We start from the raw sequence: 240,947 nt of genomic DNA, 5'->3' as shown, positions 1-240,947 counted from the left end.
TGCTCAGACAGGGTCACAAAACTGTGTTTCTATTTTGTCTTTCAGCATGGCAATTGTTGTCTTGGGAAAACAACTCACTCCATAAGAGTAGTACACATTAATACCATAGAAACATATTTCATACAAACCTAGAATGGTTGGGTTTGGAAGGAGCCCTAAAGACCACCTAGTTCCAAGCTCCTGTCATGGGCAAGGATGACACTTCTACAAGACCAGGCTGCTCAGAGCTCCTTTCAACTGGGCCTTGAATCCTTCCAGGGATGGGGCAGCCACAGCTTCTCTGGGTAGCCTTTTCCAGTGTTTTACCACCCTCATAGAAAAGAATTCTAGTTATTTTCTTAATTTTTAGTCTGCACACCACTTCATCTCATTTAATCCAAACATAATTCTACGTAACAGAATGTGTAAAATGAGGTTTTGGGTTGGAAAATTATTTTTCAAATTCTTTTGTTGAAGAAGTTTTATTTTGGCATGATGACCTACTGCTTGATTCAGAAATGCAATGTTATACTGCAGACTTAAGTGTTCTTATACTTGGCAAACACTGTGTAGCATTTGCACGTTTGCCTATCAGTGGTTTACCTTTCTCGTGTCTAATTTTATAAAACATTATATTTACTTCCTTTGTGTGTAGGGGGATAGAATACAAGAAAATAAAGATAGTGTAGAAAGGAATCTCACCCCTAAGGAGTTGCAGCTGGGCCAATTAGCAAAGATTGGGAACAGGCCTGACTTTAACAGGCCACAGCTGTAAGCAATGAGAAGAAGATGCTATAAAAGAGGGGGTGGCTGGGCGAGAGGGGGTCGGTTGGTGCCTTTGTGAGGAAGAAAGAGTCAGTGCTCTGAGGAGTTGTCCGTGAGAAACACCAAGAAGGTATGGAACCCTGGTCATAAGATGACAACAGTTGTAGAAAGCTTTGCTAGCTATTAATGAAAAGCACTTCAAACTTTTGAGAAAATCTGAAACAAATACAAAAAACTGAGCATGTTTCTAGTTATTTGGGGTTGTATAGCTACCTGTGCATTCATACTTCTCACAAAAAATAACACTTATTAATTTATTAATCATTCAGACAATATATTAATTTCAATTTCTGTTTTTATTGTTATAATCGCCCAATGATTAATTTCTCTAGTTTTCTTCTCTTCATCTTCTTTTAAAGATTTTTCTCTTTATCTGACTGGGTAGCAAAGCAGTTTCAATAAACTGAAATATTTATTTGCTCTCAATTAGCAATCAAGACATGTTCCTGAGATGAATAAGAGCAATTAGTGGTTAACAACATTGTTGACAGATATCACATACTGAAATATGAAACAGCATTAGCTTAGATTGCATTACAGGATAGTTGTCAAGTAGTGAGAATTTATTGTATTATCTTATGTATAATGTGATGAAATATTGATGAAAAAATGTCAAATTTCATATCAATGGAGGTATTGTTTTGCAAAGATAAGCTATGGGTGTGTTCACCATTGGCTAGACTTCTGGAGAATACTGTTGATTAAATCAGCAAACCTTTATGAGAATAAATGTAATTTCACAAATTGCTGTCAGATAAAAGGGTGAGATAAGCCTGTATTTGTTACGTTGTGGCAATAAAGCCAGGCAGCATTAGGTAATACAGAATTCAACATCTTAATAATTTTCTTGTTGTATTTACAAACTGTAGGTGGTTTTTTTGAGTTTTTCCCTGAAAATTATAAAACTGTAGACGCTAGAGTCGTCAGAGGGATACGTTCACAACGTTATTAATTTTAAAATATGAGTAATAAACACGAATTTGTTGATTTATTGTGATTATCAGGAGTGTTATCCTCAGCTTTAGCCACGAGAGGGAGCTAAGTGCAAACAGGGAGGAAGGTAAAACCCTCATTAATTCTTTCTGTTCGCCTGGTGACTGGTTATTGTTGAGTTGCAGTTTAACGGCATTCGGAGCTCGCTCCTTCTTTTATCCTTCTCGTAAATATTTTTAAGCGCTTTTTCCTTGCTTTAATTCCTCGCTTCACACTTTTGCCTTGTGATGTTGTACGTACAAAATAGATGTATTATTCATTCTTTGTGCTTTTCTGAGGAAAAGTATAGAAAGGGGGGAAAATGTAAAGGAATTTTTGTAACAAGCTGTCCACATTTAAAAAGGTCTTATTGTGAGGATCCTGATCATGCCTTTTCTAGTATTCTTGATCCTGTAAGACCACATATATTTGTTTTTAAGAGTTCCTTGCTTAATACATTGTGGGACATGAGAATCCGAGAGAAAGATATTATCTATTGTTTTTCTACAGAAATAGTATGGGATATATTTGGATTTCTTGTAAGTATATATTTAAGGTGGCTTTAGGGTATAAAGTATTTTTTTAAAAAATAAAAGGGTGAAAAGGCTGAGCTATTATGGGTGCTTTAAAATACTAATTTAAACATCTCCTGTTTATTTATTTAACAGATACAGGAAGTAAAGAAGCTTCCAATTTTTTTTGCTATGGTTTCATGGCTTCTTTTTAACATAAATATTTTAAAATAAGTTGAAGAGATGATTATGATCATAAAAACGTGGGTACAGGTTGATGTAGATATAAAGCATTCATTGAGTGTCCCAGGAACTGAGCATTTTTGTTAGCATTAAGAAAAGGTTTGTTAAATTTGCAGTGAATGTAACTAATAGTAGACAAATAAGATTAGGTGGGTTAACTGGATTAGAAGAAATTCTGCTAAGTATCTGAGTAGTCAACCTCAAACTGTTTGTTTGCTTTGGGACCTTTTTTTTTCATTTAAGATGGGAGAGGAAGGAATTACTGAGCCTTACCTTACTTTTTGGTAGGGGCTTTTTTCTGCCAACTTTTTTCTCATACAGAGCAATACTGACACCAAGAGAGCTGGTCAGGTTCAAGCACTCCATTGAATCAAAAGTTCAAAGGAGTATATGTGTACAAACATGCATGGAACAAGGAAAAATGGCATCTATTTGAGATGATTAAGACAAGATACAGAGGCCAAAGTAATAAATCTAGTGCACAGCATGAATAAATTTGAAGTTTCTGGAGAAAAATAATTAAGGTACATTTTCTATGGTATTAAAACAAAATAGACATGCTTACTCCCTGGGTATGAATTTCAAGAAGAATGAAAAAAGGGATAATTTTTGTTGTCATTGTCTCAAACTTTTAATGTGTACTATGAAATAGAGTTCTGTGTTTTAGTAATTTCTTTTGTGATGTTAACTGTTTACTATGCTATGGTTTAATAGATAAATGAGTTCTGGAAACCCACAAAGTTGATTTGGAAATATGAGTCATTGCTGCTTTCCAGAGCAAATCAGGCACAAGCCACTAGGTGTCTCTAAATGTAAAATAAAAGCAGTCAAGAAGGTGGGTGAGGCCATGTAAGGGCGCATGGAGCAGCAATGACAGAGACTGGAAAACATTTCCTTTCATAGGTAACAAACTGACAATCAGTTACTGAGCACAAATGTTTGATTTGGCCTCTGATAAACTAAGATTGCTTTGAAACTTATTCCTTCTTTATTAATACAAGTACAGTTTAATTTTTGTGTGACAGCAAGCAATTGTACATAAATCATACCAATGAGTAGCAATGCTAACAACTCTCAAAAATAAATCTTCAGAAAATCTTTGTTAGCTTAAAATAGGTTGTAAAAAAGAAAGCACCTATTTTTACAAGATTTATATTTCCTTGTGTTATTTAAGGTCATTTTTTCTGAGCTATCTTGCTGCACAAAGAGGTCAATGCTTTCTGGGCCATGTGAGGTCAGTGGTCCCAATGACTGCATCATTGAGGAGACAGAGGTCACAGGGGGGTCAGAACTGTCCCCAAATTTAAGGACCATAGTCACATACTTTGAGTAGGTGATCCTCTGCCTGGTTAGTGTAGTGGTACAATGACAGCTTTGTACCTATTCAGTTTCTATTCATGCAAAATATTAAAAATGTTTATCTTTCTTTTCAATGCATTCTTGATTAGAAGATCCAAAACCACTTTACAGATAGTAATTTTAACACTATTTGCAAAAGATAGATAAGTGGTAGTTTTCTGAGTCTTTTTCAAATTTAAGTCAAGGAAGCGACATGGAAAATTTGTATGCAAAGCCCCTAAGGTTAATGAATGAATAATCTATTCATTTCTAAAGTTTAGGACCAAAATAAAAATTATGTGGTCTTCTCAATGCCTTTAAGTATTCAATTATACAAAATTCTTAATTTGAGACACTTATTTTTAGTTTGAATACCACTTTTCTGCAATATAGTAACAAACTTGTGAGATAAGTCTATTTGTAATCTAACAGCCTATTATCTTCTGTGACTATCACAAATATGACAGATAGAATAGCAGTCTATGACAAGTTCTTGTAATTTTGTTTATGTTAAAAGTTTAGAATTTTTTATTGCTGTGGCTTGACTTCACTACAGCTTTGGAGATTAATAACAGATACTTCAATAAAATTTATGTTCTTGATGTTTAATAATTCATAACATTTTGAAGGAGGACCCTTCACATGTTTCCTCTTGGAAAAGGGTCAGTGGAGGGCTTTGAACTCATTTATCAAGGTGATTCTTGTGAAGCCCAGAATTCATAGTTGTGCCTATCTTTTAGAGGCAAGGACAAAACTGATCTAATTTGTAGTTCCTATCTTCAATATTGCTCATGGTATTTCAGGGTCAGAAATCAACTGATTGATTTTCTGCTTATCCTGTCACTTTGATGATGTATCTCTTGATAGCATATTTTGTTACAGAGTTCATTATTTCTATCTTTTATCACTTATGAAGTCTACTGAAAATTATAGTATACACCTGGGAATGCAGAATCTATATTTCTGAAGGTAGAAATGAACTGCCTGGGAAAAGTGATTTTTTTTTTTTTTCCCCTTTTCTTGCTTTGCTGGTTGAATTCCTGTTCACGGGTTTCAGGTTTCTGTGTCAGAAGGATCACATAATGATAATATAGCTATTTATCTTTGAATTTGATCGGAAGAGTGTGTCACTTTTTTTTATTCATACCAGACAAAATTCTTCTCCCACTAGTTCTTATTTTAAGCCAGTAACTGGCTTCAAGAGGGATGCAAAAACTACTTCATGACCCACTCTTCTCAGATGACTGGCATATTTCTTCATGGACAAGTGTTAGGGAGGTTCTGATGAATTTTGGTCAGCTGAAAAATTCACTCTCTGAATTAATTTGCAAAGGAACAAATTTGCTTTTTCCTCAAGAGAAGAATTTCAGAACAAAGACAGTTAAAATATTGGTGTTCCAAGGCCATAAATTCTTTAAAACCAAACATGGGTCAGCATAAAATTAGCCAAGAAAAGAGAGCTTCATGATAGTCTCAGACAATAACGTAGGGGATGTAAGGAGACTGTTCCTAACACTCTGTATTTGTAGTAACAATTGAAATTTGAAAATTTTTTTCTCACCAGTGGTTTTTAAATATTCTCTTCTACAACTGAAATATCTTTAAACAACAATATGCTGTTTTCCTTTCCCTGTGAAGGTTGGGAGGTCGTCTTGCACATTTTTTCGCAATCAGTATTCAAATGTGCTCTGTTTTCCTTTTGCAAAAGAGCATATTAGAATCTGTGAGTTCGTGACTTAATTATTGCATTACAAATATCCTGTAGAGAAGAAGCTTCCTGAAAAGAACAATATGTGGTTTTAATGCCAAATAGGTGAATCATCAGAGTGAAACACCCTAATAAGACGTCTTTAAAAACAGCATTATACCTAACTAGTGTCTTCTATGGAATAGTGAACTGAAACTATAAGCAGTTTTGAGGTAATTTAGTTTAAAAATGCAATGTAAACAATTAATTTTGCATTTTTAATTTTTTTCTTAATTCTGCATATAGGTCTGTGATGTTGGGAGCTTTTAACTGAAGCCAACATGTGGGACTGAAGTTAGATCAGGCATTAAACAATAATTGTAATATTGAAAGGGGAAAACCTTGGGGAAGGCATGGCAGAGTGATAGGGTAAGTACTTAAGGTACTGAAGCATGGATGTTGTCCTGCAGCTTCTACTCTTATGCCCTTTACCAAACACCATCATGACAGCTTGTTCCAGCACAGTGCTCCTCACTATTCTTTTGTTAAATATAATAAATGCTTTTTCCAAGCAAAAGAGCATTTGTGCGTGCCCTGTTCCCAGTCCACAGTGACCTTCTGCCTATGTTTGGGTGTTCTCTTCTTATTTATTACCATAAAATCATAACATCTTTCTTAGTTGCTTATGTAAAAAATAATCATGGCATCACAGTAAAGTAAATGAACAATAATGGCCACAGTTGCAGCTGCAATCCAAGGATTCAGGGATGAAATCATCATTCCATGTGATGGGCCCTGATATCTGAGAATGGGCATGGAAGAAAGAGCCAGGTTTGCACAGTTCCAGATGGATACAGAGATGCACCTGTGTAAGTGTGATTCCTGCAAAGGCTTGCTGTAAACTCTGCTTACCTAACCTTACTAAGCAGGGATTAGGTTTTTGTTCCAAGTAAATATTGTTTTTCTTGGGATCCAAATGCAGGCTTGGCATCAGTGTCTCATCCTGTGTGTACCAGACTAGCTTTGGTAACTTCACTAGAGCTCCATTGTTTGTGTAAGGTGGAAACCTGTCTCTAAGACTATCAGTCTGCTGTGGGAGACTTGTGCAGGACAGAACTCAGAGAGAGATGTGCAAATATATTAATCTAGAACACAAGACCAAAATGTAGTAGGTTAATAACTTCATAGTATGGCATAGTAGCATGACCCTGAAACAATATAAATACTTCTTATGACATTTCAATGGAGGGAAAAAACCTGCACACATTATGTATAGAGACTGTAGGCTTTCATCATCTCCCAAATTAAATTTACTTCAGTGTCGTTCTTAACAATTTGACCTTGTGGACTATCACAGAATCACAAGTAAGGAAACTCTCAATATCACCTGGTCATAAAACAGGGTCAGCAAGAGCAGGTTTGGGTTCAGTAATGTCTGGGATATTACCAAGGGCAAAAAATCCACACAGCCTTTCTGGGCAACCTATTTTAGTGTTAAACTACTCTCACAGTAAAAAAAAGGTTTCTGTGAGTTTCAGTTTGTGCACCTGGCCTGTTCACCCACTATTAGATAATAATCAGAAGAGTCAGTCTTGTTTATACCTCTCATGAGGTTTTTATAAACATTGACTAAACTCACCCCACCTCCCCAAGCTTTCTAACAGCCTGGCTAAACAATCTCAGCTCTTACCTGTGTTTTGGGGTGGGCCATCTCCAGACCCAGTTTCTTCAAACTGCAGACAGCCCCTCCTGAACTCCCCTCTGATCTAAGGACACTCCCTTACTTGAATTCAAGACCTCAGCCTTCACATATAATATGATGGGCACTCAAAAATTTACAAAGTAAAATATTCTGTCTGTGGAAATATATACTGTTACCCACAATTAAAAACAAAACAAAAACCATACCAAATGAAAACAAACAAAAACTCCAACACAATATAATGTGAACAAGTAGCCATAAACCCCACAGTTTTTTGTAATAATTCCAGTGTTGTTGAGTTTAATAATTTAAATATTGTTGTAAAAGGTTTTAGCATTTCATGAGACTTCATTATCTTGTGAGGTGCTGTAACAGAATGAGAAATTCATTAGATATGATAAAATTCAATTATTTGTGCAATATTTATTTATATTATTTTATAAAAATACTTTTGCTTAGCTATAGCAAAAAAAGTGCTTTCTGTGGCTCTACAGTTAAAGAAAAAAAGCCTTTAACTTTCTGTATTCCAAATTGGTTGCTTTGCAAGTATCAAAACTATAGCTTAAGACTTCCAAGAGAGTGTTCTTAATAACAGAGTTGCACTGAGTTTTTTACTTCTGGAAAAGGTGGTGTTCGGAAATGTGCTTAGACTAGAGACGGCTGCATACAGCAGATAGAAGCTGAGGAAATGAGGATAAGGAAGCAGTTGTAATATTTCTCCTTTCCTCTTCCATGTCTGTGTGTAAAGAGGGAGAAGCAATTTGTCATTTCTGCTCCATCAGTTGGTTGGCTTCCCTCCATGTGAGCCATGGGAGGAGCATGCTGCAAAAGTGAAACACATGCAGTGAGGGAGCAGCAGCAGAAGAGTAACTTAATTCAAGCCAAACTATTTCTTTTCCTTTTGTATTAAAAAAAAAAAAAACAAACTGAATTTCAATGTGTGGTCTTTAAAGTATTTTTCTGCTGGAATGGAACTTCTCTCTGTAAAAGGTAGGTTTTTCTTATCAAGCTCCTTCATCAATGTGACAAGTATTTAGTACGTAGCTATAATAAGTAACTTCAGAGAGTGGAGTTGTGCATTGCTTATTTATATGAGAATAGTTCTTGCTGTACTTCCTCCAAGGGAAGTGTGTAAATTGTGCTCTCTCATAGAGCAGTTGAATTGCTGCAGTGTTTGGCCTCTGTAGCTCAGCAACTCTTAGGCCTCTCAGCATTTGCGTTGAAAGTTTCCTGAGTGTGAGACGTGATGGAATTATTCAGGCTGACAGACATTCTGCCAAATATGGTGCAGTCATAGAGTTCTTAGGGATATTTAGGGAGAGATGAAAGCAAGAATAAATAATAGGAAAGTACATGTGATTAAGTAAACAGAAAGGATATTGGAAAACAATGGCAATCTCTTAGGAATCTTTACATTGTAAAGTAGAGGACTCATAATTGTTTTATTGGCAATTACTAGGTCCTAAGTATAGCAATAAAGTATAGGATGATACATGAATATATTCATAGAGCAGGTTTAATTATTGTAGGACTACAGTGATGTTTCATTCAGATTAAACTGAACTGTGGTACGTGTATTTACATGGCAGGGAAATGGAAAGACTATTTAATATTGTTTAAAAGACTAAATTTACTGAACTTTATTAGTCAGGTATTTGATACAAAATTATGACTTGGTTAAATTTTTATACCTATGACTACCTGAATCACAATCCTGTTAGATTCAGAGCATTTTTCTTTAGTGGAAGAGAGATCATAATGTGGAACTTAAGGCTGTTGAGCAAAATCAGAATTTGAAATGTTCACTTTTTATTTGGTAAGGTGTTTACTCAAGTATGTCCTTTGTAATGGGCAGAATAAATACTCTGTAATAAAGGATTCATTTTAAAATTATAGAAGTTATTTTAGATTATATATAGTCTTCTGGGACTATTATAGGGAAGAATTAAGAACTTGCATTATGAGGTGATGAATAATAAGTATAATACCCTTCCTGGACACCTGACCTCCATTCTGCCCTCTGTGTTTATTAAGTTCCTGTAAAGTACAAAGAGTTTTCACATATCTTCTTTCCCAAAGAATTCCAAGCAGTCATATTATCTTCCCACAGTGATACTTTTTTAAGATTACTTGTTTTCATTTTTGGTTGAGTTTTTAATACCGCATAATTCCCGTAGATTTTATTATTCATAAACTTGTTGGAAAACAGTGTTAAGGTATTGTCTGAAACTAATAACATGGTTTGTTTGATTTTTTTTTTTTTTTTTTTAATACAGTGAAAAAAGGAAGGTTGGATAAAACAGCTGGTAAGTCTGGTTCCCTCTTCAATTTCTACTTTGCATTTTTCTTTCTTAGCCATGGGGCTCTGTGTCACACTGAAGAATCATTTAAGGCTGGGACTACTTTGACACGTTGGATCAATAGTACAGTACAAAATACATGTGTAAAGAATTATGCATATATTTTAAAGATCAAATTATCAACCAAAGTTGGGAGCTGAGACAATTTTTAATTTTAAATTATGAAATGTTATTGTCTTGTAAGCTAGTGATATTTAAAATACATTTCAACAAGAAAATTTTAACGTAATTTGATTACCTAAATTGGTCAATAGAAACTTTTTATAACTAAGGAGAGTACAGTACTTTAGCTTGGCCAGGGTGGGGAGGAGAAGGTGTCTGAATTTTCCAGATGAGGAAACACAGACAGGAGACACTGATGGAATCAAGTATTACCCTAGGCAATAAATATGATCAAAACCAAGCTTCCCATGTCTACACAAGTCTGCCTTGGACCTTCCACCAGGTCCAAGATAGCCATGGTGGAAAAGAAACCCTGTTTTGGGTTGAAAGCTGAAGATATGAGCAGGTGGATATCCTGCCCTATTTCTTTTCACAAAAATTGCATTATTTGCCTCCAGTTTTTGACAGATAAATGGTTGGAAGTCGCAATAATGGCTTTGTGAAAACAGCACTTCTAATCATGTAGCAAAATTGACAGCTCCTCTCCAGTGCCAGGGTATTGTAATGATATTCACCCTTGACTGTGCTATTCTTCAAGGAGGTTACATATTCAGTTATTTAAAAGGTAGAATATCTGCATTTTCTTTTTTGACATAACTCCTGGCATTTAAAGAGGAGGGTGAATTAGTCAAAAAGCACTGAAGGGTAAGATTTAGATCCAGAGAATAGCCAAAGAGGCCAAGGAACTACTGGAGAAGTAGCTATTTTAAAAAGGAGATGACAGGGTTTCAGGCAACAGTATAAGGCAGGCAATCCAAGATATTTTTTATTTTTCATGCTAGAAAAGGAGCTGCAAAAGGATACCAGGTGATTAGGTTTGATCATCTGGTGTGGCACATAGCAATGTGAAACTTACAAATGGGAAATTAGAGTTGAATATGAAATAATGCAACAATGAAACAGATTTCCGCTAAAATTGTGGGCTTAAGTTTCTACCTCATAATTTATGGCTTCACTTAAAGGAGATTGATTTTATTTATGAGGGAAGCTGGTATTGTAGTTTTAATTTACATGGATGCTCTAAATAGCTGAAGTTAAACATTGTGGGTTGCTATTTTTCAGCCAAGCACTTTAGAGTTCTTTTGAAAATTTCTCAAACTTTGAGTTGCAAGTTCTCCCAACCAGAAAAAAGTTTTGCAGCTACAGAAGATTTTGCAAATTTTTTGTTTTGTTTGCCTCAGTTACACAGAATGGTGGTGTGTGAACCATGCCTTGTTGATGCCATTTCTCATACATAAGTCGCCAGACTCCTAAATTCATATTGACTTTGTCATGTTTTTTCAGTATAAAAATAAAGTGGTGTTTGAGAAGACTTGTCCACTGAGTTAAAGAAAATAAATAGATAACATTGGGCGCTGTTGACTTTTTGTATTAAAACAAAAAATTTCCGTTACATGATATCTTTAGTTCTTTGCTCAAATATTATAATCGGTCCTGATAATAAGTTCTACATCCAGGATGTACACAGGAAACGCTTCTCCTTCACACCTTTTGTTAAGTGCAGTGTAATTTGATACAACCTATTCAGTGATCTATTGTAGACACTGACAGCTTCCCTCCAGCTCTGAGTGTTTGATTGACCTCTGGTAATCCAGACAGTTCACAAATTCTGTTCTTGGCTATGTCTTGTGTGTGTTTTGGCGGTGCTTGTATTAAAAAAGAAGTCTTTTTTTCAGTCATGTGTCCATGTTAATCCTCACCTAGGATGCTGGAGGGTAGTGAAGGATGTGTTGCATGCATGCAAACTAAAAAGCCATGTTCATTGAGATGCTAGAATGTGCCTTTGCAGCCTTAAATTCCTGTGTCAGACCCTACAGGATAGTGTTTGCCCTCAGTTCTGCTTTTTTCTGTCAGTTATATTTTCAAGCACTTTGGAATTTTAAAAATTTTATTATTTTTGCTTATTAGGTCTGATTTTATGAATACTCACACTGTGCCTTTACAGAAGTGTTTATAAAAATCTGAGTTTGTTTGGGACTGCACATGAAACCCATTTGGCTGCTGCTTCTATACACAGAACTCAGTTCATGCCCAAAGACTGAATTACATCTTACGAGTCTATGGCCTTGCCTTAATTGGACGTAAAAACCTGTTAGCTGTCCCCAGTATAATTGTATCAATTAAAAGGCAAAAAAAAAAAAAAAAAATCCTAATTTGCAGAAAATAAGTGTAAACTGGTTTCTTGTGAGAGCTTCCAGAGGGATTGATGAACAGTAAAAAGCTGTGTCTGGAACCTGATCTTTAAAATAGTCACATTTAGGATTTTATTCTCTCCCACCTGTCATGGGCAGAGGTTTTCCTGTCGTAGTCCTACTAAAATTAATAAGAATTTCCTTGTTCACATCCACGTATTTGACCCACACCAGTGGAGGGTGTGTATGAGGGATGTGTTAAACCCTTGCTGCTATATGGTTGTGTTTTCATTTTCTGGAAGGAGCTAAAGTGGAGTTAAATGTGCTGGTTATTTGTTTTTCAGACACATCCAAAACATACGTTGTTTTAAAAGTCCAAAATTTGAAAAGCACTACAATAGATCGAAGGGGAAGGGAGCCTTGCTGGGAACAAGACTTCATGTTGTAAGTAAAAAGGAATTCTTATCAATTGATGTTGTATCTTTGATATATTTGTATAGTGTAGAACAATTTAGTGCATGTGAAGTCATGTACAGAGCACAAAAGCAGGGAAAAAGTATCCAGCTCAGAGAAAAGGTGCCAGACTAATTCTGGGGAGCACAAGTTAATTTTGCAAGTCACATGGCAGATGAGGGCCAGCAGTCAATAAGGGGAAGAATTTGTCTCCAAATATAATTTCATATATGAAATTAATTTAAATCTGTTTTAGGAGTACAAGGAATGAGACAATAAAGAACTCCAACCTATCCTCACACAAATTGGTTTTTCTTCACTCAGTTTCATTATGAATTATTCTAATTTTACACATTAATTTATCTACTTAACAGCCAGTTTAGGTACTTTATTTATCATTGACTCATACTGATTCTCATTTCTGTCTGCAGATCTTTGCCCACTTTATTCTTCATCTTGTTATTTGGTTGCTATACTCTTTTCTATAAACACCTCACTGGTCAGGATGGTCCAGACACTTTTACGCTGACTGACATTCTGAGGAAACCTGCCTTCAACTTCCAAAGTACTTAAAGCAAATAAATATAATCCAATTAGATTCTGAGTTAGTACATCAATCTCCAATGTTTTTGTTCCCTCCTTTTTCCCTGCACAAATCTTTGTCTGTTATCACACCGTTGTTGTGGAAACGTAAATTTTATTCTTGTGGTCTACAGATGGTTAAAATATGTTTACAGAATTAAACATTTAGTTTGCTTTAGTTATTTCTATGAAGAATGTCCTTTTTACAATTTTAGTTTTTTCTAGTCCAAGTATTTTAATATTGTTGAAAGAATGAGTTGTTTTGCATCATTTTTCCATACTTTCTGGTTATCAAAATCTATAAATATATTTTGACTGTATGCTGAAACTGAAATTTTGATGGAAATAACTCACTCCTTCCTAATTTCACTTTATTCAGTATTAAAAATGGAATTTCTAAAAGCTTCTCTGGTTTTTCTTCCTAGTTATTTCGCATAATACACAGTGTTCTTAATCTCCTTTTTGAACCATATCTTCATCATAGTTTTTTTCTGAAGATAATGGTTGATTTGAGAATATTCTTTTGGTTTCATGCAACTGATTTCTTGACAACTGTAGCAAACTGCTGTCTTGCTTAGCTGGAGACTCAGTTGCTGAAGAACATTAGGTCAACATATGTACCTTCATTACCTGCCATTTTCTGCATTTACAGAAGACACATCATAAAAGTTATAAAAAATTCTGACTTCTGACCTCATCAAACTAATCTTAATCTGGGGCTGACTCCTCCCCAGCACTCTGGTCAGCAGGCTTCTCCAACACTGTTCAGAGCCACAGCCTCGATTATCCAAAGAGGAAGACCATATCTGGCTTTGAAAAAGTTAAGAAAAGTTGTTATCAATAGCTGACCTTTTTAAACACCATTCTTACACTGCAGCTTTCACTTGCAGAAAAGGCAGTCATGTTTCGGTGTAGAGGAATCAATCCTCTGTGATAATACTCTATGATGATTATTTCAGAACTCTGCAGATTTAGACATAATAGTTCTATAAGCCATTGGGCATGGATCAGATGACAGTGTAAAAATTTCTCAGGAAGTAGATCAATTAAACTTCAGCACTTGCCTTGTCTCTTACCTTTTGTGCAGGAGGCAATTTAAAAATATTTTCGAGTGAGAGTGTGTAACCTAACCTCTAAATTTTCCTGAGGAATGTGTTATATTATTATTTAAAACATTTTATTTGCTCTTGTTTATATGCTTTTGTTCATATTGTATGTAAATGAGTGTTCCATGCAATCATTAAAAATGACCAATTTATAAGGATTATTTTCTTAATTTGTAGTGTACTAATTACCAAAGAATACTAAACCACCTTTGTAGCAATTGCATTATGAGGTTGCTGTAGCTCCATCTGCTGCCTACTTATCTATACAACACAGCAGATTTTGAAAAAGTATTATAAACAAGCATTTACAAATATATTTATCTAGATTTTGGTAAGTATACTATAGTTCATTATTTTAAGGACTCTCACTCCAGGTCTGCAGTAAAAACTGTTCCATTGCTTGCAGACATTACCTGCTTGCATTTTAAAAGTTGCTTATTGCCTAACTTTTCAATCTGCAGTTTCACTATTCAGTTGTCAGTTTAAAGGTTGTGGTCTAAAAATACTAGAACATAAAAATGTGCAATTTGTCTTTGGTAACATATTTGTAAAGAAAAAAGCTGAATAAAACAAAAAATTCAATATATCTCTTCAATTGCGTGAAGCAAGTACATCAGAAAATTAGACCTTGATGCAGGATAGTTTTTGAGAGCAATGTGATGATTTAAGTAGTTGTCTCAGAGGTGGCACCTGCCATTCTCTGATATAATTTTTTTCTTTTCCTGATGACTTTAAGTACACAGTAATGCTTTGTGGTACCCCACACAAATAAGTTGAAGATGAGTTTTGCTACTTAACAGAGATTACATAAAATAAGTCCAGGAGAGACACCAGTATCTACTTTATTATATTGTTCATATTTACAGAACTGGTCTGTAATGGGGAGCATTCCCTGAGGAAATTACCTCTCTCTTAATATTGTCATGAGGGAGTGATATGGCCTGGTAAAATTTGATTTTGACTTCTTGCAAAATAAGGTTGTGATATGGTATTTTTTTGGTCAAAACTAACTAACAATAAACTGCACGTATCCTTTAATTGCAACTAAAATAGTATCTGGATCTTCAGCTTGTGAAGTTGAGAGATGTTTTCCCATTGCTCCAGCAGAACTGTCCTCATCATTTCACAAGGGCAATCCTTAACAATAAGACTTGAGATTTGGCTTGTTCAGTCTCACATTTGTGTTCATCCTGCTAGTTTGTATTTTACAAGTATACTGAAAAACCCCACCTCTGTATCTGCTGTAAGAAGATAAGAATAAATTGCTATGATAGGTTGCTGAGCAGTTGAGGTTACATTTTCATTTTAATGATCTCTGTTCATTCTTTATAGTGAAATCAGTGCTGATGGAAAGGGCTTCATTATAGAGCTGTGGAAGAAAGGCTTGCTCTGGGATAGCATTTTAGGAGTTTTATGGATTCCTCTTGCCACTGTGGAATATGCAACAGATGTAAGTTGACTTTCTGTGGAAATATAAAGCGCTGAGTAAAATCCAATAAATTTCTCATTCTTGGACTCCCTGGATAACAACATTTGTGAGCAGTGTATGCTTCTAACTCCTTTGCTTCAGTTGTAATATCAAGGCATAATGTACACGAGGCTCTCAAAGTGACAACTGGTGTGCATTAGCTGTATGCCCTGGAGAAATGGCTCAGATCCCAGGCCAGGTGTAACACAAGGTGAGTTAAGGTTCAGCAGAACTTAGGAACAATTAGAGAGGCAGGCATGTTTGGTTTATAAGATTAGAGTGAAAGAATTTTAGATCAAGTTCCATGGTCTGGCTCTTCATTTTGTGACCTTGGGTAAATCTCTATTAAAATGGGCCAAATATTGTTGTTCTCTTTCTCATGGGAATTGCCCATGGTCTCAGAGAGGAAAACAGAAATGTACCCTGTGGTGCTACAGAAGAAATTAATAGTACAGTGAAGACAAAGGGTGAGTGAGCAAACTGGGTCAATACAGGGGTTACACATCCACCATAGTCACTTGGCCACCAGAATGGCTGTACTTGCTTTCAGTATTTTATAAAATAAAAAAAGGTTTCTAGGAGTATGGAAATACTGAAGCAATCTGCAATTGATGCACAATTTTATAAATTTGAAAAAGGTAGAGGTATTCTATTCTAATAATCCACAATTCTCCCAGTCATAAATATGCTTTCACATGTATGGTCCCTGTAGGCTGTTTTTGAAGTAACTGTGAATTAGAGAAGATGAAATTAATCCTTGCAAATAAAAATTGTTTGCCTTCTTTAATACTTACGAAACATAAAGGCAATTGAAGATAGGGTAAAGGTAAGAAAATCAGGGAATAAATTCATGCAGTATCTCTTGTCAGACTCTGTAGCCATTTCTTTACAGGAGCTAATAAATATTAATGTATACATTGAACTGACATTTCAATGATTCTTCTCAGAAAATGGAAGCAGAGGAAGAAAGTAATTCCTGCTTAAATTAGAAGAGACTCTATCACAGCTGCCAAGTGCCATTTCAAGCCCCAGGGCAAGTTGTTCTGCTCTGCTGCCCAAGCTGTTGCTGAGTTACAACTTGCTGACACAGAGGTTGTGGCTTGCTTTTAAGTACTGAAACTTTAAACAAACAAAGATGTAAGATAAGAGATTGTTTTTAATTTTTTCAGATCCTCTAAACCTTCATTTATAATTAGTCCACTGTGGAACATTCCTAGTTATTTATCCTTCTGGTCTTAACCCTGCAGTTCTGTTCTGGGCTTTATAACTCAGAAAGAGCCTACAAGGGAGTGTTACTTTAGAAGCTCTTTTCTGGCTTGGTTATTAACTTCGATGGATTGTTTCAGTCTTGCTAGAGTGTGCTTGTTCGGCACCAGTTGAAAGGGGAACTTGGAAAATCTTTGTTGATAAGAGTAATTTTCAATGTTCATATTTCTTGTGTCTTAATCATCTGACAACCTTAATGTCTATTTGTCATGCAAATGTTATATTTTGAATTTGATGACTGAGAAAATTTGAAGTCCTAGCTAGTAGATCAACAAAAGCTAGAAAATACTAAAATGGTGCTATAAAGGAGCTCCTACTGACTTAGGGGAAATTTCTTTCAGCAAAAAGTGGATAATGCTATAAATCCTGCCCAGGTAATTTCCATAACCTGTTTTTCCTAGGAAGGCCCAGGTTCCTGGTGGAGATTGCATTCTGAAGTAATAAAAAATGGAAGTGAGATTCAAGGCACAAAAACACCAACTTCTCATGAGATCTTAATAGATATCTACTTTGCATTACCATTTGGTGAGTTACAGATTAAGGTCCAGCATTCCAGCCATTCTATTTCTCTCTAAGTTCCTGTCATTTCACGTGAGTTCCTGAAATACACCAATAAATAGCAGTTTTTTCTATAGAATCCTAAATGGCTCTTCATCACTAAAGTATTTTCACAATCGGTACTGGTCATTGTCACTGGTAAGTAAGAACCACATCCCACAGGGAGCTGGAGGAGCAGTTTCAGTAGCTAGTGGGGATCCACATGTGCATTGGAGAGCTAAAGGAGGAAGTACCTCCTTCAAGGTCAGTACTAGAGCCTGTGTGTTACAGCTCTGCAGCACATCAGCTTTGACCAATGCACAATGTAAGTTTTAATAAAATCCAGGACTTCACAGCATTTTTTTACCTTCCTAGCAATGGTTGCCTGCCCTTATTTTTAGTGCATATGAACATGGAAACTATTTATATTTCTGTATATATGATTGTGGTGTAAATGAGGGTAGAAATTGAAACTGAACTTCAAATAATACATCATCACACATTGCTTCCAGATAAAATACAAGATTGATTTTACTAAGATTATCAGTCCATAGACTTGGTCTATCTCCAGTTAAGGTCACAAGCATAATTTAGCTTAACAACTTAGCTTAACATTTTACTCTTTAAATAGTTTAATGAACTGTGTCTGAAAAGATTAATCCTAAAATTTATGTAAGAATAAAGTAAAGTGAAGAAGTGTGAATAAGACACTATGTGAAAAGAAAGTCTAGAAGTTATACCAATAATATGCTCTTGGATTGTCTGATTTATTTTTAAAATGTGTTGCCTTTGATTAACATTGGTAAATTGTTTTTTGGTCTAGTCTGCATGACTATATTCCTATTAATACATATCTTTTCACAAAGTGACTGTGGGCTATTTTTTAGTTTCTTACAAGCTACAACATAGTCTACCTTTTTTTCCCCTTTTTAATTTTCTTTTTTTTTTTTTAACAAAGTTTACTACTTTGCTAGTTGGCCAAAAAAATTTTGAGCTATAACCTCTTCCCTAGTTGCATTCAGGTTTTTGTTTGCTTTGTTTGTTTGATATGTTGAATTAGCAGAATGTTTTATGTCCTTACGTCATGCTCATATCTAGAAACCTATTGTAAATCTGAAATAGGAACTCTAATTGTGTGTTTACAATATGTAAATTCAGACTTTTGCTTATTTCAGGCTGCTTCTTGGAGAGACTGTTGGTTTGTATTCTGAAGCTTGTATTCTGATTTCAAACAAAAATATTTGAAAAAGTTCCCAAGGCAGGCCCTGGGACGGTAGGCACGGAGTGCTGTGAAGATCCTGTAGAGGTCACTCTTACGCTGTAGTTGTGTTCATAGAGGCGAGAACTCAAAATTATTGTCTAGGTTATGGAGAAAGCCAGGATTATCATCCACCTGGGGTTTGGCGAGGGCATTTTCATTGCTTGTCCTATTGAATGACTCAGCTCAGTTATGAGCACCTGAAGATCTCTCATTGACTGTTGGAATCAGTGCAGCCTCTTTATTATGACAAATAACACTGGAAAGGTAGAAGACTGCAGTTACTTTTGACAATTCCTGGAAGATGTTAATTTGAGAATGCCAGATAATGGGCAGAAATATAAGAGCCTCCCATTCTCCTTTAATAGTATGACTTCATTTGGACTTGAAATCCTGCATCAAGTACCGTGGAAGTATGTTCTCATCAGTAGTTCAGTGCCTTTTCTAGAGGTATAATTTAATGTCAGTTATGGTAGCTGTAAAGTAGACATTTCACTGTTGCCAGCTAAACTGAGCTGCATTAAAAGGCTGCTAAGTAAAGTGTATACCTACTATATTTAAAATTCTGCAAGCAAAGTCACAGTAATAAAATACTGACTTCAGATAAACACTACAGTGAATTACAAATGTTTTTCATGTCTCTAAAAGTCAAAATTTTTAAAGGGTAATCAGGAATTTATGAAATAAGATAATTTTCCTTCAAATATTTTAGGTCTTTCTTTGTAGGTACACAGTTTGTGTTAATTGGGAGTGGGGCTGTGGCCAAGCCTCATCCCTAATGAGCTACAGCTGTGAGCAGCATTGACAGCAATGAGCCAGGGAGTGCCCAGGGGCACTGACCAACCTCCAAAGGGAACAGAGGGCACACAGGTGCAGTGCATCAACATCAGGGGGATAAAAGGTTGGGCTAAAGAACAAGAAGGGCAGAGGCTTGCAGCCTTCTGAAGTGGCAGGTTGTTCTTCTGTATGGGCAGAGGCCTGGAGCCTTCTGGTGGGGTATGGTGTTACTGTGTATGGGTGAAGAGACTTAATGCTTAAAGCTTGTTGAAATTGTATGGTGATATTTTGTGTATCATGCTGTCTCAACTGTGACATTTCTTGTAAGAGACAACAGAAGAAAATTTAAAGGACATGTCTTTTTTTCTCAAATTCAGCATTAGAAATGGGTAGCTTTTATACCTTATATAAAGAGTAAAATCTAAAGAAATTCAAGGTAATTTTATTGAAGTAATTGGTAATAGCTGTAATTTGGAAAATCATTTCTGTGTCTTGGGAGTGAAAATGTCATTTTGCCCAGTAGCTTACTAAAAGTTGACAGAACTTTTACTTCATTAATAATTTTGGAAAATACCATGCTGAACTCATGTCTTAGGCTTGCTTTTAATTCAACTCATTATCTAAAATTTCATATGCATTAATTAGCAACTGAAGTAACAAGAACAAAGTAGCAATGATGAGATTTAATCCCTGTTTCTGCATTAGTCACCATACTAATGCACTGATATGCCAAGGGATTTGCAAGTGAGAAAATTATTTGTTCTAATACAACTTTGATCAGCAAAAAGCCAAGTCCTGAAAAGCCATAATATACTGACTGTAAAAACTCATGCATCACTGTATAGAATTCTAAGTACAGACCACTTTAGTTAGTATAATAATTGACATATACTTACAATTTAAAAGTCTGCATTAACATATGCAGGAGGAAAACTGAAAGATTCTGTTTTCCAGAGTGTTGTCTTTAGTTTTTGCATGTTTTGCAACAGTGCTGTGTTCACTTTGAGCAAAAGATATGACATAAATTTCTGGCAGCTTACCTAGTGATGGTAAACAAAACATTGTTCCCAATCTGTAAGCGAAACTTTAAAAATGAAAAAGAGGTGGGCACACAAATTTTTATCATCTTTATGGAAGAAAACTTCTTCACAATCAGGGTCAGATCGTGAACCCTTTCCTCTCACTAAAGCTAATAGGATGATTTGTAGCACAAAATGTTCTGCAGGGGATCAGTTTGTACCTCCAGTTGCAGACTTGTCATGTTTCTCCCAAGAGCCTAGAGCTGGGAGGAAAAAAAGCCCTCAGTTCTAGACCAATAGCATGTGGAATTAAAGTAGAGCCTGATTCCCTACATAAATACAGAAAAACCCTACAGAACCAAAATCTAATCAAACCAAAAAACGTAGATCTCAGAATGCTGTGCATGGTGCCATAAAAAATACATGGCAAGTTGAACTGGAAAGCTTTAAAAAATCAATTTTCTTCCTAATCCAGCCATAGGTAATTTTTTAAGCTGTAAAATTAACTTTGTATAACAAGAAAGTAATTGGTTTAGGTCTCTCAAAGTTTTTAGAGTGCCAATCAGAAGATTGTCTTGGAACTCTTTCTACTGTCTTTGTAACAAGTGATTTAATCATTACAATGTTTGAAATGGATTTGATAATTCCCTGTTACTATTGATTTAAATCAATTAAGATAATTAATTTTATATATTGCTTCCTCTTTTAGAAGTAAAATGGGCTGAAAGATTTCTAGCAGCTTTTTCCTTTTCTACAGATACCCACAGAGATTTAGATTGCAGAGGCTGGCACAGAGAGACACCCCTCCAACATACAAGATATTCACATCAAGTTACAAATGACAGTCAGCCATCCATGGACAGTGGGCTCAGCATACAAGAAAGCAAACTCAGGTATTTTACCTTGTCACATCAGACCTGTGTGATATCATTTGTTGATTTTAATTTTTTTGGAATATCTGAAAGCATGATATTTACAAAACTATCTTAAGCAGGAATATGCAAGTCTCTTAAGCTTGTAAAGAAAATACAGGTATTTATTAGCTTTTCTATGTTCTTTTATGGCAAATACATGTCCACCTCTCCTGTTCTCATCCCTGGGCATGTGTCTACATAGGGTTCAGCAATTCCATAGTGACTTCTTGAAATACTAAGAAAGGAAGGGAAGCAACTCCTGACATGCTTGGGTATTGTAGCTATTCTGTTTCCTCTGGAAAGCAGGAAAGACATTTGATTCCATTTTTGAAGCTAATGTATTTACCTAGACAGGCTGCCTGCATTTCTGGAAGTTTTCTAGAAGAGAATTAATATTTCCTATCTATTTCTTCTGAACAAACAAGAAAGCAGTGGAAAAAAAGAAAGGCAGGGGAAAGATAATTGCTGTCTTTCTGCTTCTGTGAATGTGCAAAATGATGATCCATAATGGTGGAAGGGGAAAGGAATAAGGTGGCAACAGATGTATTATTTCTCTGCCATCACCTTTTGCTCAATGGAGTTGAATGCTCAGGAGGGAGCCCAGTCAGCCTCTAAGAACACTCAGCAGTGGCCTCTGAGCAGGGAGAGCTTTCTCTGTGTTGGCATAATCACTTCTTTTGAAACGCAAACTGGTGAGAAAAAAAGTTCCCTCTACTGTTCATTTTGGCTTTCATAGCAGCTGTCACAGACTGTATTATATTTCATTCATGGTGTCTTTTATCCATAGCAGTGCAGGAAAGGCACTGTGAGCAGCTGACACTCCAAAAGGTGTTCGGCCTTGATGAGGGGTAGAAGAGGCTCTTGGGAAAGGCAGCAAGAATATTTGGTGTGTCAGGCACTTTGCTTCTGTTTAAATAATGTCTAACAGCAGTGGTACTAGAAAATAAGCTCAAACATGAGAGAAAATACAATAAAAACTAATATGTTGTTAAGTATTCTCTGAGGCAATAACATCTTGATGCCCTTAAGCCACCTTTTCACGCGTACTTTAAAAAAGCAGGGTCCTGGAGCATGTAACTTCTACACAAAATTAGGAAACTAGCATCTACAAAAAGCTCAAACTCAAGGAGGCAGTTAGGGACTGCACGTGGCCAGGGTGCCACAGCGTTGCTTGGGTGCCTGTCAGCCTCACCATGTACATTTCCCAGTCAGCCCTTGCAGGGTATTTACAGAGAAGTACAAGTGCTTCCTCAGGGTGAGAGCTGTCAGTAATGGCAGCACTCAAGAGCTGTTTCTCTGTGTTGTTCTAAGCACATGTCCAGTCATTAGCATATCATCTGTGCTGACGTGTCATTTTCAGCAAAGATCTGAGCCTCTGAGCAGGTTAAGCTAAACCAAAAGAAGCTAACCCAGTCTGACTATGGAATTCTTTACCCTCTTTGTACCAAATAATTGTATTGAAATTCAATGAGCTTTTATAATACTAAATTGAGAGTCAGCACTAAATTATTGTTTTTAGATGAAAAGTTTTTATCTATATTTATAGGTATTTTATCTTATATTTATAGGTATTTTCAAAGATTCTGAACAGAAATGATTATTTTAAAACTAAGAGATGTATATTTATTCCAAATAACTGCATTTATACAGAAAACCTGGCATGTGGATGAGACTATTTCTTTTGAATAACTGCATTAAGCACCAAAATTAACTGTCCTGTAAATATTTAAGTATTAATATATTCCAAATTTCTTCCTTAAGTGTTTTTTTAGACTGATATTATTCATCAGTTCTTTGGTTATGTACATAAATCATGTTTTTGGCTACTGACTTTGGGTGTAGACTAATGACTAATTAAGTGTAACTGAGTAACATTTTCCCATAAAGCAAAAGCTCGCTAAATCAAAATTTGAAGGTTGTGGTAAATTAAGTAACCTCTTATTGGAGCAATATTTTTTCCCTAGAGACTTAGAAAAAAAGACCAAAAGAGAAGGGGAAAATATTAGTAAAAAATACCCCAAAACCCATAAATCATCTGAGGTTTTCTATAATGTAATTAATGAGTGAATCGCTGAATTTTTAAAAATCAGCAATCAATTATTTATTGTATACTTCATTGCACCTCTCCGTAGTAGCGATAGGATAAATCAATTTGTTCACACTTTATGCATTATTAGTATTCAGTGCTGAATGCTACTACTTGTAGGAAAAATAATTTCATGGTTAATCTCTGGTACTACTGAGGTAGAAATAATGTTGCTGTATAGCCAGAACAGCCAGAAATGTACAGATATACCTGTTAAGCATAAACTAAAACAAACAGCATAAAATTGATTAGGGGCATTTCCAAAACAAGCAAAGTGGAGCAAATATTTCTTTTAAAAGCAACCAACTAAACCCAAAACCTAGGGAAATAGAAAAATAGGGACAAGGATCTTTCTTTTTAAAATATTGATTTGTCCTGTGATACTTGTTTTCTCTGTAGAGCTGTAAAACAATCATTGAACAAAGAGAAAAAAATATTACATTAAAAAAAAAGACAACTAAAAATCCATTTTTTAGATAGAAATAAACGTATATGGTTTATTATATTTCTACCTTCATAGCAAGTGAATGGATGTGATGTATACCTACACAGGAAGGGATATGCTGCTCACAAAACATTACTAGACCTACACAGATTGTATTGACAAATTTGGGGTTGAGTATCTTGTTCTAAAGTGTTTGGCTTGATCAGTGCTTCCTCTTTTCTAATGGCTTGGGTACTGTAACTGCTGTGTTAAAATGAGTTATATTGCTAGAATTTGACTTCATGATCTGCAGCCACTAGCAAAGTTGATTTTTATATAATCATTAAACTGATATTAACTAACATAGTGATTTGTGACAGTAAAATGCATATTTATTTTCAAATGGATGAAAACGGAAAAGAAAGCTTAATGTGATAGTATTAGAAGTTTCTTAGTGCTTGAAATGTCATGGGCATTAAATGGCCTCTTAAAAATGTAATTAATCTTTCCTGGTTTTCCATAGAGAGAGAAGCAAACAATTGCTGAGGTCTACATTAATTTGAGGTGATCAGTTTACAGCCATTTGTCCAGTGATTTGTTTCATTATTCATGCCTAGATAACAGAAAAAATGATAGACAAGCATAAAATTATTTCTAAACCATCTAAATTTCCACCTCCACCTCTTGGCTACAGGTTATGAACTCCTTAAACGAAAGCCATATTTCCATGCATATCCGTCTGTTTAAACAGATAGTTTTCTGAATATATACATTTTTCTGTTGTGATCATTCAGTAAGAGAGTCCTCAAATTTAAATTACAGAATAGGTAAGCGTAACTGATTTTCTGTAACAAGGTATGTCTTCTTATTTGCTGCCAAAACAAATAAGGTCCAAAAGAAAAAGAAGCATTTAACAAAAGATGTCTATCGCATGCAAGGCTTTTGGCTATGAATATCCCCTGGTTCCCAGCTTTCAGAACTGGCAGATTATTTTCAAAATACAGAAAGACATTGACATTATAATTAGTGATTGGTGGTTTTGCATTAAATTATTATTCATAGGCTGTTCTCTAAACACTTGTGTGTTCCAAAAGCAAGGTAAAAGAGTTGTTTATATCAAAACCCATGAACCAAGAGGCTTCCCTGAGTCTGAGCTGTTTTCACATATTAAAGATCATTCCTCTGAGCTCTTTGGCCTCCTGGACAGCTTTGTTCTGCTTGAGTTACAGAAAGCAGTGTGGGTAGGAAGGTATTCAGCTTGAGGTGATGTTTACTCTTTCATAATAAATAAGTAATTTAAAACTGTAAATAAATGTTATTAATTTATGTAGTTACAGTAATGCAGATCTTTTCAATGAAAGTCTTATGAAAATTAAACCATTTGTGTACCAGCACAGTGCTGCGAGTTCATTCCACTGTACCCCAGGCTTAATTCTCATCTGTCACTCAAACTCACATGCTTATTGATGATCCTTCCTGCTCTGCTGCCCTTTCCTATTTCAGTTCCACCCTCTTGCCTCTCTCAAATGTGTTTCCTTTGCATCTTCTGTGGCCTAAAACTATTGCCCTTGATTCCATTGAAAGTAGTACTTTAAAAGTCGATTTTGAAAAAATGTTTCTAAATAATTTTCAAGACTGTTACAGTTGCTCTGTACAGCAGAGGAAATACAAACAAAATTTAAAATCGGGAATGGAGAATGCTAAATCTCATATATACAGTGAATTTCAAGTTCAATCAATTTTTATGGGCTTTTTTACAATTTACAATTGTTACCCATTTAATTAGTATATTTTAAAAATTTTTGAGTAAAAAAGTGGAAAACAAGATAAGTTAGCAGTTCACAATATATAGAGAAAATATTTTACTTGAAAGAGATTGAGGAAAAGGACACTGAGATAACTGAGAAAAAATTAGGGAATTGAAGATTTGTGTCAGAAAAAAACCCCAATTAAGTGCATATGAAATAGTTAGGAACTGTAGTATGGAAGCAAAGATTTATTTTGCAAGGCAATTTGCAGTTTAGAACAAGTAAGTGATGGTGAGCTGATGTGACATGTTGATGTACATTTTCTTTCCTAAAGTTATCCCAAATAGATTTTGGTAAGTTATTTTTGTTTGACTGGTTTTAAAGTCTAATGCTTTAACTAACATCCTGAAGTTCTTGGTACAATCTATTTGATGTTTTTTAGTAATTATGAAGTATGCACCTAAGAATCCAATCTTTGTGGCACATCTGAAAGCTAGACTCTTCATCCCTAGGTGGGTTTGTACAAATGTGCAGGATTGAGGCTGTAACTAAGTGAGGATGAGCTGCTGCTCCCAAGGGAGGGGCAGTGAGGCAGGATAACAGGGCAGGGCCAGGGCAGGCAGTGCCCCAGCCCAGTACCCCAGGCAAGCCTGGGAATGGCAGCAAGGGTCAACAACAGTGCTGAAGCCTGTGCTGATGGAGCAGCTCTGAGGCCAGACTGGCAATTCCTGGAGCTCGGGGTCAGGGCCAGTGGTGCAGCCAGGGCAGGGCACAGCAGTGAGCACCAGGCAGGTCCATGACAGCACAGCAGGGTCAGACTCAGGTCTGCAGTGACTCCAGGACTGGAGCTCCTGCTCCAGTCAGAGCACATAGGCAGAGCTGTGCTTGAGCCAGTATTCCAATATAGGAATGAGACAATCTTGGAAAAACTTCCAATAAAGGAGGAATAGGATCTAGCGCTGGCACAAAATATACAGCCAAATTTTATGTCCTGCTGTATATATGAAATAACCTACAAAACCCAATTATAAAATGGATTACACACTAAAATAAAATGCAAATATCTTTGGCACATAGCAGAAATTGCTCTTGGTTTCTTCCAGTATCCATCCCCACCAGTCCATACTGTTTTGTTTCTTCCAATTATCAGATCTTATAAGGTTCTTTACCTTTCAGTCTTTTCACAAGTGTCTGTTTTGTTTGTGGTTATTGGGAGCGTTCTGATGATTGTTTTGCATCCTAATATGAGCTGATACTGAGCTTTAATTGGCTCCCTTATTAATATTCATAGTTTTGTGTTGTTTGCTATGGTGACAACTTTTCATAATAAATGAGAAGTCATTATGATGCTCCCTGAGATTCTGTGTAATGTAACATTATTCATTATAAACTCCTTAGGCTTGAAAGGAACACGAAAGACTTTTGAAGTTTTCTTTTACCTAGACTAAGTTCTATGCCTTCTTAGAGGTTTCTGAGATTCTGTGTAACTGTATTAAGTCTATAACTGTTGGGTTCCCAAAAGGTTTACTTGCTATAAAGGTTGACACATTTTACTTAGACCTTACATAATAGTAAATTTTTAAGGTAACCTTGTTGGCTTCTGGGAACTAGTTTATCTAATTAATGCTTATAGCTGTGTGTAAAAGATTGAAAAGATTCAATCTCTGTAAAAGTATTCCCTTGAAACTACTAGAAAATTTGTTCATTTATAGAAAAGCTAAAATAGTTGTCAGACATCAATTCTTCTGCAGAGAAATTCCCTTTCTCTGTATGACTTGAACTCTAAAAACAGCCAGTTCAGGGGGGAGCATAAGAACTCTACATAAAGAGCTACACAAAGAGAGAAAAGAGAGTTGCTGTGGGAAAAGCAGCAAAAGTTTATGAGAACTTTGGTTGGGCTCCTACGGCTGTGTCATATTTCATCTATACACTGCTACCCTGAAAGATACCATTCTATTCAGAAGCAGGGTGAACTTCACTGGAATTAGTTTATTATACTTGCATAGCAATTTATTTTGTTTGTTTATTGCATGCATATTCAATCAAATAGTTTTATAATACTGATTTTAATGACTTTTTAATAAAATTGAAATATTAGGCATTGGTTATGAATAGAGAGATGCTGTAGGAGAAAACTGAGTTTAGTTGATTGAAGAAATATGCCTTTCCAGTATATATTAGGGGAAAAAATACAGATACTTTTGTTTTTTGAGTTGGGTATATTAGAGGAAAAAAAGAATTAATGATATATTATTGAAATAAGCAAGAAATTCAAAGAGCTGCATAGTGGCAAATCCAAGCAAAATCTGGAGAAATTCACTGAGTTTCCCTAAGTGTCAGATAGACATTGTTTGCTTTCTGGGAACAATCCAAGATGACACTTTGACAGATTCAAGATTGATTAAAAGCTGCAACTTCAGTGGACAGCAGAACAATGTCTTGATAATGTCTTATTCACATCAACATGTGTTTCCTTGTGTCACCTGTCTCCTGCCATAGCCTTTGGTCTTGTCAATCAGTTTCTGTCCTAATTGCATGTTCCTTTTGTTCAGATAAACATCTTGCAGTTTGGAAATCACTAATGTAGCTACTGCAGAACTGAGGAGATAATATATCTTGTAGGGGTTTGTCGGGTAGCAGCATTGCCTTTAGTACCTCTAAATCCATCAGAAAAACCTGGAAGTTACTTTGTAAAATGTTGATTTACTGTCCTGGCAGGCCTTAAAAAATGGAATCTTTCTCCAAAACTTCTGTTCCATGGCAACATGGGGGAAAGATGAGTTATTATCTACTGGCACTGCATTAAGTGTACAAGATGAGTATCACAAGCTGTAGTTTTGATAGATCTAAATGACAGTTTACAATCCAGTTCATAGCTCTGAGTGGTAAGAATTGCAATTTTAAGTAATTGCAATTTTAAATTGATTTCTGTAGTTATGGTGGTCCTTTAGACGATGGTTTAATAGAATTGAATAAATTCCTCCTATCATAATAAAAACAAGATATCACCCTATCTTACAAACCCAATCTTTGAAGAAAGGGATATATTAATGTTTGGGAATAATAGTTAATCAGATAACAAGAAAATCCCACTGTGTTAAATCCAAATTGCCTCTACATATTTTGAAGTTGAAACATTTGAAGTGGCCTAAAATGAAATAGTTATTAGTTCCTTTTTGCAGTCCTCATTCTCAGCTACACAGAGGAGTTTCCTATTTCTCTATCTGTGATGGAAAACAATTTTTTTAGGTGATATTGTAAGTCAGAACACTAAAATAATATTACTGCAAAGTAACTGTTAAAGCAAGCTGGGACTTTCTGAATCAGTTTTAGCAGAGACAGCAGCATCCCTTCAACAAATCATGCTATGGTCAGACTTCAGACCTATCTAAGGAGTCAAAAGACAAAAAGGAGAGGGAGGTGCTTTCCGTGCACCAAATTGTTAATTGTGCACATGGAGGGAGTGGTGGTCAGGCTGCAGTAATTGATGGCTTAGCTTTAGCAGCTGTGCAGACTTGGCTCAGGGGTTTTCTAAAAGCAGGCAGGAACAGATCTTTTTCTTCAGGAAGACAGAAAGATCAATATCAATGTGAATTATGCCTATGAAAATATTGTGAAGAACTGGAGGAAAATTTTGAAATGGGAGAAAGTGAGAGTTCTGTTATGAGGGTTAATGCATACCTTCAGGCTTTTTTAATTTGCTTTATAGGCGGGTCAAAAGTTGTAGCTCTTATAAAAGACTTAAATTCTTAATGATTAGGTAAGTAACCTGTACAAGAGGGCTGGATGGAAAACTGAACTAAAGGAGATACGCAAGCATATTTTAGTTTCTGTTCATGCATTGCTAAATTTTTTAATCTGAATGGCTAGAAAATAGATGTTATTGCTGTATTGTGTTTTAGGCACTTAAACAAGGTTATCTCTAAGAAATCCAGAAGTGTTATTTTGTTACTGTTGTAATGTTCTCAAAATTCAGACTTATAAAATTTAGTACCTTGTCCCAAAGAAACTAGGAACTCTTAATTGTAATTTTAGTTTCAAGAACCACCAAGAACTCAGAACTGTAAATTGTTTTAAGTGAAAGCAGTAATATAAATGTATGATTGAAGATGATACTATAGCTATGGAAACTTACTATTTTAGACAATAAGAAAGCAAAACAAAAAGAAAAATGTGTGCTCAGATTTAACACTAAAATTTTACTGTAGGCATGAATGACTGGTTGCTGACCTATAGTAAGTTTTGTTATCTGCTCTGTTAGTTTAAAAAATAAATTTTCAAGAGCAACTTGAACATCTGTGAAAGGGAATCAGTGTAGCGATGTGGATTCAGTGCTACCAGAAGTAGTATCTTGGAGGAAACTTTGCTTTCTTTTGCCACTAACACACCAAAATAGCTATATGAGGCAGTTGGATGATACTAAATTGTATTAATCTATGCAAGACTTTAAAAAAGGAAGTCTCACTGTCACCTAATTAACTGTGGAATGCCTAGATCACTTAATTTTGCTTTGCAATTTTACCACATCATTAATTTCCTATAAATGTGATTATAGCGAAGATGGACGAGTACTGCCTACAGTTCTTAGTGTTTTACCAGACTGCCCAGCTTTTTAATGTTATAATTATTCTTTTTTCTATACTGTATAATTGAGGCCTATAAAATTTTTAAAATTGAATTACAGTTTTATAGTCTAATAACCCTTGATGGGATACCATTTCCATAGTTCCATATCCCAGACATATTTTCCAGTAAGAATAGTGTGCCCTTCTACCAAGTGCATGAATTGAGGTGAAAGCTAGTGTTGTAAACCTCCTTGTTTTCAGCTGGAAACTATTTCAGTGCAATCAGCTTCAGCTAATGACCAGTGCTGGAACAAGGACAGGCTTTTGTAGCTCAGGTGTACGGAATATTGCTCACGTGGCTTTAGCCTGGTGTGCAAAACTGTGGTAGCATCTGCACCAACAGATGTTCCCATAGAACTTGTGCTGCTGCAGTCTAAATTAGCAACAAGTGTGTAAATCCTCACAGAAGTGTTTGGGGGTATGTTACAGACTTACTTCCAATGTTGTGCATGTTACAAAAGTTACAGTACTGGAAATGATACTCTTGAAAGTACCATTCTTGTATTCTAAAAATCAGAGAAGCTGATATTCATAATTTTGTATTCTTTTCTATCCCCCTCCTGAGCTATAAAAGAATGCATAAAACTCAAAATTATCAGCCTTATCACAGATTTGTACAAGAATGACCATTACTAGAATATTCTGGAAAGCACATTTAATGCAAAAAAAGCCTGAATTTTTTTGTGGCAGTGTACTATCCAAGTATAACTCTGCTTTATCTGTCCATTGGAGATTGATTTAAGTACATTATTTTATTTTCAGCCTGGCTGTTGCCAGTGGGGAGTGGAAATTGCCAAATAAAAATGTCATAATAGAATGTAATTATTTCAATTTTTCTTCCACAGTTTGTTTCAGTTATATTCAAAGCTGATGAAATTGACTTCAGTGATGAATACTTGGAAATTAATGCAGATGTTCAGGATTGCCTATTACAAACAAATAAGCATTCAGAGGATATCATTTTTTGTCTGTATGTGGCCACACTACAACTGCTCTATAATTAACTGCCTTACAATGAAGTCTGTAGTGAGATTAATTTTACAAGAGATACCATGAAAATGCAAATCATCACTGCCAATGCTAGAGCAATTTTAATGTATTTGGCCAGCAAAATTAAGAGGGAAAACATCTATTAAATAAAAGTGCCAGTGTAACTTTTTTTTTCTGTTTAAAATCTTTAGCTTTTGATAAACCAGACTGAAGAGCCCTTGTATTTATCTAGCCTGTGCATTCCTTTGCACATGCCTGTCATTGGTTGGTATACAACTGCGAGATTGGTTATTTTGATCCTTCTGGCTAAGAGATGTGAAAGCCTGCTGAGTTTGATGCAAAGTGCATCAGAACTTTGACCTGGGCTTCTTGCTGAGCTGACCAGATCTGAATATTGCTGTACTGCTCCTGAGGTGTCTCTTGTAGTTTTCCTCATCTTGTTCTTGTGGCCTGCACAGCATCAGAGAGCACAGCTGGGCATTATGTTGTAGGGCTGGTGAATCAGTATGATTTTCAGGCACTCTTTAAGGCATTTGTCATTTGTTTTTAAACTTTTTGTTGTTCAGTCACTGGGAATTTTATGCTCTTCTAATTATCAGATACAATTCCCTTGTTTTCTGGCTTAATGTTTCTGTGAAGTTCCCTAATCCGCTGTTTGTGTTGTTTCAAAAAATTATAGTAATGCATTTGCCCTGCACATATGTTCCTTGTAACAGTTCAGTTAGCAGGACAGGTGATTCCCAGTATCTGGTGGGCTTTGTTAGCTGGGATTCCTGTAAAGCACATGTCATCAGAAGCTTTGTTCGGTATTGATAAAGCATTTTTCTGCCAGGTAACTAATTACTTTAACTACATCTGAATAGAGCATTAACAACCAATTGTCCAAACTGGACTCATCACTGTGTCAGCAGGAAGTGGACAAGTAGAAACAGTTCCTTGCTGTGTCTGTGCTGAGTTTCTAAGTGGCATAAGTAGTGTATTCAACTACCTGATCTGACTGCTCTGCTCAGCAGCCAGATCAGAGATTGGTGATTTCCTAAAAGTACTGCAAACCAGTTAAACCAGTTTTTGTCCCCCTCTCTACATTATGCCTCAAAACTTAAGAATACTCTTTTCCCTACTTTTAGTTAAGGCAGAGAAAGCGGTTTCTCTCTGTTCCCTCTGAATCAGCGCTGACAACCCAATCTCCATCTGACCTTGAGGTTAATTACCCTGGTAATCCCTAACGTTAATTATTACCCAGTATTTCCAGTCTAGTTAACAACTGCAGTATGGGGCAGACCAATTACTAGTATCACTTGGTTGATTTACCTGAAAACAAAAGCCAGTTGTGGAGAGCAAAAAGGCTGGACCAGCAAACATGCAGCTTCAGAGATGAGGGCAGAAGAAGGCAAGCCTCTTCATACTTAGTTTGCATCATGTGCACTCAGCTGTGCATATCAGAGGGAACATTTTTCTCCTCAAATAAAGGAGCACTGTTCCAAAAGTCCAAGATAATTAAATAGTAATGTGTAGACCAAGGGATGGCACTGATGTAAAATATAAATATACTGCAAAAACTTCATTTAGTAAACAATCTTCTACTGTCCTCTGTAAATTTTATGTGTAGAATTTTACTGTATAATTTTTATTCTGCAACTTTACTGGTATTGTACAAGGTAGTGGCTTTTGAATGACTTTAGAATCTTGCAGGAGTGGTGGAGTCCACACTAATTATTTTAACCTGTGCTTAAAAGCCATTGATGGAATTAGTATTTTTCAGTTTGAACCAACATTCTCCACTGGTGTGGTGAAATAGCTGAATAATGAGCCCTAGTTATAATTGGGCCTGTGCAAGTGTGCAACTTCTGTGTGAGGGCAGCCAAATATGCAACAGATTGTGTTTCCAAGGTTGGTTGGAGTAAATGTTAGTTTTTGTCTGGTGGTACTTTTTGGGGTGGAGGGAGTATTGTTTTTATGTTATTTGGCTTCTCAATAACTCCTTAAGTGCAGTAGGCAAAGACTTGGTGACAATGTCTCTGCCTCACAAGGATAGGCGGAAGGCCTTTACTGAGGAAATTCATAGGTTTCCTTTTTTTTCACTGTCTTGGTGGTTTGGATTTTGTAGTTGTTTTCTGCCTCTCCTCCTGCTATTTGACGGTAAAGACTTTGTAATCCTGATTTATGAGCCACTGTAACTGGGAAATGTATTCCTTTGCTAATGTTCTTTTACACCTTGATTATACGAGGAGCAGGGATTGTTTCTTTTCAAGCCAGTAAACTCTTAGCTTTAGTGGAAACCCCTGTAATCCAAAGATGACATTGTGAGTTAGTTATGGGTCTGACTTTGATCCACTCATCCATAGGTTTATCAGATTTCTTTTAATTATTTATTTTCTTACTTTTCTGTTCTGAGTACTTCTTTTTTTCCCTACTTTTCTTCAGGCGAAATACAGACCAAGGTAATGGAGGTAATTTTGCAAGAGCAAGATGGGCCAGGGCTATCCAGAAGGTAAGAATGACTCTTAAAACTACTGATGTATCACTGTATTTAAAAAATTTTCTCAGTGTCAAGGAGAATTTGAATTCATGTAAGCAGGACCTGAGGATGTGACTGCCAAGTTTCTGGTAGTTGAGACAATTTCTTCCATTGGTTCTTAAATCTGTGCCGTTCCATCACCTCAGGATTTTTTTATTCTGAAGCACAAAAAGGGTGAGAGTTTGAGCCTTTCTTTAGTCTCAGAGGAGTGATTGCAGTTTGGCCATCTTACAGGTATTGCATATTAATCCAGATACCATAACATCACACATCTTTGTCTAAATAATTTTTGTTACTTAGGAAGATCAGTACTTCATTGATAATTAATAAAAATTGTTTGAAGAACATTTTCTCCCAGAAAAAAAACTTGTAAATTCTACTGATATCACTGCCTCAACATGGATTTTTTTATTAGTTGTAATAATTAAGGGAAATTAACATGAACACTTGGTGTTGTTATTGACCATATAAAAGACCAAGTATTTTCTTTCTCACTGTTGCTGTTAAACTGCAAACCACTACCTCACATAAGTCATTGGGAATTCACATGTTGTTAGTTTTTGCCCAGTCTACCTGCATAGACTGTAGCGCGAAACTATTGTTGATAACTTCTGAGAATCACAGCAACTGTCTTTGGTGTGTACCTGTGAGAAACTGAAGAGTCACAGACTTCCTGTTTCATTTGTGTGTAGGCCTTTTGGAAATACTGCTTATTCTCAGGTGGTGTGCTGTAAAATATCTCTTCTGTGCTTTAATGGCACAGCCAAACTTGCTTAGTGTAAATATGAGTCAAACCCCATCTAAAATACAGCTTTGTCAATTCATTTTGAGCTGTTTTTTTCCTGCTCTTTGAGGACCAAGTCCTATTTCTTTTTTACTGAGTTCTCTTGTCTTTATGATAATCCATAGACTTTGCCTGTGTGAAAAGAGTCATAGGGGGAAATCTGTTTCTACTGGGATAGTGTGGGAAGAGTACTTACCTGATTCATGTGATCTCAGTTTCTGCATCCAATTCTGTCACTTGTTTGATGTTTCCCTTTTTTCTGCCAGTGGTAGCTCAGGAAGGAGACAGGCAGGAAAAATCCTGGTCTCTAACCAAACATAATGGTCAGACAAGTCAAATAGTCCAGTTTTTTCTTGCAGACAGAGGTTGCAATAGCCTTAAGATAAATTCTTCTGTGAGGAGTTTTCCTTCAGTGTGTGCTTAATTGCCTAGGCAGTAGGATAAAGTTATTTCTGAGTTTAAAACCAAGTAACTAATGCTGTACAGTCAGCAACTTTGACTTAATGAATCAGCTGAATTTTGCTCAGATGTTAAAAAGTGTTTGAGTAAAGCAATAGTAGCAGTAGGAAGAAATACGATTCTGTTCTTCAAAGTAATTTTGAGGTCAGGAATTAGAAGATGGTAAAGTAAGCAAGTTAATATGCATTAGCTGGAATCCTGGGCTGTCACTGTGCCATTAAGTTGTTTTCTGTAGCAAAGTAGTCAAAATATCTTGGTGCACTGAAATAAGAGCAGATTGCTCAGCAGCTCATCTAGCATCAGTATGGGGCTGAAAGGTGTTGGCAAAGTTATTGTGCAACTTTTAAGAATTTGAAGATCAGGTAGATGGGAGATGTAAGCACATACCTCATGTGAAACTCTTTTTGAAGAGGGAAATTTCTATAAGTATTTAAAAGGCTAATTTAATTCTGGAGTAATTTTCATTTTATTTCATGACAGATTAATTTAGATAAGGTTTTTCTTCTGATAAAATTGTCCCTGAAATGCAATTGTCTTTAGTTCTTTACGCTTCAACCTTGTGGGTTGCCTTGGACTTCTTGCTTTGTCTTTTCTCTCTGAAGATAAAATGGTTTTCAGAAACAGTACATTGGTATTATCTCAGCATTGATTTAGCACAATTGATGTGATATTAAGTGCCATTGTTTGCCCAAAACTCTGAGATGTATGAAGGATGAGTCTCTGCCAATGCCTAATCAAAATAAACTTTACACTTGCAAATATTATTGGGGCTTTAAAAGGCAATCAGTAAAAGGAAATCCTATGCAGCACAACAAAATCAGAACACTAAAGAATCCTGACATAGTTTGAAGAAGATACGTTACTCGCATAGGCTCATAATGGAGGCATGCAAACAGATAAATTAAGTAGTATTCCACAAAAAGCAATCTCTTTCTTTAGGTAACTGCTGTAAAATACAATCACATGGACAGAACTGTCTCTAGCCATAAGGAACTGGAAAAATAAATAACAACCTTTAGTAACCATGAGGGAGATTTTTAGCCATCAAAGCAGGCTTAGATAAGGAACCAGTCCCTGGAAGCTTTTAAGAACAGAGGAATAACAATTTTGGGGGTTTTTGAACTATTCTTGGAGGTTTAGGGAAGTGGCTTTAGCTTGGAACAGGGGCAGGGGGAATGTAGTTTGTTCAGGTTGATGGCCTTCAGGTATTTCCTCACAGGTGAAACAAACATGAATTCTTACTGTGATAGAAAATATATTTGTGGCTTGGCTTCCAGTAATAATATTTGGAATGTATGCTTTTAATGATAATCTATGTAAATATGAAATTGAAATAAGCTATTCTGATCAAATATGAGATGACAGCCCAGTGGTTTACCAGAGGCATTGTAGCTGATGAATATTTACTCAAACATTGACTAGATAGGAAAAGTGCCAAACTGTTTTGGAGACTGTTTCTTTTTAGATAATGAATTGCCTTGGTGCATATTTGAAATAGTAATAGTTAAGCCTTCTTCAATACATAAGATCTAAAAGTACTAAAATAAAAGCTTTAGGAAAATCCTTCGTCTCTTTGAGAAGGGGGAGAAATTGAGAATTTGAGGTAAAACTTAACAACATAAATAACACTTAATATAAATATAAAATTTAATAGCTTTTTAAAAGACAGTGCAAAACTAGATAGGATCCTCTAATTGTGCTTCTGCTGATTGATTAAAAAAAAAAAATCAAAACCACAATTCTTTTAAAATAATCCCATCCCAATGTCTGGTTTTCAGTTTCATGTTCACTGTATTCCAGGAACATTGAGGCTTTTATTATTTGCCTTAGTTTTCTAACAGCTTTGAAATAAGTGCTATGAAGTACTGACAACAATTATGAAAAGATGCACTGGGAGAGTTTTTTTTCTTGTAACTCAGTGTCAGCCATGAGTACAATCAAATGGGTTTTCCCCTCTCCCCCCTCCTACCCCAGCTGTATGTGTCACTTTGATTATATCTCTAGCTACTAATCCTTAGTGAAGTAGAGACTGTTTTGCTGCTGAAATATATTGGAATAAATAAATGTCACCTCTCTGAGATGGATATGCTTTTTTATCAAATACAAAGCGTAGTAATTCATCCCTAAGGCTAACATTAAGCAGGATAGTACTCATGTAAGTTACCCTTTGTATCATTCCACAACTTTATTTATTGACAACGGTGAGTGTTGGAGACAAAACCAGTGACATAGTGGCACTGTATTGAGTGGTTTTATAATCTGGAGATCAGCAGTGAGAGTGGCACAGATCTGCCTTGGTAAATCTTCCTGACATACATTATTCCTGACTGTACAATGAGCACAACATATCCATAGCTAACTAATTATTCAATAAATTAAATATATTGGTGTGTTCCAAAATTTAAAAAATATTAGGTAAATTAAATAGTCACTGTGGATTGTTGTAATGCTGTTCTTTGTGATTTGTGGTGAATTACATGATGGATGCAGTGGTGATGCTCAGTATGAGAATGGTCACTAATAGAGAAGTTATCAGCAGCTTCATTTTGTCAGCTCTATTGATTTACTGTCTTATTCAGAAACAGAACTTGATAAACTAATACTAAAGCAGATATTACACAATGACAGCAGTGGGAATTTAAGGCTGGGAAAGCAGAAATCATTCTTTTTTTAGGAGCCACAGGGCTATGAGATTAGTGCCAGACTTCTCTTTAAAAGATATCAATAGACCCAAAGAATTTTTTTCTTTTAAAAAGAAATCTTTCCGTCGAAAAATTTTTTGTATTCCAAGTAATGCAAGCATGTCTTGAAATGGAAACAAACAGGTATTTCCTTTTCATAAAGTATTAGTAATAGATATTTTTGCATCCTGATTGAACTAAAAAGTAATTATTATGTTCAAGTGGCAATCAGCATTTTTACTGGGTGAAATGACTGTCAGCAAAGAAGCTGCTTTTTTAGTTTTTGAACTTATTTCAAGGATTAAATATTTAAACAAAAAGTGATAAACAATTGGAAAACAGAAATGAAGTGTGCTTTTCAATTAAATGAGTTCATCATAAGTGCAGATTTGCCAAGCTGCAGATATTTTGACAATTATTTGAATGTTAATTGGTGCATGAGGAAAATTACAATAGACCTGATAAGCTGAAGGAATTTCTGGGATGTTTTTGCTTTATAAATCACATTTTTAATACATATAGTATGTGAAGGAAAATTACTAATGGGTTACATCAAGCAGTCCTACTTCTATTATATAAAGAATTTTGTCTGTCTTGTGTCTGAGCTCTGAGTTTACGTGAAGAAGGTAGAAAGGTTGGTGTGAGGCAGTTGGACCAATAGTCACAAGATCACTTCATAGTTGCCTTTAAGGCTTTCAGAAAGTGGTGCTAAGAAAGTTTACTTTGACAAAAGGATAAAGGCAGAAGTTCAAGATTGTGTTACATAGCAATTCTGAACAAATTGATTTTTTCTTCTTCTATTTCCTATCATTTTAGGTAGACTTTGTTGTTCCTTTTCCCTCTGAAATGACAGCCTCTGAAAGTTTCTCAGGGAGAAATTACTTCAAAATTTGATATAACCGTGATGAAAATAAAACAGAGATGTCTTTTTATCTGACCAGAGTTACAGTTAATTTACTTGAAGACTTATGATAACTTATATATTCCTACAATATTTTGAGTTTAGATATTCAATGCTTTACTCCCTGTCCTTCCTGCCTTAAATCTATGTGAAAGTTGAAAATTGCTTTCTTCAATTAATTGAAGGCATTAAGTGTTATGGACCCTAAGAGAAACCTTTTTGAGCTGCTGTATCATTGTTTGAGGATTCTGTTATCCAAGATCAGAAAAAGAATTATCACTGTTTTTCCCTTTGAAAGGTGATATGTAATGACTCACAATAGAGGATAAAAAAATCTAAGCTTTTTCTTTTGACCATTATTATAGAAAATCAACAAACAAATGTAATGTGCTCTCTTCCACAATTAAACTTCAGTTCTCTCCTTTGCTTCAGAGTTCAAAAGGGCACCATGATAACATTTTTTTCTCCTCCTACTGTTTCAAGTAACCATGTTTTAGCATTTTGCAGATAGTATTTGAGACTGATGTTAAATTATTTATTACTGATTTCATTGCTAACCTGTGGCTAATTCACTGTGTTATAGAATTACACAGCTCCTCGTGCACATTTGTGATTGAATTATTGAGTGTTTTGTGAGCATTTGATGGAATGCTTACAAAAATACTTCCAAAGACTGAAACTCAACAGGGTTCTCATCAGAGAAAGTTTACAAGTGACCGTGGATGTTTCACATAAAGCAGGAAAAATGAGCCAGTTAGTATGAATCAGCTGGACTGATCATCATGGGCACCCTTCTGTGGAGGCAAAAGCTGCCTTTTGGAATGTAGTGAAGATAAATAGGATTGTGAAGGCGAGAATGCATTCCATTAGAGAGAATTGGGATTGTTAGTTATGAGGATTGGCAGAGAACCTCTCAGTGCAAAAAAGGGAAGCAGGCCCTAGGGTGAGGAGAGAAAAATACTGGGATAACCAGCAGTCATTTCAGTGGGAGATGTAAGATAGGCGAGAGAGCAGCCAAGAATGGAGCACTGATGAACTCTGAATCCTAGCACAAAGAGTGGCAAGTCATACACTGAAAAACTAATGAATTCTATTGATGGAATCCAGGCAGTAGCTGGAGGGAGAAGGCCAAGGGGAAACAAGATCCAGGAGAGTAAATTGCCTTGCTTCCCAATGCATTATAAAAGATGTGACTTCACAACTGTTGAAATCACTCATTTTCTTAAATCCTTGCAGCATCTGCCTTAGAGTCCGTACTTCATCAGTATGGATCTTTCTTGTCATCTACTTCTCTTTACCTATTTTCAGATTTGCAGGGTCGAATGTTTTAATTCACTACCAAATTATTTTTTTCGAGTTTGGAGGTGTGCTCTTTTTCTATATCGTCCTATGCTGCTGCCACTCTTGACAAGTCTTGAGATGGCTCTTAATTAGCACCTTCAGTAGCACTGTTAAATATATTCTTGAGTTTAAGTATATGACTGAGCACCATGTTGTACGGAGATGCTGTAACTCTTCCACTCTGTCACTTCTGTTTCAATTATTGTGGTTTAACCCCAGCCAGCAACTAAACCCCAGAGAGTTGATCATTTATTCTCCCCCAGTGGGATGGGGCAGAGAACCAGAGGGCTAAGAGTGAGAAAACTTGAGGCTTGAGATAAAGGCAGCCTAAAATCACTTCCCCACATGAGAAGTGGCAATTGAGTCAGATTCTTGATTTTTAAAAATTTTAGCAAGGATTCTACTTTCTTAGACAAAAAAACTGAAACAGTTTCTAGAGTGAACACATTCCTAGAGAATAATGATGAATCAAAAACTCATAAGGAAAGAACACAATGGGGAATTAAATTTCAGAGTTAAGGTATATTATTTTTAAGTTAGTACTTCAAATCCATTACACTTCTTTAAGTGCTTGATAAATCTGAATGGGGAGAAAACTCACTTTTCCCTTCTTGGTAAAAAAAAAAAAAAAAATATTGGTGTTTCTTGATGTGTTCTTCAGTTATTGTTGGGCTTTTGCCCCTGTATTTGCTTTTCAGCTATGATCCCATTTTATGATTCTGTCTGAAATCAGGGCCAAATTTTGATTAAATTGTAGCTGGCAGGAAGACATTTTTACATTGGTTGCCGGTTAATTGGTATTTTTAAAAAATTCTTAAATCTGATTTATTTCAATTAATAGAATTTAAACTGCATAATTTTATAAACTTAGCAATTGGTTTTTAAAAAGTCTGGAAAATTTTTCATGTGGAATAAGAAGTAGCTTTAGCCTTCTTAAATTCAGAATTTCAAAGCATTTTTCACAGCCATCTGAAGTAAAACTTAAAACAGCTCACAGGTGCATTATGAAATACAAGAGCAGTTATTTTCTCTTTCCCATTCTTAGTGCAAACCAAAACCCCTTATGGAGAGGAGCAGGTACCGACCCCCGTGCGTGCCTCCCGGCGGAGCGAGAGCGGCCGCGCTCGGGCGGGTTCGGGGCGGCGCGGCCGGCAGGGGGCGCGCGGGGAGCGGCCAGCCCGCCCCAGGCTCGGCGGGGCCCGGGCGCGGCCCTGCGGCTGCTCCGCTTCCCCGGGGCGCGGCAGCGGACCGAGAGCTGCCCGCCAGACGGCTTCCTAATTGACGGATGGGATTCCGGAACTGACAGTTATTGCCTTCCTTTGATAAACGGGGAGATAGAACCATCCCTTAAGCAAACTGGCGAGGTGATGTGCAGGAGAAAGATTAGTTGTGAGACAACTTTTCCAACTTTCAGGCTGAAATCCATCATGAAATGCAAACTACTTAAAGTCGTTCTCTGTTTACATCTGTCACCGTTCAAGTATTACAGAGTAGAAATAGTCAAATAATATCTAAAATATGCTATTTAATGCATTACACAAAAGTAATAATGGAAATTACTGAAATATTTTCAGTGGGCAGACTTTTATTTCTAAGAATTCAAAAAATCATCTCTGAAAGTCATGATCAAGTAATCCTGGAAATAGGCACAAAGAATAGCTGCTTTCTCCATGCAGGCTTATAGCTGCCTGTTGGGGTTTGGGTTTTTTGTTTGGGGCGTGGTTTGAGGTTGGTGGTGAGAGTGTTTTCTTTGTGGGGGTTTTCATTGTTTTCTCCATTAAGCTACGGAGTTTGGCTGGAATTGTGTAACAAGTTGCAACAACTCTATGCATATTGTATGTGTAGATATAATTACGTGTATCTCCTCTTCCTTCTATGTGTGGAAGTTACTTCTTTGACACTCTGTTTGGGAAATAGAGTAAATCAGTGTGAATCCTGAGTTCTTCAAGGGTAACTTTATCAACATGTCAGGTTACTGCCCAGTAACCACTACAATGCATGGGGCCCACACACACAAATTGCTCTTTTGTTTTACTTTTTCAAAAACTGGTGTTTTCTTAAGATGCACAGGAGTTTCCTTCCAGTCACTGACAACTGTCTGGGCTTCCAAACCTGTGAGAACTTCAGCTGTAACTCAGAATTAAAACATCTGCTCATAGAATTACTCTAGAAAGTCATCAACCTCTTGTCTATGTGAGGAGTGTGTGAACGGAAGTACAACGTAACTTCGTTATGAATTTGGGTAGCTTCACTTGTGAGTAATTGGTATGTATTTATACATGAAATTTCATTCTTAATTGGTATTGTTACAAACAAAGTCACCATTTCACTGGCTTGGAGAAGTTCCACAGAGAACTTTAACTCCAAGGAAGACAAGCCATGATGGGTTCTGAAGGTCTTTGGATTCATATTTGCTTTTTTATTTCTTTCTGAAATATCAATTGAATAATGCATCTGGTAGAGTAAAATGTCCTGCTTATGATGGATTGTCAAATAAGTTGAATAAGTTCACCTTTCAGCTGAAATATGCAGCATGTGGTAACACAATACATAAGCATAAACAGAGTCAACACTTAGGAGCTTCCTGGAAGATGGCAACATTAATCCAAGCATTCTGAGTTAATGTTGTTGGTAAACCCATTTTTTATTAAATGATGAAACTTTATATTTTGGAACAGTTCCAATATTTACTAGTTTTACTGTTGTAGTCTTAAGGCTGTTTGTGTCATCTTGCTGAAACAGATAGTTATTTCTAAGTTTGTGACTACTACAGGTGGGCATGCTTGACTAGGCAGCCTAGTTTTTCCTTCTTTTCATCCTTATATAAGCAGTCCTGTTGATGTTGAGAGGATTTATTATTGCATCTTGTGTAGTTAGGACTATAGCACTGAGTATTGATATCAGTGGAATATTTTCTATTGTGCACTTACAAGAAAGTTTTATTATATATATATTTTTTTTGGCATGTAATATGGCGGTTTTAAAGAATAAGTTTGATTCAGTTTAGACAGAGTATTGAGTAATGGCTGCAGGCAAATAACTACAGTAGGATTTGAATAGTCACACATTCATTCATCTGTTCTTAACTATAAATCTAATTAGTGGTTTGTTTATTGGTGGCATTCATGTCAGCAAGACATAATAAATATAGTGATCCATAATTATTTTTATAATGATATGCAAAAAAAAAATATTAATTTACAACTTTACATAAGAGATCTGATTCTGGAATTTTTCTGTTTATAAATTATACATAAAACAGAGTCCCAGGATGACAGTACTAACAACAGCAGAAGGATTGCAGAAAGTGAAAGCTATTACCTGTAAGTTTTAAGTATTACTAGAAATTGTTAAACACTCTTCAGTGCTGCCTTTTACTCAACATATCATTCAAAGAAAGTAACTGAATTGCAAACTTATGCTACGAATGTCAGTTCTTACAGACTATCCAAAGTTTGAGGGTTTAATTTTTATACAGAAAAGATTACATACTTTAATAATCACTATGGCATTCCAGTCATGCTGTCTCCCAAGATTAAAGAGCATAATCACATACCTGAGGGTTTATGCCTGTACACATTTTGTGAAACATTTACACTCTGGTGTGTGTACTCTCTGTAGAATGGTTTTATATAGGCTCATTCTGGCTGCATATTTTTAGTCCTTCATGTGTCAGTTTTAAATATATTTTCAGTATGTGTAAGGCTGCATGTGGCCTTACACTACTAAACCTGTTAAGATTTGGAAAAACACCTGATGTATTCTGTGCAGGATAATTTACTAACTGCATGCACAATAGTAATCCATTCTGCTATTTGAATTGCAGTAAATAAAAGGCTGATTCCTACTGCCTAGGTATTCACTGGGGACATATAAGTGCTCTTCCTGGAAAGTGAGTGATGTATTTCTTATGTGGAGAACCCTTCAATCATCATGGAATGATAGTAGTTATGTAGGGTATTTAGCAGATTCATTACAAATATTATCAGCTGTTGATGAAAGCAGTGCTGTAAGAAACAGCTACACAATCGTTTCAGTGGACCATGTCAGACTGATAAATGAAAGGTCAGGGTGGAACGCGGCCCTGGCGAGCAGGAGCCGCTGTGTCCCGCTGTTCCCCTGCGGGCACGGATGCGCACCTGGCAGCTCCCCCGACGCACTGCATGTGTTGTTCCTGCGAGCGAGGCTGCTCCGGGAGCCTGAGTGGCTCTGCGAGCTGAGGGGCTGCTGCCGCGCAGGAGGGCTGTGCCTATTGCAGCGGGTGCTGCATTCGGGAGCGGCGGCAGCAGAAAACGGCAGCGGGGGAAGTTCCCGGCACATAAAGCCCCAGGATGATTACTGTTCTCTCGTGTTGATGTTGTTTTTGAACCGGAGTAGGACGCTGACTCCTGCTCTGCTATTACAGAGGAGAAACAAGCCTGAGCTGCAGAATGAATTAGTAGCTAACATCACGATTACTCTTAGCGGTTAGCACAAGTTGTAGGAGGGGGAAAAAATGGGAGAGGAAGAAAAAAAATCCCCATTTAATGCTGCCTAGGGAATACCGTGGAATTTAGAACAGATACCGTTGCAGACTAGCAGCATGCCTGACTGCACTTGACTTGAATCACTGGGAAGCAGCCTCATGTTGTATCATTTAAGGCTGAAGGAAGAACGGCAAAATAGTAATGGATTTGTGTACAGTGTTTCTGCATAAATGGAAAATAATATAAAGATGGTGGTATGTAATTTGTGTTTTATTTTTAAGAAGAATTTAATCCAGGTATGTATGCTCTTTGTATTTTTGTCTAGTCTGCATACAGTTTTCTGTTTCCTTTGTTTCCTTTGCTTATTTTCATTCTGAATGTACCTCCTGCTGTTCTTGCTAATGCAATGCATTGATTTGTAACTGATTTGCTTTCTAATGCTATAATGTTGATGAAACTGTCTGGGGTTCTGGAATTAACACTTCATTAAAAACTGGGGGAGGTTATTTTGTAAGGTTGGTAACTTCACAGTATAAGTTGAGTAAGACAGTATGGTGTTGGTCTTTTCAATGAGTTGGTGTGTTTAAATTGATATTAAAATATATAGAAAATAATTATATGAATGCACGGTGAAAATACAGTATGTTTTGCTTATTTATGTCAGTACCTTTCTCCTAATTTGTGACAGGATTAGCAATAAATTGAGCTTTACGGATGCTTATGTATTTCTGGGTCTTGATTAATCTCCAAGATGAACACCCTGCAGCTTTCTTTTGAAGAGGCAGCTTGCTTAGACTACGTGTTTGATTCTGTTCCACAGCTAAATCTATGTCTTAGAATGCCCTCTATTACGTACCTTCTCCAAGCCACAACCTAAAAACCACCATAACTATTTCATACATTTTTGTCCATCATTTTAACTTCAAGAAGATAACATTAGTATTTTCCTTCTGCAATTTCAGAGGCCAATAGTAGCTGAAACTAATTTCTTACTATGAGATTGATGGTTCATTTTGCTTTAAGAGCAAGAATTATGCAGATATAAAAATATGACTGCATTCTTTAGGTCTCACCTTTCTTCAGTCACCTGCCGACTTTGCACTTTCTTATTAATATATTCTTTCAGCTGACACATATTAACTGAAATAGAACACAAAGCTATGTGCTCTTAAACTAAGGACACTGATAGTTGTCTTATGTCTAGTAAAAATATATTAAAACACTTAATGCTTATTTGATTTTTCATTAGTCTTGAAATATCTTAAAACATTCTGTTGCATGTGTAATTTCAATGTAGCCCAGTTAGAAGTAAGATTTTTTTTTTTTTTAATAACATGATGAACCTAAAAGGTTTAATATTAGTTCTAGCATTATAATACTGTTGTTAACCCCTGGCTGGCAGGAGCTCTTATGCCTTAAAAACATTCATTGGTGTAACATCAATTGCTTTGATGTGAGAATAAACTGTCTGTAAAGTTGTAGCTATTTTTCACTGAGAGAGTGACACTATACTTGTTTCCTGTCGGTGATTATGTAAAATAGATGCCTTTCTTTAGCGTAATACACAACTATGATTTGGCAATTGAAAATGCACGGTTACTTGGCACATACAAATGTTCCAACAGTCAGTGCTTAATCATCTAAATCAACAAACATAGTGAGAAAAGCAGTGAGAGAATGCTGTTAAGTCTAAAAGCACTAAGATGAATGAAAAGTAGAATTTAAGGTTTAAAGCATGTTTAATTCATACAAATTCCTTTTGTAAGGGATATAATGTTAGGAATTATGAATATGAATTAAGATTAGCTGTCATCTCAAAGACAAAAGCTGTGATGTAAGATAAATGACAGTTCTTTAAGGTGAATATGCACAACTTGGAGAGTTGCATAAAGGTTTTCTGTCACTATACCATTTGCTTGCTCCTGCAGTGATGTCAGCACATTACCATAATGACTATATGTTGCTGTGAAAACACTTAGGAAATCTCAGGTGAAGTACTGGGATTCCAGAGTGTTATACAGTGGGAGAATACTCATAGCTCAGAACATCTCCCAATTCACTAAAGCATCAATGAGGACTGAAAGTTCCTAATTTTCATTTAACTTTAGTGTTGTGAAAATCCAGGAAGAATGTAGTATAATAGCTTCTGCCTTGTGAGACCATTACAGCTCTGAAGCCTAAAAATTCTTTGGCACCTAAGAAGGCTGTTACATTGGTTTTGTTTTTCTCATTTTGTCGTTCACTTAGGTTGGTAGCAGAGGTTCTTGCTTTCAGGTACAAATCTGAGTATCACACTTGTCAGTATATTGAAGCAAAGAGAGCAGAGGGGTTTTTTAATACAGTTTTTACATCAAATTTAGAAACGTGTTTATTGTCTACCATCCTTATCAGTGAATGTTGTTTCAGGTCTTAAGCATGGTTTCTATCTGTGTCTGCCTACTCATCCTAGTGTATGTTGTTGTAAACAGTACTTGTAGTCATTTGTGCTTGTGATATTTTTCAAATCAAATATCAGAGACAATGACTACCATTTTTCAAATGAAAGACCACTTCATCAAAAACTTTGTTTTGGTAACTTTTTATTTGAAAAGTTTGATGTAACTATTCGTTTACTAGATTTTAGAAATGTGTAAAATCTCTGTGTGCAGAGGAATGGAATCCAGAGGGCTTACTTTGCCCATATAAAGTTGGTCTCGTACTTGTAAGTAGTTAAAAAAAATTTCCCCAAACCCTAAAGAAAGAAAAACATCAAAGCTGTAGAGTGATGTTGTGCACATGTGGTCACTTAGTTAATGGTAAACTGTCCAACAGAAATCTAATTCGGGGCAGTGAATTAGATTCCAAGGCTCAGGCAAGTACAGTTGGAGGATTAAAATTCTTACCTGAAAGAAAATGGGATGGGGGTTTTTATTTGTTTGATTTTTTAAATTATCTTTTCTGATGGAATTACTGTCCTGAAAAGTTGCTGAAATTTTTGAAATGTTAGTATTAGAAGAAACTTTGAGTACACTAAGTATACTGTAAATACAGTCTCTGCATATATGCTATGCTTCAGTGTAAATTAAATCAAAATTAAACCTTGGGTTCCGAGGATGTAGTGTTTAAAACACAGCAAAACTAGTGACAGAACTGAGATTAAGTCAAAATTTATGTTGATACTTCCTGGTTTTTAATAGGCACTAAACAGGTTCTGATTATTATATAGTAGCTCTTTTATTTATGGTAATCTGACATAATAGCAAGCTGTTAATATTCTAACAAAGCTATTATGTCTGGTACTGACTTAGTTACACAGTAATCTCCATATAGTCAGCAAATAACTTTTCCCTCCCCATGTTTTCCATTCCTTTAGTAGTCTGTATTTAAATAAAAATGAACTATTTGGTCAAATTGTCTCAATCTTAGCAGGTTTTGAACTGAATATTGACTAAAATCAAGTTTTTGAATGGGACAGCATATATCATGTATACAGCTGTAGGAGGGGAAAAAGGTCATTATTACTGCCTGGTTGTACACGACAGTGTAATTTTTTTTTTTTTTTTTTTTTTTTTTTTTTTTTTTTTTTTTTTTTAGTTGAGAAGGTCAAGGAAACAACTAGAAAGATTCAAGAGAAAGAAGTCAGTACATTTAGTCAAATAATATTGAAGCTGTTACCCAAATCATCTGCAGTCACTTATTCTTGTGTGCACATTCAACTGGCCTACATTATCTGTGGGCTCTCCAGATGGGCCACAATTTACCTTTAGAATCTGTTCTATAGCTTTTTACATCTCAGTATTAATCTACTATATTTGGCACATCTCTCCCTGTTTTTAGTCTTGTTAAGGCCATTGACCTTTATGTACAGTTGCTTCAATTGCAAGTCTTCATGTTTGTAATGTAAATACCACACTATAGATTTGTTTCTAAAGAAATAGAATTCTAAATGCTTTCAACAATCTTATAACAAATTACTGAATTGCAATAGCCTCATTTGCCTTAACAAAACTTTGTAGAGAAAACTGCAAATATTACAAATATGAAGATGTAGAGAATAGTGTAACTAAAAATGTAATTCTGCAAGTTATTACAAAATAGTGGAGTTTTCTTCAATTTGTCTGTCTTCAACAGTAATTGCAAAACAACCATTTTTTTTACTGAACAAAAAAAAAAAATCCTCTCTTTTTCCATAATGGTCATAGTCGTAGGGAAGTAGTGAAGATGACTTTTCTCTCCAGAAAAATTACTCATCCAAACTTGCTAGGAATTTACGTTTACTTCTTAGCTAATCTGAAGACAATGTTCTTCTATACATTACAAAGTAGTTTAATTGCAGCTGGTTAACTACTGAGTTAATTCACTAATGCAATAAGTTCTCTATATGATTTCTAGGTAGATGTTCTAAATCACAATGAGCCAGTCAGGTTTAAGCATGTGCTGTTTCCATCCTTTTTCCTTAAACTCTAAGTTTTATGCTGACAGAAGAGATACATAATGGACATGAATGACCAGTCTTGCAGTATGACTGTTAAATTTTTAGATTGGAAGAAACTGTAGGATGCCCCATGTGCAGCCTCCTCAGGACAGCAGTAGGCCTTGTGGGTTGAAAAATAAGCAGATTGTAGGCCCTTCAGACTGGGGTTTGAATCAGCAATTTGGTGCTTAGTTTTACTTTTTACATTCTCATAAATATAGAAGGCAACACATTCGGAGGGTGGTGAGATATGCATAAATAGCAGGATCCATAAAGAGATATTATCAGGTAAATAAGCAGATATAGTAAACTTTGCAAGTAATTTTGAAGAACAATAAGAACAGCTTCCTAACCTAAGGGTGAGAGTGCTGATAGCACTCCATGCTCTTGTGTGAATGTTGGAGGGACTGGAGGGATAGGCAAAAGTCTGCTGCTGTGAAAACCTGAGGAATTCTTGGAACAAAGAGTAATTACCCAAAAGAGAAAGCAGGTCTCTTCATTGCTCTTGGCCCTGCCTCTGCCAGGGTCTTTGGGCAGGTCATTCATATAGCATATGCAGTGTTAAGAAAAATGTCATTTTACCTTGAGACTCACAAATTACACAGATTAAAAATGTCAGTAGTTAAGACTACAAGGAGAATTTAGGAAGAATATAGAGGAGCAGATAAGTGCTCTAAATTAAGTTCTTCTGAATTAGGTCATTTGAGATGATTGTCAGTATAGTGCTCCTGTTATAATAAATTAATGAAGCAATGTGAAGTGTACGCTGTAATGCTTGTCAAAAGGAAGGGAGCATAGGTTTCACCCAGCAGACCTGAGCTGAGGGCAAGTACACTTATATCAAGATAACCTTATCCCCAGGCAAGCATAAGACTAGAAAAAGACCATAATTAATAAATCTGTATATCTGAATTCTGTTATTGTTTCCTTATGTACCTGATGGTTAGAGAACCTCTCTTAGCCTCAGTTTCTGCAGATGCAGGGTACACACTACACTTTTTTTTTTTGTTATGTTTAATTAATTTCTGGGGAGTATTTTGCCTGTCCCAAAAATATATTTTTGTCTATAGATTCTATTTTGGCACAAATACAGGTTGGTATTGCTCCAGATAAAGACTTCTTGGTTTTGTTTTGGTTCCCCCTACCATCTTGGTGTTGTGAACATGAACTGTCATAGGGTATTTTTGCAGAGAGAAAATGCACTTCAGTCTCCTCTTCCTGCCTGCTCCCTTTCAATACACACAGACCCCTTGTAGTTGATTAATAGTGTGGAGGTTAAGCAAGGCTATGGTGCTGCATGGCTTTTGCTTTATAAGAGGACAGTCTGTATCCATAAAGCTACCTTTTACTGGAGAGAGGTGCTGCTCTGCAGCTTCATTTACTAGGGTCTGAACAGAAGCTGAACAGCGATCTAGCTATTCTATTTAAATACAGAAATTACATTTTTAAGATGATTCAGTTGTCTTTTTTTTTTTTTTAATAAAGGGCTGGATTTGTTAATAGAATTTTTTGAAAGGGGGGTCTGGTGTTCAGATATGTAACTAAAACACTCTGTTTGCATTATTTAAAAAGCTATCATTTTTAACTCTGCCCACTCCTCCCCCCTTCTACCTGACACATTAGTTTTAGACTTGGAATAAGATTCTTTATAAATGATGCTTCCAACTGATATTTTTATTTTGACAATGCTTTGTTATCAACAAATTCAGTTGAATATGCTTGAAGCCAGTCTACATTATCTGTTCACCATCAAGTTGATTGACAAAGCTATTTTCAGATTTGTATTGGTCACAAGTCGATGGACGTGTCAGTTTGTCCTTTCTTTATAGAAGAACCCCATTAAGAATTAATTTTAGTTCTAGTCTCCCAATCCATAACACTTTCCAGTTTCCTGCTCTGTTACCATCTAGCATGAAGTCCATAACTCACTGCTGTAACATTTCAACATGAATCCTTATGCTTAGAATGGTTTAACCCAGTAATGTTGAATTTCATCATAAAAACTGTTTTCATTCAATAAACAAGCAAAGTGACAATTTTAAAAGTTAGGTCATAATGGTTTATTGGGAGACCTGGATAAAACAAGAAAGTCTCCAAATGACAACTTGCAGCTCATTCAAATTATTGACTTAGTTCTATGTGCTTCTTGAGAGACTTTCTTATCTTATGGAGTTTTTAATTTTCATTGGTTTTAAATGTTAAGAACAACCTGTGCAAATCTTTACAGAAAGAAATGGATGAGACCTGTAATGACTCAAACTTGATTCCATGTGTAGATATACTATTGTAGAAAAAGAGTTTTTGACAGAGCAATGGTAGGCTGTAAACTGATTAACAGATCATATGACTAATACAGCTGAGATGGAATAGAACTCGCATGAGAGAACATAAATCTGCTCCATTTAGCAGATCTCCCTGTGTTTGTAACAGTACAGCTTTTAATTCAGTATGGCATTGTCAGAAACTGGGTTTAAATAAATTCAGTTCTGAATGTTCAGCTATTTGTAATACTTTCACTCTGATAAAATCATTGGTTAGACACTGCATAAAACACACACACACACACATATATATATGTATATGGCTTGCTGTGAAATCAAGATCCTTCTACAGAGAAGCATTAAACCTTACTGAAAGTGAATGGAAATGTTCCAGATTCCAGTGATAACTTCATTATTTCTTGATGCTTTTTAGACTGAGACAGGAAACAAGCCTTCTGGCTTGTTTATACATTCTTGATTTGAAGTCATTTGAAGAATGTCCAAGTCATGTAAGTGAAGTTTATATAAGAAGGCACTTAAAAATCTGTGGCTATGTGGACAAAGGAGGTAGGCAATCACACTTCAAATCTTGTTCAATAAATGGTTACAAGCATTCAGTGTAAGAGCTGAATGGTTAACAAGTGTTTTTACATCCAGAAACATGCCTTTGACGTTGAAAAGTGTCCCAAGATGGTTCCTTTCTCTACTAATAATATGTGAAAACAAGGCAGCCTTGGCTCTAGTGAAAACTTCTCGATATTCTGAGAGATGTCATTTGCATTCCTTGAAAATTGCATGCAATCTCATTGACCATTCTTTTGCTTCCAAATATTGCTTGCTCTTAATTCACTCTTGATGCTTTAGGCATAAGTCTCTAAGAAAAAGTGGCAAGGACTATGCTGAAGCATCTGTGCTAAAAATGTGATTCATGTCCCACAGATATTTCATCTTTTTGTTAAATAATAAATAGCCACTTTGGGAAGAGTGAAGAATGTTTTCTATTCTTCGGCTCACTCTGCATCCCAGTTTTGTTATAACTGGAAAGGAAATGAGTCTGTTTGCATTCTCTATTCCAGGATTCCAGAAGCCAACCAGGCTTTTATTGGCTTTGCCTGTGCTCTGTGCAGCACAGTGCATTTTGCTGCTGCAGTATTTATCAGGCGTTAGTGTTTATTATTTACCATTACATATGTGTGTATATGTAATGAATAAATATATAGAGTATAATAGTAAGGTCAATGAAGACAAGTTATGCAATGCAAAGATCCTTTCTTGAGGTATGTCAGTGGACCATGATGTTTTATAGAGTGCCAGGATGTTTGCAGACAAGGACAGTTCATATTCTTAACTCCTCTTAAGACATGACACAGCAATTTTAACCATTTATATACCTTTTATCTAAACAGACTTCTTATTCTGCCAAAGAATTTTTAGCTGCTTTAGATACTAAAATGGCCATTTTCAGAACTTCTTCTTTGATGGGTTTTTCAGAGCTTCTTTTTATTCCACAGCTTTGAAACTGGGAGGTGAATGGTATGCTGTACAGAAGAATACATTGACATGTTTAAAATGTACTGACTACGTTTCTATAGAATGCAAGCTTTTGTAGTATGGAATAGAAACTTCCAGATACCTCATGGAAGCTTTTTAGACTTCTTTAAGAGCAAATAGCTTTCCTGTTGTAATGGCACCTGTTTATGTCCTGCAACTTGTAAACTATGTTTTGTGTAGGTTTGCAGTGGGGTGAGTGGGGGTGATTTCTTTTAGCAGAAAAATATTAAATTTAATAACCTGGATGAGAATTTCCATTAGTTGTCATTATTTTCTGTTACGCTCAAAGTATTATATTTTACTTCTTAAAGAAGAGATATCAAGAAGATAAGCCCACTTTTGAGTCCTGGCTTATCATAGCATATTAAAGTCTGGTATCAAAGCAACTATTTCACAAACTATAGTCATGTACATAATTCAACCTCAAGACAGAACAGCACTTCATATATAGAATACTCACTTGTGCCTGAACCCTACCTTGTACCAAAAGGTGAAGCAAGAGAAAACTTTCTACTTTTGTTTTATTAACTAGTAACCATTTATTACCCTGTCAGTTTTTTTGATCACTGCCGTGTATCGTATGGATCTAAATTGAAATGTCAGTACTCTGAAAGAAGGCAGAGAGCATTTTAAACTGAATATCTCTGTTAAAGTCAGAGAATTAAACTGGATGAAGAAGCCTGGAAATAAGTATAGCTTATTAATTGTTGTTAACAATATTGCCTGTTTTCAGCTTCAATTATTCATGAAAAAATCTATTCAGACAATTATGGGGAATCATCTGTGTTTTCATTGTAACCTAGTTAAAACATCATCAGTATTATTGAATGATAAGTTAACTTGACAGCCATTGTAATGCCATTCCCTCCTTTTTAGACACTTCAAGAAGCCGTGTGCAACACAGTGAGATTTTTCAAGACATACAAAACCTCTTCAGGATTTTATTTCCAACAAGCAGATGTGTGATTCTTTTTTTAATTTTTCTGTCACATTCTTCCAGAGCATCAGTAGTTTTTATGGCTATAGTGTCCATTGAAACATTTGCCAATGATCCTCTTGGAGATACAAATACTTCTCTGGATCAAAAAATGCATTTTATGGAAACAGCTTAATGTAAATTGCGCTCCATGGTTTCTGCTCTGTTCAAGGGCCTGATCTCATCTTATATATATAAGATTTGCAAAGGAATGTTTACAAAGAAATCGGGAAATAGTACAAAAAGGAAAGAGAGTTGTCAGAGCAAAAAGGAACAAGACTTAAGTCAGATTGGACAAACAAAAAATCCAAAATTTTCCAATACTTTAAAAAGCACCGTTAAAAAGATTGCCAAGTGCCCATCTGCCCGCAACTTATCAACTGAAGAAGAGGAAAGCAACAGAGAATTTTCACTTTCTCCAACATTCAGTTACAGAGTTGCTATTGCCAATGGACTGCAAAGGCATATTTTTGTAGCAAACACTAATAATGAAGATATAGTTCAAGACCTGTCTTCAAATGATAGCTCTTGTTCTGAGTCATTAAGTGAAATAAAATCCAATAGCAAGAAAAGTGAATATTTATCCCACACAATGCCTGTGCGACGCAACAGGAAAAGCTTGAGCAGCCTTGCAGCCTCTGATGGAAGTTCGGATGGAGAGCGCACTTTACACACACTGAAGCTGGGAGCCTTACGAAAACTAAGGAAATGGAAGAAGAGCCAAGAATGTGTCTCATCAGACTCAGAGCTAAGTTCCTGGAGGAAAACATGGGGGTTAAGAAGTAAATCTCTGGACAGAACTGGCCGTCACCAGAAATCAAACACTCTTGAACCTGGCTTTAGTTCAACAGGTTGTATTAGCCAAACCCACGATGTTATGGAAATGATCTTTAAAGAGCTTCAGGGAATAAGTCAAATTGAAACAGAACTCTCTGAATTAAGAGGGCATGTTAATGCTCTGAAACAATCAATTGATGAAATTTCTAGTAGTGTAGAAGTTGTGCAAAATGAAATTGAACAATTGCGAACTGGATTTGTACAGTCCAGAAGAGAAACTCGGGACATACATGACTACATTAAGCAGATAGGCCACCCAGGAAACAAAGCAAGTCTTAGGTTTCTAAATGTGCCTGAAGAGCGGCTTGAAAAAGCTGAAAGCATAGTTTACAAAATATTAATAGAAAAAATGGGATTCTCAGAGGCACAAAGCACCATTAAAATTGAGTTTGCCCAAAGGCTTGGGCAGCAAAGAGACTGTCCAAATGCAAAGCCAAGACCCATTCTTGTTTACTTTGAGTCATCGCAACAGAGAGATTTGATTTTGAAAAAGTCTTATAAACTTAAGGGAACTGGCATTGGAATTTCTACAGATATATTTTCCCATGAAATAAAAGATAAGAAAGAAAGAGGACTTCCTTCCTCTCAGACATATGAAAGCATGGATATGAAACATTTAACTGTGGAGACAAAATCTAAAATGCATGACTGGGAGTCACCTGACAGTGATAAAGACTTGGAATCAGATATAAATAAGAACAGTTATGCAAAAATATCTAAATCAGCAATTCACATAAAAACAAGCACTACAAAGGGGACTACAGAGTCCCCAAACACTAAAGACCTTGACAGAACTGCTGACAATAGCACCTTTTCACACAGAAGTTATGACAATCAGTCACCAGAATTTGACACTGTGGAAAAACAATCAAAGGCCTATTATTCAGATGTGACTCCTTTATGGCATTTACAGAATGACTTTGCAACACCAAAGCTTAGCCGTTCAGAATCAGATTTCTCAAAATTGTGTCAGTCTTACTCTGAGGATTTTTCAGAAAATCAGTATTTTAGCAGAACAAATGGCAGTTCATTGTTGTCTTCCTCTGATCGAGAACTTTGGCAGCGAAGGCAAGATGATTCTCTGAACTGGTATGGCAGTTCCCAGGAACAGACTTTTGCCCAAGACATGCAGCAGTATCCAGAGCAAAATGAAACAGGGAACATAGAAACTGTTGATAGTGGAGTAAGCAATGGAATAATCCATGTATCTGGAGATATAAACCATTATGATGATAGTCAGCTTTCTTTACAGGACGATCTTTCCCCATGGCAAAACTGGAATCAGTTGGAACAAGGGGCAGATTTGGGCCTAGACTCATCCACGCAGGAGGTTTTTGTGTATGATATGAGCAGCCCTTCAGACCAACAGACAGATTTTGGAAAGGGCCAAGGTTCTGACCTCCAGTATGATACCGAAAGCTATGATTTCACTCTGGATGGTACTTCTCCATCTTGTCCGGGCCTTGACAGCGAAACACAGAGTCAGTGGACTGGTCAATACGATGATTATCAGGAAACAAATTCTATCTCCTCTTATCAGAATCAAAACAAATTGCCTATGATGTACCGAAGTCAAAGTGAACTACCAAGTGACGACTCAGAGGAAACTGCCCCTAAATCATGGCACAGCCGATTAAGCATAGATCTTTCTGATAAGACTTTCAGCTTTCCTAAATTTGGATCTACGCTTCAGCGTGCTAAGTCAGCTTTAGAAGTAGTCTGGAATAAAAGTACACAAAGCTTAAGTGGGTATGAAGACAGTGGATCATCTTTTATGGGAAGGTTTAGAACACTGTCTCAGTCTACTGCAAATGAATCAAGTACAACACTCGATTCTGATGTTTATGCTGAGCCTTATTGCTACAAAGCAGAGTATGAGGAAGAATTGATTGAACCATCTGGTGAGAATGAAACGGACTATGTAGAAGTAATGGAACAAGTCCTTGCTAAACTAGAAAATAGAACTAATAGTAGTGAAACTAGTGAGCAGGTCCAAGAGTATGAACTGGACCAGTCTTTGTATGAAACTCCATATGCAATGCTACCAGAGGAACAATATGACACACAGTTTGACAGTGTGATCAGTGAAGAGATATTAGAAGTTGAAAGTGATGTGGTTCCTGAAGTAGAAATAAGGGAGGATGAAAATCAGAATGTCCCAGAGGTGATTACTGAAGTCACTGAAATTCCAAAGAAAAAAAGAATACGACCATCATTTAAAGAAGCTGCTTTAAAAGCATATAAGAAACAAATGAATGATTTGGAGGAGAAGATCCTTGCTGGAGGTAACAGTGTTTTAATACTGTCTTTTAAGTAAAACATTGTTCTCATTAGAATTGGACGTTGATTTTTGTATGATACCTTTTCATGCTCCCATTGAATTCAGCAGAAAAAAATCTGCTTATGTCTGGTTTTGTTTAGAGGGTAAAATAGTTCCATAGAAATCAAAAGATTAAATTTCTAACGTCTTTCTGAATATGTTTAGTCAGACATGCTTGTAAGTAACTATATTTCTTTGAATTTCAGTAACTTTAAAATTAACTTCACAAGGTTTAAGTCTTAAAAAGAACTAAATAGTACACTGTTCTTGGTTTCCTCATAGTTTTATAAATGTGTTTATAGGAGTAATACAGAGTGTTCAGATGCTACACTCTTGCTTTCTTCTCTAGTTTTCAAGGCATCGTTGGTTCTGTATTCATCCTGATGGGCAGTGTTCTCTATCCAATATGCAACCCATAACTGGTTACATACTTACAAGAGTAAAAGTTTAAACTGATTCTATGTCTGTTCTTACTTTGATTCTGTCCTTATTTGTACTCCCAACAAGCTCTCAAGAGTAGTCAGTCCCCAAAATGAGGTGAGAAGAGTGTGGAAGAAAGACAAGAGTGTAAATAGTAGCATCCGTGTATGAAGAAGTTACTTTAGGAAGGAACTAAATTCACAGGAGGGTTTCACACTGATTTTTTCATTATTTCTATCTTCCATAGTATCAGACTTCAAAGCAGACAGTAATATATATTACTTTAATAATATACAAAGTAATTACTTATAATAGACAAAGTAATATACTAATAATATACAAATATGGTGATATTCAATGTAAACATTGACTGTAACTCTAATAACATTTCAGTATAATATTGCATGTGCATTTAATTGGGAGCATCATAATGACTGTAGCTAGCCAGATGGTAATTGTCACCTTGACTGAATCTTTCCTTTATCTGCCTGGGAAAAAGATGAAAAACTGTGCCTTTAGCCAAAGATTGTATTTAGTAGTAATGAGCTTGAGCTACTATGGTGTTTCTTTTTGTACATGAACTACTTTTACAATAAATCTGTAGTCAACTTGGAAGTCAATTACAAATGCATATAAATTTTGATAGTAGTAGAGTTTACTTTAAAGTCTATTTTACATTTAAATAACGACACTCAATTGTATACTTGTGTTTTGCAGCTGTTTTTCTACAGTACTCTGTTAGATACGAGGTGGTGTGTATATGAATGAACAGCTATCAATAACTAGGATTTTCATTACTTTTTCTTGATTTTGTAAGGCAGGGAGAAGGGAACAACATTCATTTTACCTAGTCACAGTACTATAGGAATATAATGGTCTCAGGACTTAATTACAGAAACCACACAAGGAAGACCCCAAATTCTGACACTCAAATTGGTTCTACTATTTAAAGTCTGTGTGTTTGTGTGTATTGGTAGATAATAGTTGTTAAAAAATGAGAAGTAACTTTGATACATCCCATGCTATCCTTTCTAGGAATTAAATGTATGTTCCTCTTTTAACCCAGCAAAACGCCTTCAATTTCTGTTTATTACTTGAATGGCACAGTCTAGGAAAAGACATTTTATAAATCAGTTCTTAAAGGACTTCTTCAAAACTCCCAAAGCATATTTTTTAACTCCTCATTTTTGACAACCTGCCTTGTCTTCTTTATGTATGTAATTAGGCATGTCCAGAGAATACTTAGTTTGTCATTTAAGCAAATAGTTGTTTGAGGTATTCAATCTTCATTTTAATATTTGCTGGAGCAATAACAACTTTTTTTAAAAGTGACTAATAGCTGTTCTAGGGTTTACATTACTTTTACTTGGGTCTTATTACTCTCTTACCCCTGTAACTGATTCACAGTCAGCTTCAGATTTCTTACTTTTAGATGGAAAAGCACTAGAAAGAGGAAAAATTCCTTGAATTAATCTTCATTATATAACCAAACACAATCTATTCTTCAATGAATTGTTTCATCCCTCCATGTAAGCAAGAGTTGTTAGACAACAATCTGTCCAAGCAGAGGTATAACTGTATAATATTGTAGTTTTAGTTCTCCAATTTAATACAAAAGAAAGTTTTAGAATTATATGATTTTCATTCTAGTAATGCATAAGGTAAGGTAAATAAATCTTTGGTACATAAATAATTTGTTAGTGTACAAGAACCCCATAAGATATTCCTATTCTCTGTCACTGTCTGGAGGAAAAACACACTCTGGGCTGATTGCTTATGTATTATTTATTTAAAAATGTTTTTGGAGGCATACTGGGATGACTAGGTTATACGAATGAGAAGACACACGAGCAGTACATGAGCAATCCTCAGATTTAAAGTTCTTTAAGGATATAGAGACATTTGCTTGGATGGATGTGTATCAGTGGAGGGATTGGTGGCTTGAAAAAATTAAAGAAATGCTATCCAGTAGTTTGTTTCTTTGTACACTGTAATTGAGAATGACTAACACTTTTATTCATTGTTCTAGTCCTCACATTTTATTTTCTAGCTTTCTTTTTCCCTAATGGTTTCTTCCATTCTGTCCCTGTCTTATCTTTTACAGTCCTTTTTAATCAGTTTGCTTTTGTTACAGTGAAAGTACAGTTTTTCATGTTTTGGGAATTCTTTGAAATCTAAGCACATTCTGTTCTCATTACACCTTATTTCTTCAAGTATTTTGTTGCTAAAAATTGAATATAAATTTTATAAAATAAATAAAAATTCAATCTAAACTGTCTTGAACTAATGCAGCTTTCAGTTGATACTGTATGGACTTACTTTATACCATTGAGGTGTGTGCTAATGTAAACCCAGAATCCCCTAAAGAGGCTTGAAGCTGAGTTATGGCCACAGTCTAAGTTGCCTGGAAGTTTAGCCTCACCTTGTTCAAAGTAATGAATGAAACACTATTTTATGTGATCTTTTTGAGAAGCTTTTCCTGCACTCAGCCCAGTGGCATTTTGCATCTTTCTAATCTCAGGCACAGTCTGAGGGGGGAAAAAAGTGATGGAACAAACGCAATTAATCTTTGCATCATTGGGAAAGAATAGTCCAGACAGAAACACTGAGAGTTAATAAAAAGTAGCAGCAGTATCAAGCCTCAAGATTTTTTATTTTGCTTCAAAACATTGGAGCCACAGTATTTATTCATACAAGGTTTTGTGTGATTTCCCACATCTTGTTTATTTATGGTTTGTTTGGGGTTTTTTTCATAAGAGTGATAAATTACTTCATTAATATAAGGACTGATTGTGCATTCCATGTGGCTGATGTAGTTCATCTGCATTGTTTAAGGAAAATTAATATATATTCACCTAATGTATCATCTATAAAGAGATGGATTTGGGGACAGAATACTTTTCAACAGAAGGTGATTAATCTATTGCTCTTCTCTTCATGTGTAAATAATGTAAAAAGGCAGAGAGTTTTCATCTGTGTAACTTCTCTGTTTACATCAGAAGATGGTCACAATAGAACAAATGTATTGTGTAAGCAGGCTGGAGGAGAAATGGTTACTCTTACTATACATTTTAATAGAGGTGTACTGAGGAAACAAGATTACTGCAAGTTAAGGAATCTATTTTGGTGCTGTACTGGGAATGATAATGCACCACAGAAATGTAATAATCCAGTTTTTTCAACTGTTTTGGTTTTCTTTTTCAACACCATGTTTGTGTCTGTCTTTTCGTCAGGTAAACAAAATTATGCATGTCTTTAACCCTTTCTTGGGGGGGAGGGGGAGGTGGTGCAATAAGAAGCTGTAGTTGTGCAGGATGGGTGGACACAAGATACATTTTCAGATTATGTGGGTAGAAACTGATAAATACAATATTCCTGCACCCAGACTGGTTAGCCACATTTCCTTTTTCACATGTGTATGTGTGCACTCTGAAAATCCTCTACTAATATTACAGGAGGAAAAATAGTGTTCTAAAGACTTATTAACCACTCCATGAATTCAATCAGGATGATGCTGATGAACCAAGGTAGATTGATTTGACTCAGTTTCCTGTGCTTGTTTTGTTCTCAGGAGAGTGAATGCATTATTTTCTTGCTACTGGTTTCACTGGAGTCAGGCATAAGTCTTTATACCCTTCCCTTCCTATTTCTCTACTGTCCTTTGATGGAGAAAAGAGATATCAGAGACTTAAAAAAGAAAATGGCAGTCTGTCCAGCTTGAGATTAATAGATCTGTAGAAAGGTTGCTTTTGAAAAATTATGGCAGGAAATATAATCAGTTAGTCATGAAGATGATACATCCATCTTTTTGTCTGTGAAGAAAAAGCAAGTAGTTACATTCACCAGCAAATCTAAAGTTGGTGCTTCATGAAAGGATGCTCTGCATCAGTTGCTTGCTACACAGTCTGTACTTTTTCCCCACTAGTTAAGTGAGTGAAAGGATTAAAAAACCTGTTTAATATCTCTTCCAGGAGACATAATAGTGTTCTTCTGGCTTATTGTGTTTTAATTCTGTGGTTACAGCATTTGTTCTTATCAGGAAAACTTAGATTATAATACTGGGTCTCTTTGTAAACAGGATAGTAACCAAATAGATTGAAGAGCAACAGTTTAATTTAGCATAGTAACTCCTGCTAAATCAGTGTGCATTACATCAGGGAAATGTATGTCACAACAACGTTTGTGTAACAGTCTCAGATTCAAAAAATTCTGCTGTTACCAGATCCCTTTTCCTAGAATAGCTCCACCTATTTTTTAAGCATAAAAAACAAATAAACCAACCGGGTAAACAAACCCAGACAACACCCCAAACAAAGTCAAAAAACCCAACCAAACAACAACAAACCCAAAAAAACCACAACAAACCACACCCCTCCCCCCACCTCCCCAACATCCTTAATCAGTAATGTTTGGCAGAAATCCGTATTTTAGCTGTTTAATAAAAGCAAGTGGACAAACAAAAAAAAAAAAACCCAACAAAGCAGAGCACCCCAAACCTCTTCTGTTAGAGAATAACTTCTGTTTTTAAGAAAAGTGATTTGCTGAAACTGCTGGTCTCCTCCATAAATGAAGAAAGTCTCTGCTACTCTCCTCCTTATGAAAACAGGAGGCCGTTTAACACTATTTTAACTGACTTTGGAATTCATGTCGATTGATAAATATTCATGCACTTTGTGTGCTCTTTTTGAGCTTAAACAGATTTAAAGCTGCTAGAGCTGAGAGGAAAGCTGACCATGAATGTCAGTTCCAAGGAGTTTTTATACTGGTTTTGCTGGGAAAATGAACACAATATTGCATCATCAAGAATGAAAAATATTTTTTTTTCCAAAATATTTAAGCATTTTCTTTAGATTGTTGTGCTTTGCAAGTGGAAATAACACTGCATAATTTTTGAATGCAGCTTTGGGATAAAGGAATCTTGTTAAAGCATCAGGCTGAAAAAATATCTAGACATGCATTTAAAAAATGTAATGACTTGGAAAATGTGAATTTACAAATAGGCTCAAGTCTTCCTCTCATGTATTAGTGAAGTAGAGTATTACAACTGAGTGTATAAGAGATTCTCTGTTTTGCTGTCAAAGGGAAATTCTGATTACTCCCATAGGACAGGTACCAGGTTTTTTTCTTTGTGCACATTTTCTAGGTGATCAGTGGAACACCTGCACAGTTGTCTCTCAGGAACTCAAAATAGAAGGAAATATCCAAAACCTCTCTAGTTAATGCTGATGCAAAATTATTGTTGATACTGGCAGAATTTTGCTAATCATGAGGATTGTTTCCTTGAGGACCTGGGAGTATTCTTCAGATGTCTTGCAAGATAAGTTTTAGTAAATCTGAAAATCAAGACCTATGGTTGTGTTGATGACAGAGCCATTTAAAAATGTCTTGGATGCTATGATAAAGAATATGGTGTGCAACAGATACAAGGATACAAGTTAGCTAGGAAAAAATACCACAGAAAATACCACTGTAATCTGTTTTTGCTAAATTATTAGTGGCAAAGAGCAATCTGCTGACTGACACTCAAGTAGCTTCTCTGGAGTAGATTATAGGAGCAGCAGCAAGTGATTTGTCAATGCTGTCACAGGCCCATAAACTATGGATAGCTCTGGATATCACCAGCGCAGCTGCAGCATCACCAAAGGAATTCTTGTTCTTCAGCTGCATATATACTAAGATGGAATAAGGAAAGTCAGATGTGATGGATGTACTATTATTGAATGTAAAAATGAACTAGGAGAGACGAATATTTATAAAATGCACTTTTAAATCTTATCCTGTAGCTCTTCCTGTTTCATTTTGTACAAACAGGGTGGATCTGGTGCTCCTCTGAATCCATAAGGCAAGGAGGGTACTGCAAACACAAAGTAGGGGAATTTTCCTTAGGAACTGTTAAAGGAGGCATGTTGGGTGAAATTTTCTTTTTCTAAAAAACCATGAAAGTAAAGGACAAGGAAACATGTCTTTTTCTATTAACTATAAAAAGGGATTGAGGATTTCAGAAGGATTTATGAGTGTCCTATCAAGCAAAAAAAGTCCAAAAGTACCAAAAATCATCCTTTCAATTCCAGTGTACCAGTCTAGAATTCCTAACATCTCTCTTTGGTGTTTAGGCATAATTATTTCAACTTGTTATTTCAAGCAGAGCCAAAACTGTAATTTGATTTTGAGTTTACCTATAACATAAAAGATGACAGTAAATAACCATTTTTAAGGGTTTAATGCTAATCATATTATTTCAAATATTGTTCTTTTCTTGTATCTGTTAAGATAGTTTCTTATCAACAGAAGAAAATCTGATAACTTTGTCTTATCTCAGTAGTGTTATTAGCTTGATGTCATCTTTTTATTTTGTATGTGATTATACTTTGACTCATTTTTTTTTCATTGCTGTAAGTCTTGAAATTAGCTTAGCTAATCTAAATTTTTTAGCCTTCTACTTTGGGGATTCTGAATATTATAATGTTTAAACGTGTTTGAGATTGTTTTAAATAGTTCCTAAACCTTATCTCGGAAGTGGAAACAACTCCACAGAAGAAACAACTTCATGCCAACAGCAGCTATGAATATTATATCCTGTGAAATATATGTCTGTTTCTCAGACACTACATTCTGATCCTAGCTGTACGTGTTATTCTTGCTCTTTAAGAGTACTATATTTATATGACTTATGAATGTGTCTCCATTATCATGTTATTTTACAACAGGGATATACTTTTGAAGCAAATCTTTGTCTTCCCAATTCACCACATTTGCTTTGATCGCTGGAATGGCTGAGTGGGATCTATGTGTTTTACTGATGCAACCAAGCCAGATGTTGCTCTTCAAGATCACATCTGATATGCTCAGCAGCTCAGCAGCTAATGGGCTTTCAGTCATTAGGGCCAAAAATAGAAGCAGTATGAAGTAAATGCCCCAAAACATTTTTGCTGTGAGCACTTGTGTCTTTGTCACCAACTGCTTTGACCGTCCGCTCTTATGGCACTCAGCCCTTTGCTACTGCCCTTGTGTTCTCTGTGGCCCAGGGTGGACAGCAGCTCACCCCTCTGTCCCAGGCTGCCACTGAACATCCCAACCCTGCTGTCACTTCTGTCTGTGCTGTCAGGATAAACTAGATTGCATGTCTCAGTTCAATCCTCGTGTTCAATGCAGGAAGAACCGAGGAACATGGTTTTTGTTTGTTAGAGTCCAGAGGAACTGCTCTCACATTTGTTGTCCAACCAAAGGACTGTTTGCTTGGATTTCTTTGGAAGTATTCCAATTAGACTTCAGCTTGCAGCTGAGACCGTGATATAGTGATTCATTTGTGGCATTGTTAACTTTGTGATGCAGAAAGTTTTGCAATAATCAATTATCTATTTGTTTTCACAGCAAATAATTAATTACTTGGTTGCATGTACTGTTACCACATGTATTGAGGGGGATAAAACATGCCTTTTCATCCCTTTTGAATAATCTATGTCTTATCATTTTAATGCTTTCTGATGTGAGAAGAGAGTGCTTAAAATGCCTGCTGACTTTTACTTCCTACCATCGCTCTAACAAGCCAGAGATTGTCAAGAGAGCCCTTTCTTTAAGAGAATGGTAGATTTTTGAGCTCACCGCATTCTGTAATAAAACAGTTCTCACAACAGTCTATAACTTACTGTTTTAGAGATAAGTTCTAGAATTTGGTAGAAGTGTCTACTAGCTGTTGAAAAACAATGGAAAACAAAGCCATTAGAAGTCTACTAGGACTCAATTTCTAAACACCAGCGATGTTTTTAAAGCATGTCCTTTTGTTTCAGATTTGCAGACCACTTTATTATTAGAGACACAAATGCAGTTTTCATCTTCACCAAACTGACCTCCTGTTTTGACTCTCCATGTATCCGCTAGTAATTTTTCTACATCACTGCTAGTAAAGTGCTAGCAGCAATTCTTGTATTTCTCCTGTCAACCAAGCTTTATTCAAGTTTGACCTTCTCTTTGTCAGACAAGCATCACTCATCTCTTATGATGTGCTAGCTTTAATATTATCTTTCAAGCGTTATACGCAATCTCCATAGAATAATCTTCAGCAATACAACATCCTCTGGGCTTACACAGTGTAATGTTCTGTTCTCTAGTGGCAACAATAGCTTCTGGGTGCAGCATTTATTATTTTAGCATGACTTAATTTGTGTCATTGTTTTGGCCAATCTACTTCTTTAATGTCCTGCTTCTATTCAAACCTGGTTTTCATCTTTTATTTCCCTTTCTTAGCAATAGATGCTAATTAAAATTGTCCATCTCAGACTTAAAACTACTTCTGACTGTGGGTACTTTACACATGTTATTTTCATGGAACAGCTGTATTGTTATCTAATTCCAGCAAGTATTTTGTCTGAAGGCTTTGCTTCCAGGAACAACGTAATTATCAGTCAGTTTGACGTTCTTGCAGCCATTTTTCAGAATTAAATATTGAAATGGTACTTTGAGAGAATAATGAACTTTAATTCTTTTTCCTATTTGGTGTTGTGCAATAATGCACTCTTACAAGAGTGGAAAATCAATGTTTTGATTAATTTTGATCCTAGGATTTCCTAACAGTTTAGATTTTTAGAACCTTGTTACAGTTCTTGTGCTATGGTGCGAAGTGGAGAACTGAATATTTGCAGTCATTAAAGAAAGGGGAGTGTATTGGGACATTGTTCTGCTGCTCAGAAAAGTGCAGAAGTGAAATAATGACACGAGACTTCTGAAGGAAGGTTATGACTGGGGAGCAGAATCACCTGAACCTCTTTGATGGAAATACCTCTGCTGACAGATAGAGCCAGTTGTATTTCTGACGGTGTCACAAGCTACGAAAGCAAAGTCTGTCCTGACTTCCATATCTTCATTACTAATGTACCTTTCATGCTCAGAAACTCTGGCTTTTCAACTTCCTTTATAGATTTGTTTTTTCCTCAGAAAATTGGGTATAGAAACTGGTTGTCTTGCATGATTAATTTCTATTTTGTTTAAGAAGTTATAGGTGACAACATTGCTAATAGAATGAGTAAACTGGACCATGACTGAAAAGTGAAAACAGTTGATAAAAATGTAAAGTTAAACTTTTCTCAGATCTGTTAATTTTAATTCCAAGATTGAATAGCAATTGTGCAGTATTAATAAACACTTGTTGGAAATTTTACTTAGCCTACATTTAAACTGGTAGGTGGATAGAAAATAACCAGGGGGCTTATTTGAGGGTACTGAAAAAATGACAAGCCCCTCTCACTTCATTCCCCAGCCATACCCATGTGCAAACTATTTTCAACAGAAGGCAAGATTTAGTGGCTATGCTGAGAATTATACAGCTTTTTAATAATTGGAACTTATTAAAGGAAACTTAAAGACTAATTTTATCTAATTTCCTGCTTAGTTATCTAATTAAATGTAATTGACTGCCTTAAAAAATAAAAAGGGCTTGTGCGCACTTTCCTTTTGCCTTCAATATTTGACATTAGTAAAAATAATTTTCAGTAGTATGTAGATAGATGACCACCCTGCACTTCATCATTCTGCTACACAGGTTTGTAAATATCAATGGGGACTGCACTGAGCTGAAATAGCAACAATTAAGGAGCAAAAGGATTTTTCCTATAATCCTAGTAAAAAATACCTTTCTCTTATCTACACTGGCCTTTGGTATAAAGGCATGATCTGAAGGCTATTACTGGTATTTCTTAATGTAATGGATTTTCAATTAAAATGTAAGGAGAAACAACTAATTAAAGTAAGAAGGGTTAGCTATAAGAACTGGTGTTTCCACTGCTCCTAGGTGCACTCATTACCTTTTTAGGTTACTATTTTGACTGTGTGGATGACGGAAGTGAGTTACATGAAGATAAGCTCTTTTAAGTAAATCATTGTCATTCAGCAGTATAATCTGAGATGTCTAGCCTTGAATCCCTGATTTGAAAATACATTCAGTGGTCTCTTACATAATCACAGTTCATTTCTTATCTACATCAAGGAATGTTGCTGTCTGTTCTGGTAGCCTAACGACTACTAAAGTGAATTGCTTGGTGACTCTGTACACTTCCCGATTTGGTGCTCTCATACATGCAAAGAACACTTCCACAGTTCAGATTATTTCACTCATGGTGAGTTCAGAAGAAGCAGTAAACAATGAAGTTTTCAAACTAATTTTGTCTCTGAAGATGCATTCATTTGTTACAAAGAAGAGATGTTCTTAAGATCTCTTTTTTGGGAAATTTGCATTACTTGTCCACTTTATGCAATTTCTATTGAGAAAAGAGACCATTAGATGGGTGCATTTTTCTTTGTATGTAGTCACTACCAAGAAAAGCAAGTTAAACCAAAAACATACTTTTCCTCCTTCCTAATTTTGATTGTCACTCTCCTCACTAAATTTAGGTAAAATTAGGTTCCAGTAAAGGAAATGTAGTGAAATTAGATTAAGTTGGCTGAAACCAAGACAGGTAAGGAAAATTTTATATATCTATCTATCTCTCATGCTCTGAAAAAAAAAATCCATTTTATGTAAAGACAAGTCTCAACAATTTTTAATATAATTTTTTAAAGTGAATTAAACATATAATTCGTGTGATTCTTTAGGCATCTGATATCAAAGTATCTGCTCACTATTTAAGAATTGCATTCCACATAAATAATACTGAGATTTGTTCTGTGCCTTTGTATGTCAGTATTACCAATTTTGCTATGATGAGGTAGTCTAAAAGAAGGTGCAGGTTGCATGAAAATACTGTGGTGAGGCTTCTTAAATTGCAAGTAGTGCCTTGCTTAAAACTTCCCCCAGTCCCCAGATTTTTCTTTGCCTTTCAGATTCTTCCTTTTTTACAAGTTGGAGAATGGATGCCTCTGTCTCTCCTACCCTAAGTGCTAAGTGCTGTCATGACTTTCCTCTCATTGATGTCCAGATACTGCTCCAGCCCTCTGGGTTTAACTCCTCTCTAGGTCTCAGAAAAGCACACCCCACCCTGTTGCCATGGCCAGCCCAGCTTACAGTCACCTATTTCCTCCTGGTTTTGCTTTCACCCTGCTTATGAAGTGCTATAATAATTTTGGGGTGGGGAGGTTAGATCTTATGGTTGTCCAAATATTCTTTATATGCTTGAAAGAGTAGCCAGTACTATCTGATATTGTGAAACAAATCCATTTCACAAATAATTATTTTAAAAAATAGAATATTTAAAGAGTAAGCTCATTTTCATAAATCCAGTCAGTCAAATGCTTTGATCATGTAAGCTGCCTCTAAAATTAGTGGCAGAATAGAGCATTTTAGTTCCCTGATTGTCACTACTGTTCACTATGCAATTTACAGTTGCCAGTATATTTTGGATTTATGTGTTTGAATGTCATTTTTCCTGTATATAAATTGGTTTAAAAATTAAATGTGGCACATGTTTAAGGTGTAAATTGTTATTCTGTGATGTACATAACCTGAGATATCTCTGAACATCTCGAGAATATCCACACGATTTAAAGGGTCCTTGAGCACTCCCTTTGGGGAGGTGGGAAGATCAGTAAGGTGACAATTAAAATAATGTTGTTTCATGTATGCACTGTACTCTAAAGTACAAATGTGACAGGACAATAAAATGAGGGTAGTTTTTTCTGTCAGCAAATATTTTCTGTCTGATTGTAAATTTTCACAATGTGCTCTTACATTAAGCAATTTATAACTATATATATATATTTTATATATATATATATATATGAAATAACTTATACTTTCACAATTGTAGTTCTGTTAGTATCTTGGGAGTAATTTCTGTCATTTTATGAGTAGCAGTGATAGAATAGTTACAGTCCAGGAGTTGAGCTGGGAGGTGTGGTCTTTATATCCTTAGAAACACTTGCCTTTTCCTTGAAAATAGAGCATTATTTGTTTGAACACTGAAAATATATTAAATATATATTAATTATTATTTAAAATACATTTATTAAAAAGAAATAAAATTAAAAATCCCATGGAGATGGGGTATAGTAGTGAAATGTGTACTGTCGACACTGTCTTTCATAAGTGGCAGGTCTTCTTATCTACCAAGAACATCTTTTTGTTTGTTTAAAATGTAGTGACAGTGATCTCACCCCAATTATATGGCTAAGCACAGGTGTTATTTGGATTCTGGTCTACATTAACAGATTAAAACACGGACAGATTTTATAGCATGAGATTTTTTTCATAGACTGGTTTTTCTAACCTATATTCCCCTTCTTCCCAATTCTCTTTCAGATAGCGGTTCTGTGGATGAAAAGGTTTAAAATCACCTATTTGCTATAGGGATCATGTATTTTGTTGATGTTTGTTTGTGACTTATTTGACCTGTTTTGTTCCGTCATTTTAGTTGTGAAATCTGCATGGTTTTTCCCAGCTTTCCACTCTTTTGTTCTCCTTTGATTGTATTGCAAATGTGTTGCATTTATATACAGGGTAACCCTCACTGTTGTGCTTACCATAACTGCCAACACAGGGGTCTGCTACTGTCAAACATGATTCTGATTTTTGCCTCTAATTATCACCTACCCTGCATTCTCTATAGGATTTAAAGGGCAAGGGTGTTTGGGAAGCAATACCTTACCTTCCCATGGGTTCTTCCACTGTGTGTCACTAAATGCTGAATGCTATCAAAATGTTTCCCAAAGGAACAGTTAGTCTAGCTTTGGCCTGGAGCTGACCCTGCTAAACATTTTCATATGTCTTACATGTTTGATGCAGTTAAATTGTGTCCAAAACCTACTAAAAGCAACCAAGTAATCGTACTTTTTTTGATGTCTGTTAAAGGCTCGGTTGGTAAGTGCAGGTTCCTTGGATGCTTCCAAGCTTTATGCAGTCCAAGCATTTGCTGGGTAAGTAAAAGTATAATTGATAATTTTTTTATTTGTATCTGCAAATTATTCTTACAGCATTATAGCATTTTTCCTAAGCTTTCTGTTTTAAGAAATTGTATTATTTTAAAAGGAAGATAGTTTTATTATGTCATCCCCTTTTAATTTTTTTAAATTCGTTATTTTCTGAGAAATTAATACAGCAGTTCCAATGGTGAGGTCAGTTAGGTAACAGATTTTACCTCTTTGCAAATGAAATAAGTATCCTTTAAAGTGTAGCCCAATTTTGTCTTTGTTCTGGTAAATGTACAGTACTGCAATTCTAGCAATATAATATCTCTCTAGTACTTGAAATTAAAAAGTCAAGGGAAAAGGTCTTGCAGTGGCTGAGAGTGTATATGGAAGAAACCTGTACATTTTGGGTTTTTGTCTCCAAATGAAGTTATTGTGCATCCAGTTCAAGGGATTCCTTCCTATTCTGAATACTTCCTTATTATTTAATCTGGAAAGGTAAAGAAATAAAAGCCTTTGGTAAAATTTATCCGTTTTATTAGTTACCTAATTAAAAGGGGTATTACCCTCTTGCTGGTGCACTCTGTAAGTACTTTTTTTACTGTAATTACAATTTATTACAACGACAAGGTGATGAGATTAAATTAATCATTCCTCTTCAGCTTTTATATCTAAAATGCTATCCAGTTGACACTGTGAAGTTTTTCCTGTTTAGATTCCTATTTTGAGCAGAGGTGGGTGTCACTAAAAGGTAGTTATGGCATTAATTTGCTTAATGTTATGCACTACGTCATATGGCTGGCAGCAGCTCAATATTAGCTCATGTTTTTAGATGAAACCTTGCTTCTTTTGCTGACAAAGTTTCGACCTGTCCTTGCCTTGCTTTGCTGTCCACAGTATCTTTATTCAAGCCTCTGTTTTACTAGGCCTCCTTAAAAACAGTTATGCAATTTTCATTTCACTCCTCATTCAGGCAAAGAATGCTATCATTCCAAAGACATTTGTGGCTCTGTTTTAATCACACTTCCCACTCTACTCCTTCATGCAAAAACTAATGCTAATTTCAAGGATCCCTCAGTCTTTTTACTGCCAGCACAACTGAGTGCAGTTAGCTCTGACTCCTTCTCCCTCTTAGTCTCTCCAAAAGGTTTTGCTATTTGAAGTGAGGGAGGAGATTTCTTCCCTCATAACCATTGTTACCACGCTTTATCTATGCAAAAATACCCCAGCTGACTCTCTTCTGTCTCACTCTTCCCACTCTGCCATGCTGGGACCCCACCTCATGCACCAGCAAAGGCAAAGACCAAAGACAGCATTTCTGGGGCTTCTCATGCAACTTCTCTGTTAAAAGGCAGAAACACCACTTTAACTGGTTTTTCCATAGCAGTATCACGTAATAACATCTTCATTTTATTTTTCTTCACTTTCTTAAAGATGAGGCACTTTAGAGCTCATTATTTCCATATTTTTATAAAGTGAAAGTACGTCAGCTGGAGTTCTCACCATGTATATGGATCCTGGGTAGTACTGTTTTACTTTTTCCAGAGAGTTGGTCTTGTATTCATTTACTGCTTCCTAATGAGTAGTCAGAGACTGATAATTTTACCACATGGCCTAATCCATTCTGAAATTCACTAACGATACACAGATGGTGCTGCATGCAGATAATTACTCCTTTCCTTCAGTGGCATTGTCTCTATGGTAATCAAATTTATTTTTCTTGAATTCTCTGACAAATTCAAATAGATTACTGTTAAGCAGAATATTTCCAGAAGCACCACAAACCAGTTAATATGACAGGGATTTTTTCCTTGCCTTTAATGATAACTTTTATCAAATTATTATGATTACACTTTATCATCTTCTATGTCAAGTTATTGTTGAGTTATAATTGGAAGTAGGGAGGAGAGTAGACAATTCAATGTATAACCTACATTAACATGAAAATTTTTCCCTTGCTATGTTATTTCTTAATGATGACTAAAAGGAGTTTAGTAAGAACTTCTCTTTTAGTCATACTTTATGTTATAGAGCAGAATAATAGATGGAAATCCTTTTACAGATATTGCCTCTATGTGAGCACAAGAATGCCTTGTACACGATAAGTTTTATTTGCTGCTGATGGAACTGCTCCTGAGTAGCAAAAAGCCCTGAGTTTATTTCTTGGTCTCTGTACATTTACTTTCCACAACCTCGGAAATATTATTTTATTTCTATCACACTTTTGCTGGGTTTGTAAGTATGTCTGGAAGCTGCAGTTTGGGTCTACTTTGATCTTTATGTTATTGAAAAGTATTCTAGTATCACAACCCGGCACAGAAAAATGGTTGTGGGAAAATATAAAGGAATTGCATAAACAGACTATGAATTCTTTCCTTTTGTTAGAGAATGGTGTGAGTGGATCAGAAGGAACTGAAAAATTCTTCACTAATTTTAGTTATATCTCTTTTCACATAATAATTGTAACAGGTGTAAATAAACTTAGGGCTTTCAGATGAAAAACTCTTTGTAGTGAACTCAGTTTTTATATACATAGAGACAGAAATATAAGAACTGAAAAGGTATCTGAGGCACTGCCAACAAAGGACCTTGCAGAGGAATATGTTAGGTCTTGAAAAGTCCAATATCCCAGCTTCTCTGAGAATTTTCAAGTGTCTGTAAATTAGAACTGACAAGGTAGATGGAGATCTTCCAAACATTCTGTGGAAAAAGTTCAGGAAGATACCTGTGTTAATTGTTTGGAATAGTCAGAGAGAATGAAGCTAATTTTTTATCCAGATCAATATGTATTCTTTTAAATTCTGTTGGTATGTCAGCCTTTTATTCTTTGAAGTGACTCCAAGTTGTTCTTTATTGTTGTTTCCAGGTTCTGTGTGAGATCTAACTGGGGTTTAATTCTGTGCTCAGTTAAAAAGCTCAAACCAGGCAAGAGTAAAATAATGATGGTCACCATGGAATTATTTTAAAATGTGACAAGTTCTGTTTTCCACAGTTGCATGGAGTTGAGATGTGATTATGTATTTAGCTATATATTTTAAACTTTGTATCAAATTTAATACAACAATATTTATTGACATCAATGATGTTCAATATGTAATGTTGTGCTGCAGCTACCAGATATACAAGACCTTATGATGGAAAGCTTTTCTCATCATTTCTAACTCAATGGTAAAAAAGTTTTAGGAGATGTTAAGCAACCTTTTAGCTACTCTGCTTTGGGTGAATGCCAGAAGAAAAAGCACCAAGAACACTCGCACTGGTTTTTCAATTGGAGCACATGCCTTTGGCTGAGAACTGCTAATTTTGATTTTTAACTGTAAATAGAAATACTATAAGCAGTTCTTAAGGATGTAGTCTTATAAGCTCCATGTTTTTATTTTCTTCTTTGCCTTTTTATTTTTCAGTCGTGGACTGTATGGAATTGACAGCATGCCAGACCTACGAAGGAAGAAATCTTTTCCCATTGTTCGAGATGTGGTGAGTAACTTCTGAAACTGTTGATCCATTTGCCAGTTGTGCAGGTCTTTCTTGTAATTACTATTGTGCATCAGAATGACAGTTTGCAACAATTGTTTTATGGAAAAAAGAAGTCTTGAGAGAATAGATTGAGGGCAGTAAAAGTCAATGAGGCAGTTGTTATAATGTACTAGATAAGTCTGAATATCTCATTGGATATTTAGGTATTACTGGTGTAATCAAATAATGCGCATTTCATTCAATAAAAAGCCACTCATTTTCACAAAGATGTTGTTTGGGATATTGTTTCACTTGATATATTTTGATACTGAAAGAGAGAGGAAGTTCCTTTTAAAAAGCAGCTCTTTTCACTATTAACATTTTAAAGATTTATGCATACTTAAGGTACAAGATGAGGTAATCAGGATTTCTAACAGTCATTGTAAACAAGAATAATTTAAAAAAAGAAATTTCAGTGGAAAAGAATGGCAGTTCCTTTGAGATTTACTCTGACTTCCAGTCTAAACAAGATTAAGAAGAGTCTCTCTGCCTCGAAGAATTTCAAGTGCTATTCACATTTCTCTTTTTCGGTAGTATAGAATTCATAATTCAATAAAATACATATTTAGTCTCCAATGATGATGAGCTCCCAAACCAATCTCTCACTACAAAGAAGTGATTGGGTGTTAGGTTAAGTAAATGATTGCTATTATTGTCATTAAAAGATCAGCCTTTGTCTATTATTGCTCAATGTTTTCTCAGTTTCTGTGTTCACTTACTCTGTGGTGATCTGCCACACTGCCTGAGCAGTCAAAAAGAAAAAGCACAGCAACCATTTTAGAGTAGAATTCCTTCTGAAATTGGTGAAAAATTACACTGCACAGCATAGTAGAGCCTGCATTCATTTAAACCATCTTTTTGACAGCAGCTTCTTTGCTATTAGTTGTGTTAAAGAGTATAGTCTATTGTCCTGCTATGATTCTTTAATGCATGTTAAATGGCACTCTGCTTTGTTCTTAATTGTTGGAAGTGCTTACAGAAAGGTATAGCTCAGAATACACTAAGACATCAAAATAAATGTAAATGATCCTTTCTTATGCTTACTTATGACTGTTTCAGAAAACCAGAAATAATATTGTTAGAAAGGAGTGCTAGACTCTTTTGATGCTGACTAAAATAAATATAATTTATTTTCTTTTTTGTGCAATGAATCTGACAAATTAATACTCTCTATAATTTCTTTCCTATCTTGTCTGGATTTTTAAGGCTATGGTAAGTACTTCTTTCTATATTTATAAGTGCTCTGAAATGATCATAGTAACTGTTACAGATTCCATTAATGTTGTGTTTTATTATGACCTTCTATTGGAAAGTTAAAATTATTTTACAACCAAGAATTTAATCATAAGGAAAGTGATGCTTTATGTGAATGTGTTCTCCTCTGCATCATGTATACCAAAATTGGTGGAAGAAGTTTATGTTAAAAAGTTGTCAGTATATTCCAAATATCTTTCCTGATGATACAAGCACAAAGTTTAGGTCTCAAGCATGAAGCTTCCCCTGTGGTATTGGAAAGTCTTAGGCACCTAGAGAAAGAGAAGTTCAAAGTGTTCCCTACTTTTAAGTTCTCCTGTATTAATCAGTTTTGGTTTTTCTTATTTTCCTAGTTCCTCTGCACTTCCAGTTTCACTCCATGCTTTCAGCATTGTATCTCAATACAATGTTTACCAAAATTCTGTATGTTTTCTTAAGATAATATCTCTAACTCCCATTTGTTTTCATGAATTCACATTTTAAAAAATCCAATTTTCAACACGCAAGCATAGAATATGTTGAGGTGAAAAAGACCCACAAGGATTATCAGGCCCAACTCCTGGCCCTGCGCGGGATCATCAGGCTGACACTGTGACCACTGCCCTGGGAACCCAACCACCCTCTGGAGGAAGAACCTTTCCCTGATCCCCAACCTAAACCACCCCTCTGACACAGCTTCAGGCCATTCCCTCTGGTCCTGTCACTGTCACCAGGGATCAGAGATCAGTGCCTGCCCCTCCTCTTCGCCTCACTGTACCTGCAGTGGGCTCTGCCCTCAATCTCCTCCAGGCTGAACAGACCCAGGGCCCTCAGCTGCTCTTCACAGGGCTTCACCTCCAGATCCCTCACCACCTTCACCTCCAGATCCCTCACCACCTTCACCTCCAGATCCCTCACCACCTTCACCTCCAGATCCCTCCCCACCTTCACTGCCCTCCTTTGGATGCTCTCCGCTTCCTAAACCACTGAAAAGTTTTTGTATGCAATTGCATTGTCAGTCTCTGCTTATTTTAGATTCAGTCATTAGAGAGGATAAGGCAGTGAAAATCCACCTGCAGGAGCAGTTCTGTTTGCTGCAGTCGTGGGTCATTATTAGACTTCTGGTAGAGCATATCTGGGACAGGAGAGAGAGAGAGTGCAAGGAGAAGTGATGGTTCAAGTGCAGTAACAATACAGAGAGCTAGGAAAAAGAGTCCAGGGCACTTTCTGATGGAATTGCTGTAACTCCTGCTTTTAAAAAAAGATATTATCTTTTGGATTTTTTAGAGCTTGAGTTGAGATGAGAATCAGGGAGAGAAATAATAATTATAGTGGAGCTTAAAAGTTTATATCTCAGTGGCCAAATAGGTGTGGTGATCTGCCCAGCCACAGCCAAAGGTAGATCTATTTTACTGCCTTTGCTTCTGTTAATGAAGATTCTAGAAAATTCCTGTATTCAATTTAAATGTGATTTTATACTGTATAATCACTGTAATCAGGCCAGTTTCTTCTTTGATCAATCTAGATTGTATTGCTCCCTAGCTTTATTATTTGATTATAAGAACATAAAAATAATTTGTGAATCTTTGCTGCTGTTGTAAAGCAGTCTGTCAAAATGAACACACCAGATGAAGCAACTGCTTGTTTCAGCTAAAATGATAATGCACTGAATTTTTTTTCTGTAAGTGTCTCCTCAATAAAAACATTTATAGAGGCTGGAATTCAAATATGGTAATTTAAGATTCATATAAAGAAGATATTCATTTAAATTGCATATGCCATATTCTCTAGTTTTGTATGTTGTCAGCTAAATACCTGGACTATTATACATTAATTCTGCTATGAGTAGTCCATTAATTCTGCTATCAGTAGTCTTAACTCCTTTAATCATTGATAGGCAAGTTCAGTTACATTCCTAATAAAAATATTCATACATAAAATAAATAAACCATAGCATAATAAGTATTTGTATATTTGTGAGGGCTTTTTTAAGTCTACTAAATGGAAATCATAACAATATAATTATCTTTGAGGCTGGACAGATCATGCTTTTTTTGTCTGTGCTACAGATATGAAGAAAAAGCAGATGATGACAGTTATGTCCAGTAATGATTGTGTAGTGGAGCTGAATTGTTGATTTTTCTAAATCTTCTTTCTGGGCTCAATGCTGCAGTTCTGTTGAACATTTCTGTTGAATATGCTCCTCTGTGCTGTTTCAGCTGTGCAAGACACAGTTTGCCTATTTCATTATGATAGAAGACTTCTCTTTTTTTTTCCCCTCAACACAATTGATCATTTAACATGTAATTGTAGCTTGAATCCAATTTGCTTTTACTTACAGTTACCATTTTTCAATGTTTTTGCTACAACGACTTCTAATTATATTAATTTATTTATTTAAGCTGCTAAGGCAAATTTGGAGATAATAAATTAGACAGTGTAGATACAAGTTATTAGGTAGTCTAGAAGGCCTTGGGCATAAAGGAGACTAATTTATTTTAAATCCTGTATTAGAGAGTTTCAAAAAAAAATTAAAATTAAATAGACAATGGTCTGCTTTATAATCTCTTATTGTTTGGGGGTTTTGCTATGATTTTGGTTGTGACAATTTTTTTCATATATTCATAATTCAACAACACTTAAAGTCCTTATGCTCTACAGGTCAAATTTTTACCTAAGGAAAGACATGAGGTACTATCTGGACATCAATTTGAGAGGGTACACAAGTATAAACTGCTGACAAGTTCTGTGTCCTGTTAAGGGAGAGGTGTGAAACACTGCAGGATCCTGTTGCTCTCCATGTTCTTTTGATGTTCTGATGTTTTGGACTTGCTGGAAGCTCCAGCTGATGAGCTGCACTTCCCTTTCTTTCTTGCTGCTGCTTGAAAATAGAGAGGCAATAGGGGAAGAAGTTTTCTTGCTATGTTCATAACCTGTCACCTTGTTTCCCATAGATAAATCTGCCAGCTTTTTCCCCTTTCTTTTTCCAAATTGCTCACTCCTCCTTGTTCTATTCCATACTTAAGAAGTGACGCTTCTATGTGTTCAGTGCTTCATGCTGTTGAATTATCACCAACTTCATTGTTTTAAAATAGAAGCATTGTATGGGCTTTCTCTTGTAGATGTAGTTTGTTCTGACAGTGATACATAAATGGATATAATCCTTGTGGGTTTTTTTTTTCACTAAAATCCCTGTAAATTTAATCCATATGACTTTTAAATTTACTGGTTTGTCACAAATCCGTCTAGATATCACTGTCTTCCAACATGACAAACACTTTATTGAGAACAGCCTAATTATCTGTTTCCTATTAGGTTTTGTTATTTTATATAGGGCACTGTGCTATAATTTTAGACACATTTCTGATTAAGAAGAAAATAGTAAAGCTCCATGATGCCAAGGGCACCCCTTGGGAGAACTGGGCTTGAAGGACACATGACAGGGTCAAAATTTCTTCCCCATTTATTTTCTCACAGGAAATAGTATCTGTTTATTGACTTACAGGGATAGCATGAAACTGCAGTTCTGCTGGCTCATGTTCTTTGGTATTGCTGGAGGACAGAACACAGCAGCAGTCATTGCCCTATATTTGAGGTTAATGTTCTTATGCCCTTTGTGCTCCTGTCCTGACAAGTCGTTCACATTGCTCTATTGCTTGGAATGGCTAGGATTATTCTACTGAGACCTAGAAGGGTCAAATCCCTTCCTAAGTGTAGGGGACATGGAAACTATAAACTAGCATAGTGCAGGCAAGTGAATCTAAATGGCTACTTGTCAAGACTTTGAGCAAAACCTGTGCTTCAAGAGGGATCAAAAACTTGATGCTCTTACAGTACATTGTTTTAAAACCCAGAACTCTACTGATAGTAAAAATTGTTTCTTTTCCTCCTAATGATCCAAAAGCATTTTCACTTGCCATTTTTAACTTTGATATGTGGGTCTTGTAGCGTTGTGTTTTATACAAAAAATGTGAAAAAACAAAGCATGAACACTAATCTTTCCTTGGGCTGTCAATCTCACTGGCACATACCCATGGCATTTCCCACATTCATAGAGTTAAAGGACGGTCACAGAGAAGTAAACAGAATTATTTACTTAATAATAACAGAATGGAGAATCTGATAGCAAATTAATGGCATAGAGTTGGTAAATTGGTGAGTTTAAAAGAGGAAAAAAAAAGAGAAGGTTCTTTGTAATAGGAGATGAATCAAATACTACTAAGCCAAGGATGATTTCTTACCCTATAATTGGTTTCACAAGATTAATAAATCTGTGTCAGTCTGCAAGTTTAATTATCATCAAGAGAAATGTATTGAAAATTGAATTAGGGAAAGTGAACATTTAAAATTAAAATTGAACAATCTTATAAATAAATAAATAGAAATCCATTTTAAATATACCAGTGTTTAAAATTATATAATTGGAAAAAAATTGGAATTGTCTCTTCATCCAGAGACTAATGATGCAGTTCCTTTGCTGATGTAAGCCTAAATTGCTTCTGGCCCAGTATGCATTTCACAAAAATAAGAATGTCACATACAAACTATCATTTGAATTTTTGCTGTGATAGTTCTGTAATATGGACTGCAGAGACCCACTTCACAGTTAGTTGAAAATCTGTATCCTCACAACAAAGGCAACAACAGACTTGTGGTTAGTAGGTGGTATAATTGATCCACACGCTGCTAGACTGTGAGGGCAGCAAAGCATGACAAAGCAGATAGTGGATGACAGAAGAACAGAGATAAGGCACAAGTGTACAAACACACTTGGAATGATTTAGAATAAGAGAAAGGATGAATGATAACAAAACTCCAGGTGCAGTCCAGTAATATAACAGTGTTATGGTTGATATTGTGCACAGTGAAATAAATCTTATCTGTCAGGTCAAAAGGATTATTGATAGCAGAAGTGATGTTCAGATTTGAAATATTATTTGTAAAACACACAGAACTCATTCCCCCAGGGTCCTGTCTGGTCATTACACTCACTAGTTAATTCTCAAGGACCCATTTAAATTTCTGGAGTATTGCAATAAAGAATATAAAATTTCTTTGTTTATTGTATATTAAAATTACTTATTTTTCAGTCCCTTTGTATGTACCATGCTAGCTCAAAGGAGTTCATCTCTACAACCAAGTAAATTGTCTTCAGAAGCAGAAGTTTTCCATATACCAGTAACATCATGTGGCCAAATGAGGACAGATTGACACAGAGTTCTGGTCTCTTTTCCTGTCTCAAATAACCAAAGTATTTCTCTGTATAGCTATCCATAGCACTGAATTAATATTTTCTTTAAGGAAAATAACACTTTAAGATTTCTTGAGGTCTTTTTATTTAAGTAGCATTTTATATACATACACACCATTTAAAAATGCTCAGTGAGTTACAAAAAATTATCCAGACTGACAACTTGAACCATAAGACTACTGCAAAATGATCTCCCATGTTGCTGCAGGCACAGTCAGCTTCCAAATTAGGGCAGGATGCCTATCCTTGTACCACATTAATTTGGTTGGCAAAGCAGAAAAACAGTGACAGCCTGTGGTTTAAAAAAACTGAGTCACAAACCTCTGAATTACAGGTTTTGTATTAGAAATGGCAATTCAGCTGGGCACTGCTGAAAGAAACAGTAATGATGATGGGAAGTGTACTTCCATTATGTACTGAAACCCTAAAAATTGTGAGCTGCAAACATTAACTGAAAGGTTTTGTATCTTCTACAGTTTTGTTTACATCCAGCAGTATGATCAAGTAGTATTTGCCTTCCATTAGATTCAACAGCTGCTGTTTCTTGTATAATTGGTGACTCTTTTGCATTTGCCTTAAACAGACCCTTGCAGCTCGGAAATCTGGTATTTCCATGGCCATGCTCATCCGGACCTCCATAAACACTGAAGAAATGGTAAGTGTTTTCACTGACAGGTTTGAGATATTTAGGTAACAGAGAAATTTTTGTTCACAGATCTCTAAAAATTATTTCAGCGTTACACACTCCAGACTGGATGAAATTGAATGTATTCCATTTATTGTATAGGAACTTTCAGGGAACTTGAGCAGAATTTGCTGCCTGATCCACAATAGCAAGACCAGGTTTGCTTCTGCTGACTCACATCCATGATGGTCAGAGGGGACTAACCAAGAAAACCTTTGATTTACAAAACAGCTACCTGGGGAAGCCTTTTGTTTTAAATTGTCCAACTGTACCATGCAGTCTTTTACCTGCAGTTTACCTGCAGTCTTTCATCATCTTTCTATCTTCATCACACTGTGAATGCAATTAGAATGACAGGGCTCTGCAAGATGAGTTTTTATGATCATTTTTCCCAGTCCTTGGGATAATACTTGATTAAAAAAAAAAAAAACTCATGCTAATAATATATGTGATTCTAGAAGAAATATTTAATTCATACAAGAAGTAACCACAAGAGTCTTTCGAAAAAACATGCTGTCATATCTAGTAAAACGCATGAGCTGTGGTTTTCCATTACTGATTTCACTTAGATTTGACAAAAGACTTTTTTTTTTTAACAAAAACACAACAGGTGCCATTTTCTTCAGGAATACTTAAAGTGTGACACAAGATTTATATATGAACTAAGCAAAAGCAATAATTTGAAGGAATACTGGCCCATTTTGTGTTCCTCAAATTGCTAGCGCATACGTAGCTTTCTAAAATGCATCCTATTCTGAAGAAAAATGAAGAGTTGGATTTTTCTTACATTGTTGTCAAGGTGCATAGCAGAAGAATGGGAGAACAGAAAATACTGACAGGTGTTCTGGGAACTGGAACATGCAGTACAAATATTGATATCCATCATTCTTACCTGATTTATTGTGAACTTTCTGGGCTTATATGGTAATAATGAAGTTATGATTTGGTGGTGCTCAGGGATAGATTGCTGAGGTGGAAAACAGATGGTGTTTGAAATGTTCTTCCAGTAGGGGCAGTAGTTATTTTATTTTGCTATCTCAAAATAGCAGCAAAGTTTGATAAAATGGAGAACTGTGGGATCTTAACTACTGAATTATGATTCAGGAGAAATGGAAAAGGAAAATTCATTTGAATGTATTTTTATACCTCTGTATTCTTTTTCCTCCATTTGAACCATGTCATTTGAAAAACTGTGTACCAGAAATAGTTGTTTCTTAAGCAATCTTGAAATAAAAATTTAAGTCCGAAGGCAGACAGCAAATGTAATTTAGACACATGAAAGTTCATTTGATGAGAAAATGTAAAAAGTTAATTCAGAGTAGAGGTGAACAAAAGAAGCCAGTCCTATGCCACCCTCATTACACATACCAAGGGCCAGGGAGTGCTCTTTCCCAGACAAATCTAAGGGTACAGCCCATAAAGCTTCTTGCAAGATATTTAAAACAAGGGAAAGGCATTACTTTTCTACTTCTCTAAGTAGCCAGCCAAACTTAATAACCTAGGGCATCATTACAGTGGGTAGAGCAAGATTTGAAAACAAAAAGGACATTTTCAGGCATAAAAGAATTCTCCAGATACTCTCCACAAAATGAAGATGTGAAATGCATATCAAGAAATGGAGTCACCAATGAAATTCAAGGAAAAAACTTCCCCTTTGGGCAAGTTATTCCTCTGATTAGGGCTTTTCTAGTTTTTATCTTCCCCCAAGTTTTTTTCTGGAGGGAATATTAATGATTCTGGTGGGTGTGGGTTATTTGGCTGATTAAATTCAGTATGAAAATTCTTTGAACTAATGCCTTTATTAAAACTCAAGTGCCACCTACTCAAAAAATTACACCCTGAGGTTAAGGCTTTGAGCTTTGCCACCTGTCATTGCTATCCTTTTGGTACAACACACTCATGACACACTGAGTTTGTGTGTTCTCAAGCACAGAGCAAAGACATTTTAAACAGTGTAATACTTAGACATATGCTTTCAGTGGAGCACCATTTAATTGCTTTGTTGAACAAAGAGCTGTACAATTTTGAAAATTATACATCAATGACATCATCAAGTAATTCAGGTAGAATATGACAGAAGTAAATTTCCCTTTAGAGGATCAGCAGATAACTAAATAATCCTCCCATATATTAGTAGTGCTAAATGTTGCCAAACCAGTTATTAGTTATATAGTTATATTGGAAGTTATTAGTGCCATGTTGTTATGCTCTATAATTCACATAACAAAAACATTAAACAGAGAAGAGTAATAGGAATGAAAACCTCTAGACAGTAAGAGAAATAAAATTCTTCTTTGCAATTTGCTTTATTAACAACAGGGGAAAGAACATGTTCAGCAGCAAAACCAATCTACAAATTGTGTCTTTCAGCTGAAAACTTCATTTACCCTCAAAGGTTTATTTTAAGGCCTGTTGAGGGTATATTTCATTGCTTACTGACATTTCAGAAAAATGTAAAAGTTACTGGAAAAATTCTGAAAGTATTTATAATGTGAAAAATACTGAAGCTGAACAGGGTGAAAGGGCAGTATTTGTACTGAGGCTACGTGAGCTCAGGAGTGGGAGAGTGTAATCAGTGGTTTCTGAGAAACACTATTCACTCAGCAAGCTGAATAAATCCACTTTAGGTTGTTTTAAGGTTTCCTTTCTGGTCTCCGTAACATGGAAGGCAAAAGTGGAGTAATATACAAAAAATTAGTTCTCCAGAGTTAGGTGGTCATTACTATCACAGTTCTTAGGTTCTGCCAAATCAAACTGGTGCACACCTTTGCTTGCTTTCAGGGAAGTTATTAGGATAGGCTGAGAATTACCCTGGAGGGCAATTCAGTATTTTTTTTTTAGTCTTTTCTGCTGTATCAGGTTTTTTTCTTACTTCAGTTCTTCAGGGTTCTCAGTTGTGCTTAGAACAGATAGCCATGAAATGTCTCACCATATATCTTTGGCCAGGCTCCACAGGATGGATATTGTTTTCAGCAGTAACTACTAGCTTCAGTAAGTGCTGTTGCTGCCTAAGCTACCTAATATTTGGTTTTATTATTTTTAGTGCTTGATCCTATTAATCAATGGCTACCCTATGGCTACAAGGTACTGGTTTTCCTGTGGTAGCAAAAGTCCTTTGATTGATGACTTTGTGCAAGATTGTGCAGATATGCACACAAAAAGAATATTTGACTTTTATCAGACAATCTATTATTAGCAGAATATCTCACAGTTTGAGTAGAGATGCAGGTACATGAAACCAAGAATATGTCAGCATATTTTTAGACAGGTTAGTATCTTCCATTTGGCATACAATTACCACAGCTGAATATGAAAGATAAGGGAGTGCTAACAAATGTTTAACTGAATAAGTTTGCTTTTCTTCCTATATTTTCAGAGCTGTGGCAGTGATGTTAAAAAAAATTAGAAAAACCACACAAATTCCAAAATCTTATTCCCTTGCCACAGCTTTATAGCCAGCATTTAGAGCTACCTTGCATAACATCTACACCAGAGGAGGGCAAGGTAGGACAGGCAGACTTTCAGAAATATCCCACTGTGATATGTTTTATAATAGGGTTTCTTCTTTCTAAAATAAGAATATCATGATATTCTGATGATAGGATTATTATTTTATTCTAAAAAATTAATATGGTGATATTTTTTGTAATACAGTTTCTTCTTTCTAAACGAAACAATTATTCCTTTCTATGGGAATCTAGAACTTCTAATACATTCATGGCAGTCACATGTGCATTTAGTGAACACCCACCCCCTGAAAAAGGCATAAACAACCTAAGCTTGGTGCCAAGTGCTGCATACAAGCTGCTGAGCTCTTCTTATTCCCAATAAATTGCCTGGACCTAGAAGATCAGGGTGCCTGGAAAAAAGCTCAAATAAACAAACCAGAGCATTGTGCCCATATAAGCCAAGGTCTTGTGTGCAAAACTACAGGGATTGCTTTGTTTTCATCTTATTAAGCACTAAGGAGCTGAGACTGAAGTTGTTACAATACTAATCAGTAAATAACCAATAACTGTTCTTGTAGTACAGCTAGTCATGGGTTTTAAGCCAAAACAGTCCAAGAAATGGGTTTGGATTTTTGAGAGTATGGATCATTCTTGTCTATAGTAAAAAGCAAGTTGATGCTTAAAAATGAAACAGTAAGTATGCTATTATAGGAGTACAGATAAAATGGAACCCTACAATTGGCTTGCTTTTATTTGATGAGGTTATATAGACACTTGGTATTAGAGGATAGTGTTGTATATAATCAAAAGGCATTTTGTGCAATATGTCTAAGTCCCTATAGGAAGTATTTAAATTTTCAGAATTAATGTTCGGTCGCTACTTAATATGCCCCAATGAATGTAATGCTGCCTTTTTTTTTTAATTTCTGCCTCAAAATATAAAAATATATTTATATAAGACTTTGTATTAATTGAATAACTTTATTCCAACTTAACACTGCTGTTTGTGTAATCAGACAAAACAGTCAAGTAGAGTTCTTTTCAAAGTGTAAAGCAAAATGAGTAAATCAGTATTTTACAAATTATTTTATACTTCTATGTATATTCTGATACTTTCTAACATTTTAGGTGTAAATAGCATATAGTTTGAAACAGTTCACTTGTGATACACAATACAGCTGAAATATTTCTTTTCTTACCCAACAGAAAATCCATGTCTTCAAGAAGACCCTGCAAGCTTTGATCTATCCAATATCATCAACTACCCCTCATAACTTTGAAATCTGGACAGCTACAACTCCCACATACTGTTATGAATGTGAAGGCCTTCTTTGGGGCATAGCCAGACAAGGCATGAGATGCACAGAATGTGGTGTCAAATGCCATGAGAAGTGCCAAGACCTCCTAAATGCTGACTGCTTGCAGAGTGAGTATTTCATTATAGCTGAAGTGTTGTATTAATTCACACCTTTTGATTTCGTGTGTATGCTCAGCAATACCTTGAAATGAGGGACCAGATCACCCAAAATCAGTGATGGTGTGTTGATGCTCCTCAGTTGAGAAGTTAGCCAGAGGCTTAAGAGAAAACCTACTGTTAGAAAACCTACTGTTAGAAAACCTACTCATTTTGCTTTTGTCCTTGAAGTCTGTCAAATGTTGCTGGGCTTTTACAAAGTAATGCTTGCTAACATCAGTGAATTATTTACTTTCCACAGTCTATGGCAATATCTGGAGCAATTTATTACTTGACATAAACTCTCTTTGTTTTAGGTAACTCAAAACACAAAAAATGTCAAAGGAAATATTTTTAAATTATTCCTGCTACTTACTGTAGTCATATTGATGTGCTATAAAGTAGTCAAAAATATGAAACACTAAGTAGGATCTTCAAAATACTAAATACTGTATGTGTAAGGGAAAAAAATTTAGTCAGTAAGCTATTTGGCACTAGAATTAAAGCAAAGCAAGCAAAAAGCTCCACTTGGTTCCAGCCACCGCACATTGTTCTGTGAAAATATATCAGGTGTATTGAAACGATTTTTAAATTACAACACAATTATTATACAAGATTCTAAGCAATAGAAAATTAAGACCTGGAAGTTTTCTGATTTGGAGCGGAATGGGCTTCCATACTCTGGAGTTATTCAACACTGTTTACTGTTGATATGTTCCAGAGCTTCTACATGTAGGAAAACTACAGAGATATTTCACTCAGTTCTTCCTTCTTTTCACTGTATTCTCTGTGTGAGGAGCTGTCATGCAGGATGGATGCTCAAGGTTTGCACTGCTCAGGAATCAATTAAAATTTCCCAGAGCAACTGACCCCATGGACAATAAATCAGTGATCAATGTCTAAATCAAACTTCCTAACTGTGTTTAATTGTGATTCTGCACTGTGGTTGAAACCGGACTGCTGTCCCTTGGCCCATATCACCAGCCAAAACAACTGAGTCTTAAAAGAACAAAACCTCTAGAGGGCAAATTGCAGATAAAATATTTAACAAGCCTAAGGGATCCCACTCTTCTCATTAGTATGCAAATGTTTCTGAGCATCCTGTCATATTTTTTGCAACAGATTAATTGTTCAGCGTTCATAGTATACTACTTTGAAAATTTCATGTTCTTTGTTTCCCATTGAAAAAGTGAATTGACCAATTGGTTAAATCTCTATTTCTGAGAAAGCTGATGCTAGCAGTGTCATAAAGTGAAATGTAGTTATTTTTATCATAGTCATTCTTTTGCCCACCTTGTAATCAGTAGGATGTATTCACCTTCAAACTTCTGTGATTTATTTTTTTAATATATAATCATTGCTAATGTAGGTGTAGAAATGAATTCACATCTCAAGATCTTTGAGGTCAATATATAAACTTGTTCTCAATTAGATTTAGAAAAAAGCCACTAGCACTTTCATTAGCTCTCTCATCTTCAATAAGATATCCTTTCTAGTACTAGGTGCAATATTAAATTAGAATTGATTTCAATCATGTTGAGTTTGTATCAGTCCCTAGGGTGAAAGGAGCTTGTTAACTTTCTGTACAATGTAAGTTACACTATTGTCTTAATTAGTTTGATCAATACTACATGGAAAGAGTTGTTGATAGACAGCAGTAGAGGTTGTTAGCAATAGGGGACGTAAAACTAGTTGCAATAAATGCGTATAAAGAGAAAGATATTTACTTAAAGGAAGTTGTATTTTAACACATATTTCAGTGTTATCTGTACTCTCTCAAAAATCAACAAGGTTTCTCACAGGAATATGTTATTGCCATTCAGATTGTGCCCAGGGTTTATCATTCAGTTATGTTGTTGCATTTCTACTTTTTAAGGAAGGGCAGAAAATAAGAGAAAATTTTAAAAGTTCCCTCCTGCATCTTCTAAGAATGACCTGTCATATTTTCCAGACAGCTCAGCAATCATCTCTTTTATAATAAAATCACTAGATAATTTTTTAACTGGTGTTTTGTTTTATGGTAGCACATAATTCTGTTTCTACTAATTCCTAATTTTTCAGTCTCGATAATCTTTAATCGCTAGAATTTTGGTCTTCCATATTCAAAAATATTAGGTACTCTGACCAGGAGATTTCAAGATTTCTCAAGATTTAGTAGCCACAGAAAACTCCTTGAAGAAGCATGTAATTCAGCCTTTTGGCAGTCTGAGATCACTTGTATCTGGTATTTCAACCTACACTTTTTCCACAGTAGTGATTGGCACTGAATAGTATTGGTTTAATAAATAATTTTATGTATAACACATAACACTGATGGAAGATGACTATTAACCCCTCATGCTAAAATAAATCAACTGATAATTTTAGATATCACAAAGAATATATATATGAGGTATTATTCAGGTGACAGGAAGATCTCCTTCAGGTACTGCTGTACCAAGAGTTAACTGGAAACCTTAGAGAGGAAAAAGAACAAAGTCAATTTTCAGTAACAATGGTGACCTTTTCTTTCATTTCAGGAGCAGCTGAGAAAAGTTCCAAACATGGTGCAGAAGACAAAACACAGAATATTATTAGTGCTATGAAGGAAAGAATGAAGATTAGAGAGAAAAATAGACCAGAGGTGTTTGAAGTGATCCAGGAAATGTTTAATATTTCTAAAGAAGATTTTGCACAATATACAAAAGCAGCAAAACAAAGTGTTTTGGATGGAACATCCAAATGGTCAGCAAAAATAACTATCACAGGTAATTTTCTTCTGTTCTAAGAGCTCTTTCTTTCCTACTCTCCTAATTCAGGAGCAAGATTTTTTTATAAGTAGAGCCAGACTGTGTTCAATTGCATACTTGGTGCATATAAAAACAGTGGAATTTATAGGATGCCAACTGCAAGAGTTGAGTTTTAAGTTGCCAAAACCACTTTATATTCTACTGCTATAGGAAGGAAGACAAGGAAAAATAATGTATCTCCTCCACCTCCTACCAGTATCTTCTGTGATAAGGATGAGATTTTTGCCACCAACTGCAAGAGTTTAAGTTCACAAAAAAAAGGCTTTGAGTGATTAAGAAAACCTTTGAGCTTGCAATTCCAGATCCCATTGGTTTTGAAAATTATTATCTCTTCACATTGCTTGACTAAGGGTGTGTTCCATTTTAGAGATGCTGATGTTGAATAATTCTGCTCACTCCAAACATATTCCAGATGGCTTCCAATTGCATTAGCCTGGCTGCTCATGAAGATTTCCAGGTCCTCTGACTTTGACATTTCAGTTTTTGAACTAAAACCTCAGCATAAATGGAGGCTATTCTGAAGGTTGAGAGGTGGTGCATGAAACTCAAAAGAATAATTGTGGAATTTTGGGACTGTCACCAAGCACTAGGGACATATTTAATTCATATGTTTATTTTTAGTTCTACCTCTAAAGGATACTGAAGGCTATCTAGTGTTCAGGACACTATGCGCATACAATTTAATCCTTGAAGACTTTTACTAGGCTGTCCCTTCATTCTAGTACATAAATAGAAGAGTGATACTTCCTTGCCTTCTAAAACTTTCCCTGTGAATTTAGAGTGAATGGGGAGGACAAAATATGCTATTTTATTCCTAAAAGTGTTTTCAGAAATTGAATGTGTTAAAGAATAGCAGAATTTTACTTCTTTCTCTAAAGTCAGCACATATGACTGAACCCACACCCAGCTCTGATCTGCTGAGCAAGGTGCCATTTTTAGGTAATCATTTTCTGAGCACACCAAGGGAGCTTCATTATCCAAGATGATTGACATTAGAGAACGTTAACTCAATGTTACCACTGAGATGACTTGAAAAATGTGTGCAAAATAACAAAGCCAAATGCTGCTGAATGGTAAGAGCCAGAGCAAGTGTTTTAGCTGCAGTTCTCTGGTTTGGTAGGCTGCTCTTTGAGAGTTCTGCTTTCTCCTGAGATTTCCACTTTTATGAATTATGATGGAAAATCAAATTGTATGTATTTATTTTTGCCACTAAATTCATATCTATTAACTATACACCCACACTAACTGTCAGAAAGGATACCAAATACATAAACAGTTGATGATAATTTATTAGAACTGTCACCCTCTCTGTGATAGCATAGAAGGTATTCTAAAAGTAATGGTTCATCTCTTAAAAGAGCAAATGGCGACCATGTCCCTCATGTTTAGTTCCATAAGCCACAGGGAACTGTGGAATATATATTTTTTATATTATTAGAGGTTTTACTTTGGAAATGTTAGTTTGGCTCTTTGGAGAAATTTTGGAATTTTTTATTTATTTATTTACTGGGGGCAGGGAACTTTAGGGAACTATCAGACTCAAGACAAGTTATGCAACATTATATTCCTTGCCATTTTGACCAAACCAAAGTTTGATAAAAGTATTTGAATTATGTGTGAAAAGTATTTGTTTGGTGCTCAGTAGTGAATCTTTATATTTATTACTCTATTAAACTATACTTCTAAATATGATACAGTCCAGAAGGGTAATTTAGACAAACCTTGTCAGTCTCCAGAGTTACAGACATTGGGAAATCCAGAAACCTTTTCTTCAGGATCCATCACAGTGAGGCCTTTGTTTCCTGTTGCTGGTGTCATTCTCATTTACTTCTTGGCAATAAAGGCTATGAGGGCTAAAGCACATTTCTCTCCTTTGTTGCAGTTCTTTGTGCTCAGGGCTTGCAGGCTAAGGACAAAACTGGCTCAAGTGACCCATATGTTACTGTGCAAGTTGGCAAAAACAAGCGAAGAACAAAAACTATTTTTGGGAATTTGAATCCAGTATGGGATGAAAAATTCTACTTGTAAGTAGAGAAGATGCTGTTGATATTGCTTTTTTTAGTCTATATTTAGATCATATAACTCTACCAAGTGAAATGTTGGCTTAATTTGAAAACATGTTTTGTCTGCACTATACATATTTATAGCATTATGAAATTAGCAAGTTCTGAATGGAGAGAGCATCAAAATTTACTGTGTCTTTATCTTATAGTGATCATGCAGCTTATAATTAAGTCTTTTTTGGGATCTGTTGGTGGTGTCTAATTATTCTAGTCTTTAAGGGAACTTAAATAAGTTTTCATACTTCAACCTAATGACATACCAAGTATTGTCATTAGAAATACTTTCCTATATGCCAGATACCGACCATGCAAGGTGGATGTGTTTTTATTTGACACTGTGATTCTCTGAGGTGTAACTGGGGAATTTGGCAGTAACTGTTGTGCTCCAGGCTCAGGGTTGGTGTGTTTGTAATGTCCATACTTTTAGAGAGTATTGTCTGAGTCAAATATGGAGAGTACCATATGATGGCATTGTTTAGTTTATTGTAATATTTCTTTCCTCCTATGAAGAGGGAAGGAGTTCTCACTATTCCTATCTACATAAACTGTGCAGGCAGTTTCTGTGAGGGTTCAGGCATTTGAAATAGAGCCCTGCTTTCTTTGAGAAGGTGCAATGTCAAAACATGACAGGTTAACTTCTTACAGTCTGGTACTTCCCTGGTTTTTGGCCAAAATCTGCTACTTTATTGAGAAGGAGGTTATTGTTTCAGTAGAGTGTGAAAGAGTTTTGGTCCAAGATGCTGCTTCTATTTGTCTGGAAAAGGAACTAAAGAATGCCAGCTGAATTAAACAATGTATGCCATTCCTTTGACAGATTCAAACATTTGTTTAGAAATGAATAGGTACTTCAGAAAAAAGAGACACCCAGAAACTCTTTACAAGCTTCTTCTATCCAGAAAGCATTTTCTTTTTGAGTTAACTGTGTTACAGTGGTAACAGTTGAAGTGTCATACCTCCCTGAATGGCTTTGAGTGTCCAAAAGCAGGTCATAATTGCGGTCTGGCATTTTACTTGTAGGAATTGCGTAATGTCAAAACTTGGATGAGCAATTCAGAAAATTTTGTGGAAAGTTTGTTGAATGTAGTTTATCAAAGATGTGAGCCAAGCTACAATAAAAGCCCTTGAAACTTGCAAATATTTAATTTTTTTCCCCAGCACTATTATTATCTGCTGCCCTAGGAATAATATTTATTACCCCCCCCAAAACCTTACTATAGCATGTACCTCCTGAGCTACTGCTTTTCACCAGATACATTTTCCAACATTTTTATAGCACATGTGTTTTCTGAAATAATCTCCTTGACTTATTCAATGTGTTAGATTTCAGCTGAAAGTACATGAGAATTTCTAAATTGTATTAAAAAAACTATAAACATTTAACCAGAAGATTAAATCTAAAGTAAATCAATATAACTATTTAATTGACTCAGGAAGTGTTATTTAAATTAGGCTCTATTAGTGGCAATTGATATTTAAATCCTGTTGAAAATCCAACATTAACCATCACTATAACTTTTAAATTATAAAATTTAGAAATAAGATGTCTCAAAAATCTTACAATCTAATGTATACTTACCATACCAAAACATGTTTTCAAGTCCTCCCATTTGTTCCAAAATGAAGACTTGGAAAAAACATTGGCTCCCCACTGTGCATTTGCTCTGTCATAGCACATGGAGTGAGGGCAGTGTTCCTGTTCTTAGAACCACACGTGACCCAGATATGATTGCATGGTAACAGTGAGAGAATGTTTCTGACAAAATGCAGTCTGACCCCCTGCTAAATGACCATGGGACACTGGCATAGGTTTGAACAGGAGACCTCATAAAGGATAACTAAAATAGAGCTTTGTGGTGCACAAGGTAGAGAAGTAAATAGGCCAGCAGATGTTCATTTAATGAATGTAACATAGGTGCTAAGGGCTTTTATCCTTTCTCCTGGCATTATTAGAAATGTGATAACAGAGAAGTTTGGGGGCTTTTTCAATGAAACATCAGTGATAGGAGAGTTTCTTTCAATGCCAGAGCAGAGTCCTGCAGCTGTCACCTTCTCTTTGTGGTTGAGTGTGGCATCTGATACAGGAGAAGAGACTACATTTTCTTTTTTTTTTTTTTTTCTAATTAATTACAGGAAGATATATTTGGCTGTATAGTTTTCAGCTTTGTAGAAACCTTTTTACTGATACACTATAGTAAAAGTCTACTCTCATTCTTTTCTTGACTATTTTTAACAGTTGGTTGCTGACATACAGAAATCAGTTTTTTTCTGACAGTGCTGTCTAGGGTAGCACACATCTCCAAATTGCCCCACTGACTTTGCAGGTACCACATTTCTTCTGACCATTCATAAATACCTCAGATACAATTGTATAATGTAGACATCTTCCAAATAACTGGATGATTATTTACATTCTTTATTTGTCCTATTTTGGCTGTCACTAAGACAGCATAAGGGTTCTAATAAATATCTTCATTGGATTTATATTGCTACCTTCAGTGGATGAAAACATTTGCTCAAACTGATTTCAGTCATCCAGCTGTAGATGTTCTTTCTTTAGAGTTACTTTAAAGCATGGCCCTCACACAATATTGAATCTTAAATAAATTATTAGTGGATTCATTTTAAGCAATATTTACTGTCAGTGGCCAAGAGGACTTCACCAAAGTCCCTTTCAACTGTTATTTTGTGCATTCTTGAGCAGCTGGACTTTTAAAAAATATTATCTTCACTGTACCTGAAGATAGCATGGTTTGTTAACTGCCTAAATAATGCTTCAGTTTCCAGTGCTATTTAAGCAGAGTTTTGTGAGAATTGTTGAAATAGTTCAAGGATTGCCTCCTAGGTATGAGTGTATAACAAAGACTTGTATTACATAAAACTATTTGAGTAATAAAACCTACACATTAGTTTACTATACTCATCCATTCCGAAAGTTCTTCAATAATCAGTCTGAGACATTCTGCTCATTAAAATAACTGTATCTCACAGCCTCAGCCCAAATCAAGAGAGCAGAACACCTCTAAGAAGCAATTCCAATGATAAATTGTTTGTCCAGTGATGATATTTTTCAGGTTTAGAGTACAGCATGCATGGTCTGAGTCTTTTTTTCAAACTGCCATCAATCCAGATTAATTATACAACTCTCTTTTTGTTATGACAGAGTAAAATAATGCAAGAAAAAGCATAATTAGTCTCATTCTACTTTATCAGAAAGCATTGCCCGTGACAACACTGCTAAAGAATTGGGACTGTCCAGACTAGAGAAGAGACAAGTAGTGGAGGTAAGGATGTCTTTAAACACATCCTTTCTCCTGCAAAGAGGAAAGGAATAATCTATTTTCCATGCTTACTGTTACAGTAGAACAAGAATAATAGAACAAGTAATAGTATGGTAGAACAAGTAATAGCCACAAATTACACTTAGAGAGTTTTAAATCAGACTTCAGAAAAATTTTGCCAACAGTTGGGCTAATGAAATTCTGGGAGACATAGCCTGAGGGACCATGGAACTGTCTCTGAACACCTAAGAACAAAGTGGACATAGCAATGATGTGGATCTGGTCCTAGATTGCAGTAATGGCAATAATACTACTAATAAACGCGAGGGTAATAATAGCAATAAGTGGCTTCCTGAACTTACTGAGGGTGGCACACTATCACTTAGTTGTCATTTTAACACTGGATGCCGATCTCTCAGGAGGTATGTACAATAACATCATGCCAGTGCATCTAATATTAAATTTACATTGGGGTACTGTTGTAAAGATACTTTTTTATTCCAGTTTTATTACTCTAACCATTAGAATAAGCTGGAATTCTATGAGGATTATTTCATGTCTGTGTGGCATTCTGGAAATGCAGAAGTAATGCAGTGTCACCAGATTGTTATTAAATTATTAAAACTGTCTCTTCTGTCTTGCATCTCTGTATAGACTGCAAATTCTCTAGTTTTCAGAAGCATCAGTACCCTCAATTCTCTGTGTGCTAGAGAAAAATGCATTTTTCATCTTCCTCTATCACACTTCTGTGAATGCTTTTACTGAGCACATAAAGCAGAGTGGTTAGAAGAGGAACACTGAAACTAGCATATGTTGTCTAGCCTTTAATTCCCTGGGCTGATTTTCCTGGAGTAAACAGAAGTAAGAATTCCACGCAGAGGTTCTGGACAGATGTTAGCAGTGACTAAAGCAGAACCTGCATGTCATTCCAGAGGGCTGTTTCTGAGTCTGGGCAGGTGAGCAGGATCATTCAGCTCTGGAACTTTAGCAGTCACTCCCTGCAGTCACACTGCCACGGGCAGGCCAGGAGGAAATATTTGCTCATCTACTCTTCAGTTTTTAAACACAAATCCACGCTATTTTTGTGGTCCTGTACAGGAACATTACGAAGGTAGCAGAGCTGACTCTGTTCTGACACTTTGACACAAAGAAGAGCATGAGTTAACACATTGGTTGGGTCTGGTCTCACCACGTTTCACTAACCTAAGATTAAAGGAGAAAAGGATGCTGAGGACAACTGAGGTGATCAGGGAATCCTGACCATCTGAATAAATATTTCTGTATCAACTAAGTGTATATCAGAGGGAAATTTATGTTGTCTCAGAAGAATAGAAATATGATGTTTGTGCTGAAGTACACAATGACTTTTTATATGCAGCATCTGTCAGAGAATCAAAGCAGGAATGCGATTCTGTGAAAAGCACAGGTATGGTGAGGAGGGTCACATAAATACTTCACCAGTGACAGATCTCCCTATGTCACTATAGAAATCCCCTGTCAATTATTTCTGTTGGGTGCACAGCTAAATGCAATGCTGGAACTTTAGCAATGTTAAGTAGTAACTTAGAGCTGCATTTTAGGAGAATTAAATAGCCTAGTTTCTTAAGGCCGCAATGCTTATTTGGTTCACCTCTATTTTCCTGTATTTTGTATGTTCTTGCCAATAGCCTTTGAATTTTGTGATCAGTCAGAGAAATTCCCCATATTGCCAAATAGTGTGTCTGTAATGTTCTATGAAAATATGTGGTTAGAGAGAGATGAGATACTTACTGTCCTCAGTATGACCTCATCCTATAACAGATACCAGGAGTTCACATAAAGGGGTAATTTATGAAAACCCCAGCTATGGGAGAAGATTCAGCAGGTGATTGTAGCTGGTTGGATATCAGGGAAGCCAGTAATAAGACAAAAGGAAACTGCACTCTATTAGTTTTGCTAATCACAGAACAATGTGCATTTTAATTACCAGAATTATCTGCAAAGTTAAAATCTGGAATATAGACAGACACAAGGATTTCTGTGATATTGAATGATGTCACAGTGTGGCAGAGTAAAAGCTGTGCATGCCATTTTTAGTGTCTGATTGGCCTTGACAATAATAATACCATTTACAGCACTTTATACTTCCAAAGCCCATTAACACCACTAATTAATTCTTAGAATACCCCTGAGGGGTTCTGCTTGGAAGATAAGTTGGAGTATTACTGTTTTAACACTGGAAACAGAGACAGATCACTAAGTAATGATAGTGCTTGGAATAGAATTTGAGTACAAACTCTTAATCAACTGTGAAAGTAATGCCCTGCTGAAGATGAAAATTTGCAGCTATGCTTCAAAGTCGTATTTAAAGATAAACAGAGGTATGTAATACAAAAAAATATTTCTGTAGCACTAGTGAATGAATATTAAAAGCAATACTTCATATGGATGCATGAGTATGGTATGATTTAACTGATGTTAAACTCTGTACTAGTCAAACTTCAGCAGAAAGTTTTTCACTAACCCAAACCTCTGCAGTCAGTGTTGGGATATTCCAATCAAGTCATCAAAAGCCATCACCAACAAATAGTAAATAGTCCTCACTGTGCCTTATAGGAATAGCAGCAACAGAGTTTATTTTACATTTCTGTGCAAATAAATGCCGGGTGCAGCTGGGAGTAAAATTTTTTTCCACTGTGTACTCTGTAGATTGAAAGTGATGCCACTTCATTCCCTCATACATCCAGCACTTTCTCAAATCCACTCAACCCAGAAGGGGTTAGTAAGCCACTTAAATTTACAAGAATTTTTTTAGAGCATGGCATGGTCCCTACTCTTTCTCCTTACCAGGGAATGGGAGGTCTTGAAGAACATTAATGTCTCTTTTTAAAAAAACAGGTACTTATATTCCTGGGTTTTTCTGATTTCCTTTCTCTCCTTGATGAGATGTTTGTGCATACTTTTTGGTTTTTAACAAAAGCTACCTGACACACACTGGAAATATTCTTTAATTTTTTTTTATTGCTTTTTGTATTACTCCAGAGTACTACTACGGTAGTTTACTGTATGTACTACATGGCATTCCTAAACAAATAAACCTGACATAACTGTATCTTTCCTAAGATATTTGTTACATAATAGCATAAAAAGTATGAATTTCAAATAAAAAATTTTAATGAGCAGTTATTGACATTCCTAAATACAATCTTTATGTATATATAATTCAATCCATTTATTCTCTTTATATGTAATAATTCTCATATATAGAGAAAATTTTTTGTCTCTGGCAGTCTGGGTTGGCCTTTTTTTCCTCTGGATATTGCAGATTGTTTGTGCTTTGACATTTGGTGCAGTTAAGCAAGTGTGTGGAGATTGAGTTTAATGAATTAGACAGCAGTGCAGAGTAATATAGTTTATATACCACTCACGTTTTGTTTTTGTTTTTCCAGTGAATGTCATAACTCTACAGATAGAATAAAAGTAAGAGTATGGGATGAAGATGATGATATCAAATCTAGAGTAAAACAGCATTTCAAAAAGGAATCCGATGATTTCCTTGGGCAAACAATCATTGAAGTAAGAACACTGAGTGGAGAAATGGATGTATGGTATAATTTAGGTATGATTCTTACTGATTTTTTTAAAACAAATTTAGGTAGAGTATTACTGTCTTTAACTTTTTGACTTCAAAATCTGTAGCTTTGGTACCAATGTATGACTTTTAAAATATTAAATATAACAGGTTGATTTGAAAATGAGAGATAGAATCCACACTGCCCTATCCCACTGTGCCACTGGCAGGGACGGGGTTGAGAAAATTAGGAGTCAAGTAAACCTGTGAAGAAGGGATAGGTGAAGGGAAGGTGTGTTTTAAGATCTGGGTTTATTTTTCATTATCCTCCTCTGATTTCACTGGTAACAAATTGATTTTCCCCCAAGTCAAGTCTGGTTTTGGCCATGGAAGTACGTTGGTGAGTGATCTGTTCCCCATCCTTCTCTCGACCCATGGGGCTTTCATTAGATTTTCTATGCCCTGGCCAGCAGAGGAAGGGAGGTGATAGAGCAGCCTTGGTGGGCACCTATCAGAATCAACCCATCACACTCAGAGTAGTCTAGCTTGTTGGTAAAGTCTTCATAATTAAAGGAAAATAATAATAATTGGTACAGATGTCAGGTAGAAAAGTACAGTAATTTCAGTTGAGAAGGGGAAAGTAGTAAATAAATAGCTGTGTAGCCTTGCTTGAATGTGGGAGATAAAATAAGAGATTCTTTACTTCATAGTTAGTTATTCCATTTTGTGGCCTGAACCATGTGTGAGGTATTAAAAGACATTCTTATTTTCAACAGCAGGACTCCCTATCTTTCAAAGATTAAACTAGAATGATTTATGAAAGCTTTTCATATGACATACATGTGTTCTTGGTAGTTACTAATGTATTATTTTTCCACTCTTCAGAAAAGCGAACAGATAAATCGGCTGTCTCTGGGGCCATTAGACTGAAAATCAATGTTGAAATTGAAGGAGAGGAGAAAGTTGCTCCTTATCATGTGCAGTACACCTGTCTACATGAGGTATGTTGGAGAGTTTATAGTATACAGTATAGAAATCACTGTTCAGTTGTTGCATGGATAAAGAAATAAGGCTACAGAACATTAGAGCACTGAAACAAATAACTGCTGCTGTACTGGAGGACCAGGTTGTTTTAGATTTCCCATTCTGTATTGCTCAGGAAGTATCAGGTTCAGAGGCAAGGGTAGAAAACATAAGACCACCAAACAGATCATTCCTGCCAGGAGGTGTTAGGAAAAGAGGTTGAGCCAGACAGATAAATTCTACCTGTACTTTTATTTTTATTTAGCCCTTTGATACCTGATTGTTATCATCGGGAATACACAAACATTTCTATATATTACAGATGTATGCTGTAAAGTATTTCTTTTGTTTTACAGTAACACATATTTTGGAGAGTGAGAGAAAGGAGAAACACAAACTCTATAAAATCTAATTTTCCTTTCATCTAGTTTGCTTTTGTCAACATTGAAAAAAATAATCACTGATAAATAGGTGTGTCTTCTGAAAGATTTTCTTTGTAATTGATTATTCTTCCTTCAAATAGTCGTCCATGTAGAAGTTCTATTCTGGAAATACAAGTAGTTTCTGAAAGCTGATAGCTAATACATGGCTGAAGGTTCACCACTAGCATGTAGCCACAAAATCCCATTGCTCACCATTTGTAAAATCAGATATTTAGGGCATTTGTCCTGATCAATTTTGACCTGAAATTGCAAATTTTGGACTTACGAAGTAAATTACAATATTCAAATGCTTTAAGAGAGTCCAAGAGACAGTTATGGGCTAATTAGCAAAACTGAAAGTATTTCGATGTTTTAGGGTTTTTTTTTTTCCAATCACTGAAAATAGGAAATAAAATCTGTTGGATTTTGTGGATACCTATGAAGTTGTAAAATTTGTGAATGCATATGGAGCTAGGCAATCTGAGAAGAATTCTATGCCATTAATGTCAAATCCTAGCTTTGCTCCCAAGGGTACTAAACCTAAGTTTTGTTGCACACCTTGCACAACGAGAGAGGCACCCGCAGTATTTCTGTTAGCTCCCTGTAACTGAAGGGCTTACATAATGAATTTGAAATTTATTGGTCAAATACAATTGAAATTGAAACACTCTCTAATAAGTATTATAACATCATGATTTCATTCATTAACAAGGGCATATAAAAGAGAAGTTTCTTCACTATTTTATGTTGCATTCTGTGCCAGTTAACAGGAATGACTTTATATCAAGAAGATACAATGTGCTGAATCACAAGCTTGCTGACTAGTTTGAGCCAGTCTTTGAAAAAACGATTCAAAAATTGACTAGCAACATATTGAAGACTATATGTAGGATGTATTTCAGAATGCTTCTTAAAAGCCAAACTTTCATTTTTGAAACATTTCTTACTTTTAGAATCTGTTCCATTACCTGACGGAAGTGAAGTCGAATGGTGTGGTGAAAATCCCCGAGGTGAAAGGTGATGAGGCCTGGAAGGTTTACTTTGATGATGCTGCACAGGAAATTGTGGATGAATTTGCAATGCGCTATGGAATTGAATACATTTATCAAGCTATGACGTAAGTATCATCATGGCTGGCTTTCTGCTTTGCTGTGAACAATGTGTTTGAGGGAAGTAACGAGTCTCAAGCCTTTGTGAATTCATTCACTGTTTCTCTTGCATTCCTGACTTTAAATTCTTATCACTTTGTCCATCTGATTCTCATTAAAGTGCTTCTCATCTGCAGTGGCTTTAAGATGTAAGCATTTTATAAGCTGTTACTGGTATTGCTGCTAATGCATTCCTTAATCCTTATGATACTGATACATAGCACAGTTCAGAAAGACTTCCAGTGTTACAGATGCAGCTGGAACAGGGTTTCAGAAGCTCTGTACTCTTTTCTACTACTATAGAAGCTCACTAGTGGCTACAGTGAGCTTCCATAATATATGTAAATAATTTGTGCAAACCATTTTTAACAGTACTGAGCCCTATTACTGCATTCTAAAGTAGCTGTCTGAACACCTTAGAACACAGCACCATAGAGCCCAGACATGTGAGATCCTTTATGTGTTCTCAGTTTATCCAGCAAAAAGTTTTCTGGTGAAAAGGACTATATTCTGCTAGAGCTGTAGTAAAACAGGAGATTGAAGTGAGTCCTATAAATAAAAATACAGGTTTTTCTCTCACAGAAACCTGGTAATATGGGATTTTTAATCAGAACATCTCTCATATTTTTGCATCTCTTTACCTCCTAAAAAGAAGAGTCTTATAATAAGTAAGCATTGCAAAGAATAATTAATGATTGTATGTTTAATAATAATTAATTCTAACCAAGCCATTTTAAGTTAATTGACCTATTTTGCCTTGTCCTCTCTTTCTTCTTGCTTTCTTCTGTACCTTTTCCCCCAAATTTCCTTAATGTTGTTGATTGCAAACCAGGTATCTGAGGGCAGATGTAATGAGAAAGTGAATTTAATATTAGATGGTCACAAGAAATGAAAGCTAAGATTTCATTGTCCCCATACCCACATCCTTTTATATTTTAAAATGTTTCATGTCAATAATAAGCACTGCCTTTTTGAGGGAACGGCCCCAGCCTGTTTAAGTTGGGAATAAAATCAGTGATGCATGTAATCTCATGTAATACTTGGAGAAAAATATATATTCATATACGTTGTTTTGCTGAATCATCTGCAGACACATCTCAGAGCATTCAGACTTCGGGAAGAAGAGTAGTGAAGACACTAAGTCTGTTTGTCATGAGGAATTTTCTTTTGGACTATTATCTCCTGGTTTTATTCTTTTTATGAGATTACCTTTTTCTTCTGGAACAATTTTAGTGGCTGGAAGAAAATGTGCAGCTTCTTGATTTGGAAAATAGAATTATCAGATTGCATTTTGTAACAAAGATCTTCTACTAAAACAAAAGCAATTTTCCAGTATACAACAGAAAGAGAATTTGAATATAATCACTTTGCCCAGAGGAATATTGTGTAAGAATTTTTTGCTTGAGAATCTAGTTGCAGAATACTTCTACTGCATGTCTCATGGTAACATTGGAAATTAAAATGTTTGTGTTTGTAAATGCAAAACTGATTAAGCTTTAATACCCTGGGATCCAGACCCCCGAGAGCATCTGCATTTTATCACGCTACATGAGTTTTGGGATGCTGTATTCATATCTGTTTTAAAGTTAGGTATTATAAAAAGTTCCAGGGCTACTAAATGATAAGTCAGTCTTGACCCTTTTAAGTATAGATAGATGCCACATGCTGGAGTAGTAACATATGCCTTTCTGCATTTCTACACAACATAAACCTGATTAAGTTTCTCTAAAGTACCCCTGTCTAAAGTGATTTGGCATCCTGTTCCACGACAGCAGTAAACAATACCATTTGTCTATTATTTCTGGTTCATTATAGTGGCTTTGTCATCTATGATCTCTTAATAAACCCTGAAGATTTCCTTCTGGCCCTCAACAGTTATTTCTATCTTCTCCTTTAGAGCACAGAAATAATATTTCAAAAATTTAGTCTTGATTTTCTAAACACAGTGAATATATTAATACTAAAAAGTGGGAATCAGACCAGGAGATACCACACAGGTTACCTGTCTGCTCTAATCATTGTCCCTACTTAGACCTTTCTCACCAAACTTAGAAAGATAATGAATTCAGGTGTGATTGCACCTCTTGCTGGGGATAGGAGCATCTCCACATTTTTATGAGATAAATGTAGACACTTTTTCCCTAAAGATGCTGACTTAGAAGGGGAGTTTTGCTCTTAAGATACAGATTACCACTGTACAGTTCCTGAGCAAGGAAATCTGCTTTAAGGTACAAATGTGTAATTCATGTGAACAGAAAAACAGCCATTGACCCAAAGTAAAATACAGCAAAAAGACTGATTCTGTTGCAGTAATTGCAGCTCTTTGAAGTCTTGACTGTATAGGTTACATAATCCACTCTTCTTTCTTATGACTATTTTATACTGCCATTCCTCATGGAGTCTGTACTAGGAAAAGAAAAGCGAGACCATTACAGCCATTCTTACATAGTTCAGATGAGAAAATTTTTTTTGTTTTTTTGATGGGTAACAGGCAGACAGACACTGTTAGCCACACAACTGGTATGTGTAACTCCCAGAAGTACAAGCAGGGATGTGTGTGACAGTAGGGAGGAAAATAAGTATCACAAAAAGCAGGAAGAAAAAGTAGAAAAACAGCGCAGTGATCCAGCTGCCCTTTATTTTGATGACTTTTGGGGACTGATGGCAGTTTATGCTGTAAATTCAATGTCTAGAAGGAATCAAAGTGAAATTTTATTTACCTACATATATTAAGCCACACTCTGCAGTGAAGAAAAAGTAACTTTTTTCCTGTCATTCATCTTTCAATTTAATATACTTCTCTTTAGAAGGCAAAAATCTGAGCACGTATTGCAACAGTGTTTGACTAGACGCTGAAATTACACACAATATCAGCAGCCTGAATTTACTGTGTAATAGAGTCAAGTGCAATAAAAGCTCTATTAAGATCTTTACTTCTTACTGGCAAGAGTCACCACAGGTAGAACCTAATGATTCTCAATCAGCAACATAGCTCTCATTCCAGCAGGTTAATGGGCACTAACTATGTCATCTTGTTCTCCTGCTAGTTTTCAATTAATGTGGCAGCATTACAGAAAGCACACAAATCGCCCATTAAACTAATTTTTTATTGATAGCATTTGCTTACTGATGAGTACAGCACATCAATTAGACTCCTTTCTTCGCTAATTCATGCTAACAGAAATATTGGAAGAATCCCAGGCACTGTCTATTGGTCAGAAAATTGCATAGTAAGAAAGTTGGAGCAAGCAGGCCTGGCTTCAGCTTATGCAGTGCAGCCTTGCTCTAAAATGTGTGAGACTTAGAAATGGTTGCTATGACATGATGTGCCCACTAGAAATTGTTAATAACTCATGCAACTGGCTGCTGTTTTCAAAGACCTGCAAAAACAAGGATAGGTGTTTACTTTGATTTATTTATTTTAGCAAGCAGAAGGAATCCAGGTATCTTGAAGGTAGCTGATAACCTGAGTTATCAGCACTCTGAGTCATGACCCATATTGTGTACTTAATAGGTCCTTTAAACATTAGAGATTTTAATTAAATGATGGAGAGAAACAAAAATCTGTCACACATGCTTTATCATAATTTTCACTAAGCACATTACAGGTGAAACAGTGCAGTGATACAATAAGGACATAAATTACAGCAATTGCTTTAAATTTTCCTTGTGAAAAATTGGTACAATTAGGGTCTAGTCTAAATATAAGAATTCAGTACAGGTAGCTCATTGTGAAATGCTTAGAGTAACCTTTAGAAGACACCTTAAAATGTTGACCCAAACGATATTTCCATGGTCTGTCATGTTCCCTGAAGGCAATTGAGACAATCTCAGTGATTTCTTTGCTGCTGACAGCTCCTTTTGCCTCCCTTCTCCCTCAGAGGAGGATGTGTTACAGGTATGGCTCTAAGGCCGGTGGGGTTATTGGTGCCTTTTTGTCTCCAAATTGATGTTACTCATGCACTAAGGACCTTTAAGTCCACTAAAAGACTTTTGGAAACTAAAAGTCAACAGTATTAAAAGTATTAATTATTTTGTCAATTTTTTGATAATTCGCTCTGATGATCCCTACATGTATTTCCCAAACTTACTCAGAGATAAGGAAATATTTCTATTAGCTTTAAAGGTTACCTTTATTGGTGAGAACCACCTGACATCACCATTGTATTTTATTACAAAGGAAAGTATTATTCTTCTGCTTGACAGAAAACATGTGACATATGTTTTGAAAGATTTTTCTGAGGGGTAGAAAACTGTGTTTTTCTTTTGTTGAATTCACATTTCAGTCCTCAAAAGCACTTCTTGAAATTACTGGCTATGAATTAAAGTTTTGCAAACACTATTCCATGAGTACATAGCTGGGAATGCTGGGCTCTAGTCCTGGTTGGTTTCTGAGTAGTTTTGAGCTGTTTCTCTCAGTTATGTAAAATGCAGATAATAGTGCTTAATAATTGCCCCCACAGGAAAACAATGTTGAATAATGCCTTAAAAGATGCTTTGGGCAGTCACAACAGTTTAAGGGTATTTGGCGTAAGTTCAGCAGGAAAGTTAATTTTTTTCTTGGAAGGGCATTAGTGCCCAGGTGGTTCAGGCCCAGCACACTGCTCTGCCTTATGCTCCTGAGGAGGAACAGGAGAGAGGAGCCGGAGACTCCAGCTAAGAGGAGCATGTGGCCAAATCAGGACCTTCAGTCATACAGAGCCTGATTGGAATTTCTTAATCCTCTTCTGTTTTTACACCCATTTTTACCACCATCTTTTCCCAGTCTCCTTCATTCTCTTTCCTATTTGTGTACATTTATTCTTTATCCCTCTCTCTCTCCCAGTCCTGCCTAATTATTGATCTTGAAATTAGGAATTTATGTTTAAAATTATAATGTTCACTCTCCTTGTGTGTCAGATCTTTCATTCATTTGTACCTCTCAGGTTTTGTTGTGTTATAAGCCCTTTGTATGCTTCCAGCAGGCATCTCTTGTTTCATTAAACAAGTAAACAGTGCTGCTACATTGGACCTCTGGTTTTGGCTGCTTTGGGTTTAACAGACTTGTTACCTAAATTTTACTGGCCTGGATCAAAGTGGAAGAGTTTCAGTTATGGCCTAATTCAAATCAAGCTGGACCCAGAAGCTGCTTGAAGCACCTTTCATTAATAATGGAGGGTAAAATAAAAGCCACACTAAAATGCTGGTTTGAGTCTTTTAGTTGACAACAATTAAATCTTTTTCTACTATAGATCTCTGTGACTTTCCATGATGACGAATTAGAGTTTGCTTTTTAGGTTTTCTTTAATAATTAATGTTTTGTTTAATAGCAATTAAGATAGTTAAGCCATGTTTTTGTATTTGGGATTTACAGAGTGAGAACTGAATGTGAATCTAATGTGGCTAGTTTGAAAATATCAGTGTGCAACAAGTGGCAACTGTGTCAAACATGTCTGGATTTTCCTCATATGCATCTGTACAATTTTCAACGAGGTAGCCTGAAAGTTACATCATTAGAGTTAGAAAGAAATCATAATGGGAGAAGAAGCAGATTCCATGCCATCTTTAATAACTGTTGGTTTGTTTGAATTTCAGGCACTTTTCCTGTCTCTCTTCTAAATACATGTGCCCTGGTGTTCCAGCAGTTATGAGTACATTGTTGGCCAATATAAATGCTTTCTATGCTCACACAACAGCAGCAACAAATGTTTCTGCCTCAGATCGCTTTGCAGCTACTAACTTTGGGGTAAGTAGAGTTTCTGCTCTAATAGAGTTCTAGTCGTTTTCTTTTTTTCCCTAGTATATTCCATATTAAGTTCTACACTGATTTTTTTTTTTAATTGCTGATTTTAAAAAGTGAGGGTTGTTGTTACCTTTTGAAAATTTTACCCTGACTCTTTAAAATTAATCATCACAAAAGCCAGAGGAGATGCTGCTCAGCTCCTTGTGAGGCATAGAGGCTAGAAAGCACTGGCACACGTTCACAGCACTAAAATCTCCAACAAAGAGGTTTTTGTTTCATTGCAGTGAGCCTTGCAAACTGCTAACTGCAGTAGACTAAGTATTGGATGCAATTCCTTTCTTGGGCTGTGTCATCAGTGAACTCATGTTAACCTAATGGATGTGGCCATAAATGCTGCTCTTCTCACAAGGATCCATAGTAACGGACTCTCTATGATTTTTGCTGAAATTTTTGCTGGTAAATTGTCCAAGTCCTGGTTTCAGGAATTTTAGGAGGAATAGTAGCATTTCAGGGATGTGGTAATATTTTCATTATTGCTAAATTTTCTTCTGTGGATAAGTATCTCACAGCATGGACTTCCTAGTCTTTGAACATGATAATAAATAAAGATTATTCACTCCTTATTCTGATTTCTTCACCTACTCTCAGAGGAATTGAGAGCAGTAAGGCAGAGCAATAATTCAAAGAGGTTGCCGTCATAGCTCTGGTATTACGCATGAGACAGAGGGTATAAACACAATCTTATGCTGAAAAATGCGTTTATTCTTTCCTCTTTTATTTTTTTAGTAAGGTTTTTATTTGCAGGGTTGATATCAAAGATAAATTTGATGTAACAGTTTTCATACAATACTATTTATTGACCTGAAATAAAATATTAATTGTAATTAAAATTTATTAAATACACATTAAAATTTCAAATTTAAAATTTTATTTGAAGTAGCTTTAGAGGTACTAGAACTCTTCTCCAGTATTAGAATAATAGAGGAATTATGAATTTCAGATTTTCAAGATAAAAAGATAAAATTATGAAATTATACATTTGGATGTGTAAACCAAGAATTACTTACTTGTTGAAACAAGTCTTCTCTTTCAATGTTCAAGCTTTATTAGATCTCTGACTTTGATGCCATTTTTGAAATTTAGAATGGTTTCGCTGGATTTTTATCCTTTTTACCCATTTTTCTAATGATCAGAACTGCATTTGTCCTCAGACTGGGCAGAGATTAAGTCCTTTCTCTGATGGTAATGCCAGTTTGCCTCTGACGCAATTCCAATCCAATTCATAGTTCAACAGATGGATGGGAGAAGAGTAGTAGGAATCACTAAAAGAGATTTGGAGCTCTTTTTCAAACAATTGACTTATAGGCAAAATATGAGATTATTCTTCTCTCCTGGTCAAAAGGCATTTGTTAGTGAATAGCTGCACATCATTCATCAAAAAGAACATCTCAAATTCAAGTCCTCAGGCTACAGCTGGGAATGATTTGGCTGACTGAATATTTCAGTAGGGCTTTATAACATGACAAAAAAGTTCTCTTTTGATTGATCCCTTAAGGGAACTGTGCCAAATTAGTGGGGTTTGGTGTAGGTTAGAACTCCACTGATGAGAGACCATGCACAGACTCTATTTTCAAATTCCTGATCATCACATTTGTATTGTACAGATACAATCAGTGCACTCTGAGAGCTATCAGCTCCTGCTTCTTCCAGAAGTCTGCTGCTTTCACACAGGCTGAGATTTCAGAATTTTGTGCAGTAGACTATGGAATATGTTCTAACATGGTAATTAGAAACTCATTAGTATTACTTGAGAATGGCACAACTCAGCTGGAAATCTCACAGCAAAATAATTTCACTGCTCCTTCATCTATCAAGATAACAAGTTAATCTCCATATTTGAAAGGAAAAAATATAATTTCATTGTATTAGTATTACTTACCTTATTCCTACAAAAGCCACTGTTTCAGAAGTATAATTTTCAATCATATTTTTACACCAAATTCTGTAGTAAATGAGCATCATTTCTTACTTATTAAAGGAAGGGAGAGGTGCTTTCTTCAAGAGTTTAATCAGTTGCAAGGCAAGTATAAGACAGGAAAATGTTGCATTGGAAAAATCTTTGTGACCTCCCTAATGTATTGCACAGCTGCACAGTGTTTAATGCATACCAGGTATACAACATAGAAAGGGAAATAAAGTGAATCACTTGGCCTTGAAACACAGGTGTTTCAAACCATCTAATGGAAAACAAGTTTATTTTTAAATAAGTTAAAAGTGGAAAGAAGCTTTCTAAAACCCCAACAATTACAGGAACCTGCACATTCTAGTGCAACATATTTTTCTTTTCTTTTTACAGAGAGAAAAGTTCATAAGGCTGCTGGATCAATTGCACAATTCTCTGAGGATTGATTTATCTAAATACAGGGTATGTACAACATATTCTATTTGAGTCAACATGAGACCCCCCAAACCCTTTGCAACAAAAATTTAGAGAATTTAAGCTGTTTAACACCAATATTATTCCAATTTGACAAAAAGAAAAAACTTGGTATTTTCTTTCCAAAAGCTAAGAATGGGTCAAGAGGTTGTCACATATTCAAGAAAGAGTAGTATTCAACAATTTTGATTAAATTGGTCCATAACTAGTCTTAAGTTGATTAAGTTAATTCATCTGGGAATTACCTTTACTGACTCAGGTAGTTCAAAGTGCAAGTGCAGTTACTGCTGTATTTTTTCTGGGAGCCTGACATCTTTGCTACAACTTGCATGCTAAGATCCTGGAAATGTTGAGAAAGTCTTGTCTCCTTGTTTTTCTATTTGGTAGGAATTAGTTTCATTTCTGCCTCTTGGAATCTCCTTCCACTGAGCTGTGCTCCAAAGCCAGCTTTTCAGGAGAGCAGACCCTGGGTACCTGCCAGCTACCATTTGGTTCTGAACTCCCTCTCCTTCTCCAGTCCACTGGATCATGAAACTTTTGGACAATACCTAAGTTAGCGCTTCATCACCTGTGGCTCTCCTTTCAGCTTCTAGGAGTGGCAGCCTCCAGGTCAAGGATTTGTCTGTTCATGTGGCCTGCTCTCCAAAACTGGAGGAGAAGGGGAATATTTAAAAGAACCCCAAGGCATTAGAGAGAATGGAAATTGCACATACTTAGTTTTTAAGACTATATCCTTACTGAAGGAGATATGTTCTAAAATCTTTTCATTTTGAAGAATGCTGTCCAGACAGTATTGTAGCATGAGGCTGATATTTCAATAGTAGGAAGTTATTTAAATAATACTGCTTCACATCACTCTGTTAACCCAGAGATCATAGCAAAACTTGAATATATTATTTCTACATTAAGCTTACTACTGCATTTATGCCTACAAATTATATATTTGCCATGTAAAACCCATAAATTATTTTCATTAGCAGCAGTTTCCAGACATCTTATAACATTTTTTTATTCCATCCATGTTTTGGAAATATCACAATATTTTGAATTATTCATGTTATAAGTGCAGGAGCATTATCAAAGGTGTTCCTACTCATGTCCAAGGGATGCTCATCATTAACTATCTCACGGGCAGAATTTGGGTAATATGAACATCTCTAATCCTTCCAAGCAGCACTGTATGTTTTCTTTGAGGGTTTTTAACTGATTGTTCAAGGATTTTACCTGCAACTCAAATTTTGCATGATTCCTCTTTCCCTGATTCACCAGGATAATTTTCCTGCCAGCAATTCCGAAAGACTCCAAGACCTGAAATCAACTGTGGATCTGCTTACCAGCATTACTTTTTTTCGGATGAAGGTATTGTCCTTTACTTGCACAAATAAATTTCCTGACAGAAACAAAAAATTTACCTTTTTAATTAGTTTAAAGTCAAGTCACATAAAACATTCTTAGATGAACTCATTAGAAGTAATATATAAAAAGGGGTTTGTACTGATATAATAAAATCACAAGTCAAACAGTAAAATAGATCTGATAACTATTTGCCTTAGTCTCTCTTAAGAATGAGATCTAAGTGGTCAAGCATGGAAATATTTTTGGAATGGAATGTTACACATTAATATTATTGAATGAAAAAAGAAAACCACAAAGCAACCTTTAGCATGTGATTCAATTGCATTAGGCAACTACATAAACAGAATTAAAATAATCCACTAAGTTAAAGTTTGAATTAATGTATCCTGAAATGGAGTAAAAATATGAAGTTTTGCTTTAAATAAATAACTGCTATTTGGCTTGATATTCTAATTCAAAGGAAAGCACATATTATACACTTTAGTTATTTCTTAAATAATAAAAAAAACCTGATAAAATGTAAAACCTAAGATTTAAAGATGTAAACTATTGAGCACACATGCCTTTTTCATCATATAAGTACTTAATTTAAATAAAACTTAGTGATAAAGTCTAATTGCATGTGTTCTAATGTATCTTTGAGCTAAATCAACCTTAATTCAACACAATTTTAATTGTTTTTATCATTGTTTTATTTGAACACTTTTCATCCTGTATAACAGCTCCATTCAACACTTGGATATTTGTGTTCAATCTAATTCTGACTTTCTCCCATTTATGAAACATTTAATTAGGTCCTGGAATTGCAGAGCCCACCTCGAGCCAGTACTGTGGTGAAGGACTGTGTAAAAGCCTGCCTGGATTCAACTTACAAATACATTTTTGACAACTGCTATGATCTCTACTCTCAGTTAGTGGATCAGGTAAGGTCAGAATGAACTTGTTCTGTGGTTTTGCTCAATCATTATTGTTAGTTTGCCTTTAATAAACAGAAAGTCTTCTGGTGTTCCTTCATATCAAAGCACTCAGGTTTTTACTTTATTTATGCATGGAGGAGCAACATACCATAAATACACCCACAGACAGCTGTGAACTCTTAAAATGTGTTTAACATGAGTTTCAAAATGGACACATTACCTCATAATGTAGTCACCAAGTTGGACATGACTGTGAAATTGTCCAGGAGTTTTGGGGAAGATGGCATTTGATTGATTACTGTTAATTTAAGATCTGTAACAGGAAAATAGTTATTTAAAATCTAACATTTCACTTCCGTAACTTTTGAAAATAATTTTTAATTTGCTGAAAATGGTATAGTCTTTCCAGCCTTATATTTTAGTACCCATGATGCATACTTGGATCCAAGCTTTAGCAACTGCTTTAAGAAAGCACAGGATTTCTTAATATTAGTCTGTCAGGTTGAGCTATCAATGCAAAATAATTATAGCACTTGTTGTGTTCCAAATGTCATGCAAAATCCTTGAGAATACTCTTTATTTTTAATATAATATGGATATTCTATAAGTAATGTTAGAATTAATTACTGTCTTAAAGGAGAATCACTTCTTTATCATATCACCTGTACCTTGTATTTGCTTTCTGGATGGCACACTGGAAAAATGGTAGTTCTGTGAGTATTCCATCCTTGAGCAGAATTAACTAAGTTCTTTGGCAAATGCACTTTTTTGTGTGTGTGTATAATTAATAAGAACACTCATACTAATGATATAAGACTTCAAATGAAAATTATTTGAATTTATTTATTTATTTCAGTGAAAGATATATCTCTTAAATCCAGAATATGAATTCCTGTGTTTTAGGAATGGTGATATTTGCTGTTCAACATTTCTGAAATGAGAATTTTTTTTCTCATGTTGGATTCCTTTTCCTGAGAAAACTTAACTGTAGCTTTGAATATAAGAATTTCTCACCAGCACCAATAAGCACTCCACACTTAGTGCTGATGTGTTTATCCTACAACAGATTACATTGTAAGTTGAGTAGGAGTATAAATTAGTGGAAGGAGCAGCTTCAGGCATCACATCTGTTTACGTCATAAACTGTTCTGTTTTCTCGCTAACATTTACTCTGCAGCAATTTCTTCTTGTCTGGTAAATATAATATGAAGTGCTGCTAGACTGGGTATTACATAAGCCTGCAGTTTATCAGTAGATTCTAGTACTCAGTAAACAGCTAAAAGTGATGAAGTCTTACCTCTGCAAACCATAGTGGCAACTGCAAAAGATTCTCTGTACTCAGAAAATTCACAACTTTTTTATGTGAATCCATACAGTCATTTAGCCTGTCTATTTTAAAATATGGTTTTAAAGTGCAGAGATATTACAGCTTTTCTGCTTGGTAGAGATTGTAAAACTTGCTTAAGTAAAGGTTCTCTCCCTCAAATTATATTTGAGGCAAAACAGGCAATGTTGTTATTATATTTTTCTCTCACACAACTCTACTTAATGGTAGAGAAATAAGAAATCTTGAAATAAATTTTAAAAATCCACAAGTATTCACTCTGTTGGAAAACTGAGTTGACTGCATCTCACTGTATTTCTGCACATCTTGAGTTCTTGTTCACAAGATTTCCAGCAGGGCCAGTTTTATGTGGAAACTTTAGCAGACAATTTTCTGTACAGTTACAATCACAAAGCAGTGCAAGAAACTTTAGTGAAGAAGTGTAAAATGCAAAATGTAAAATAACTAGATCGCATTCAAAATAATTTATTTCTAACAGCAAATCACATTAAAAAAAATTCAGGCAACAGTCATATAATCTCAATGTCAGACAGTAAAACTTTCTTTCCCAGAAGATGAGAGACAATTCTGAGAAATATAACTGGTCTAACTTTAATAGAGAGATAAGTAAAATTAATTCAAAAGACTACCTGAATTCTGCATCAGCTCTTGAGTTGTACAAGGAGACTTTGTTCAACATGGTCCTCTTACGGTTTCCTATCAGTATATCCAAAAGTGCATTTTGTTTTAGGAACACTCGAATATGCAGTTTGTTTGAACCTATAGCTCTTGAGGCTTTCCAGTGAGTCCAGGTGACTGGTTTGTGGTACCACTGTTATAATAATGAAGCAGTAACCAGTATTGTAATTAACATTTCGTTAGCTTTGTTTCCAAGCCCCTTAGATTAGACCAGATTCCACCATTAAGCCTTCCTCAGTACATTCCCTTATCTCTGCTGTCTCCCCATCAGGTGAGGTCCCCTCCCCTCAGAGGGAGGGAGCTCATCCTAGCCTGGTTCTGCACACAGGAGGTTCATGTTTTAGCTGCACAGCTGAGCTCTGGGCTGCGAGACTGAGAACTGAGCCCCAAAGCAACAAGGAATGGTTCTTATGTAGGTCAGCACCTGCTCTCACTCAGGGGAAGGACTGGCAGATGTTGTCCTGCTGAGGCCTCTGCATGCCCAGGGTGTATCTGTGTGTAACTCAGGGTAACCACCTTCTGCAATTGCTTTTGGCTGCAACCTATAACTCTCAGAGATGCCTGCCACAGTATTTTGAGAAGATATGCTTCAGGTCTGATTGTGTGGGATTGTTTAATTTTGGGGTGAAAATTGAGCAGTGACTGTTAAAATTGAGGGGCTTGAACTGGAGTTTTTGGATATTTGCCACTGTGAACACAAAAATTAAATCACAAAATATGCTCAGCAGTCTCCAATTCCTCTTTTTATTACTCTCTACCTTTCTGTCAGACAGGCAATCACCGTTAAAAAGCTAATGTCTTGCAGCAAAATATCACCCCTGAGGATATTTCCTGGGGTGAAGCATTGCAAATGCTAACAGCATGCAAAAATGTCATACTACAGTTCCACACCAGAATACAAAGAACAGCTGATGGGAAAAAACCAATGACTACCAGAGGCAGTAAAACATGATAGCTTGACAGTCTCACTGCCATGTATATTGCTATCCTCATTATTGGAGACAAAGCCCTCTGATGAAGGACTGTCTAGCTCCTTATGCAGCATGTGCAGTATTTTCTCTTTTGAATTAATAGTTATCTGAGTGAAGTGCTTAGCTACCCTATGTTAAAAAGACATATCCTGGAGAAGTAGTTTAGGAAGCACTTTGATAGCTTTCTGACTCAGTTTACAGATGTGTCACTCTTTCTGTTTTCTTGAGAAAACAAATTTTGAAATCCTAGCTGGTGCTCACAGAGACTGAAGTCCCTTCAATAATTCTTTTTGCAGTCTTCTCCATTGAGTGACACCAACGAAATGCAGACCATACCCTTTCATGTTATCTGAAGAGCTCTTGATCAGTACAAATAATTTCATGACTGATAGCACCAATATACTGGAATAAAACACTGGAGTACTTTATATTTGACAGCAGCTCATCAGAACAGGCCTGATATTCTAGCTGATGTTAGGGACCTTTACTTGGGTCTTATCTCAGCTCTGCATGTTGTCACAGCACAGCTTGGTGCAGACAGGAGGTAGGAAAGAGCAATTGACTCCTTCAGGAGCCAGGGGCGGTACAGCTGCAGCAGCACACTACTCTGCCCTTGCCATTCATCTTTCGCAGGGGTACAGCACCTTGGACTGGGTTGATAATGAGCAAAAAACATCCCAGATCTGGAAACTGGAGCTGTGGATGAGCACGTGGGTGGGCCTATGCTTTGGGAGCTAGCTCAGTTTTGCTTTACTCAGTTGGGAGTCCCTGGTCTTTGGGATTTGGGAATGCAAGCCTTATAGTTGTTTTTGAGCATGTACTTTTTTCTCTTTAGTATAAATGACAAAAAAAAAAAAGGTTAGATTATTAATTTCTTATAGAAATACTGCAAGAATTGAAGCATGACTATGATCTGTGATTTTCAAACACATTCAGAACTATGAAGTGGGAAATAAAGGGCAGTAGCAAAAGCTGTTTACTACAGAGAGTTCTATTTTTCAGGCGTGGAAATTTCAGTGTCAAGTAATAATTCTTGTGAAGCCCTTTGTTATATTTATGTATTGCTTTAGATTCACTGAAAAGGTTCTGGCATGCAGAGGGTACTTAGAGATCTCTCTTTGTGTTGCAGCATTGTGTTTGATGGGCAGCGTGTTAACAACAGTAATAAAAAAACATTTGGTAAATTACCTCAGAACAGAAGGATGCATTTTGTGCTATGGCATTTCCAACTCCTTTCTGAGAATTCTCTGTCAGAAGAAGACCAGATCTTACAGATATAATTTCTTCTTAGCAGCTTGTCTGACAACACTGGTTAGGAAGTCAAAGAGCTTGCAATAAGTGAGGGGCTCACTTTGATCTTCCTCCACCTACTCCCTGCAGTAGCAGAACTTTTCTGGGTGGGTGGGTCAGGTCTAAACCACAGTATCACTTGGCTGGCCACTGCAGAGAGCTATTCACGTTCACTGCCCTAAACAGATAGACCAGTTAAACCAGCTCCTTTCACCTGCCAGTCCTTGAAGGAAAAGGCTGACAATTCTTGATGAGAATTAATCCAAAAGAATTCTGTTCCACTTCAGATGGAATACATAAAGTTGCTTGGAGAAGGTGTGGGTGCCCCATCCCTGGAAGTGTTCGAGGCCAGTTTGAATGGGACTCTGAGCAATGTGGTTTAGTGGAAGGTGTCCCCTGCCCAGAGAAAGAGGAATAAAAAATACAATCTTTGACATCACTTCCAACCCAAACCATTCTGTGATTCTATGGTGATTCTTTAAATAGGGTTTCAGTTTCAAAGAAGTTAAGAGTTTAGGAGTTAGTTACTGTGTGACAGCGCTGCGCAGGGAAATCCCTCACAGGTTTTGAATGCATGTCTGCAAGTGGTTTCTGGCTTTAGGCTCTGTTGAGTAAATTCTGTAAGGCCGAATTTTCATTTTTTTAGATACTAAAAATATCTTTTAAAATTATATAAAATCCTAAAAATTGGTAGACATTATATGTGAATGTCTACATATGTGTATATTTTATATTTTTTTTTATATATAGTGCATATTGTACATTTGCTGGTGGTTCTATATCAAGTAATATTATATGTAATGTAAGTAATAAATATGCAGTTTAAAATATGGAAGAATTGTTAAAATTAATATTTCATTGTCCAAGACTGATCTATAAAACTGCCCTCTGCAGCCTTGTGCTGATCAAGGCCACTGTGTTAGTTTCCATTGAATTTCCACTGTGTCATTATTTATATAGAAAATTTTGTATTCTGAAACCTAGCTTGGGGCTTGCAGGAGACAGCAATACATAACTTTCTGATATCATAGGATTCAATTTATCAAAGTCACACAGATAATAATGGATATTGATTGCACAGAACATAACAAAATAAAAGCAAAGAAAATTTAACCAGACATTCATCCTACGATCTGGTAAAATCAGTGATGGGAGAAGTTGAAAGCCCTATGTTTCTTAGACTAGGCTTTACAGATTTGTCTCAGGGTAATAGAGATGTAGATTTTAATCTTGCTTCACACTGGGTCTGAGATTGCTTTCTCCAGTCTCAGTCACTTTTCTGGAGTACAAAATGTTTGTTTGTCAACAGTTTAGCCCTTTTTTTTTTCCATTAAACTCAGAAAACTCCCTCTACATTTTATTTTTCTCTTTAAGAGAGTATCAAAACACCAGTAATGATTTTGGAGGCTCTGTACTGCATAATCTATTGCTTGAATATGAATTTGGTGACTAGGAAATTGACATTAAAAGGGAATTGAGAAAAACATGATTCCATGCAAATAATTTATTTCAATTAATATCCTATGAAAAACTGTTCTTACACAGTTCCTCTTTCTGATTTTGATGTCTTCTGTCGCAAAAAATAAAGAATTATCCCCTAGTTTGGATGTTGCATTAAAAACCCCACAGAGAATCTCCAGTACTTAGTGTATTTGTGAATCTTAAGTGAATAATATGACTTTTATTGTAAGTTGTTTGCTGCCACTGTAGGGTGATCCTAAAGACAAGAAGCACCCAAGTCAATCAATATGAGAGTATAAAAACTTGTCTTTTCTGCTCTTATTGCTTGTTTGATCTGCCAGCAGAAGCCCCTTAGGAATATCATTGTTGTGCCTTTGGCCAGTCACTCATTGAGCTTTTAAGCAAAGAATATCTTGTGGCCTTTCATGGTTCTGTGCATGTGGGCAGCATTACCATCCAAAGTGATGCTACAGGACGTCAAGGTATTTTAAATAACCTTTCCTATGTGAAAAAGCTCATGGAAAAGAAAGTGATTCTGCTAATTGGCAAACTTTCATTCATATCAGTATTTGGAAAGGTCTCTTGGTTACTGGATGAGCAGTCTGTGATTTGAGCTTATTCAGTGCTGTAACAAACAAAAACAGAAGACAGGAAACTTCAGCAACTCATTTATTTTAAAATTAAGAACCATTAATAGCATCAGTTTAATTAATGATTTTGTCATCTTGCTATTTTAAGAATTTATGTTACTCTTGAAATTTTTAGTTGTATTTTTAAAAAATTCTCATTGTTATTATCCTCTACAATAATAAGCAGTATTTAGAATCTCCTGTAACTTTTCACTGTATTTGTTCCAGTGTGGCAGTAATTAGGTATATCAGCTATTTAGTTGATGCTTTTACACTGACAGTTTCTTCCAAATGGGTGCAATGAGAGTGAAAAAAATCTAAATTGCAATCAAATTTCCACCATTGTTTTACCTCATTCTAACAGCACCGCACCAAGCCAGAGCTGGGGTAGCACTGTCAAACACACAGTGTGGTTTTGGGCATTGCCCTGTGCAGGAATCCAAGGGCTGGACTCTGGTCCTTGTGGGCCCCTTCCAACTCAGAGTATTCCATAATTCTGTAATGCTTCTACAAAGGCATCTGCTGTACATAAAGCAAATAATAGTGCTGACAATAATGAGGTAAAAAGAGCTTGAATGATTATAAGCATGTCTAACACACTAAGTAGATTTTAGGATAAAGAATGGAAATAACAACTAGGGATGGGCAGAGTATGCACTTTCTCTTCAGGACATAAAACTTCATCTGTAATGTGAGACTATTTTAAAAATACCTTCTCTGGGACTTTTATAAAGGTCATACAGATTTTAAAGAGATTTCTTTTCCAGAGAATTATGGTAGAAAGGACCTCCTTGTGCAACTATTACATTGTAAATGTAATACTTTTTGCTATCTCTGTTAAAGAACTGAATTTTGCATTCTGTGATTCACATTCACAGCCATGAAAAGCTGTCTCAGCTACATGTCACTTGCTGTGAAATACAGTTCTTGGATAAGATGCTGAGCTACATATGAGGTGGCTTTGTCTTCTACAGCTGCCTTTCAGTTGGTTTGATTTAACAAGCTTCTGAGAAAAAAAAAATGGTCTATTAGACCTACATCTTTGATGTAGAAACAAGGCCTTTTTATTAAAAATCTAATGTATACCAGGAAATGCTCTTATGAGTGACATTAATGCTCTAATGTTCATTTCTGTTTTGCAAAGCTCTCTCATTTGCATGCACAGTTGTTAATTGTTGATGACACCAGACCCACCATCCTTTGACCTCCTTCTGAGCTTTATTTCTGTTGCTTTATAAACTGAGGTGGTACCCTTTGTAGATCCTCTGAGTATGCAGCAGTGTGATTAATGATACATGTCTAAAATATTCCACAGTGGCCACAAAAACAGTTTCAAATAGGTGTTGTTGAAATTCCCTTTCTGCCATTCTAAATGCTATTCATACATAAAAGTCAATTGGGGTTAAATTAACATTTAATTAATTCGCTGTGACACGTATATAGTGTTAGGCATATTCAAAAAGATACCAGGTCCATTGAAGTGGTCGTAGTTGGACTAGGAATGAGAAGTACAGGGAATATGTGTTTAAACTTGCAGGAGCACAGGCATGTTTATTTTCTGACTTACTAGCTGAGACCCCTTTCAATCTCACACAGCAGTGTAGAAGAGCATGTGTAGATCGAGCACGTGCAGGCATAGCTCTGTGTGGCAGAAATTATTCATGTATGTGGCCATACAGAATTAAAATATTTCTTTTCATATTTGGGTCCCTACAATGAAGTTATTTATTGGACAATGATGAGGAATCTGATCCTTCTGCAAGCAAAGGAATGCAAAATACTTTTTTAGTATTTTAGGACTAAAATTTTAGGAAATTTTAGGTTAAGAATTAATAAATAAAAATTGTAGAGACAAAGTCTGTCTGTAAATGCATATTGTAGTAAAATTAAAGAATATAAAATTCTCAATAACATAAAGGGAAATTCAATTGCTTCTTCATTTAGACCATACATCAGAAGCAGCTGCTAGGCTGAATACCTTCAGCATATAATTCAAAACAAAACATTAAATACTCCTCAGCATTGATTTTTTTGAGTCTTTATTGTGTTGGGTATAAAAGTTCTGCCTCAACAGGCAATTCTACCTGTGCTGAGTCTCAGCACAGCAAAGAATTTAATAATGTATCTAATTACAGCGTGAGCATGCAGTAAAAACCAAGTCTCTATTGATCTCCTTTGCTGACATGACAATCTTTACACTATGGTTCTTAATATTTGTGCACAGCCAAGTACAGTTTTTCATATGTTCTGCTCTGTTAGTTAGCCAGTCTTTGTCCAAAATTTCTAAAGATTCTTAATATGTCACTCTTCACAACCAAGGAATGATCTATAGGTGGGACTCCCATAGTATTTTCTCTAAGAAAAATATATTCAATCTTGTTTTAACAGAGTAAGAAACAAGAAGTTCCTAAAGAAGAACAGGGACCAACAACAAAGAATTTGGATTTCTGGGCACAGCTGATTACTCTGATGGTCACCATTATAGATGAAGATAAAACAGCATATACACCAATCTTGAACCAGTAAGTAATTACTTTCCCCAAAAAATTAAGAATCATGGATTTATTAAAATAAGTGTAAGAAATACACCTGAATTAGAAGTTATATTTTAAATAGATTCTAGGTAGAGATTTTTATACAGAATATTGTATTGACATAGATTGATAAAAACTTAGTGCTCTGATAATGGAAAGAAAATCTTTTGGTTTAGGAACATTAAGGACTGGTGATATATGAGTCATCTCAAAACTTTAGGTAGCAAACTATGCTACATGAGATATAAATGGATAGAAGGGAAATGTCAGTGACATTTCAGTGCAAGGCATTTTCAGTATGATGATATTGATGGTATGGGAGCATCATGGCACACATGGTGTTCAAATCTTGCTGAAACTCATTTAGGCATGGTTTCCAGGCATGTAATTGTAAAAAAAAAAAAAAAAAAAAAAAAAGTAACTTCACAAAAAGACCCTATCTGAATTCATAATTGGCTGGCCAGACTGACTTGAAAATGTATGAAGTGGAGAGCAGTATCCCAGAAATGGAATTTCACTTCTCAGAATTGAAGATGTAGCAGATGAGAGAGGTACAATCAATAACCAAGACAAATGAAATAATTTAAGGTTTATACATGAGTAGAAAACAGAGAAACAATTGATAAATGCAGGAAAAGAAGGCAGTGCTGGGCTTTGAACATGAAATATTTAGAAAGAGTGCAAAGGAACATGTTTCACATATTACAGCTGGAGAAATGGGCCTTGCACCAATTGAAATGTGACGTGATGAAGCCCTGGGGAAATTTTTTAGCTCTTTGGAGCCATTTTACAGAGAGATTGCAGAAAATCTGGGCATAGTCTGGCTGTGATGACTTCTGCAAAAGTTAACATTGAAACCTACATCTGTATTATGACTAAACAATTAATAGAGGTTTCTGCAATTGCATTTAATTGAATGCTCTGAAGGGGAGCAGGAACAATCTGGTTTTTTCAGCCAAAATAGGTTAGATACTAAAAGGCACTCTATACATTGAGATGTGCTCGTCTGTTGATAAAAGGTACTATTCTATTTATGGCCCCACAGGAAAAGTGACAAAGAAACCTCCTGGTGATAACCAGAAGCTGAAAGACTTTGAAAATCATTGACTTCTGACTCCTTCCTTTACTTGAAATAAATATAGTATCACTTCAGTACTGGATAATAAACATTTCTTTGTTAATTATTTGTTGCACTGACCCTATTAAGGAATAAGCTCTTACCCTGTAGAGGAAAGAAAACACTTCCTGTTTACTCCATTTTAATGTCATAGTGCCAAGTTTCTCCATTAATGAAAGCTCAACCTTTTGTCAGACAGGCTATACAAATACTACAGTAAAATATATAATTGAGACAAAAACATGTATGTGATTCATTTCAGTCTCTTCATTGAAATTAAACAAGTGTAATTGTGGGTTAAGTATCCTAAACATTGTTCTAGCTCTATTTTTATACAAATTTGAGGGAGAAAGTAAAGGCATAAAGAACAGAGTTCCTCTAAGGGGATTAGTAGGTTCCCTGAAGTACAGATGAATGATTGTGTAAGATGTGAAGAGAGAATCAGGAGTGGACGGAATTGGGACAGATTAAGGGAGAGAGCTTGTGTCTCTGACTTCTCCCTGGTTTTTGCTGTTGTTTTGTAAGTGAAAGAGTGAACATAGGGAATAGCATTTCTTTTAGAAGTAGAGACATCAGAAGTAAAAGATGATGAGACTCTAGGTGGAAAAAACTTGAAAAACTGTTCAGAGTTGCTTTGGATATATTTTTATTTAAAGAAAAGCTTCTCCTAACACAAAAGCAGCATGTAAAAACTATTGAGACAGTAAGGCAGCCTCTTTCCCCCCATTTACCCCAGAAAATGAAATGGGTTAAAATAGATGAATGGGAAATATAACTTGAATAAACAAGAATCCTGCAAAAATATTACTCCTTATTAGAAATATATGGCCATGCAGTGTCTCAGTGGAGTATTCAGGCCTGCATCCATTTGAATCCTATTTTAGAAATGAGGTAACTGAAGATCCCCAGGAGAGCATTCTGATAAAAGTTTTCACAATTGTATAATATTGCTCAGAATTCTATTCCTCAGCCAGTTTTGGAAACCCTATTTTTATATCCACCTTAGAGGCAAAAATTACACTGTGATGGAGTAGTTTGAACTGTATCAGGTTATGAATCCAGATGAAACATGACATGATGGCCTCAGCAACACTGCAGTCACTGACAGAACACACCAGACCAGCCAGTGGGAGTGTGGGGGCAACATGCAGTTCTTACATGACATGAGAAGCTTGACAAGTTTGAGGGAAAAACATGGTCTCATGGTCTGGTATTTATTTTTATAAAATCTTCATTCTAGTAGTTAAACAATGTAAATTGTGTTAGAAACCTGAATCACAGGCAAATCCAGGGCTTCCTGGCACTTCTAAATATCCAGTGAGGCAGGAGAAATTTCTATCAAAATAAAATATCTATTCTAATAAAAGGAACATCAAATCAAGGACAAAACCTTCAAGTTAAATATGCTTCTGTGTTTTGAAAGCAAGATCTAAACTTAGAGCCCCTGCCTTTTTTTTTTTTTTTTGGGGCATATACTCAAAAAAGTCCAGTTGTCACTGTAGTATAAGTTTAAGAAACAAGACAGTTCTAATGGGACTTTTAAATTTGTTCTTTACCGCTCCTCAGATGCAGTGTTAGGATCTGTTTTCTCTGTGATCACATTGTGTTCCACACAGTATGGAAAGGACTAACACATGAAATCTGCAGGAGCAGATCTCCTCGTGCTTCTGGAGCTAGGATGTTTAATACCTCTGAGAAGTTGGGGATAGTAACTTATATTGTAGAAACAGCATAATTGTAACCTGCATGTCAGTGAATTATGAAATATAGGCCAGTGGAAAAAAAATTATGGAAGTGAAAAAATCAGAGTACATTCTATCATGAATTGGGCTACATCAGGCCAACTTTAGAATGTTTCTTTCATGATAGAAAGTGTATCTGATGTGGTTGTGTCTTGATGCAGTGATATTCCTCATTACGAATTACACTTTATTCTGTGGTAGCATGTGAATATCACTGATTTCATTGAATTTGTGAACATTATCCTGTGAACAAAGCTGTTCTCATTCTTTCTCCATACCCACTGCAGCTTCTCATGTAACAATGTAACACTGACAGACCAGGTTAGTTATATTGACTATATACAGCACCTGTCTTGCCCATTATTTTTCATTCAGGGAAAGGAGTGTTAAAAATAAAGCTTTGGATAGATGGAGGAAAAAGCACAAAATGTAAGAATAAATGAGCTCTTTGCTCACATTTAAATGGAATACATCTTTTCCAAAATCAAATAAAACTTTTGTCTCTAAGAGTTAGTGAAGCAGAGGCCATGGCCAGCCCTCCACAGATGGTGTGATCTATCTTCCTGCTGCATGCACAGCACAAAACTGAATGTATTCTCCCCCTAGGACTGGTGAGATTTAGCACCTGGAAGAGACTTAGCCACCAAGTATGGAATATGAGCTTTTCTGGGAAAGTGCATCTGAGGTTCAGAGGCCTTGATATTCTCAAGATGTAGCAGACTGGAGATTTGGCAGCACAAATTATGAAAAAACATTTTTAATTGTCATGATAGAATTTTCTGGCGTTAGGGTTGAACTAGAGACATGCAGTACTGTTTGGGATAAATGCTTTGGGGGTTATATATGTTTCACTTATACACTGATTATTTTCATTTTTTTTTAAGCTGAGTTCAATTTCATTCCATTGATCTTTGGTTTTATATATTGCCCTTCATTAGAACTAGGCAATGAGAACTGTTTTCACTAAATTTTTGCTTAATTAAAATCAATACAGTGAAGATATATGTGGCTGTCTTGTATATGCAATTTAGTATTTTTGGAAATACATAGATATGGTAATGTACAGGCAACATAACTCTTCTGGATAAACTGAGATTTTATATAGTTCCAAGAATGACATAGAAATTGGGAAAACTATGGCCTGTGGGGCAGTTATAACTGTAGCAAGAGACAGCTAAATGACTGACACAACCAGAACTCTGCTGGTTGTCCTTTTGCTTCACTGAAAAATGTGAAAATACATGGTTTTTACAAAGATTAGAAAATGTAATGTGTAGAGACTTGCATGAGAAATTTCTCTGATATTTTGCTCCTTATGGATCAAAATTTGAAGTAGTTTGAAAAAGTTTTCTTAACTAAAAATAAGGTGATAAAATACAAATAATACAAAATACCATACTTATATAGCTGCTTTAGTATTTGACCTTTGATTATCCCTTCCCTTTAATAAGACAGCTGCTTCTGTTACCATTTATCTTTAGCATATGGAATGTCCTGTGTGGTTCTGTTGTGCTTTGGCTTTGTCACTTCTCACATACAGTAAACTGCAAGGACACCCCTGGTAGTTCCCCTATGCCCATGACTGGCAGCTGTGCAATGCCCACCAGTCTGTTTGAGGCATAAAAACTGGCACCAATTTTAGACTTCACCTAACTGAAGCCAGGTGGGATGTGTTGAACTAATTTAATCAACATTGATAATTGCAGTTTGTGTGTGTGTGTGTGTGTGCTTTCACAAGTTAAAATGCATGGACAAATCTATTTATCACTAATCAAACAAGTGCATTTTTATCAGGCCCAGCCTTGCCTTATGGCCAGCCTTGCAATATGCTCAAAACACAGTGTCAATATTAAATCAGCTGTTAAATATTTCCTCAGAGCCACACCATCAAAGTTTAAGTCTGGTGCTAAGAAAGAACTCAGAGTGGATTGGAGGTAAAGAAGTTAAGACAGTTGAAATACATTTCAGTTTTTGAACAGAAATTAATTTTGTGGTAATAGAATTAATATGAAGTTCTTTAATTGAGCAGTCATTAGCATAAAGAGGGCTCAGTGAACTGAGCTAGCAACTGCTTCCTATTAAAGTGGCAGAGCTAATGAGCTGTTTAAGTACTTTTTCTTCGCAGATATGATCAGGGTCAAATAGGTCTCTAAAATGAATACATTACTTAGATCTTACTGCTACCACTTTAAAGTTGCACATAATTCTCACTCTTTCTATGTCAACCAGACCTTTAAAATTCTTACATTTTTACAGAAATTATTATGGAATATTTTCTGAATTTGATTAGTGCTTTACAAAAAGGTCAAAATACTTTGTATCCAATTCTCTGCTAGTGTATAGTGTAATAACCTCCACACAAAAGCCACACAGCTCTGTGTATTTCCTCATTAATACATTCCCTTATTTTATGTTTCCTGGTGAACTGTGGGTGATTTGTGTGGCTCTCACTGCATCCCTGTGCCATAAACAACTGCTTTACCCCAGTGGGAGATTCTGTGTTCTACTTTCTACTCTTCATCTGCCTGACCTGCCTGGCTCTGCCTCTGTGTCCTGAGAATGGCTCTTATTAATATCAGTTCCACACCTGCATTGGACAGCTCTTTTTTTAAAACCAAAAATGTGACAAAAACACAGTGTTGATCACTAAAATGCCAGCTTTTGCTAGTTGCTGACAGTGAAAATGGTAACTCAAAGATCAAGGCGTTTCTTTTGCACTGAATAAGAAGCAGCTGGGATCTATGAAAAATTTGTGTAAAAGTACTTAACTGATAACAGCAGAAAGTATCTAAAAAGGATTTCTCAAAGATGACATGAAGCATGAGACCAAATCTAAAATTTTGAATCTAAATCTGCATTTCCCTACTTGTTATAGTCTTTGTTATTTTATCCATACATCAAGGTGGAAGTCTTGAGTGAATTGGATTCTGTGAGTATATAAACCAATATAGCTTCACAGACAGCTTCACTCTTTTCCACTGTCAAAAGGGAATTAAGGAAAACCTGTGGCTGCTAAACATCTGAGCCAACTGTTTCATGTTCTTCCTAAGCCATCTGATTTAACTAAAGTTGAGGAATCATCTGCAAGATAGATGAATGTTTCTTGATTTAAAATGTCATATGAAGGAAGTTTTTATTTGAAGGTTGGATGGTTTATATAATTGTTACAGAACATAAGATACAGTAAGTGCATACTAGGGCAATTATTTTGTGGAAATATTTGCCTTTTTGTTGTGCAGCTGTAACATCATTCCTAGCAGCAGGTGAACTGATGTGATGTGATTGATTGCAGGTTCCCTCAAGAGCTGAACATGGGAAAAATCAGTGCTGAAATCATGTGGACTCTGTTTGCCCAGGACATGAAATATGCTCTGGAAGGTAATTAGAACAAACTATTAATTTCACTAGTGAGTTCAGCAAGACTGATTTCCACTGTAAGTGATACCAGGCATGAGATTTCTTTGTGTGATTAGAGCTTTCTGGTGTACTTGTTTAAGATGTTTGTGAGTTAGTGAAAAAGAAGGGTTATAAGGAATCAAATCATTTCACTGTGAATATATGAAGTTATCTGTGAAAGAAGAACACAAAAGAATTGTGATTTGAAATGCTGCTTCTTAGATCTGATAAAAACCTTCAGTGTCCAAAGAGACCCACATGTGTTTGCTAGAGAGCCCTGTAGATATTCCGATTTTTCTCACTAGCTGAAATTTCCTAACTTGCCCATAAGGAACATTTGTGGAATGAAATTATGGAGGAAGCACACACTTATAATTAAATCTTTTTGTGTTCAAAAGGCAGGATGTATTCATTCTAGTTCCAGCAGAATCAAATACAGTTTCATTTTATCTCTTAAGATATTGTGGTTAACCATTGTTAAAATATATGGGGTTTTGCTATATAGCAGATTGTCTCCAACTAATGGCTTCAAACACACAATAAAATATAGTTATTGCAGCAAACCAAGTAAAAATACCTGCATGAAACTGGCATTGTCTTTAGTCAAGTCTGCTAATAACTACAGAGTAAGTCTAAAAAGGGTGAGAAAAAACACATGAGGTTCAATTTTAAAAACAATGCAATTCAACAGGCATAAAGGATTAAAAAACCCAAATATTTGAAGATACACTTCTATATTATTCTCTCCAGAATGTCTAATGGGATAATATCAGTGCAGTGGTGCTCTTGATAGCATGGCAGATTTTCATGATGATAATTGAAGTAAAAAGATGAGTGGCTAGAATGGCTATTGGTGGAAGAACTGTTTTGTTCCTCTGCTGGTGTGTTTCTTTATTTTGTTAATTGTGTTATATGAATGTGGAACTTCCTTACTAAGCAGAGCAGAAAGGAAGGAAGGTAATGAAAATATGTACAAAAAAAACAGAAGACATGAGACATCTTATATGTGGGTAGGAGAAGAGATGTTCAAACTATTGTTTCAAAGTGCTGTTCTGTAGTCATGTCAGAGTGAATCAGAAATGAAAGTTTGAGAAGGGATGTCAGGCAGATCATCCTTTAAGAGTGATCAGTGAAAGCAAAAGTTTCCAAGAGCTGAGAAATGTGAAGACCATGTGAAAGCCACTGGTTTCACTTAAAGCATAATCCTGGTGTCATCAGGGAATCTTCTATCTGGAGAGGCTGTCAGTCAGGAGCAGCTATCAGAAAACTGCTGTTCAGTAACTCAGTGTTGTGATTCCCTTACAGATAGCACAGATTACTGAGGATTTCTAATAGTCACCAACTGCCACGACTTCATGACCTTGGGTGTGTAGTTATACTCTGCACATGGACATCCATCCACATGAGCACCCAGGGCTTTAGCCATTGAACTATAAACATTCTGCACTGCAAAGAAATAATCCACAAAACATCACTCACTCTATTTGTTCATTAGAGCACACTGATCACTCAAAAGGCAGCTTCAGAACAAGTTGTGGCTTGTTTATTGGTTGTAAAGAATATAACAAGAAGCTCATAAGAAAGACTTAATTGTACAATATATAAAATGTGGATGTTAGGACTGAATCAGGATTTTAAAATAAATTTTAATGTTAATATTAATCCTTATTCTGCAGAGAGAAATGTAGAAGGCATTTGACTTTTATGTTCCAGACCAGCCCCTGAATGTGGTCTCATTTCTGTGTTGCTGTGGATACTGACTTTCTGAGGAGAGTAAATGCCATTGTTGGCATTAGGAATTCTAAACTGCTCCCAGAATCATTAGTGAAACAGTTCCTGCGTATAAATAATAATTAAAGGAAAATGAAATTAGTATAAGTTATTATTTTGAAATTAGTATAAATTATTATAAATATACAAAATTTCACCTTCTATGATTTCATTCCTAAGCAGGAACCTCAATAAATCTAGTAAAAAAATATAGATCAGTATACTGATCCTCTACCCAGCTTTGCTGGGATTTGAATTGTGAATTCTGTCGATAGATATTCTGCAAACGGGGTTTAACTCAGTTGTTGAGGGCAATAATATTTTTTTCTTTAGATTCTATAAGATTAGAAGCAAGCTCTTAAATATGTTCACAGTTGGTCCTCATGGTTTTAATGGAGTTCATTAAAATGCATTGCATTCTGCTATGCCACTCTCGCCTTCCAAGTTATTAACATACGCTACCATCTGTTCATACCTAGTGTCCAGGGCTGTGATTGAAATCTTTCCCTACTCTAATTTAGTATTAATCTCCTGAAGCAGCATCTTTTGTGCTATGAAGTTGATTCCTTTCTGCATCCAATCAAGAAGCAATGAACTGGTTCTGCATTGTTTGCAAAAGGATTCCTCATGTGATAAAAAAGATTGGATTAGCTCATCCAAGATCCTGTTTCTGGTTTTACCCACTTTTTTGTATTCACAAATATATCCAGCCACACACATTAGTTTAAATTCAGGAACCAGCAAGACAGCAAAAATTGGAGCATCCACTTTCCATTGTTTTTCCCTTTTCCTGAGCACGGTTCAAAATGGCTGTTCAGGCTCTCTCCTCTCCCTGTACAGCGGAATCCCTCCTGGATCTGCTCAGGGGGTGTGTGCACTGCAGGGCTGCTGCTCTCCAGCAGCGCCCTCTGCCCACATCCTCTTGTAGAACAGCCCAGCAGCCCAGTGAGAGGCACCAGCTGGCACCACACACCCTCTGCCTTCTCTCCTCCCTTGGTCCTCGGAGGACACTCCAGCAAGGAGGCTCTGCTGTGGCAGGGAGAAGTCGGGGGAGAGCAGCTGCCATGGCAGAGGCCTTTGGCTAGGGAAGAGCAAAGCCACGTCGTGAGAGTACCAGGGCACTAAATTGGCACTGGGGGAACTGCTCAGGGTTTTGGTGAGGGACGAAAGGCCATCCCAAAGCACAGTTCAGTCTGCACAGCTGCCAAGATCAGGGCTACACTGTGCCAAGCTGACATGCCTTGGAAACAAACTATACTAAAACCTGGTATTGAGTTCATAATTTCATTCTAGATTTTCTTCCAATTGAAGTTAATTAAAATGTTTAGCCTTTGGATAGTGTTAAAAGTTTTATGCAAACTTTAACAAATTGAGTTCACACTAGTTATATTCCTTTATTCTGGTTTAATGGATTATTTTCATGCGTAGATTTTGCATGAAAAAGGTATCACATGCTTCTGTTTCAGTGTTGTCTTTTGGGCTCTTTGAAGTTTTTTGTCCTTCTTTGCAGGCTGTCCATGAAGCATCAGTGGTTTGCATGATGCATTATAGATTGTTGTTTGGCGTTTAGTTTACACAAACATCTGATCTTATAGGAAGGTAATATTTTTGTACTCTCTGATCCCCCAATTATTTCATATTTATGCTGCAAAAAAATGAGAACAGAGAGTTTTACCAACAGTGCATATGATGTGTTACTGATTTCATATGGCAAGAAATCTTTTTCTTTACAAGTATGAAGATGCAAAGGTTAAAAGATGATGAGAGAGTAGTAAGCTGAAATTAGACATACAATTGCAAAGTATCTTTTTTTTTTAATTTTTTGTCCTCAGAAATTTCTTTTTTCATATCTTTCAGATCTCTAACTTTTGAATAGGTCAGATCAAATGTCTGAAAATATCCAGTCTTTTAGAAAGAGAACATCCTAATTGCTGTTACTATGATAATCTAATTCTGGTAGTGGCCAGAAGTCAAGACCAGAATTAGGTGAGAAATTAGATGGCTACTATGTAAATAACAGCAACAGACAGTCTCCATCCTGCACAGCTAAGATGCTAAAGGCCTTATAAAAATGGGAAAAGGAGATTGTCATTCCACCATTTTATGCATTTAATGTAAGTTTGCTTTTCAAGTTTGCTGTTGTCTTCAGTACTTAAGGAAATATTATTTTCCTGATTCTCTGACAGATACTTCATCCATGACAGAAACTGATGAAGTGATTTGAAAGAGAAGAGGCAGGTCCAGGAGTTGATGCTGAGCACAGAGACAACATAGAAAAATCCAAAAAAGGCTAATGCTGCCCAGAGAAAGGTCACGCCATTTGGTGGCAGATTTCAAGTCTATTTTCACTCTAAATTTACAATTTACAAAGTTCTCCTTAAGATGGAATATAGTGTTGGTTTAGAAGGAGGCTACAGAGGTGAGGGAAGGTGAGAGGGAAGGTGTCCTTTATAAAGGACAAGAAGGCAGTATCCACAAGAATGCAGGATGTCATCACTATCAAAATATAAAACCTTTTTATTTTATTCAGTCTCATTTCTGCATTGGCACTTTTCAACAAATGTATTCCATGCTTATCTTTTCAGACACCTGAGGAATTAAGAGTCCTCTATGGCAACTCAGAGAGTCTGTGAAGGCAAAGTCAAGGGGATTACAGCTGGAGTTAAACCTTCCTTTGGCAGATAAGATAGCATGTTGCTGTGATTAGAGGAAGAGGGGAGTTAGAAATGTTCTTTACTCACCATAACAGACAGGGATGTTGTTAACAGCAGGTACACTCTGTACATCCTGAGGGGCTGAGCTTCCTAAATATGAGAATCCACCTGTCGAGGGCAAAGCAGAGCTCTCCAGGCTTGCCCAAAAAGCACCACAGCCATGCCAAATGACAATATTTTTCTGGCATTTATTAGACCCAGTAATTAAGACAGATGAAATGGACAAAACTGCTCCCAGGGGCTGAGTTAATACTTCTTCATATTGTGCTGTAGCACTGTATCATCTTGCTTGCTTGGAACTACCTCAGAGATCTCTGATATGGCACAACCTTGCAGTTGAGACTGTTATATCTATAATTTCCTTGTTCTCTAACCCATTTTCTTGGATTTTACACATTGAACCACCATCAGAACAATGAGTAGTACCACAGTACAAGTCTACAGTAATCTTAGTAAGTTCAAGTTTCTCTGTCTCTGACTGTAGGTGTATGCATGGTGCCAGATTTGCTAGAAAAAAATTATTGCATCAGGGAATGCCTGTCTTCATTGTTCAGTCTTAAACTTGTTGCTCAATGCTGGTAGTGTATATTGTCCTATATATTAAATAATGATAGATGTGTCCTTATTTATTCTTTTTCTAACCAATGACTATTACTCTTGTTCTTAAACACTGTTATTAGCTCTTACCCAGGTAATCATTTACTATAAAAAAATGTATATAAACTTTTCCTGAACATTGCCTAATTGTGACAAAGGCAATTTTTTGTTAGTCAGCTTATACTGGTACCACCATGTTGGATAGGTTATGACTGATTAATAATTACAGGTTATTTATAGCTCACATGGCCCTGCCCTTTCCACAAATGAGTGAGCTGCAGGGAGAAGTGTTTTGGTCAGCTGAATGGGCTGTGTACGACCTGTAGCAGCAAGGGCAGGCAAGACCTCCTCCAGAGTTTGTAGATATCTCAACCCAGAAGAATATGTTGCTGCTTCTTTCTTATTGTCTTTGATTACAATTCATTATCACCAAGATGATACCACTTTATTCCATCTCATGTTTTTACAAAAGCTAGACTTATATCTTTTGTCTGAACTAATTTTATGGCTGGGGAAGAAAAACAAAAACCCCAAACAAGCAAAACCTCTAAGCAAAAATGTGACTTTTTCCTCTCAGACAGTCCCTTAAAGGACCAGCATTGTTTAGTGCAGTGCTGCATCTGCTGGTAGGGGAAAGCTTTTATCCTTTTGTTTTCTCGAGGGGTTTCTTCCCCTTATCTCTGTCAGAGTGAAGCTGCATAATTCTCACACTGCAGCAGCGGAATGTAGGTGCTGCACCTCTTCCTGCATTCTGTGAGCTAATCACACAATGAATCCGCTTGTATTTTGGACTTCCTTCATTGAGAAACAGTGACTAATAACAGCTTTTTGGAAAAGAAATACCTTTCTTTATCAACTAGAATACAATATTTAAGTTAAAGAAAATCAAAAATAACAAGCAACCTCTGCTATCTTTAATCATGCCGATTTTTACTAAGACACTGCTTTAAAGTTTTCCTCACACAGCAGCTGTTCTCCTAGTTTCTGTTTTCTTATATTGAACACTCAGTCTTTTACTTTCAGGACTGTTCCATAGAGTTTTACTTGTGTCTTTTTCTCCTCTAGAATCTGAGGTCAATTTCCTCTTATGGGGAAGTGCATTAGTTCCAAACTTTAATATTTGATACTGCTTCACCCCCAGGAGAATATGATAAATCTGTTAAAACTGCTTGTTTCCACATTATCTTTTAATAAGCCTTAAGTGCAGTTTGCTGGGTGAGAATTAGAAAACACCTCTCTGGTTTTCCCTTTTCAGGCAGAGCCAGATTGAACACAGGTAATTATTTAAGTGCAGCCTGGCATTTATCTTCCTGCTGGATTCTTCCTGGTTTGTACTTCATTTTACTAATTGCTTGTAAAATGCAAGCATGCCTGTTTGATAAGGTTTTATGCTCACTTTGCCTACTAGTGATGAGACAAAGAGCACAGAATCAGATCTTTATGGAAAAACACATTTTTTAAAAAATTAAGCAGTAAGTAGATGGAAGAAACCTATCACAAAAATTACATTGAAGATGCAAAGCTGAGTATTCAATAGTTACGTTCCAATGCTATTGAAGTGCTCTTTGTTACCTTTATTCAGTTTTCCATCCTAGATTCAGGCATTATGCTATCAAATCATAAAAACATGGAATGGTTTGGGTTCAAGGGGACCTTAAAGATCATCCACTTCCAACCCCCATGCCATGGGCAGGGATGCCACCCACTAGACCAGGTTGCTCTGGGCCCAGTCCAACCTGGCTTGAGCACTTCCAAGGATGGGGCATATATTCTCTGTTTTGCAATTTTTATTCATATTAGAGTTTTATGAGAGCTTAATCAATATAAATTGGATTCCTATATTAGTATTACTTTTCTTCTTTTATTACTTCATTATTTTTGTTACTTTTATTACTTTCTTTTTTATTACTTTGAATAGATGTTGAAATATCAGTACAAAGTATTTGAAATTTCAATCATATTCTTCAGAACTAGGACTTTAATTATCATCATATCAGATAGGATGGACTATTTCTTCTGCTTCATTTATAGCTTCTATTTCCTTATGCATTCCATGGTCAATAAATACACAAAGCAAGAATTCCATCAGCTGTAAAAAAGCACAGTTCAGATTATTCCACTCACTGGAAGTAAGTGCTTATTTCTTTTTGTATTCAATACAGAATTTTGTCTCCAAATGTTTGTTCTTTGAATATTATCTATTTAGTATCACGGTATGTAAATTTCAATCTGATAGAATATTGAAGGGTGAAATTTATACTGAGGTTTATCTTATTCATTTACTTGTATTCCTGGCATTTTTCTTGTCAGCAAGCAAAACAGAGAAAGTTTATGCATTATCAAGCTGCACATCTTGCATTTCCCTTTTGGTGATAACCCATCCACTTTTCTGGCACTTTTGTGGAAGTATTTGGCTTTGGAAGTAGTAATTAGTTGATGAGACTAATAGAAGTAATAAGGACTAAAAAGAAGCAGTAAAAAATCAACTGATTAATGTTAATAAAATATCAAAGTTAATTTGCCTAAGTAATCTGAAACACTTAGGCAGTATAACACAGTAGGTTAAAAATGTCAAATGCAACGTTTAGAGTAGAAGAGAGGGTAGTTTGTAGCAGGTTCATACATCCCTCGTGTTGCATCTCTTAAGCAGTATATGACATTGGTGTTGATGCCCTTGAAGTTCCCATGAGACATTTATCTCTCCCAAGGAACCACGTACATCTCTGCCTTTTCTGACACCGAGCAGGTGCCCCTGAGCTCTGCTGCACCTGCTGTGAAATGTCAGGCAAAGCAAAGCACTGAGCACACGGCCTCCTGCATGGAGAGCTTCTCCTGGAATGTAAAGGGCAATGTCACATCAGCTTTTACAGTGCACTGCAGTAACGCAGGCATTGATTAGCAGCTTCCACTGCAGGCAAAAAGACGAAAAAGGAACAGTGAGCATTCTTCCTCACCTTTCAGAATATGACAGCCTGTCTTCCTTCCCTGATCTCTGTCACAGAATCACAGAATTTCCAGGGTTGGCCAGCATCTGTGGAGATCATCCAGTCTAACCCCTCTGTCAAGGCAGGGTCACCTGGAGCAGGAATGTTTCCAGGAGGGTTTGGAATGTCTCCAGAGAGGGAGGCTCCATGACCTGTCTGGGAGCTGTTCCAGTGCTCTGCTGCCCTTAATGGAAAGTTCTTCCTCACACTGAGATGGAACTTCTTGTGTTTTATTGCCATTGCTTCTTGTCCTGTTGCTGGGCACCACCACAAAGAGTCTAGCACCCTTCTCTTGGTGCCCTCATTGAGACATTTATATGCATTAATGAGATCCCCCATGAGTTCTTCCTTCTCCAGACTAAACAGGCCCAGCTCCTGTCCTAAATCTCTCTTCATAAGAGAGATGTTCTAGACCTCTCATCGTCTTTGTGGCCTCCACTGGACCCTCTCCAGTAGCTCCTCTGTCCAGGGAGGAAATATGACTCCATAGTAAGGAATCTTTGAAGAAGATCTACAATGCCTTTCTTGATTTATGCATCTTGCCTTAATAAGTGTACTTGGTCTCTTTTTTCTTCATTTTCCCAGTTGCACAGCTTCATTACCCCCCAAATATGTTCCAGGTACAGTCCATTATGTTTGTGAACTGTCCAAAGATATTTTGATAAAAATTTTCAAGTAAACGCAGAGAAAAGGTTGTCTGTTGTGAAAGATACAATATATTTTTTAAAGGAGCATTAGAGGGGGGTTAGAGATAAATGTAATCAAAAAAAGAGGGAATGACAGAAGTTTTTCAGGTTTTGGTTTATTATATTCAACTTGACACAAAGAGCCCTTTCAGAAAGGTCAGTAGTATTTCACATTATAAAAATTAATGTAAATTATACATTATTATCAATTAGTTGTGTTCTACTGTGTATTTCAGTTAATACCCAGTGACTTCCATTGCCTTCAGCAAAGTACAAGAATCCTGGGATGAGATTCTAGTGGAATGTAACATTTTCTTCTAAATCAGTGACAAACTATGAGTTAAATTTTTTCTTCATTTGTGGCCTGTATGCTGTTGCATTCATACAATCAGAGGCTTCAGGTTTCTTTCAGCAGTATAGAGATTAAATCTAGAGCACTATAAGCATAAAAGAGGCTGTGGCATAGCAACTGCTCCTGTATTGTGGAGAAATGGCACTGGGATCAGGTGCATTGAACATTAACTTTTGATTTTATCCAAAATAGAGGTGCATCATTCAGTGTAACATTTCCACAGTGATTCAGAGGGAGGAATACCAATGCATACCCCATCCATATCATTCCTTACTGGAGCTTTGCTTCCTCTAGCTGTACTCAGTTTTGTGTTCCCAATTACCCTTCCCCATTATATGACTGCAAGTTTGGAAATAGGAGGTTTTCTGAAACAGCAGTTCTGGAAGAAATAGATAGCATCTGGCTGTCTCTAGAAAGATTGGTAGGTAATTATTGCAAATAATATGGAATTATGTCACAATGGTTGAGAATAACAGCTGAGTTTTGATGGGAAAATTTGCAGCTAATCCAAACACAAATCCCATAGGCTTAGTCTCAACCATTTCTGTTTAATAAACTGTAGAGCAGTAGAATGCATGTCAGTTAAACAAGCTGGCTGTGATGAAATTAATTTACTACACATAGATATTCTTTATAGTAGTTATTAATCCCTGGAACATTATTTATAAAACCTGAAAAGTGTACACGTTTGGTTTTTTTAGAAAAATCTATTTATGTGTATGTAGTCAATTTGTTAAATTTTACAGACTAATTTCCTTGAAGTTCTTGTTCATAAAGATTTGAAATATACTTTAAAACCATATTATTAGAATCTTTCAGGCAGCTTAACTATATGTTTTTACAAAAATATTGGCTTGGAAACTGCTGTAGAAAAAAAATTGCTCTGAGTTTTTGTACCCAAATAAGGAAAATCAGAGTTGAACAAAATATCAATTTGATTATCTGAATATTTAACATGTTCATCTTTTATGAAGGTTTTTAGATTACTCTTTTTTCCTTTTTTAGCAACTAATACATATCAAAAATTACGTGAAAACTCAGAGTCATGTTATTACCTCAAGGTTAAAAAGAAGAAAGGATTCTGCAGTGAACAAGATTCTATTCCAGTTTGTTAAATGATAATGTCCTTAGTGTCATGTAGATATTTCTGCTTAGTGAGTCATCATTATGACTTTTATTTGTTGTTTTAAGAAAATCTTCCCAGCTTTCTTCAGCAGTTGCTGGAAAAATGAACAAAAACTCAAGCATTATTCCAAAGTACTGTTGTTTGGTTAGGCCTGTGAGGAAAGTACCTTGGATTATAATCCTTCCTGTTATGTTTCTTTATAAATTTTTCTCTAAAAGAACTGCTGCCTGCAATTAAATTACATGCCTGATACAGCATCATCAGGGCTGTGCTGATTGCATCACACACCAAGTTCTTTTCCATATATTAATGCATTCCCTGTAATAGCTTTTAAAAACAATCTCTGTTCATTCTTGAGTATACAAATAACATTGGAGCAGATTTTATCTCTTTTCCTTCAGTGCTGTTGCTTACTGGAGGTCTCCTTAAGGGGATTCCCATCTCTGTGATTGGTAGCAGTGAGATGGAACAATTCCATTCAGTTTTCAGTGTGGTTGCAGTGACAGTTCCTGTTGTAAAAGCACATGTGCATTACAGCATCACCCCTAAGGAGATATTCCCCCCCTACCCCAAGTGGCATCAACGATGTAAAAAAGTTACACTTGCTGGATCTGCAATTCCCAAAAGTAGCTGAAGTGCCCCATACACACAACTAAATTTACAGATGTTACAAGAATCTTATCAGTTTACAAGAATCTTATCAGTATTTTCTCATTGATGCATGACACAGTGATATGCGTATGCCAGGATGGGAACTGAACATGACCTCTTTATGAAACTTATTAGATGAGTAGATGCTATTAAAAATATGCTGCACTATAAGGAATGTGTCAGAAAAGGAGCAGCACAAAATAAAAAACATTATCAGCATTAGGTTTGCTATACTGGAGATTTCCTTACCTAGAATCAGTTATGAGAATGGTCAGGTATTTCTGTTATTATCTCTCCTGAGAGCACATTTGCACACAACTGGCAGGTTTAGTGCCAGACTGACTCTGTAGGATAATAATTTTGCAAAGCAAGAGTAGAGTTTTTCAAAAAAAGTTATATTGTGCAGCTACTACATCTGTCTTCCAGAAAGCCCAAAATGGATATGTCTGTATAGGAAAAAATGGCACTAGCTTTCTCTCCAGGAAAATAGACACAGATTTCCAAAATGCATCCAGCTATCCTGTGCTCACATTTATATTAGCTTGTGCAAGATGTTCAGAAATTAAGGAAGCAATCTATTGGTCCTGATCTAAATTCAGAACACCTACAGTGATGTTGCTGCACTTTGCAACCAAAATCCATGGTTGCCATGGATAAACCCATCTATTATCCAGTTAAAACTGTCACTGCTGACTCATCTGGGCACCTGTTTGCTCCCTTCTTTGGTTTATATGAACTGAAGAGGTAAAATGCATGGATACACAGGACCTCATATGTCCTGTGAAGTCTTTGCTGATTATGGAAAATAGATTTGTAGAAAATTTTCAAAACTTGACAGAAGGCTCACATAGTATATATTTGTGCGTAAATTTTGAGGTACATCTGTTCTCTTTCAACAATGTCTGACCTATATGGTAGTATTTCTAAGAAATGTTGACTTAGAAATACTACCATATAGGTCAGACATTGTTGAAAGAGAACAGATGATGTTCTCATACATTCATGTCAGGGATTCTGGATGTATTTTTCACTTATATGTATTCTCCAAGTAATATCCTTGGAGACTTCAAATATTCTCTACAAGGCATAAAAGCCTGCAGAAAAAAGTTCAGTTATTCCTGCATTACTTTTGTGCTCATTTTTAATGTATTATAAACCTTAACCTTAAAAAGAAAATATTAGTGATTGGTATGTGTAAGTTGCATCCTTCTGGACAAGCTTGCCAATTAGCGGCAGTAGCTCATTTCTAAAATTGAAATAAGCATTTCTTTGGTTTGTGATACTATAATAAACATTCACAAGTTACATTGTATGATCTAGCAACCCATTTATTGAAAGCTTGAATTAAAAAAAGTGCTATTCATTTCAGAAATTCCATTCTTTTGGGATGCAATCTAGGACAGATTTATAACAATGACTTAAGCAGCAGATGTGCAGTGGATTTCATAGAAATAACATCATTTTTGTCAGTGAAAGGCTGGTCTACCTTGTAAGAATACCTTTTATAGAGCAAATGTCTAGCTTTCTGTACTAGTTTATGAAAAACCTGCTACCTAAAAAAAATGATTCCTCAGAACCATGATAGAAGGCAACATCTTTCTCTCTGTGGTCCTGTTTAATGCTAGTTACAGTGATACTGTTCTGGGGAGAGTTTGTAGTATTCTCAAGTAGCATGAACATGAATAAATGCAATATTTAGACAGAAACTGATTTAGTGATTTTTCTTGAGTGTGATGGAAAGGCAGTGAAGGTGAAAATGCTACTGCAATGCTAAAAAGGCAATAAAAGCCCACAGGGGCACTTTATAAGTCGATTTGCACAAAACTTAGTAACTCACTGAATAATAAAATACATCTGAAACACTTGTTGGATGGCATGGTGTGCTACTGGAGTGCTGATTTGGCATAATAATAAAACTGAATATTTCCTTCCTTAATGTAACTGGCTAGATCTGAAAACACAGAATGTGTCATTCACAGTGCATTTTCACTGACAGACAATCCAATGCTACATTCAAGTGTATGACAGAGGATGAGATGCTCCTGCTGTTACAGAAAATTAGGTTCCCATCCAAATATATGAGATTTGTACAATGCTGTGTTGCAAAGCAAGCAGAAGTAAGGAGCAAAAAGGAGGTTTGAAACTGGTAACTTCTTAATACCTAGTATTTACACAAGAGCATAATTCCTGCTGAGTGCCTGTATTAGGCCATTTTTTAAGGGAGCTGGGAAAAGAAATTGCTCTTTTGCTTAGGGAAGGAAGAATGTGCAAGTGACATGACATCTCAGACAAATGAGATCTGTGGAGATTTTAGGAAGCTGTGAGCAGTAAACAAAGGTATGATTATTCTGCCCAAAACTTGTGGATCCCTGGTTTCATGCTGAAGGAGAAGGAAATGAAAGATTTGAGCAAGGATAAAGAGAGAAGGAATGGAGCTGTCCAGGTCTGCGGTGGCTGGGTGAAGAATGCAGAGCATAGGGTACAAGCTAAAACAAGATGACAATCCTGGAAGATGGACATTTGTTCCAAAAAAATTAAATCAGACTTTAAAAATGCAGAAAGTGGTTACAGGTGGCTGCATGATTTCTGCCACCCACCTCCATCTGCATATTCAGTATGTGGAAAACACGAGGACACTGAGAAGGTGAAGTCCATTTGAAAAATTTCAAAAACGCTGTTAAACCATCTTCTCAACTTGTGCCATAAATCAGATGCCTGTAGAGCTGTGGAGTTTTCTCCTCTTTCTTTTTCTTAACTCTGATAAATGCAGCTTTCACAGATTCCTGTAGGACTGGCATTTATAGCTGTTACTTCCTCTGGCTACTACACAGCTATAGTTGTCTTTTCTAGCTTGGCACGCAAAAGCTTCCTAACCATTTTGTAAGAGCCTAAGAAGGATCTAAAGAAGGGGAAGTCATCAAATTTGTGGGGTTTTTCTTACTGCAGTGAAGAGATGGGAGAAGCTTCATTTGTGGACTGGTCTTTAGTTTGTTTTGTTTTTCCTAAGGGTACTCAGATCCTGAAAATTGAAATGCTGGGTATTACTACATCGACAAAAATCAAACCAATTATGCTTTAAAATGCAAGTCCTGTGTTATTATGTCAGCAGTGCACTGAGGCTCAAGAATGTTATTTACTGTTAGAACGCTATTAAGTGCTTTTATTTCCACTCCTTCTATTACAGAACATGAAAAGCAGCGATTATGCAAAAGCACAGATTATATGAATTTGCACTTCAAAGTGAAATGGTTTTATAATGAATATGTGCGAGAGCTCTCTGCTTTCAAGGATGCAGTGCCTGAATACTCTCTGTAAGTGCTGTTTTGGGGAGGCTTCTATGAGGCTGGGCTTCATGCAGGGTTTATTTTGGTCAAATATTTATGCTCAGGTTTGTGCAAGATCTCAAGGTGTGTAGCACCAACTACTTTTTGCACTTCCTTCTCTTTAATTCTTCATTCTATCAAGTGAAAGGGTCCAGGTGTTAAATGTGCAATTAGCTATTTCATAGGTTTCTACAGTTGTTGTAACTCCAGGTCTTTAGAGATGACAAAATGACAAAATGCTTTGGTGGGAAAATGTCTGAGGAAAGTGATTTTGCATTTGTTTTATAACCAAATTTGGATAAAGCTGTAATGCTAACAGGATACTCTACTGAAGTAATTCTTAATGGGCCAGGTTATACTCAGCTACTGGTTTTGTTTTCACCTGTCTCCCTGCAATAAATATATTCAGTCCTGTCCTTGTATCCGAGCTATCCTTAATCTTCTGCAAGTCTGCTGGTTTACTGAGATGGTTTAAACAGCTGACTTTTACTAAAACAAAGTTCTATACAAGTTATTTTATATGCAAATAAAAATAAATGTTACCAAAGAGCCAATGTTGATAGAAGGTGCATACCTACCATGCTTCACTGGTAGACAATTGGCTACTCCTAATTTTATATCACCAGGGTACACCAGTGAGAGTATTGTGAAACTTAAGCCTGAAAAGCCTTTTGGTAGCTGCAGCATTTTGGTGACAAAAAATTTTCCAGAGTTGTTGAAGTCTTTAGCAATTACAGCATACCTGAAAACACAAGGTGCTGAACTGCTGGGTATTATAAGATTTCTCCTCTTTATGAAATCTACCTACTTTACTTTACAAAATTGCTTTTAATTTTCAGGTGGTTTGAACCATTTGTCATACAGTGGCTGGATGAAAATGAGGATGTCTCAATGGAATTTCTCCATGGAGCACTAGAAAGAGACAAAAAGGATGGGGTGAGCCCTTACTTTTTAAAGAAAAGAATAAATAAAGTATCAATACATACATTATTACAAAACCAGAAGTACATTTGGTCCCACAACATTTTTCTTAGACTTCAAGAGATAACAACTTTTGGAAGATACCTTATAGAGAAATTCCTGTTCTAATTCCCTCTAATTCCCTCTGCCTAAATCCCCACAGAATTCATTCTATGGTATCATTTCATTAACCTATGATGTGATAATGATGTCATGAAAGAAAATTCTCGTTTTATTTTTAAAAGATTCAAAAGTATCAGAAAAGAAAAAAACCACATTTCTTAGTATCACCAGGGAGACTTCTTTTTTCCTTTATTACTTTTTATGACTCTAGGATGAATTGCAAGTATAAGAATCAATGAATGCATTTTTGATCTCTGAACAGATATTAACATTTGAATGTTCCTCTCTAGTTTCAGCAAACATCAGATCATGCCCTTTTCTCCTGCTCTGTGGTTGATGTCTTCACACAGCTCAATCAAAGCTTTGAGATTATTAGGAAATTGGAGTGTCCTAATCCAGAAGCACTATCTCATTTAATGAGAAGATTTGCAAAGGTAAGTTAAAGTCAATGCATCTCAACTAAGCTTCAGAGAGAATGACACTGAGTTGCCTTGTACCTAAAAGCTAAGGGGTTCCAATGCTTTTTAGAATCAGTGTTTTCTGCCTGATTAGGATCCTAAGAAAGACATGCTGTCTGTGGCTTAAGGCTGGGTTTTGTCTACTTTGTCAAAATGGTTTACCAGTTTGAGAAGTTCTATCCTCTCTGAGATTTCACATTTATGTTTTTTATACACATATGTATGCATCGTTATCTTGCTAAGAACCAATTGCAGTTCCATTCAGTGAAATGCAATTAGCTAATTATGCAGTGCAAGTGAAGGAAAAAGTCAAGGTATGGCAATAAAGTATTTTTGTTTGAAGTCTTGATGTGGTAGTTATTCACCTGCTGCTTGATAAACTCAACTCTGCCAGCTTTCTATTTGGATAGTTACATTTCCTCACAAGCTCTGAATTTCCATTATAGTCCTGCTGGCTTCAGAAAAGTTCACATTTACATTTAATTCTGTTCTTTCATTGCAGCAATTCTCCATTTGCAGGGTTCTTATTTACATGATTATTGTAAGGTAACTCATATTGCCAGGCTTTGAACAGTGCTCCTTTTGTCTTACATTTCCATTATATTTCTAGTCTACGTATTGTCACCCTGGAGGATTTTTTGAGCTTGCTACTGTTCTATTAATTATGTAGTACATTGCAAGGAGAGGAGTTCTCAGTGCTTCTCAAAAACAGTAGTGCTAAAATTAAACTATCTCTGCTATTGAAGATTGCTTTACAATTAGATCTACCCACCATCTGCTGTGCAGGGATTGAAAATGTGCTCACAGGATTGTTTATATTATATCTAAAAAATATAATACACTATGTGTGCAAGCACCTGTAAAACCTATCATTTATACAAACCTTTTTTTATTATTTTCGGTTTACATTATGAAATTCACCATTTAAAAGACTCTTCTCCTCTTCTAGACTATCAACAAGGTACTTGTTCAGTATGCTGCAATTATTTCAAGTTACTTCAGCTCCTATTGTGATAAAGAAAATGTGGTGAGTAAGAAGCTGTGGCTTTTTTCTGCCTCAGAAAGTGCCTTTAAATGACTTACTGTACTTTTTGAAAATGAAGTCACTTCTTTATATGAAAAAACATGAATGGAGGGAGGTCAGCATGTTTTCCTAGCTGCTTACTGTGATGTGTAAAAAGCTGCAATAAGTGAAATTAGTTAAGAATCCTAGTTAATAATTTCAGTATTAAAGTTATAAAACAATTACAACATGGCTACAAACGTGCAGTGGATAACAGCCTAATACTGTGGTGAACATGGTGAATGTATCTTCATCTTGTTTCTCAGACAGAAGTCAAGGTCTTTGTTTAGGGTTTTCACTTGGCATTGCCTCTCTGTATCAGTTTGTGCACAGAAGAGTTTCTAAGCTCCCTGTTCCCTGTGTGCAGGGGTTTCTGCTGCTGCTGCTGCTCACTGTACATTAGCCCTGCAGAGGGGAGGAGAAAATTTGTGCTGTTTGTTGCCTCACTGCTTACAAGGGAGTCCCTAATGAAGGACCAGATTGCCATGGACTCAGAAATAAATGAGAAATGGACACTAAAGATGTAGTTGAGCAAATGGAAACATTTTCAATACTTTAACAAAACCAAGGAAAAGTATTCTTGGGAACTGGCTTTTCAATGTTATTGATATTCAATCAAAGCTAGTTCTCCCATGGCAGGCAGCTTTTAGCAGTATGTCTGTTGTATTTGGTAGTGTTTTGTTCAGCTGTACCAATCTGCAGTTGGATCAATAACTGCAGCCCCATCCTCACACTGTTCACCTCCAGTGGTACAGCCCTCAGCCCGTCTCAGATCTCCTTGTCCTTGTGTCACATCCTGGCCATGACATCTGCCAGTGCTCTGTATAGTTAGGGCCAGTGTCATGGTCTACAGGTCACCAACATACACACAGTAATAGGATTTAGAAAGACATCTACTGCAGCTAAATATCAAATATTGAGAGTTGCTATGAATTTAATGGTAATATTAAGTAAAGCTCACTGCTTTCATGAAGAAATGAGTTTGAATAAAGCACTGAATAGTCAAGTCTGTTTGTGCAGTCTTTTGGCCTATCCAGTGGGAGGTTTTAATTATTAGAGTGAATAATTTCTGAAGTGATTCTCAAATACCTATCTTTATTAAGGCTTTAGATGAAATTAATCTCGTTATGAATTAAATAGTGTCTTGGGTTGGAAGGGACCTTAAAGATCATCTCCTTCCACCCCTCTATTGTGAGCAGAGACACTTTCCACTAGAACAGGTATAAAGTGTTGTTATGTCCTTTGATGGACATAACTTTTTTTAACAGAATTTGCCTTACATACTTTTATCTTAATAAAAATCCATTTGATCTGGAAATTTCAGCTACAATAAATGTTCCTCTGCAATAAAGTTAATAGAAGAGATTAAAATGAATACTTTTTATTATTCAAATTAGATTTGGCATTCTTTTTCAAGTTAATACTTGTAGTAATCTAACTAAACACTACAAAATGTGCATATAAACTGTTCAAATAAAAGCATATCAAAGATGCTTTTCATAAAGGTATTTATCTAATGTATAAACAGCCTCTTATCTTCCACCTCCTGTCAGCATTTACAAACAGATATGGGTTATGCTATTGTATCTGCCATCCTCTTTTTCCTGTTGTTGCTTCTGTCTGATTCCTGTAAACTGCTGCACAGTCTATTCTGAAGGGTAGGAGATAATTAAATACAATGAGAATGTTTTTAAGTAATGTTCTTTACCTGACAACAATAGCAAATTTTTCACTGAGCCAAGGTAGGCTTAGGCTCTGAAAGAGCCACCTGAGCCAGCCTCAAAGCAAACTTTGAAACTGCTTTTCTGTCAAGTGTTTCTCTCATAGCTCCAGTGTATTGCCAAAGGTAGTTGCATTTGTTTGGAACAAAAGGAACAAGATGTTATATTCAGATACTTATACCCCCATCTCAAATCATAACTCTCATAATTACTGATTTGTGATATTGCAGATAATTTCCAAAATAATTCCTTTATTAGAAGTCAGGAGATTGTACAGGAAAGGAGGATGCAATCTTAGTGATTGTAAATTAATGGAAAGTAGACAAACAAGTAGAAGGGGGGTTTGTGGATTTTTCAAGAGCTGAGCAAAGAGGTGACATTTCAGCTACACAAAGCCAGCTGCATTCTGTAGGAGGAGGAGCAGCACGCTTCACTGGGAAGGAATAATCTAAGTAGTAAGAAGTTAGACCAAATCTCTTTTTTTCTTTTTCTTCTTCAGTTGAGAAGGACTCTGACACCAAATTCCTATGACAGTAATGTATTAATAATTAAAGCTAAATCATGTTATTGAGCCCATCATGCTTCAGCTCTACATTGGAACATGCTATTAACTAGAAAGGTACAAATGAGTATCAATCATTGTAATAATTCCATCACCATCTTGTTGACTGAAAAAAAGTACACATGTCTTACTGAAATGCATTTCCTTAGTGTTTAAATTAGTCCAGTCACACACTAGAACACATTGGCCTTGGCCAGCTACAATTCTTTTGGTAAGTATTGTCTGATTGCTTCATTTGCACCGTAGCAAACCATCATATAAAGTTATGTCAGTACACAAGAGTCTAGTAATAGATTCTTTCTTCCATTATTTTTATAACTAGCTCCTTATTTTTATTAATGTCTTACTTTTAACCTTATATGAACACAGAAATTGCTCTTTTGCACAGTGGCCCTCTTGCACAGTGTTCTGCCTTCAAAAATTTAGCTTAAACAGCAACACTTCTAGACTAAAATAATATGATTACAGAGTTCTATTACCTAGTTTATTCATCAGCTTTTCAAGTAATGCAAAAATGCAGATTTCTAAAATATCATTCTGTTATTAACAGAACTGCCTCTTGATTTATTCAAATACTTAAGCATCAGCCATTAGCTGGGTTACAGTGTTGTCACAGTTTTCTGCAGAGACTGGGGCTAGCAAGCAGTGTGGCAACGCCTTTCCTGCAGTCCCTGCCAAAGCACTTAGATCATTGTTGCCTCTGCTCTCCATGGGATGATGATGTGCTACTTGCATTAATCCACCAGATGTAACTGTACTAGGTGTGACTAGAAATTACCTGGGATTGCGCAGGATGTGAAATTCTGGGATCTGGAACCTGTCCAGGTGACAGGGAGATGGAATCCAGTTCCCTGTGGGGCAGCAGTGCCCTTAGTGGGCAGTGACAGGCTGAGGAGGCAAAGAGAAGGGTCAGTTAAAGGGGAAGGAGAGGCAGCAGTGGACAGAAGTTCCTCTGAAAAACACAGCTGTATCAGTGAAAGTGGGCTTAGAAATCTTTTCCAACCTTAATGTTTCTATAATTCTATGAATGTAGGGCTGCTGAAGAATTGTTGTGCACAGTCTCACATTTGATCTCTCTCTGTAGGCCTGTATCTTGATGAACAACATTCAGCAATTAAGAGTCCAGCTTGAGAAAATGTTTGAGTCCATGGGAGGGAAGGAGGTGAGTCATACCTGTTTCCTGGTTCTTTCAAGGCTCCTAAGAGATCATTAGCACCATGTTTGCAACCCAGTCAAAGCTTTCACTTCTACTTGCAAAGAAAATCAAAATGCTTTTAAAAAAGTCTACAAGACCTATTTACTGTCCTGACAATACTGGAATGACATAACTATTTCACAGACACATGCTAATGATCTGTAATGTTTTATCAGCACTGGGTGTTTTGTGTTGCAATCTGTAGTGCCAGCTTTATTTCAATGTTCGTATTGGACTATACTTTGCTTTTTATGTATTGGTACGTTTTGTCTGTAATGTGTCATTGTCTTTGTCTAATGCCTTTGACTTGCAATCCACTGAGCAGAAGAAAGAAGGAGAGAGATTCTCTTATGAGGTTTGTGATAGTAAGCATCTTTTATTATTCCTGACCATATTTTCTAAGGCTAAAGACAGTCACATTTTCTACTTATTTCCATTGATGCATCTGTGTAATTCCCTATGATCTAAAATCAAAAAGAGCTATGCTTGGGCATTCAGTTGACACTAAACTTGAAGTTTTACTATGCAGCCACTTTCAGAGTTTTAAAAAATCTATAAAACATTTTAAGTGCACTTTTCAGTATCTGAGGGTTCAAGATACCATTTCACCAAAATCTGTTACTCAACAGTTCAAAACATCCACAGCTTTACCCCCTTTTTCATTTCAGAAGATTTAAAAGAGCCTGAAGTCCTTTTCCAACAGCAAAAGGACATAGACAGTGCTTCAGTACTTTCCAGGCTGTAGGCTTTCACTGTTCTGAAACATGATGAAGAAATTAACATATCTTCATAGCCATAGAAAAAGTCCTGTCTATTTGTTGAGAAGCATTGTTTAGAACATGAATACCCTACCCATTTTATCAGTAGCTGGCTTTAAAAAATAAGTTATGCATATATCATCCTTTTTCTTCTTGAGGCTGTAGCTTGATAGATTCCCAAAACTTTGATCTAACGTGGCCACACTATATGGAGAAAACTGGAAAACACAGCATTTCATATTTCCACATCCACAGTGGGACCCTGCAGAGGTGAGATGGGTCCGCTATGCCACACAAGGAACTGAAGTCTCCAGATGCACCCACAGAGTCACTCCAGGCTGTGGAGGGTCTGCTGAGCCAGGAACAGCTCCTTGAAGCTGCTCCAGATAACAGGGAATAAACTTCTGCAGCCTTGTCAGTGCAAATTTCCTACCAAACTTTGAAAAGAGATATTCATCATCCAGAAGTGGCTGTTTTTGTGATTCCTATTATACCCTTTTCCCTGTCTGAATATTACAAGTAATCATGTCCTCCAAGCTTTTATATTCTCTGCAAAGTACTTTTGTATTAGGTCTTGGATCCAAACTTAATTTTTAATGTCATGATTCATGAAAACACGTAAATGACTATAAATCAGGATAATGACAAGGGCAGAGGAAAGATGAGTCACATTTTATATCTATTTCTATAAAATTATTTTCAACCAGAATATTTGCTTGAAATATTCCCATTTTCCCCAAGAAATGTCCCATTTTCCCCAAGAAAATATTAGTTTTTCATTTGCTCCTAATGCCTTATATAATAATATTTTTAAAAATAGGAATTTTTCATAGCAACTTTCTTTCAAAAGTTCTTATGACTTCTCATCCTTTTTGGTTTCCTTGTGATGTTAATGAGGATGAATTATTAAGGTTGTTACAGTATCAAAGCAGAATTTCCTACAAATATGGTGCGACATGCAACCCATGGAGACAATTTGGATATATTTTCTATAATCCTTTCACTAGGTGTCTTAAATGCATCTCTGATTCACAATCTAAGACAAAAGATCTTAAAAATACATTCAGACTTCTAAGGCAATTTCTTGAAGAAAGCACATTCATATTCAATTTTTTTTCACCTATATCAAGATGCCACTAAAATGTTTGTCCTCCAGTTTGAATACTTATTCCCCTCACTATTCCAAAGGCACAACTGCTAATGGCCAATTTGGCTTATTGAACTGGTACTTAAAGAAACAAAGCCAGCAGTAAAATCTGTAAGCAGTTTCCTTGAAGGGAAAAAACAGTTTAATATTTCACTTGTGGAGGGCATAAAAGTCAGATTATTTTCAGCAAAATAATGAGACCTATTTCAGTAGAAGCAAAACTAATTCTAAGAAAAATTAAATGCTGTTAATCTCCTCAGTGCCACACTGTGAGCAGTATGTCTTTCAAACTGTGCAGTCAAAATAACCACAATCAAGCAGCAGTCCCTCTGTTCAGAGTAGGCTTATTGCACATTGCAGGCAGGGAACTCTATAAATAGAGAAAAAACTGGTTTCTCAGATCCCCCACCATTAAAATAAAATAGTCTGAACAAGATGAGCTTCTTTATTAACTGTCCTTTTTTGCTGCAGCAAAGCAGGAGGGTACTTACAAATCATATCAATGAGAACAGTCTGCCATAAGAAAGAGTAGTGAAGTGCATCCAATCCACTGTTTGTTTGGTTTTTTGTAAATCGGGTCCAAAAACATGGGAACAGATCATCATCATAGAATTTTGGTTTAGCTCCTCTTTGTTTCATCCAAAAGAAATGCATATATTTGCACTAAATATTTTTTCATGTCTGACAAGCTGGAAGCTGATAAAAGAGAAAGAAGAGAAGCCAATGCTTGTGTTGCTTTACACCAGATGACAGAACATGGCAGAAATGAGTTACAGTAATTAGGATCAAAAAAAAAGGTGTAAAGCAAAAGGAGGATGTTTATGTATGACAGTATTATATTAACTGTAGATAAATCATATTCCCACTTCAGTAAATTCAGTTCCAGCTTTACATATAAACCTTAGGAATCCCTGTGGGAATCTATATGTGGCCCTAAAAACTGATGGGGTGGCAGAGAACCAGACTTCAGCAGAATTGTTCTGACGTGTCTACCTTTACATCTTGTACAGAGGCCCAAGTGCTCTCCAGTGCACTCAGAGCAGTGGCAGCCAAACATCTCACATCTCACTGTCCCTACGCTGTGGGTGGAGGAAGGGAAATGTCTGTCAGAGACAGAAAGAACACCTAAAGTGATGGAGCTGTTAAATACCTTTGCTGTATCTTCCCCAGATATACAGAAATATGTAAAACTATTTTCTGAACAGAAGTAACCAGGTGGTCCCATTAGGAAACTATAAGTAATTAGACATGTGAATTTGCAGATAAATGGGATTCAGATTAGAGAGATTCCATTTAACTCATGCAAAAGTAATTTACATCTCTGTAGTTTGCTGCAGAAACACCACCAAATTTGCAGTTAACAAGATTATGTCCATACTAGCACACATTAAATTACAGCAGGAAATACCTCAATCTAACACATTGAAAGCAGCCAAATTCATCAGATTTTTAACTCTTTTCCAAGACTTGTCTGTATAAAAAATTTCACAGTTTTAGACAGGCAGAATTTGGAAATCATGATGTTCAACTATTTCTTCTTTTTCAGCTATTCAGCAAATGTGTTGTCAGTTTTTGTGTAGCATTCAGAAAAAGTCAAATTTCTAATTATCTCTTGATAATGCATAATCAACAGATGTGCCAACAAAATAATGAGTATATTTCCTTGTGGGTAAAACTTAATTCTGCTATTTAAGAACATGTTAAAATAACAGAAATATGAGCCTCAAAAAGCCAAGAATATTAAGAATTTATTAAAAGGAATGATTTACACATAATTAATTAAATAAGCTTGCTCCTTTAAAAAATCCAATTTTGAAACCTGAGCAACCTACACCAACGTATTTTAAAGCTACTCCACACATGCTGGGAACTGTAAATGGAATCCAGAATACAATTGTCCAAGGGATAAATGTGTTGTCTTTTCTCTTTTGTTTTTAAATTGGATATGGTACACTAATGACACTCATAGCTGAGATTTACTGTTGGTTTGTTGTTTTTTCTTCCACAAATAATCAGGCTCAAGTAAAGCCTTTTCTTTTTATTTTCCTGAAATGTGTTCAGGGAAGTTTGTCAGATTTCATTCCTTCTTCACCAAACTCTGTGAAGCAAATGAGACCTGAAGAGAAAAAGAGATGTCCCCAATACCATAAATACTTCATTTTCATGTCTGTATCTCCCTCTCTGACATCATCTCAGATGCTGATCAGCATTGCCTCTCACTTCCATGCTTCCATCTTAGCTCTGCCATATCAGGAAACAGAAGAGGTCATGCTCTGGCACATTTGGATGATGCCTGAGGACAATCATTAGCACACAGAAGGCACATGATTAAGAAAATGAAAAGTGCACATTTTAGTTCTGGTGAGACACCCAAATCACCATATTTCCCAGTACCTAGAGAGAAGCAGCAATTGAAACTCTTGCTGGCATCTTGTCAGTGATGCCAGCATGGCCAGGTGTGGCACACCTGCCCGGGCAGCCCGCATACCTCTTTGTGTCACAACACTCCTCCCCGTGCCACCTCATCCACGGGCATGAGCATGTGGGCACACAGGCCTGGGGGCCTGCCAGATGCCTCCAGCTGTGCACACACAAACTTGTTCATGCAATTTGTGAGCACAAAGCCTCTAAAATCTTTAACAGTTGCATGCACCCTTCTATAATGTGTGTAATATCCACAATCTGGCGTTAGCATTCAGTCCAATTTTGGCTGGACTAAGTTCAATTCCAGGTGAATTTAGCAGATACATTGTGTTTTCTGGTTATGACCACAACCTCTGGTAGAAAGTAACTACATTGACCTCTATAGGCCGGGTAACAAGGTGATTCTCTGGTTTGTGCATGATCTGCTAAGAAATTTTGAGTCTTCTGCTTGCCTGGTATTTTGTTTTCCTTGACATGTATCGTGTTCAATGTGAATGCTTGTATGTTCAGTGTTTGTTAAATGTCTATATTCTAGTGGTCTTAAATTTGGGGTTTGTGTGTATCCCTCCAAAGGAAACAGTATGATTCCCTAGTGAAATCCATTTCCTGGAAAAATCGTTGCCTTTGATAGCAAAGTCTTAATTTGTTTACTGGTATAGACATTGCAGTAAAATTAGCTTTTTAATTCCTGCTCTTCATATGAAGGAAAGCAATCATTTAAGTGTATGAATTGTCAAAGTGTATCTGCCAGGGACTCTACTAAGATATACAGAAGCTACAGAAGTTCTCTCAATGCAAAGTAATTCAAAACTAAATCAGTAAGTAGTCACAGTAAGTACTTACAGTAACAAGTAAAGTATGAGTTTCTCAGATTAGAAGAGAACTACATGACACCAAGTATCTTCTAAAGGATGTGTGGTAATTCCCCCTTGCCACCTATTTCAGGTTCTTGTCAAAACCTGTAGTGAAAATCTCAGATTTTCTTTTATTTTAACCCACACATAACCTCTGAGGAGATAAAGGATGGTCTGAGATTAAAATGCCATAGATCATTGGATTTATTTCGGTTTGGTTTGCTGTAGAATTCCTGTGTAGTCTCAAGTAAATTACCCAATGTGCTGCAACAACTTCCCCTTTTCTCTAAAGTGTGATTGGAAGAACTGACCTGCTGTACCACAGTACTCTGAAGCACCAGAGGAAAAATAAGCACCAAACACTACTCATGCAGTTGAAAGACAGAAAATAGAATCAGCCCTGATTATGTATTCTAAATGTGCAATGTCCTTTGAAATTGCAAGAAGGTCTGTACCTGACCTTGCTGCAGAACAGAGTCCACAAATTAAGGGATATCATTGGAAATCATTCCTGAACACTGTGATGTATGCAGCTGAAAGACCTGGAACATCAGCTATTAATTCACATTCAGCTGTTGATCCTGATGATCATCTATCATATCCCAGAATGGGCTGTAATTATTTTTTCTGAGTGCTAAAGATCAGGGAGATTAAAAAAAAAATTATTTTTTACTTGAAAAAGAATCCATAGCAAATAGAAAAGTTTCCTGATCAATATCAATAGGGTACCTTTTTGATTAAATATCTATGCATGTATTCTCATCCCTGTAAATGTAAAAATATATTTCTCCCCTGCATTAACTTCTTCCCTATGTTTAGAAACCCTGTATCAGAGTATCAGAATGTGTTGCTCTGTGCTTGAATTTTGTTTGCCCTAATGGCTTTTAGAAACAGCAGTACTGAAATTTGGTAGAGTCCCTTCCCACATCCTCTGTCAGTAGAATTGGCATGGATATTCTTCAAGCCATCTTTTTCAGTGCTGGCTGTTCTAATTTTACACTGCATTATGGAAACATATGAAATATGGAAACAACTTCAATGCAAATCACCAGACAAAATACCAACAATAGTGAAATGTACAAAAAATAATAAAAATATGAAGGCATCTGCATTACTATTAACACAAGCACTGTCTTTTCCTGCATCCTTCTCTTGGTGTGCCTTGTTGAATACCACTGGCCAGGAAATGGTAGTTCTCTTCTGTGTGACTGCCAACACAGTTTCCACGGTCCCGCAGAAAGTCCTTTTTCAATGGCACAGTTTTGATTTCTAATATAAATATTCCCTGCTGTAATCAAAGGGTTTTTTTCATTTTTTTAATGGCAATTGTATTTCAAAATTATTACTAAAGCAATTCAGTGTCACAACAGCTGTTTCCACATTTGGTTTTCTGTAGTGCAGTGTATTTTTGCACATAATTCCTAATTCATGGATTGTAATGGAAACCCCAGAAACCTAGTGTATAAATGAAATAAAATTATATTAAATATTATTTATCTCTTTGCAGCTGGATCCTGAAGCTAGTGTTGTTCTCAAAGAACTTCAGGTGAAACTTAGCAATGTATTGGATGAACTCAGTGTAACATATGCTGCAAGGTAACAAACCCATTTTACTGCAAACCTTAGAGGAATAGTCCTGCTCAAAAATCTCCCTCGTTGATGAAGTCTGGGTGGTTATTTGAATGTCCTGAAGCATGGCCTGCTTCTGCCCTGATGGAGTGGTGTGAATTTGTGTGTGTATGTGTTTAGACTCTGAAACAAATAAAAGCAACCTCACTGTAAAGACAACTGAACATCATCTGTGAGCATGAATGTGTTACAGAGGTGAGGCGGAAGGCTTTTCTTCTGCTTTTTGGGAAGCAAAGTCACTGGGGTTTTTTGCCTGATGCTACATTAAACTTTCCTCTCTGACCATGTTAATGTTACTTCCTGAGACTGACAACTTTTTCCAAGTGGTCTGCTTCAACCAGGGATGTCTGCCTGTGTTTAGCCTGCTTCAAGTGGTCATTGTGTATGGCCTTCTTGGGTCATTTGCTTGCCTGTGGCTTTTCAAAAATTGTCTACTGAGCCTTACTCTCAAAACCTTTCATTAATCAGAGTGCACACTACAGTCCTGAATGTGTATGGTGCTGTACCAGCAGTGCTTGTGGTATAAGAAGTAGCAAGTTACTTTTGCTTCAAATTAGAAAGAAATCTAAGAAAGAGGGATTAGGGCTGTAGTGGTGCTCATTAAGCAAAGTCTGTAGTTGCTTATTTAATTCATTGCTGGGCAGTCTGGGTGGACAGTCTGCTTTTTTCTGTGTGCTTACTTTGCTGTATTGTTTTGCTGTACTTTTGCTCCCAGGCTCTGCTTCTCGGATCATTGACAGTGCATGAATATTATTTCTTTCCAGGGCTTCTTTCTGAATGAGCCAACTAGGTTTCTGCAACAGCAAACCCAGAATAGCTCAGTGTAGGATATGCTCCAGATAGCTAGAACATTCCTCATGGGTCAGTTTACTGCTTGGGTCTGTGAGGTTAACAATGTTGGAAAGATGTCTAATGTCAAGAAAGGCAATGCATTATTTTGGCTTTTGTTGGAGAGACTGGTCCCAAGAATTTCCATGAGTAGTTCCTCTAGCTGCCTGGGGTTGATTTTATCTAGGGCTTTAAAGTAGGTAAGTGTACTTCCAAATGCATTTGGAAAAGTTTCTGATTTTTCCAGTGATTTCACATGGAGGTTTGTGTTCTCTTTTTACAATTAGCTATGTCACTGAACAACCAATTGTTTCTTTTCTCTCGCAGTAAATTCTCTTCCACTTTCCTCAGGTTAATCTTTGCCATTTATCTTTTCAGCTTAACAGGCCCATATATTTTTGGCCTCTGCTTTGCATTTCTGTTCATAAACTAATCTTAAACCATTTCAATCTGTCACAAATCAACCCATAAACCAAATTACTGTGTGTGCAGAGACTCTTCCTGCCTCTGAGCTGGTGACTGATTAAGTGCTGTTCTGCTTTGTGTCAATATGTTGTCCAAAGATTATCACATCAAGAGCACTTTAAGACTGTCAGACACTCAACCAGATCAGTTAGGAAACAGAACAGTTTTCAGAAAAGCTGAGCAGATACAAACTTGAGGAGGAAGAATGTGTTCACAGTCACCTTGAAGTGAAAAAGATTCCTCCCAGGAGGAAGAGTCTCAGTGCTTCAAAGCAAGGGGGTTCTTTGCAAAAGGATATTTTAAACAGTCCAAGTGTTTTAATGCTGTGTAGTTGCAAAGAAGTAACAATCCTTCTGAAGGCACTGACTGTGTGAAATCTGGAAAAAGTCAAATTGAGCCAAATAGGGCAGAATCAGTAGGAGTTTTTTATTTTACCTCAAGAAGATTATCAAAGCTTGGTTGCTATTAACCATCAAGAGAAAAATTATTTATCATCACCTGTTTGTATTATCCTTTCACACCAAAATTAAAATCTTGAGAAGTTGTTCCTAGCTGGCAGTCAATTACATCTAACCTATAGATTCTGATACATCTGTTGCTTTCAGAAAATAAATATTTGGCACATTTACAAGGCTATGAAAATTGTGGCTGAATTGAAGGCAGGGAAAAGATCAAAACATGGCATGAATTATTTATATGAGCTATGATCCTCAATAGAACTTATTTTCTGATGGTAACACAACAGTATCTTCAATTTTGAACATTGCATCATTGCAGAAAATATTTAAGTCTTGTTGAGGAACCTGATGCAAAATCATCATTATTGTTTTCTTTCCCAGAATTCTTTCATTCTCCTTTTTATTCTCATCCTGTAGTTTCCAATTTGTTATTGAAGATTGTGTAAGACAAATGAGCAATGAACTGAATCAAATGAGAGGAAATGGGAATGCAGCAGCCAATAAGAACAGTGCAGCCATTGATGCTGAGATTGTGCTTCGGCCTCTCATGGATTCCCTGGACACAACGTGAGTGTGCCATTGTGTGGCAGGTTGGGAACTGGATGCTGCAGTCAGGCACATTTGGTTTTACTCTGAAACACTGTTGGTACCTGGAAGCACTCTGTAGTATTTTTAATATTTCTAGTATTCACTGTGTGCAGAATCCCATGCCTAACCTGTTTACTTACACTGAGCAATTTTTACATAAGCTCCAGGCTTGTCTTTCCATGTCTTGTCATGTTTTGAGTCATTGAAAATGAGCCAGTGCACGGTCTCTCCTCCACAGGCTGTGTTATGAAGACTGTGCTGAAAAAAAGAACACAAGTAATTCCTACACTGAATTGTCTGGCATTTGTTTTAGACTTGTGCCCAGTGTCACACTGCTTATTGATATGCACTTCTGTGTCACCAAAACCAGGTCATCATCTAAACAGCAACTTGATTTTTTTTTCATTTGGTAAAATGCTAAGTTTTGAGAGGATCCTGCAAACTCATTCTTGCTTCTGTAAGTAAGCATAACTTATGCTGTCATCATTCAGCAATGACACATTCTGAAAGGCCATGTGCAGCACAGGCACATCTGTAAGCACATTGGTGTCCTTGGTGCTTGTCAAACACCAGTGGCCTTTTGATGGAAGTGGCTGTGAGGACAAGCAGCCTGAAACTGACCCTGTACTCGAGGTCTCCAGTCACAAGTTACACATCCGTTTGGTTCCTTAGGCAGGTTTTCCCCAGCCAGAAATTTTCAAAGTAAAGATGCAAAATGTGCCCTAAAAATTTAATTTAATATTACTGTAAGTAATAGATAGCAAGATTGCTCAGACATGTCAGTATATAGAAATAAATGTTTCCAAACAGTAGCTGTGAATTTGCATTAGCTGTCAGCAACCAGTTCTACATCCCAGTAGAAATGCAAAGTAAGAGAGACAGTTGCTCTTTATTTTTAAGACATAAACAAATTGTATACTAAAACTTTAATTTAGGGGCGTGGGAGTGCTAAATTGTATCATCCATCAAACTTTTAACTCATCATGATTTTGCATTTTCAATAAATACGCATCCGTGATATACTAAGCATTAAATTAGATAGAGAAGATTTATTTAAGTTTGTAATCTGCAAGTCTTTTTGCCAAAAATATTTACTGATGAAATAGCAAAATAATTTAGCTACTAAGAAATTTTTATTACTAGAGAAAAGATAAACCTTAATGGCTATTAATCTTAGCATGATAGAACACCTCTGAAGCCATAATGCTGGTTTTGGTGACTGTTTTGTGGTTCTGTTTTATTCCAGTTTAAGTGTCTCTGCAAAAATCTGTGAGAAGACTGTTCTGAAACGGGTTTTGAAAGAGCTCTGGAAGTTAGTCTTAAACAAAATAGAGAAACAGATTGTGCTTCCACCACTGACAGACCAAACCGTAAGTGTTCCAGAGCAATTCTCAGTTGATACAAAGGACTGTAATAATGTGCCTGAGCAGGTGGTGCCAAGGGTCTGACACTGTCCTGTTCTGTACCCTGACCACGGGGAGTAGCACCTGCACTGCAGGCAGTGTTCCTCTCTGGTGTCTCAGTCATGCAGCCAGCTTGCTCTAAGCTGGTGAGGAAGACTTCACTCCTTCATTTACTGCCTCATCCAAATCAGAGCAGTTTTTATGAATGCAGTCATGTGCTCTCATAAAGGGGTTTCATTTAAATCTGATTTCTCTCTCGGCTTCACTGTGCACAGGAACATGAAGAGTGTTCCTTGCCCTTCCTAGTCACATCACAAATTCAATCACTTCCATTTTTGTAGGTTTGAGAAAGCCAGGGATGCCCCATCCCATCCCATCCTCCAGCCCTGCCTGCTGTGCCATTCCTCATCTTGAGGCAGCACTTAATTAACATCAGGAAGCTTCAGCCAAATATAGCACTAAAGATGTGGGGGATTTTAATAGCAGCCTTGACAGGAGGTCCTCTTTGGGCAGAGCTGCATTTCCAGCCTGCTGAGAAGAGGGAAGGGAGCTGTCCTCACAGAAAGTGGTGCTGCACAGGAGCCTCTTGTGGGGCATGGCCTGATGTGAAATCACGTCAGGGCAACAGTGAAATCCTCCTGGCAAAGGATCGCCAAAGAGGGCCTGGCTTGGGGGCCTTTTCATAATTGCTTTTTTTTTTTGAGAGAGAGATTGGGATAACATAACTGTTAATTCTTCTTTTATTCAATCTTGTTTAAAATAAATTGACCATCTTATGACAAGTTAATTGTGATGTTGCCACAGTGTGCCTTTGGCAACTTCGCTGTTGCACATCCTATGGTACCACTTCAGCTGCTAAAAACCTGTTGGTCAGCATCCATAAGTTAAAGGCATATCATTAAATCTTACTATAATATATTGAAGATGCATGAAACAATATTGCTGGACAGGCAGGAAAAAGCTCTAATAGAAAATGTATAAATGGTGCAGAGATAAAAATGAAATTACCTGAACTATTAAAAATGCTAGAGTAGAGCTGATCATGGCCAGGACTCCAGTCACTGAATTGGTTCATATGTACTGTACTTGTTAACTATGCATAATTAAAAACAACCTCTCTTTCAATAAGTTTCAAATTTACTTTTGTGACATCTTTAATTTGCTTTTCAGATTTTTTGTTGCAAATATCTGTCAATACGTGGGTTGCATTTCAGTTGGGTAACTGCATTTTCCATCATGTGTTAGGAGCATTTATTAGGTTTATGCAGGATCAATTATTCGTAGCACAATACGTTCAGAGGGGACTTTCCTAAGTGGTGCCCTCTACATAGAGTGTTTCTGATAGGCATTCTGAACTATTCAATTTATTTTGATACTTTTGTTTACTACTGAATACATAATTAAAGAAAATCACTGAAAAGTAGGATACTGTGAGAGATTTTCTAGCTCTGAATATTTCCTTCTGTTTGAGGTTGAGAGGAACAGGCATTCAGAAACAGGGTTTAATTTTTCATAAATGTATATATATATATATATATACACATATTTATCTTACCTTTCTTGCTACTAAAAAATAATGAAGATTTAAACTGTAGTTCTATATTACATTTTCTTCAATTGAAGCATATAGAAAGCAAAATTATTTTTGGAAAATGAAACTCTTTGGAACAGAAAGTCTAATGAAAAATTAGTCCAGGGTAAGTTGGATGAACCTGTTTTTATGAAATCCACATCATCAGAACTATGTCTTCCTGAGCTGCTATGTAACTGCCCTGGTACTTATGTTGCCTGGAGTAATTGTGATAAAGGATGTGAGCATGGAATTAAAGTAGGATTCTGTTTCTCTGAGACAAATGTGTAGGCATTGGCCTTTGGTGTCATGCCAGGATTTGGCTATTGTAAAATATTGCTTTAAGTTAATAACTTTTCAATATCTTTTCTTTTAAAAAGGGCTCTGGCTCACAGTACACCATTGTGCTGTGGTTTACTCAGCTGAGGATTCCCCCTACACAGGCTTTTGCAGGTTCCTCAGGGCTGCTCACTTCCCAGCATGATTGTTCATGTTAGCCCAGCACCTGAGAGCTGCAGTTATAGACAAATATCTGACTGACACACACTGAGAACAATCGCAGCCTTAGCTTTCAGTATTAAACACAAAATGAGACAGCAGAAAGGAGAACACAAAACCACTCTCAGCAGAAAGTGCAATATTTGTATCAGCTATAGAATACTGGGGGGAATCTTGCTGCAGGCATTCAAGCACTTGGCCTTATGAACTGAATGAAAATGTGTCTCCTGTGCAACTGAAACTTTTATTTAGCTTTGCAAAACGATGACTTTGGCCAATGTCCTAGCAGAAAATAAGATTATGTTGACATAAAAAGCAAACATGCTGTCGTGAGCCTGTTTCCTTAATTTTCAATGTGATTACAGGGGCCCCAGATGATATTCAGTGCAGCCAAAGATCTTGGACAACTGTCAAAACTCAAGGTAATGGAGCCAGATGAAGTTGTGACTGGCTTGCACTAACAGAAAAAGGAGGAAATATTGATGACTGTGAGGCCAAACCTCATGCTCCTTCTTGTTCTTATGTAGTATAATGAGATTAAATATGACAGTAACTACTCAGAGGTGAATAATTATTGTACAGTTTCATCAAAACCAAGTTATGATTAGAAGACTCTATGCTTATATGGTAAGTGATCAATACATGTGTCAAGAAGCCATCAGTCCCATATTGCACAACCAAGCCTTACAAGCATTGCGCATTAAAAAAAAAAAAAAAAAAAAAAAAAAAGTTTCTGTAACCAGTTCTGGAAAAGCCCTTAAGGTGAGAATACCAGCAATTTTCTTTCTGTGGACTATTTACGTGCATTGAAACATAGTATGTACCTCTGCAGTAAAGTCTTCAGCACTGGAGTCCACTTGATGGACAGAAGAGATGTTTGAGAGTGATGTCAGTTGTTTGCCAGTCAGTTCTGAATTCGGATTTCAGATTTATACAGAAATGTGATATTTGGCGCCTCTATGAATGATTGCTCAGTTTGCTAGAGGACTTAAAATATTACCTAAATAAATCACTGACTGCTTATTTAGGCAGATTTAACAGGAGTGTAGTCGCTCTACGTCTAACATGTTGTAATAGGAATCCTTCTTTTTTTTAAACATAGGGCATTAACAAACATCCGTTTGTTAATAAACTGTCATGTTTATTATTAAAATTAATTACTTCTATATCATCCAATTTCATTATTTTAAGTTAAATTTTAACCTTTCCCCCATCCCCCAAAACAGAGAAATAATGCATCCTAGTAAAAGAAGTAATGCTCAGTATTAACCAGTGAATCTGGTTCTCTGCAGTCTATGATTTCAGGAAACAACACAATTGCTCTAGGTTATAATTTGTTGCGAAGGATTCTGAATTAATCCCTGTTAATCATAGTCCTTGGGGGGCATTTGGTGGATGTTTGTTTGTTTTGCAAAGAACAGATACTCACAATATTGTCTCTCTAAAACCAAGTGCACTCTTGTCTCGCTGGCAGGACCACGTGATCCGCGAGGAAGCCAAAAGCCTGACCCTGAGGCAGTGTGCAATAATGGACGTGGCCCTCGTGACCATCAAGGTACAGCTTCAGGTCTTTCCTGCTCTGTGCTGCAATGCCCAGCAATCACTGATTTGTTTTTTGATAAAAGGCTGGAGGCTTCCACACAGTCTTCATGGTGTTGGTTTCTGAAGTCAGAAGAAATCGTTAGGAATATTTATTATATTATTAATTAATGTATTATTTAATTTGCTTATCAGTCTTTTTCACATTTGCCTGGATCAGTAGTTGGTGTAAATAACTCTAAAGCAATCAGTTTCTAGAATAAGAGCATATTTTCCTGTCTGCTGGGAAGGGACAGCACATCAGGAAAGTAAGAAGGCAGCTACTGAAGTATAAAATTGAAGATATAAGTAAGAGGAAATACTTATGATCAAGTGTTCTGCAATAAAACAGTCTCTAAGGCAAGCAAAAAGTAACAGAGGGAGCTCCCAATTGCCATTTTTTGCATTTGTAGTGGAGACAATTAATTACAAATGTAATTTGACATTTCTTGCAGAAATAAAAATAATTGGGAATTAGTAATGTTGTGGAAGCAAATTGAACAAATTGAAAAATGGAACAAATTGAAGTATGTTCCCAAAGTAAGCTGCATGAAGTAAAGTATGTGAATCTAATGATTTTCTAAACTTATAAAAGCTGGGGGAAATGTAAACTCTAACATTGCCTAAATTTCCAGTGCTTAAACTCTTATGGATGGAGAGAGAGGTGTTGACCATTTTACTAAAAATGTCTAGATTTGGAGGGAAAAGATTAAATAGGGAAAATCCCTTTGTTAATTCAGGATCCTTATATCTGTGTGCTAAGTTATAATAGTTAATTCATAGCATTCATTAAGTGAGCTAAAGAAAGCTTTCTGAGAAACCATTTTCAAATTGTAAGGCAATGACTGTGTGCATTATAACTGCCTGATGTATTTACGAGCTGATATGGCAAAATCATTTCCAAAATACTTAACAAATAACCTTGATCATGCAGAAATTTGGCTTATACTGGTAGAAAGTAAAAAAAGGCAAACTTATGAGTTAACTCAAGAAAAAAAGGCTGCTAAGTTTATTTAGGAATGTAGTTGCTATGTTAATGATCAAAATATTGATTTTTTTTTTGTTTGTAATGCTTAGTAAATACAGCCTATTTAAAAGCAAAAATATCATGGCTGTCCAGATAAGAATAGGAGAATGGTAAAAATGGCTTGTGGTGTGTGTTCAGAAACTGGGTAGCTGATTAGGTAACAAAGGGTTTTGCAGGGAGGAGTATCTCCACTTACAGTCTTTTTTACTTTTCCTTTCATTTAATTCACTGAGAATCGATCATAAGTTAATAGTGGATGGTGTTATTAGTCCTTTGACAAATATAAATTAAAGCAATATTTATTAATGTAGAATACATATAGCATATCATCAATCTTTGTATTATGTAAAAAGAACCATAGCAATTTATATAACTATTTAATACTTTTCAGCTTAATTTGCAATTTACAATTAGGAGAAATGGCTTTCTGGCCTCAGTTAGCCCAGACTGAGTTCTCTGCTACCTCATTATGTCAGCCCAGAGACAATGTCCATTGATAATGCTGTCCCAGTTCTCTGTACACCCAGAGACCCTCTACAAAGAGAAAGCAGCACCCAAAGGGGCTTGGGTGGCATTTGGCAGCTTTGGGCTGACACTGCAGTGGCTCCAGCGCTTGACATCTGCCCCTTTCATTTGTCAGTGTGACTTTGAAATCTCTTGTGCCACCTACAAACCTACAGAGAGGAGCAAGAGCAGCAGGGGAATTATTTTAAGTTTTCCATCTCTAAGGAACAGGGCAATAACTGATCCAGCTGAATCTGTAAAACCCTGTTTACTCATTATTTTTCTATATTCAGTTCCATACATTAATGATAGGTTCACATTGCTGGCTTGCTTGCAAAATTTACCATTTAAAAAGTTTAAAACTCAGGAAAACAAGGGTCAGGTGTCTTCATTTCTTTCTGTGACTATTAGCTTTCATGGAACTTTCAGCCATGTGCAGCTGCTGCTGCACATAACATTTTACTGGGAGAGACAACTTCAAAAAAAATCACAGTAATTGTCACAATAGCAAGAAATATTAACAAAATTTAACACTTGCTTGTAAATTGATTATAATTCTTAGTGAAATCATGACAAAACTCTTGAGCAATTAAGATGACAGTATTTTGGAACATATTGTATGAAATAATTTGCTTGGAAAGATAGATTTATTCAGAACCTTTTAAACTGACCCTAACTGTCCCCATAGTATTAAAACAATATAAAATGTTGCTGCCTGATAACTTCAAATCCCCCGTTTTGCTCCTACAGATGTTTTTTTCCCTTTAACAGTCAGTAGACAGCAATACAGAAATGTAAATAATCGTTATGAAAAATTTATGTTGCATCTCCTGCAGAATCTTGAGAACTGGAAGATGAAATGTGTGCACTAAATGCAAAGGGCATATGTGGACTGTAGGTCTGAGCTGTCCAGATAAGCTGGGATACAGCATTTACTGGAGATGTGTGTATGTGAACTGGAATGTAGATATTGCATTTATTCCTTTGGCAACACTGCAAAAAGGCAGGGAGAGTAAATTCTGCTTACAGTCCCCAAGATTCCCTGTACACAGTGGACCAATATTGCACCTCATCAAGTAGTCATTCTGTTCCTGAAAAACACTGTTTATTTTTACTAATTAGCCATTAATGGGAGCTTTATTGATCTTGAGACCTAGAACTGTAATGGAGGTTGCAAAATGCTTTGCAAGGTGTTTGAACAGAATGAAGATATGTAGCACATTTATCTTTTCATTGTGGCTAACATGTATTAATTCATCAAACACCGTCCCGTACAAAACTTGAGGAAAAATTCTTCTTTGTGGGAGGAAAAAGGGAAGAATCTGTCCCCTGATTTTTCTGAACTCAGCTTTGGGATTGAACACATAATATAATACATTTATATAGATTGTTTTTATCTATATAGTTCACATAGTCAGCATGGCATCAAAGTCACAAGCATATTTGTTTTTCCAAATCTAGCTGTGCCCGTAGAACCAGAAGTCCTCTTCTCACACGGCTACTCTAAAACTTCCCTCTCTGGAGTATTCTCTCTGAAATTTTTTACAAAGTTCCCATTTCCCTAAAAAGTAATATATCCTGTATATTTTACAAGCACTGGCTTGTAAACCATGCCTTCATTTGAGAGGGGTTTGTGATGTTTTCGGGTTTTTTAGCTAAAGAATTAAAATTCATTCTACTCTTTGCAACCTAAAAGAATGCTTCAATTATTTTCCAGTTTTGGCAAATCAATGCTTCATATCATGAAGACCAAAATCAAAATTTTGTATATTTCTTCCCTATATGCTTAATTTTTTTACCCTTGGAAAGAAGCTTTGTACTAGAGATTATGACAGTTATCTCAGAAGTTCAAATGAATGTAGACATGCCTATTGCTACTTCCAAACATTCATTTAAGAATTTTACTTGGAGTTGTATGTCTGTAACTGAGGCCTTTTTTTGCCCCTGTGAACAACCATATTTGTTTTTCATTTTAGCAATACTTCCATGCTGGAGGAAGTGGGCTGAAAAAGAATTTCCTGGAGAAGAGCCCAGACCTGCAGTCCCTCAAATATGCTCTCAGCCTTTACACACAGACTACTGATGCCCTGATAAAGAAGTTTATAGCCACACAAACTTCCCAGAGTAAGTGATCAGTAAGGGACACAAATGTTACTACATTATAAATGTTCTAAATAATTGATTGCAGATTACATTCTCTACCCACTGTGGTATTTTAGAGTTTATTGACACAAATTTGTCCATGTGATGTTATTGATGTTATCCCTTCTCTAATGCTGATTTTGGGGCTTACCTGAGGGCAGTTCCTTTGTGGACTTGTGACTGCACAGGAAGAAGAATCCCTGAGCTCTAGGGGCACACTGAGCACCAGGGTTATTTGTAGGAGCACTGCACACATCATATTCCAAGCTGAATGTTTTCTTCATTCTGAAAACTGAACATTTTTGCATCATAGTAATCTTTACTAGATTTCTTCTGAATGTAATGAGCATTTGTAAAAAATGACCTGCCTGCCACTTCATGTCTTTGGGAAAGAATACAATTTACTGATATAATGAATTACCCTGCTCCAGCTCATAAGAATCAAAGTTTTAATTGGACAGTAAAGCTGGAAATAAATTGCTTTTACTTCTAAAGTACAATATGTTACTTACAGTATAAAAAGTATGAAACATGAGTTTTGCAGCTTGTCCCAAGATTATTTCTGAGGAATGATTTCCTAAGCTGTTTCCATATTAAAACTGAGATCTCTCTTAGTAACTCATATATTAAAAATGCAAAAATAGCTATAAAACTCTTATATGTAGGCAGTAGAGTCCTTTTTTCCTCCCTCTCAAAAACAAAGAATTAGCAATGTAGATCCAAGCAGAAAATTGTTACTTCTAAGATTATTTTGCTTTTCTTTAACACATACCTTTATTGTAGCTTCAGGTGGAAAAAAATAGTTAAGTTGTAGCCATTAGTGATCTTTTATAAATCCTGAGCCACAAAATTGCATTTTCTTATTTTCATCATGATTTCAGCCTGAGGTCTGTGCTCATTTCTGTGCACACATTACTATTCCTATATTTGCACACCAGTATTGTTAGAAATGTAGCCACTGGGAATGAAACTTAAGGAAAAGTGACTCAAAACTTTTCATTATCCTTTAATGCCTCATTTAAAATAACTAAATCCTCATCTATTATGATTTCCAGCCTCACAGCTATAACTGTATTATTAGCTTTTAGTTAAAATGACTCAGTTTGCAAATCAGAAATCTTCTCTGTAATATAATTAGATATTTGGCCTATCTTTTCCACATTGCCAATCCATTATCAATAGACAGTTGGATATAATTTTAAGCTCAAAGCAATGGAAAGAAGAATTTTGTAAATGTAAAGAAAGTATCTATTGTATAATAACTATGACTGTAGATAGAATTGGATGCTTGTTTTTCCTGTAATGACCACAAGAATCAGACAACTACCAGGTTACTTTTATCCCCAGGTTAAGATAATTTCTCACTCACCATGACTAAGCTGAAGTTACTCTAAGAAACTGAAGAGCAAAAATTTGTCTGATTGGCATGAGAAGGGGGAGTTAACTCTACACACAAAGAGAAAGCCCAAGGTTGGACTTCATGATCTTGGAGGTCTCTTCCCACTTCAGTGATTCTCTGATTCTGTGATAATGGCTCTGTTAAAGTGTGTTATGCTCCTTGATACTCCCTGTGTTCATGCAGGATCACATTCAGTAGGAATAACTAAATTATCCAGCACTATGATCCACACTGTTCCTAAAGAAGGATGTTTGCTTGAACCAGAGTTTTGTTTCCCAGCCTTTGTTCCCACACATTCCTACAGATCTTGGCAACATAGAAATTTTCATAAGATAATAATAATAAAACCATTCCTAACTTTGAAAATGGTGGCTCAGAGATTTATAGTTTGCCCTGTGGTGGTTTCACCACACTAAATAGTTGAAAGCACAATTCCTACTGCCTTTTTCAAATGCACCATGAGACTACATTGTTATATGTGCTAAAAGCAAATTATCACACAACAGGAATAATGAAATTAACTTCTGTAGTCTTACTCTGATGATGTTTCTTTTCAAAACACCACTATAGATTCTCAAGACTTTTCAAAACAGACAAGTGTTGGAATAAGTAAATGACAATGAAGAGCATAATCTGGCAGTAACCTTTTCAGTAACTGAGGTTTTTTATTTTATTTTTCTCCATATAATGATTTGTCATGGTTGAAGTTCTTTTCCGGCTGTAATGATTCTATGCTGATGAAAGTTGTAAATTTAATGCTCACTCAGTGTTGTGAACACAAATCTCTAACCAACACTATGAAAATTAAGGATAAAAGAAAAATGTTGTCTAATAAGTAGAGATACAGACATACAGGTACTAGATTAGCTTTATCAGTGACATGGCTTATTAAATACCTGCCTTTCTGCTTGGCAGAGGAGGAGGGAGAGGCTTCTCTTCAGCTGTTATCCCAGATCTGCCACACAATTCCAAAGTGTTTGTTTGGAGATTAAATCCTGTTGAAACTCTGATCATACAGATTTTAACATTGGTATCAATAGGATAGTGAGGGGGATATATCTCTGACTGCCTCTTTGTAGAAACATTTCCAGAAAATTGCTAAGCACTTGTCCTGTTCTATTCCCAACCCACCACTGTGTAAAACATGCAGAGCAGCATTTTCTTTTGCAAATAAATTCTCAGTATTGTTTGTTGGGTAAATTTTTTATAATAACACATAGAATGATTTATAATCTAGTAATGAAATTTAGTTCCACCTATCTGAACTTCACATTTAATATTACCTAGGCAGGATTCAGCTGATTCTGCAGTGCCTGTTGTAAGCACATTCATCTGGATCAGTTTTCTTATTCAATCATACACAAGTGCTGCCTCTGCCAAGGACCATTCCATGGAGCAGGCCACTGCTGGAGTCTCTAAAAAGGGCATGGATACTGACTTAAAGGATTTTGCAAAATATGAAGGCAGTTTAGTGAGCAGAACTGCATTCCAAAGACTGAGTGACCAATATTTAACACTCCAGGTGATCACTGATACCTCTGCAAAGAGCACATAAAACACAGCCAGATGAGAATAGTGTGCCATTAGTGCACCATTAGCTAGCAGATCACTGAAATCCAGATCTCAGATTGATTTTAATTACTCTGGACTAAATTGTCACTTTATTTGTGCAATAATAATAATAATAATAATAATAATAATAATAATAATAATAATAAACATTAGCTCATGCTGTAAAAGGGTTTCCTCTCAATTCAGTTACAGGATAACATTCTTGAATACAATTAGATTATTATATGGATTGCTTTCAAAAGCTTTTGTAACTAAACCATTCTTTGTGTGCTTGAGCCAAGCATGAATCAGTTGTAAAACAGCAGCAAAGGGCCAAGCCTGACCTGCAAAACCCAGCTCAGTTGCAGGAACGTTTTGAGGGTTCAGTGCTGTAGGGCTGAGACCCCATGGCTGGTTCACAGCTGAAGGCAGGCAGCAGCCAGCCCAGAATTTCAGAGAACACTCCAAGGCTTCTGCAAAAGACCACATATTTTGTACATTGACAAGAGCTCTCGACAAATTGGACAAATTTCAGGTCAGGCAGGACAAGATCATTTTAACCTGAGCTAAATTCAACCACATTTCCCAATCAAGACAGAGCTCCAAAAGCTGAAGGATAAACTCTCACTATACTTCTGCTGGCCTATTGCATGAACTCTCCCACTCCATGGTAAACTTGACTTACCCTTAGTCTGTGCTGAGACCAGTACTGGTGAAGCTTCTCTTAAGTCACTCCTGAAAACAGAAGAGAGAAGCAGACACCTTTTTAAGTTGTACCTTCCCCTTTTAAATGACTTAAAGCATATCAAAATTAAATGGCTATGGTTTAGTTTGGCAAATGCCATGAATCTTCAGTCATTTTATAAACTATAGCCAGTACTGTGACTATTTACACTTGTTTAGCATTAACACTAATAACATTTGAACAAATATTATTTTAATTTTAGCAAACTGTATAAAAAGACAGTCTCAAATAGAGTTTCCTGAATTAGCTCTCATTTATTGCCACTAATTTCTCCAAAGTAAACACCAGTCTTGCATGTAAAATGGTTATTTATTGGACATAGGGAAATATTTTTTCTTACAATTTTTACAGCAGCTCCAGTTCACAAATGTTGTTAGAGAATAATAAATACATAATGGCAGGATTCTGCACTATATTTTTTGTCTTGACTTAAAATAGTTTGTATCACTTAAGCAGAAAAATCAATACTCATCTCACAACACAGAGCTCATACTGCAAACCCTACCTGTGTTTTTATAAGAAAAGGCTCTGCAGAAAAGGCTTTGGTTCAGCTGGTCTGATTCAGATTTCTTCATTCTTATGCCAGAGAATTGCAAGCTAAAACGGCAAGACATACCTGAAAACAAGAAAATACAATACTCACTTTCATTAGGTAAACATTCTTATCTCTAAAAGTAACTCCATCCTTTTCTTGTAAAGTCACCAACACAGGAAGGGACGTTACACATTCAGAAATGAAGACAAATTATTTTCAATTGCCAAGCCAAATTCAGTTCTGTCTTCCATTGCAACTTGTAATTGTACAAAGAAAAGCATAACCTCAATATTTCATAGATAAATGGAATCGCATTAAAACAATAACCTGATAGTAACTATAGTTTAAACAAGCAGATAGATGACATCATACTACAGAAAATAAAAATTGCTTAAATTGTTTAGCCACTCTTAAAAGTGAAAAAGAAAGACCTTTTCTTCTTTTGCTTGTCAAAACCATTATATTATTAACTGTCATATTTTGAAAGCTATACCTGTATTCTAACAGGAAATTTAAGTCCTACAGAGCATTTCCAGTTCTCTCATAACCCATACTTCAGACAGAATTTAACTCAAGAAATAATCCCTGCTTCATCCACTGTAGTTTCAAATTGAGGTCAGAACCATGTGTTACACAACCTTATTTCATGCAAAAAAAAAAAAAAAACCTGCATTGCAAGCTAAAGAAATCAGCACACTATTGCAAGCAACAAACAGGAAAGATAAGAGGAACTTGCTGAATTACATCTAATAAAAGTACTCCAGCATATGCTGATAGCAAAGCAAATGCACTCAGAATAGTGGCAGAAAAATAATTGTTTTTAAAGTACATATAGTTAAAACCAGACCACTGGTGAAGCAAAAGGTCTTTACAAAAATACTCACTTAAGAGGCTTTCACATTTGAAAATTTCTGGTTGTTCCTTAAATGAAATAGTAAAGCACCTAAATTAGAAAAAGTTGTGTATCAGTTTCCTCTAGGTCTTCAAGAAAATAAACACAAACTACAGGTATCCATCAGTTATATGATATCATTCCAGGTGCTGAATAAGGAGGGATAAAAGCCTGACTTTAGGCCTTTCTAGTCCCTGAGGAGCAAGCATCTTTGAGGAGATATTTTTATTCTTTACCATTTATTTGCTGCAAAAGAATGACTGCACTTTAAATGCACGTGATCACTTAACCACCCACCAGTAAGAGGATGCTGTATTTTGAATAGTATAAATATACCAACAAATAAAATATAAAGCAGATATTAGAGAGAAAGCAGTAATAATTAAACATCCATAAGGTTTTCAAACATGAGGCAGAATCATTTATGAGTTTGTTAGCCTTCAAATGAGTTATATTACAGTACTAAAGGAAGAAAAGTGCAATCATCCTCTGCAGTGCATGAAGAGATTTATTGTCAGCTAAATTGGCTTATTAAATGTAGTAGGATAAATGGACCTTTCTATAGTGCAGTCAGAATCACTAATTCCTGCGGTGACTGTTCAAGAAGTGGTAGCATAAAAGAAAACAAAACAGCAGAACTAGACAGATCAGAGGCTTCAAAATTAAGTACCCTAGCTTTGAATGTCAGCAAGAGATGCTATAAGCAAATACTAAATGTCCTGGAATTGTATCTCTAGTTTGTTCAGCAGGTTAGAAAGAAAAAGATGGATGGGCTGATTACTGAAAGAAACCAAGTTTATGTTCTAGACTCCACTAGAAATTGTCTATGCTCACTGGGATGTTCTGCAAAGTAGGTTTTCTCAGCAATACTGGATGTAGGGTCATTTCAATGTCAACTGCTTTTAGTATAAAACTGGATGATGTTCTGCACAGATTTCTTTATAACCATATCCAGCAGCAGCACTGTACATACAAGACTATTCATATATTTGCAGTACTGCTTAGAGCACTGTTGTCAATTATGGACTACCAGGAGAAGGAAAGAGACACTTATTAGGAGACCTTTGCAAGAATATATTTTGCATAAGTTAATAAAAAAGTTGAAGAAAGAGAACAAGTCTAATCTTACATATTTGTAGATTCTTGTCCTGATGAAATCCTACCTGACATTATTAGAGGTTAACACTGCACACTTCACTACTACCACCATCCACAGGCTGCTCTTAAGGCTATCAAATAAAAATGATAATTGTCTTCTTCTAAAACTTTCCTGGGGTTTTGGGTTGGGTTTTTTTTTTTAAGCTAGAGGCTAAAATACGTCATTTACACCAGCTGATCATTTCAGTGATATTCAGGATCAGCTTAACTCATCCTCCACTGCAATCAGGGGTATATTATTAAATTCTTTAAAAAATTATGTGATATGTATTGTGAGCAAGCCATAGAATGATTCACCAACTCAGAGCTTCCATATAGTAAAGTTTTAAGCAATTATCCAAATACAAGAAACTTAATTACTGCCACTGAAGCTAAACCTCTTGTCATTAAAAAACTAATAAGTTTCTTATTTACATGTTAGTGGTGGTCCAGACCCTCTGACTGATAATGAAATACATATGACAGCAAAATTTGTACAAGTACCCTGCGATTGCTATGTTTGAAAAATAGGTTCACAACAATTCCAAGCCAAACTCTCCTGAAAGTTTGGAAATGCACAAGAATGTTTAAATATTCTGAGCCTGTTAAATAATCACTGAATCTCCACATTTTGATAGATCAGGGAACAAAAGGCTTGTTCTCTGAAGCAGTAACACTTGGGGTAAGAGTATTTGACCTTGCAATGCTCATGCCATGTAGAGAACATAATTACAGATCAGGCCAAAGCAGTGAATAAACATCACTGTAGAGCTCATTTCTAGAAAGCCACTGGTGAGGAAATCCAGGAAAGAAAACACTGCATGGTAAGAGAAAAAACTACTCTAGTTATAAACTAATTTAAGGAGGAAAATCACTTTCTCCATTATTATTACACAAGACACCCCTCTCTCTTCTCTGTATCCCTTCCCTAATTCCTATATGAAGTGCTGGAAAAATTCTAAAGGAATGCTTGCTTCTCCTCTTGTATAGAGGGATAAGGAACCAATGGGTAAGGAATTTTTGTATAAATAAGAGGAATATAAAATCTTTTCTCTGCTACCCACAGAAATAGCAGCCAGTTTAAAGGGGTAGAAATTTATTATGTGGTTCATAGGAGATTACACTGGGGAGCAAGTGCAGTTCACAGAATTCAACACTTGCAGTCATCCAATCAAAGAACAAGTAAACATACTCACTTTTATTTATCTTCTACTGTTACAATCTGATATATTGTGGTACATTTCAAGACAATATTTAAAGTCCTTTTAAAGATTCATTCTGTACAAACTGACTTGCAACCTCCCCTGATTCTCAAAAGCAAACACTTTAAAAAATAAGCTCCTGGTTCTCCTGCCATCCCTCAACCTTCTTTCATTTTTAAGCCCCTCTGTCTGTGCCAGTGCAGAACTGCAGTAATTTGTTGAGACAAAACCTTCAGCAAAAGATTCATCAATAGAGATATAGAAGTAACTTTCCAAACCTACATTTAGCAGTAAGATTTGTGGAAGGTACATGAAAAGCTTGACAAACCCACCAACTTTGGCATTTCGAGATGCAAACACATCTAATGATAACCAGAATGGAAAGTTCCAGATGAACACGATTTTTTTATTTCACTGAGGCACTTTCCACAGATATTTGCAATTATCCAGTTTTTTGTGGCAAAATCATTTATGAATCTGTAACTGATTCTCACTGAAATGTGAAACACATCAGAAATTTTGAAGTGTTTCTAAAGGAAAGTACCACTCACCTTTGGGTGTCTATTTCTCTGGATGCATTGAGAAGCCAGGTGTGCTAACCAGTGATTCTTGTTTCAGGTCAAACTGCTAATAATTCAGTGGGTGAGATATCTGTGCAGGTGGATGTCTCTACTCATCCTGGAACTGGTGAGCATAAAGTCACTGTGAAAGGTAAGTTTCAAACAGCCAACTTTAAAAAGAAAGCAACAACAAAGACCAAACCTCCAAGCCCTACATCCTAAGTCAAACATACCAGTACTAAAATAAAAAATGACAGGTATTATAGTACTTGAGAAACTCTGAGTACACTTCAGGTGATTAGGAGTGCACTTTTTCCTTGCTCAACATCAGCAGAAACCCAGATTATGCAGGCAAGTACTGTCTATGCTTCTCTGTCTAGATAATTTAAAGTTATTATACTAAGTTATAGACTTATAAATTAAAATGTGCCAAATTATACTTCTCAATTGCTTGTACATAATTCAGCTTTTAAAAACTATAGCAAAGCTGAGTGGTGAATGACTACACCAAGTCTTATGAAGCTGCATTTTTTATAAAATGCCTTTATTCTGCGCAACCTGAATTTCAGAAACACAGGATCATTCAGATTAGTATAAGCTGATTTTTTTTTAATTGCAGTGAAGGTAGCAGGTAAAAAGAAGCTGCAAATGTAAAGGATTTATAAAATACAAGTTTACATTTGATACTTTTGAACCTAAAAGTAATCAGACATCTTCACTTGGGAGGGAAGGGACAAAGCATCTCCTTACCAGGTATTCATATTCCATAGGAAGGCTCTCAGGTCACCTTTCACTGGCTATACCAAGTCATACAGGGTAATTAATTGGAACACCTCCAGTGGAATTGCATCTAACTTCATTTCTTTATAGTTGTAGCAATCAATAACCTAAACTGGCAAACAACAGCTATGTTCCGGCCGTTCGTGGAAGTTTGCATACTGGGTCCTAAATTAAGTGACAAGAAAAGAAAACATGGAACCAAGACAAAGAGCAACACCTGGTCACCAAAGTACAATGAAACTTTCCAATTGTAAGTCTTTTATCTCTAGGAGTTGCATATTTTTTGAAAAATTCCCTAAAATACTTTTGCCTTTAAACCATTAATAACAAAAAACCATCCTAATATACATATATAGACTCCATTTCAAAATTATTTACTAATTTGTATCTTTGTTGTATATTAAAATGAATGGCAATCACCAAGATTTCAGTCCTACAAAACCTGGTTAAAAAGTATAATTAATTTCCCTACAGAGGAATAATTATTTCTATCCCTAGGAATCTATTGGCCTAGGTATTTTTTTGGACAGACGCATTAGTTATTATTTCTAGATAATGCCTGTAGAGATATCAAAATGTTTATTGGGTTATGCATGTGTTAATAGTATTGTTTAATTTAATCCTTAAATCAGTAAGAAGCTTCCACCTAACCTAGAGTTTTAAATTTAGTACTTCTCTGCCCTTTCCTGAGACCAACTTATTTTCCTCTCCTTACCCTCCAACCCTGACTAAAATGAGTTCATTGTGTCTCACCACAAAGCCCCTTTTGATGCCTGCTACCAGGGATTTTCTGTGCATTTTGAAGCTGATTTAAAGTAATGGTGCTGACAGCTGGGGAACCAGCTGAACATTTTTTGTCCTTTCCAGGGAAAGGTAACTGTCTGTTCCAGCTATTAAAGGAATTCTGTTTCTGTTCAGGCTGCTGAGAACAGAGGCTCCATCACCAATCCATCTGAGGGGGTTACCTGTGTAGAAAGTTTAAAAGTAGATAACCTGTTGTAACAAAATGGAACCACAAAACTTAAAATACCACTCTCGCTTTAATTTGCCCAAGATTTCTAGAGCAAATTAATTCCTTGGGGGAAATTAAACTGAAGTCCTTGTTCTAAATTCCTATTGTTAATCCTCCCAGCCTGCTGGGTAACGAAGATAAGCCAGGAGCCTACGAGGTGCACCTGTCAGTGAAGGATTACTGCTTTGCGCGGGAGGACCGTGTTATCGGCATGGCCGTCATCCAGCTGCAGGCCATCGCCGACAGGGCCGGCTGCGCCGCCTGGTACCCCCTGCTCAGGAGCCTCTCTGTGGATGAGACTGGCCTGACAATCCTTAGAATACTCTCTCAGAGGAACAATGATGAAGTTGCTAAAGAATTTGTAAGACTTAAAACAGAAACGAGATCTCCTGAAGAAACGGCCTAAGACACCCAAGTACTGCAAGATTGTCACCGCCAAGAACATAAATACAATGCTGTTGTCTGACTAGTGCATGCATGTGCAAATCTGTGGGAATGTTTAACTATGTTTTCAGTGTTTGCCAGTACTTATGTACTATATTTGCAAGGTATGTCAAGGAGCTGTATATCTTTTATACTTATTTTGGTCTTTGGTAAAGTAATTGTTCCAATGAAGTGCCAAAACTAAGATTAAGAGTAAATGTTTCATCATATCTTTTTAAATGTTGATTTCACCTCATCACAATTTGATTATTTTTTACCATTTATTAATAAGTAAGTAGCTTTTTTAATTGATAATAGGTTATCGCGGTTAAACTGTGTTGCTTATTCTAAATTAAGTTACATCCCTTACTCTTCTTTTAAAAATGAGGTGTACCTAGTTTTCTTCAAACTCTCATGTTATGCAAGCCTCATTTTAGGTGTCTTACTGATGACTTTTTCTATCATTACTACAGATGCAGTTACTTATAGAAAGTGTTTGTAATTTTATAATTACCAATATAAAGTAATGATTTTTGCATAAAAACTGAAAAGGATGGAAATATTTTATGCTAATCTCTTTTTCCAACCTTTCATAAATATCACTGTGAAGAAATGCTGTTAAAGCAGGTTCTCAAGAAGCTGTGCTTATCAGAGTTTGTTACTGATGTTTGATATCTTGCGATAACTTTGTTCTTCAAAACTGCCACGGTAATATCATATTTGTATTAAAAGAGTAAGTCAGTATCTGTAGAAACAGGTTGCTGTACAGTACAGTATATGTGCTTTCAAAAAGTGATTTTTTAAATGATATGGTACTGTACAAGGGGTAGTAGTTTGGAATATGTAATGCCGGTTTGTGGTTTGTTTCTAGAAACTGTTTATGAGAAGAAAAGATGCTGTTAGCATTTTCACTCAGAGTTATTAACGTTGCTTTACATACTTAGCTGTAACATCAGTTAAGTGCTTTATTTCTTTAATTTTTTTTTAGAAAAGTTCAACAGTTTGTACTTATGCAACATTAATATGTATTGCACTAAAGCAAACTCTGTGTCCTGTAAATATATTTAGTGAGGAATTGTAAAATAAAGTATGCAGAAACTGCTTTCCAGTTTTGTCCTTTGATATTATTTATGTAACTCTTGGTTTTATGTGCATGTGAAGCCCATGGAGTGGGCTTACTATATAGCTTTATAATATATTAAAGTATGATTTGCACTGTCTGGAATCTGGCTGTTTTATAAGTGTTAAATTTGATATATCAGTGTCCTAAAAAATATAATGAATTAGGTAGGTGTATATATATATACACACAAATATTAAAAAATGGTGTGTAATGCCATACATTTGTCACTGGTCTTGCTCACAAGTGTTTCTCATTACACAGGTTGGAGTTTTCAGCTTTGCTTAGGGAAAAAGTAGCTAAGGGAAGGGAGAACACATAGTTTGTATGCTATGATAATAGATGACTATTAATTAATTAATACATGACTCCACACATATAAACCAGATTCCTTCCAGGAGATATTGGTTAGATGTTTAGGTGAGATTTTAAGGTGTTTAAATATCCTCAGATTTCTTCCTTGAATACTAAAAATTAGATTTATCATAAGTATATTTAGACATTTAGAGAAGTTATGCAGCATCTTTAGAGAGTTAAGAACACTCCCCTAAGATCATAGATTCCAAATTGTGTTTCTGCCAAGTATAGCCCAAAGTTTCAATAGTAGGCACAGACTCTGTTTACAGTTAAAAAGATTTGATGTAAGAAAACATCAGCAGACTCAGTTTCAAATTCAAAAGGAAAATAATCAAGAGATGAGGTTGTTCCTGGTACAGAACACTGTTGTGGACAAAATGCAAAAAGAATTCCAGAATATGTCATTTTTAGCCCTGTGAATTAAACCAGAAAGGCTAGAGTAAACAGCCTCTGGATTTTTTATCTGGAGCACTTTCATCATATTTTTCTGTGGTTGTTTATTCTACTGTAAAATGGCACACATTTTAGTGCATAATGTAATCACCACCACTTAACTGTTTATCCCCGGGACTGGGGATGAAGGAATAACAATGAAATCAGTCAAGGCAGGTAATTACTGCTTGTAGTGGTCTCCCTCAGCTGCACACAGCAGAAGCAATCAGGCAAGCTGGTAAAACCATCCCTTATAATCTACAGCTTTACACAGTACTTCAGTGTTTCACTGTTTCTGACAGAGAAATATTTATAGATCAAAAGTTGCCATGTGGAAGATAAGAGGAAAAAGTATTAACTCTACAGCACAGGACTGCTTTAAACCTTGTTATGAATCAAAATACAAGTACATGCAACAGCGTAGCACAAACATTGGACCTCACACATTTCATGAAGTCAAAATGATTGACATGGAAGAGTTTTCAGTGCCGTTTTAAAAGCTCTTATAATCTATTTTAGGAAAGTAAATATCCCATTTTAAAAAATCAACATATGAGAATTTTCTTAATTCAGCTGAGCTAACCTAAGCAAACTGACAGCTGTTCCTGCAGCTTCACTTCTCAGCAACAACTGATGCAACAAAAATCCTACTTGGAATTCCATTTGCATTGGCTAGTTAAGATAGCAAACATACATATATGCTCTTAGAGAAATAAAGGAGAAAAAAGACAGCAGAGAACAGCAAGATTAATTTGAGAACAAATTTTCCATTCTCCAAGGACCATTTACTACATGGAAACCATTTGATGTGCAGCTGAAAAGATACATTCAGTGAAGTCTGTCATATGACAGCTCTTGAGGTCAACTGACAGTTTTACATAAAACTGTTCAATAAAGACTGAGAAATATTTTTCCCTTTTTATTTTGTTTTCTAGGATGAAAATGTAATAGCCAAATATAGAAACTGAATTAAATTTTCCTTAAAGCAATTTTAAGCTAATATCTGACAAAATAAGCAAAGATGTAATGTATTAATTAAAATAATATAAGAAACTAAAACTAGCAGCCATTCTGAATCTCAAACACCTTACTTAAAATAGTTTTTTTTTTCCTAATGCCAATTGAGATGACACCTGAATTAAGAACACAGTGCTGGAACTGGCTTTTCCTTTGCATATGGACACTGAACCCAGGAAACTGCTGAAATATCAAAGGAAAAATCTGCGAGATGGAACTGGATGTGCATAGTTCTTCATACCTTTTATGTCTTCTGGAGACTTAAATTTGCATTAAAATAATCAATTCATGGGTGTTGGGCTATCATCAGGAGGCTCAGCCAGTCCCAGCAGCAAAATATGAAACATTTTTTTAAATAATTTTGTCTGTATCCTGAAAGAATCAGGATTCTTTCATAAAGAATTCCTGACATGTGCAAACACCACCATTTGGCTTAGGTAGACATGACTCTTGTGATTTACTTGAGAAGCTTACAGAAGAAAATAATAATAATAATAGACCAATCATTTCCATTGTTTTTCTTCCATTTGTTTTACCAGTTTTCATTTATATTCTCATGCTAGTGACTGTAGAAATCAAATTTGTAGATAAATACTGTAAACAGAATAATAATTTACCATTACTGTATTAGTCTGAATTAAATACACATTTCTCACAAATCCCTTGAAATCTAAAGACCTGAACAAATATGAGGAGAATAGTAAGTTATTGTATTAAATTAAATTCAGCTAGCAGACATAAAATCAACATAAATGGATTCAATGTTATTTGTAAAATGCAGCTGGGCAAGTGTCAGCTGTTTACACATGCTTATTTTGATGGTATTCTCATATTATTTTGCATTTTGGCACCAGATTTGTGTGATTGATTTGTACTATGAAAAATTCATAGAAATAAATATTCAGGAGGTAAATTCTAAATTTTTTAAAAGAAATTATAATCAAGACCTGATACAAACACACGACTGAGACTAATACGCAAAACTGGGATATTCTAAAAACGTGTCACTGTAAGTATTGGCTAAAAGAAAGAAAAATTACAGTTTGTGTCTGGAAAATATCTGTTTCTCCTGGGTGTTCTATGCTGAATGAATCCACACACACACTGCAAAGTATAAATGCATTTCTAAATGATGAATCTAGAAAAGCTAAATTGAAGATAAACCCAATAGGCAACCAAGTGAACAAAAGTATCTTTTCAAACAGAGTCTGTAGCGGGCAGCTTACCTAAACAAACTTCCTAAGTGACTCAGCCTATGACCATTTCATTGTAAGAATTCAGTTTCATATTTCAAAGACTCCAGCAATTACAGCTGAAAGCCTTCACTATCAGTTTAGCACAATGAATTATTCACTGCAGAAGATGAAATAAGAAGTGGGCATATTGTATACTTTGTAGTGAAAGCCATTAAAACATCATAGATGAATTTTCAACTAAATAAATACAAGATAATCAGAAAAGTTAATCCAAGGAAGCCAAGTCTGCTCTTTAATATTTTTCTGTTTTTTCTACACACTGCAGTCCCAGGCTCCAACCTGCATTGCCTTGGGCTCTCACATAAGTTAACACCCATTTCTCTACGGGGTTTTCTGAGCAGTAGTAGGAGTTCCAGGCAAAGAGGACAAACCAGGGAGCAGCTCAGGCTACAGAACATCTTCTTGAGCTGTTCCCAGCTCTGCTCTGTCAACTGGATACACACTGTTGTCTGACCAAATACACCAAGGAAAAAACAAACCTGCACTGGGGTAAGCACAATGGAGCTGTAACAGACCACACTGAGGCAAAAATCTGAGATCTCCATCTTTACTTGCCCAAGATACACAAGAGCTGCTAACAGTTACTGAGGCAGCTCTAACTTACATTCCATTCAGTTCTAAGAGGGCCTACACATTTTGTTCACTCATGTTTACCCATTTTAGCAAGAGGATTTTTCTTGCCAGTGACAGCACGGACTGCAATGTGAGTTAAGCCTGCAGGCCTGAGGTCATGGCAGTGAGAAAACAAATGTCAATTACTGACTAGCAGAAACAAAAACTGAAAAGAAATTGTGAAAATATGCAATTTACAGTAGAACACTAATGGAAAACTACAGCAGAGTGAATCCATTCCCCTCCTCTAGATAACAGCCCCTGTATGATGCCTGCTAGATGGACTTGAACTTACAACACGTGGCAGGGCTTTGTCCATAGAAACCACCCAGTGCTTCTGGGCATTACACAGCAGTCAGACATAAAAAACACTTCACAAGCAAATTGGATGCCCAGAATGGCTGGACTGTATGGAATATATTCAGAGGAAAAGATGGAGAGGGAAAAAAAAGAGGAATGGATGTGGAAAAGGGCTGACAGGGAGTGTGGATTCCAACTGCATTCCTTTACTCCTGGCAGAACCAGAAAAGGCTCTGTGATACCAATATGACACAGAAAGGTAGATTTGTCTGTATTTTTGTCATGTTCTAGTCTAGGTCAAGAGTTACTTCTGTTGATTTTAATTTCAGTAGAGGTACAAGACAGAATTTGATCCCTGAGAGGGTCTCCCCCCTCTTTTTGTACTAAGTGGAGTCTGAATAAATGTGCTCTGCATGTCACTACCCTCTGTTACAAGAAGATAAACGTATTCCCAGCCCAGAAGCCACCATAAACAAGTTCAAGCTACAGAGCCTGCAGATATTATTTCCCTGAATAATAAATATCCAAGATACAACAACATCAATGAGGTGGAATATTCTCTTGAGGAGCTTGAGAAACAACAGCAATTTGGATCTAATGATGCATCAATGTATCAACATGTGAATTTGTACCCAGGAGACAAAACTAAATCAATAGGCCCTTAAAACACTATCTGCATTTCCTGTGTAATTTGCAGAGGAACTCCTGTGCCGGACAGATTCCCCAGCACAGTGTCCACTCTGAAATCAGGTCAAGTCCTTCGTTCTCCCCTGCTCAGCAGTAAAGACAAAGCATTGCAGTAACTACTAAAGTGAGCTGGAGTCAGTAGCAGCAGTGAACTTAGCTCCTACCAAATATGCTCTGTGATGTCCAACAGTCCATATAAAAACAGCACATCTTCCCTTCACTATAGAGAACTTCATTTCTGATCAGGGAGAAATTTCATAGTAGAAAAAATAGAACCAAAGAATGCTGTTTACACTTCGCAATAACTTACTACACTTATTAGATGGAAACAAGGAAGAGTGTAACTCTAAGTACATATCCTCCTCTGGCAGAAGGAAATAAAACTTACACACAAAATTCATTGCATGAATTGATTCTCTTTAAAAGAATAGAAATAATAAATACATAGAAAAATACTCATAAACAGCTTTGAATTTTGGCAAATGTTGTTATTTAGACTGGCTGGCTAAATAATCTGTGAGAAGGGGTTAAATCTTTGTCAAACACTCCAAGTGAGCTATTGAGGCTAGTGCCAGCTAAGAGAGTCCTGTCTGGATGCAATGCCTAGAATCAGCTTATTGAAACACAGACCAGGTTTAAAATCCAGCATGTCAGACATTGCTAATGGAAACAAACACAGTCAACTGCAGTATTTAGAGAATAGCATCTGCTTTTGTGCAGAGAGCAAAGTGAACACAGAGGAGAAGACAATTTTCTCCAGACAGAGGAGAAAAGCCTGGAACAGTATCATTACTTACAGCAGCAGCTTGTGGATGACAGTGTTAAATAAAATACTGCTGAACAACAGATACCTAAAAACCAAAACAAGAGACATTGCAGTAGGAAGGGCAGAGTTGAAAGAAAAGGGCCCATGTAACAAAGACTGTGCTATTCTAAATCAGACCTGCCACCTAGAGAGTCCTTTGAGTCCTTTCAACTGTAAATTATTGAAACAGACTGATAGAGGATAATTAGCACACATCTATATACCAAGGTGACTGAGAATAACAATAAGAAAGAAACAAAGGAAAAAACCCAAAAACCTCTTCAGACCATCCTGGAAAGGAGTTCTAGCAGGAGGAATAAAGTTCTAGATTCATTCTGAAATTCCATTATAAGAACACTTTCAGTATATCTTTAGCCAATAAATAATAAGCAAGCAGTGTGAGAGACTTTTCCCATTCTTTCTGCTCACCCTCCAAGCTCATAAAAGGTTTGTTATCAGAACACCTTTGCAGAAATTAAAAATGGCTTCTGAACTCAGCAGTAACAAACACAACACAGCAATTTCTATTATGTAAAACTATAGTCATACAACATTATAATACCAAATCAAATTACCAAATCAAAACCAAAATAAAATTACAGGGACATACACAGGTCCCCCAAAACCACCGATATGAGTTGAGTTTGTCCAGTCAGAGGTAAGAGCAGAGTGAGTGAAGAGGCTGCAGGGGCACCTGGTCACAGCTTCCACAGTGCTTTGATCTTATGTGATTTACCCACAACCACAATCTTCTGAGGCAAGCAATATCCCATCATTCACACACAGAAAGACTGAGGGAATAAGATTAAATTTTTTGTTTAAATTATAAAGGGCAGGCAACAACATCAGAATTTAAACTCAGGCAACCTTAGATTCCAAATTTATGCTCTAAGCATTGCACCTTGTTTTTCACTCAAGGAAAGAGAAAAAATTCTATCACCCCAAAAGGCTGAATACTCTCCAAAATTCACAGAACTAAACTCACAGAACTATTTAAATTCATTAAGCTAGAAGTGCAAATTGGCATCCAAATTTAAAATTAAAAACTGCCAAGATTTTAATTCAGATTTAACATGCTGTCTGAGCTGTGATTATACTGAATTTTAAATTAAGTTGCAAAGAGCTGTGTATAATATTTTCCTCAAAAAAAAAAAAAAAAAAAAAAAAAAACAAACAAGGAAGAAAGAATTATATGCTGTGGTTTAGTGGAGGGGGGGGTTGTTTATTTATCTTAGCATTTAACACATAGAACAACAAATAGCATATCTGGTACAGCTATCCTTTGCATAGGTCAGCTAGGATTTGTAGAAATGCAGTCAGAGGTAGATATTTTGTTGAAAAGGGATTCCCAAAGTAGATAAGGCATCAGCCCTGGCTGCCACCATCAGCTCTGCTGGGTCATTCTCACTGACCAGCCCAGAAACTGAGGGGGCTTCTCTTCACTTCCCATCAATGCAAACTAGAACTAGGATGCTGCTAAAAATTATTTGAGAACATAAAACCCAGAGAACTCAGGGCCACTTGGAAATATCACTGAGCATTTTCACAAGCCCACACACACAATAATAAGGATTTGATAAATCTGTGTCAGTGTTCAAACAGGAAAAAGAGAGCCTGCAAGTCTTATTAGTCTGAGCTCTTCCCAAAGCAATTTTCTGTTTCTTAATGTAAGAGAATCAACTGGGAACTGGAGTTGTAGTCTTCCCTACAACTCTAAAAGCCCCTAAGTCCAACTGAGACAATTTTTATTGTTAATCTTGAATTTTTCCAGTAATTAAATTGTAATGAAATATTAAACATGATATGGTAAAGATGATCTATGAGTTTTGGAGAGCAGGAGGCAAGTCTGCTGGACAGTAAGGACTCAAGGCAATTCTTTTCATTAAAAATATATAATTTTTAGTTATTACCCAGGAGGTGCTCTTATGTTATGAATTAAACTTCACAGAAAATTACTTAGATTAAAAATAAGATTTCTTCAATCATTGCTGAAGTAATGAATTCCCATTGGATGATCCTGGGATAGCAGAATAAATATGTATGAAAAAGAAGCAAAGGCTGCACTCTGGCAAGGTTATTCTGTCAGCTGGCAAGAGTTACACAGCAGAAAATAAACCTTTTCCAAAATGTGGTGCATTTGAAGGCTAGCTTTAACTATCAAAGTAGTCAACTCCTACACTTGAAAAACTGACATCAGTACTATTTAAGTAGTTTGGCTTTTTTCACAAAATATATCTGAAGCATAACTTGTATTTACACAAAGTGGGTTAAGTCCATTTGGAGAAGGCTGCATCTATCATGTGGTGTCTGGGTACAGATATTTTAGATTAAAAACTTGGAGAAGAAATAAACAAATTTCAAGTAGTGTTTAATCCAAGGACTTGAGAAAGAAAAAAGACCAAGGAAGAAAGTTCAGTTTGAAGCTTGTCAGCAAAGTTATATACAAAATACATTCATTAAAGATTATTATTAACATAGGATTACCTAGCATTATTTCCAACTGTATTTACTTAGTATAAAGCTAGCTTTAAAGTCTTGACTACCCCTCAATTTCTTTTCTAAATAATAACTCAAAGTACTCAGGGATACTGTTCTACTGTTCCAAAATATGCTCAAGGATGACCCTGAAATAATTCTGCATCTGCCTTTAAAGGAGTATATATGACCAAATAAAAAAAAAAAAAAACCAAAAAAAAAAAAAAAACTGTTTTGAATGTGTTTGTATTGCATTATATCTCTCCTTCATTAATCATGAAGAGTCAGAAACGCACTGAGATGGCTCCTACCAGACACATAAATCTGACAGATCTCATTTGATGGTGATGAAGGTGACAAGTGCCAGACTCCAGTCCTGGATGAGCCTCTCCTTCACTCCCAGCTGCTCGTGCAGTTTGGCCAGCCCAGGGGAGCCCCAAGAGCTGAGCCTGCAGCACTGCCACAGATAACCCCAGAGCAATTAAAAGGGGGGCACTGGATACATTCCTGAACACGCTTTGGATTTGGAAAATCAAACTCACCATCACCTGGACACAGAAAAATACATTCTGAAAACCAAAGGGAAATTCATACAATGTTCTAGGAAACAAAGAGAAAAAACAACAAAATTATCAGAAACACATTTTAAAAGTTAAAAGGAAAAAAACCCAGCCCTCTCATTGCCTTGAATGACATTTAATAATTCTGATTATTTTAATATATTTTAACATAACTTACTTGTTCATTTATAGATATTTGCTAATTTTGCAAGTAGATTCAAAAAATATTAACTCAAAAGGGAAAAAAATTATCAACCTATAATTTTCAAATAGACAACTCTTACTTCAAATTAGATGTGAAATAACACAGGCTCTACATATAGAGCAATTTTTTCTTCAGTAAATACTATGTTTAATTAATATTACTATAGAAAATCATGTTATAATTTCCCTGACCCTCTCCAAATATGCAGCAGCACAAACACTTTCTTTCTAATTGTTTAGAGAATACCTAATCCACACATCAACCACTATAGCCTCCAGCCACAAGGCCCTCCTTTTGTTGGATTTTAAAAAAACCAGTTCATCATTTCTTCTTCTCAGCTCAGCTGCCATTAAGTCACGCATCAGTTTCCTTTAATCACAACAACACAGCATTCCCATGTCTTCACAAGGGTTTTAAATTCTGGCTCAGCTGTGCTACAGCACTTTACATACTCTTAAAAACTATAAATGAGGCAATACAGACTGTCAGTCTCACAAGTAATTGCAGATGCCATCCTGCTAACAGCTGGAATCAAGAGTTCAGCAGTGCTACCCGAGCCCCTGCCTACACCAGGAAACACATTCAACAATCATCTCACTACTGCTGACACCATTTCCCCCCAATGAGCCTGAGATCAGTGCCTAGGTCTGCATTTCCAAGTATGAAGCAGGCATATATGAAGTGTTATTTTGCTGGCATGCTCTGAATTCCTCCTTCCCAGAAGAGATTTCACTGAGAAACATTTATACAAAACACAAACGTAGCAGAACCAAGACACTCATCTTGGAATTTTTGCACCTCTAACAGGCAAATGTGAAAAGGGAGGGATCTTCACATTTACAGGCTATACAACCAAGCTGAAAAAACACCACATGAGGAACTTTTTGGTTTTTTAACACCACTGAGAGGTTGCTCTGAAACTGCATGGCAAATCTCTGAGGAGCACAGAGAAGCTCCTGTGCTCAGACACTCAATGTTCATAGCAATTTCTTAGTGAAGGTTGAGTGGACACCACTATTTCCATCTGGTAAGGGAAAACATCATACAGATAGAATTTCTTTTTTATATACAAGGCCTGACCTATTGCTAGTGATGCTTAATTGAATCTTTTTTCAATAAGCCTTTTTTCACTTGTCACTTTCCCCTGACTTTAAACTCTTCACTCCAAGGAAAACCTTTGCCAAAATCAGCATTTTCAAAATAAAGAAACAAAACATTTAGGAAACATTTCAGGCAATTTTTTTTAAACCAAAGACACTGATTTGTTCATCAAGTGGAAGACAGAAAGGTGATACTGGAAAGAAAAGACTGTCACCTTTCCTTTCTTCTGTTTACTGACTGAGGGTACAATGAATGGTGTTCAATTAAAACCACAGAGTGAAGGATGCCTTTCTGGAAGTGCTAAAAGCATTGAGGAGAAGTTCTGCAAAGTCAAATCCTCCATAGTGGAAGCTTTAGAAAGAACAATAGTTATTTATAAACAAAAATTGATCCAAAAAGGTGGATCAGCATCTGGCACAGAGCTTGGGGTCATGTAAGAAACCAACTCTTTCATTCAGGCTCCCTATAACAAAACTACAACCCCACCATCACAAACTTCTTTCCTGTTTGCTGGACCCACTGTCAGGCTATTTGTAGATATCCAATACTTATCAAGACCTGATTCTTCCCTATTCTGAACTCTAAGAGCAGCATAAAAAAAGGTGTAGGAGAATCACTTAAATTTCTACACCTCTTTTGTACTCTTCTGTGCTGGTATAGATAACTGTTTTGGTTCAAAGCAGCAGGGAATTATATCCTCCTCACACTGATGGCAAAAGACAAAGGTGACTTTCCAACCTGGACTTCAGAAGCCACCTGTCAGCAAACCTGTCAGAGGCATGTCCTGTTTATTGCATTTTGTACAAGTACTCTTACCCTGCCCTGTGCAAATGGAACTTTATCATGCCACAGACTCAAGGGATGCTGCCTTCTTTTTGAATGTGCCAAAGACACTCACTCCCCATGAGCCTGTGAGGCAAATGCCTTCACCAGGGAGCAGCTCCTCAGGCTGAGCCAGGACCAGCATGTTCACAGCCCTGATGTCAGCAGGTAAAACTTCAGGTGAAAACAATGGGGGACTCCAATTGCTGCCAGAAGCCAAGGTCACTCTCTGCCCACAACAATATTCTTTAAAAGACAATAGAAACCTGAGTTCAAATAATTAAAGCACCTGAAGATTAAAGGATCTCCTATAGGTTTCAAAGCTGTGCTCTTTGTCTGACTGAACCAAATCCAAGACATTTTTCAGCTGCCTGTCCTTGATTGTCTCACTCTGTGTGGCTGAAATTTCCCATCAGAAAACAGAATGGATTTCAGCCCTAAGGTTAAAACACATTTTGAGACAGGGATTTCACATTAGAAATGCTTCACTCTGAATGCTGTTGTGGAGTTCCCAGCTGGGAAAAGAAGGGGCTGTGTGACTGAGGAGAGAAAGTGTGAGCATCTTGTTTTCAAGGAGTCACTCAGATCCACTTCGAGTTCATACAATCCAGTCTTATCTTTTCATAACCAGGCCCATACCACTTCGGAACAGCCCTGAAATGTGGCACTAAGCTTCTAGATTCAATCAACCACCAGAAACTGAATGTGCAGTCACTGCCTTAGCTTCCTATCCTCAAGCAGCCACTATTTCAGGAAAATTAGGACACCCTCCTCTGCAGCACAGTAGAAACACTGTGCAGTTATAAACAAGGTAATAATGCAGAGATGATGGAGTTGGACATCATTGAGGAGATTAGTTCTAGTGCTGGTGACAAAAGTAATATGCAGAAAATATTGCTGTGTTGCAACACAAAATCCCTGCAAAAACAAGTTATATTCTGGCACACCAATGAAAAAGCACTCACAAACAGTGCTTAGGTTTGGGTTTTTATGATGTGGAAAAATAACATAATTTGATTTCATTACCATTCATTGCTGTGTAATTGCCCTAATTTTCACAGAAGGTCTGGGGATGAACAGAAGACATTCTCATATTATCTGACTCAGTTCCCCTTTACTTTCTGATACTTTTCTCTCTTTTAAGCCCTAAAAAACAGCTCCAGTCATTTACTGCACAGACAATTTGTCACTGCTGTGACAATAAACAATTCTTATCCTCCACAGACCCAGTTTGCTGTGGTAACATTCATTTGCAGAAGGAGGATTTCTGAAGTGCATCAATCTGAAAATCTCCCAAGAAAAGACACCTGCAAATCTTCCAAGGTTTATGATTCTCTGTGATGAAACAGTGGCTCAGGAACACAGCAGGATGAGCCATCCTGTGCCTTTTGAGATATCTCATTACAATGTTATAGATCTCAAGGACGAGCAAAACTTATGCAAGAAGTTTTATTGTGCGTTTTCCAACTCTAAATAAGAGAGACCACACACAGGGGAGGAAAAAGAAAAAAGAAAGGAAGAAGAAGAAGAAGAAGATCAAGAACTGAATTGTGGTAGACACAGTTCCAAGGCCTGAACCTCTGAGTCAAGGCAAATAAAAGCTGGATTCAGCTGGATGCAGGAATCTATTATTGAAGATACCATCAACAAATTTGCTTTACAATTAGACCCCAGAGCGAAGTCGAAGACTGGGAGTTTAGGACTGTTTGTGCTTTATATAATTCAATTTATGATGTAACCAATCCTGGCAAATATTTGCCATTAGAGATTATATTAGCTGTTCTAGAAGTCACATAAATAGAATCAGTTCTTAATTAGGCTCACTACAACTTACGAATTTCACCGTCATTTGATATTCTTGAAGCATGCCCGCAAAGAATTTAAGCATCAGGAAATGCCACCTGCTTGGAAAGACCCAGAATACACAGCATCACTTTTTTTTCTCTTCTCCTTTCTTTCAATTTAATTTTACGTGATTAATCAGATGCATGATTCCCAGCTTTCTACAAACTGCAAAGCAAAGGCATTGCTATCATAAAAAGCTACTTTTGCATAATCAGATAAGATTTAGCATGCCATTCATCTTCATTATACAGCTGATAAGCAATTCCCAAGTTGCATGGTTTACTTCTCCAGCATGCTGATTGGCTATTATAAAAATAAACATGTTTTGGAGCATCCCAATATGTCCGTATAAATAAACAAGAGCTGAAATATAAAAAGGCTGGTAAATAACTATTTAAGTACAGTATGTACCCTGGAAGGATATATATGTCAGAAGCAACAGAAGTTTTCCTTTTTTTTCCCAAGTATACCTTTATTTGAACTTCCCCTCGCTTATACACAGAGCAGCTCATCTGGCTAATGTGCATTTCAGAAGATGAAATGTGCAGACAAACTTCACATACTTCCTGGAAAGATGTGGGGGGGAAAGTGCAAAATTCACCATAAATATCTACAGAAAAAGAAGAGGCAACTAAATATCCTGAAACCTCTTGACCCAAACTCCTCTCCAAAGTCTGTCTCGGTGTGCAGAGGGAAGAATAAAACTAAATATTTCTGATAAACAGATAAATAAAACTAAATATTTCTGATAAACAGAACCTAACATATTAATGATTATGGAATGTATTCAATTTAATCTTATAACATCTGCTCCAGATACAGCCAGCATAAAGCTGGATATTGAAAACTCAAGGAAAACCAGAGCAATATTCAGCGTAGCAGCACAGCAGAGGCAGAGTTAACCATTGCGATACATGTAATTTTGGGTAAACTACCACAAAACTATTTCATTTGTTCATATACCTAAACTGTATAACAAGATAATTTATACTCAAACAAACAACAAAAATTCCAAGAGTATAATTTAAAAAAAAGGAAAAAAACAATCCAAAGTATCACTAAGAAGCAATTACCTCTATCAACTTCAGTAAATACTCCTTTATCAGATTGTAAAATATTTACTACTGATGGCTGCCTGTCCTGGGGCTCTCTCTAATCATCACCAAAAAGGTTGCTTAGGTGAAAGGAACAGTGCTATGTTTATTTTTAAAAAACCCACAGTGTATTCATATTGATGAATTAATATTTTTCTCTCAACTGACACAATACTGAATTACAAGATGCTCCTGCTCAAAACTCTTTCCTCACAGCACCTGTGAACATTTCATCTCTCCAGAGACCTGTTACAACCTCCCCAAGCTTTCCTTCCTGAGCTTTATTCTTCTGCAAACTTTGGAATTTAGCCTGAGGAGCTAGACAAATTTGGATGCTCTCACTCTTTTCTCAGTGGCTTTGTGCCTGTAAGTATGTGCTCCAAATAGAGGTTATTTTTAACCTCAATTAGTTTGCTGTATTAGCACAAACAAGGATGTGACATAAGGTTGGATAAGCAGACAAGTGCAGGGAAAATCCATAAACTAGTATTGCTCAAAATAAATGAAGAAAAAAGAAAAGATGAGGGGGATGGGGTGGTTACACACACACCCTTCATCCACTTATCCTGTCATTCTCCTGCCATACCTTTCTTCCTTCCCAGGGTAATTTTCTGATCCAGTCCCTGGCTCAGGGATTAACAAAAGGATCATTAGGCTGCACAAGGACAGGTGAACACAGAGCAGGATTTCCATGCACTTTAAACATCAGAACAGGTTTTCATCCTTCACTGATACCTCTACCTCTTCACCAAGGGCTGTATTTATCTGTGTTGTCAAGCTGTAGTGTATCTATGGCCAATGAGGAAATTAGATTTGCTTGCTAGAGCACACATATATTCAGTTGTTTATTTTTCCTTTGTTTTCTTCCTTAATAGAAGTAGAGCCTGTCAAATTTGCCAGACAGATCATTAGAATGAAATAACATGCATGAGATTACTGCAAAATATTTTTTCCTGTTTTCCCTTTCTTCCCACAGCAGCATTTATTCTAACACTGCTCTTCTGAATGATGGCAGATGTCTGGGGCCATGCAGGTCAGCGTCCTAAAGGAAGAGAAACCAGTGACATCAAGTCCAGGTATAATTTAAGTGTAACTTGTTCTATTTATGCAGGGTCTCAGTTCTAGATTTGACAAAGAATTTACCAAATTGCCTCTGGGTGATCTCCTCCTTCAATAACAAGGCCAACAGCAGTGGGCTGTGCTCAAAGAGCAGCTCTGCCTCAAGAATTGAATTTAATCAGAACCCTGGGCAGAGAGTGAGCTCTCCTGCTGCTCTCACAGTCCCTCTCCAGCAGCCTTGTCACTCCAGTGAGCCTTGCATAACCAAGGCTCAGTGCAGCTCAGCACGCCCTCCCAGCACTGAACATATGGGCTAAGGAAAAATCCTCCTTCAGGACTGCCTGTGTCTCCCATCTGTTGACACCTACACAGCCCTGCTCCTCAGCACTGACACAGACAGCCCCTACAGCTCAAGTCAGAGGCTTTGTTGTGCTAGACTTGCTGCAAACACAACCCACACATGACAGCCAACCTCTCTAAACATTCACCCAGAGCACAGAAGCACCAGCAGTTACTCACCAACTTGCAGAATGAGGGCACTTTTACAGGGTTTGCATGGAGCAGCTCTTCAGATGCATTTTTTTTCAAAGGGGACTTTATGTTTTAGATCTCTAACACAAAACATCCATGCTAAAGTTTCTGATTTGTGTGAAGTAACAATTTCCCTCATTTATTATGAGTTTGTCTGAAAAGGGGGAATATATTTATAGCCAAGATTACCAGCCTGTAGCTGAGCTGAAACCTTGGCAGGCATCCACTAAAGATGACAGTGATCCACTGAGCTATGTTAACAAGGACAGGCCACAGGGAAAAGTGACCACAGAGGCAAAAATACAGTTGAGGAACAAAGCTACTGGATTTTGCTAAGCCAATTATACAAAACAGCTCATTATAATGGTCTCTATTAAAAAATTTAAAAAGCACAAACCCATTTCTTCATGATTTGCCAATTTTAGTCAACTCTAGATCAAGTCCAGGTGGAAAAATCCAAGGTATTTCTATCTCTCTTCAAGTTTATGAATTGGATTTCAGAATTAAAAACAATTCTTTTTAGTACCCTAAAATAATCTGTAGACTAAATTGGTCCCTGAAATGTGATCAGTGAATATGTTCATGTTTTTTGACTTTCCACACGTGTTAAACAATGTTTAACATCGTGCAGTATTATGGAACTAGCAGAGAAGGAGGACAGCACTGGAAGGTGTAGCAGCCTGCTAACATATACAGCCTTAAAAACATGAGAGGCAGGGAAAATCATCTTCCCAGACATTCCACCAACAATTAGAACTGTGCACTAAAAACAGTAATGCTACACAGAGTCAAGAAAATTCAGCATCTGAATTTCTAAATTAATTCATTGTCATGTTCACTTCCATAAACATTTTTTATTATTTTATCACTTATTAACTTGAGTGTTACATGAGTCTCCAGTTACCATTGTATTTCAGTGGAAATACACAAATAACAAGGTCAAATAAGGAGAAGGGCCAGAATCATGAGCAGAATTCCTCCTGAACAAGTGACCCCAAGGTTTGAAGTTTTTCTAGACACATATATATTAGAGTTCCCTTCATGGATAAAAATCCCATATCTACAGAAAAACCAGGTTAAAGTAAAACAATTATTACATCTTAAACTGTTATTTGTCATGCTTTGCTGTAGAACACATGATCCCCATTATTGTTAAACTTATTAACTGGTATTCCCAGCTGGTTAAGATTCAAAGCATTCAAGCATGTGAAGCATGATCCATTGTCTTTTTACGGATTATTAAATGAAAAATGTTTTAAGAGCCCTAGAAAAAAAATCCAAACTCAAACAATTAAAATCTAGTCTAGTGCTAAAATTTGGAACATTAAAATAACAGCAATATGGTTAAACATTTCACTCAGTTGTGTTCACTCAGTTTCTGTTTGAGACTCTTCCAAAGAAAACAACCATAGGTTTTACTGAACCAACCATATGATAGGAACAGCGACAGATGGAGAACGAGGCTGTGGCAGTGCACTCACAGATGGAAGAGGTTGTAGACGATATAATAAAGATATTTTACACCTCTCTGTATTTTCAGTAAACAGTGAAAAAAGATACCAAAAGGCTATCACTGTTGGTGGTAGAAGTGACAGCTCCTATTTGCAAAACCATGCTAAAATCTATGCTTGAACCACTTCACATTAAAGCAGTTTTGATTTCTGAAACTCCCCCATTCCTGAGAATTCCCCATTTCCAAGAGAAGAGTTTTAATAAACACTGGAAACAGTGGCTTAATCTAAACAATACTAGATCAATTAGGGACAGATTCCCAGAAATTCTCTAGTCTGATTTCTCTCAAAGACAGGAATGTCAAAAGTACTGGCCAAAAAGTTAGACATTCTTAAGATGTTACACAAACAAAGAATTATTTCTTTGAATTAAGAGATCACATGATTCCACATGAGATGAATCAAAATGGTAAACTAGTTTATCTCAGCTATACAACAAAATTAAACATTTGCATTGCACCAGTTTTACATCCTAGTGTAATATTTTTTTCTATGTCATTTTCCTAACCATACCCAAGATATTACTGGGAAAGGGTATGAACAAGTTCTCACAAAACATAATTGAGAAAAAAAGTGGATGTGGCTCAAATTATGTTTACTGTAATGATTCTTTCCAGAAAAAAAAAAAAAAAACCAGTAATTATTAATTTATTTTTTCATAAGAGAAAGTAGAGCATTCATACAAATATGAACACTTAACAGTCTGAATACAGCGAAGCATTAACCCAAAAAATTTTCATTAGTATTCATTCTAGGCACCTCAGCAATCTTTAGATTATGCAGTATCTTTGTTTGAAGGAAAAAAAAATGTATTTGGTTTCCTAACTAAAAACACAAAAATTCTGTAACTTTGAACTAAGAGTCACTAAGCTTAATTAAAGAAAGAGTTGCAATTTATACAGATATATTTCATTTTAAACTCATGCTACTCAGGTTAATGACATAAATATATTATACAAATCAATAGTACAAATTCTGGGGTGCTCTAATTTTTTTCTTTAAAAGAGCAGAACCTACCACCTGCTTATACATTTACCACAGAACAGTACCTGCTGCAATAGCACCAGCTTTTATACTTCACCTTCCTGTAGAAGGGAATTGTTATTTGCTGCAGTCTCTTGGCCAGCTTTTACCTTTACCCAGCTGCATTATTTAGTATTTAGTCTAATCCCTGTCCTTGATTGCATTGTCCTTTATCCATCAGGGATGAATGTCAGGTTTTGAATATTTACAGATGTTTACACCAAGTATCCAGAGAAAGTGAATCCTATCAACTCTGAACCACTTTGGATTACAGGAGGGATCTCATATATTGAGCAAAACTCTGTAGGCTATAACACAAGAAAGAAATTATAGCATCTCAGGTGGCTTCCAATGGAGTTTCTGAGAGCCACATATGATATATATGTGCTACATGAAAAACACAAAGGCGCCCAAAGATTGCTCTTTCTCCTACATTGTCAAACACCCTTCGCCTACTTTGCCTACCTCATAAAATCTCACAACTGTCAATAGGTATCTACTCCTACTCCTGTGAAATATGTTATCTTAATAATGTTCCCCATTAATACAATTTCTTCTGTGGAAGAGCATCTCTGGATGGCAAAGTGCTCATGGTGTGTCATGATTTCAGTTTGATATCAGATTTGATGAAATTTTAGCCCCAACTTTGGCTATGCCTACATGACCAAGCAGCGAGGACTGAAAGCAGCAAATTTGCAGAGCCAGCCCAAAGCCACTAAGGTCCAAACATCCCCAAAACACACACTTCCTAGGACTTTGTGCTGGTTTTGACTGGAATATAGTTCACTCTCTTCACAGTGGCTGCTGTGGGGCTGTGCTCTGGGTTGGTGCTGAACACAGGGCTGACCACACAGGGATGTTTTTGTTATTGCTCAGCAGGGCTCACTCAGAGCCAAGGCCCTTCCTGCTTTTCACAGGGCCACAGGAGGCTGTGAGGAGACACAGCCAGGACAGGTGACCCTCAATGAGCACAGGGATGTTCCAGCCAGGTGACGTCATGCCCAGTATATAACGTGGGAGGAAGAAGGATGGACGGAGGACAACGGACAGAGGACAGACGACAGGTGGGGCGGACATTTGGAGCAATGCCACTTCCCAAGCCACCACTGCAGAGAACCGAACCCTCCCCTCCTTGGTAGGGCTGAGCACCTGCCTGCCCCTGAAAAGCAGTGAATTAATTCCCTGTTTTGCTCTTCTTGTGCGCACAGCTTTGCCACTCCCTGCTAAACTTTTCCATTCCCATTCCTTTACCTGAAGCCATGAATTTTCTAACACTCACTCCAGAGTTGTCTCTCCCAATCCCACTGGTGGGAGAGTGAGTGATCAGCTCCCTGGGGCTTAGCCACAACAGTAGCTTAGTCCCATGGAACATAATACAAAATTATGAAAGTTTCATGTTCCATTTCATGATGTGCAGCAAAGAACTGCAGTTTGGAATGATCAGGAGATTAATTTCAAAAGTATAACCCATCCAAATTTAAACTCTACCACAGGCATAGCCTTTGAATTCTCATTCAAAAAATCTAGGTTTCCCATTCTTTACATTCTTAAGATTTGCTTCCTCTAGAACTTTCATAATTAATAAAATTTCAGATTGCCTTTCCTCTTCTCAAAACTTCTTGGCTAGCCAGAGGTGCTCAAGATCTGCTATAATAAATAAAGTGGAATATTTATTTCATTCATTTCAGACATGTTTTAAATCTCATTTGCTTTGTTTTTTGGAATGAAATACAAATAAAAGCCACTCATGTTTTAGTGCAATTTAGTAGTGGCAGTTAATTTTTGGTTCATGTATTCAGGTGCTTAAAGTTATCCAAAATCGCCCAGCTTTTCATGAATTGAAATTGCAATTCATTCAATTTTAATTTATTTATGCTGCAGAGTTATACAGAGTTATACAGAATCACCTTCAGTCAAGATGAGAAATAAAATAAACATTAAACAAATAACTGCAGTGACCCTACCACTCTGACAACAGCTACAATATCAAGGGGGTTTGCTAAATGAGATTAATAACTACCCTATCCCTGTTAGTAGTACAGTAGATCCATCTTTTTGGAAATATCAATATAACAAACTGAAAAATGCACCACTGTGTGGGGGGAGGTGCAGAACATGGAAAGACGTGTTACTTCTTATTAGATATTGAACAACTAATAACATAGAAAGCAATATGGATAAATATGTCTTTGTTTTGTCCTTTAACTCTAGCCTCAGATAAAGTTGACTCATTTACAGACCTCCTTTCAGTATCATTTGTTCCAGAATTGTCTCCTCTGCCAGGCACTCTCACTACAATAATCTCTTTTGCTCAACTAGTGTAGCAGGTTTTCCTACAATTGCAAATTATGTCTGTGCAAAGCAAATTAATTTTTGTTATTCCTTATTCAAAAGACATAATTCCAGGAGACAGACAGATACTCATTGCTTTGATCACCAATAGAAATGGCAAGGATTAAGCATTTCATTTGTCCTTTAAAAATATTTATCTTAGAAATCTTTAAAAGTCAATATTTATTTTATTATGTAATGTACAATTTGGATCATAAAAAGCAGCAAATAAAAATTCAAAAATATTCATGAGCCAAGTGAAATACTGAAACCTTGATCAACTACTCTGCTGAAACCTACACACAGTAATTCTTAAATCTAAACAGGTCATTTTGCCAATAAGTAGCGTTGATGTCTATATGCTTTATAGAGTCTCCACAGCTTTAAAACATTCTGTAATCACATTTTCTGCAACAGAATTTGACTGTTCAGTCCTAGACATCATGAACTATAATTACTCAGCAGCTAATACTATGTAAAATTATATGTCATTTATTAAAGCTTCACATCAGAGAAGGAACCGATTCTGATAATAAAAGATGAATGTAATAAACATAATATTAACGTTTATTAGCAATTAGCAAATGAAAGCAATAGACCATTCAAGATCAGAGGTACTCCAAGTTCTCCAGCTGAAGTGATGGAGCTTAAATACAGGTAATAAAGGTTAAAAGTAAAACCATCCCAATTGACATTTTATCTTATACACTTGTTTGTATTACTGTGGAATAATCAAATAGCAGTGTCTGAGCAGTCATGTTTCTATGTGACAAGTAAAGAGCTTACTCCCATCTTCATTTTATTCCCCTTGTATAAAACAGCAGCTGTCTCCCAAGACTGAACTCAGAGCAGAAGCGTTTGCAAGCACTTGGAAGCTAAAACTAATAACTTCACATCCATGTAATTGTTTAAGGGAACCAAATGTATTTCTCATGTTGCTACATGTCAAATGGATCAATTACCTCACCTCATGTGCCCTGTGAAACTGAAAACTGATCTTGCATCCTTCCAGGTCACACATCTCTTTATTTATGTCATATAATGTTCAGTACTTTGAATTATTTATAGTTAACAAGAGGGAAGCTGCACTATGTTTTGCCAGACTAAAAGGAGTTCAGAAAGCAGCAGTTCCTAAGCATTTTCCCATCCCTTTTATTGATGCACAGTAAATAAACTTTATCAAGACTTTAACATAAAACTTCCAAATTAAACCAATTATTGAGTTCTACACACTTTGAGTTCCCAAACTGAAAAGTCAAGAAAAATGTCTTCTAAATATTAGCTTTTGGGGCCACATAGTTTTTCTGCCAACAATATTTCTTATGGTACCATTCCCTCCTAGTGTGAGGTGATTAACTGCAGCTCAAATGTATTAACTATGCATCAGGAGTTAGCTACAGCATTCATCTTATAATGCCATTTTGTTGATAGAACAACTTTTCCCATTACACTAAAAATTCCAATACTGCAATTAATGAACCTAGGTAATGTTTAAAGTAAATAAGCCCTTTTACTATAATAGGAGGGAAAGTATTTACATGTGGATGAGGTACAATAAAGCAACCTGTTCATAGGCTTTTGTGCAATTCCTCCATACAATTACTTCAGCCTGAGAACTACAAATGAAATCCCCAAATTAAATACAATTAGTTCTGTGGATTAACTTCACACCAAAGACACTTTAATACTACTCCCAGAAGACTACAATCCCCTCTCCTACTAGTGTTCACATATTCTTATAAATCCTTTGAAATAGATCATTCTGTCTTCCTCTCCTGTGCTATACACATTTATTCCTGGCACTAGAATATCTCTATTTCTCTTTGAATTCTGGGAGTCATCTGAGTAGTGCTGTGGCTGTAAATCAGTTACTGTTGGGTGCACGTAGGGAAGGACAAGGAGTAAATCAGTTCAGGGCCAGACACTCAACGGATGTAAGGAGCTCAGCTCCTGCTAGGATACTCATATCCCACAGACAGATGAGAACTCCAAGGGTTAACCTTAAGTATTCAAGTCCCTTACTTCATCCAGTGCATAATCTCCTCACCAGTATGGGCACACAAAGAGAGGGATATTATAAAACCACTACCATATGCTTCTGATTCAGGATGTTAAACACTCCAGGGCACGTCTGAAAGCAGATGGACCTCTGCAGAGATCATCTAAAGCCATGGCACCCCGGGCACACTCCAACGATGGTACTGTAGCACAAGACTCTACCTCCTTGAAAATGTATGGAGCAAAGAAGAGATCCAACAAAGCACTCACCATGGCAGATCAGGCTACAATCAAATAACGTTCCATCATACAAATAGGATTGGTCACTTATATGTGTGATAAGCTCAGATGGATTTCAGATCTGGGGCTATATATATTTCATGAAGCCATCAGATTACTATGCAACGGAAGTGAAAAAAAAAAAGTAAATTGAATCTTAGGCAGTGTTAAGAAAGAAACAAAGGCCAAAACACCATTATGCATTTCATGGAAAACATCTTAGACACCAACTTGGGTGGTCTTGCCCTCAAAAAGAATAGAATAGAAAATAGAAAGTACAGAGCAAGCTGACAAAAATGAGTAAAAATACTAAATAGTTTTGTATTAGACTCAAAGGCTCCTCAGACACAATTAAGAAAGAATTTTGATAGAAGTCTATAAAATTCAAGGGTATCATGGAAAATAAAGCATATTAAATAACAGGCAGATGGCAGATAAAAAAATGTGGTCTTTCACAATATTTAGGAATTACACTTAGTATTAAAAAAGCAATGTAAGCTTTCTTCATTTATAGGAATTCCTTTTTGCCCAACATCTTGAATAAATCTCAGAGAAAACCAAATCAAGCAAAGCATGAGTGAGTTCAACAGGGAATCATAAATCAGTAACATGAGGACTCCTTTAAAAATAGGTCAGGATACATTGCAATATTAATCCTTCTCTAAGTACAGTTTGCTTCATCTACATCCCGTTTTCTTATATTGCAAATGCTTTCAAGCAGCATATTAGCGTCGAAGCAGCTCAAACAGCACAGAGCTCTCAATCAGCACTGGAAGGTTTTCTCATTTTCCTAAACAATGGGGAAGGAGATGTACAAACACTCTACATCAGGAGTTACCGATGAAGCAGAATAAATGGGTCACACAGTGTTTTTAAAAGTCTGTTACTGTGAAAATACATGCCCACTAAATGGGATGTAAAACCAGGTTCTCAGTAAGTAGGTCATGCAGCATTTTTATAGACTATTAGAACATACACATGCATACTAATGGAATACAAAACTGGATTCTGTTAAAGTAAGAAGATTAGAGAGACCAAAAAAATCCTGTGACATGGATGGGTCTGAGGAGGTTGCTCTATTAGACAGCTGTATATATTTGTCAGGGATAATCTGTTTCCTGAAATATTTCTGTCTCTTTTCTTACAGTTGTTTGGAACAGCCTCTAGGGGAATTGTGCTTCTCTGTTAGCTCAGAGCAATAAAAATATAGCTCACTTCTAAAACTGGATTTTAAAAAGTAATTCTGCCTCTCGAGAGCACTACCGTAAGCAGTCCAAAGTTGGAGGAAAGGAAGCTAGAAGATGACAGAAACAAAACCAAGCATAGATATGTTTAAAGTCATCATTCATTCGCCTATAATTTTGTTGACAGACTAAACTTACATAAAAAAATAAAAAAACACATTGAACTGGCATAATGTATAGCTATAATAAAACTAAAGCAGCATAATATAAAGGATGTAGAGCAACGTGACTTAAATATAAACACCTATCTTCTTTTATTTAGGAATACAAAATACTTATACTTAATGCTTATTTATTTGAAACCTAACAGACAAGTTCATCATTTCTATTCCTAAGATTGATTTGTCACAACAAAATCAAGATAGTTGAAGCAAAAGATTTCTGACAAATGAAAATACAACATCAATTTAAGCAGCACATTATACATCTCAAAAGTGAAAATGCATTGATCTGACTAGTCACAACTTTACGTACCAGATAAAGTCTGCACTGGGCTTTAACTACTCCAGAACCCAAACACATTCACAGTTTAAGTGTGGATTCAACTGTTGAGTATCGTGGCTTTGTAGAAGGAATTGCTTTTTTGTGAAAGTAGACTGCCCTGAATGAAAGCAAGAATTCATCCTGCACATTCTTCATCCTTCAGCATGGGAGGCCCACTGAGGCCCCCAGCACTCCCTAATCTGAGAATGCATTTTTTGGAGTTGCCACTTACAAAATATAAAAAACAACCAAATCAGAGCAGCTAAATTTCCCATCACTGTTATTCTGTGGTTTGGTTGTTTTCCTGGGTTATTCTCTCATCCTGACACTCTTAGATTGCCACTAACCAAACAGCACAGCCAATGCAATCACAACCTAATGGAGGAATTAGAATTGCTATTCCAGTTACAAATCAGAGTGATGCCAATAAAGGGGACCATCTTAGAAGCAGCAGGAGTAGAAGATAATTAATATTTTTAAGTCCCAGAAGCCACTGTGAATTTCCAGGGGAAAAAATAACTTTTTAAAAATTAAAGATCAGTTAAAAGCTTTGGCACAGAAAGCTGATTTTGTACTAACCTTCACTCCTTCAGTATCCTTTCACTTCTTCCCTTGGCTGATGGAAACTAGAGCCAGGATGCAGCACAAAGCTGACATGAATCCAGCACAAACTGTAATAAAAAAATCCAATTAAGACCCTCACAGTAAGAATTCAGATGAGACAGGTTTAGAGGACAGAATCTACGTTATACATCTTTCAGAGAAAGCTGGAAAGTGCTGATATATCCAATTTATTTTATTAATATTTAATGTTTACTGATAAACATAGCCTTAGGCTGAGAAGTGGCAGTTTTAGTTTTCTATTGAAACTAATAAAATAGCATACTCTCTGAAATTAGGCTGGCAGTTAAATTTTTACAATTAGCTGTTTCAGCTTACAAAATTACCTCATTTTTTAGGTTATAGTGCCACATTTTCAAATATTTGCAAGAAATTTCAAGATAATTGCTGATTCAATGAACAGATATCAAAACAAATTTAACAACAGTAATATTTTGTAAATGCTTGTCCCAGATTAAGTACAACATTTAAACCTTATCGTTAAATGAAGATTTATTACTATCTTTGCCAAATTTATTTCTAGATCAAAACTTGGGCTAAAAAAGTTACTCTGATGAGTCTGAGACTTCTGTTCCTGCTATCCCCCAGTTCACAAGGGATTATGGTATTTTATATCACAAACTAAGATACAAACTGGAAAATGTAGCTCTCTAAATAAATAATTCCATCAGTAAACTACCAAACTCAAACAATTCCTTCAATAGGTTTGATTTGCACAGAAACACAAAGGTTTTGGTGGATATGGGATTGGTTTTGCTTTGTGCCCCCCTCTCTGTCTCTGGGGACCAAGAGTTCACTCTCACCAGATTACCCCAGGCAGAGGATGACTCCTACCACAATCCAATTTCATTTATCTCCTAGAACTCTCCACTCCTACATGGAAAACAGGAGTGAGGAAATCCTGGCTCAGCAGAGCCCATGAGGTACAGAGTGGGCAGCTGCTTCTTCCCCCTCTGCCACCTCCCCCAGCTCCTCCCCAAAAGTGTTTCCTCCCTTTCAAGGCACACCCCAATTCTATCCCAAATCTACTGAACACATTCCTGGTTTTAGGGGACACCCCAAACCAGACCAGGTTTGGTGATGGGCATGGCAACACCTTCTCCTACAGCAAGTCTGTCTTCCTGCTCTGATTTATAGTTTCTCCCTTGTCACATGAAAATCAGAATTTCTAATTAGCAACATCAACCAGGAAGGTTGTCTTTTTTTTAAGTCTAGGAACAAAAGCAAAGAAAGATAACACACTGAAATTGTACAAGCTCAGTATGTGAAGACAAGCAGAAATCGCGGAAAAAACAGCAAAGAGAAAATAGAAATACAAAGAATATACATGCATACTATCAAAGCTCATTTTGTGATGTAACTTGCAAGATTATAGTCTATATCTAATATTCTATAATTAGAAAGCATAGATTTTTAAAAAACAAAACCTTTTTAAGCACCTAGAAACTCTAAAATAAAAACCCAGTGGATCATTCAGGCACCTGGATGGTGCCTGAATCACTATAAGTAATTTCCTGTCATTTAATTTTTTTTCTACCAGCAAATAACCCTTTAACAATCAAAGGCCCAACAGTGTTCAGGGAGCAAAAGGAAATGAAGTAAGAAAATTTATAGACTACATCCAAAATGCAACTGGCATTACCAGAATTTACAGATCTGCACCCAGGTCTAAGTTAATTTTCAACTCTTCTCACCACCCATAGGGAAGAATTGTAACATGCCACCTTGTTAAAAGTAAGAAAAACACATTCTGTTCTGCATGTGGATGTTCAGGAGTTGGTGTCACTTACTTCTTGTCAGCTTATGAGCCTTAGGTTTTCCCTGCAGGTTTGATTTCAATTGAATTCCCAAAGTAAACCACTTCACAAGGGTTCTTGACTTTCAAGAGCTATAAAAAAATAACTCCTAGTGCTTACAGAAACAGAACATCTTCATTTAAAATGACCTTCTCGTTTCTGATGCTTTCACCCTGAGCAGATTGCCTTAGGAATTAAAGGATACAAATGTCCATTCAAATATCTCTTTTTATTTTATATTTTGGGTTTGGTCTGACACAAAGCTTTTGACATGCCAAGAAACACAAATTTTCATATTATTTCTAGCTTTAAGAAAATGCAGAAATAACAAGAAAAGAAAAGATATTCAAAATTCACTGTAAGCCCTCTGCATGGAACATTTCCATGCCACAGCTAAGGCAACAGTGCACAGCATGTCAAACAAAGTTAACATTGTAGCAGCTGATCACAAATAAAATTAAGGTGGTCTGAAACCACCACCAAAGGTTTTGCACAGTATTCTGCAGTAACACATGGGTTCCCATTCACTCTGCACAACTATCTTCCAGTGTGAGTGGGGCTGTGAAAGAACAGGAAGTGTTCCAGATCCTGGATGTACAAATTCTTTTTCATGCTGAAGAATTGGAGAAAATTTTTCTAAGAAATAATTTTTATTAAAATGCCACTATGTAACCTTTATAGAGTCACTTTAGTCATTAGTTTTACATTTAGAATGTTATGGGAACATTCTAGAAGTGTTCCTATAATATCTGAACAATTTAAAGTAGATTATTATAAGGGGTTTTGTTTTTCTTTCTGAATTGCAGGGTTTCTATCCTGCCTTACACATGCACTGCCTGAAGGTGACCCTGAGGATCATTGGCAACAGATGAACGGCTCTTAATTCTCATGGGTGCATTTCAGAAACACAGCATGTGTGGAAAACCTCTGTCAGACTCATTAAGCAATTACAATGACTTCTCAGGGGAAAACAGCAACCACTCTTGTAGTAGCACCCTTAAAAAACAAACACTATTCTTATAGATGCACTGCACTGCTCTGAAATTCCCCATTTCCTAGGCTGCCTCATGGGAAGAGTTCACTTTCCACTATGCATTCACTCCTGATCAGGTTCTCTCAGTGCCAATGAGCATTTCCAAGATCTCACTGGGATTTACCCTCTCTCTCAAAGATTGTTTCATTGAAGACATTTTCATTTTAGTTTTATTTTGCTTTTTTTGGTCTGTCCTGAAAATCATATTGTTTGGGCAAATACCCTTAAGTAATCATATATAATGCTAAAAATCTTGCTGAGAGTAAGATACAATGTATAAACACAAAATCAAATTTGGGCTGCAAGGAAAAATAAAATACACCATAGAAATGGAAAGAGAAATGAAAGGAACTCTTCTCACCCCACATATTTTCCAAACTGGCATTCACTGAATAATACTAAGCAAACTTATAAGTAATCCACAGCAGCTTTGGGTACTGAATAGGGGGTTGAGGGGGAAACAGGAACTGGGTTGTGCTTTGAAGAAAGGAGTTGGACTATTTGTCTATTTTGTAATCCTCATGTGCTATTCAATAAAAGTCAATTTGCAGGAAATACCTAGTTAATCTGCTAACATAAATTACTGATCTTGAGTTTTTGTAAAAACTGCATTCCAGAAAGTCTCACTTTATCTGCAAAAATATTCATTTCAACATTAAATCTCTGATGTTCTTGGCCAAGAACAATTAGATTGCTCTTCAGTTCAGAATAATTGGTTATAAGAATGTGAAATCATGCAAAGGACAGTTGCTCTTTATGGAAAAATCTCACTGACCTCACTAATTCAACTACCAAGAAATAGTCTCCTAGCCATGTTATTTTAGACAAAGAAATATATTCTACTCTGGTGCCCACCCATCTGGTTCCTCAGCATGAGAACCCTTCCAAAGAGCCCAGTTCACCACAGCCACTCTGTCACAGGAAAATTCCACCCACATTTTGTGAAATAGAAAGACAACAGATTTGGAATATGACAGCTCACACTCACTTTAATAAATGCAGGGCACAAAACCACTGTACAAAGCAGATTTCACTCTTTGTGCTGAATCCAGAGAACATTCAGATTTTACACAGACCACTAAGAAACAAATGAAAAGGCAAAGCTATAGGCTGACTGCAAAGGAATTTGGTCACAATGAGAGTCCTAATGCAGAACTGCATCACTCTTACTCAAATGAAGAATGGAAGTATTTTCAAACTAACTTGCCTATAATGAAAAAGGATTTTAGGGATAAATTAGTAGGGATAATTGCTCAACACTTCCAGCTCCTTTTAGCTGAAATGTTTACAAGTGTGTGTGATTAATGGCAATCTGTCACTATCATTGCCTCTCAGAAGACAAGGCCAATGTGCAGCACTTCTGCCAGCACATATTAGCTTGCCAGAACAAAACAGAAAATCTAAAGCCAGCCTTACACCTTACAGAGCCACAAGTGCAAAGACTTGAGCAACTGTCAGAGAGATCTCAGAAGAAAAGCTGGCTGGCCAAGTGGAAAATATTAGCCAAAAGCAAAACACTTCCAGCAAAATGCATCTAAACAAGAATTTCCCTCATTTCTCTTATCAAGAATTTTCATAAAAGCTCATTAAAAGGGGGATAAAAGAATTGCAAATAGCTTACTGTAAATAGTTTCTCCATAAACTGCAAGGTACACTCTTGTTTTCACCCTTTTTAGCTCAATTCCATCTCTCACCTTTCACTGAATATAGTCCTTCATCTGTGCTAACATGATGAGATTCTGCTGGGATGCAGTTCGAAAATCACAGGGACATCCAATTGACAATAACAAGCATCAGCAGGAGCTGAGAACATGCTTATTTGCACCACCTGCTGTTTTGTCTTTTCAGACCCCTTAGACATTGGCTCCTCCTCTTTTCTTCCTCATCTTATACACACACACACCTTAAAAATGTGACTTGTCTATATTCCACTTTCTGTCTCACCCTGAAGCATTACAATTAATTTCCAATTCATCTTCCCCTTTCCTGTGAAAAGGTGGAATCCTCATGTAAAAGGACACTTTTACATAAAAACAAGATTCAGCTTTAGTTGATACTTTGATTTATTATTTTAGGAGTCAGCGAATTTACTCATCTTTAGCTAAAGATTCCTGCATCTGTCCTTATTATGAATTTGGATGCTTCATTTCACTTCTCTCCCAGTTCATTTTAATGTAAAAATCTTAACACACCTGCAATGTTGTTCATTACAAGAAGAAATATTTCCACTTCTTAATAGAGAGCAATCAAAAAAACCAAAAAAAGAAAGAAAAAAAAAGGCAAAGCAGAAAGATAAAGAGAAAATGTTAGCTAATAGCTGTATTGTCAGAAACCCAGCTACATTTTCAGAAGGTAGCCAGCCAGCTTAGCAAACATCACAAATCAACCCCTGTTCCCCATAAGGAGATTTAGGACTACTGACATCTCTGCATTCATTCAAAAAGACAAATCTAAGAGTTCAAAGGTGACTTCAGCTCTTTTTTGTGATGTCTTGAAATGAAAATTATTCAGATCCTACTGACTTGAACATTTAGCCCTGAAGTATCCCAAAACACTTGCTTAAATGCTCAAATCAATTTAAATATTTCCTTGTTAGCATCAGTCTTCGTAAATACTGACACATTAAAATTTTTGCAGAAAAATATATTGGACACTCTTCTGAGTCAGAGAATTCATGCTTTTTCTGTTTAGCATTGGAAATATACTTCCTTTCTTTCCTCCTAGTTCTAGCCCTGTTGTCTTACCTTGTGTCCCTTCTTAATAGAAATTCCTAACCAATTTTATCCATACAGATCCATTCTATTCCTTTGCATTCATCCTTAACTACATATTTTCTCCCCCATTTTCTATGATTTCTATTTGATCTTCAAGTCATTGACAAGCTCCTGATACAGCCATTATGGTCTGTTTCTATCATTTCTATTTCACCTCCACATTGTACAGCATGTACAAAAAACTGACTCCCTCAGGAGCTGCAGTCTTTTATGCCTTAGCTGATCTTCCCAAGAAATCCTATTTAGCAATTCCTTGAATTTGTGGAAGTCTGTTTCTCTGAAATGTGTTATTCTGTTTCTCCAATACATTCTTTTTCTTTTAAAAATGAATTCTATCTTTTGGCTTTTTTTTTTTAAATCTTGTGTTTTCGGTTTCCTTTCTTAGTTCCCCCATTAACCAGAAGCTAATCTAAACCATCTGCTATAATAACATTTCACAGCTTCTGAAACCAATTGCCCAGCCCATTTCAGAAATTCTTTGTACTGGTAGCTATGGCATAATCTTACTATCATGGCCATTTTTTGCACTTATTATTAATAATTAATATATAATTATAAAAATCATTGCAATGAAATATAAAATATAATTATTTTAGTTTAATATATAAAAAGTATAATTTTATTATGTGATTTGTAATATACTTCACATTACTATTCAAAAAATATGATAGCAGTATGAGTGAATTCATACAAGTGGTTATTATAGCCCCACAGAAAACATTATTTAGAGTGTCTTCCTAGATTAACCACACACACAGTGCTCTCTCCTCTAGGGCAAAGACCTCAGAAAAAGTATATCCAGAATACCAGAACTCCGCCAAATTTCTATAAAATCAACCTTTCCTCAGAGAAAGAATGAAAATATTCCATCAAGACTCTAGGATAAAACCATTCCTCTCTAAAAATTGATGAATGGTAAAAGTAAGAATTTATACTTCACAACAAAATCTTTGCATCTTTGGAAATGTTTCAAGTACTGTTCTATATAATAATTTTATCAATTATTGTTATTTAAAACATCTCTTTTCCTCTGTAATCTTTTTCTAGAGTTACTACTTGCAGATTATAACCAAAACCTGCTGTAATAAATAATGGAGTTTATATTTTACTTCTTTCCAGACAGGGAATTCTAGGAGACAAATTATTTATGCATTATTTTAGATTCAGAACAACTCTATGGCTTCTCTTTATGCAGCTTCAAATACACCAGCTAGAGATTAACAGAAATGAGATGGATCTTGTGAAGTCAGTACAAGCTCTAATGCCACTGATCATGATGTGAAACATAAGATGTTCTTTTTACTTGCTACAGAAAATAAGTTGTGCTGATAATCTAGTAGAAGATTCCCATAATTCTTGTGGAAAAAAAAAATCACAGTAACTTAAAGATAATTTTAAAACACTGCATCAGGTCTCCTGCCCAGGGAAACCCTTAAAATTCTGCTGATTTGGCATAAAGATGCATCTATTGCTCTTGTCACTCCCAGAAGTAATGAGAACAGAATCCCAAAAAATCCAGAGATTTCTGCCAGCAATAACCACTTTCCTAGTGAAAAAAAAAAATCTCTGCAATACAAGTAGCATGTCAATTAACAAAAAGCAGTCTGGCAGCAGCCTTAGCCATACTGCTCAAGATTAATGCTGATATGCAGTTTACAGCGCTTTAACTATTGCACAAAATCGGTCCTGCTCTGTAGGTGGGAGATTGATTTTCCTAAAAACACTATTTTTCATGACTTGAAACATTGCAGGGGAGTGGAAATTGTGGTTCAAAAATCCGGAGCTTTTAAAATTGTAGCAAAAATTGACATTACATATCAATATAGCCTCTAGTGATAGTCATTCTCTGCAGAGGCTCACCTGGAGCCTTTGGAGCCCTGAATTAGGCTAGCAGTGCAGTAAGAGTACTTTTCTAGAAAAACTTAATCTCTTTAAAATCCACTACTTTAAAACTTGGAGCTTATCTATTTCTCATTATTTAATAGTACCATGAATTATTTCCTGGTAACTAATTGCAGTTTATGAGCCATTTGAGAAGAGATCACTCTGTGCTTGTGATTTGCTGCTTAGTCATATAAATGGCAAATTTTATTTTCTAATTGAAAAGTGTTGGCTTAAAATTAGGAATTCTAGACAGCAAAAATATCAAGTTAATATTTATTTACTATTTCAAAATAATTTTCTCTCTCCTCATATACCTAGCTCTGCACATTGATTTAATAAATAAGTACTATTATTTATACTAATAAAAAGGCAATACTTTCATTAAAGGAATTACAACACAAATATGTAGCAAAATATATAGGGTGGCACAAGAAAGGAAGGAGTTCTCAGTGTGGAAGGGTGTTCTTAAAGAGTACTTAATAAACATCCAAATATTGAGTTTTCCTGGAGAAAACTTGAAGGAAGATAATGTTACAGCTGTTGAATCTGCTTTACCTTGCTGAAAATGGAAGTTTTCTCTGCTGCCAATGAGAAAAGTAGAGGACAGTAGAATCAATGATCCACATAAAGCAGAGTCCTCTGGACATGCCTGTTCAGAACCTCAAAACAGTAAACCTTCATTCAGATTCAAACCTTCACTCTGCAGTGAAAATGCCCTCAGGAGAGCTGTAAAACATTTGTTGCAGCCATTCCCATCAGCTGAGAAAACATCCTCAAGCCCTCCCACAGAAACATCCTCAGTGAGACAAGTAAAACAAACAACAAATAAAGAGTGATGATGTTATTTTGGGTGAAAACTCGTACTTGGACAAGATCATTACGACAAAGTATTTGGTTTGTATGTTCAAAAGCAACACAGAACTTTTTCCTCTTCCCTGAGGAGCAGAAACACAAACCCTAGAATCAAATGGAATACAAACCTACCTGGACATCCCTCTTTCTCCAAATACAGCAGTCCCAGCAGAAGTGAGCCAGGCTTGAAGGCAGCCATGAAGGAAACCACGGAGGATCAGAGACAAGTTCAGCAAACAGTGGAGCCAGGTTAGCTGGACTGTCTAAATTAACTCCCTTGAGCAGAGCTTCTGCTTCAGACTTCTACTGAACTGACCCAGGGATATTTCCTTACACAGCAAAGAAATTCTCCCCTCAGAGCAAAAATTGTTGTTTTCTGGAATGGGCTCATGGTGAACAGCTGCAGAGTGAGTAAATGCTTGTGCAGAGAATACTGTTCTTGGAAAACATTTGGCTCAACATTTCACAGGCAGAATGAGCACAATCTCACAGGATGAGCCTATATTTTTGGGATATTCAGAGATACAGGAAAATTCTATCACATTGCTGTACTGTTCACAACATTAACTGTAAGCAAAACAAGTTAATCCAAATATTGTGGTGACCAATCATCCTCTTTGACCTTTTAAATAAGTCACACTGAGGTTGACTTTTGACAATTGATCTCAAAGCTTATATTTTTCCAACATTAGAAAAAAAATCTACCAAAAGTTGTCTGGAGCAGGGATGCAGAGCTTGGAGCTCCCCTCCATGAGCAATAAAAACACTGCAGAGTCAGGTACAATGCCACTGCTATTCATGCACTCCAGAAAAGCCATGTAAAAGAAAAGAATATGCAGAACTTGATAAAAGCACAATTATTTCAGCAGTTACTAAAACCAGTGACTCTGAGGTGCTCAGGGCTTTGCAGGGCACCTGTAGAGGTTTTCACCTGTAGCAAGCTCCAAAAGAACACTAGTAGGATTTTAAACTCCAAGAAGACAAGTTTTATTGGAATTAAACTAAAAGAGTTGCCACCTTCAACAGAAAAGACAAAAAAGAAAATTATAACAGAACACAATAAAAATGAAGTATAAACAATTCTTCCCAGTCCACTGTCCATGCTGGCACATCTTTAATTCTAGAATCGATTTTCCTAATCTTATGCATTTTCTGAGCTGCAGAGAAATCTGCCCAGCCTCAGGATAGGTCCTTCAGGTGCCTCTAAGGCCAGGGTGGCTGGTCCCAATTTGGGGCTTCTCACTTGGTGCCACTACAGCCTTCATAACGTCCTCTCCAGGCAAGCTCAGTTCCACCCAGTTATCTTAGAGAGACTTGATGTCATAGCAAGCAGAAAAAAAATGAAAACATCAAATGCTGCCCATAAGAGAGAAACAGAAAAAGGAAAAGATGAAATGGAAGAAACTACTAGGTGAGTTCTTATTTATTTTCACAAATTCAGAATAAACTGCTTTGCCTTCAGAATATTGCATAATTCAAGCACACATTCCCACATGGGAATTCACAGTTGGTAGAGAAAGCAAAAAATTGTGCTTTTCAAAGAGAAAAAAATCATCTTAGTTTCTAGATGAATTCCATAAAAGAATAAACAACTATTTTTAAGTACTTATAGAGATTTTTTAAAGAAAAGGTATTTCAAGTATGATTTTTTAGAGAAAATATCTCAACCTCCTCCTTTCTAAAAGGTTCATTTAAATATTAGTAAACACTAGAGCATCTAAATACCAGTAAAGGATAGAGGAAAAAAAACCTGAAGCAGCCCACCTGATGACATCTCAAAGGAAAACTTATAAGGAAACAGACCATGAAAAAAAAATCCATTTTCTTTCTTTCAACTCCTTTCTAAAAGGAGGAGAGAGAGTAAATGGGGGGGGGGAGGGGATACAGGACAAAACTAAAATGGCTTTTGCACCATCTTAAAAGTAAAATAAATGATTACATACACTGGAATAAATACGCAAAGCTGCAGAATCTGGCTCACTAGAGTTTGTGATTTCTGCTACAGCTTTACAAAGATGATATTTCCAGGAAGATACTGAAAAGCTTTTGGATCGAACTGTAAGTGTAAAAAGAAAATCACCAGAAAGTTTCTCATGTACAATCCTGCATTCCGACTCAGAGGCTCACCTCATTGTCACCCCTACCACGTGAAGTGCCACTGTCCAAGAACTGTAAAATCTCTTCCGACACTGGTTATAACAATTTGAGAGCTGGCGATTTAAATCTGGCACATAATATCTTCTGTCAAAATAATTACACTCTTTTGGGAAAGCTTTTCCTGTACTGTCTGGATTTCTTTGTGCAAGGTTGTCCCCTTGTCATTTGCAACCACATCCATAACATTTTAATGGCAACTGCTGGACCTTCCACGCTGCTACTGAGCTGTCTTGAGTAATTTTGACATATTTTATTCCCGAGACTAAGCCTGATAAGCAGTTTGGGCTGATAAACCATACCAAACAGCCATATCTGTAACTACCAAAAGCCACTCAATCTTAACTATTGAAGCCAGTGAAATGTTTCAAATTCAAAAGCTTATATAATAAGCTTCAGGACTCCCACTAAATCTCTGAACAAAAATAACAATTTTTTAAAAAACCACACAACCATAAACAGATATTCTCTGGCAGATATTCCAGTTCCTTCCATACTGTTGTTATATTGTTCTCTTCCTGTTACATCTTTGAGTTTTAGACTAAAAATGAGATACAATAATCTAATGCATTATGAGAACAGACATCAGTCTTTGCTTGCATTTATAGATCATCTTAAGACTACTAAATAAGAATAGAGAAAAATCACTAAAGTAGCTCACTTCCTGATATCTCTATCAAATAAAACCTATCTAGTAAGGAATACATACAATGACCAAAAATAAAATCTGTTTTCCTTTTTACTGTACTTCAGACTACAAATATGGTATAAGTGTATTACAAGATACCAGGAGCTGGGTCTTCCCTGTGGCCAGTAAAACTGACTTCAGAGATTGGACAGATTTTCATAAAAAGACAATTTAATTCTGATTTAGCATCAGTCTCTCTCAAGTTTCAATTCAAGAAACCAGAAAATCTGAGAAAGTTTTGCTCTAAAATCACTGAAGTGCACTATTCCTGAAACAGAAGGTCCTGGGGTGATGTGACAGTAATGACAATTTGCTTGTACGGCCAGTGAAGCACTTCAGACCCCAGGAGGGGCTGGCAGAGCCCCTTCCACACTGCTCCCTGGGCAGAGGGCCAGGCATGACCCAGGCTGAGCCCTGAGGCCACCAGGAGCCAGGGAGCTCAAAGCCCAACCTCAGCACAGCCTCACTGGGAGGCGAAGCAGGGTTCAGGACAGGCTGGGGCACTTCATGCCTTAAGGATTGAATTCAACACACTGTGGGGCAAAAGTTGTTTATGGGAACCCCTTATGAGCTGTGGCCCATAGTTCCTGTTGTGCACAAACAGAACTGGCCCAGTACTGTCACCCAGCAATGGAAACAGCTGAACTTTTATCATCTTCTGGGGATTTTGATTTCAGAAGAAAATGTTCTACCAGCTCCTGTGACCAATTCCTTCCCAAGCAATAGGAACCCAAAAACAAAAAGCTCTGAGTGCAAGCAGCTGCAGCTCTGCTGGTTTCTGCAGAGCCTGTCCCAGGCAGGCACACCCACCAGCTGTGGCTGGGTGCAGCACAAGGGCTGACACAGCTGAACCATCCTGGGCCTGCCCCAGGCAAACACCAAGACATTTCCCTGAGCACAGGATGGCTCTGATCAGCCTTTGGTCAGCAATCTGTGGTGCATCAGGCATGGGAATCAATATCAGCTTCCTCTGTTGCCCACGTCTTTACTACATTTGTATTTTAAATTAAATTATTATTATTATTATTACAAATTTTAAATTAAATAGAGCTTTATGTAAACTGCTGTCTCTGACAGTTTTGGTATGCACCACATCACAGCATTTGAGGATCCATCTCTTGCATTTCTGTGGGGTGACATATATACTTCTACATCCTAAATGTTTTGGTTATGAAAGGGCAGAGGGGAAAGACTGAACATAAAAGTTTACAGTAATTAAACAATTATTTGCATTTTTTCTTTTCAGTGAAGAACAAGTTGAACTTAATTTTCCGTTTCCAAAGGGAGTCTTCAAATTATTTTAATTAATTGGGATCAGTTTACCAAGATCTTTGCTTGGCTTTCTGCTTCTCGGAGTCTGAATGCAGAACAGAGGAAGGCAACTGGAATGTCACCAGGAAGAATTACTGAGCCCACTCCTCTTGGCCATTACACTGAGCTGGCAGAATAAAAAGCTTTTCTCTTCCTATCCTCTCATTGCAATAGGGATCAATTTGCGTTTTGTTCATAATTCTATGAAAGGCAGATTGTACAAGAGACTGCCTAAGAATAAAAGCCTCCAAAGCATTTTTAAATTTAAAACTACACCAAAAAAAAAAAAAAAGTATTTATCTTAACCTCAAAGACATGTAATCTTTCTTTCTGTTAATCAATCCCATGAAAACACTGGATTTTTTATTTCTCTGGTCTGTGACCATTTCCAGCTAGCAGATTTCAGTTAAAATGGAAAAGGAGTCTCTCACCAGATTATTTTCTTAGAAACTACTGAAGTGTATCTTCCACAGGTCAAGTTTCAAAGGCCTGAACATTGACCCAAGAGACAGAGAGCAATACAAAGATTAATCTGAAGCACCCACAGCTCCAGAAGATGTCTTTTTGGTCCAGCATTTTAAAAATTACCAGGAATCAACCACTAGCAAAAAGGCATTTCTAACAATTAACTGTAACTAGAAGAGGAACAGGTCTTTTGTGTAAGATAAACAGGATACTCCCACAAAATGCATGCCCTCTATGTCTGGATAGCATCATCTTTATACACTAAACAAAATTAACAGCAAGTCTCTCTGTACATTCCATTCACTTTACCTTATTTGTACATATACTTAAATATGAAAGCCAATGGAATATCTGCAGCAAATAATCCCTTATTGGTTTGAGGTCTTATAGGTCTTATCCACCAGATTAACATCCACTCACAAAAGTTTTACATATGCATTATAAAAATATTTTGAATTCTCAACCTCCATACATACATCAAAAATAATGACAGCAATTTGTAGTATCTAACACATACAAACACGCATTCATTTTATTCTACATTTTATCTGAAATTCATGTTTCAATATAATGCTTTCAACATCTTAATAGACTAACACTGATAGCCTATAGAAAGCTGGAATAAAGCAATAAGTGCTCTACAGACTCTCACCAAAAGGACACAGATCATCAACATTTATGAGACAGGGACACAGGAGGGTAGAGGACTGAAAGTTGAAATATCTGAGGAAATTAAACTGAGATACAGAGGTAGGGTTTAGATAAGACAATATTCAGGTGAAACAATGATGAGAATTTTTGAGTGTTCTTTTGTATAATAAAGCCTCTTGGACAATGAGATCATATCACCATCCTTCCCATTTGAACACTGACATATTGAATACCTCCCACTGCAATACATTAAAAATGTCTGATTGGGAACACTTTTGTGCCAGAGGGAGAAGAGATGAGAATTTTCCAGCTTGAATCCATACTTTCAAAATTATGGGTGTACTCTTAGCTTAATGTTGAAGACCAGAATTACCCTAAATTCCTCTTCAATTTTCTATATGTGAAGTATTTAGGTGGATCAGCTGAGAAAATACTGTTGTTGCTTTATAAAACACTGAGCTCTGTATGTACCCTCCCCAGGCAGGATTACAGCGGATTTAACATATGTGCCCAGTGCTTTTTAAAGTTTAAATATTATTTCCCAGTTTAGGGCTTCATTATAGCAGTTATACACATTTGCAAAACTTCACACACAATTTTCCTAATAAAACTTGATACCTGTGTCCCTGTCCTACTGAGATGTGCAACATAATTAGGAATCTATCTATTGCCCATGCAATGGATAAAGAAAGATCTAAACTTTTCACAAGAATGAGATTAAAAAGAGCTCCACGTCCTTCAATTTTACATTGTGTCATAAAACTCCAGTGCATTTTCTGATATATGAAGTGGATATAAACTAGTCTTGCAGTCTCCCATGACATTCATTATAGAGCTATAAATATCATTCCCTTTCATTTACAGAGCTTGAATGAAAGCATAAAATTTCTGCAGCTACAGAAAATATATGTATTTTAACATCTCATGCTTAACATTACAGAATTATATCTGAGCAACTACTAAATATTTCAAGTAAATCCTAAAAAAGTCTGAAATGCTTTCCAAAGGCAGAAACATTCAGTAAGTTAGATTTTATTAAATCTCAATGTCCTCTTTATTACAGAACAGATTGTAAAATTATTCGAATACAGCTGGCATATTCTCAACTGTGTGATATCCAGGAGAAAGGTACTTATTGTTATTTTTTTCAGTCACTAACACAGCAAAATATTTTGAGTTATTTAAAAAGAGACTTTTTAAAAGCACTTTAAGCATATTTGAGTCTTTTAATAAAAGAAATATACTTAAATATTTTGAAATAAAATCCAAAGAATATCAGGTAATATTGGCAGAATTTTGAACAACTGTTTCATCTATCACCTCACATATCCAAACAGTTGTAGCCCTGATGCCATATCTGCCACTAACATTTGATGTTCAGATTGATTTGTATCTGGTAATTGTTTATTAGACATAATTACCATTGCTACTCCATCTTTTATATAGATAAAATCTGGTTGGAAAGATGGTGCTTTAAATGTCTGACAGCTAGGATATGCTAACATTGAATAAATAGAATAATGACGTAAGAAAAATGATTTTAAACCAAACAGGTGTCAGTAATTCTATTGTTACCTTGTCATGCAACCATCCTCAGAAAATCACATCAAATTTAGTCTTCAGTTAAAATCACTCACCTGCCATGAGCTATATTGCTCAACTGACACCTGAGTGCAGAAGCTGACCCCAACAGAATATTTGATTCTTTCTGAAAGGACAAGTCTCTGAAAGCAAAGGATATAAAACAAGAAAGAAAATAAAGTCATTGGAATGTGACACCATGTGGAGCTACCCAGGTGAGGTTTGAACCAAGAATAATTTCAAGTATATCTGTGTAGTAAATACAAGATAGTGCATCTAACCCAGACCTACTTCTCATAGAGGAGAAAGCTACTCTGCATAAAACAGGCTTAATATATTTATGGATATCACAAACATTCCTCCATATGAGAAAGAACCTCAGGACATACACCTTAATTTTCCCTTTCAAATAGGTTTTTTTTCCAAACAAACTGAACATCAATAATATTGTGCTTAAAGGCCATTATTAAATTTTCAGTTCACAATCACTAGAGAAATGCTGAATCTATAATAAAATTCATCCATTTTGATCAGTGTAATTACCAACTATTAAAATAATAATGAGTCAGATTTTAAGATGTAACCTTACACGTCCCATCACATTAGGTTTTAAAGATCAGTTAAACACCATCACAGTTTCCATTATATTTACTATAAATCACTCATATTATAAAAGCACATTTAATTTAGAGTGGGATAAGTAATTAATAAACTATTTCAATTAGTTAAAATACTCTGTAGGCAGATAGCAAATTACTGATTACATTGCAACTCAAAATATTAAAAAACATTTTTCAAGGAACTAAATGTGAATATTTTGAACATGATCTGTTGTTACTGGGCAGAGAAAAATACAATCATCAAGGGGCTTCATTTACAAAATGCTTATCTATTGATAACATTCATATGTTTAAAAATTAAATCACTCAATTACACATCTACTGTATCATCAAATATTACAGTGATTTTTTTTCTGGTGAAATTTGGTATTTTGCTACCAAATTTGAGCATGCAAACATTTGCAAAGTGAACACAAAAGAAGTTCTAGCAAGGCCTAGAAGTCCCAGCAGAAGTGCAGAGTGGTGTTCTTACCCTGCTCAGCAGGACTCAGTGGTGCAGAGCAAACACCAGCTCCTGTCCCAAACGCTGCCAAAGCCACACTGACACATCCACAGCCCTTCCCACTCATTGGGGTTTAACATCACTTAAAACAGATTGTTTTCACCTGTGCCTCTTTGTGTTTGCACCTGCAGGGGAGACAACAGGTGAAACCTATTAACAAAGTGAAAAAGTGAAATCCTGACTGAACAAAAGGATCTCAATCGCTGGTAAGACACAGGGCAGAAATACACACCCACACCTATCCAACCCCTCCAGTTTTGTTGTATCCTGAGTTTTAGTTGCCACATTATTCCTTAACCTGTGACTTTAATACCAGTATTGCTATCATCCTGAATATGACTCTGAGTGACCATTCATTCACTACTAGAATACATCTTTATGTAAAAAACCACAGATGTCAGATGAAAGTTCTATATACAGCAACAGTTGATGGAAATTAATTACTGCTATTTGAAGCAAAAATCCACCTGTTGCAAGATACCCAAACAGAGATTTCTAGAAGTAGCCATATTATATGTGACACTGAAATCACAAAATCATACTGTTTCCCATTTCAAGTTTTCTGTCACAGGATATCATTTGGGAGGACGTATAAATTTGGCAAGCTTCAGCTCTAATAAAAATATGCAAATAATAGACAAAATAATATGCATTTTGTCACTGTCTGCAGATTCAGAGTCCTAGCTCAGACAGGTGAACTTCTCTGAAATACAATCTCCCTCTGCCACACTGATGGATTTTCATCAGATTTAATCTCCAAGAGCATCTTTGTCATTTCCAGTTAAGTTTCAATTTCATTTCTCATCATGATGGACTGTGGAAAAAACATTCTGGGGGAAGGCGTGGGGGGTTGTTATGATGAAGACCAAACTACAATTGGTTATTCTTCTGCTTTGTCTGTTAAGCTAAATAAACATATAAGTATTCTCAAATATCAATTTGAAATACAAGTTAAATCTCTTCACAATTTTTATACTACATCTATTCATACAGCCAGTGAAGCCATTTTGTAACAGGAGAGTCAGAGAGATTTATCAATTGATTATCATCTTGTTTAGACAAATACATATAAAATAAAGAGGCTTTAAAGGAAACAGAGTGAATTTGCCTCCAAAAGGCAACAGAAACAAAGCCTGAAATACTCAGGTACCTTCAGAAGTACCTGAAGTTCATACATGAGTAACTTTTCAATGTGGAAATTCTGCATTACACAATTCTGCAGGGCAGAGTGATACAGAGCTTTGCACGACCCAGTCTCAGCCACCCTGAGTGAGTGGAATTGTGTCTCTCTTACTGTGCCAATCCACAGGCAATCCAGAGGAGCTGGCTATTTCAGGGCCAATAATTAGAAAACATGTTCAGAAAAGTAATGGGCTGGTACCAGTGTCAGGACCCTTCTCTCCCAAAAACTAAGTAACTTACCCCAGTCCTGCTGGGTGTGGAATTGCTCCCCAGCCTTATGGATCAGGCAGTCTTTCCTGCACCCTAACAAACATTCCTAAACTCCCTCTCCTCTCACTATCACAGAAGGTTGCTGACATGCTGTTTTACTCTCTGTTCAGCTACAAATGATCTCTCTCCACTTTCAAACCTGAATTCTATAACCCACTGGAACTTGTGGTGCCTGTAATCAGCAGTGTGAGCGTACAGGGTTTACGTTAGATAGTAATGATGCTTAATACTGACTCCAGAAAAACACTGATATTCTCTATTCCAAGGGGTTTAGGTAATTCTCTATTATCTCTATAATCAGTCTAGTCCCTGAAATTATAGGTTATACATTATAAACTATGCACTCAGTAAACTACTCAGAAAACATATTTCCCAATTCTTAAGCTTAATCCTCAGAAGACAAATGTGTTAATGGACCTGGTAAATAACTAATATGAATGAGCCACATGAAAGACATTGTAATGGGCCAAATAAATAAAAGGCTAGTTACTCTATTCTTCAATAAGCCTGAAAAATGCATCCTATATCATACAGAGCAAATCACAAGGGATTTGACTTGAAGATTCATAGAGAGAGGTAGGAAGTGAATTAAATGGATAATATCCATCAGTAATGATAATAATAAAGCCTCATGAATATGTAAGCTATTGAGTTTTTAGACTAGTAAAGTTCATAGTTCATTTTGCTTATTCACAGCCTGCAAGTTCCTAGTTGGGTACACTGTGTCTGTATGGAAATTAAAACTAAATATTAAATAATTGTCATTTTCATTCAAAAACTATTTTTCCAAGTAAAAACCAAACACAATAAGAACTATGAGGTTTCAATTGTTGCTCATTAATTGAGTCTGACTCTCCTCAGGTCTCAGTGGAGCACTTGAATTATTTGCATAATTAACTTTTGCTATCCATATTGTTTAAGGATTTCCTATGTAACTTGAGCTCTATTAGAAAGTAAAACTTTGTTTCATTAAGAGTGTGGGTAAAATAAAATAACAACCTAAAAAATTTAATAAGACAGTCCTAGAATATTACATCAGTTGAGGAGTTACAAGTCTGGCACAAAACAAAGTTAAGAACAATCTCTAATTTGTGAATACAGAAGATGACTCTCAAAACAAGGAAAACTTTCTTCTCCCATTCCAGAGCATGGGCAACTTGCATCTTTTGCAATTATGCAAAATCCTATAAATCTGCTCACTGACAACAAATTAAGTCACCATTATCCCAATTTACCCACCAGAAAAAGCAAAGTTATGCATTATTAACATCTTGAAACACAAGTGCAAGCTAATGAAGTTTGGTCACTGAGTTAATGGCAGAGCCGCCTGGAGAGCCCAAGCACCACAACACCCAAGGGAAGCCAGGTACCCTGGAGCAGGGAATTCTGTGGGAGATATGCCTTACAAAATCTGTTCTTTATAGTTCATTTCTCAGAAGAGAAACAAATTGACCAGGTACATGAAGCTTTTCCATATTCATAGAGATGTAATTGTCATTTTCTTTTGCTCTTTCCAGAATGCATTTTAACCTGCAGCTCTTCCTTGCAGACACAAACTCACACAAAACAACCTTACACAGAGAGCAGCCTCTTTCCAAGAACGATTCCAATACTTGTAGCTTTAAGACTTTAGGCAAGGGCTTCCATGTGTCTAGTTAATTAATAAGAAACACTGCTTTTAATATGATAGGAACTGTATGTGTTGCAGAAACTGAGCCATATAAGTCATATTCACAAGACCAAGTAACAGATGGTAAAACCAGATTGTCCTCTTCCTTCACATTTCCATCATATCTAATATAATGAAGCTTTTACTCCAAGCAAGGTATTTAGGAGGGAATGGAATACAAATTAAGTAAATGTTTAAACCAACATAAGGTAAATGCTAAATTTCATAAAGGACATACATAACACTTCATAAAAACTAAAAAAAAAAAAAAAATCTGATATATTTTTCCATTTTTTTTCATTTTAATAAAAGCCAGTAAATTTCTTGAGCCAAAACAAAATAATAGAACAAGTGAAACCTCTCCTAGTTGCACACATAGATATTAGTAGAGGAAAATGCAGCATAATAACTAGATACACCCCTTATGTTATATTAGCCCTACAGGCTTTAAAAACCTGGTACTGAAATCCCAAATGTTTGTACTAAAGTAGGTGATTTATGACCCTTGTTTTCAGACATGCTTAAACATTGATCTGCTCAGCACAAGCCTCACGGTGAAAAAAAGAAATCAATTCTGGGTTTCAGTGAATGAAGTAGTTTGGTAAAGATTCATAAGCTTCACATATAATGATCTAAAAATCAAAGTTGTATGAATGAAGATGCACTTCCTTAGGCATCCTTCATACAGTGAATGATGCCATTTGATAGTTATTTAGTGGTTTTAGGAGAAAAGAGCATTTACTTCAAAAGGATGCACTTGTGGGAGCAGTTCCCCATAAACCAGCAGAGGCAGCTGCATTTCCATCCTGCGATGGACTGATCCAAGTTGGAGGGTTTCATTTAAGGTCCCAGTGCCTCTCTGCACCTTCAGAGTGGGAAAGGTGCGCGGGTCAGCCAGGGACCTGACCTGCCTTCCCTGCCCCAGGGTTTTTGTGCTGTACAAGATGCAAAACATGCAGTTTCCCAATAGCAGTGAGTGTGAGTGCAATGAGACAGGTGATGCAATTTTGAATGATCTCATTTGTAAGGGCATTGCAGCTCCGGGACTGGACTAACCCAAGAGTTGTCATGTGTAGGGAAACCTCTGCATGCAGAATGTTTTGTAGGTGTGCAAGACACTGCCCTGCTTTGAAGGACCTTCTTATGTAAAATATTCCCATTTGGAAATGTGAAAATTTTTTGTGTCCCGATAGCAGAACTTTCATAGTTAAAAGGAAGTTAAAAGAAAAACTTAGAATCTGAAACTATAAATTCAGTGTAACTGCTTTTAGATATTCAGTGATTCCGCAGTATTGCTGAAGAGTAGGGTTTTTATTCTTACTGGCTCACAGATGTAGACTGGAAGCCCATTTCTACCCTGTTTGTCACAAACAATCAGTGCCCAGGTTGGGTTTCCAGCACCTTTAGTTATAATTTTCAGCCAAAATCTCAAGGCAATGAGGCTACACAGATGAAGTGCAAACTCTGCACCAAGACAGTGGAGTCAAGGGCCATAACATGGACTTAAAGAGCATCCAGAGTGATTTAAGCCAGGAAAAAAAAACATATTTTAACCATATGACTGGTTTGTCATTTTGAAAAATTACTAGTTTTGTCCAAATGACAATAAAATATAGAGTTGGACTCCAGATCTATATAAATTATTCATACAATAACAGATACACCACAGACAACACACTAATTATAAAAGAAAATCTTTGGGATTTTTCTAGACCTGGATATTCTAGGCAAACAAATCCAGTTAATTTTGTCTGTAAAACAGAGACAAGATTTATCTTCCTATAAAAATTAATCTTCTGTAAACAGGCTTCAGTCTACCTTTCCTCTGACATATAAATGTCTCTTTCACATAAATATGTAGAGATTCATTCCAGCCAGGAATGAAGAAAAAAATCTTGAAAATGTCTTTTTTTGACTGAGGTTTTGGATGAGAAAGATGTGTAAAAGAAGAAAATACAACTCTAAAGTATCAAAATAGCCTGCAAGTATTCACTTTTTTGGTTCTTATCACCCTGTTTCAGCTAAAGTAATTGACTACTGCAATTGCTTTGCTGAAGCCTCCTTTAAATTCAGGCCTTTGTTCTCCCATTTTTCCTACCATTAGACAAGGCTGACTGGCAGCCTAAACAGAAGGTCCTGTTTCATGGATTCTGTCATTTGTAATATTCCCTCAATGAGTACTTCTGTTGCAACTGATGTCATCTTTTCCCCATTTTACCTGGTAACAGGGAGATCTCCTCAGAATAGATTTCTTTCATGAGGCTCTTACTCTGCACTTGCTTTTACTTAGTTTTTTCTCTACTTATAAAACACAAAGAACAGTGGAGATTTCACTGCCTGAATTTCCTGCCTAAACTCAGAATGAACCTGCTACACACTGATACTAATGGATGGAATAAAGCAAACACTGATCTATCATAACCTTTTATATAAACTTTAACTTTGAACTACAGTCCTAAATTAAAAATAAAAACTAAAACCTTCTTTTGATCATCCAAATCAGGAGTAATCCTTAAAAAATGGTGGAGTTATTATTCATTCACACCTTAGATAGGGAGAGGAGCAATTCAGAACAGTCTTCCTGTGCTACTCTCCTGTAGCTCTTCCTGTGTTACAAAAATACTGTGTGAATACATCACTATGCTTTGCCTAGAAATGCATTTCCAGAACAACCATGCTTTCCCATGCTTTCTGAAAGTCCACAGGTTATTAAAAAGAGAATTGTATTCATGAGGGAAGCTGTTTGGGAGCATTTTCAACTGCCTATAAAATGCAATATTAAAAAAAATCTATCTGCTTTTCCTAACTGGCTCTACCATGATGACCTCAGGTCACTTACAGTGCCTCTCTTTTCACATTTTATTGTCCCTGAGATTACTCTGAAATCGTGCAAATATAAAAAATCAGTAACTGCTGTAATATCAATAGATTTGCTGCTGCTCTGGTTATGTATCTAATCAGGCTTTGAAATGGAAATAGATGGTTCTAGATTTTGATCCAAATATGGATCTAAAATTCAGCATTGTTTTCAGAATATGAATTATAACATTCTATTCCCTGATGGACAAATGGCTTTTTTTAATGAAATCTGATGGTATTAAAATACAGTCTTCTTTCCACAAGCAGTTTCCAAAGACACAACCACTTAAACGTGTCCCTCTGCTAGAGAGGTTTTCACATCTCCAATTACCATGTCTCTAATTACCTGGTTTATATCACCAATTGTAGTCAGACTGGGTGGGTTCAGCTCCACCACCCACTGGAGCTCATTTACCCCACCACACAATAGCAGGGCCAAGCATGTAATCTTTCCTTTTGTACCCCAGTTGCAGCACATCTGTTCTCAACAGAGATAGGTTCATGAAATTTAGTCAGAAATTAATAAACACTGTTTAGATATTGATTATGAAGAACTATCACAGTCACCTACAAACATATGGGGGGGGGGGGGGATTATTTTGTATAAATCCAGGGAATCAATACCCTAAACATAAATGTACTTGCCATTCTACGTAAGAGGGTAAATGTGTGTAAAGTTGTCCTTGATATTGCCCCATTATTGCTGATTTTCCAGGCAATAACATAATGAGTCAAACAGGTAATAAAAAGAAGACAACTGTTTCTACTGCTATTTTTTTTAATTTTATTTATCAAAGTACTGTACTCTGTCTTCAAATAAAACAAGTGAAATAAACAAATTAGTCAGAACCTTACTTAGAAGAAAATCAATTTGTTTTAGGTTTGTTCTACCTCCTCTGTCTCTAGTCCTATCTTAGAACTGGAAATTTTTCCCCATGCAGTTTCCTACTATAGCTTGTAAAGTTCAGAAATCTGAAATTCAGGCTATTTCAGCCACAAGAAATTCAGAGCTGTCAATCAGAAACTATTAATGACCAAAAACCTATATTATTGTGATTTTGAGCAGACACATCACAAGAGTGCAATACTTTTGAGAGACCTGAGACTGATCAATCAAGAGTGTGAAAACCTAATCTTTTGTAAATGGAGTTCCATATAAATTAGCTCCATGTCAAATAGGCAAAGAATGGGTCACTGTACCTGGAGCACAGGTGCACAGAAGGAAATGCCTTGGAAGCTGTCCAGCATTGTACAATCTGCCTCCGTCTGCAGTTCCCAGCAAAGCACTGTGAGCTGCCCTGGTGCGTGGACAAGGTGCCTTTCACTTGTATCATCAAAATATCCACAAAACTTCAGCTGCTGAAGAGAGTTTTATTCAAAAACAGGCCTGCACAGGCTGGTCAGCTAAACAATGTCACCTTTTTTGCAAGCTCACTACTTCATCAAAACTCACAGAGAAAATTATGTAAAATCCAAAGGCTATTTGAGGTTCAAATTATTTAAATTTCAACACACAAAAAATAATTTTTAAAATGAGACTCCCAGAATTTAACAGAGAATGAAAAAATTGGTTCATAGCTCCTACAAACCTGAAGCCCCAACCTCACAGAGATTTAATTAGACACTGCGAAGGTAAATACAGGCCAAAGAATTTACTATTCAATGCCAGTATTCCAATTAGACAAGTTCAATGTATTTGACAGCCAGCCCAGCAAGCTCACAGTGGGACATTTTTGGACACACAGTAGATTCTACATGACCAACATCCCAACCATTTTGTAGGGGACAAATATGGGCCTGGAAAAGCTCCCCACAGAGAGCCCCAGTTCTGTGTAATTGATAGAGGCCACTGCTATCACGTATTCCTTTTTTCCTGCACACATGCTGATGGATTGACCTGAAAGGATGGAGATGTGCAGTGTGAGCAGACATCCATCATTTCCACTGGATCCTTTAGTGGACAGTACAGATCCCTTAAGGTTGTGCTGAAAAATATTACAGTCACCAGAGGCACTTAGCTGCCATGGAGATTGAGTTTCTGCACAGCACCCAATATCTGTGAGATTTAGAGGCAAGCCCATTGAAGGGGTACAGAAATTCAGTCTTTCCCTTGACAGGGCAGCAGGAACAGAGCTCCATGGGGAAATGGAATTACCATGGACTTTTACTCTCTGAGTTTTCATAGTGCAATCTGAGAACAGTATTAATGACTTCCTTCCAGTTTATTACTAAGCTGACAAGCCTTCTCAACATCCAGCTGTGATGGCCATTGTACAGATGGGGACATTGAAGTGCAGGAAATTAAAAGTCATATTTCAAAAATGTCTCAAATTTCATTACTTGGTTTCCAGAGGGGTTCTTTTTTGAGACAAATCTAGACTTTATTTTCAGTAGTAATTGGTAGAAAAAGCAGGTGTCCAATTCCCTTGAAACCAGAAAAAGCAAATGGCTAATATTAGATAGCTGTAAAGCACGGGCAACTTAAAAATGAAGGTCACACTTGAAAACTTCGCTCATTTCCCAGAGTCCAGTGTTAAATTAATGAGAACAGTTTTATTTACTTCCCGTATTTTCTGTATTTACAGCTAAAATGGCTATCAGGAGGGTAAATAACAGAGAAGGATTCAGTAACACCCTCTCCTGGGCACAAGTGCATCACCCAGGTAGGACAAGCAGAATCAGTTTGTTCTCTTTGGTTAAAGTTTGTCATCATTTCAGAGAGAAGCAGACACACATTCACCAGGCTAAGTTAAAAGCCTTGCACTCTAAAATTATAATTATTTTCTAATAATTTCCAAACCATCTGGGCATTCCTTGTTCTCAGCAGAGCAGAAAAGCTTTCCCACAGCTGGGAATGCTCAGTATGGTTATCAGGCTCTGTATCACCTCTCTCAGGTGATGTGACACAAATTCAGTTTGTACAGCTTGTGGTATATGTATTGCTGTCACAGTCAATATTTTTATATCTCCAGAGAAGAATACAGGGTTCTTAAAGTGCCAAGAGAAACCCCAGCTATCTAAGGAACAGATCACTGAAAGTCTGTGGGAGGTTTTACATTTGCACCTGTCAACACAAAATTCCATCACAGGGGAGGCTGGGATGGTAACTCAGCACCAGCTTTGCATTGCTAGGATTTTTACACCAGATGAAGACCAGGAGCCATTAATAAAACAGAAGAGTTTTGTTCTTCTCAATAGAGAATTTTCTTGCTCTCAAAACCCCTTGGGTTTGCCACCCTGTTTGATGGGATATCAATGATACTAATTACACTGCTAAAGGTTAGTAGGTTGTTTTCTTTGATACTGTAATCATTTCAATGGCTGATTTCCATAGCCCAGATGGCATTCCTCATGCTCTTATTTCTCAGAAATAATATCTACTCCAAACAAGGAGACCTAGCTCTCCTTATTTCAGCCATCCCATAATATCTTTAATTTCTTTTCTTGTCCTGAGTGTATTGCAAACACATCATTCTATTTCTGAACTGCATGAAGTTATTGAGAAATATTACATTTGGAAAAATTCTAGAAAATTGAATAGTTTTCCTTTGCATGTTTCTAAAAGTATTTTGAAATGGAAACTTTCAGCACTGAAACACAAGAACTGCTATTTGCAATAGCAGAACGAGCAGTGTTTCTGTCACTCTGCAAACCTTTATGCAACTTAGTAACTGCTGCTTTGCATGTGATTTATTTCCAAAATCAAGTGGAAAAAAATAACCAAGCAAAAGAACCAAGTATCCAGCCTTGCATACTTCAAGACTGAAGACAGAGAGTTTTATTAACAGTTATATTTTTCTTTTTTTACAGGACTATTCATAGCATCTCCTGGGGTACAATTCATTATTGGAAGACTGTGCCTCCACATATTTTATAACTAAATATTTAATTTCCTTTGTATTAATTATCCTGAGGCTTTTTATACTATTTAGATGTGGGTCTAGTGGCCTTCTAGACCAAAACCAGATGGATGAACTCCGGGTAGAGAAACTAAGTGCATCATCCATGTTGCTTTTCATTGGAGTGACCACATGGAGGGTTCCTATAACATATCAATTCTTTGAAAAGGAAGAATGTGAGAAATTGCTTCAAAATTAATGCACAGGAACAGGAAAGAAATTATAAAAAGTAGGAAGGAAATCACTTGGATCAGAAAATTTTCCTATAAAAGATGAAAAAAACGCAAGATGAAACTTATCATGAGGATTTTAACGTGTTTCCTGTCAGAACAGTAGAAAGGAGAATGCCCTGTGTGTTAAAATCCAGAGAACACAATTTCAGTTCTAGAAAGAGGCAACTGAAGGGGAAAATGGGGCAGAAGATGAGGAAAAACACAGGAGGGTTGCAGGGAGTGCCTTGCCAAGGGAAGCCAAGTACCTTTTCCTGGTGCACAGCTAAACTGTAAACAAGTTTAAGTATGGTCAGACACATTTTAGAGACATAACACCAAAAGGAATAATTAAATCAATGCAGAGGATATGGGTCCATTAGTTGCTTTTACACATACCAGTCCCTCTACATCTGCCAGCTCAGGAAGACCAAGTTGTTTTCCAGAAGAGTGGTTTAAAGTTGGGAACAAAGTGAGCCTCCAGTGTGAATAATAGATTGCTGCTGTTCCTCACATTGATAAGTGCCTGGCCTTGCCATATGGGCCACATATGCACAATGAAAGATTGCTGATAGCACAGAATGTCACTCTAACTAACTCTGCTTTATGTAAAACTTCATCTGGTATTTCTGACTAAAGTATTACTAAATATTTCTTTCAATCTAAGTTAAGATATATAATTAGCAAGTCTGGCTCTCCACAGATCCTGAAACACAAGACAACAACCCACATAATAAATCAATTCTGGTCAGCTCCCAATCAGATGACCTTGCCTTAAATGCCTCCAAGCTGAAGCACAATGCCTTAAGAAGAGCAGTTAGTTGTAACATCAGCTAGAACTCTTTCCAGTGCAAGTTCCAAAACTCAAAAATCCTATTTAATAAACTTGAAAGAGAATCTAAATCAAATAGTTCCTTGGATTTTGAAAGAGAGTCTAAATCAAATAGTTCCTTGAATTCCCTCCTGATTCCAAGATGAGACACAATGTTTCACTTTCAAATTATTCAATTGCTTCACCTTTCCCTCATTTGCATGACTTCTGTTCTTAGTTAGGAAGCTGAAACTTTAAAAATAGAGAAAAATCTTGACTTTACTCTTTTCCCCCTGAATAAAACCTCTCTTGTACAATCAGCCTATTTTTCAGATATTTATTTTAATAGAGAAGTTGCTTCTTCTTGGGTTTGTGTTATTTTTTGTATTATTATGATTTAATACAATATTTATTTAATTCAATGTACTTTGCAACTTCTTTCTTCTGAAATTAAAAAAAAATAAAACTATTTTAAAAATCACAAGAATTTTTAAGTAGCCAAAACCTTTTCCATCCTTCCCTTTCTATGTATGTATAATAGTAAAAACATCCCTGCCAAGAATACTACATTTCAAATTGAAAGCACTGGAAAAAAAATCTTACTGGAAGCCAGCAATGCAGTAGATTTGAAAACAAAGGAAATAAAACAGGCAGTTATTAATTATTAATCATCAATAAAATGTACTAGCATTTAAAAAAGGCACAAAGCAAAATTTATATTACACGTTACAATATCTATAATGCCTGTGGCTGATAATAGACATTGAAGGAATCAATCAAATTGGCAATGGGGTCAGACAACAACAACATGCTCTTAAAAACAAATTCTGAAAACAAGGCATATGCCAGGTGCCTTACACAGGTAGTACAAATACCAATTCATAAAATTAATATCTGCTTCTAAATTTTTTATGCTACATTTAAAAGAGAACAGAATTGCATAGCCTGTAATGAAAGAAGATGCATGGCAACATCTAGTTTCAGGTCAACAGGCACAGAAAATTAGCTGAGAAGCTCTCTGAACTACTATAAATTTCTTTACAAGCCCAAAAATCTAAGGAAACTCCAAGTACAAAATGTTCTCAGTGTTACCACAGTGTTGTAAGCAATAAAAGTTGTGGCTGGGGAATTGGAAACTGGTCAGACTTCTGCAAAGCCTGGAACAGATAACTTGTACTGGGCAATAGAGATTCAAATATCGTTAATGCCAGTCAGCAGTCAAAAATAATAATGGATGTTTTCCTAGCAAGTCAGCCCTGTTAAAAGTCTGCTCTCTTTTCCGCAAGTTGCACAGCAGTTTGATAAACACAGATGTGTCAGCGCAGTCCACCTGGACTCCTCCAAGCTACCTGGCTTAAAAGAAAAACCTTGTTTGGAGGATTGAAAATAGAGTATTTATTAATTTTTAAAGTTTCTGAAGCAACCTCAGAGATCAAACACAAATGTCAAGCCACAAACATTAGGAGACACTCATTCCAAGGGAAATCATCACACAAAGAGAGTTTGGAAATACATTGCACAAAATGGAGTAATGGAAAGAAAAGGCAATAGCAGGAGCTGCCTACACACCCAGGAAATTACTTGTTTTTCAGAAAAAAAGTGTTGTTTTTCCATTTAACTTTGTCCTATTTCATTAATAAAGACATTCCTGAATATTCATTTTCATGGGAACAATCTGCCTGCTGTTGAATATGCAACACATCATTCTGCCTTTCTAGCTGGAACTGTCTCTATAAACCTCAACTTTCATCTGTTTTATTGACTTCCTTCTGTTATTCAAACACCAAGAGTAAAGATAGTTTAATACCGCCACATAATTTGTGGTGTCAGTCTGCAAAACCTGTGTTACTATTCTAGAACAGCCCAGGAACACAGCTATAATGGGAAAATAATAACCCACCAGGCTCAAGATACAGACACATACAGCAGATGCTAAGCAATATCATCAGCTTCTAAAGGCCAGCATCTGAACAGAAGCAGCAAAAGATCCATGTCCTCTTTTCAATTCCTCAGAATAATATTTTAGGTGGCAGTGATTTATTTCCTTTCACATATTCGAGCTTTTTGCACTCTCTCATTGTATATTAACATTTCAATAAAAATACAATAAAAACTCAGAGGCTCTGAACTTGATGGATGAGGATGCAAAGAAGGGTGAAAACGTGAATGTAAATGTGCTTTGTGCTAAACTGCCCCTGAACAACCAATTTAAAGGGGTATGGTTCAAAATTGTGAAAAGAATTGAATTTCAATAGAACTAAATATCTCTAACACTTAAGAAAATATATTCTTTAATGTCAGTGGGAAAAGTAGCTATTTCCTGTGCAATGTAACTGTCCAGAAAATACCATTCATTAATACCAACAGAATGTGACAATGACAAACTGAATATTTATTCAAATAAGATTTTGACCCTTGTCTTTTTAAAAGTAAATATGTATTTTGGTGCTCTTACAATCAGAATTTATTCCCAGACCACCAGTATGTTGGAAAGTGTATTTTCTTTCAGAAATATCTATCATTATTTTAACAGCTTTCAAAAACACTGAATCCATCCCAGACCTGCAGCCTTTTATTTTGAATGCATTGAAATTGCAGTAATAATCATGTTATTGCTAAATGAAAAAATAGGGTCACATTATATTAATGCTTTAGTGTTCAGACTTTTTGCACTATTTAACACTACTAACTTTATACTTACAATTAAGTAATTTTCATCAAATTACTCCATCACACAAAAGCATAGTAGCACAAAAACTGATACAAATATATTTAGCCTGAATAGGCAGTTATTGCATGACATCATCAATAAAACTGGTATCTTCAGATTACTGAAAATTATTGTAACATATATACAAAAAGAATAAATGCAATTTTAACATAACCCTATTGTTTTCTTCTGATCTCTCAAGATACAAATAAGCAATTAACCTGCACTTCATTTTTTAAAGAAAGAAGACAGATTCTGTTGGATAAGAGGGCATTTGGGGTCGTGCTGGCAACCAGAAAGTGGAATGCAAGGTCTGGAATTCTGCTGCAGGCACAAAGGTGATGCAGAAGAAATTGTCAATAACTCTGAGTGCTGACTGTGCATGTTCAGATTTATATTTATAGTATATGCACTGTTAAAGGAAAAAAAATACACCTTGATTCCTAATATACTTTGTTACCCCCCAGATTTGGTCTTTATATATGTCTGTGATTTAAGTCTTTCAAATTCTTTAAATGGGATTTATATTGATTGAAATCTACCAAACTGAAAGTAGACTGTGCAGAACCCAAAAGAGTTTACATAAAGCTTGAGAAACCAAAGAAATCCACAAATGATAGAATTAAGAAACAATGGTTGAACATAGAATGAGATCTGAAACAGCAATAATAAGATTATATCAGTTTACAATGCATTTTATCAAATGCAAGTAATGTTAGAACTAATGTGGTATTTTTCTTCAAATTAGATTTGCTTTGATGATTTCCTCAGGAGCCAGTTAAGTCTGAAGAAAATCAGTTTGCTAAATTTAAGTTAAAAACATTTAAAGCAGCAAATCCTGGGTCTAATACATGTCAGAGTGGATAAATTCAAAGCTAGAGGCTCCCAATCTTCCAGCATGGCTTTAGCTTGACTGATTCTAACAAAACACAAACAGGGTGAAAGGGATCCAGCCTGAACATACTGGGTCATTTCTACAGTTTGGATATCTATTTTTCAAAGTACAATACGTGTCAAAAGCAAAGTTAATCTTTCAGATAGACAGCTGTTACTTCTTTAAATGTGTATGTATTTAAAGCTATCAAAAAAGTAAAAGGACAGACAGTAAAACTATATGGTCAAAAAAATAAGTGCCTCATACGCGCATGATATTATCTAACTCTCATTAAAATTAAAGCAGAACTTTTTTTCTTGGTATAAGCAATACTAATAGTCCTCAGCCTATTTTTACAATACTTTTTCCCAGAAGAAAATTGGTTGGGTTGGGTTTTTTTCTAATGAGAAGTACATTTCACCTCAAATTAATTTAGAATTGATTGATGGGAAAATTAAATGTTGGACAGAAAGCAATTGTGGAGGGGTTTTTAGCCAATAGGGAAACGCTGTACAAAATTATGGTGTGCGGAGACAGCTGTTGCTATGGAAACTGTTTTGCAACCTTAAATGTAACAGCAAGTACCAGGTGTCTGCTGTAATGAGGCTGTAAGGTAATTACAAATTGTAAATAAAGTTTGCTGCCAAACTGGTGTAGAAATAAGGGCGGATTTAAACCAGGTATGATCTCAAGACCTAAAGGACAAACTGTCTCTGGATGACATGCTGGGAGAAGGTGCAATGTGGTGGTGTCCAACACAAAGCTCACAAGCACTTGGCACTGCTGGGCAGGTGCTCCCAGCCCCAGAGGAAGGATCCAAGCTGGGCTGTGCAGGAGTTACAGAGCAGAGGGCATGGCCAGCAAAGGACACATCTCTGGGACAAACAAGACACAGCAGAGCCACCAGACTCGCCTTGGGTCACTCCCCAGGCTGGAGAAACCACAGCTCCACAGCAAAGCTAGAGGGAAAGGGAAGTGCCCACATTGGAAGGAGCCCAGCTCCAAGGGCCATTCCCCTGCTACAAACACACATCTTCCTGCACTGACTCAGCTTCTCCAGAATGCTCAGAAATAGTAACAGATTGTCTCCCCCTCTGTCCTGACAGTATTATATATCAAAATTACCACCTGCTTTTCTGGGTCATTTTAGAAGACTATGATACATTTATTCCTTCATTAAAACAATGGACTTGTATTTCCAAAGCACCAGTTCTTAAAATGCACTTTAGTAACTAGCACTGTGGAAGTTACTCTCATCACCATTGCTGAGTCAGAGCCCAAATATGGCGTTGTTGAGAAGTCAATTGAATTTTCTCTAGCTTAGGTCATTTTTGGTAGATAAATCTCTACAAACTTTGCATCAAAGAAGATTCTAAAAAGTTTATCTTCTGAAATTTATCTGTGTTTCTTCCATACACTTTTGGATTTCTTAGGTCCTTGGGTTTCTTTCAGTGATTAGAAATTCTAACCAGGTACATGGTAACAGATCCATCTCAGAGCCACCTCCAGGGGAAGAAAACTGTTGCTTGGGGTTTAGTTGCTGGCTGGGCTTAAACCATGACGCTGCAATACTGACTTTATCTCTGCCAAGGGCATCCCACTCCAGGAAATGAGAATGAAGGGAAGCGCAGTCCCACCTGTGTGCACACACAGCGGCACAACTGCCCCTGGAACCAGTTTGGGGGTGACTCCTCACATGCCAGCAGTAACAATCTCCTGGGCTTCCTCAGGCATTTTTAAGTCAATATAAAATTAATAATTTGACCTGGAAAGAGATTCTTTGTAAAAAACAAAACCACTTAAAACTTATGCAAGAGAAAATTGTGTTCTTCAATATAGACTGTCGCAGCATTCCCACTTGCTATAGGGAGTCTCTGGTTGCTCCCTGATGAGCTCTGGTTACTTCTCATTATAACCACATGAGCTCCAAACCCCTTAAATTTGCATTTATTGCAATGCACATTACTATTTTTGGTCAGTTAGTGCATGGTGCTAAGAGAAGCCCTGGAAGTCATGCCTTGTATTCCAGACATGACATCCATGAATTTGACTGGAGCTTTAAAACACAGTATCAGAAAGTCAAGGAATGGTAACCTTGACAAAGAGCCAACCCTAAAAAAAACCAAAAGCACATTCATATGTCCCTGTAGTGCTGGGGGGTTGGAAGGAAGGGAGGAAGAGGTGCAGTGGAGCATAGTCATTTATCTCAATTATTGTCTGCTTTTCCTAAATCAGTTTTGACAAGAATTACATTTCATAATATCCATTATTCTCTCACCCTTGTTGGGTTTGGCTCTCTCTCTCTCCATATTAACAAGTTCATTGATGTCTCCCTAAACCACATCTCCTGCTACCACTGCTGAAGAACAAACCCTGGGCTGGGTGGACCATCAACACCTACACACCGTGTTCTCCCAAAGAGCCATAAGAGATGCCTTTGCCCTTAAACACGGAGCACCCCTGAGGGAAGGTGCTTGTTCCTCTGGGCCCCAGGCCCAGCCAGAAGACTTCATCTGCAAATGATTCATATGATTTTAACAGTGCATAAACATCCAGCAACTGAAAAAAAAAAAAAAAAAAAGCAGGAACAGAACAGAGGTGACTTCTTCCTAGGGAATTTTCTTGAAAGATGAAAAAATGGTTTTCAAATTGTGCTGTTGTTAAAAATTGTATCTTACTTCAAATACATGATGACCCTTTATTGCTATCTCTGCTCTTAGTGGAGTTATGAGATTGATAAACTAATGCATATCTGATTTCTTTCACACATGAAAAAAATAAAACATTTTAGGTTTTCAATATTGGTAATTGACACAAGTCTAACCTAAAGAGAATTACATTAATGAGGCTACTTTGCTGCATGAGACAACATACCTTTCTACTGTAATGCTATCAGGAACACAGCAGCAGAGGAACTTTGATCTCACAATGGGGAAAATAGCATTTTAAAAAAAGGCTTTGATTACTTTTTTTTCTTTTGCAAAAAAGAAAGATTTCCCAGCACAGTGCATATTACAGTACCACCATGAATATTAAACCTTGGTTCAATGCAGCTATTACATTTGTTATCTTTCTCTGTCTTTCAATCTCTTACCTTGTGGAGGTCCATCCTGAAATAAAAATACTAACAACCATTCCACAAATTGCTTTGCCTTTAACCTGATATTTTCAAAGAGAGAAAAGCTATATCCTTGTCCTAACCTTGCTATACTTTAAGTATTCAAGCATTACCATGATCAGAACATCTTTGATGACAAATCATTTCTTTATTTATTTAACCTCTACAGGAAGAGCCTTTTTCCTGCCATTTGGTTTTTCATATTGAGAGGCTAGAACAGAAGAATATGCATAGCTTTATGTCCAGCTGGTAGGAACAACAATTTTTCCTTTTAACTACATCAGGTATCATGCTCCAATGAAAAGACTTTTCATTTATTGGACAGTTTTCCATTTGTTTTGTTATCTATTGACATTTCAATAGGTCTCCAATGTTTTACTTCCAAAATATTGTCACTAAAGAAAACAAATTATGGCTGGTCCTGTCTTTGTTTCAGTGCCTTTCAGAGGGAGAAAGATTTTTAAATGTTCAGTGCATCAAGAGTTTTGGGACAGAGTGATATTGATCAAAATTATTTATATGGAATAATTAAGTTCAGCAATTTATCAAGGATGCAGATGCTCTAGAATAACTGTAATAAAAAGTGAGATGGCCACCTGAGAGACCAAAACTGATAGCAAGTAACATATTGGAAGCATCAAACATCATGATGTTCAAATACATCAGGAAGATTAAAAGGGACTTACAGAAGGAAGACCTAATTTCTTTTCCTCTTCACTAGTGAAGTGGTAAATATAACAATGAACTGCAACAGAGAAGTACCAGAACCTCTGAACCTCTGGAAAGAATCTGATGCTGCTCTACACAAAAAAAAAAAAAAAAAAAAAGTCACTTACAAGGACAGAGGTCATCAGCCAGAAAAAGAAACTTGGAGGAGCATTATGGACAGAAATTTTCCTGGAGCAGAAAACAAACAAAACCACGAACTGTATCTGTGTTGAACATGGCTAATGTGACACCAAAAACATTTTCCGTTATACGTGTATAAACAACAGTACCAAGTAGTTCTGCAAAAGAAACAACTTTGTTATTTAGAAGATATGTTCTGTATAGTTCATAGGCCAGGTTTCAATATTTTTGTAGTGCAAATTATAGATTCAAAATGATCAAGATTATTATGAATGGAGAGGGCAAATTTCTCAGCTGCTTGCAATCATGTTTTTCTGTGTCCTCATTAGCTCTTGTGAGCCTATGCAAGATACTTTTGGAAAGATCACATGATTCAATATCTGGTCTTTCCTTTGGGACATTTCTGTCGCTTAGTTATGAGGCAATTCTCATCATTCACTAGAAGACATTCAGATTTGTGTGTCTCAACCCACATAAATTTTATATATATATATATATGTGTGTGTGTGTGTATATATATATATGTATATATATATAAAAAAACATTGCAGCATTCTGTGTGTCCTCCAGCTTCTTATTCCTCTGTTCCTCCTATTCTGTAATTCAGAGTTCTGTGCTACTCTTAAAGGCTCCCACATGGATGTCAGTTTTCCTCCTAAACAATCTAGCACCAACATGTCCTAGACATTCACTGGTTCATCAGCTGCAGCTTGATTTATACTTCATCTTAGTACTATATTTTTAAAACTATTTCCTCAATGGGAACAATTTTTTCCTATCATTTCCAACAGAGAATGAAAAGTCAGTACAAGGGAAAACTTGCAAAATACAGTAAGCAAAATGTTTTCAAAGTCAGAGCATCAGAAGGAAGATTATGGTTTTGTAGACAGCACGACAATAAAACTCTAAAATGTAAACCAAAATAAATCTATTTCCGTAGTACTGCACTCTCAAGAAGGAACTATAAAGCAGCACATTTCACAGCCTTGACCTTGCCATATTTCCTACCTTATTATGTCACACTACTTAGACTTGATGAGTTGTATTACAGAAGAAAAATACACAAAAAACATATGCATACAGAACCATGAATTTCCCTCTCATGAATGATGGTTCTCATGATTGTTATTCATGATTCCAGGCAGTTGAACACCAAGATGTGTCTAAAAATCCATATCCATATTCACCAATCACAGCAAAAAGACCTCAGAAATTACCCTGAAATTATTTTGATGAGTCAATGAGTTCATAGCATTTCATGCAGCAGAAAATTCTGGTTCACTGGTTATTGGCACAAGGTTCCTGAACTATGAAGCTGGAAAGAGAATTAAGGGTAATCTGAAACTCCAGATAAACCAGACGAATACTTTCAGTTATATGTCTGACTTCTAGTGTGCTTACTGTATGCAGAACTGGAAGTAATGGCAATGGCATAGACAAAAAAAAAATAGTGCTCTGTATTATTTTACCTGCTAATCTAAACTCCATTGAAACCAATTAGTTAAAATAATATTACTTTGCTCCAAGGCTTTTATCACTTCACCCTTGTCTTTCCTAATAAATCAAACATTATTAAAAAGAGAATTCAATAAAGTTACAGTTATATTTTTGGGGGAAATTAAAAATAAATTAATGTGATACCAACAGATAAGTTGGTTTTTTCACTTATAAAATGCCTAACGCCATCACAACCAATGGAATGAAGCAAAATAAAATTCAAGGAACGACATTTGAATTTATAAATTAGGCAAGTCTACAAAAGATATTTCATGTACATAATGGTACACAGACTGAAAATACTTGCACTACTTAATTAACACAAAAAATGTATAAGATTATGACTGAAAAACTGTAAAGTATAACTGAAACACTATTAGCAAATTTTTTGTTCAGTGATTATAAAGGTACAAACTAATCTATTATTCTCCCATGAAATAGAGAGAAAAAAATGTTCATCTGGAAAAAAAAAATCATTAAAAAGACACAGACATTCAGAGAATGCTGCAATTATAACTATCTCAGACCATTGGCTGCTGGGCAGAGGTGGCTCCCCTGCAATTACTAATGGTCATGAAAAGATTAAATGCCTTCAACTGCTATTTCTAAGTTTTAGTGATACTTTCCAGTTCAGCTCTTTTTACCATTCTTAAACTCCAGGAGATCAATGGAAAAGGGAAAACTCAAACACTAGGTCTTTGACCCAACCTGCTGTCAGGTAGTCAGGATATCAGAAGCCTGCCATGGTGGGTACAGTACTATTCCTTTCAAAGAGCAGCTGACAATGAAAGTTTGATGGCATTCAGAGCTCTCACATGAAAGTTCTGTGTGAGGAGTTCAGCTCTGCTGTTAGAAGTGCCACAGTCAGCACTGCCCCGGGGGCAGGCAGGGAGGGAGAGCTTCAGGAGGCTTTGTGCTGTGATGAACAGTGAGGAGTGTGGTACCTCCCCCAGACACACCAGACAGTCAGCAAAGCAGCGCTGTTTTAAAGTTCAGTGAGTCTGAGCAATGGCCAAAACACTGTGGAATCATCACAATGAGAATGAAAGATGAGCAGATTCAACCATGCCCAGACAACCTCTCCAGGTTCAGAACCCCAGTGCCTCAGCCCCTGGACAAGGTAATTGCTCTGCCAAGTGGCTGAACAGCAGCCAAGGGCTGCAGCCTGTCCTGCACAGGGGCTCACTGGATCTCTGCTGCTCTGGGCATGTTCACCCAAGCTCTCCTGACAGCTGTCAACTGCCTTTCTTACCTTTTGGGAAGAACTGAAAGCTGGGTTTGCTTTGCTCTTTTAATGTGTAACTTCTAGCAATGCTTTCATTGAAGATCTTTCAATAATAATCATTGTAGGTTTCATTCCCTTAGCCCAGAGCATAAACCTGAGACTTCTTCAGTCATTTTTGTCTCTGTATTTTCATTAACAACCTCCACTGGGAACATAAGGTTTTCAGTAATTCTGCTCTGCAAAGAGGATATGGACCTGCAACACTTTCCTCCTACATATCCAAAACATTTTCATGCAAGACACAAAAAAATATTATTAGAAGTATAGTAATGTATTTATCTGAATACTTTCTATGTTTCCTACAGCTATTTCTTTGCACTTACAAAATGTTTTTTCCACTCTAACAATTCCACAAAGATCCAATTAACTCCACTTAGCAATTACTACTTCCTACACCTTTCTGACTTGCATTAACTTCTCCTGGTTTAGTTTGCATTTTCATATGCTAAAACACCTAGGAGGTATGCAGTAGTGGCTATAAATAGTCATTTCCAATTATTGTTTCTCTGACCTTTTTGTCTCATACTCTTGCCAGTGTTGCCTCTCAGGGGAGCCAAATGACAATTTTGTCAGTAGTTTTTGGATACACTCTCTTCTCTCCCTTACACTCTTCTGTTTTTCATATTCAAAAAACTTCTGTGAGCATTTCCAGTTAAATTACACATCTTCCTTTTGTTAAGAACAAGTTCTTCCATACAGCTACCAAATTATAGCTTAAATATATTTTATTGTACACAACCTCACATTTTGCTATTTTCCCCCTTCTACTGTCTTTCTAGCCTTTTCGATCCTGTTTTTTTAATGTCCAGAAAGAAGTAATAGACTCACCTGCATTATTTTAGTTTCTATTTATAAAGACTCTTAGTGTATGCTGATTTTTTTTTAATGTTCCTTCCTTTGTTTTCTAAGAAAAAACAATTCCGATTTTAACATACAAGTGCCTTGGGCCTGAAGTGCACAGAGAAATGGGTGAATATTGCTGTCCCTCCAACTCCTGCAAGATCTTGTGTGAGAAAAAGACCTGAAAGCCATACCTTGCAATTGCAAGTTCACTGCTTTAAAAATATATAATACACCTAAAACCTTGAAATAAACCAGTGTTTTCAGCTGTACGCACTCACTAATTTTTCTGACTTCAGCACAATAAAATGTAACAATGCAATATTCTTGAATAAGAGCTTAAAAACAAAGGAGTAACATTATTTGCAACTGTTTATACACAGAGTAATAGAGCGGAACTCCTGCAAACTTAAGCATCAAAACACATCCCTACTATAAAGCTCCACTACACACAGTCATCTGGTTTAGTGGGAAGCTTATTCAACATTTGAGGCATAAAAGAGTCATCAGTTTTAAGTTGTTTGGAACAGTCTGTGGAAGCAGCAGTCAGAAATAAACACTGTAGGTGGAATGGAGAGAACTGAGGTGAGAATGAGAATGCTTACAGGTTTAGCTTGAAAAAGTTGAGTGAGGATTTACTTACCTATTCCATTGATCTTTTTGGACTCCATTAATGCAGGAACACTCACACAAAAGCTGTAAAAAAGTTCAGCCCTACCAAGGATGGCATCCATCCAACACAGTTTTGTGTGTGAACCTGAGGGTTTAGTCTGGTGATCTGTGGACCCCTGGCAGGGGCTCTGCAATATTTATAAAAGGTCTGCAATATGTAAATAAGGGCAGAAAACCCATTATCAGTAGGTTTAAACTTGCAATAGAAGAAACTGAATTCAACCTATAGTGGTCCATAAGTGAAAAAACGTTGAAAGTTACATATACATCAGGCAAGGCTCTGCTATCCCTTACAATCAATCAAATATAACCCTTCTTCCATTACTATCATGGCTGTAGTCTATGAGAAGATGATAGATCAGAATTTTCCTACAAAACTGTCCTGATTTTTGTCAATATGTACTGAGCAGTTCAAGTGACATCAAATGTGTATTACATTTATTTAAATTTATAAGTGCTCTGCAGGATGAACACATGATGAAATTGCCATATTTGCCATGCTGCTTAGGGGAAAAAAGAGGTTACAGAAATAAGATCTATAATATTTTCTTTTAAAGCTCTACCACTGACAGTCTAATCTGGAAAAAGTCAGAACAAATGTTTAAGATGTTCTGCAGTTTTATTTTATGTCTTCAAACCTCTGATCTAAGTAAAAACCTACACAATTTGGAATTCTTTTAAAATTGCTTCCAGCACTCTTCAGAGAGTAAGTTTTCCCGTAAAACCATACGGACTAATGGATAATGGCCTTTGTTCAGTAAGACAGCACATCAAGTCTATTAGTAGAAGACATTACAAGAAATTCAGATTTGACTTCCCACCTCAGCTGATCAACAAACAGAGCAGGATGACAGTTTACTGATCCACATTCACTCTAGAGAATACCAGAAAGGATTTTAACTTTCTGCAAAATCAGTTTAAGAATACTTTATATGAAGGCAACTTCCTTATTTCTTCAATTGTGCAAGGCTTTTTAATTCACATGTTTATTGGTCAATTTATTTTTTTTTTACAATTTCTGATCTCAAATCCTATAGTAGTGAAATAATCTGAATGGGAACCTCCCACAAAACCAGAGGTGTTAAATGGGTTTATGCTAGTGATTCATAGCAATGTTCCTTTTATTGAGGGAGCAAATAACCAACAAGATCTCCTGGAATACATCAAGAGATGACATTCTGCCTAAGGAGTAAAGCCTGAGTCTTTGGCATTTTCTCATCATTAAGATTTCATGGAGCCATTTGTAAAAGTCAGGGATACCAGTCCTTGCATACTGGCACAACTCCAATTTTTGCAATTACTGCCTGACAGCTAAATTCCCCTATGACTTTGAAATACCTTCCTGTTCCTTGTCTAAAATCCCTACCACATTTTTATTTGAGAATATATCTGCTTTTTGCGGTTCAGACTTGTATACCGTGACTTCTAGATCAAAATTAACTTTGCTGTTCTATACCCATCTCACTACTGGAAAGGCCACAGTGTCTCTTGATGCATAAGATGCTCTGATTTCTCTCTAAACTGAGGCCCACGAAGCACCAGCAAAACCAGAAGATGCTCTCAGTCACACTCAAATAATTTCCATTAAAGAAATGGGTTAAATTTACTCCTAATGGTTCAGTACAGGGAAGCAGGACTCTAAAGTGCTGGTCAAAGAAACCATAAAGAAAGCAAAGACTCTGAAGTCTGTGAAGTTTAATTCCTAGAATGGGAGGGCATAGAGAAAAGTCCTGGTTATAGGATGTGAACTGCAAGTACAGTTGTTATAGAACAATTTTTTTCTTTGGTTTTTCCTTCAAGCCTTATGAGTTCCTGTTGTTGTTTTGAGATTTGTGTTTCCTCAGTCTATCCTTCCAGTTTCCTTCATACAGTTGCTTTAAAAATCCATGTACAGGGGCAGGCCTTGCTATAATTATATTTATCAGACTTGTGGGTTTTGGGGGGGTTTTAATACTATATTTAATGAAAATAACACCTGTCACACAGAATTCTACAAAAGCAAGAATGCCCTGGAAACACCATGAAATTCTACATTACCCTTTGACCCCAGCACAGACAAGGACTGGATAATCCCCACATGCTGCTGAATTTCACTGCAAGGTTTTAATTTGCAGACAGTGAAATTGGACTTGCTTAGATCTGATGCAAAGCACTCTACTGAAACACTTCTGCTTAGATCTCAAATTCACTTTCTCCACACAGCAATAACCCTGCACAAGCAAGAGCCCTTTCATTCATAAATGTGAAATGGTCAGCTAATCTCTAGCACCTCTGTGAAGGAAATAAATGATTTGCAGACAAAAGTAAAAAT

The 240,947-nt window shown here is 36.3% G+C and overlaps 1 protein-coding gene across 1 annotated transcript; it reads left to right on the top strand.

Moving 5' to 3' along the window:
• The first annotated feature begins 44,156 nt into the window (after positions 1 to 44,156).
• UNC13C (unc-13 homolog C) lies at positions 44,157 to 174,956 on the top strand. The gene is made up of 32 exons (XM_058033609.1): positions 44,157 to 44,611; positions 53,457 to 56,678; positions 69,360 to 69,382; positions 69,909 to 69,973; positions 73,369 to 73,441; positions 80,548 to 80,619; positions 85,305 to 85,524; positions 88,071 to 88,298; positions 90,223 to 90,364; positions 97,110 to 97,279; positions 98,117 to 98,232; positions 99,630 to 99,793; positions 105,399 to 105,549; positions 107,903 to 107,971; positions 109,253 to 109,342; positions 110,134 to 110,262; positions 119,019 to 119,152; positions 125,316 to 125,401; positions 139,484 to 139,610; positions 140,462 to 140,558; positions 140,996 to 141,139; positions 142,113 to 142,190; positions 145,594 to 145,671; positions 152,395 to 152,483; positions 154,685 to 154,834; positions 156,102 to 156,225; positions 158,692 to 158,748; positions 159,801 to 159,881; positions 163,412 to 163,559; positions 171,657 to 171,749; positions 172,469 to 172,628; positions 173,511 to 174,956. The coding sequence occupies exons 2-32, from the start codon at positions 53,708 to 53,710 to the stop codon at positions 173,794 to 173,796; spliced, it is 6,615 nt and encodes a 2,204-aa protein (XP_057889592.1). The 5' UTR covers positions 44,157 to 44,611; positions 53,457 to 53,707; the 3' UTR covers positions 173,797 to 174,956.
• The last annotated feature ends 65,991 nt before the right edge of the window (positions 174,957 to 240,947 follow it).

Source organism: Melospiza georgiana, chromosome 13 (assembly GCF_028018845.1).
Source record: "Melospiza georgiana isolate bMelGeo1 chromosome 13, bMelGeo1.pri, whole genome shotgun sequence".
Classification (NCBI taxonomy): Eukaryota; Metazoa; Chordata; class Aves; order Passeriformes; family Passerellidae; genus Melospiza; species Melospiza georgiana.
Note: the sequence above shows the minus strand (reverse complement) of the source record. Positions and strands in the feature narration are given on the sequence as shown.

Coding starts and splice junctions, on each gene's coding strand:
- UNC13C (XM_058033609.1), top strand. CDS start 53,708: ATGGTTTCTGCTCTGTTCAAGGGCCTGATCTCATCTTATATATATAAG. Junction 73,442..80,547: donor TTCCCATTGTTCGAGATGTG/GTGAGTAACTTC, acceptor TGCCTTAAACAG/ACCCTTGCAGCTCGGAAATC. Junction 142,191..145,593: donor ATTGTGATAAAGAAAATGTG/GTGAGTAAGAAG, acceptor CTCTCTCTGTAG/GCCTGTATCTTGATGAACAA.